General features: G+C 34.0%; 4 protein-coding genes across 4 annotated transcripts; all 4 read right to left on the bottom strand.

Moving 5' to 3' along the window:
• Window positions 1-7,767: 7,767 nt before the first annotated feature.
• Window positions 7,768-22,461, bottom strand: Ido1 (indoleamine 2,3-dioxygenase 1). Its single transcript, XM_005341131.5, has 10 exons — window positions 22,310-22,461; window positions 18,682-18,777; window positions 18,438-18,557; window positions 14,687-14,805; window positions 13,487-13,501; window positions 11,954-12,053; window positions 11,424-11,541; window positions 10,220-10,271; window positions 9,633-9,781; window positions 7,768-8,414 (listed from the first exon to the last, which is right to left on the bottom strand). Exons 1-10 carry the CDS (start codon window positions 22,391-22,393, stop codon window positions 8,059-8,061), a joined length of 1,209 nt encoding a protein of 402 aa, XP_005341188.2. The 5' UTR covers window positions 22,394-22,461; the 3' UTR covers window positions 7,768-8,058.
• A 26,372-nt stretch (window positions 22,462-48,833) lies between these two features.
• On the bottom strand, window positions 48,834-191,674 carry LOC101971294 (disintegrin and metalloproteinase domain-containing protein 18). Its single transcript, XM_078031361.1, has 20 exons — window positions 191,620-191,674; window positions 190,990-191,066; window positions 164,902-164,957; window positions 162,537-162,615; window positions 161,825-161,901; window positions 160,690-160,867; window positions 151,955-152,020; window positions 149,630-149,701; window positions 149,262-149,428; window positions 148,050-148,131; window positions 125,873-126,009; window positions 122,479-122,662; window positions 118,440-118,535; window positions 115,542-115,740; window positions 110,641-110,746; window positions 108,358-108,547; window positions 89,762-89,842; window positions 63,414-63,528; window positions 56,407-56,566; window positions 48,834-49,117 (listed from the first exon to the last, which is right to left on the bottom strand). The coding sequence occupies exons 1-20, from the start codon at window positions 191,672-191,674 to the stop codon at window positions 49,075-49,077; spliced, it is 2,220 nt and encodes a 739-aa protein (XP_077887487.1). The 3' UTR covers window positions 48,834-49,074.
• A 21,850-nt stretch (window positions 191,675-213,524) lies between these two features.
• LOC101971886 (A disintegrin and metallopeptidase domain 3) lies at window positions 213,525-245,723 on the bottom strand. Its single transcript, XM_078031360.1, has 14 exons — window positions 245,649-245,723; window positions 245,246-245,412; window positions 244,122-244,203; window positions 239,973-240,109; window positions 236,948-237,137; window positions 231,402-231,503; window positions 229,461-229,656; window positions 228,899-228,986; window positions 228,486-228,666; window positions 225,980-226,066; window positions 223,973-224,087; window positions 221,208-221,373; window positions 216,094-216,138; window positions 213,525-213,679 (listed from the first exon to the last, which is right to left on the bottom strand). The coding sequence occupies exons 1-13, from the start codon at window positions 245,709-245,711 to the stop codon at window positions 216,096-216,098; spliced, it is 1,617 nt and encodes a 538-aa protein (XP_077887486.1). The 5' UTR covers window positions 245,712-245,723; the 3' UTR covers window positions 213,525-213,679; window positions 216,094-216,095.
• Window positions 245,724-254,945: 9,222 nt separating this feature from the next.
• On the bottom strand, window positions 254,946-283,745 carry LOC144370554 (A disintegrin and metallopeptidase domain 3-like). The gene is made up of 5 exons (XM_078031348.1): window positions 283,644-283,745; window positions 283,046-283,128; window positions 276,661-276,716; window positions 271,848-271,926; window positions 254,946-255,026 (listed from the first exon to the last, which is right to left on the bottom strand). The coding sequence occupies exons 1-5, from the start codon at window positions 283,699-283,701 to the stop codon at window positions 254,946-254,948; spliced, it is 357 nt and encodes a 118-aa protein (XP_077887474.1). The 5' UTR covers window positions 283,702-283,745.
• Window positions 283,746-288,358: the final 4,613 nt, after the last annotated feature.

The following is a 288,358-nucleotide window of genomic DNA, read 5'->3' as shown; positions in this document are numbered from 1 at the left end:
GAACCCGGGCCCTTGCACGTGTGAGGCGAGTGCTCTACCACTGAGCCATAACCCCAGCCTCAAGATAAGTGGTTTTAATGTAAAAATAGGTACTGAGTTTTATTTTATAGATTAGTAAACTGAAGCATGCACATGTGAATTGCGCTGTCCAGTATTGCGCTGGTAATTATTATCAGGATGATGTAACACCAGAACATTGCTCCTTTCACTAATCAGACTGCCAGGCTAACTGTCATCTGTGCCAATTGTCTTTAATGTGGAACCCACCATAATGACTATCAGGACCTAAACCTTCACTGGGGAGATTCTGAAGTCTTGCCTTTCACTCATGGGCCCTGAATTTTTTTAAATGTAATTTATTTGAAAGTTAATTCATCTATACATATCTCTCCTTCATCCCTTTCCCTAAAATAAATATAGGGATATATAAAGAATTGTTGTGATAGCTCATCTAACAGATCCAAGGCAGGTTTAAATTCTGAAGTTTGTGTACCAAAAGCAGCCTAACATATTAATGGTTCATTAGGAGACAACTAAGATCCATTTTCAATTATTCACTAGCCTTTAGTTCAATATCCAGCCAAACTTAAAGATTGATTTCTTATGGTTCCTAAATAAAAATTTTCCATCTTTGTATGTCATCCTCATGATCTTCCCTTCAATCTCAGATGAAAAGATGACTCAATTCTATTTTTATACCAGTCATGTTATTTTCTATCCATTTCCTCTACACCCTCCCATGAATTTATTGCATAATTATAAAATCATAAAATATTAGAATTCAAAGAGCCATTGCAGAATAAATGATATGGTACAACACCCTCATTCATTATACGAACAACCCAAGATTTAAGGGAATGAAAAGACTTATCAAATGTCATCCTGGGAGTTGGCAGCATTCCTGAGTTACTGTCTCTCAGTATAGGATCTTCCCACTGTTAACTACTACCTACTTCATCTCTTCATTTATACTATCTCTAGTTTCCATGATACTTTGTGTCCATAGCTGAACTAATCTTTTAAGACATATCTCAAATGCTAATACTTCCAAGAACTCTTTTCTAGAATTATTCTCACACTGCAAAATTCTATAATCAGCTCATTTCCCATTTCAAATTCTATCTAGTTTGATTATTACAAATGTATTCACCTCATCTTTCCTATTCAATCGTAAAAAACAGAACCCATATCTAACCCAATGTTGTGTTTTCCTGTAGAAGCAAGCCTAGTGTCTGCCACTCAATAAATGTTTGTAGAAGGAATGCTTTCCAAGATTATGGACTTTATATTTTAGAATTAGGGGTCTTGATGTTAGATAGAGCTTTACTCTGGTCCAAGTTGTACCATTTTAGACCCAGCCCCGGAAATTTACTCTTCAGTAAAGAACACAAAGACACACCCTACTTAAAGCATGGTGTCTTTCTTATTTTCCAAGAGGAAATGTGGCTGTGCCCAGAAACTTCCCCTCTTATCAGTAGGGCCAGGAGTTTCAGAGTCCTGGATTCAGAGTCAGCTTTCCCATAAAAGTATGGGTATACAAAAAGGGCTTCATCTCTTTGAGACTAGGTATTTGAGACTTTTGGAAATTGACCAAGGAGTATTTAGAAAATGAAAGAAACATGTTCCCAATTAAAATTTTTTAGTTCACTTGTTTACTGATAACACCATCAGATATACTTAGTTTTGGTTTCTAAATTGATAAGTAAAGTCCCAAATAGTACTGGTACACTGAGTATTCTTCTCCAGCTCATTAATTATTTCTTTGTTCCTAAATTCAATGGGGGACTTCCTAGTCCTTTTCTTAATGAACTGTTCAGGTATCTGACATTGCTGCCTACTTTTTTTTTTTTTAACTCTCTTCTCTCCTTGACATTTTTCACTACATGTATTCCTCCTCATTTTATTGGCTGTAAAATAATAACAGTGATAAATAGCAGCCAATGATCCTTGATTTTTATCTTGGCTGAGTTCTAAGGTAAGGGTTTTCCATAGTGCATTTCATTTTATTCTCACAACAGACCTGTGAGTTAGGTACTATCATTATTTCCATTATTTAGTTGAGGACACTGCAGCTAAGAAAAGTTATGATAAAGCTGAGTGTCATGGTTCTATGAGTGGTAAACCAGGACTGAAACGCTGATAATCTGATTTAAAGTCATGATCTCATCCACCATGGCTTGCCTTCTTTGGGTCTTCTCTCCTTTTTTTCCTGGTTATACTTGATTATTGGTCACCTTTATAGTGAAGATTTGAATTGCCCCTCTGCTTACTCTGTGCCCTCTCCGTGAGTGTGCTTATTCGTTCATTCAATGACTTGGACCATTTTCTCTAGCCTGGTGACTACAGTGTGGTTCTTCCAGCTGGATTTTTTTTTTCAGATTTCTAAACTCATGTGTCTTTCTGTCCTTTGGACATATGGACTTGGATGCTCTATAGAGGTTGCTTATGAAATATCTCAACTCCTTCAACTTTTACTAGATGTCTTCCATTAAGAGAGGGGCAAAGCCAAAATCTGCAGCTACTGGCTGAAGGCCTTCAGCAGACATCCCACTGTCTAGTGTCAGTTCTAAGCTAAAGTTGTCACTTATGCTCTTGTAACAAGAATAAAACTTAGCTTATTCTTATATTCCATATTCAGTTAATGGTATCTCTAAGAACCAGTAATATAATTTGAGATGCTTAATAATGGATAAAAAATGTAAGTTTTCTTGTTCAAAAATATTCAGAATTGTAAGACCCTGATAGAAGAGAATGAAGTGTAAGACCCTGTGTGACTGCCCAAAGTTGACCAGATAGAGACCTGAGTCATCTCTCCAGCAGACCCACATGCAATAGAACACTGGTCTTTCCAATCTAGCTGTCCTAATGCTTCTAATATTTCTCTCTTTTTCCAATCCAGGGTCATGCTTTGAGTCTTTTGCCATTTACTACTGAGATATTATAATAACCACCTAGCAACCACATAACTGTTCTCACTGCTTCAAATCTATTCTGATATTTTCTCATCACTTCATACTTACTTGATACCCTCTCAGCGCATGAACATGCCTCTAGTATTATTCATCAGGGGATTTACATATCTTTTTTAGAGTGCTTATGTTTAATAACCAATGTTTTAAATATGTTGCTAAATTCTACAATATAAAATGAAAATTCTGTCAATCTGTCCATAGACCAATTAGCAAGTGGAATACCATGCACATATGTACACACATACAGCAATAATCACTCTGTGAAGGCGAAGGTAACATGTATTGAAAGAGATTCAAAAATCCATAGGAATGGAAGCGAGAGAGAATTCCCTAAAAGTTCTCCAGGTGAGACTGGATAATGGCCAAAGCAGTGGTACCCAAATGGGAATGGATAGATAAAAGTGGGTTGTATCAGAGTAATCAAGCTCCTCACACCCTTGGAGAATTAAAAGTTCTAAGACAGACACTCTTCCAAAGCTGCTTTCACCAGAAGACAGGTGATTCTGCTCTTTACCTTTCCTCATTTTCCCTGCTTACAACACATTTGAAAGTCAAGACAAAATAAAAACAGTTTCCCTTCTGACTTATGTGACAGTGTGGTTACTGGGTGGCATGGCAAGACACTGCTAACCTGTCTTCCCAAGTGACAGTCCCATGTTGCATTCCCTACCAGACATCAACTGTGTTGCTCCACATTCTCACCAGCATCTGGTGCTGTCAGTATTGTGGATTTTCAAGGCTGCTCTAGAAATGTAGAAATCTAGAAAAGTAATTTGAGATTTCCAAAGACATAGGATGTTAATCATCTTTGCATTTGCCTATTTACCTTCTGTATGTCTTTTCTCAGTGAAGTGTCTTGCACAAACCTTTCGTCCATTTTTTAAATTAAGTTGTTCATTTTCTTAGTTTTGAATGTTGAGATTCCGTTTGTGTTTTTTATACTAGTCATTTACCAGAGATATTTTTATGCATACTTTCTCCCAGTATTTGGTTTGTATTTTCATTCCATTAACAATAATATCATTTGCTGAGAAGAACTTTTGTATTGTAATAAAATCCAACTTTGATTTTGTGTTTAAAAGTTGTTGCCAAACCCAAAATCACCTAGATTTTTCCCTAAATTATCTCCAGTGGTTTTATGTTCACAGCAGTATTTAAAAAGATGACTTTGTTAGAATTTTTTTAAAAAATAATTATTTAATAAAGAAATAAAGGATAAAGTGCTTCATTAATAAATTTTTATAAAAAATTTGCAGAAATATTCTCTCAGAAACTTCTGCTGAAGCAAAATTATATAACAAATACACATTTTTATATGTAACTTGTAGTAATTAAAATTATTTATGTGTTCACAAACTCTAATAACTTTTGTTTATAATGTTCTTATGTCTGCAAAGTAGGAAAAACAATAAAAGCCCAATCATAACACACATTTTGTATTTTGGCTTTTATAAAACTGTTCATTACAAACATATGAATACAATAATTTTGTAGGCATGTTTCAAAAGCAAAATTATATTGCTTACTTATTTTACTTTTCAACCATTACATTGTAAGGATTGAAGATTTCTTTGCATTTTTGCCCTCATTTAAAATACAGATATTTGGAAATGGATTAAAATTCCCTTTTAGAAATGCTTCCTAAAACAGAAAGTTATATTAAATGAAGTAATAATTTCTCTTTAAGGGAATGATAAATTATTTATTTAACATACATACCTAAATGAAGTTATAACCAATGAAAACTAGGATCTGTATTAGAAAACATGAAAGAGGTAGAAGAAAGTTACTGTAATTTCTCTTCTATATAAATTGCAATTGTTTTAATTCTTGGTATCTAGTTGTTTTGGTATATTTCATAATTAATAGAAAATAATCCCACCTCCAGGATAAACTGTAAGCCATCATAAAGCTATATCCACATGGATCCACTAGTTTACTGTGTATTTCCACCAACACTTTTCATAAAAATAGAAGTCAAAGTTATATTGATTTTTAAAGAGACTATATTGGGCACTGGAACAAAAGTTTGTACTCAAATTGCTGCTGTTCAGCCAGATCCTACATAATATAACAATAGCTAGATTAGGAATGAAGAAGTAAAATTACTCATGGCAGTCTATTACAAAATCCAATATTTCTCACTGGGAACTTTGATCCACAGGAGGAGGTGATAAGGTCATAGGTATACTAGTACTGCCAGACTGTTTTTCTAGAATTACCAGATAGAAGGAAGTAATCCCAGTATTATTTCCCTCTTCTGAAATCTTGGTTTCCAGTGCTCAACAAATACAATGAGCCTCATTAGTGAAAACCATATATATTTTCATTTCCTCTTTCAAACTATCAACTTCAGTTTCTCCTTTCTAAGTTTTTTCCACCACTGACATTAAATTTACTCTTTTGACTTCATTATAATACCCAACCTCAAAATCAACTCCAGGATTGCATTTATAGTACTAGTTTTAGGAAACACATCTTACAAGTTGTACAAAGGAATAGTATTCATATTTACTCCAGGATTCTGTTTTAGTAAATTATCAACCCTGTAACCACTAACACTGTCAGTAGGTGAGTGCATCATAATCAAAAACAGAAAACTTCTTCCATCATTTGGTTCGTACATAGTAATTATATGTTTGTCACTGGAAATCTTTCATGTACACATTCTGTGAAAGACATAAGTCTTCTTCTGCCACTTGAGTTTTCAGTGTAATTGATTTTAATTTCTGAAGCCTTAAAGTATGTACAGCATTTCATAATGTACATTTCCATCTTGAGGTAAAGAGAGGATGGAAACAATCTGACTCTGGTAGGTAGTTTTGAGGCTTTGGGAGGGGGTTAGGATTAGTTATGATGAACTTGTGTTTATCAAGGTGGAATCTCCATGGTTGAACCCTGGTAACCTTATGAAAAGAGATTGAGACCAGAACTTGCACATTCCTTCTGCTCTCTCAAGATTCAGCCAGCCAGAGGGCCATCACCGGATGCTGGTTCTCAATCTTGGACCAGTACTGTGATCCAAAATGAACTTATTTTCTTTATAACTTTCCCAGTGTTATTTTAGATTTCCATCAACATTTTTTAAATGCTCATGGACTAAAGTCTTGGTTGCCAGCCAGTTGGTGCTATTGAAAGGTGGTGGAAACACCTTTAGGCAGTGGGGTCTGATGGAAAGAAATGGGGTTACTGGAGATGTGCCCTTGAAGGGCATATTGGGTCCCTTGTTCTTCTGTCTCTTTTTGCTTCCTGGCTGCTATGAGCTAGGCAGTTTTCTTCTACCATGTGCTCCTTTCTATGATGTTCTGCCTCTCCACAAGCCCCAAAGCAATGGAGCCCGCTCATCACAGCTCATCTGAAACTTTAGCTAAAATAAACTTTTTCTTCTTGAAGTTGAATTTTATCAGGTAATTTTTCGTAGGAACAGAAAGTTGACTAACATACTCAGTCTGTGGTATTGTGTTATTAGCCAGAGAAAATGGACTAAGAAAAATAGGAACCATGTTACTAAGAATTTATGACAACTAGCTAAAACCTTTTCCTGTAATAAGATATCGCTTTTGCCCTCCATTGACACATCCTCTACAGTGCCCAAAAGAACACTCACTGTGATGAACAGAGACTATGCGGCAGTGGATGTGAAGTAGCCACATCTTTAGAAGTATATCAAGTATTTCATTATGCCTCTCTCAGTGCAGATATAAATTCATTAGAGGAAACTTCAAAATCTGGTTTTGTGTTATTTGGACCTATAGACTATCATATATATAGACATATACTTTGTCCACTATAAAATTATGTGTAGTCAATTGCAGAAACATTTACAGGGGAAAAAGGGGGAAAATGTATCTCACCAAATAAGTATGATTACCATTGAAATTTAGCTTATTTTGTAGGCAATCAAGTAAAATTTTGCTATAAGCTACAAGATTTCACTGGGATAGGTGTATTTGAGCAATGATGTTAAAATGGTATTTAGACATTTTGATTTTAGAAGTATGTGACTGCATTTCCTTCTTCAAACATAGCTGTGCATACTCGTTGAAATTTCTGAATTATATTCCTTATCCTTAGAGCTGAACTTTTCATGAATTCAAGGTGCTTGCTAATCCGACACTGTGGGCATTGAATAAATTTTCCTTCTATCTTTCATTATGCAACCGATTTCTGGCTGACCATTTGCTTCCTGATAAGATCCTGCTATGTCATCTCATTTCCTATCCTCACTCATACTTCCTTTTCCTCTAACCTCATCTATTCCAAATAGAAAGAAAAAAAATATGACTTATCAAAAACTCAAAATTTCTTCCTATTTATATCAACTATTACCCTAAGTAAGTTACTTCACTTTTCTGAGCCTCAATTTTGTCATCTTTAAAATGCAGAGATTGGCTTAGATGATTTTTAAGTTCCTTTCCATCTCTATCTTTCCAGAATTCCATTATTAAACAAATTCATGCTAGAGTGTTAGTGCTCAATAACCTAGGAAGAAACTGCATTTCAAAGGTGACCTCTTCTTGTATGTCCTGATAGATGTGTTCATACATTCATTCATTCAGTAGTTATTTGCTAAGTATCTACTAAGAGCTGAGGGAACACAGGTCCAATAAATAGTACAGAATGTTTCTGGCATCCTGAAGCTTATTGTGCAAAAAGAATACAAATAAACGAGTAATTATGAACAAGCACTAGCATTTTGAAAGTACTAGAATCCACTGGCTCTGCTGAAGGGATAATAGTGTGGAGTATACCTCATCTGGAGCAATATTTAATGGTAGACAAAAATGAAGCAAGATTTGTTAGATCTTACATGATTCTCTCTTTATTGAATTTCATTGTTATATTCCATTGATAAACAGATTATAATCTTTCTAATGTTATTTGTAGCATCCTTATACTATCATTTTTTGTTATTTTCCTACATAGATCCATAGATAAAAGAAAAAAAATATTTAGAAATCTTTTTATGGTGTATCATTAGTAAATTACTATCTATCATTAATTCATGGGTCTGATTCAATGAGCAGTGACAGGAAAATATGTCAATTTCTGTGCTTCAATGAAATGTACCCTTGCTGGGGTTACATTAACGATCCTTCAGAAAGGACTTCTTGGTTGTGTTTCTTACAGTCTTTAGGAAATTCATGATATCAGTGCCTCCTGTTCCTCTGTTTTCTTGTCCGGTTGGCTCTTCTGCTATTTCATTTTCCCTGGGTTTCTGGCTTGCAGGAATCACAATGTATTTTGTTACTATTTGCAAATGGTAGTTCCTCAGGGAGACCAGAGCTTCCACACACTGATCAAAAGTTTCCTGCAAGCCAGCATCATCTTTTGAAACAACAAATTCACGGACTGATGGACCTGTCTCTAAGAAGCGAAGAAAGTCCTGATGTGCTGGTGGCATGTATGTTCTCATGTCCTGGAGGAACTCAGCAGCAGATCCTAAAGGAACAAGATAAAGACAAGGTAACAGGGAAGCCAAAGTCTTCCCCAGTCAGGGGAGAAGGCTGAGGGAGGTCAGAGCAAATGGGAGATCACTGTTGGGAACTATAGCAAAAAGTTCTGAGGTTAAGATCACCCTGTTTGGAGGATAAACAGTTATTGGGCTGCTACCAGCCAGCCATGGTAACTATGCAAAACTATAGTTAATTCTGAAAATAAAATGAGCAAAAATTATTTTTCATACTAAGAATGTTCATATGTGTTTTCTTTATCATTTTTCTACTGTATTTGATTCTTTCAAGAGGCTGATGTTATAGGCAGGGTATAAATAATCTACACTTGTTAGGTCATGACATTGAGTTTAAAAGAGTTTAAAGGATCATTTTAAATTAAGAAAAAAACATTTTCACCTAGCCCAGTGCTTTCCTCTTAGTATATAAAATAGAAGCTTAAGTGGGAAGAAGTTTTTCTAAGAAGAAATACATATAAAATACATATAAAAAAGTGGCTCATCTTTTTTTCTTTCTTTTTTTTTTCTGTGTGTGGTACCTCATACATGCCAGAAAAATACTCTACCATTGGACTATGTTTTCATTTTATTTTATTTTATTTTGATGGAGGGTCTTGCTAAAGTGCTAAAGATTTGAACTTGCAATCCTCCTGCCTCAGCCTTCCCAGCAGCTGGGATGACAGGTGTGTGGCAATGCTCCTGAAGAATGCAGCTCCTCATTAAACTCCTGTGCAAGCCTTTTTGGGCTGCTGGGTCCAGAGGATGGCTGCACACAAGATATGCCAGGCCTCTCCTGTCACTGCGGCCTGCATCTCCCCAACTTCTGCTCACAATTGGGTTTCATTTGCAGGTGACTTTCTTTCTGAATCTCATCCTACATTTTCAGAACATGTGATCCTGGCTCCCTCAGAGTCTATCAGCCTGTAATTACATATTCAAATCCAGATTGAGAGAAGGATGAATTGGATCTGGGTTTTGGCTCTGCCACTTTCTAGCTGTTTAACAAGAAGCCTGTCACATTATCCTCTTAAGTTTTTGCTTCTTCGTCTGTAAAATGGGATGATGGCCATGTAATCCTTACTTTTCTGATTCTCCTGAAAGCATCCAATAAGCTCAGATGAGATGCCAAAGGGAAGAAGCTTTATAAATATTAAGACACAAGTTGTATTATTGCAAGCGATGATTATTATTTGCCATTTTCCACTTACCTCCACCAGCAATCTGCTCTATGCCCAGAAGGATATCAAGACTCTGAAATATGCTGCTTTGGGCAGCACTTCCCCCTGCATATTTTCTTGGGGTGTCCCAGACCCCCTCATACAGCAAACCCTCTGACAGCTGGGGGTTTCCTTTCCAGCTAGACCAGGAAGGAAAGAAAAAAAAATCATTCTTTATATTAATTGTCAATGTTCTGATTTAAAATCTTGCTCTAGAGGTATTAGAAGGTGACAAGACAGATTTTGTGATTTTTTATCCAAATCTCTCCCTAATTTTCATGTATGCGAATAATAATGCTATTCTGAGAAAATTTGGTATAAATACTCCCAGAAAAGAATCTTACCTTTGCACTAGCCAGATCATTCACTCTATTTAAAATGACAAGTTTCCCTATTCCTCTTCTAGGGCAATCCTGGACCAGTATTAACAGAGAGTACTATCTATTATTTTTCTACAAAATACATTTTTAGCATAATTTTTATCCAAACCTCATGAATGGTGAGGCACCATCAATAAGTATCTGGTGTGTTTTTATATTAATTGAAATAAAACAAATTCAAGCATAAGAACTACATACCCAGACAAATATATGCGAAGAACATTGAAAAATAGTTTGGGGTCCACATACTCTGTAAAAAGATGGAATATGTTTAATTAAGACTCATTAGAGGTATACAGGGAGTTCAAGGTGTTGTAAATAACTCACAGGATTTTATCACAGGTTTCAGGAAAGGGATCAGGTCAGTCTATGCAGAACAAAGCCCATGTGGACAAGCCCTTCTCACTTTTCTATCAATTGTCCATGGAATGGGGTCCACTGTCAGACTGCTACATTGCTTGTTTAAGAAGCCACCCACCTCCTTACTCTACATCCTCAGGCCAGTTAAACTGTCAACATTTATTTAGTACTACTTTATATTCTTACTGATACACAGATAAACTGCTTGCAAGAAATAAACCTGGGCTGGAGATATGATTTAGTGGTACAGCACTTGCTTAACATGTACTAGGCCCCCAGAAGAGTGAGGGGAATAAAAATTTAAAAATAAAAAACAAAACAAACAAACAAACACAGTAGCCCCATGGACTATATATATCCCTAGGTCTCCCTCCCCAAAACTTACTAACATTTGATCTGAAAATGTGTCTCCTTTGCCAAGGAGCAATCAGCAGTAGCTCCAAGCCCAGTGATAAATACTCACATATTTGTTAAATCTGTTACCTGGTAGGGCAGATGCCCTTTTGCAAACCTTTTTTGTTGTTGTTGTTGTTGTTTTGTTGTTGTTGCTGTTTGTTTGTTTTTTGTAGCTTTTCTAGCTGTTAATTTTGCAACAACTTTTGAGCTCAATGGCTTTTCTCTGTTGCTTCTCAGTGAACTTGTGAAGAAGCAGAATTAGCAGAGAGCTCTTATCAAGCAGAAGCTAAGATTTTTTTTTTTCAGAATTTAAAATTTCCTTCCCATTTAGCAAATGTCTTCGTAATTATTAGAAGCACGCAAAAATCTCTTCAGAATTAAAGAGTTCTGGCATGAAATTCTGGCTTTACTAGTTACTAACTGTGTATCCTTAAGTGTTTTATGTCTTTGAATTTATATTTCCTTATCTGTAAAATGGAGATAATAAAACCTACCATATGGAAAGTGGAATTATTTAATGAGATAAATATAACAAGTGAAACCATGCTCACTGACGGCTGTTTTTTACTTTCATTTCCTAACCGATTGTACGACAATCAGAAACATCTGACTGTTCTTAGAATGTTGTAATGTGTACAGTACTTGCCATGAATTTCCTGAAACACTCTTAGGGCTTCTTTCAGAGAAAAAACCACATCAAGAAGTGCCTTTTGCAAAGTATCCTGGTCCTGCTGTTTCACAGCGCTGAGTATAATGGGAATTGCCTTAAAAAATAAAAATAAAAGACAAACATGTGAGATCTTCTACCACTAAACATTGATATAAAATTCCCCTAGCTTAACCCACAAATTAAATTTATTTCTTCATTTATATTTTTAAAAGTCAAAACAATTGGATTATGTCATTATGTATTATTAATGACAAATTGCATTGAAAATTTTTATTGCTTACAGGATTTTCAAATTTGATTCTAAATATACGATCCCTAATTTTAGATTTTAGATGATACACAAAAGCAAATAAAATATTTTTTATAAGATAATCCATTACCCCCAATTAAGTGATCTTATATTGTATTTAACCAACACAAAGTCAATTCATGCTACTATAATTCAGTTACTAAGGAATTACTCTGTTATGAATTGACATAAAAATTTCAAAAGTAAGTGGACATACTTTGATTGCAGGAGAAGCTGCTATTTCCACCAACAGAGAAACCAGGAAGAATCCTTTACTGCAGTCCTCACCAGGAAATGAGAACAAAATGTCCATGTTGCTAAGAAAATCAGGTAAAATAAGCAAGAATTTAGCAAAATCACAGCATATTTTAGTATAACTTATAGTTTGCAAACATGTTAAATCAACATCTACACACACACACACACACACACACACACACACACAGCTATATTAGGCACACTACCTAAGATCATACAATTAGCAATAAATAATATGTAAAATTACACTGAGACTTGGAATTTTGCTCTAGAATTAGAACTAGAAAGTTCACAAATATGTCTGCTTCTACTATTCCATTAAATAGATAAAGATATTCAAGGTTTTAAGAGAAATCTGAGGTAGAGTTTGAAGGAGTAATCTTTTATTTAAATAAATACATTAAATTTTTTTCTGTGAACCTCACTCAATTTATCAGTGGCTTATTTGATATAAAGGAATTGACCAAGAAATTCAAATAACTTGGTTAGACCCTATTTTTCTTTTCTGTTGAAGTCTTGGCATTGGTACAAAAATGGTTTCAATGTCTGTGTATCTGTGAGTTTTGTGGTAGTTAGAATTCTGGTTTCTGAGGTCAGACTACCCCTGTAGCTTATTTGCTTGCTGTATGTCCTTGGGCAAGATAAGTGATAATCTTTTTAAAAATTTTATTTCTTCATCCTTTTCTCCTTCTTTTTATAAACTTATTTCTTCATCCTTTTCTCCTTATTTTTATAAATTTATTTCTTCATCTTTTTCTCCTACTGTTATCTTCATCACGGTCTACAGTGACACCAGCTAGCCTTCAGCATTGATAATGCACCAAGACTTCTGTCAGTTCCAAGTCTTCACACTTACTATGTCCTCTGCTATATAGACTGCCATCTTTCCTGTCTTCTGGACTCACTTCAAATAAATTGCCTCATGGATTCTTCCCTTTAAATATGTTATACGATTAGATAATTGATTGGAGCTCCTAGCAGTTTATCTTCTTGTCCTTCTGTTAATCATGCAACATTATATAATTTCATAAGTTGTCTTTCCTTTCCATTAGTCTAGCTTCACTAGGAAAAGCTTACACCTTAGTTTCTCCACCTCTTGACTATGTGGAGTACATAGGTCAAAAGTAATAAGGACTGGTAAAAAGCAAAATCAAGCAAACAAAAACAGGTTTCTTTATGATTACTTATTGACATTGTTAACTAGTTCTGCCCAGAGAGGTCATTAGATCACAGATACATAGATGTTTGTTCATTTTGTATGTAGGCATATAAATTCCATAATTCATATCAAGTTGTATTTTTGTGTCTCTACCTATAGACATGGTCATATTAAAATCATAGATATAGTTTTAAGGAATGGGATTATTTGCTCTTTTAATAATAACCTAAATTATTTTTGCCTGAATTCAATCAACTATTTTTAAAAAAGTATTTGTAATACTTTGATAAGCGACATTCACTTTGAATAAAAAATAGTTCTTAGAATACTTACTCATAGGTCATAGGCCTGGTAGAATCAATCCGGAAGCCATGAGCCAATTGGAATAGAGAAAGAAAGATAATTGAAATCAAATGGTTTTGAGTTACTATTATCAGATTGAATACTATTGATCAAACTGAGGTAAGACATAGGTAAAAAAGAAAAACTGGTGTTTTGGGTGTTTTTTTTTGTATCTTTCAAGATTGCATTGGAAATATTTAATTTATAAAACAAATTTAAAAATTAAATATGCGAGGAACATATAGTAAAATCTCATTATTACTGTTAAGATAATTTCTAGATCAAATCTTTTAATTTTGTGGTACAGCCACCTGTAGAACACTCCTTCCTGTATCCACCCATGGCCACAGGTCTTTGTTGGAGCAAATCCCATCACTGAGGGATAGGAGTGGCCTCAATTCTGTGCAGTCTTTTCTGAGAAGCAGACACTGCTGCTTTCCTGCTGGAAACTCTTACATGCAACTTACTACTTAAAATTAATTCAAATTATGATGATAATAATAAAAATAACAATTAATAATAGAAGGGAGATTATCAGAGTAGAGCAAAGGAATCAAGGGGAGAGAAGAATGGAGGAAAAGGGATGTTCTGTGGAAGGAGATTGATCAAAGTGTGGTATGTGCATGTAGAATATGGTATAATGAGTTTCAGTGTTTTGTATTAATCATAATATATTAACAAAAAAGGTAAGTAAATTAATTAATTAAAAATAGATTGGTAAAATCTCAAAAATGTGTTAATCCAAGGAACTAAGGCACCAAAGCATATATACTCTAGGGTTTCATTGATACAAAATGCAATAAAAAACAAACTAATTTCTGATAAGACAAATTAGAATGCATTTGCCTGGAAAGGAGAAGGGAATTGAATAAAAAGAGACAAAAAGAACTTTTCAGAGGTCACAGAAGTACTCTGTGGCTTGTAAGCTTGTTTGGGGACATGGTTACATGCATACCTATATACAAAAGGCAAATTCAAATTGAACATTTAGAATCTCTATGTATTTTACTATATGTTAAATACACAGCACTCTCTCACTTTTGTACATTTGTAGTTTCAGACACAATAGTCCAAGAAACAATAGACAATACCAGAGAAACTATACTGTCAAAAATTAAACCAATAAATAACTACATCTTGATTTAAATAACATACATTCCAATTCATCTGGTATAATCACAGTTTACATACCCACTGGGATCCTTTTTCTTCCAATTTGCCAAGACACAATCTGCATAACACAGAATAGGAGGCAGTCCCAGCTTCTCAGAGAGTTTGCAGTAAGGAATAGCAATATTGTTTGGCAAGACCTAATTAAAACACAATACTTAGTTTGAATAATTGAAGTGTGTTACTTTTTCTGCTGCTTTCTGGGTACCAAAACCTTGACTGCTTTTGTATAATGGCATTTGAAACCAAATAAGTGGAATTTTTTTCTTTTCCACATTTCATTACATAACTCTGGTAATTGTTAAACATTCATGTTTTGAATTTGGGTGGGCATAATTTGGTTCTAAGGAAGAAAAAGAACAGAGTACAAAGCCTGTGTCTTTTACTTCCCAGTAGCCTTGGGAGCTATTTTCCCTCCTTCACTCATCCATTTATCCCATGAATAATTATTAATTTTTCTATGCAAGACACCACATTATTCACCAGCAATAAAAATATAAAATTGACTATGTCAAAGATACTCAAAGTCTTTGTAATTAAGACTTTTGGATATGAGACAGTAGAAGTGCAGTTTGCTACTCTTGAAGCTCAATGCAGAAGGAAATTCTCCTGGACACTTTTTTTTTTTTCCCGTGAAAGATCCACCATAGGACCTTGGTGCTTAGTAAGTCTTTCAGATTTAATTGTCCTGGAAAAAGGGAGCTCCTTTACCCTGGCTTTGTATTTCACTGTAGAAATAACTACATCAACTGAGATGGCACTTTTGGCTAAACTCTTTCATTCTCTCTTCCTCAGAGGAGGTATCAAATTGCTGAGTTTGGAAGTGAAAACACAGCTCAGCCCCTTTTTCCTCCTCAACTCTTCATTTTCTGAACCTGCTACTTGTACAATCTGCTCTGCAATCAGCCACAGAATAAAAGGCTTCTGCCCACACAGGGTGATTCTGCAGTCGTCTAATGCTGCCTAACTAGATGGCTAAGTAGGCAAGCTGATTCCGAGAGCTCTTACAGCCATTCACTGCTTCCTCCTTTCCAGGCCAAGTTCTCCAATAACTCCCTTAGCCATGAAACTAACATTTTATTCTTTATCTGCCTGACTTCATCGTCTACTATCACCTAGCTTATAATTGTACTGTCCCATGTAGTAATTGGGATAATCATTGTCATCAGCAGCCTTTGGCTGATATATGTATGTATCTGAGGAGTGGAAGAACAGGGATTATGGCCTGCCTGGGGTAGTGGATAGAGATGGTATGATGATAAGTCATAGGCCACAGTTTTGTGAAAACCACAGGAGTTATAACCCAAGTCACTCTCCATTAGCTTAATGACTTTTGAGGGCTTTAACCAGGAGAACAGAATGTTAGGACAAAATCACTGGTCATCAAATCACACTGGGATGTATACTTTATGTTGCAGAGCTTGTGCTTCTAAAGACTGAAACACTGTAGCTGGCAAAATAGTTACATTTTTCAAAAGGAAATAATTTTGTCCCTCTCTGATTTAGATAATGATCATAGGGGTAAAAGGGGTGACATTTACTTGAATAATTAACTCGAACTGATCTGGAAAAAGGAAATAAAGTGCTCAAACATGTCTTTATTATAGATACATCTGCTATGAAACTCAGATGATAACTTCTTGCCAATTCTCAAGCAAAATGTGATTTATATTGATTTACATTTTGTTCATTAACTTTTTCTTTCTTAATAACTGCCCCACTGAAATGTGTTTTTACTGGTTTTACAGAACTACTATCTCCTGAGATCATTTTCAGAATAAGACTATGAAATCATGATAAATTAAAAATACACTTTCATCTTTTCTTTCTTAATTCTGACCTAAAGTCTGATACATTTATTATTTTTCAATTACACTATATGCCTTCTGGTCTTCACGTTCTTGGTCAGTGTTTTTCCTCTTTCCTTGTTTTTCTGTCTTCTGACCATTAGTGGTGACACCAACTACTATTTAATTCCTCTGGATTTCTGCTCAGGGCAACTAGCATAGACTGATTTTCAGTACAGACACACATATTTCTAGCAAATCTAATGAGATCATTCACTTAAAGAATTTTTAAGTTAGATTATAAGACTAGAACCAGTTTTAGATTGTTTGGCATCATCCCAATCTGTATGTAGTAGTTTAATGATTAGCATGAGTTGTTCCCAGGATCATGCAGAACAACAACTTCTATCCCTATGTGTCAGAAATGACTCATCACATAGGTGGACCATATGTGATCACCTGACTTTAAGCACAGTGTGATAAGAAAAACAACCAAATAAAACACTAATTAGCTTTGCTGAAAAGGGAAAGTGTTCACTAAGTGGTAGAAGATGCCCTTTGAATCTAGTTTATTCTTAAATTCAGAGCCAGGTGGGGTTGGGCACACCTGTAATCCCAACGGCTCCAGAGTTCAAAACAAGCTTCAGCAATGGCCAAGGTGCTAAGCAACTCAGTAAGACCTTGTCTCTAAATAAAGTACAAAAAATAGGGCTGGGGATGTGGATCAGTGGTTGAGTGCTTCTGGGCTCAATACTGGGTAGCCTCCCCCCAAATAAATAAATAAAGTTCAAGTATTGGTTGGATAAGATTGTGGCTGCCAAATAAAATACAGGATGTCCAAAAAAATTGCATTTTTCAGGACACACACATACACTAAATAATTGCATATCTGAAATTCAAATTTAACTGGAACCCCTGTGTTTGCACTGGCTCAATCTGGCACCACTACAAGAGATGGGAAGGCAAGGATTTTAGCAGCATTACAGGACAGATACCGAATATGAGCCTAATTAACAATGTGATCATCACTGCTATTTTTATTTTAATAGTAAGACTATGACTGACACATGAATGCATACCTATAAATATATATACAAGATGATTTAAAATTAAGGTTGTTTTATGTTGATAAGAGCTGAAGGAAACCAAGATACTCTTCTATGTTGATAGATGGAAGCACTTACACCTTAACCATGAAGAGCCATTCAAAGATATTTATTGTAGTGTCATATATAATACTGATTTTTTTTCTATTTTGGTACCAGAAATTAAACTTAGGGGCACTTAACTGCTGAACTACATCTCCAGCCCTTTTTTTGTATTTTATTAGAGACAGGGTCTCACTGAATTGCAGAGGGCCTCTCAAAGTTGCTGAGGCTGGCTTTGAACACTGCATCCTTCTGCCTCAACTTCCACAACTGCTGGGATTACAGGCACGTGTGACCATGCCGGGTTTATAATGAAATGTTTTTGAAAAGTTAAATATTTATCAATAGAAGATTTAGCAGGTAAGCAAAAGTTCAGTAACTCAATGTACAGTTGTACAATTATTTCAAACAATTAGGATGATTGTGTAGTAACTAAAAAGTGTTCACAATATAATTAAATTAAAGAAGTCGATTGCATATGTGTATGGATAGGATGGAGCAACTGTGTTATACAAGAAAAAGGCAAGTATAATCATAACAGTTGATATGCTAAATCAGTAAACTGTTATTTTCTTTTCTTTTTGTTCTCTCATCTTAACTTTAAAAGTACAGTTATAGTATTTTTGAAAATTTTTTCTTATTTTTTTCTTTCTTTCTTTTTCTTTCTTTCTTTCTTTTTTTTTTTTTTTGTGGTACAGGTGATCAAACTCAGGACCTCACCCATGATAGGCAAATGCTCTGGAACCTATAACCAGACACTGGGATTGTTTACATTAAATATCAATTGGATTTCATTTTCACTCATGTTGCATAAGAAATATCAGAAAATCTCCATACCTTTCGGACATCTCCATCACCTCGATCCCACACGTATGCCATGGTAATGTATCCCAGAACCAAATGTGCGAGTCGCTGTGACTTATGTCCTTGGAGCTCATCAATGCTGAGCAGTGGTATCTGAGAACAAATGGAGAGACTTGACCCAATTCACTCTTGACCCAATTTCTAATTTAGGCTTAGAAATCAACTTAAAAATGTTAAGCAACCATACAAGAAGACAAATGTAATATATATTTCAAACCTTCTCAACTTCTTCTCGAAGTTGGCCATTCTCAATCAGTTCAGGAAGATTTTTAGCAATGAAAATCCAGGCATCATAATCATGAGGTAGTTCCTCCTTGAAAGAAAAAAAATAGGACTTTGATTTGCTAGTGGAAGTTACTGTAAAATAGTGTTGGTTTCCTGAAGATGACTCCCCTTGCTTCTAAGTACATTTTGTGCATCATTGCCCCAACAAACCTGTACTTGTCTGAAAACACCAGCCTGTGCTTTTCACCTGACAAACAGGGCTCAAGCTATTCTCTGTTTTCCACCTCTTCTCTCTTTAAGCACTTTCATTTTGCATCCTTTTCAAAATTCAACCCAACAGATGCTCTAAAACCTTCCTTAGTATACCATTCAACATCAATCTTCTCCATTATAAATCCTATGGAGTATACCTCACATGTTATTATTAAGTAATCTTGTGTTTTATATTTTTTCCATTTCAACTAGATTTTAAGTTCTTTGAACAGAAGAAAATCTCATTAGTGGATTGGGCTTTCTGCTCACTAATTTCATATGCATTTCTCATTTAATTCTTGTAATTGCCCCAAAAGTTGTCTCTATGTCATAAATAAAAAGAACCTGGCCTCAGTTTACATAACTTGTGACACACACACACACACACACACACACAATTGTAATTCAGACATATATATTTCCAATTTCAGAATCCATAGTCTTTTTATGTCTTAATATTTGATGACAAGGATTATAATGTGCAAATTATTTTAAATTTATATCTTTTTCAAGAACTGGAATACACCTGGAAATATAGAAGAAACTGTATGAGATAAAGTCTCTTATGCTTCTAGCAAATGTTTCAAGACTCCCAGTTGATGCCTAAAACTGCAAATAGCACTTAACCACTATGTGTTTTCCCTATATCTACATCCTATGATAAACTTAATACCTTTTTCATTTGAAGTAAGCACTTACTATGCTCTTTGGTCATAACTTTTGCAGTTTTAGATGTGACAGAAAAAACAACTTGAATAGTTTCTTCACAATTTCACTGATACATTTGTTCTTACCATAGAGCTTAACAACACAGCAATTTTTTTTTCTTTATTAAATCAAGAACTTTCACCTTTTCACTGTATGGAAGCACATTAAACTCCTCTTTGGAATATCTAAATTGTCAAGAGACGTCACTACTCTTGCGCTTTGGGGTTATTAGTGAGGAAAATAAGGGTTGCTTGAATACAAGCACTGCAAAACTTTGACAGTCCATCTGATAACCTGGGCACTACTGAGTTACTAACAGGTAGGTGAGTTTATAGCATGAATACACTGGAAAAAGAGATGACTCATGTCCTGGGAGGCATGGAATGGAGTGGTGTGAAGTTTCCTTATAAGACTCAAAATAGTGAGCAATTTAATGCTCATAAATTGTTTACTTATGGCGTTTTCCATTTTACTTTGAGACTATGGTTGACTGCAGGTCACTGACGCAAACGAAAGCAAAAACATAGAGGGTGGACTACTGCATGCATGTAAATTGCCTACTTTGGTTCCACTATAGGCTTGATTTTTCCCCAACAAATACAAATGAAATTCAAATAAAAGTGTCTTCTTGATCTGATCATATTTTTTATCACATATCAAAGGAAAATATACAACTGGGTGCAGAACGGCATCTAGAGATGTGGCTCAGTGGCTAAGCACCTCTGAGTTCAATTCCTAATACTCCCCTAAACAGCAAACAAAACCCAAAGGGAAACACACAAACGCAAGACCTAGGCAAAATCCTGAAGTGAGGCACAGGCAGAAATCTGAACAACTCCCTGTATACCCTGCCCTAATGCCTCATTCAGGTTGCTTCAAAGTGTGCCTTTTGGGTCATCAGTACTGGACTGTGGTGACTGAAGACAAATGGCTTAACTTTATTCCACACGGGTAAGGCTTCAAACTTTAAAACCAAGTTAAGACTGTAAGTGAACTGTAAAGCAAAATAACCGATATAAATAAAATTTACAGAGATTCTTCAGCTACATGCATGTGTTTGGGCGCAGTGTGTGTGAAAGCCCTGAGGTCTCCAGGAGCCACAGGGGGTGGGGGGAAGGTGTCAGGGTTCATAAGTTGCACACAATTGTAGATGTGGTCACTCTGGCAGTGAAAGTGGTGGCGCTGGAAACGGAGCACAATGGAGTTTCCACAGTAGCAGCGGCGCACCCTGGGACCCAACAGCGGCTTGGGCGACTGGGAGAGTCCACCGCCGCCGGGGCATGAAGCCTGGATCCAGGCCAGATCCAGGAGGCGAAACTGCCGCTGATTCCAATGCCGGACCTGCGGAGGATGCAGCTGCTGCCCCGCCAGGCTCCTCAGCCTGAGGGACCGCGCTGTGGCTCCGCCCCCGACACGCCCACTTCTAGCGGTGGCTCCGCTGCTGCGCGCCTGGGTGGGGTAGGGCGGCTGCTTGGGCGGGTTATTCCAGAAACTTGCGGCTGTGTCCGCCGCAGAGCGTGATTGTGGGCGACTGGACTGACGGTGAAACTTGGGAGGATTAGGTAGAGGCTGGAACCTTTAGGGAAGCTGTTTGGGCCTATTACACTGCTTAGCTAATTAACCAGATCCCGTAAGCAGCAAGCAGAAAAGGCAGCATAGCTCCACCCTCAATGTGGGACCCGCCTGCAGCATCGTGGGATCTGGGGTTTGTGCGGGGAGACAGTGCACACTCCTTCTCTGGAGCCAAGCTATCGTGCACGCTCCAGAAAGTCCCTCTAACTGGGCTCCAAGCTTATCCCCCGTGTCGCTAAGGTTGCCCAATGTCGATGGCAAGGTTGCCTTTGCTGATGGCCACAGAGGTCTGCTGGGACTTTCCCCCTTTCCTTGACCTGGGTCGCACTTTTCGGTGAGCTTTATACCATACTCTCCACTCTCCCAAGACTGTATCTTACAGGGTTCTTGTCTCTACCTTGCTGGGTTCCAAACTCACTCACCTCAAAATTCAGCTTTTATTTGTTATGCTGGTGCTTCTTTGTGAAAGAGGTGAGTGCTGGGCACCTCTGTATGACTATCTTGCCCTCTGACTCGAAATGTGTGATAATTAAAATATTAATGATAAATTGATATGCGTGGCATTCTTTAGAATACAACTTAGGGACATGTAATTTTGAAGCAAGCATTTTTCTCCATATGCATTGTGCTTTATAGCTAAAACTTGCAAAATATAATTTTCATACTCATTTGCATCTTACTCTTAGTAAACAGTAACCATTATTCATACAAGACGAAAGTTACTTGATGTATCATTTCATAAACCAAATCAAATCAAGAGCACAAACTTTGACCAGTTTGACAGATATCACTAGATAAAGGGGCTTCTGCATGACTCATGGACATTTATAACTTTGGCCTTTTCAGAATACCCTCAGAAAAAACTATTGTAATCAGTCAACTTTTGGTATCTATAGTATAGTCCTTTTGTAAAGGTAAAATACCTTCCATGGTTTCTTTATTTAATCATTCTTAATTTCTATTAGGTAAATAAGAACTACATATATTACTGAGTTTCTAGGAGGAAAATTTGAAGAACAGAGAGACACAGTTATTCAAACTCTGCCCCCAATTGTGATATTTCCCCTTATTTCACCACCCTCTCTTACCAGTGGATTTGGCAGAGCGAAGCCCAGATCTTCATCTATATGGTACTCTTCAAGGATTTCCCAAGAATCTTCCATAAGTGCCATTCTTGAGGTCTACTCCACTGGTCCTCCTCAGCCTCTAAGAAGTTTCAGAACATCTATTTTTTATAGTCATTGTTAGAGCCAGTGACTACAGCTTATCACGTAAGCAGAAAGAATGACTTCCACTTTTGGGATAGTTTCATTTTCTACTTTCTTTATTTGTAATTTGATAAACAATAAAACCACAAAGCATCCTTGTTCATCCTATGAAGAAACTGAAAGTTTGCATTCATTATCAGGGCTTCTTCAAAAAGAACATCATTTGCTTACTGCTATATGGTAAACCATAAAAATTTTGATTGAAATAACAAGAACTATGGGAACAGGTGGCAAGGAGAAATTTTTCTTTATGGAAAAATTCAAATCTTCAATTCAAACAATTTTTACCATGGCTATATCTCTAAGTTATCATTTAGTCAATCCAGCCATTGGCTTTCATTTATACTTACAGGGGTCTTTGAAAACTATCCATGTCTTATTTTAGAAGCCCTGGAATACAATGCATGACACTGAAGTGCTTATTGCCAGTGGCTTTGAAGTAGAAAAAGTAGAAGAACATGACAGATTTGAAAGATATTACCTCTCCACCTTCCTATTTTTCTTATAAACATTTGCTTATGTTCTCTCTTCTTTACATCCATAATAACTCACTTATAGGGAAGTTTTCTTGCATATGTACTATATTTGATTGCCAGGGAATAATGAAACAATATGCTTGCACATTTGTAGACTTTTTAATATGTTAAAAGTCAAAGCAAAGGATAAAATATATTGAAACTGTTTTCTTTTTCAAAATACAAAATTTATGATACATTTGGTAAAGGTTTTCAGGATGCATGAAAGTCTCTCTTCACTGTGAGATTTTGAAAATAGAAGAAGTCATATCTCCTTTTGATTATCAAAAGGAGAAAATAGGGAAAGTTATTATGCAGTACATTAATAGAGAATATAGGTTTATGATCCAAGTTATCAGGACTTGAAGTAAATTTTACTAGCACATAGTTTTGGTTACATTCTAAATAGCTCTCACACTATTCTTTATTACATTATGGCTTTTCTGTAAGCAGTGGGCTTTACAAGAATATGTCCACTTTATAAAAAAAGGTAAGGGAAATTGAAACCAAAATTACAAAGCAAAGAGAATACAATGACTAAGCTTCTATAAAATAAATTATTCAGTAGACTCAAATTTAGAAACTAGTCCAAGTTGGGGGTGGGGTGGAGGAAGCACAGGGAAGGACAAATCACTAAGACCCGTCACATCCACATGGAAGACAATAATGCTAAAAAAATTCTTGAGAATTAGAAAATGTGTGAGTATTCATATGATTTTTTTTCCTTCTTGAATATGTCTATGAGTGAGTCTGAACATGGAATGAAGTTTTGGATTGTTTTGACTTGGAACTAAGTCTCAGAATTGATTTTTGAAGAAGCTTGTCTTGGTAAAATGATTTTTTGACTTGGCTTATCCAGTTACCTCACTGAATCTATCCTGTCTTTGCAGGAACAATAAGGTTTTACTGCTCCAATTTTACCCCTACCTTTTAAAAATACCCCATAGTCTACTTCTTTCATATTTCTGAAACGCTATTCTCAGTTGGTCTTATCTTCATTTATTTCAATTTTTGTCCACTCTAACCATATCATTATACTATTGTTGAATAACTCCTTTCACATGGCTTCTGAATAGCATATTAATTTTATGGTCACATTTGGATTCTTTATCTTCCTCTTTAGTATTTTACTTGTGCCCAGGTCACTATGTTAGAGAACACTTTACCCAGAACTCAGCATTTTGCTTCATGACTTCTTAAGTCTGAGCCTTTACTCGGATCTGGGATCTGTTTACCTTGTTATATTGCATGATTTGATTATTTGGTTACTCTTTTTTTCTATAATGATTATATTTCCTGACTTATCCCTTTTGCTACAGACACATTTCTAATGCCTGGTGCACATCTCTACCTGAAAACCCTGTTATTCTATTTCATTGTGGACTTCTTTGACATCATCAGTATTATAAGTAGATCTACAGAGGAACTTTATTCAGAGCTGTGCTAAACACACATTGATTCCCTCTTAATATGGCATTCTCTATAATGCATCCAACTTTCTCCTTATGTTATGTTATGGTAATTTGTAAAATATAGTTTTATTTTCAAATGAAGAGAATTCTCAGGTTTAAAAAACTCAAGTGATCTGGAGCATGCAAGAATAATAAAATAACTCATTGAAATACCAACATCTTCTGACATTCACCATTAGTATTTCTATGGTTATGTTTTACACCATTTTCCATGCAAATTAATAATAGCCAAAGTTTCCAGAGCACTTACTAGTAACAAGAATTTTCTAAAAAATTTGTACATAGTGACAAATTTGACTTTTATAATTATATTCTTAGGAGAATTTTATGATGTTACTGAAGGGGAATCACAGTGATTCAGTATTTTCTGTTCCTTCAGTGGCCTGAACAAAACATCATCTTAGACATGAAAGTATTGGTGCTACTATAATAGAAACCTAATAGTCCCTGAAAAAATGAACACACAGATTATACAATACTTTGGACAAGAATACACTCTAAGAAGACCTACAGAGGATTTTTAAATTCACTTACTTAATGTAATATTCAAAAAGTAAAAAATAAAAAATAAAAAATTGGGAACTGCAGAAACTATAGCAAATGCAAAATAATAATCAGATTGAACAAAATAAATAACCAAAAAAATTAATTAATATTCTGGAATTAGCATAATTTAAAAAATAATCCATGGAATTACAGATATGACAGAAGAAGGTACAGATTGAAGATGGGAGAAAAATATGATGGAAAATACACTTACAAATAGAGACAAGGAAATAAGAGGAAATGTAATCATAGTGGAAGGGGAAGGGGAGAATAGGGTAAGCAGTAGTTATAGCAATAGGGGTTGACAGTTTTTAAACAGAAGACACAAAGTCCCAAACAGACAATATACTATGTTTCTCAAATGGACTTAAATGTGATACTGCAATCTGTATACGGGGTAAAAATGGCAGTTCATAACTCACTTGAATCAAATGTATGAAATATGATATGTCAAGAGCTTTGTAATGTTTTGAACAACCAATAATTAAAAAATGAAATGAAAAGCACAGCTTTTTATTAATTTTTCATTAATCACATCAGAGTAACATGACTCAAAAACCAAGAAAAAAACACTAAAATGTTAAAATTTCTAGTAAATATAAAGCAAAGGCCTTTAAAAGAGCAAAAATAAGACTGACAGCTAAATTCTCAAAACAACTATTTAATCCTGCAGACACTGTGATGAGACCTTAAAAATGCTGAGGAGGAAAAACAAGGTCATCAAGAAATATGTATTCATGGAAAATATTATTTGAGTGTAAATAAAATAAAACTCTTTTAAGATAAGTAAAAATTTTAAATGTATCATCAGCAAGTTTACAATCAAGAAAATGCTAAAATTTTGTTTGTTTTTGCACAGGGAAAATGATCTCATAGAATAGCAATAAATAAAGAACAAAGAAAAAGGCAACCATCTTGCTGAATCTAAATGAATGATGATAAAATATTAACAATTATTCCAACAAAGAAAGTAGAGTGGTGTTTGTGATAGATTAATGATAGATAGATAGATAGATAAAATACATCATGCAACTCATGAATGTGAGGAGGGGTGCAAATGATATTAAAATTCTTCTATGTTCTGGAAAGAGGAATGAGAACAAATGTATAAGAATTTTGGAAATTTCTGCTTTAATCTCCTGGATTACCAAATTATAAAATGATAATCAACAATCCAATAGTTGGGAAAAGCTTGTTAGTAAATAAATCTTAATTAGTACATGAGAGGACATTAAAAAAGAAAAACAAATGATACTAAACAATTAGATATAAAAGAAAGTCCATGGTACATAAATTGTGTGAAAATATACAAAATATTTCAATTAAAAATTCAAAGATTATCAAATTGAACTCTCAAAAATACCCATATGCACTATTTAAAATATGAAGATCTAAAATATAATAAAGCTTAAAAATAAGAGAATAAAAATATACATCATACAAACACTAGCAGTAACAACTGGTATAATTATGTAAGTTAAACTTTGAAGCAATTAGTATCATTAGAAATTCTATCACTCAGGATTCTACTGAGAAGCAGAACTCAATTTTTGATTGATAGACAGACTGACACACAGACTTCAAGGAATCAGTTTACATGAGTATGGGGGCTAGAAAGTCCAAAACCTGGAAGACAACTCAAAAACTAGGGATCTCTGGTAGGCACTTATGTTGCATTTCACAGGCAGAATTTCTTTAGGAAATCTAAATTTTTGTTTGTAAGGCCTTTTAACTGCTTTAATATGTCAAACCCAAATTTTTGAACTTAATCTTTACTTAAAGTCTGCTAGTTGCAGATGTTAACCACATTTACAAAAACCTTCACAGAAATTTAGATTAGTGTTTAATTTAATATCTGAGTATTACAGTCTAACCAGGCTGGCATAAAACTAATCATCACAGAGATAAACGGGGATATTTTATAACATAAAAATTTTGATTCGCCAGGAAGATACAGTTCTAAATTTCTGTACATTTGAGCCACGTCTGGTGGCATGTACCTAAAGTCCTTAATGCTCAGGAAGTTAAGGTAAGAAGATCCCTTAAGCTCAGAGCTCAAAGTCAACCTGGGAAATATAGCAAGAACGTGTCTTTTAAAAAATGTGTCTTTGTTTTTTTTTGTTGTTGTTGTTTTTTTTTTTGCTTTGTTTTGTTTTGTTTTTATTATGTTTAGATAGCACATTTCCCCAGAAAGCTCCTGTGTGAGACAATGCAACAAATTTAGAGGTGAAATGACCGGATTATAAAAGCCTTAATCTAATCAGAGCATTAATCCTCTGATAGGGATTAACTGGGTGGTAACTTTAAACAGGTAGGGTGTGGCTGGAGAAGGTGGATCCTTGGGGTTATGCCTTTGGGGTTTACATTTTGTTCTTGTTGAGCAGAGCACTCTGTTGGCTTCTTATCACATCCTAAGCTAAACTGCTTTCCTCTACCATACCCTTCCTCTGTGATATCCTACCTCAAGTAGATATCTCTAACTACTTGGGAGACTGAGGCAAGAGGATTCCCTAAATTCAACAGTTAGAGTTCAGCCTGAGCAATATAGCAGGAGTTGGTTTCAAGGAAAGAAGAAGAAGAAGAAAAAGAAGAAAAAACTATTTGGAAAATTCTTGTATGTTTAAAAAAGAATAAAAATTTAAATGTGATTCACTGGTTTAAGACGACCTCAAAACATAAATTAGAGGGCTAGGGATGTAGATTGGTGGTAGAGTGCTTGTCTAATCCTAGCAGGTATGATGTCCTGAGTTCAATTCCTAATATCCTGTGCTTTGCTTTCTTTCCTGTCTATAAATGCTCATTCCATGTTACAGAACAACACTCTTCTGAACCTCTTCTAGCTCTGAGTATTGTCTGAATCATGAATCAGTTTTTGCTTAAATAAACTGTTAAATTTGTTAATTTTTTTCTTTTAACAATATTATACTAATTAATATGGAGCTTGAAACATTTCATTGCCTGATTCAACTGAATAAATCTTAAAAGGTCAAGTGCCAGCATCTAAAAATAAATTGCACTTATATACTACCAAATAAGTAGAAATGAATTTTAGAGAAATTATCTTTTACAAAAACATCAGATAAATTTAATGAGCTATTTTAGTGAGCTATTTTTTTAAGACTTTGATAGTAAATACTAACAAAAATTTTAGGGAGTGGGATTCAGTTAATGACACACTTAATGGGAAGTATATTGCTGACATTATATATTTTTTTTGGAAAAATAACCAAAGTAATCTCAAAAAAAGTAAAAGAAAGAAAATGAACAAAGACATTAATAAATGTAAACCCTGAAAAAAACAAAAAATTATGCAAGTACCAAATATCAATAATGAACATCACTATAATACCATAACCATTACAAATATAATATTCAAGAATCAGCCACTTAACTAATGTCACATTTTAAAAAATTTTGTTATATATGCATTACAATTCATATTACACATATAGAGCACAAGTTTTCATATCTCTGTACACAAAGTAGAGTCACACCATTCGTGTCTTCATCCATGTACTTCATCTCCTTCCACCATCTTTCCTACCCCCATGTTCCGATGTCACAAACTTTAACTAAAAAGAACTGAAAGGGGATATGGAGTATATAGATTTTCCTTAAGAACTGTATAAATATAAATCTATGATTCACCTTGAATTGATTTTAGTTTGTGTAGCTGAAGTCAAATTTGAAGGTTTTTTTTTTTACTTTTTGCTTTATTGCTATATGAATATTCAGTTGTTCCAGTACCACTATTTGTAAAGGATTTTTTAATGTAGATACTTTAGCTAGTCTAAGTCCTCTTCTAGAAACTTCAAGAACCTAAAATCAAACACCTATTTTTTGGGGGGAATTAATTGACATTACATTAAATCTATGAATCAATTTGAAGATAATTCATATCTTTCTGATATTGAATCATATAATCTATGAGTATAATAATACTCCATTAATTCAATTATTAAAGTTCTAAAATTTTTGTATTTACTATTGAAGTCTTAAAAATAGTTCACTAAAATTGTTCACTACATTTATTTGATGCTATCGTAAATGGTAATTTCTTTAAAATTCATTTCTATTTATTTGGGAGTATATAAGTGCACTTTATTTTTAGATGCTGGCACTTGACCTTTTAAGATTTATTCAGTTGTCCTGGTAAGCTTGCACATGCTAAGTAAGGATTTTGCTTCTAAGCTATATCCCTAGCCATGGTTTGCATATTCTTTAGGATTTTTTGCATATAGAATGATTCCACAAATTAAAAGTACAGTTTTACTTCTTTCTTTTATCTATATATCTATCACTTACCTATTATCCATTCATCTAATATCCTCCAGTTACAGTGGTGTTTAGAAGTAATAAGAGTACACATTCTTGACTTATTTTTAACCTTAGGGCCAAAGTGTTCAATAATTTATGACTGGTCCCCAATGCAACAACGTTCTGAGGTGGAGCTTTTAGGAAGTGATTGGATCGTGAGGGCTCTGACCTCATCAGTGGATTATCAAACTAATAGTGTGGAAAATGGATGAGGTAGGGATTCATTGGAGGAAGTAGGTCATATGTCATGCCCTCAAAGTACTATTATATCTTGTCTATGACCTCTTTCTCTCTTCCTCTCTGTTCTACCTACCATGAGGAAATCATATCTGTTCCACTTCATCCTCTCTGCCATGGTGTCTGGTCTTACCACAGGCCCACAGCAATGGAGCCAGTTGAGCATGGACTAAAATCATTGAAACTGTGAGTCAAGAATAAATCATTCCTCCTTTTCTGTTGTTTATACCAGGCATTTTGGTTATATAGAATTGTCTCTATAACCAAAATACCTGGTATAAACAACAACATAGGAAATTGGTACCAAGAGGTATGACTATACCTGTCCATGAAGTTTGTTTCAGAAACTGTTTTGTGGGAAGAGTTTGAAAAGGTTTAGAAACACATGTTATAGAGGCCATAGAATGTTGTAAAGAGGAGCTTAATGGAACATTCTGATATGAACTTAGAAGACCAGAATGATGATAGAGCTGTGGTAAATAAAGACTGTGATCATGAGGTTTCAGATGGGAGTGAGGATCTATTAAGAATTGAATCATACATGTTATATTCTGGCATACAATTGGTCTATATTTTTTTCATGTGTTGAGACATTGTGTAAGACTGAATTTAAAGTTGTTATCTGGCAGAGGAAGTTTCAGGCATTTAGGCTTTTTAAAAAAATATATTTTTAGTTGTAGATGGACACAATATCTTTATTTTATTTATTTATTTTTATGTGGTGCTGAGGATCAAACCCAGCGCCTCATACTTGCAAGGCACAGTCCCAGCTCAAGCATGGAGGCTTTCATCCGGGTTTATTGTGATAATCAGAAACAACAATCAGGGCAAAAAGTTGTTAAAAATTTGAATTTTGGCCAGAAAAGTGCATGTAAAATTGGTGCCAAGGAAGATGCAGTTGCTGAAGAGATTAGTGCCACTGAAGAAAAGCTAAATATTTTTCACAGGGACAGTAGGAAAGATTACTAAAGGGCATCTCAGGAATTGACCAGACCCTACCCATTACATGCTCAATAGTGTAAAAGTGTAAATTCATTTCAAAGATTTTGCTTTGAGAAGAGAGTGCTAGGGCTTCCTTCTTGCACAGGGCCACCTAGGAAGTTGTTGCCCCAAGATTTCTTTAATGGTATGCAGCCATCCAGGTACTTCAAGGCCACTAAAACCATGGTCCAAGTGGGCTCCACTACTGTTCCAACTGGTGGAAGACCTTGACCTCATCCATGTGGTGCAGGTTTTGCAGACTTGAAGAAGGTAAGCATTTCAGGGTCATGAAGGGTTCCACTGGAATTTTAAAAGTAACTGTGGAAGTTCAGGCAGTATGTGACAGCATTGGAATCCCTGTGGGCAACCCCTGAGAGGATGGCACATGAAGTTGTGAGAATAAAGCCAAAGCTGCAATGGAAACACCAGGAAGATGCCAGGAGCATGGAATATCTGTCAAGGAAACCTTTAGGCAGCAAGTACAACCAGCTCAAGAGAGAGGCCAGGTGGATTATAACTAGTAAAAAATGGAGCAGCTTCCCACTCTCTTGAATCCAGGTTTTTCTCAATACTTTTTGCTCAATGGAGTATGGCAGAAATAATAGTTCGTACTTGCAAAGATAGACTGTAAGAAGTTTCACAGCTCCCATTTTAGATTTTCAAACCTGTTCTTAGATTCTCACTGTGATAAATTCTCACTGAGTGAAAAGATTGAGAGAGAAATAAATTCTGGATCCTAGTTCTCTGAGAACCCAAAGCCATGGGTAGAATCTCAAGAGGATGAGACTCCATGAAAATTGCTTTGATTAATGAAATGTTAACCAGTTGTTGTCTTATTTTGTTTGTTCTTAAATTTATTTTATTTACTGAGATAAAATTCACATGGCCTCAAATTCACCATTTTAGCCATCTTAAAGTGTCTAACTCAATTGCATTTAGTCCATTGTTACGCAATCAACACCATCTAATTTCAGAACATTTTCATTACACCAAGAAAACAAACAAGATGTACCCTATTCAATAAAGCAGTCTTTACTCATTTCCTTCTTCTCCCACCCCTGAAAATACTTTCAGTATCTATTTGTTTCATGGACATTTCATATAAACGGGATTATACCACATGCAGCCTTTTGCGTCTGGTTTCTTTCATTTGGTATGTTTTATGGTTTGGAGGTGAGATGTCCCCCAAAAGTTCACATGTGAGATGATGCAAGAAAGTTCCAGGGAGAAATGTTTGGGTCCTAAGAATCTTAACCCTGATAGGGAGTGGCTGGAGGAAGTGGGAATTGGAGTGTGGCTTTGGGTTTATATTTGTATCCATCTCTCTGCTTCTTGATCACCATGATGTGAGCTGCTTCCCTCTACCACACACTCTGCCATGACACTCAGCCTCAGCTCAAGCCCCAAGAAATGGAGCCAGCCTTCTATGGACTAAGACCTCTGAAACTCTGAGCCCTCAAATAAACCTTTTCTCTTCTACAATTGTGCTGGTTGAATCTTGAAGTCACAACAGTGAAAAAAGATGACTAAAACAGCATGTTTCTGAGAATCATCCATGTTTTAACATGTATCAGCACTTTCTCTCATTGTAGACGAAAAACATTCTCTTGTGTGGATATACCAAATTTGCTCTTTTATCAGCTCATGGGCATTTGGATTATTTCTACTTGGCTACTGTGAACAGCACAGCTATGAACATTCAAATACACTTTTGTTTGTTTGTTTTTAACTGAGCATTTCCTACAATTTCTTTGGTATAAAGTTAGAGGTATAATTTCTGGGTCACGGGACAATTCAATGTTTCCCTTTTAGAATAATTGCCAGACACTTTCCATGGCATCCACGCCATTTTACATTCCCACCAACAATGATTACTTCACATACATGGAACACTTTGTTAGTTTATGGTTTTATTTTTTCTTTAAAATGCTATTATAAGCATTGTACCGATATTTCATTGTGTTTTTAAAATTAAATTTACTGTAGCTGTTACATGAAATGTAACTATATAAAACTTACTTATTAATGGGATACCATTGTAGTATATTTGAGCAAGGTGAAAAATATCTAGATTTTCAAACACTCAAAATTCCTTCATGGTGAAAACATTCAAAAATTTTCTAGCTTTTTGACAGTAAATAACTGTTTTTACAGACAACCTACTGTTCAGAAATTCATACCCCTATCTAACTATACTTTGTACCCATTAATCATTTCTGGAGGAAGAGATGGGGAAAGGTTGATAGGAAAAGATTATCAGAATTTATTTTATTTAGTTGTACTGTCTTTTTCTTTCAGTTGACACATGAATGTACATATTTGGGGTGGTGGCACAATGATATTTCTGTATATGTATAAATTGTATAATGATAAAATCAGGTAATTACCTTAAGCATCTATCTTGTCTTTGACATGAGAACATTCAAATTCTATCTTGTATCTTCTCTGAAATACACATTACATTATTGTTAGCTGTAATTATCCTACTGTGCAAATAGAACATTGAAACTTAATTCTACCATCTGTTACTTTGCACCCATTGACCAACCTCTCCCTATCTCTCTTCCCCAATGCTCTCCTAGTCTACACTAACCTCTGTTTTCAAATATGCTTTTGTAATTGAGTGTGCCCTCCTGTATTTTTATCATTATCTAAGGTGAGCAGCTGCCATGTCTCTAACCCTGAACTCTTCCTGACATAAGACCTTAGGCAGAAGCTGCTCTGACTGACTCAGGTCTAAAGTTGGCATTAGAGTCACTCCACCCAACCACTGTCAACCTCTAGAAATAAATCATTGTTGAATGGTTTGAGTTGTATAGTTTTGTTCTGTAGCATTATCTTTTAGCAGTTGCCCCAATAATTTCATGGCTTTCTGTATTTTCAATAAAAATACATGGAATTGTTTATTAATATGTATTAATTAGAATACTTATGATATCAATATCTCTGTAAGTTCTGCACTGGAAGCTATCCAAATTTCCATGATACGTAATTGGTTAAATAAATCTATGAGAAAAACGTGCTGAATAGAGCTGAGCATGGTAATACAGGCCTTTAATCCCAGCTACTTAGGAGGCTGAGCTAGGAAGATGACAAGTTTAAGGTCTGACTGGACAACTTGGTGAGACCTGGTCTCAAAATAAAATGTTATATTAAGTAAGTAAGTAAACAAATAAATAAATGTGGCTAAGTGGATAGCTCAGCGGCAGAGCATTTGTCTAACATGTACAGGCAGGCACACACACACACATACACACACAGCCAAATAAAAAGGGCTAGGCACCATTTGTAAAAGTCCAAACAAGTGAGCCTACAGTGGAACCATGGTGGGTGATAATGTTCTATTTCTATTCCTAGGTTATATTTTCACAGATAAGTTTATAAAAACTGACATGCACTATGATAGGTACACCTATGATAGGGGTACTTTTCTGTATGTATTTTATATTCTAAGAAAAATATTTTGAAATATTTGAAAATGACCAAATGGTAATGTGCAGGTGCAGGAATGTTAAAAGATGCTTCCTGGAGAATGATTATACAATCATTATGCAAATAATCTTGGAAGTGATTTATAAATGTCTAAAAAAAACTGAAGATATTCGTGTTCAAAAACCTGAGTGTCCCTTTAATGGTAACAAACTATAGGTATTTCTTTTCATACACTTTGACCACAGTGATAAGTGGATACATTTTACAATGGGCACACATCCTAACATCAATAAAAAAATTACCAAAATATATTCACTTTTGAATGCATGGTGCACCTTGGAATTTCCTGTTCTATTCTTCTATCCTATTGTATCCTTTCTATGCTATTCTATTCCATTCCATTCTTTCTATTCATTTATAGTCTAAAAATGTGTGTCCCAATGAACTCTATCAATTACAATTTATTAATGTGTTTCAAGCTTAGAATTGATCATAATTCTTATATTGGGCAATATTGCCAAAGAGGACTTCTCACAGATGTGTATAATAAAAAACCCACACACACATGTGCACACACACATATACCTACATGTACATACACTGGAGCATTATTATTCACAAGAACAAAAATTAGAAACTACATAAATGTTCATCTATTATATACACTAAATATTTTCATATAATGAAATATTATTAAATAATAAAAACAAACACTTTAGAGTTTTATCTATTAACCCATATATTCTTTCATTCTTATATGGCTGACATAAAGAAGGAAATCCTGGCATTTTCTGATAAATGGATGGAACTGGACAAGACCATGCTAAGTGATATAAGACAGATTCATAAAATCAAGGGTCACATGTTCTCTGTCAGATGTAGAAGGAAGAGCATAGTAATGGATAAAAAGGGGGTTCAGATATTGTAAAGACAGAGGAAAGATCAGCAGAGCAGAAGGAGATTGAGGAGGAGGAAGGAGGGAGGGGAAAGAGGAGAAAATGCAGAATGAATTTGGCAAGATTACTCTATGTGCATGAGTAAAGTAGTGAATTCCAACTTTGTATGTATCTGTGAAGCACCAGTTGAAAATGTATGAATTAGTGGAAGGTAGACCAATAGAGTAGAAAGGGATTAGGAGGAGGGAAGAAGGGGAGGAAAGAAGGAGGAGCAATGAGGACTGAAATGGAATAAATTAAATTCTATGCATGTATGTCAAAATGAACCTAAGTAATATGCATATATATTACATATTATTATATTATAAATATGTTCTATTTTATATATACTCTATGTAGTAAATAAAATATATTATATATTTATAAATATATGAAATATATATTTCATTATATTTAAAATATTATATATATTTACAAATATAAATATATAAAATATATATTATTCACTATATAAAAATAATATCTATATTCACAATATATGTACATATGCATACATATGATTCATATATACATATATATGCATATGCATATATATGTGTGTGTGTTTGTGTGTGTGTGTGTGTGTGTGTGTATCTGAACAAGCCAGGCACACTGGTGCATACCTGTAATCTCAGCTATTTAGAAAGCTAAGGAAAGGGCATTATGAGTTCAAGGCCAATATCAGCAACTAATGAGACCCTGTTTCAAAATTTAAATTAAAAGTAAAGGGCTAGGGATGTAGCTAAGTGGTAGAGTGCTCCTGTGTTTGTTCTCCAGTGCTACAAAATGGACAAAGAAAAATATGTTAAATAAAAAATTCACCCAGAGAAAAATGTGATATTTAAAATAATACTAGTTTTTTAAAATCCATATCTACAGTGGCAGAAATATAAGATCATACAATGGGAATGGAACATCAAAATCACAGTAGTGCTTTTTTTCTATTTAAGTGAGAAGGAAAGGGTCAGAAAGTAGCTATAAGAGTGCTTTAATTACAACTGTAATGATTTATTTTGGATAGGTTCAAAATTTTCTGCAAAGCTGTAACACTTCTTTATTTTTTAAAACATTTTTATTTTAGAAATTTTATTTCAATTATTTTGGGGGAATGGGGATTTAACCCAGCTGTGTTTTACTACTGAGTCTTATACCCAGCCCTTTTTATTATATTTTTAAGGCAGGGTCCCACTAAGTTGCTTAGAGCCTTGCTAAATTGCTGAGGCTGGTCTTTAACTTCTGATCCTCCTGCTCAGCATCCTGAGTTTCTCTGATTACAGGTGTCCAATACCATGCCAGTTCATTTCTTAAAAATGTATTTGAAACAATATGACATTCTATTTATGCTCTTCTATGTCCTTGTTATTGCTAACTTGAAATAATTCATAATTTAGAAAAGAATACAAGAACATCTTAATCGAATGTTCCCATGGACTCTTTTTCAAGAATTCATTTAATTTTACAAGATTATCTGAATTTCTAAAGAAACAAATCAAGAATTTGCAAGGATAATTTCATTATGACATAAAAAATTAAAATTAATTTAAAATCACTCAATAATTGTCACACGTGTACAGGATTGGTGGCATGATTCAGGAGATCCAGTGCAAAATGCAAATGCAAGCTCTTTGAGGCAACAAATCCATGTAATTGTGGAGCCTTCTCCTACACATATATTCAACTAAAAGATAGAAAAGTATTTAACTACTTTATCCTCATTGCAATTGTATAAATTTTAGAATAGATTTTTAAGGGGCCTCTTTTTACCTGTGCCCCACTCACCTGCTCCATTACCATTTTGTATTGTTATAGTGATAATCCAGTAAACACAGTGAAGATTATCATCACATTCCAAAAGTTAAACTCATGCAATATTCATTTTATTAATAATACTTTTCTTTTTAACTTTAAATAGCTGCATAAGAGATAAATACAGTTGGGCATCATGGTACATGCTTATAATCCCAGTGTCTCTGGAGGCTAAGGCAGGATGATCACAAGTTCAAGGCCATCCTCAGCAATTTAAAACAAGAAACAAAAAGGACTGTGGATGAAGCTCAGTGGTTAAGTGCCCTTGGTATAATAATAATAATAACACAAATCCAAACCATTAGAAATAATTCCATGTTTTGATATTAATCATGTTACATTTTAATTTAAATTATAAATAGTTACCATGAAATCCTCAAATTTACAGTTAAATATATATAAATTCATATTTAAAAACTGAGTAAACCTATTCCCTGCAAAGGAATACATCAAGAGTAGTCAACACACCAAGACAGAATTTTTGAAGTTGTTCATCATTATTTCTTGGGTTTTTTTTTATAATATTTTATTATTTTTTTAAATGATGATGATGATTATTGTCCTTATTATTATTCTTTTTTTTAAAGAGAGAGTGAGAGAATTTTTTAATATTTATTTTTTAGTTATCGGCGGACACAACATCTTTGTTTGTATGTGGTGCTGAGAATCGAACCTGGGCCGCACGCATGCCAGGCGAGCACGCTACCACTTGAGCCACATCCCCAGCCCCATTATTTCTTCTCCTCTTCTAGAAAGCGTTTTTCTCCTCCTAGTTCTCTTTTTTTCCCTCTCTCACTCCCTTTCTCTAGACACATAACATGTGGAGAATATGTTATTTAACTTTACCCTACTTTATATTTCATTACTGTTCCCTTCAGCATAAGAGAACATAACTTTTCTGGGAAAATTATCACTAATGTTAAAAGCATACAAATTTTAAACCACACTGTAATTTTTATTGTGCATAGGTTAATATTTTAGAGGTAATTTTTACTTCAAAAATCTTGATGATCCAAATGCTGAGGAAATATAATCTACCTCTTTTTTTGAAAGAGAGAATTTTTTAATATTTATTTTTTAGTTTTTGTCGGACACAATATCTTTGTTTGAGCCAAATCCCCAGCCCTATAATCTACCTTTTGAGGGGAAAAACTACACAGTTAATTCAAAACAGATGTGGACACGAGGAGGGCGATAATTGTGGCCATTTTGCAAATTGCATTTCTGACTGGTTTATTTCACTTAACATGATGTCCTTGTCCAGCCATTTTTCTGCAAGTGACATAATTTTATTCTTCTTCATGGTTGGATAAAACTCCATTGTGTGTGTGTGTGTGTGTGTGTGTGTGTGTGTGTGTGTGTGTGTATATATATATATCTCACATTTTCATCATCTAGTCATCTGTTGAAAGACATTTAGACTGGTTCCTTGATTTTGCTACTGTGAACCTTGCTGCTATATACATAGATAGGCATGTATCTCTTTGGCATGCTAACCTTATTTATTTTGGATAAACACAAAAGGAATGGTATAGCTGGATCACATGGTCATTCCATTCCTACTCTTTTAAGGAACCTCCATATTGATTTTCATAGTAACTGCTCTAATTTATATTCTCATCAACCAGGTATAAGAGTTGCTTTTTCCCATATTCTTGTCAACATGTCCTGGTTTTTGTTGTTGTTGTTTGTTTTTGATGATTGCAATTCTAACTGGAGTGAGATGAAATCTCAGTGTAGTTTTGAATTGCACTTCCCCAATGGCTGGAGATGTTGAAAATATTTTTAATAAAGTTGTTGGTGTTTTGTAAAAAACAAAAAATCTTGATGACAAAATCTTTCTGAAGTAAAGAGATCTTGACGTTTTAACTTTACAGAGATCCTTCACACATTTTGCGTGTCCAGGAAAGTTTCTTATACTTGCTGGAAATTTTTATATCTTTGATTAGTATTTTAATCATGTTATTGCTGGGTATCAACTCCTGATGCTTATAAGAGTGTGATAAATTCATAGTACATTAAATCCCTCGGCTTCCTAAATCTTGTGCATTCTGAAATTAGGTTGGACCAAACAGATTTTTTTTAAAATTTTTTCTTCTTTCTTTTTTTTTAAGGCTAGTAAAGAATCCTTTATTTAATTTTTTCTGAATAAAGAATACTTCCTGAAGAGGAGCCTTAGGCTGTTCTGACTTTTTTTTTTTCCCACTCTGTTAAAGGCAGTTTAGAGCATTTGGGAAAGTTCATGTTTTTTTCAGCTTTCCTGTCTGTGATCAACCTCTCTTTATTCTAAACTATTTGAGACTCAGTTTGATGGACTTAAAGTTATCATAAACCTTATTTAAAGTTATAATAAACATCATTTAAACAAACTGTTGAAAAATAAGTACAAAATAAGTAATTTCCTATAGTGTAGATTAAAATACACTATTGTCTCCTCTAAATAAAATAGCAAAAATTGTATGTTTATTTTCTATTTCAGAGTTCTGAAAATTAAAATATCAAATGATCCTTAAGTCACTGTTTTTTTAAATATTCTTTTTTGGGTTTTTTTATGATTAAACTTGGGGCACTTTACCACTGATCTATATCACAAATTCTGTCCGATTTTTCTTTTTTAATTTATTTTTATTTTTTAATTTATTTAATTGTTCTAATTAGTTATATATGACAGCGGAATACTGTTTGATTCATTGTAAACAAATGGAGCACAATTTTTGACTTCTCAAACAGATTTTCTTGAAAAATCACCTTGAGAGAAATTGTGAATTGAGTTCGACAAAAAGATTTACTCTTTTTTTATTTTCTAATAAATGCAGTACCAGGTACCATGTACCAGGTACAGTACCATGTACCAGGTACAAGTTACACTTTCCTTCTTTATTTCTTTTACTTTTCTTTTCTTTCTTTTTTTTTTTTTTTTTTTTTTTTTTTTTTTTTTTGCTTTTTATACCACTTTATTCCAACCTGAGCACCTCAATATAAAACTAAACACTGGTGAACTGTTTTCCTTACTAATTCTGAATTACTATAAAATGTACAAGTTCGGCTAGCAGTTCAACACTTAAATAGATTAAATCATCTCTGACACATGGTAGATTTCATATAATGAAAAGACTTAAAATAATTAGTGCAGTATACTGAACTGATCAAAATAAAATGGACTTTGGAAAACAAGGATGCAAGATTGTTGTTAACACTGCAATATTTATGTTCCATATTACAGGTACCTTGTTTATTATGGTTCTAGTCTTGAGGAACAACTGAAGCCCCTTCCTTTCAAAGGAGGATTCCTTCTCTATTTCTAATGGCAGGATTCTGTTGGTGTTTGTATGAAGAATCATACATTCAGGCATTAGTTCTTGTTTTGGGGCACTGGATGATGCAACTCCACACATTTTCTTCAAGTATTTATGAGTATTGTTCTATCACACTACTGGGGTATAGCTCAGTGGTATAGTGCTTGCCCAGCATGTGCAAGACCTCAGGCTCAACCTGCAGCACTACAAAAAATAAAACAAAATAATAAAAATCAAGTCATTTCCATAGTATGTTGAAGATATGACATACTCGTCTTTGAAGCTGTCAAGAAAGAGGGCTTTTACCTTGTTAAAGGACAATTAATGATAGCACAATCTGTTGCACACTATGTATTTCCAAGTGAGGCAATAGATTGTTACTGGTACTCACTGGTGCAATTGTCCTGCTAGTTATCATGTCTATTAATAAAATATTTTGTATCTATTAATAACAGAAAAAATATAAGTATGACATGTGTGTTGGCAAGTAGGGTATAATCATCTTTAGTTTTTACCAGGAGTCAACCAATATAGTCTCTGAACCACCAGAAAGTAAGAAAGCACAAAATAATGTCCCAATTTTATTATTCCTATTAATTTGGGGGAGTGAGTTTTAAAACAAATCCCTACTTATTTTTGACAGGATTTGCTTCAGTGACCTTTAACACCAAGGGTTGGAACACTCAGTAATTTCACCAGCATTTCATAATCTTTTACTAGTCATCAGTTCAGAATGGAGTAAAATTATTTTATCCAGAACTTGTTAGGAAATTAGTTCAGTCCTCAGCCTATTGCATTTCAACACCCCAAAAGATTTTGTATAAACTTGAAATATCTGTGTCCTGGTAGAAACCACAGACAAAATAAAATGGGACCCTCCAATCTTTCCTCTTCAGAAAATGAATTAATTAAAATCAGAGAGCCCAGTAATCCTCTCAAATATTCTGCCTGGATTTGAGAGATCACATTACTTGCAGTGGTTTACGTACACAAACCCTGACCTGATCAAATGGGTCATGGGAACACTGCTGCTGACTGCAAAGTCTTGTTCAGGAAAGAAATTGCATGACTTCAATTTGAGGTGTATTGTGTGATCATTTAACTGATTTATTTTTTAATGAAGAAAGGGTAAGGTGACAATTCCTGAGGGAGAATGGCTTTGCCTTGCATTCATTGACATTTCATTTTGTTTTCTCGCTGTGCTAAAAGAAAAGACCAGCAGGATCAAGCTCAGGTAAATCAACTTCACTAGAAAATCAGCATGGCAAAATTGAAGTCAGGGTCATAAGCATAAGGATGGACTCTTCAGGAGATTGTTCACCAGGGGTGGAAGCAGTGATGATTGTTGGCAGGCTTTAGTTTGCTATGTGAGAATGAGGTTCTAGTTCCTCCTCCTCATATATGTCATTTCGTACATTCTTTTATCCCAGAATCAGACTGTGAATAATCTCTAAAAAAATTAGAATCTGCTAAGTATTTTAATGAATTTCTTTATGTCTCTGTGTAAATATAATTATGGGGGATATGTTCAGTTTGTAGAGACACTGAAAAGTTTTTAAACTATATTATGCCCTTGAGAAGGAGCTATTTCCGAATTTTCCTTAGAAATAGGATACAGAAAAGTTTGCTGTTTGACAAACCACACCCTTGGTGCACTGGAGTAAAAGAAAGATGGTATCCAACAGAAGAAAGAGGTCTTTGAGAATTTCTAGGCTGGAGCTGAAGTCCTGGAAAAACAACTGTCTAATAATCCAGACTAGAATGAGAGGATAGATACACCAAGAGGCATGTCTCCAGAAAGAAAAAAAAAATGGAAATGGTAGAAATTACCAGTCAGATTTAATCATATTGAGGGCATTTTAAAATGGCAAACTTTTCTGTACACCAGAAAGGTACAGAAAAGGTCTGGTTCTTTGAGAAACCCCAAATGCCAATTATCTTTAGGTCTTAGCTCTTGAGCTGTCCTAGTCAGAATCAGTTTTCTGATGATAGAGGTGTGCATATCAATCCAGCATTTAGTTTCAGCTGCCATGTCTAGGTCATGGAAAGGCTTTGGAGAAAGGATCAGGTTTACTCTTCAGTATGCGTGAATTTATTTAATCATTCTATTTTCAATAAGGAGACTTATTTTCATCTTCAAATGTCTGGGGTCTTAAAAAGTAACCCTGTCTTCAGTCTCCACGGATGAAGACTGAAAGCAATTTTATCAGATCATAAAGTTATCAATATGGTGAAAAGAGTAAGTCAATTAAATTGTATAATCAACAAATATTTATTGATTTCCTAATTCAAACAAAGCATTGAGTTGGAAACTGAGCAAATGGATGGTAACAGTTCTTTCTGTGTTCTGGATTCAAGTTCTCTGCCAGATAAATCATTTTTAAATTTTTTTTTCCAGTTTGTGTTTGCATTTTGAAGCACAAAAGTAGTTAGTTTTGATGAGGTCCAGACAATTTTGTCACTTACCAAATCCCTTTGGTATCAAAAAATAAGAAAACCCCCACCATTTGTGTCCTGGAAAATGGCTTCATGCAGACACAACTTCACTTATATTGCCTTGAAAAGGCTCAGAGATACCAATCCCCAGTCCCATTTTCCTCATAAACGATAAATTGAACTGCGGGTCTCCACTGGTCAACACTTATAACAACATTCTTGTTAACCAAGCTTTAATTAAGCTTCTTTCCTTCTGCTAGATCCTTGATCTTTGGCCCATCTTCTAAGACAATATACAACTCTTCCCTAATAGTCTCTCCTGTGAAAACTCTGGCTCCAGGGTTAAACAGTATCTGATACACATCTCATCTCTGATGATATCTGATCATGTCATTTCTTACTCCCCATAAAAGAAAAAAAAACATTTTTTTTTCTCTAAGGCTTCTGATACTTTCAAATTTTGTATCAGATAATTGACTCTATTAGTTCTCCACTCCCTCTTGTTATAATCCTCTCAGATACAATCTCTCTTTACTGAATTGCTGTTTATTTGACAAGTCCAACTTATGAACCTCACCTAAATGAATTTTGCTTTTGGTGTCATATTTAGGATCTCTTTGTCTAAAATAAAGACATCAAGATTTTCCCTGAAGTGGCCTTTTAAATATTCTGTAGTTTTATTCTAGAAATTTAGATCTCTGGCCCACTTTGAGTTATTTTTGATGTAAGATCAAGGTAACAATTCATCCTTTGCTATGTACAGACATCATTGTTTCAGCATACTTCTTTGAATATGCTTTCTTCTCTGTAATGACTTTACTTGACACCATTAGAGAAAGTCAATTTACCACAAATGCAAGGGTTCACTTCTATACTCTCAATTCTGTTTTATTGGTATGTAGGTCCATCTTTTCATCAGTACCATACTCTATTACTTTAGCCTTATGTTTACATTCTGAAAATTGAAAGTGAATTGAAAGTTATTCTGATTTTTTCAAATTGTTTCCCATGTCCTAATTCATTTGAATTTCCATAGTAATCTTTTCATTTCAATTTCTGCTAAAACCCTTCAAGAACCATGATAAGAATTGTGGTAGAATTATAGGTCATTTTGAGAATTGCCATCTTAACAATATTTACTCTTCAAACCTCTGAACATGGATTGTCTCTTTATTTAGATTTTCTTTAATTTCTCTCCAAAATCCTTTGTATTTTTAAATCTTGTACTTCTTTTGTTAAATTTATTCCTAAGTATTTTATTATTTTTGATGCTATCATTTCCTACTTTAATTTTCCTATTATTTATGCTATGATATGGAAATACGTTTGATTTTTTATATAGATCTTTTTCCTGTGACATATCTGAACTCATATATTTATTCTAATGTTTGGTATGTGTGTTCCTTAAATTTTCCATATATAAGTTCATGATTGGATATATAGAATATTTTAATTCATCCTTTGCTATCTGGATATCTTTTATTTCTTCTTTCCTAATTTAGTTTAAGGATATTTCCCTCTATTTCTGTCCTGATTTTATTTATTTATTTGTCTTTAATTGACATATTTATTGGGTACAAATATTTTTATAGTAGAAAGATCCAATCAATCTAATTAACATACATATCAACTTATTTTCATGGTAAGAATGTTAAAAATGTATTCTTTTAGCAATTTTGAAGTACACAATACACTGCCAGGCATCTGTAATCCCAGTGACTTGGGAGGTTGAGGAAGGATTGCAAGTTCAAGGCCAGCCTCAGCAATTTAGGCCCTAAGGAATTTATAGAGACTCCAAAATAATAAAAAACATATTTTAAAAAATGGGATTGGGGATGTAGCTTAGTGGTAAGCATACCTGGGTTCAATCTCCATATAATGTGTACACACACACACACACACACTCTATCTGGATATCTTTTATTTATATATATAGTGTGTATATATATATATACACATATATATATATACATACATATATATATATATATATATAGTATTATTAACATTGTCCCCCATGCAGTGCAAAAGATCACCAAAACTTAATCATTCCAATGGGAAAAGAGGAGATGTTGTGAATTTTTATTATGAATAGATTTGGATTTTGTTCTTGCATTCTTGGAATAAATCATAACAGATTTAATGTTTAATGATTTTTTTAAAAATTTCTAAAATAGTTTCTAATATTCTGTTGAGAATCATTATACTCAGGGGAGATATTGGTATATGGTTTATTTTTCCTGTGATAACTTATCTAGCTTTGATGTTTAGAAGAAGTTTTCACACGTAAAAGTATACTCGCTCCAATTTTGTAAAACTTCATTAATATTCTAATTTTAGCATATGTGCTGCCAAAATGAGCACAACATTCCTTTGAGTGTATTTAATTCACTGAATATTTGTCAGTTTCCTAAAATAATCTGCTTGGATTTTGGCCAGAACGTATTGAGAATACAGATTTAATTGAGAAATATTGATTGTTGCTCACAAATACAAGGTGGCTTCTTCAACACACAAACAAGCTATATCCTTCTAGTTTTAAAGTCTTCTTTAATATTTCTTGGATATTGCAGTTTTCTATGAAGAGGTTCTAACATAACTCTTGTTAAAATATAATCCTAGGTATTTTTGATGTTGTTGTATATAGTCTAGCCTTTTGCATTTCACTTTTGTCTCTTTGATGGTGAATAGGAATGTAATTGGCATTTGCATATAAGGTGAATATTAATATCTCTAATCTAATTCTAATAATTTGGAGATTATTTTGGATTTTCTATAAACACAATTATTTTGTGTAAAAATAAATTTTTTCCACTTGTCAACATTTTTATCATTTTACTTGGCTAATTACATTATTTCCTGTAGTGTAATTATAAGGAATGAGAACAGGTATTCTTGTCTTGTTCTCAATATTAGAGGCAACACTTACAATATTTAATAACTAAATGTGACATTTTTCTAGGTTTTTAGTGGATACCCTTTATTAGATTAAAAGCCTTTGCTTCTGGCAAGGCACCGTGGTGCTTGCCTATAATCCCAGTGGCTCAGTAGGCTGAGATAGGAGGAGGTTCATGAGTTCAAAGCCAGCCTCAGCAAAGGAGAGATACTAAGCAACTCAGTGAGACCCTGTCTCTAAATAAAAATAAAAATAGAGCTGGGGATGTGGCTTGAGTGCCCCTGAGTTCCATCTCCAGTACCCTCTCCCCTGCCAAAAAAGATCCTTTACTTGTATTCCAAGTTTGCTAATATTTATATCATGAATAGATGTTACATTTTATCAAAAGATTTTGTGCTTCTATTCAGATAATTATATTTTACTCATTTAATAAATTATATTAATTGCTTTTTAAAATTGAAATTTTTGAATAAATACCGATCACAATATAGTGTGATTTATATATTGCAATACTTAATATTTTGCTTTCAAACCACTAGGAGTGAGATGTTTGGGTTATGTGTTAAATATGTGTGTAACTTTCTAAGATATTGTTGGCACATGGCTTTTCAAAGTGGTGGTGATCTTATCACACCAGCAATGAATGAGAACACTTGTTGCAATTCATTCTTACCAGAGTTTTGCATTGTCAGGTGTTTCAAAATTTAACATTCTAATGGATGCATGACTAACTGTGTCTTGCTAAGGTTTTAATTTGCATTTCCCTAACAATCTTTCCTTTATATTTGCCTCTAGAATTTTTACCCTTGTGTACTTTACACTGAGATTTCCTTCCCATTCTCAATTTTTGTGAATGTATGAGGTGTGTGTTGAGGTGCATATTTATTGACATGTGGATGTCCAATTCTTTCAGCACCATTTGTTAAGAGACTATCTTTTCTCCATTTGTTTCTCACTATCATCACATGCAAGCTTAGTATGTATGTGAGAGCCTGTACTGCCTTTGTTTTCCTTTCTACAAATCTATGTGTCTGTTCTTGACTAATATGGTGTTTACAGTATATCTTGTCGTTGTATGAATCTTCCAATTTTGTTCTGCAGTTTTAGGGTATTTGATGTTTTTTAAATTTTTATTTTTTTCTATTAAATCATTAGATTGAACTGAGAAATGGACATATTTATTATGTTGATTCTTCTTATTCATGTGCGTCTGTTTAGATATTTTTAGCTGTCTTTCATAGAGTTAAAATTTTTAATATGAAGATAACTGCAAATGTTAGAAAGTATACCTAATAACACTATTTTTGTACAGTTATTATATGTAGCCTCTCTGTCTCTAGTTGGAAAATGGCCCCTGCCTTCATGCTGTGTCCCCATATCTTTGCTCTATTCTTATACCTGTAGGTTGATTCTAGTCTATTCTATGTTCTTCACCTTGACTCTGCTTTAATTTAATTACTTTTCTAATGGTCTCACCTCAAAATATAATCACATTCTGGGTCACTGGGTCACTGGGCTTCAACATATAAATGTTGCAGGTTGCAATCCAGCCCTTAACATTGTCTGAGAATTTTAAAGTTAAAAAAGAAATGAAGGCAGAGCCTTAAAATTCTGCTGGACTTTATTATGCCTTTACATATAATAGGGGAAACCTCTGAATGATAAAAGAGAAAAGGGGCATAAAGAATGTTTGAAGAAATAATGGCTATAACTTCCTATATATGATAAAAATGTATAAATCTACACATCTAAGAAGTGGAATGAACTCCAAATGAAGCCTATCATACACATATAATCAAACAACTGAAAGAAAGACAAATTGTGAAAGTAATATAAGAAAATGACTTGTGACACCAGGTAAGAACAGCTGATTTGCCATCAGGAACCAAGGAGGCCAGGAGGTGGTGGCATGAAATAGAGTGCTCAAAGAAATAATTAACCAAGAAATTCATAAGCAGCAAAATGAAGATGAAATTAAGACATTCCCAGAGAGAGGAAAAACAGATTTTATCACTAACACATAGATCTGTCCTATAAGAAATACTAAAGGGAAGTTCCTCAGGATGCCTTAACAGTCATTAGACAGTAACTTGAATGCATATGAAGAACTGTTGAGCCAGTAAAGAAACTATGAAGTAAAGGTAAATATAAAAGATAGTACAAGCACATTTTTTGTTGTAACTTTTTCTCCTGTATTATTTAAAAGATAATCACATAAAGCAATAATTATAAATCTGTGTTGCTGTGCATATACTAGTGTTTGTGAAAATAAGGCCAAACATAATGGAGAGAACAAAGGTACACAGAACTAACTCTGCATACTACTGAAATTAAGTTGGTATTAATCCGTTGTAAGTTATATTAATTATAATCCATAGGCCAATCACTAAGGAGATAATTCACTGATAATTATATATATAATTATTATTATTATTGAGAATAATGGTGCTTGGAATGTGGGTCTACAAATATCTCCTGAAACCTTTTCAATTCTTTTAGTATGTACTCAGAAAAGGAAGAGCTCTCCTCTTTGGTAATTATACTTTTTATTTTGGGAGGACTCATCATACTGCTTCTTATGGTGGCTGTACCATTTTACACTGCCATCAACAGGGCGTAAGGACTTTGATTTCTCCACATTGTGTTTTGAAAAAAAAATATATGTATGTATGTGTGTGTTTGTGTATTTATATACACATACACACACACACAAACTTGGCTATCTGTATTGAAACATCTCCTTCATTGTTGTTTTCCCCTATCTTTTATGACACTGTAATTTGCAGTCCTGGTGTTTTGGAATCTTTGGGGAGCAAAGTTTATATGGGCATTTCTCAGTGTAGAGCTGCATCCTCATTCTTCATTTAATTATTTTTTTATCTCTCATTGCTCTTTATAATTCCAAACCCCCAACACCCACATATACACCATAAGCACCATAAAATTATACTTTGATTTCTGGGAGAGGTTCCTGTAGGAGATAGAGAATTGCCCTACTATAGTCTAGGGACACTTTGTGGCCTACTAACCTCAGCCCTGAGTGGAAGAAGTGTAGGCTGTAGGTCTCAGACTCCATCAAGCTTTCTCCTTCCTCGCTCCCCAGGAGAAATGCACCTTCTCCTGCAGGTCAGGTAAGTGAGGGACAAGTGTCTCTGTTATGCACTGAACCCTTCAACCACTAGGTCTAGCAGGGCCCCCACAGTTCTTGGGCACTGATACTGGGCAGTGTTGGACCCTTCAGCCTGGTCTGAAATTCTAAACCAAGAGAAAATCTTTCCTTACCATGTGGCACTATGATAGGAAGCCCTAGTCCAGCAAGACTCTACTGGGGAATGCCAGTTTGCCCAGGCTTGAGAGAGCACCAGTCAGCCAGGACACGGTGGTGGACTTGCGGAGCTGAATTGTGGCAGGCTGACACCTGTTGTTTCCTGGGCTCTTGCTGGGGCAGTAGAAGTGGAGCTGAGTCAAAGGGCAGTGGGTGTATGAAGGATTCAGCTGCCCAGGCCCCAGCTTTGTGAACACAGAGGCCAGTGTCACTAGCAGCCTCAGGAGCACCCACCCCCAGCAAGCTGCCTTTGACTCATAGGAGCCTGCTGTCTATGTATGTGGGCTTTATTTTCCAAAAGTCTGACATTTACAATGCATTTGGGCATAACATGGGGTTATAAAGCACATTTTCTCTGTTATGCCATTTGGTGATGAACTTCTTGGCAATATTAATACTTCACATCATAGCTTTCTGGTACAATAGCTGAATTACTGGAATAAAGGAAAAGAAAGAAATTCTCAGTATGATCATTAGTAGTTGCCTATTTGTAACCATATCTACTTCTGGAGTTCTACTTTATGCTTTAGTTCAAAACACATAAAACATCAACAAATAAAAAATAATTTTATTATAGTCAAATTTGAGTCTAAGAATACTGTCGGAGTAGTCCAAGCAAGAAGCTAACTACAAAGTGTACGGTTTTGTGACTTTAGTTTTGATTTATAATTTAAGTATCAGACAAAAAAATACAACTATGAAATAACCATAATACAAAAATACCACTTATTTATTCAGTTTTGAACAACTTTGTTTCTTGGAAAGCCCCATGGCTTTAGCATTTGAAAGATCAGTCATATCTTCCCCCCACCAATATGTTCACACATGGAAGTTCACACATGGAAAGACAATGGAATTAACATGGAAAAGTTTTCATTTTATGGCTAATGAGTTTGTAACATGCTAATTTCATTTTTTTCACAATTTACTTATTTTTAAATAATACATTTTATTGTGGTAAATACACATAGCATAAATTTGCCATCTTAACCAATTTTAAATTACACGGTATTAAGCATATTCATATTGATGTGCAGCCACCACGACAGTACCATTCTTTTCATCTTGCAAAAATGAAATTTCATACACATTAAACAATAGCTTCCTATCCCCTGTGGCCCAGAGGTACAAGGAAATATGCTCAGTATCACCAATCATCAGGGAAATGAAAATTCAAACCATTGAGATACCACTTCACATTTATTAGGATGACTATTGTTTAAAAAATAAAAACAAAAACAAAAAAGGAAAGAACATTGTTACCTAGGAGTATATTACCTAACTTTAATTTTGCAATGACTCTTTCTTTCTCCCTCCCTCCCTTTCTTTATTTCTTTCTCTTTCTTTTCTTTTTCTTTACATTATTGTTTCCATAAACTATCTAGGTTTCTATACCTTACATATAATGATGCATAGAGACAACAATCAAATATTGGTTGTCTTTCTAAGTTTGTAAAAGGAAACAAAAAATGTGTAAAGGGATCTTCAGCAAATGTCTCTGTACAGTATTCGGCAAAATTTTTAATATGGATCTGTCACAGAAGCTGCTCTAAGATGGGGTGCACTCCTGCTTGGCTCTGCTTGTTGCATTGAGTTCACAGTGACATCTTTTGGTCATTTCCAAAATTGCAATTGGAAAATTGAAGTTGCTTAACTTGATCAACAAAAGATATTTGAGGTGAGGGTATTTTCACCTCAAAGAGAAGAGGGCATCTACTCCTCCCTGCCCCTTCGGTGTATTTCTAGGTGACTAGGAACTTCATGGAGGTTTCAGGACTCCAAGATGTGGTGCTTTTTCATACAATTCCCCTAATAAATAGATCCCATTGCTGGTCAGAAGGAAAAATCCTGTCTCACCCATGAGGTGGATCCCATAAAGGACATTCATCCCAGCACCTCAAATACCCTGACAATGATTAGGGCTCGGGTCTCATTAAGATTTCTAAAAGAGTGTAATGATTTTTGGATTCATGTTTCTCATTTTAAAGGAATGTCAAAATCCTCCTGGGAAGTTACTCCTATTGATGACTTAACACTCAAAATCAAGAAGTTGTAGATATCTACCATAGTCAGCTTACAAACCCAAGGTTCTGGACCAAGCCAGGATACTTTGACTGATTTAGAGACTAATCTAATCCCTAGTAACACTACAAGTTACTTGATGACTTTTTCTGATAATCCTTATTTCAGATTCTCTGTAAGCATAATCAATCATATATGCTCAACAGCTGTAACTTCTTCAGTTAATATCTTTATTTTATGTGTCCTTATGCTAATTTTTAGCTACCAAAAGTAATTTTTGTTCTTATTAATATTAATAATTTTGAACTTATTGCACCCAGAAGGCTACTTTCCCTATGTTTTAGATTGCTTACTCAACATCATTATTATCCTAACTGCTAGAACCCACAAAAGCCCATATACAACTGTACCCAAACTTGGAAAGATCATGCTTTAATTAAGTTGTCCCAAAGTGTCATAAAATTAGCAATGGTTTTAACCAACTGTTGGATATATCACCTGATTTCACAATAGATCCATGACCAACACATGCCCTTAATTATTCCTATAACCAATTTCAGTGCCATCCCTACTGTCATGATCCATGAAGATCTTCCCCTTTCAGATCTTACTTTCTAAGTAAAAGTCATTCACCAGGTAAATGTTGCTAGTCTAATTTAAAACTATGCACCAGGACCTCCATGATCTATTCCCAACTTTATAGATAGGTGTCTCACCCAGATTAACAAAATGAGACTATGACAGACACTCCTTCAAATTAAAGATCATTCAGTTGATTTCTGTGGCCACACCCATCCTTGCCTTGATACAGTTTTCATCTTCCCGGTCAAAAAAGAAATAAATGAAAGTACTTTTGGTGGCATTATCTGCAATCCAAAATCTACATTTTTGTCTGTGATATAAGTATTTATCCACCAACTCAAGGATGGGACCAATCCCTTGTTTAGAGAGCTGATGGACGGAATACTTCCCTTTCAGGGCATTCCATTACTCCCCTCTTGCTCCACAAAACATGATTTCAAGTGGGAAAATCCTCATAACTCTATTTCCAGAAGAAAAAGAAGCATGTTTACATGTTATGATGATAAGGTAGGGTCAACACATACCTGCTATTCTTATTTGCAGTGCTGGGGAATACATAAGCCAAGACATGGTGAGAATTTTTTCTACCACCACAGGTCAAATAGCACAAGGTATTACAAGAATATTGCTGCTAAACAAAAATAATTGTATTTTTTCCCGGTAATCCTATATAACAGAATTGCTCCTGAAAATTTACTAGAACCACATGGAGGAGTATGTATGATAGCAAACACAACATGTTGCACTGTGTCAACACTTCTGGGGAAACAGGGACTAGGGGAGAAAGAATCAGCCTGAAGCCCACTGGTTGCAACATGTAATAAAGGAAGGCAAGTCTATATGATTTGTTCAGCTGGTTACCTATGGGGATGGGTTTCTTCACTTTGAGGAATAGTACAAGGATGCCTGATAATGTTATTACATATCTTTCTAATATTTTGTCTTCTAGTGTTCTGCTTTCTATCTTTCTAACTTCTGTAAATCCATGAACAAAACCTTTGCCAATGCTATCTTTGCCCAGCCATTTGCATTAACTACCTATGCTTTTGCAGAATAAGAAAAACTTAAACCAAATAGCAACAATAAATGTTGGCATAAATGTGGGGGAAAAGATACACTCATAATGGACTCATGATGGGACCATTATTGATACATTTATATGGCACCGAATTGGTCTAGTTTGTCAGAATTTTCAGGTACATTTAAATGTGATTCCCGATGGATGTATCTCAGAGTGTTCTGAAGGTTCCTGCTGCTGGTTATTGTTTTACAATTTTTTAGGTCCTTATTATATCTTCAGCCTACTAATTCTATCAATTGTTGAGAGAAGATTGTTGACACTTCAAATATTTGTAGCTCATACTTTCATGCACCAAATAACAGAGGTTCAAGTACACAAAGCCAAGGTAAAAATAAAGAAATTAATAAAAAATAATTTTTTATTAGAACAAAACAATTATGTGTCTCCATAATGACTTGATTTTTATATTATTCTAATTGGCATACTGAATTATCCTCTTCAGAAAGCCTTTGGTCTGATATTAACATAGCTCTCCATGTCAAGTATAACTAGTTTCCTTATGGTTGGTGTTAGCATGGTGTGTATATACACATGTACATAACTATAAATATTTTTAGTTATATATGTATAAAGTTAAAATATGTATTTTAACTTTAGACATTTTGTTAAATTTAATTTGTTTTTTAACTGACATATAAATATAAACATTGCACATATTAATGGAGTACCATGTGATGTTTACATGCAGATATATACTGTACACCAATTTAATTGGGGTTAAATATGTTTCATTTCTTCATGATGGAAATATTCTACATCCTTCCACTTTTTTGAAATACATAGCATATTATTATTATATATAGTCACAATAGCACACCAGAACTCAAAAGTATAAAGTGAGTTTCTTGTCACCTTATAGTTCTCTTTATTTTTATCCAATCTGGTATTATCTGCTTTGTAAATAAGGGATTTAGACTGCTTAACTTTATTATGACTCTTGAAACAATTAGGCTTCAATTTAACATCTTGATATGTCCTATTATTATTTTGCCTTGATCTTTCATAGATTTTATATTTCACAGGAGGTTTTGAAGAAAGAATCTTGATGATTTCTAATTTTTTGATGGCTATAGATTTGTAGAACAGTACAGTAATTTTTTTACTGGGAGTTTCAATCTACTTTGTTTCTCCTGATGGTGAAATCATTGAATAAATAAGAGCTCAAATGGGAGGAAAAATAGTTGAAATTATAAGGAACAGATAGACATGAGCACTGAAAATATAGATATTAAGGCATTAATTGCAAAGACCCTGCTTATGTGCTAGCCCTCAACACGTTTTTAAGGAAACCACTTACACAAAGTCACACTGACTGCTCTGACTTAATTATGAAAATAATCTGCAACATTATCCCTAGGGCTAAAAGGTGTCTATTCAAAATGACTCCTTTGATAAGAGGAAGACAGAGTGCCCTGGCCTAAGACTACTATAAAATATATATATATATATATTTTAAAATTCCAATTGCCTTTAGGTCTGTGGCACGTGATATGATCTTAGTGTAATTATAAATTTTCACCCACATGGATTTCATTAGACACTCATTTATCCAACAGGGATTTAGAAATCTGATATAAGCCAGCTGTCAATCAAAAGCTAGGAGATGATTCTCATGTGGGACCCTTTAGAAACTTCCCCCCAAAATCCCCATAAAAGCTGGGACACAAGAAGTAGGTTCTTTATCTCCTCTAAAATACGACCTCTCTCTCCCTTGAGAGTGTCTTTTCCTCCTTCCTTCTCTTCTAACACACTTTGCTATACTTTTACAATGCCTTATGTCTTACTTGACATCTTTTACAAAGACACAAGGTTCAAGAAATCCGCACAACTTTTCAGTCAATAAGAACTATATGTGAAGAGAGGAAAGTATAATTTACAAAAGTTAGATACAATTACCACCTCCTCTCCTCACACACACCCTAATACACAATAAAATCATACCCCTAACTTATTGGGAAGACTTATTCTTTTCTCTTGGGTTTGAACTTACCTCCCTCCAAATTTTAAATGGCCATGTTTTTTTTTTCCCCCTGGGAGTGCATGAAGTCAAAAAGATCACAAATTTTGCCAACATCCTTGCTTAATTTTACCAGCCTAGCTAGAGCTCTCCTCATATTTATTTTTCCTACTCTACCTGGAAATGTGCCTAGGATTTCACATAATTAAAGAAATTCTCAATACAGTATTTTCTTTGTTAATTTCAGTGATTAGTTCTATGAAGATCTGAATGAAAATGATCATTACCATATTTTATATGAAAGTCCAATATTTTGTCTACTGACTTTACATGAGTTTACTTAAGTGAAAGATCGAGTATGTCAAGGATAAGAATGACTAAAAGCATGCTTGCAGAAGCCATCCTTACCCTTAAATATCAGAAATAAATAAAAAGTTACTCTGAAAAACTCATTTATATATGAACAAAGAAAAAAGAAACCAAAAGAAATCCAACTCTATCTTACATTAAACATTCACTCAAGGTATAGATGAAAAAATATTCCATAGTCAATTGTTTTTTACTTATAACCTAAGACATCAAAAAATTGAACTAACTCAAGGGTAGGAACAAGACTTTCTAGGACTAAGCCTTAGGTTGTTACTCTCAAGGGAACTCTAGAGAAGCTGGGCAGCAAGACAGATGGTTCTATACCAAGTACATCCCAAAATTCCTGAGACTCAAAGCCCTTTATAGAGCCCTTTATAAAATTCAATAAAGAGGTAATGCGTGGTGGAAATGAATATATTCCTATATTTCCACAACTGGTTAAAATAACTTTTCAATGTATCCAAGTAAATATTACTTGTAGAAATACAAAAAATAAAAAATATTGGGTTATGGAGATGTATTGAGCACATACATCACCCAGATCCCCTCAATTGTATCACATGCAAGCACACAGGCCTTTTTTTTTTCTTCAGAAAAGTGCTGGTAGCCTAATTAAGTTACTTATTCTTTCACTGGAACAATATGCATTGTGTGGATAAAACTGAAAGTATCTTCCTGAAACAGATCGATAACAACAGCTTTAAAAGAAAACAACACTTTGAAGATGAAACAATTTGTGAATGTTATAGTTTGAATGTCCTCATCAAAACTCATGTTGAAATTAACCCTCATTGTGAGGTGTAAAGAGGTGAAATCAGGTGGGACTTTCAAGAGGTTATTAGGTCATGAGAACTCTGACCTCAAGAACTGAATAATCCACTCATAGATTCATGAATTAATGGGTTGTGTCATAAAAAATCCACTCTGTCTCTGTCTCTCGGATCCCCTTTCTACCATATGATGCCCTGTGCCATCTCAGGACTGTCCCCCTCACTAGCAAGAAGAACCTCAGCACAGAAGCAATCTCTCAATCTTGGACCTTCCAACTTTTAAAACAGTGAGCTGAATAATATTTATTCTTTATAAATTATACAGTCTGTGATATTCAATTGGAATAACAGAAAACAGACTGAGACAACCAGGGTGCAATTAGAGTCTTAATCTGAGTTTCTTGCCTTCAGTTAATTGAATGTTTGGTCATCAGAAGAAAAAAATCACAAATCTAAGAATAGCATATACAAACCTACAGGAAACAGTATATAATTTCAGAGGAAATCTTAAGTGAGATTTTTTTATAGTATTTGAGACAGAAAGATTATGAAATTAAAATAATTTGCTAATAAAAGTTTTAATGCAACTCCTAAATTTTAAAAAAAGGCTTTCCTTGAAGCCAAATCTAATACATAAGTTAGATTCAAATAGAAGGAGGCTTAAAATAATGCACCAAATATATTCTTCTCTGATTTATAAAATCCCCAGTACAGTGTGGAACACTCACCAGGAAATGTTTTAGGACAGTCCAATTTTTTACTTAGCTCAATAACAAACTATTGGAAAGCAAAGTTGTAAAAATGGCATTTATATTATATTAAAATAGCACATCTTTAGGAGTAAAAATAACAGATGCTATATAACATTAGTATGATTTTATGACAATGGTCAATATTAAGTACAATTTAACCTAATAAATTAATCACAAGAGTCATACTTACCCCTCACATTTTGTGTTCTCTCTGTTGTCTGATTTTCTCCTTTCATTTCTCTTAATGATAACAAGGATGAAAGAAATTAAAAATGGAAGAATAATGTAGAAACTCAGAATAAGCCAGTTGTACCGATGTGCATTATAGCCTTTTTTAAGAAAAAATAAATCTAGAAATGAAACATCAGAAAGTACAGATTTGTTGGAAACTTTAATAAACTTATAGTTTTCTTATTTTAATCATATAAATGTACACACACACAAAAAAAAATTTTAACACATTGCAATTATTAAGGGGAAAAAACATTTAAGCTCATAATCCCCAAATCATAAGGTTATCCTTTCATACATTTCTAGTTTGTCTTTTATACATATCTGTTTAAATACCATGGTGCTGTATACATTTTGAGTGCTATTTACTGCATTGGATTAATTTGTAACACCAATAATTTAAAAGGACTCATTGATCAACCTTTCCCTTTCTCAGGTAGGTAGGAGTGTGAAATTTCACTGTGCTGTTGCACAACAGAGTGACCATGGATGATGATAGTGTATTTTTAAGAGTCAGAAGAAAGTTTTGAATGTTTTCATAAAAATTATAAATTTTGAGGAGGTATGTTTCACTTGATTTAAGTATTGAACAATGTATATATGTATTGAAGTATTACATGTTACCCCACTAGTATGTATAACTTTTATGTTTTATGTAAAATTTAAAAATAATATTAATTTAAATAAAAACTTTAAAAAAAATTGTAGAAAACTTTACCCACTCCCTGCTTGTTGTAGGGCAGGTTGCTCAGAAAACACACCAAGTCCCCTGTCCAAACTGAAGAGTCTTTATTTAGCCGGCCAGCTGGCTCACTCCCTACAGAATCCATAACTGTCTCTGCAAGAACAGCCCTGAGCCTGAGCATTTTTGGATATTTAAAGGCAAAAGCTGAAAAAACCACATCCAGGTTGATGTAGCTGCAAGCAAATAGGTACAGAAGCTGAATTGGGCAGTTAGGGGCAATGGGTATATTGGTACTTCCCATGGGACTTTCCAGGTAGTCATAGCAGCAAGGAAGCAGAAGGAAAGCGGTCAAAATGACCTAAGTTCAGTTGAAGTTAGAGAATGGTTACTAACATCTAGACAATCAATCTCTGACAAGGTACATTGCCCAAGAAAAAAGGAAACCAAAGAGGACAATTTTATATTGTATAAGAATTGTTATTTTGTGTTGCCAAGTATGTTATGCTTGGTCACTATTAATGGGTAGAGAGGTGGAGCTTTCCAATGGGAGAAGCATTTCTTACATGATATGGAGTTTTAGGGTAAAATGGAGTCTGTTTGGTCACTGCCCATACAGCCTGGTCCAGAACACTTCTAAATTAATTCCTCTCCTTGCAAGAAGCAATTTCCATGTCTTTGCATCTGGTGTCAGTATCTATATCCATGTATCTAGATATAATATGTGTATATACTTCCCATTTCATTTATACTCTACAAGGTTTTGCCCTTTGTTTATTTTTTACACTTCTTTGTTTATTTTTTACACTTCTTATTTTTCTAAGGTATTACACAATTTAGAAAAATATACAATATATCAATATACTTGTAGAATTAATAATGCATTAATATAATTAATATGCATATGCCTACTGTCTTGTAGGCATAATACATAATACAGATATCTAATATATATAACCTGTTATATAAATATCTATATCTATGTATATATATACATTAATCTATATACACTTATTTTTCCAATTATCATTTATTTGTTATTTTTAGTGTAACATAATATTTTTTTAAAATGTGTGCATATACTATTATAGCTCAAAGAATTTTCTAAATTGAACATGACTATGCAATCACCACCAAATCCAGAAATATGACATTTATCAGCACCTCAGAACTTCCCAAGGCTACTGTTTTCCTTCTCAAGGAAAAATCACTACTTTGGCCTCTAAAAGCATGCATCATTTTCAACAGACTTTAAATGTTATATTAATGGTATTATAGTATACGTACTTTTAATCCATCTCACATTTTTTGTTCAATATTGCCGGCTTTTGTGATGGACCCACATCATTGCTTATTGTGGTAAAAAGTTCATGCTTTTTGGTAGATACTATATCATTGCAGAGAAATAACAGCTAACAAAGCTTTCTATTCTATAGGATGTGTGGGTACTTTGCCATTTGGGTATTATGAATAGTGCTTCCATGAATATCCTACTATATATATTTTTTCCATTAACATGTTTGCTTTTCTCTTGCACATGTACACCTCGGGAGTGGCAAAGCTTGTTCACCACATATACCTTTATTCAATATTAATAAATAATTCCAGTGATATTCTTAAGTGGTTGAAACAATTATATTCGCATCAATAGCCAAGGAAAGTCTTGGCTATTGCATAGCTTTGGTATTTTCCTTTTTTATATTTTTTATATACAATGAAATGCAAATATTCAATTACATGAGATTTGACAAATATATACACCATGAGACAAACTGTCACAAGACACAAAGGAAAGAATGTGTAAAATGATAAAAGGGTCTATTAATCAGGAAGATACAATGACTATATATATACAGTCATATGCACTTAGAGTGGGATATGTTTTTAGAAATGCATCAACTGGTGATTTTGTCATTGTTCAATCATCACAAATGTACCTGAACAAACCTATATGATATATCCTACTACATATCTAGGCTATGTATTATATCCTTTTTCTTCTCACCTACAAATGTGTACTAAATATTAGTGCACTGAATATTGGAGAAAACTAACACAATAAGCATTTGGTTATCTAAATATCTACATAAAGAAAAGGTTCAGTAAATACAGCATTAAAAGATGAAAATTTAAAAAAGATACAACTGGGCTAGGGATACACAAGGCCCTGGGTTCAATCCTCAGCACCACGAAAAAAAAAGAAGGAAAAAAAAAGATACAACTGAATAGGGCACTTACCATAAATGAAACTGCATGCAGGACAGATAGCTGCTCTGGGTGAGTCAGTGAGTAAATGTGAAGGATTGGACTACAGAAGAATTAATATACACTGGACAGTAGGGCCTCAGTAAATTTTGTTTTTAAGTTCTATAATAAATTAACCTTAGCATATTGTAATATTTTATTCTATAAAATTTCTAATTTTTTAATCTTTTGATTCTTTGGTCATAACATTTGTTTAAAACAAATACTTTGCATAGCTGTGTAAAATATTTTCTTCTTTGTACCCTTATTGTATGTTTTTACATACTTTTTAAAAAAATTTAAACTTTTTACTGTTTTCTGTTATTAAAAACACATAAATACAAACATTAGTCTAAGTTTAGCCCAAGACAGATAATAAATATCAGTGTTCCACTTGCACATCTTGTCCCACTAGAAGATCTTCAGGGGCAAAAACATACAGGAGCTGTCATCTTCTGTGACAATAGTATCTTCTTCCAAATGCTTCCTGAAGGACTTGTCTGAGCTCTTCTGGAGAAGGATGTGTTATTCTCTTTGGAAATATGTGCATAGTGGAATGCACATATTTCTCTATTAATAAAAAGCTTTTAATGTTTGAGTCTATATTTTCAAATTTTTTGAGAAGTATACTGAGGTCTACTACAAAAGCATCTACTAAACTTTTCACTGTAAACTTCCATGGGGGTGATTATTATTTTTTTTCTTTTAAGTATGTCCTCCTTTTCCAATTTCAATAAATCCACTTTGGTGCATTTCTCAGGAACCGCCTCTAGGTGTCATCCTTATCCACACCTAGATTAATGTGGTTTGCCATACCAACCCCAGCCTGTTGAAATGTGTAATTCCTCATCCTTGACAAATCTTTTAAAGTCATAGATGAACCTCTTTAGTGTTTCCTTCTAGATGCTATTTCATAAATTCCTTGGTGATATTATCTCAAGTCCCAATAAAGTTCTTGTTTCTGTCACAGATATTCTAATTCTTCCAGAATTGGAAAATCTCCTAAATAACCTGCTTGGTGGTCTTCTTGAGGAGGTCTTGCTCTTTCTCAAAATGTGTTTATGCTGGTTTGATTGAAGTCTTTTTTTTCTTTCCATCATGGTAGATAATGAACCATGACATAATAGAAGAGGGTTTTGATTATCCTTGACTTTCTCTTGCTCCTGCAGCACACTGGGTGTGTGTGCTTGAAACTTGGCCTCCTCATGATAATGCCTTTCAGTTATCTATTTCCAGAACACAAGCTTCACCCATTTGGGATATTTGCTCTCACAAGTAATTTTCCTCCGTCATCAGTTTATCTAGAGTTTGCAAAGATCCTTCAGCTTCCTTCACATTAGTACCTACAGACTTACCACTAACATTCATGTAACAACCAACAATCCTTAAATCATTCAAACCAGCTAGCTAGAACTACCAGTAAATTTGCTGTTGCTTTCCCTATATGTTCAAATATGCTTCATAATTTTTCATTTTAGTTGGTGTACTTTTTTAATTCCAAAATTTGTTTGGTTCTAGCTCTAATGATATTCTCATTTTGTTCACACACTTTTCTGTGATTAGCTTTAGTTCTTTGTCCATGTTTCTCTGTAGGTGTTGAGCAGGTTTAATAAGAGAGTATTTAAAGTTTAAAGCCTTTGTCTAACACATCATATTTGGGGATTCCTGGAGGATGGTTTTTGTTAATTTTGTTCCTGTGAACTGTGAATGGGTAAAGTCCTGTGAAACTTTTCTTTAAAAAAAAAGAAAACTAGAGATCTCATTCTGCCTTCTTTACTTGGGGTTTACCATTTTGTTTTGGTTTGGTTATTGTTTCTCTTTTGGTTGCTGAAGAAAACAAAGCTAATGTTTTTTTACAGTAGCTTCTTCCTGGTTGAACTACTACATTGAGAGAATTGAGTCAGAAGCAGCCTATGGAAGTAAGTCACAGACCTCACACTCTGTTATCAGAAATAGTCTTCATGAATAAAAACCTAAAAGGACTTTCATTCGTAAGGAGGCCAAGTCAATACCAGGTTTCAGTGTGGTGCAAGAGCAGAGAAAGTTGTGGATGACTCAAACAACCTTCTGTTATGTTAAGATTCTTATAATCAGTTGTTGGTTGATCTCTAGAAAAGAATAATGGTTGGGGGAAGTTTGGGGCCATTACTTAAAAAAAAATCTGTTCTGTACATTCACTTTCTTCTCTTCATCTGAATCTTCCAAAACACACAAGAATGGTTGACAATGTCTCACCATTGTGCTGCTCATTCCATGTTTCCCTTTTCTGAAGGATCACACTCCATGTTGTCACTTGTTGACAAACATTCGGGTAACTTTCTGTTATTACTTTGCCATGGCCAGAAGTACATATCTGTTTTGCTACTCCTTTTCATTCTGTTTCCAGGTTTATAAATCATCTCAGAGATTTTGTTTCTAAACTCTTGTTGCTTCCTGAAGTTATATCTCATCTCATTGTGCATACTTTTATCATTCCATCAATTACTTTGATTACTTAACCATAAACTATGGATTACTAATCTCTGAGAAAATTGGATTATATTCATGCTCTGTCCATCCTCTGATTTATTTTAATTTTATTTGTTATTATTACTATTTTTACTTTGGGGTACTGGGGATTGAACCCAGGGATATTTTGCCACTGAGTTCCATCCCCAGGCCTTTTAAATTTTTTTTTTTTTTTTGAGATAGGGTCTCAAAAACTTGCTTTGAGCCTTGTTAAATTGCTATGGCTAGCCTGGAACTTGTGATCCCCCTGCCTCAGAGTGGCTGAGATTACAGGTATACACCACTGCACCCAGCTTTCTTCTGATTTCTAATGAAAATTTGGTTTTAATTCTCAAACACCTTTCTTCATGTATCAATTTTAACTGGTAATTTTTCTTTACTCATTGTTACTTACATATACCTGATATTATATAGCAACTTACCTGTCTTCTCTTCTTTCATTGTCTGCTTCAGGCCCTTATAATTAAAGTCATTGCTTTTCAAGCAATATATTTTCATTCAGTCTGACGTTACCAAACGCCTTGTTTTAGTCAGCTCTTTTCACTGCTGTGACTTAAAGACCCAACCAGCACAGTTGTAAAGGAGGAAAAGTTTATGTGGAGGCTTACAGTTTCAGAGGCCTTAATCCAGAGACAGAAGACTCCATTCCTCAGGGCTCAAGGTAAGGCAGAACATCATGGCAGAATAGTATGGCAAAGGGAAACAGCTCACATGGTGATCAGGAAGCAGAGAAAGAGACTCCATGTTCCAGATACAAAATATATACCCTATAGCCAGGCTCCCAGTGAACTACTCCCTCTGGTCACACCCCACCTATCTCCAGTTCACTCTCAGTTAATCACACCAGGGATTAATTCACTGATTAGGTTAAGGCTATAACCCAATCATTTCTCCTCCAAACCTTCTTGGTTGTCTTACACGTGAACTTTGGGGGACACCTCACATCCAAACACCTAGATTACTAGTTTATGAAATATGAATCTTAATTTGCCTCTCCAAATATCCAATAACACGTTTGTAGAGGGAAAGTATGGATAAATGGTTGAAGCAATGTATTCATACATAGGAACAGGGGAAAATATAAATATGCACTCCCACTCCAAATGCAATTGATTTAGTATTATTCCATATAAAATATACTTTTATATTTTGCCTTATGTTTTTCCAAATTTCATTCAAATTGCACACTGTATCCTACAGTTGCTTTTAAATGATTTACAAAGTTTTAATAATATGAAATGCACATCAAACGTGTATTCTTCGTTATTCTATATGATTTTTAAAATATTAACTGAAATTTAGGAGTACTATTTTATGTTATCTCACTTAACTAAATAAATGAATCTTGGATGTCTCAGAAAATCTGATTAAAAATTTGTATAACATTAATTTAAATAGAAACACCATACATGTAACTCTTTGAATTTCTCAGGAGAGCATGAAAGACTTGATGCAGAAGTAGATTTCTTTAATTAGTACCCTGTAAAACAAATAAAATTCTGTTTTGCTTTATAAATTGAACTTTTGCTCACCAGATTTTAGAATATTTCCATCATCGATACTGCCCCCTGGTGAACCAATCTGAAATGTACAATCTGGAGGTCTATGGCCAGGAAAGCACTGACAATTGCCAAAATTGTTACATATCTGAAATAGAAAAATGTGTAATTACTTTGGATTATCTTGGTTTTTATATCTGGTATAAGTGTTTGAATTACAAAGGATAATGAATTTTCATAAGATTTTTATGACTACATAAGAAATAATTAGAATAAGTAGTGAAATCTTGACAACATTAATTATTCAAATGGCAAAAATCATGACTTACATAAAAGTTTATTTTGTATTCCTCCATCATCTTTTAAAAAAATGAAACTCAATAAACTTATGACCTTCAGGTGAATTTAGTTTTTCATAAGTATTATTTTATTTGATTTGGAGATATTTGCTTTCACCATTTGGACAATTTCTATTTATGTATTTATAATTGTTATACACATTTTGATAAAACAACTATCAATTGACATGGATACTATAATGTCTTATTCTAAACCCTTCAACATTTTATACTACTGATCAAAAATTTCCATTTTATTTTACATGAATATCTTTTCTTAAATAAAACATCTGAAAATAAAATATTAAAAATGAATAATAAATATAAATTTATGATAAATTTGCATTTCTAGAAGCTTATATATGGCAGTTTTCCATATTACCGGTGCTTTAATATTTTATTAGTGTTAATTTTTATTTTAAAATTAAGCACATATTTTGAAACTAAAAGTGAGATTACAGGTATACAGTGGTGTATACCTGTAATCTCACTAAGTCCCATTTCCCACTAAAAGAAGTTTACATTTCATTCATACACATATGTATGTGTTATATGCATTTATAAACACACGTATTTACAGCCACAAACACACATTCGTGTATTTTTGCCAAAATAATACCATAAATATATTTCCATCCCTGTATAAATGCGCAGAATTTGCCCATTTAAAATTTAGATTAAAAATATTCAGTAGTTTAGATATTTCTACAGAATTACATTGTGCATTTACCATTATTCTATTAAACTGTTTAGAAGTTCATTAAATTTTTAATCTCCCTTTCCTATACACCAAAAGAAATTTCAATTAAAAAAATTGAATCAGAGTCTTACATTTCCACAAAGTCATCTCCTATTTTATATAGCCACACCTCTACTGTTACCTGTTTAGGGCACTGGCAATAAGTATTTTTTTAAAGTTATAGATGGATGCAAAACCTTTATTTTATTTATTTTTATGCAATATGGAGGATCAAACCTAGTGCTTCTCACAGGCTAGGCAAATGCTCTACCAACTGAGCTACCACCTGAGCCTAGCAATCAGCATTTTAGTATACAGTTTTGAAATTAGGATTAGAATATCATTTATGCATTATTTTAAATGTATTCTACAAAATCCCTTTGTAAATTAATTTATATTTATTTAAATAATATGAAACAACAAGGGATATCATCATCTTATTTTTACTGGTATGAAAAGATGATCAGCCAGAACAACAACAACAAAAAAAGGTAAATGGTATTGGACACCTTTTCTGCAGTGAAGAAAATTTGACATAGACCATGTGAGCAGACTGATTTTCCAATAGGAAAAATGAACAAACCCATCAAATCTCAAACATTTGTTGGCTATATTTCTAATCTCAAAAAATATTCATAACAACAAAAAGAAAGAAAGAAAAAGGAGGAAGAAAGAAAAGAAAGAAAAACAATAGAAAGAAAAGAAATCACATTCTGTACAGTGTAAAGAGAATAAAACTAGCATTCAGTTCCTTTCTGACAGGACTAAAAGCATCAAGACAATATAATAGGGGCTCTGAGTTTGGGGATAAAACTGAAATTTTAAAACTTTAGTCAACAAAAGAGACCAATTATTTGGAAGGGCACTTTTTTTGTAATTTTAATATATAAGAACTCTAAAATGCGTATCTCCTACGTATATTTTCCCTCTACATTATAATTAAAAAGGTACTCCCAAGCCACACTAACATAAGTGAAAGAACACCTGACATAAAGTAGCAAACTTAAATATAGATTTAAATGTTAACAATTTTTAAGAGACAAAATTAATATAATGCATAGAATCCCTTATAATGACAGATACTTTGACTTTCAAAATTGCCAAACAAAAACAAAATTTAGAGGTAAAAGGTGGAGGGCTTTCTAAAGTATAAAAAAATGGTTGATTTAATTGTGCATACAGGGAGAAATAGTTTTATTTTATCAACTGGGTGTGGTGGCAGATGCCTGTAATCCCAGTGGCTCAGGAGGCTGAGGCAGGAGGATCTTGAGTTCAAAGCCAGCCTCAGCAAAATCGAGGCTTTAAGCAACTCATTGAGACCCTGTCTCTAAAAAAAATACAAAATAGGGCTGGGGACGTAGCTCAGTGGTTGAGTGCCCCTGAGTTCAGTCCTCAGTATCTAAAAAAAGAAAAAAAAAGAAAGGAAAAAAGGGGAAATTTAAGGAATAAATATTCTGTGATGTATGAAATAATAAGCATATTAATTAATAAAGACTGAGATGTTAAAAATGGATTAAAAAGTAAAACTTAGAAAATAGACCAATACATATACTGACAAATTCAAAAGAAGTATCAAGAATGGACCAATTCAAAAAGCAAAATAATAAAAATAAGATATAAAGATATATCTGGCACATATTAGGTTTTGGAACATATTAAAATATACACAAAATACACTAGTTTTAAATAAAATGCAAATAAGCAACTCATAGTGTTGAGAGCCACAGCCAAAGGGGCCCCAGCAAACTTCCAGCTGCCAGCAAGCTTCAGACTGCCCCAGCAACATCTAGCTGATTGGCTCCTCTGCAGTGATGTTCATTGGGCTGTTTCCCTGCCCTTCAGACTGCCAGCTGATGATTGGCTCACAGCTGCCCCAGCAACATCTAGCTGATTGGCTCCTCCACGGAGCTGCTCATGGGGTGACTTCTTTGGCTCTGCCCACGCAACCCAGCCAATCGGCCTCAAGAGGAGGAGGATTGTGGGAGGTTGAAAGGCTGGTGTGGGGGAGAGAGGCTTGTGGAAGCCGGTGGTGGCAGTTGGGCTCTGAGGGTTTTTCCCTGGAGCTGTTTTGTTTGGCGTTTGTAGTTCTAAAAATAAAGTTAGTTTCTTTTTGACAAGTGGCTCCTGATTTGTGCCAAGCCAGACTTCGGCATTTGGTGGCTCGCACGGGGAGCAACTGAGGGTAAGTAAACTGCTCGCCCCTGAGGGCAGGGCGAGAGGATGGGGAGCCATTCTAAGTCTCCTCTTTTGTTTTGCTTCGTTTTTGTTTTAACTTTCCTGTCCCTGGAGATGAGTAAGAGGGAAGAAAAACCACTCACATCTGAGGAAAAACTATTTGCGTTTGAGGAACAGATAGGGAGAAAGGACGGATGCATATGTCAGGAGGATAGAAAGGCTGTTATAATGATTTTGTGTGGTTCCCTTTTTATTGGATTCTGTCTCGGTTTTGTTTGCTGTTATCTTGCTGGGTTGTATTATAGTAGAAATACGGGATCAGCAATTAGTAAAAAACAAACCGAAAGACTGTTAAGTAAATTGTTAAAGGAAGGAAGCTTCCCAGTAAAATCAAGAGCAGTCAGGGCATACGTTGATATAATACAAGAATATAGCCCATGGCTTTTTAAGGAGGAGTTGTTAGATATATCACAATGGAACCATCATGGTGAAGATTTAAAAAGAATAGAAAAGAACAACCCAGGGACTCTGCCAGTTGGCACATTGTCATTGTGGACGTTGGTATCTAGTTTGCTTAGTCCAAAGCCTTCAGTTCAGACAGAGGTAGAGGAAGAAGAAGACATATTGATTCAAGTAGAAGAGGAAGTCTCTCAAGTTAGTCAGACAGAGGAAAAGATTCAAGTAAAAGCTCGAGCTAGTCAGAAAGAGGAAAAGATTCAAGTAAAAGAGAAGGTCTTTCGAGATAGTGAGACAGAGGAAGGAAGTTTAGAGCAGAAAAATCTATCAGGGGAAAAGTTAAAACAGGTGACTGCTAATAAGACCCTTTTGTTAGAGAGCGTAAGTGTCCAACCAACAGCACCGCCTCTACAGGAGACTGCTACTAACAGCATTCTATCACCAGAGGGCGTAAGTGTTCAACCAACAGCGCCACCTCTACAGGAGACTGCTACTAACAGCACTCTATCACCAGAGGGCATAAGTGTCCAATCAACAGCACCACCTCCATATGCTAAGAGACTCCCAACCCCCGCAGTTGATAGTTTGGATCCTGAGACAGGATCTCAAGTATGCCCTGTATTTGAGGTAGGAGGGCAGCGAACTTACCAGGGTTTAAATTTCAAATCAGTGAAGGAGCTAAAAGAGGCTGTAGCAACCTATGGTCCTCAAGCACCCTTCACTGTAAGCTTGGTCGAATCCATTACCAACTTAAGCATGACGCCAGCAGATTGGGCTAGTTTGTGTAAAGCTGTGCTAAATGGAGGACAATACCTGTTATGGAAGGTTGCCAATGAGGAATTTTGCAAGGAGACGGCTAGTCGAAATGCAGCAGCTGGTTATCCTCAGAGAAATCTAGATATGTTGTTAGGAAAGGGACCTTATGAGGATCGGCAGCAACAACTTGCATATGATCCTGGTGTATATTTACAAATTGCTGTAGATGCAGTTAGGGCATGGAAGTCTTTACAAGAACCTGGAGGTTTACAAGGTCAATTATCTAAGATAATACAAGGAGCTAATGAACCTTACGCTGAATTTGTAGATAGGCTTATTCAAACAGCTACCAGAGTTTTTGGGAATACAGAACAAGCAATGCCATTTATAAAACAACTGGCTTATGACCAAGCGAATCGTTGGTGTAGAGATATCATTAGACCATGGAAACATGAAGATTTAAACACATATATTAAATTATGTAGAGACATTAATGAACAAGGGCAAATTGTGGCAGCTGCAGTAAAACAAGCTTTAGATGCCAGAGACATTAATGAACAAGGGCAAATTGTGGCAGCTGCAGTAAAACAGGCTTTAGATGCCAGAGACATTAATGAACAAGGGCAAATTGTGGCAGCTGCAGTAAAACAGGTTTTGGATGCCAGAGACATTAATGAACAAGGGCAAATTGTGGCAGCTGCAGTAAAACAGGCTTTAGATGCCAGGCCAAGAACATGCTACAATTGTCAACAAACAGGACATTTTAAAAGGAATTGCCCCATAGGAGGAGGGTTTAACAAAACTAGGTATCAAACAAGTAGAATACCGGGTATTTGCCCACGATGCCGTAGAGGGAGACATTGGGCTAATGAATGCCGTTCTCAAACCACCATAGAGGGTACTCCATTATATTGGGCTAATGAATACCATCCTCAAACCACCATAGAGGGTACTCCATTATCAAAAAACGAACAAGGACAAGGTGTTTATCCACAATATCGTGGACAAAGGCATCGGGCTCCGTTGCCAAAAAATGGACAGGGGGCCCCAATGCTCCGGGGCCCCAAACCACAAATATACGGAGCACTGGAGGAACCCAGCAACCCCAGCAACCCCATCAGGGTAGTGCCCAGCACATCAGATCCCTCATCAGACAAACCAGAGGGAGCGCAGGGTTGGACATCTGCGCCTCCACCAAATCAGTACTAACTCCAGAGATGGGAGTTCAAATCATTCCCACAGGGGTAAAAGGACCTCTTCCCAAAGGAACAGTAGGCTTATTATTGGGACGCAGCTCTTCTACTCTAAAAGGACTTTTGATAAGTCCTGGGGTAATTGATTCCAATTATGAAGGTGAAATAAAAATTATAGCCAGTTCTCCAAAGGGTATATCAGTAATTTCACCAGGAGATAGAATAGCACAGTTACTAATAATACCAAGCCTACATGATAAATTTTCCAGTCATGTTGTAGAAAGAGGTTCCAAGGGATTAGGCTCCACAGGTGTAGATTGGGCTATGCTTTCTTTAAATTTAGATTCTCGACCCATGCTAAAACTAAATATTCAAGGACATGAATTTAATGGGCTACTGGATACAGGTGCAGATCTTAGCATCATCTCTCGTCAAGAATGGCCAAAACATTGGCCATTACAACAAGCCACTCAATCGCTTCGAGGCCTAGGAGTGGCGACTAATCCGGATAGAAGTGCAATGCTATTAGATTGGAAGGATCCTGAAGGATGTGAAGGAACTATACAGCCATATGTATTGGATCATCTTCCCGTAAATTTATGGGGACGAGATGTCTTAGATCAATTAGGTTTGACATTAACAAATAATATCAATCAAAATGCACCCACTATTATGGCTAGACAAGGTTTTAGGAAAGGAAAAAGATTAGAAAGACAAGAACAATGTATAGCAGCACCTCTGACCCAGAACAGCAGCCGATTTGGATTTCAGAGAGATTAACCAAGGTTCTGACCCAGTGATTGTCTGGAGTCGGGGGCCTGTTTGTGTGTTTCCACAGGGAGAACAGCAGCTGATTTGGATTCCGGAGAGATTAACTAAAATCCTGACCCAGTGATTGTCTGGAGTCGGGGGTCTGTTTTTGTGTTTCCACAGAGAGAACAGCAGCCGATTTGGATTCCAGAGAGATTAACTAAAGCGATTTCTACAGACCAAAAAGAAGATGATTTAGCTCAAATCCATAATAGCTGATATCCAAAACTCCAATTTGGCTATCCTTACATCTGCGACAGAACCAGGATGCTTTTTTCAATATCTATTTTATTATTGCCCTTTCCCATATCATGAAGTTCTATTTTATTTTTTTGAGCTCATACAGACCTAGGTTAATGTTTTGCTGATCAGTTCTATTTTTTTTTTTTTTTTTGACTATAGAGTTTTTAAACATTGCAATAGAGATTTTACCTGTAAAAAGTTATAAGGCCTTTACTATTGTGTTATGTGTTGTATGTATTATGTTATGTGTGCACACTTGTGTTTTGTGTTATATGTTTGAATGTACGTATGTCCAATGTACATATTTCTATATATCATATATGATGAGCGCTCATGAAAAGATGGATCCAAATATTTTTTTTTTTTTTATTCACGTGATTTAAATGGTTTAATTTAAATTGGGTAAATAACTGTTAAGAATTGTTTTAATATGTAAACAAAAAAGGAGGTTAACAGATCTGTTTGTTTACTCTCACCTTTAGTTTTCATTATATTTAATAATTCTCTTCACTATAATGTAAATTGTTAAGAAAATTGTTTTCTTTTAGTGCCTTCTGAAATGTTACCTAATTTTTTCTTTAGCCATTATTGCCAGAATTTCTATCTTCAGATGAAGATAATATAAATTGTTAAGAAAATTGTTTTCTTTTAGTGTCTTCTGGAATGTTACCTAATTTTTTCTTTAGCCATTATTGCCAGAATTTCTATCTTCAGATGAAGATAATATAAATTGTTAAGAAAATTGTTTTCTTTTAGTGTCTTCTGGAATGTTACCTAATTTTTTCTTTAGTCATTATTGCCAGAATTCCTATCTTCATCCCTGTGCCGGTGAAGACAAAGATAAAACTAATCTACAGTTTCTGCAATAGCCATCACTGAACTGCTTACAGAACTTGCACTGAACTGCTTTCAGAACTATGTGTCATTTGTATGCATTGTGAACTATCTGTTGGTGCAGCGACTTGTGGTAGTGTTGGGGTATTTTTGCTGATGATTTCATCGGTGGTACAATTTTCCCAAAAGGAGCCGTCAATTGACTTGGTATATCTTCCTCCCTTCTGCTTGTCATGATCATTCAGCTAAAATTTGAGGGTCAACAGAGGTGAGGCAAAGAACCTCACCCCCCCCCCCCCCGCTGAGACCTCTCCACAGGTGTGGCTGTATACTGGACCGGTAGTCAATGACGGGTAAGATCCAATTACAATGGTACCAACCTAAGACAGGAGGCTGACGCCCTGAGGTCAGCTCATCCGAAGACGGGTAAGGACCATATGTATTGGACAACCTAAGGCAGGCACGGTCCATAAGCCACATGCTTGTTGTTTAAACAGAGAGGGGGAGATGTTGAGAGCCACAGCCAAAGGGGCCCCAGCAAACTTCCAGCTGCCAGCAAGCTTCAGACTGCCCCAGCAACATCTAGCTGATTGGCTCCTCTGCAGTGATGTTCATTGGGCTGTTTCCCTGCCCTTCAGACTGCCAGCTGATGATTGGCTCACAGCTGCCCCAGCAACATCTAGCTGATTGGCTCCTCCACGGAGCTGCTCATGGGGTGACTTCTTTGGCTCTGCCCACGCAACCCAGCCAATCGGCCTCAAGAGGAGGAGGATTGTGGGAGGTTGAAAGGCTGGTGTGGGGGAGAGAGGCTTGTGGAAGCCGGTGGTGGCAGTTGGGCTCTGAGGGTTTTTCCCTGGAGCTGTTTTGTTTGGCGTTTGTAGTTCTAAAAATAAAGTTAGTTTCTTTTTGACAAGTGGCTCCTGATTTGTGCCAAGCCAGACTTCGGCATCATAGTAGAAGAATTTTAATCTAAATAGATCAACAACTAGTAGAAAAAAATGAAAACTATAGTTAATTATCTAAGTCCTATAGAAATAGAGGTCATAATTCACTAATTTTGACCAATAGTTTTAGAATGAAATGTCTATATCCTTTAAGCCTGACAAGATTTGAGAAAGGTATGATAGAATGTTTCTCAAATCACTTTATAGTAATATCTCCAAATTTTTCACATCATGTTATAACTTGATGTTTGTTAATACCCAATTAGTTAAATGGAAAAGGATTAGGAAACATTATTTTTATTAAATTTTCTCTAAATAATTATATTTAAAAAGATAAATTATAAAATATTTGGGAATATATTATATATTGCTTTTATATGTGCATTTTTTAAATTTAATAAGTCTAATCTTAGATTTATAATAAAACACATAAACCAAAACTATAAGCTTACGTTGATAAAACTAAATCCATACTGGATTTTAGTAATCAGGCCCACAATATTTCTGCAAAAGGAAACTATGAAGCTTCTGTTGTGAAAAATACCATCACCATCATTTAACCAAAAATTCAAAGTTTTAATTAAAAATTACTAACCATGTAAAGAGACAGAATTATTTTAAAAATAAAAAGGCAATTTAAGATGATCTAAAGAGGAAACAGCAAAAAATAACTTTCCAGTCACTGTGTTAATATGCTCAAGAAAATGATGAAAAATCTACAAAATAAACAAAACCTTGGAGAATTTCAAAAGAAATCCAAATCCACCTGGAGCAATCAAATGGACATTCCTGGGTCTCTATGTTCAAGAACTAAGAAAAGTGTGCAGATAATTATTTATCAAAGAAGTGAAAATGCAACCTCAAATTTGTAATACCATTCTACAACCACCAGAATAGCCAAAATGAGCAAGATAGATATTTAAAGGAGTATAAATATGTCAAACCACATTTAAAATGTTTTGATATCATTTATTAAACCTATAGATTGCCTCTGAAAATACAGGGAAAGATAAATTTGGTTTTACCTGCTGAACTCTCACGATACAGTCAACACAGAAAGCCTCCATGACTACTGATGAGTGGGTGTGAAAATTCTCCAGGGGACAGCACTGCAAGTCTTCTAATTCATTTTAATTCTCACACTATATCTCATACTATTGGAGACAGTGTCACATTCCACAGGTTGAGGACTCATTCCCAAAAGACAGTTCCCTCATTTCAGATGCCAGGTACAAAACTAGCTTCTAGAACTTCTGGCCAACTGGTTATCAATTAGATTTGCCACAGTCACTTCCTAGGATCAATTAATTTACTAGAATGGCTCACAGAACTCATGGAAGCGTTTCACTTATAGTTACCCATTTACTACAAAGGGCATTTTAAAGGATATAAATGAACAGCCACATGAGCAAGATGTATAGGACAATCTCTGGATTCATCCTGAACACAGGAGCTTCTGTCCACATGGAGTTGATATATGCCATTCTCCCTGCAGATGCATGATCTAAGTCCAATGCTTTGGGATTTTTGGTTTTCTCAGACAGGCATGATTGATTACATCCCTGGCCTTTGGGTTCCAACCTCTCCCCTTTCCAGAAGTTGAGAAGTGGCTTGAAAGTTCCAATGCTCTAATCGTGTCTTCATCTTTCCATTGAGTGGTCTCTATCCTGAAGCTAGAGTCCCTGAGCTACCAGTTTTCTCATTAGATCCATCACTCCAGAGATGACAAGAATTTTAGGAGCCATAAGCAAGGAAACAGGGAAATTTAAATCCACATGTTAGGAATCAGAGAAAAAGACCAAATATATATTTCAGAGCAGCACATGTGTCTGTGCTATGACAATGATTTGATTCTTAGTTCTGTTATGGACAAGATTGTGTTCAACCCATCAAATTTGTACCCTGAAATCCTAAACTTCACTACCTCATAATGTGAATACCTCTGGAGATAAAAATGGTGGTTAAGTTAACTTGGGTCTTTCAGAGTGAGCCTTAAGGTAGTCTTTCTTGCATCTTTATAAAAAGGAGACATCTGTACATACAAAGAGCCACTGAGAGGTGTGCATACAGAAGAAAGATCACGTGAAGGCATCTTCAAGCCAAGGACAGAGAAAACAGAATTAAACCAACTTTGTTGACACCTTGATCTTGGACTTCTAGACCCCAAAATGATGACAAAAAATATATACCTGGTTTTTAATCTAGTCAGATATGGTATCTTGTTATGACAGCCTGAGCAAACTAACATTTATGCCAAGTAGAAATAGTATATGTTCACCAAAAGGTGTGAATAACAATCTTATTGCATCGTGTCTGGTAATAATAACAAAGCATAGCATAATGTAAAACTGGTAACTGCCAAAATGCCCACCAATAGTAGTGCAGTGGATGGTGATATACTTGCACAATACAAATATACTAAGAAATAAGATTGAGCCAAAAATTTACATGCAATAATATGGATAAAATTTAAAATAAGACAAATTTTTTCATGCCAGAAGGCAACAATTTTATAAATTAAATTTACATAAAATTCAAAATCAAGATAGTAGCTACGTTTCCAGGAAAGTCTTGACTAGAAGAAAGATAAAGAGTACTTGACAGATGCTAATAATATGAGACAATTATATGCTACAAAAAATAATTTATATATACTTAATATTTTTGAAAAGATTTAAATGAAGTTGCTACGTTCTAAGAAACTTGCATTATCAATGGAGAATGGAAAAAACACAAGACAATGAAACATTTTTATGAGAAAATTCAAAAACCCATGGTAATCAATGAGAGTAAAGAATTTTCTTACCTTTAAACAGAGGAAAAAGTATGACTTAATTGGAAATGTCACCACACAAGAAAGAAGGCAACAATACATAAAAAAATTTTAAAGATCTGACTACAAAATAAGTGAGGTAATAGACATCTTAATTAATTTTTTGATTCAATTATTCCACATTATGTACATATACTGAACATAACATTATACCCAGTGAATATATAATTAAGATTTGACACTTTAAAATAATATAATAAAAGGGAAGCACATACATATGAGACTTCAGTATATGTTAATAATTACAGTACATATATGTTTAAATACAAAGCCTGACAGTTAAATTAGAAAATCTATGATTCTTAGACAAATCTCAAACATGAGGTAGGGAAAAAGGACTGAAAACCTATATTATGCAGATACTTGTTAAAAGAAAGCTAATATATGTAAATGGACAATGCAAAGTAAAGCAAAATAATTGAGGAAATATTAAAAATTTAAGAGGATTATTTGTAAAATGTAAAATTTGTAAATTGATTTGACTATGTCACCCCAAAATTATACAAGGAAAACCGGATAGATTTATGGAGAAAAATAGTCACCTCCAAAATAGTAATGGGAACTTTCAATTCTGATAGGGAACTTACCCTATCAGAAACAAGAAAAAAATAAAGCATAAGAGACAATATAGAATAATCTTGAATTATACACATGTATATATGTCTGTTTTAGTGCTGGGGATCATACATATTAGGTAAGCACTCTTCCACCAAGCTGCATCCCCAACATCCCCAACCCAGCTCTTTCTCCCTTAATGCACATTGAATTAATAATCTCACAATATATACCAACGTTAATCATACACTCATGTCAGGAGCTGCCACACAGGAGTGAGAACGGACCCTTAGCCTTGAACAACGGAGGTGTGTGGGATTGGCTTCCCATCCAGACAGCAGGTGGACCCCACCTCTGCTCCAGGGGAATGATGCTCTTGGACTGGGTATCACCCAATGAAACTGGGCTACACCCCCCCTGAAGCCCCATCCCTTGCCTCATTTGAGTGGAACTTCCTCAAGTGTCTTTCTCTCAATAAACAGGGCTTAATATGTGCTCTCTCTCTCTCTCTCTCTCTCTCTCTCTCTCTCTCTCTCTCTCTCTCTTTTTGCCAGCCTCCCTTGTAGGAGCTGGGACAGAGGCACCATCTCTGAACCCCAAGAAAAAGGTATTTTCTCTGACTCTGTGTGATTATTTTGTGCCAGCCCAATTCACCTGGAGTGACCCTGACTGAGTTAGTCGAGTGTGGTGGCACTCATACACTGGGACATAAATTAAGTCACAACAAATTTTAAAACACTGAATTAATTTAGTTATGAACTAAAGGTAGGTCAATAAGAAATAAGTAACAAAAGATAAATGGTTTTACTTCTCATATGGAAGAGTGCATTTCTCTTTTTTATAATTATAAAGTGTAAATTTTGTACAAAATAACAATAACAATAAAACAGTGGTGCCTATAAAAGGCACAAACACTTGCAAAATAGTGGAATGTTGGAGGTGGAAATTACCCATATGGGAAGGGCTTTACACTGCAGCAGTTTTTCTCTTTTCTTTTTTTCTGACTGAATCAATCTATATTGCTTAGGCTGACCTCAAACACCTGGGGTCCTGCAATCCTTCTTGGTATAACACTGCCCCTGGCCTGGCAACCCCCTGGCCTGGCAACCACTTTAATCTGAGGACAGCAACACTCACAGAAGCAGTGGGACAGCTAAAATCTGATAAAAGTCATAATAATTGAGGACAGAGGAATCCAAACTCTCTCTATAAATTCAGCCCAAGTTTCTAGATAATCCCCGAATAATTATTATAAAAACTGTATGTGGGATAGAAGAGAAATATTTGATTCCAAATCATGGAAGATTCTGAAACCTCTCAATTATTGACAACTAGACAATTTTTAAGACAGTAGAGACACAGAGAATCTCAAAATAATTACCAGTTATGTAGACATAGTTGTTATTTAGAGGTCTTTAATCTTATGACTAATGGGTACAACCTGTTTTCACAGGTATATGGTATAATCATCTTTTCAAATGTACACAATATATTCATAGGACATATGGTATGCCATAAAGAAAGTGATAAAAGATTTAATAGAAATAAAAACAGAGGATATTCCCTGACCATAATGGAGTCAATAACAATTATTTGGAAAGAGCTAAACATTTTGGCAATAAATGCATTTCTAAATAATCCACTGTTCAAAGAAACAAATCAAAAAGAAATAAAAATTGATAGGTGATGACAATAAAACAGTAAAAATTTAGAAATACAACTAAAGAAAGGAAAATTTATAGTTTTAAATGCTTATTTTATAAACGAAAATCTAAAAGTCAATGATCTAAGTTTAATCCTAATGTCATAAAACAAAGATCATAATAAACCATCAGCTTAGTTTTATCAGAGCTCTCAGCCTCTTGCTAACCTACATTCCTCAGCCTCCTTTGGGAATTTCTTCAAATAAAGAAAACTAACAAATTTCAAGGTTATAACCTTTTCAGGAAAGTTTACAATTGATGGATGATTGATGTGGGATTTTAAAACCTTGAATCTCTCACTCCAACTTGGGTCATTTTTAACAGGTCATTTCATCTTTAGGACTTCCTAAACAGCTGAATGAAGTTTTTATTGGAAACTACTTTGCAGCTCAAATTCTCTCTCACCATGCCCAAATCTATTTTGCCTTTCTTTTCATAGATATTTATCTTTAAGAGCACTCTCTTTATTCTGCAGAATTACCTCCATCTCTTCAATTGCTGTCCAGTAAACACAACTTATAATAGTTGTGAGCATTAGTAATCTGAGAAAATGATATCTAGTTGGTCTTTTGGGGCTGAGTCACTTACTGTTCAGGTTTCATTGAAGACCTTGAGAGAGCATAGACAGCTTTTGGGATGCAGTGACATTTCTATTACTAAAATATTTATAGTTGTTAAACTGAAATAGTATACCAATGGAAGAAAATGAATTAACCCAGATGCCATGTTATGCATTTGAGATATGTGAAGGAAATAATGTCTAAAGAAAAAGTAATTTGATAGCTGTTCCCAAGCTTGGTAGCAATTTGGAAAGTGTGATTTTAAAGCTGAGCAAAAATAATAGTGACAACAGTATGCCAAATAGGGATAACAATTTGCCTCTAACTTTGAATAATTAACGGCACATGGAATACCATGTTTCCTCTTCTGGTTAAAGAATACCTCTGTACTCCAAATTTGTGGAGTTGTTTCACCTCAACTCCTTAGCAGAAATCAATGGGATGACCAAAAAGTTTGATTCAATTCTGCTACTAATAAGAGATAACAGACTAAGTGTAAAATAGTGACATCCTGAAATATGTGACATCCTTACCTGCCAGACTGAGTAAGAAGATCCATCCTCACCATTGTAGGCATGCATTATCTAATGGGTTAAGTATATAAACAGAGCAAAAGATGGGGAAAATGTGAAATTTCTTTCTGAAACCCATTTGCTTAGATATTATAGAATCAAAACTCCTTGTTTGAGGGCTTTTGAACTAAGGCTGCTTTACGCTACCTGTGGGTTTTTCTTGTTCCCTAGTTGGAAAATGACAGACTGTAAACTTTTTGGCCTTCATAGTCAGATAGCTAATTCCAATTTGTTCTGATTTTAAATTATGTTTTTGTTTTATTTGGGTTTTGGGGAGAAAGGGAGGAAGCCTGATATATCCATTATATGTGTGCTATACTTTCATATCTGTTTTGATAGGCTTTTTTTGCTGCCATGACCAAAAGACCTGACATAAACAATTTTAGAGGAGGAAATGTTCATTTGGGGGCTCATAGTTTCAGAGGTCTCAGTTCAGAGATGGCCAACTCCATTGCTCTGGGCTGGAGGTGAGGCAGAACATTATGGCAGAAGAGTGTGGAGGAGGAAAGCAGCTCAGGACATCACATCAGACAGAGACGGGGGCGGGGGGAGAGAGAGAGGGAGGGAGGGAGAGAGGCAGGGAGGGAGGGAGGGAGGAAGGAAGGAAGGAAGGAAGGAAGGAAGGAAGGAAGGAAGGAAGGAAGGAAGGAAGGAAGGAAAGAAGGAAGGGCTCTGAAGACCAGGAACAAAATATACCCCAAAGGCATGTCCCAATTGACCTATCTCCTCCAACTACACCCTATTTGCCTACAGTTACCATCCAGTTAATCCCCATCAAAGGATTATGCACTGATTAGGTCAATATTATCATAACCCAATCATTTCACCTCTAAACTTTCTTGTACTGTGTCTCACATGAAGTTGTGAGGGGCACATCACATGTAAACCATAACATCACCCTGGCTCCCAAATGCTCATGCGAATTTCACTATGCAAAATACATTTAGTCCATTTCTAAGAGTCCACATAGCCCATAACTGCCAAAATTCCAACTCCAAAGTGCCCTCTGAGACTCAGAACAAACACTCAGTGTGAGCCCTTGTAAAAATCAAAAGCAAGTTACATATATCCAATATATAAAGGCAAAGAGTAAACATTTACAGTCTTCAAGGGAGAAATAGGAGCACAGAAAGAAGAGATGGGACCAAAGCAAGACAGAAATCCAGCTAGGCAAACGAGTCCTGTAACTGCCAATCCAGCATCTGGGGCACATGACATCATGATGTTCTCACCAAAGGACTTGTGTCGCTTTCTCTTTATGGCTTTGCTAATTGTAGCCCAAATGGCTTCTCTTTTGTCTTATTTCTGCTTGATTCCTTCCTGAAGCTGACCTCAGCAGACTTTCCACTAGCTCTCTTAAGCTTGGAATCGCCACTGTAGCTGAAGCTTCAGCTTCCTTTTCATTTCTTCATGCATTGCCTTCTCAAGGGCTGCCCAGACTTGCTGCACTTTGCCTAAGTCTTGGGCCTTCCTTTGAAATCTGTGTAAGCCTCCATGACCTCTAAATTCAGCATCTTGTAATTCTGAAGAACCAGCACCACATTGTTGATGGTCTGCCACCATCTTGAACAGTAAGCAAGTCTCTAGGGAATGCTGCAGTAGGCTCTGAGTGCCTAGGTGACTAAACATAGTGAAATAACTTCCTAGGACCCCTGTGCAAGCAGGGTGTACCATTGTCTTCTTTCTCTTTCTCTCTCTCTCGGGAGGAGGAAGAGGAGGAGGAAGAGGAGGAGAAGGAGGAAGAAGAAAAGTTGATTTGGAGGCTCATGGTTTAAGAAGTCTCAGTTTCCATTGATCACTTCTCAAAAAGAATTTTTACATTTATACCTTTGAGCTTAAGATAGGTGTGGTCGTGCCAATTCCTGAGTTTCCCTCAAGGCATCTTTCTTATTGTTCTTAAGTAAAGTATCCAGTGTTTCTTTAGTGACTATAATCCATTTAACAACCACAACTTCCTTAGCCCCAGTTTTACTTGCAATTTACTGGGAAAATTCCAAGTTTTTCAAATCTCCCTGCTCTACTTTCTGCTCCTGATTGTCATAGTATACTTGGCTAAAAGCCACCGGTAATATCCATGCCATTGCCTAAATGCTATGCTGTCTAGAAATTTCTTCTGCTAAATTTAGAAGTTCATCACCTTTAATTCAGCCTCAGGAAAAGTCTCGGGATATGGGAAAAGTGCAGACAACTTCTTAGCCGGAACCCCATATGAATGGTCTCTAGTCCAATTTTCAGTGGAGTCTTTTTTCCCCTCTGACACCTCTTGAACCCAGTCTTTACTGTTCATAGTCCTATCAGCATTCTGGTCTTTTTAGCTCCCACCATAATTGCTCATTAAGCTCTGCTTATGCAATCTGAAGCTTTTCCAGTTTTTAACCTCTCAAAATTCCTTCCTTCACAAACCAGATTCAAAGGCTTTTAAACCACATGGTCAGGTTAGTCATAGCAATGGCCCCTCTTCTCAGTACTTCTCCCTGCTGTGACGAGAAACTGTGTCAATAACATTTTAGAGGAGGAAAAGTTCATTTGGGGACTCACAGTTTCAGAACTTTTAGTTCTATTGCTCTGGGCTAGAGGTAAGGCAGAACATCATGTTGAAAGAATGTGGAAGAGGAAAGCAACTTAGGACATGGGAATCAAGAAGCAGAGAGAGAGTCTTCTCTTACCATGGACAAAATATATATCCCAAAGGCATGCCCCTAATGACTCACTCACTCCTCTTCCAGTCACATACCTGCCTACAGCTTCTATCCAGTTAATCCCTATCAGGGGATCAATGCACTGATTAGGTTAAGACTTTCATAACCCGAAAATTTCATCACTAAACTTTCTTGTCTTACACATGAAGTTTTTGGAAACACAATCATGTCTAAATCATAACAACATGTTTTAAATTGTCCTACAATCCTTAGAATTTTTTTCCTGATTTTTTAGTTTTTTTTTTCCTTTTTACATTTTAATTTTTGAAATTTCTATAGACATTTCCTCAAGCTCACCAATCACTTCTTCAACCATGTTCAATCTATTGATGAACCCACCCAGGGCATTCTTCATTTAAGTTAGATTTTTTTCTTTTTTCTAATATTTTATTTTAATTATTTCTTAGATTTCAATCTCTTTGATTATATTATCCATCTGGTTTTGCATGCTTTCTCCACTTTCCCCAAACATATTGAGTCATATTTGTTTTAAAAACCCAGTCTGATAATTCTGATCTTTCATCCAGTTGAGTTCTGGCCCTTGTTATTCCTTGTTATTTCTCTTAAAGTTGTGTTTTTCATCTTGTAATTTATTATTGAAAGTTGGATATATATGTATGTATGTGTGTGTGTGTGTGTGTATATTTACTTATTATATATATATATATATATATATATATATATATATATATATATATATATATATATATAAGTAAAACAAACTGGATCAAATATTTTTTTTGTTTACTGCCTTGTATTGACATAGGTGTCAGCAGCTATCTATAATTTCCTCTCTTGTTCTTCTTTTTTGTTTCCTCTATTATCTTTGAGTTGCCTTAGAAATTTTTCAAACAAGGTCTAAGACATGCAGTTTTATTTTTTAGTTGTATTCTCCTTTACAGAGTTCTTTTTTGTGGTTAAAAATATGGAGAAACAAGCATTCTGTAGTTTAACCTTAGGTGTCTGGTTGTTAATGAGCTTATGACCCTATGATCTGACATGTGGACATATTTTGCAGCCAAACTGCAATTCATGCCACAGGAAAGCTAGTGGGATCAGGAATTAGAAATTACTCTTACCCTATGCAGGAGTTTTTAAAAAGTTCTTTTTTTAAAAAAATATATTTTTGTTGTTGTTGGTAGACCTTTATTTTATTTATTTATATGTTGTGCTGAGAGTCAAATCCAGTGCCTCATACATGCCAGGCAAGTGCACTGCTACTGAGCCACAACCCTAGTCCTTAAAAACGTTCAATGTGAGCATTTCTGTTACCCCAGGTACAATGTTGGAGTGTATTTTAGTTGAGTGAATATTTCCTTTCTGTTTTAAGTTGGAGAATTCTGAAATTAGGTATTTCCTTTCATTCAAGTTAGGATCTGTTAAACTCAAGTCATTTAGGTGCTGATGAAATATTTTACTTTCAGTGTCAGTTCATTCATAAAACACAATTCTTGGAGTATATTTCAGCATAACTACTTTTTCCTCCCCATGCTGGAATCATGGTGGGGGAAGACAGGTCATGCTTTCTAATCTTCACTATCAGAATTTGATTGGTCCCCAGGTGGTAAAACTCATGAAAGTGTAGGAATCTCTCCTAAGACTGGGTCCCTGTGATTTTTCACTCTTAAACTTGTCTACACTAGTCCCCAGCAATCCATTAACTATATTTTAGATTTTGTTACTCCATGGATTCCTGTGGAGTTTTCTGTCTGTGGATTTGTTCTAAACTTCTGTATCCATATTTATAAATTTACAATTTTGAGGGCAGTGTTGGCATTGTGACCATTCTCTGATGGATCTAAAAAGTGTTGCTGGTTTTTAGTTTATTTGGCTTTTTTTCTTATTATATGGATGGCAATGTTTGACTTCCAAGTTGCTCACATGCCAGACTAGAAACTGGAAATCTATAATGGAAATTTTTCATAAGTTGGCATCATTTCTTCTCATATGTTTGGCATAATTTGTTGTGGTAGCCATTTGGATCTACTTTATTGTAATAAGGCAAATGATTACAGTTTTTTTCAATAATAACAAATTATTTTCTTAAGTTAGTTTTCTCAAGATTATTTTCTTAAGTTTTCCAACAATTCTGCCATTTCATATACATTTTCAATATTTTAAATTATTTGTTTTATAGTTTTTTCTAGTGTGAGATGCAATAATAATCTACTCCTCTTGTTTTTCTGATGTTATAAATGAAAACTTTTATGAAAATATGCTATTAAATAATAAGACCATAATTTGAACATATAATAAGTATGCAGTTCAGCTAATTTTCAAACAGAAAAGCATAACTAACTGAGATATACTGAAGTAATATTATGCCACCAACATCCTAGAAGCCCATGTATGCCCCATTCAATGAATTAGAAATTTCTGAAGGGGAATTAATTGCTATTATAATTTCAAACACTTTAGATGGGGGTTTTTGTTTCCAAAACTTGATTTTTTCATATATGGCATGATTAAATATACTTTCTGCCTTCTCTCAAAAAATAAATGAGGAATAGAGAGAAAGTTCCCCAAACTGAGAAAGAACATCTACAAAAAATTCCTCCACTTAACATCACAATGGTAAAAGAAAATCAGAGGCTTTCTTGGTAATATTGGAAGCCATGCAAACATATCTCTCTTCACTGCTCCTTTACAGCACTGCACTATAAGTTCTAGGAAATGCAATAAGACAAGAAAGGGAAATGAAATATTTAAAAATTGGGAAGAAATAAATAAAATGTATTTGTTCTTAAATATCATGATCATCTGTGCGAACAACTTAAAAAAAGTCAGTGAGAGTATACCAGTACTATCAAGTGATTATGACAAAGTTTACATAACGTGATATTAATGTACAAAAGTCAAATGCTTATCTATATAGAGCAAAAAGCAATTGACATTTAAAATTAAAAATATAATACAATTTGTCCTGGAACAAAATGTCATTCTTACTTATAAATTGGGTAACTTATCTTCATGATCTATGTTAGAAAGCCATAAAAATCTGATTAAACAATCTGAAAGGTCTACATAAATGTAGGGATGTTCCAATGGAAAAAAGACTCTATATAACAAAGATATCAATTCTTTCTTATTTGATCTATACATTAAACAAAATCCCGATCAAAATCCCAGTTGATTTAATTTGGATATTGACAAACTGATTTTTCAAACTAAAGTTTTCATGTAAAGACAAAAGACAGATTAGCCAACAAAATGTTGAAGAACAAAGATGGACCACTTTGCTGACCCAACATCAAGATTTACTAAAAAGCTACATTAATCACAAAAAGTGTAGCATTAGCAGTAGAATAAAAATAAATAAATACATATAACAGGAGAGAATCTAATATTAGATCCAAATAAATATGTTCAAATAGAAATCAAATATATTCTTTGATAAAGAAGTAAATGTAATTTTCTTTTCCATGATTTTCTGACAAATAGTGCTAGATATCCTCAGCACAATATAAATCATTATGGTTTTCATAATACAACTCTAAAATGGATCATAGACTTAAAAGGAAAATTAAAAGTCATTAAATTCCTAGAAGACAATGTAGAAGAAAATCACTCTAAAATGGATCATAGACTTAAAAGTAAAATTAAAAGTCATTAAACTCCTAGAAGACAATGTAGAAGAAAATCTAGTGATATTGACTTTGATGATGGGGACTTTCAGACATAATGCCAAACTTATTATTCTATAAAATACAAATAGATGGGCTTCATTAAAACTGACTCTCTGTTCTGTGAATGGTATTCAAGGAAACAAAAGTCACAGACTGAAAGAAAATATTTATAAGATGACATATCTAATAAAGGACTGAGCCAAAATATACAAAGAACTAATACTCAACAATGTCAAAATTCCTTTTTTTAAAGAGGCAAAGAATATAACAGATACTTCTTCAAGAAGATAGGTAGATGGTGAAAAACTTATAAAATAATGATCAAAATTATATCATTAGGGAATGATAAATTAAAATGAAAACCAGTTAGTCCTACGCAGTAATTAGAACAGTTAAAATCCAACACATCAATTGTTGGTGAAGACATCTATCAATGGGAACTCCCACTCATATTTTATAGAAATGAGGTACAGCCACTTTAAAAGACAGTTTGGCAATTCTTTACAAAACCAAACAAGTTGCCATACAAACCAGTAATTGTGCTTCTTTTTGTTTACCAAACAGATTTGAAAATTTACATCCACACAAAAACCTGCACCTAAGTAATTATAGTAGCTTTATTAATAGTTATCTAAAATTAGAAGAAACAAATTAGTCTTTTCATGGAGAAATGAACAAACTGTGTTACCTTTGTATAATGTAATACTATTCAGTGACAAAAGGAAATCCACTATAAAGCCACTAAAAAATATAGATAATCTTAGATTAAATATTGCTAAGTGATAGTAAAAAGATCATTGGAGTTTGAAAGGCTATAGGAAATGTGTAGTATGTCATATAGTATATTTTTAGGACAGGGAAACTATTCTGTATGACATCATCATGATGAATACATGTCATATATATTTGAATACCCATAATATGTACTAAAAAGCATTGATCTTAATACAAACTATGGGGAACCTAGATAATAATCCCGTATAAAGATGACATACGAGTTATATCAACTATACCATACTAAAACAAGACACAAAGATATAAATAATAGCAAAAATGGGGTCAGGGAGAGAAAAGGGGACATATAGCAACTGTCCTTACATGGCACTTTTTCTCCGAACTATAAACTGTCCTGAAAATGTCTACAAGTTTTGAAAGGTACTATAGAAAATATATAAGAAGCACCCGCAACATAGCATAACCTTGATATTGGTATTAAGTAAAAATGTTAAACAAAGATATTAAGTACAACATATTAAACTTATGATAAACAGAATTCATAGAATTTTAACAGTTGTACCAAACAAAATATTCAAAAATTGAAAAGATCATGAATGGTTTAATTCGGGAATTGAAAGATGATATCTAACTAAAAACTCAGTTAATTTATCCATGCATTGTTATGGTTTGGATGGGAGATGTCACCCAAAACTCAAGTGTGAGGCAATTCAAGAAAGTTTAGAGAACAAATGATTGGATTATGAGAACCTTAACCCGTTCAATTAATTAATCCCCTGAGGCGATTAACTGAGTGATAACCAAAGGCAGGTGATTCAGCTGTTTATGGACTGAAACTTCTGAAACTGTGAGGCCCAAGCTTTTTCTCCTTTAAAATTGTTCTTGGCAGGTTCTTTTGTAACAGCAATTAAAATGCTGATTAAAACAGAAATTGGTACTGAGAGTGGGATCCTTACTGTGACTAACCTGACCATGTGGTTTACAAGCTTTTGGAATTCTTTGGGATTTGTTGGAGGAATTTTGGCAAGTTTATTGATGCAAGCTGGAAAAGTCTTAGATTGTTGTAAATGGCGCTTAATGAGCAATTTTGGTGGAAGCTCAGAAGACCAGAATGCCAATCGGACTATGGACAATAAAGACAGGGCTTAAGAAGTTTCAGAGAAGGAGGAGTCTATTGGAAATTGAGTTAGAGGCCATTTGTGTTATGCTCTGGCTGATGCATTTTGCCTGTGTCCTGAGATTTTCTGTGAAGCTAATTTTAAAAGTGATGGACTTCTTAATCTGGTGGAAGAAATTCTAGGCAATTTAGTATTCAGACAGTGGAATGATTATTGCTGGCAGCTTTTAGCCAAATTTATTGTAATAATCAGGAACAGAAAGCACAACAGAAAGATTTTTAAAAATTAGACTTGAAAAGTGGGAGCAAAACTGAGGCCAAGGAAGTTGCAGTTGTTAAAGACATTACTGCCACCAAAGAAATGCTAAATATTTTGCTGAAGATATGAAAGATAGCTTAAGGGCATCTCATGAATTGGCAACACCACACTCATCTCAGGTTCAAGGGAATAAAAGTAAAAATTCCTTTGAGAAGAGACCAATGGGGAGACTTGCTTGCACTGGGTAGCCTAGGATTTTTTTTTTTTTGTACTCATGCTCAGCTGCCCAGGATGCAGCAGCTGTGATCCCTAGAGGCTTGCCTACTGCTCAAAATGATGGCAGACCTCAGCAACAATCCTGGTTCTGCAGGATTACAGGATGCTGGAGTTAGCAGGTCTTAGAGGCTTCCACTAAGATTTCAAAGGAAGGCCTTGGAGGCCAGACAATGTGCACGAAGTTTGGAGTCCTTGTGTGTAGCCCCATAGAGGGCAATGCATGGAGAAATGAGGAGGAAACCTAAGCAGGAGTGGGGAACCCCAAGATTTAAGAAACTCTAGTATAGTGAAACATCTGTTGAAGAATACTATGGGAATTGAGCATAGACAAGCCAAAAGAGAAGCCATGTGGGTTGCAATCAACAAAAACAGAGGGTCAGAGCTACAAAAGCCTTTGATGAAAATATCATGATACCATGTACTCCAGATGCTGGACACAGATCTGAAGAACTTCTTTGCCCAGTTGAATTTCTGTCTCGCTTTGGTCCCCTCCCTTTTTTCCTATCCCCCTATTTCTCTGAATGACAATATTTACTCTGTACTTTTATATATTGGATACTTGTAAATTGCTTTTAATTTTTACAGGAGCTCACAATGTGAGCTTTGAGTCTCACAGGTGTCTTTTGGGGAATTTTGGAACTATTTAGTCTATGGGGACTCTTGAAAATGGACTAAATATATTTTACATTGTGAGATCATCAGCTTTATGGGGCCAGGAGATATGGGTCATGTGTGAGGCAATGCAAGAAAGTTTGGAAGAGAGATGATTGGGTTATGAAAGCTTAACCCAATAAGTGAAATAATCCCCTCATGGGATTAACTGAATAGGTAGGGTGTGACTGGAAGAGGTGCATCCTAGGGTCCATGCCTTTAGGGTATATATTTTGTATCTGGTAAGTGGAGTCTCTCTCTCTGCTTTCTGATCATCATTGTGAGCTGCTTCCCTCTGCTATGCCATTCCACCATACTGTTCTGCCTCACCTTGAGCCCCCAGGGATGGAGCTAGCTGTCTATGGACTGAGACCTCTGAAACTGAGAGCTTCCAAATAAACTTTTCCTACTCTAAAATTGTTATTATCAGGTCTTTCAGTTACATCAGCTAAAAGCTGACTAAAACATGCTTTGATAGATTAAAAAAGAGAATTTATATGTTAAGAGCAACAGATATTTTAAAAACTCAGACAAAATTCAGCATTGATTTATATAAAAAGAGTGAATTGAAATATAAGGATTATTTTCTTTAATGTGAAAAGCATTTAACCAATTTTCTGTAAACATTAAAGTAAAATGTGAGGTTGTAAAATCATTTCTTTCACTATGAGGACAATATAAGTATATTCACCACTTATATTCATTTGCATACTAAAACTTTGAATTTAGTACTCTGTTCTTTTCCTAACTTTCTAATATTGATGCCTGGATTACTAATTTTCAGAGTAATAAAATGATAAATTTCTAGGGAAATTAGTCAAGAAAAAAGTATACCATTAATGAAACAAGAATAAGACTATAATTGTCAATATTTTATAATTGAAATATAAAATATATTCAGCAATAAAGAAAGTCAGCTACAAAGTCATGGAAAGGTATAAAAGAATTTTAGATAAATGTTGCTAAGAGATCGTAAAAATATAATTGAAGTTTGGAGGGATAGTGGAAAAACATAAAATGTGGCACAGGACATTTGTAGGGCAGTGAAACTGTGCTGTATGATATTCCATCATGGATACAAGTCATTACACATACTTGAAGGCCAATAATGTGCACTATTTCTGAACACTTATGTACTAATAAAACTGATCTGAAAATGAAAACAATAGAGCAGTCCATTGAAATCTGGCATTGGGGTATAAACATAGCTTTTCCTAAATTCAGTTACTTTTTAATTAATTAATTATTTTTGAAGAGTTTTATTTTTAAATATTTCTACTGTGGAATATAGCATTCACAGAAAATTATAAACAAAAATTAATATAAAAGTTCTAACTTACAGACTTTCTTAATGAATGTCCTATTTCATTACATATTTCATCAAAATGAAAACATCTAGAATGCCTAGTGACAGTTGTAGTACTCTTCCAAGAAAACATTTCATATCTGATTAAAGCAAAGTATGAAACTTCACAATGATAACACTGATTTGAGATTTTATAAAAATATTAAGATTGAATGATTAAAACAGGAAATTGGACAAAATGATGCAACCAATCATGGAAAACATTGTTACTGAAAGTGAAAACCAGAACATGGTTATTTCCTTGTTAACAGTTCATAACAGATTAATGACAATGTGGCAGCATTTTTTTTCTTCAGCATCAAAACAATTTAAAAATTACAAAGTTGAATACTAATATATTTTATTAATTTTAGTCCATCCATATATCATTGACTGGATCATATACTCATCTTCTTTTAGAAAATTAACAAAAATCCCAAAATTATAAATTGTAAAATATATGTGATGTAAAAGTACAACAAATTTATCTTAATAGATTAAAATAGGTGAACAATTGAGAAAAAAAATACATTTTTTTCAAATGAGGCTAAGTTTTCTATTGGAAACCTATTCATAGGTATAATATAAAAAATACTTAGCATGTTAATGTTTTTATTATTTTTGTAAAATATTTTAGAGCCATACATTTTCATTATTAAGCATGTGAGAGAGAAAAAATGTTCATAACATAAGTTAAATATTAATTTATTGTGTATACAAAAGAATAAACGCTTTTCACAGGTTGTGAATGCTTATAACAAATTAAATAAACATCAAGTACAATCCAATTAAAAATGTTAAATTAACTCAATTTTTTTCATAATAATCTTGGTCAGTTTTAAAGACAAAGTTAGTTTTAAAGTAACATAGACCCTCAATCTCCTCAAACAGGATAATTATTTACTTTGAATTACTCATGATAATAAATGAAATTTAGAATTACTGAAGAAAAAGTTACTTACCCCATTCCCCTTGCATTTTTTAGTGGCATTACAGTTATATCTCATTAAATGGGTTTCTCTGCAGGTTTTATTTACACAATACTAAAATAAAACATAAAATAATCATTCTAAGTTTCATGTAAAATAAAAAAAATTAGTTTGTCACATGCTTAAGAGATGCACACGTTGAAAATTTTCTATTCATGTTATTATTCTGATTCTGGTACAAAAATTCTCATATTTCAATATAATAATCTCAGCAGTCATACTTTCAAGAAAAAAATCTGAGCAGCCTGCCTTCACATGGTTTCTGTAAATATTATATATAGTCATTGATTTTGATATCTATAGCTAGGATTATTCTGAATTTTATATCAGTGGTATTTTTATTGTTAACATTTTTAAAAATTTTGTATTTGTTCTTTTTAGTTATACATGACAGTAGAATGTATTTTGATATTTCACACCTGCATGGAGTATAACTTCCTATTTTTGTGGTTGTACATGATATGGATTTATACTTGCATATTCATATATGATATGTTAACATTCCATTATGCATAATTAGATAATGATTTGTCATGTCATTTGAGTAAGCCATTAATAATTAGTCATCTGGGTATGTGATTATTTTTGCCTCATTTACCTTTTTCCAATTTAACTAGTTTTGTAGGGATATTTTTGGAAAATAATAGCATAAAGTGTGATTGAGTAATTCACAATATGAGGTTAGCAAACAAGAGTAAAAATTAGCTTTTTTCCCTCAAAATTAATGAATGAATTAGAAGATGTATATGCTACCCCAGTTTTGCTCCTGTACCCAACATGTTGTTGGCTTTTTGAGCTATAGTAATTTGGTAAGAACAAGAAAGAAAAGACATCCATATTTTAAAGGAAGTAGTAAAATAATTTCTGTTCATAATAACATGATTTTATTTGCAGACTATCTAAAAAGTAGAAAAACTTAACTATTATACATAAACAGAAGCACATGGATACACACACACACACACACACACACACACACACACACACACACACCTGATACAACTATCAATGAATTAGCAAAGTTTTAGGATAAAATATTAGCATATAAAAGTCAGTTGCATTTCTATACACTAGCAAGAGCCAAACCAAGGAGGAAAATTTAAAATCCATTTATAATCATGAAAAACCAAGAAGAGAGACGTGTATAGTAAAAACTCTAAAACATCATTGATAAAAATAAAGAAGACATACGTAAGTAGATGTCATGTGTTGAAAGCATTGTTAAGATGAAAATGCAACCCACAGAAATTTAGAGATTCAATGCAAATCTTATAAAATCCTAATAACATTTTTTAAATAGAAAAACCCATCCTAAATTTCAAATGAATGTTCAAGAGATGCCAAATAATCAAAATGGTCTTGAAATAAAAGAAAAAAGTTAAGGGACTCACACTTTCTGATTAAAAACAAAACTCCAACTTACTGCAAAGTCACAATAGTAACATAAATAAACTCAATGAGATAAATTAGCCCAGAAATAACTGATATTATACCTGATCAAATGATTTTCAATGAGGCTACTAAAGTTATTCAATGGGGAAAATCAATGCCTTTTTAATAATGTTGTGAAAACTGGATATTAATATAAAAACAAAGGAGACTGAATTTGTATATTGATGTGATATGCAAAATGAACTTGAAATGAATAAAAAATATAAACATAGAAGCTGAGACTACAAAGATCTTAGAAGAAAATATAAGAAAAACTTTCCAAGACTTGGATCCGGCAATGACTTATTAGATATACTTCCTAAATCACAAGCAACTGAAAGCAAAAATAGATAAATTGATTTTTCTTTTTTTTTTTTTTTTTGGTACTGGGGATTAAACTCAGGGGCACTCAACCACTGAGCCACATTCCCAGCCCTATTTTGTATTTTATTTAGAGACAGGGTCTCACTGAGTTGCATAGGGCCTTGTTTTTGCTGTGGCTGGCTTTGAACTGGCCATCTTCCTGCCTTAGCCTCTTAAGCCACTAGGATGACAGGCAGGCACCACTGCACCCAGCAATAAATTGAATTTAATGAAAAATTAAACATAAAAAAATTGTGAATCTATAAACATTACCAAAAGACTGAAAAGACAACTTATAGAATGCTAAAAAATTGTTAGCAAATTATGTCTGATAAAGTATTAATATTTAGTGTATAGAGGGAACTTCTAAAACTAAAAATCAAGTCAATTAGAAATAGTCCAAGGTCTTGAATATACATATCTTCAGAGAAGATAAATGAGAGAAAATATGCAAATGAAAAGCACCATCATTAATCATTCATGAAATGCACGTTAACATATAAGTAGTATATTAGTTAGCTTTATGCTGCTGGGAACCAATACCTGAGAAACACACCTGAAGGAGTAAGTATTTATCTTGGCTCACAATTTCTAATGTTTTCAAACAAGGTCAAGCCCATTCCATTTATTCTGGGCCTGTGGTGAGACAGAATATCATGGCAAGGGCAGGGCAGGAAAAAGATGCTCACCTCATGGCAGCCAGGAAGGCAGTAGAGGAAGAGAGTACAGAAGCAAAAGAAGTAGGAAGGGTCAGGAGACAAGACATACCCTTCCAGATCACACCTGTAGTGATCTACTTCTTCAAACCAGGCCTAATGCCTAGTTTCTACCACCACCCGATACTGCCATTCAATTAGTAATCCATCAACGGATTAATTCACCGAGGTCTTATTCCAATTATTTCCCAAGAGCCCTACATTTGAACACCACCACATCAAGGAAAAAAATGTCAACATACACGGCTTTGGAGAAAATTCTGGATAAAACCCATAACAATTTTGTTAGATTTTTAGTAGCACAAAAATATGAAATACATGGGCATGAAAGACCACATGGGCACATGAAAGTTAAATTAACCTTATCTTAAAATGTGTGTACATATTGCAATAGAACATATTTGGTTAATGTCAATTAATCCATTAATATCCTAGATTCCTACAATCCACTCAGAAATTCTGATTAGATAACACATGAAAAATGATAGTCCAAAATTTTAAAAACTATCAACATTTTCTGAGTCCTATGATGTCAGAAATTTTTTTCCTGTCCTTTAATGTACTATCCTTCTATCTGTGTTCTCAATATGCTGTGTGCTAAGAAAAGTCATGGTGCAATATTTTTAATCTTGTAATATATGAAAAGTATTGGGTAATAGTTTTAAAAAGAATCCCCTAATTGCATTAAGTTCTGTATCCTATGCATTTAATAGGAACAAAGAATATATTTTAAAAATCTCAGGGTCTAAAAACATTTTTTTTTATAAATAATCAGTGTTTGCTTCACAACAAAGGAGAAAATAATCTACAGATATTTTAGAAATATAAATAGGTTAAACAAGATATCAATGTGCTGTGGTTTGAGTGTTTGCAGACCCTCAAATTTCCATGTTGAAAACTAATCCCCAATGAGATCGTGTTGAAAGGTGGCCTTTACAAGCTGATTAGGTCATGAGAGCAGAATGAGTGCCTTTTGAATGGAATGAGTGCCCTCATAAGAGGCTAGAGGGAGCTTGTTCACTATATCCAATATGTGAGGATACTGGAAGGTGCCATCACTAAGGCAGAGAGCAAGTCCTCACCCAACACTGAATCTGCTCCTGCCTTGATCTTGAACTTCTCCGTCTCTAGATCATGAGCAATGTGTGTCTGTTGTTTAAAAATAACAGTTTAAGATTATTTTTATATCATTCCTAATGAACTAAGACAAAATTTGATATTGCTAAATGAGATGTTACTATGTCAAATACCTAAAGAAGTAGAATTAACTTGAAACTGGGTAATGGGAGAAGTATAGAAGGGTTTGGAAGTTCATGCCTGAAAAAAAGCGTACACTCCTATCAATTCATTAAGTGTAATTCAGGAAGAAGAAAACCCTAAAGAATGGTTTCAGTTTTCTCAGATGATCTAAATGGTTATGATCAGAATATTGGTGGATATATGATAATAATATTCATCCTGATAACGTGTCAAATGGAAGAAGGTATTGTGAACTAAGGGAAAGATGATCCTTATAAAGTGTCAAACTACATTACTAAATTGTATTTGTGCCCCAATGCTCTGCAGATGGTGAAATTTCTGTGTAAGGAAATGGGATATTTGGCAAAAGAAATATCTAAGCAGAGTTGAGAGTATAACATAGCTCTCCTGACTTCTTAAGTATGTACGTTCTATGCCTGTCTCACCAATATATATTTAGAAGCACATAAATGGTTGGATTTTTTTAGGTTCACAGCTGGAGAGAAAGAGACCTCAGGATAAATTGGTCCTTGAGTCTCATCCATATCTGAATTAGATAATATTTAGATAAGATGAAACTTTTTGGACTTTTGAGTTAACATTGAAACAAGTCAAGGTTTTTGGGAGTATTTGGATGCAATAAATGTATTTAGCATGTGAGAAGAACATAAATATACGATCAAGAGATATAAAGTTGTTGTCTGAGTGTTTGCATCCTCACAAAATTTATATTTGGGGATTTAATACTCAATAGAGTAGTATCAAGAGATGGGGGCCTATTAACACTGATGTGTCTGCATCACTGTAGTATATATGGGGTACATACTAAGGAATGAAATAACTGGTTCAAATGGTGATTCCATTCCAAGTTGGAATGGAACTCTCCAAACTCTCCAAACTCTTTTCCAGAGTGGTTGCCCCAATTTTCAGTCCCACCAGAAATGTACTAGTGAACCTTTATCCCTACAACCTTGCCAACATTTATTGTTACTTGTATTCTTGAAAATTACCATTCTGACTGGAGTTAGATGGAATGTCAGTGCAGTTTTAATCTTCATTTCTCTAATTGCTAGAGATGTTGAACATTTTTTTCATATATTTTTTGACTATTCATATTTCTTCTTCTGTGAAATGCCTGTTCAGTTTCTTTGCCCATTTATTGATTGGGTTATTTGTACTTTTGGTATTTTTTGAGTTCTTTCTATATCCTGGAGATTTATGCTCTATCTGAGGTACATGTGGTAAAGATTTTGGTAAAGGTTTTCTCCCATTGTGTAGGCTCTCTCTTCACATTCTTGATTGTTTCCTTTACTGTGGAAGAAGCTTTTTAGTTTGATACTATCCCATGTTTTGACTCTTGATTTTACTTCTTGAGCTTTAGGAGTATTGTTGAAAAAGCCAGTTCCTAAACCAACATGATGGAAAGTTGGGCCTAGATTTTATTCTAGTAGGTGCAGGGTCTCTGGTTCAATGCATATGTTCTTGATCTACTTTGAGTTGAGTTTTGTGCAGGATGAAAGGGGTTAAATTTCATTATATTATATATGGATTTCTAGTTTTCCCAGCATCATTAGTTATGGAGGACACGTTTTTCCAATGTGTGTTTATAGTGTCTTTGTCTTATATGAGATAACTTTATATACGTGGGTTTGTCTTTGTGTTTTCTATTCTGTTACATTGTCTTCATGTCTCAGCCATAAAGAATAAAATTATGGCATTTGCTGGTAAACAGATGGAACTGGAGACTAACATGCTAAGTTAAATAAGCCAGTTTCCCAAAACCAAAGGCCAAATGTTCTCTCTGATATGTGGATGTTAACACATAATAAGAGGAGGAGGGAAGGAAGAATAAAAGTTCATTGGATTAAACAAAGGGGAATGAAGAGAAGTGAGGTGGGATGGGAATAAGAAAGACAATAAGAATAGTTGGAAATAACTTTCCTATGTTCATATGTGAATATACTACCAGTGAAACTCTACATCATGTATTATAACCACAAGACTGGGATCCTAATTAGAATAAGTTATATTCCATGTCTGTATGTATGATGTATCAAAATACACTCTATTGGCATGTATATCTAAAAATAACAAATTAAAAAATAAATTATTCCATCTAAGTATTTCCACAGAAATCTAAATTAACTAAGAAAAAATATTATATACGTACCAAATATCATACCCCTATAATAATGTATTCATACTTTGACAAATATAATAGTTTTCATTGTGCTAAGAATGAAACCCAATCATTAAGGAATCTTGAAATAACCAGGGTGCTGAGCAATCTTATGTACATATCCCAGGTAGTTATCATCAAAATCTTTGTTTAAAACAGTTTTCCTAATTTCTACATGTATATTTTATCACTTGTGCATCCTAATGTCTATCAACATAAGTTATATGTAGAATGAGGGGACAATATACTATCTCCACAAACTATTATTTTCCTTGTGGTCTAGTACATCAAAGTCCCAAGCAGCATCAAAAATCTTCCATACTTTTTTTTAAAATTTGGCAACTTCGATTAAACAGAATTGTAGTTCGAAACAAGGATAATTACATGATCATATCAATTGATAAGGAAGAAATCCCCAATGGCACAGCACTGCAGCTGAAACACTAGCCAGAGTGGTCTCTTCATGAGCATAGTGGAGGGATAAGGGAATTAAAGGAATCCACTTTTGGGGGGAGGCCAGAGGCATGTCTGGGTATGGAGCATCCCAGCAAACCTGAAATACACACTGCACAATAAATGATGTGGAGCGCCATGTGTCCTGGTGGTGTGTGGAGGGCAAAGGAAGGAACCATTCTGCAGGCACTGTGCAGGGTCAGCAATTGATGAAGTCAATTCCTGACAAACCTGAGTTTGACACCCCAAACCAGGAAACATGGGGTCCATAGGTAATGTAGGGAACTCAGAATTGCTCCACCACAGGAATGGAACCCAGGGGAGATCCCTGGAGTACAATCTTCCAGTGTAAAGTGGCAAGTACTGAGCCCTGGAGGTGTGCTGATTTAAAATCTCTAGACCAACTGGCCTCCAGGGAAAAGCCTGGAGGCCACTGGAGGCCACGTAAGCCTAAAGTCTACCTCCAGGAATTCTGCTTAGTGGATTACCTCTCTCACCACAACAATCCAGAGTGTGGGGCATCATGTTCCAGATGACCCCCCCTTAAACCTGCTGAGAAGAGAAGCTGTGAATCTTTTGAATTCCAATGGAAATAGTTTTTTAACTTTTCATTGAGATTTTTTTTTCTCTTCTTCTTTTCTTTACTCTGTTTAATTGTGACCTTAATGGTACTTGGGCATTTATACATATTCATATTTGTTTTTTTTCTCATTTCTAATATTTTTGAACCCAGTTATTTTTCATGGGTTAGTTTTTGTGAACTAGGATGTTCCATTGGTATATTTTAGTTTTGTTTTATATTCTTTTATTTTTAATTTTTTGAAAAAAAATTATTTTTTATATTTTTTCTCTGACTTGTTTTCCTTGATTCTCTCTTTTCTTTTCATTTTTTACTTCTTTTTCTCTCCATTTGAAATTATAAATGCCTTTGCAAAATTGCTATTTTTATTGGAGGCAATAATTGATCATGCCATTTACATTCATTGTGATAATTAACACTGTAGATGTCATAGTAGAAACTATAGAAACTATTTTAATTTTGTAATGTTGTTTACATTGGTTGTTATTATTTGTCTCCCCTGAACAGTGAGGTATTGGAAAACTTCAGACACTATAGGTCCACATGATAGAAACTGTACTGCCTCAGATCCATACTGTAAGATGGGTGGACACACAAACAACATCAAAAAACAAGGAAACAAAGTGCCCAAAACAAATAAAGATACTCCAATAACAGAATCCATCAACACCACAGTGGAAAAATGACAGAGAAGGAGTTTAGGATGTACATGTTAAACTGATCAGCCAAGGATAGCACAAGGAGTAAAATCAGAGAAAAATAGAGAAAGTGAAAGATCACTTCAATAAAGAGGTAGAGATTCAGAAAAAGAAAACCAAGCAGAAATCCTCACAATGAAGGAAACAATAAATCAAATTAAAAATTCAATAGAAAGCACCACCAACAGACTAGGTATCTTGGCAGACAAAACCTCAGGCAATGAAGACAAAATACATAATCTTGAAGATAAAGTTGATAATGGAGAGAAGATGGATGTTAAGAAATCATGAGCAGAGCTTCCGGGAACTACAGGATTGCATGAAAAGCACAAATTTAGGATTTACTGGGAAAAATGAAGGCTTGCAGATACAAGTCAAAGGAATGCACAATCTTTTCAATGAAATAATATCAGACAATTTCCCAAACCTAAAGATTGAAATTGAATATATATTACAAGAGGTTTACAGGACCCCGAAGGTACACAATTACAACAGACACACACCAAAGATCATTGTAATGAAAATGCCTAACATACAGAATAATGATAGAATTTTAAAGGCTAGAAATAAACCCAATGACTGGGAATATAAATTATATCTCAGTAATTACTAACCTTGAACATTAATCACCTAAACTCATCAATCAAAATACAGACTGGCAAATTGGATTAAAAAACAAGATCCAACAATATGCTATCTCCTAAAGACTTATCTCATAGCAAAGACATCCACAGACTAAAGGTGGAAGGATGTGAAAAAACATATCACTTACATGGATCACATAAACAAGCAGGGGTTTTTATCCTCATTATCAGATAAAGTGGACTTTAATCCAAAGTTAACCAGAAGGACAAAAAAGGCAATTTCATACTTCTTAAGGGAATTGTAAATATTTATGCCCCAAATAATGGAGCATCTATGTGTATCAAACAAACCCTTCTCAATTTCAAGAATCAGATATATCATAACACAATAATACTGGGCAACTTTAACATTCCTCTGTCATTACTGGGTAGATCCTCCAAACAAAATCTAAATAAAGAAGATATAGAAGTAAAAAATACTATTGCTAATTTAGACTAAACAGACATATATAGACTATTTCATCATCAATACTCTTTATTCTCAGCAACACGCAAATCCTTCTCTAATATAGACCATGTTATGAAAGCTATCATGTATGTTGGCATACAATTGTAATATTGCCTTAATATATTAGTTATGGTTTGGATGTGAGGTATCTCCCAAAGGCTCACATGTGAGACAATGCAAGATGGTTCAGAGGAAAAATGATTGGGTTGCAAGAGTCTTAACTTAACTGGGTGGTAACTGAGGTGGTAGGATGTGGCTGGAAGAGTGGGAATTTGGGCATGGCTTTGGTGTATATATTTGTATCTGGAGAGTGGAGTCTCTCTCTCTGCTTCTTGATCATTATGATGTGAGTTGCTTCCTTCTGCCATGCACTCCACCATTGATGTTCAGTCTCACCTCCAGCCCCAAGAAATGGAACCAGCCTTCTGTGGACTTAGACCTCTTAAACTGTGAGCTCTCCAATAAACATTTCCTCCTTACAATTGTTCTGGTTAGTTCCTTTAGTCACAGCAGCGAAAACGCTGCTCAATGATAAGCATCCCCTAGCAGTGTGGGTATTCATTCTGCTCTGGTCTTGCAGGGTTGTGGTAGCTTCCATGTATGGCACAGCCTGGGGAAGTTGGTGGTCTCATATATGGGTGTCCTATGATAGTTGTGAATTGTTCATTCACGGTATTCTGTCCAAAGCCAAGAGGAATTCTGTAGTGCCTGACCACAGGTTGGTACTACCTTTTCTAGGTACTCCCCTGGTTTATTCTGAGCAACACACCAAATACAGATTTGGGTCAAAGCTGCCCTCTAATGCTGAAATAGTGACAATATAACAGCAGACTTGTGGTAAGCTTGGAATGGGCACCATACAGTGGTAAAATATTGGAAATGACCATACGTTCAGAAAAATTAAGCAGGCTGCTTATTTTTTGTTTTGTTTTTTGTGGTGGTGGTGGTGATGGTGGTGGTTTTTAGACCTAAATGAACATGGAGTATAACTTCCCATTCTTGAGGTTGTGTATGATGTGGAGTTGCACTAGTCGTGTCTTCATATATAAATATAGGAAGGTTATATCTGATTCATCCTACTCTCTTTCCTATTCCTATCCCCCCTCCCTTCACTTCATCCCCCAGTGAACTTCTATTCTTCCCTCCTCGCATTCCTTATTGTGTGTTAGCATCAGCATGTCAGAGACAACATTTGGCCTTTGGTTTTAGGGGATTGGCTTATTTCACTTAGCATAATAGTCTTCTCCAGTTCCATCCATTTACCAGCAAATCCATAATTTCATTCTTCTTTAAGACTGATTAATATTATTCCTAGAGATGTTGAAAACTTTTTCATATTTTTGTTAGCCAGTCATATTTTTTCTTCTGTGAAGAGCCAGTTCAGTTCCTTTGCCCATTTACTAATTAGTTTGTTTCCCTTTTTTTTGGTGCTATGATTTTTTAGTTCTTTATATATCCTGGAGATTAATGGTCTGTCTGAGGTTGAGGTGAGAAAGATTATCTCCCATTCTGTAGGCTGTCTCTTTGCATTCTTGATTGTTTCCCTTGCTGTAAAGCAGCTTTTTAGTTTGACACCACCCCTCTAAGCAGCCTGCTTAGAATTTCTGAAAAGACAGGCCCAAAGTCAGATTAGAATTACTGGAATACCTAATCTTCTAATGTCTGATGAAGTCCAACATGTAAAAGGAGAAAGAGGAACAGAAGGGGGAGAGGGAAGAGAAAAGAAATAAAAAAATAAGGAAAAAGAATGAGAAGGAAGAGATGGAGAAGGAGATGGAAAAGGTGAAATTTTTGAATTTTTATGGAACCAAAAAAGATTCCAATTAATCAAAGTGATCTTTAAGCAAAATGTACCAAACTGGACTATTTGACTTCAAAATATATTACAAAAATTAGTGTTCAGACATATGGAATAATGGAAGAGAATAGGGAGCCCAGAAATAAATTCACACATTTATGGTAAATTGATTTTTGGCAAAGTTTCCAAGAACACAATGAGAAAATGGCAGTTGCTTCAATTAATAATTATGAAAATGAGATATTCACATGTAGATAAATAAAAGTAGACAATTGTCTCACAATCCTGATTTTTGTTTATAAAAATTCAACTCTAAAAATCAAACACTTAAGTGTAAGACCAAATATTATAAACTAATGAAAGAAAATATGGGAAAAGACTCCAAAACATTGGCTTGGCAATTATTTTTTTGCTGCAAATTCAAAAGCAGAGGCCAAAAAAGCAAAAAAAAAATTATGAAATTATATCAAACTATAAAGCATTTGCAAAATCAAGATATAATCAAAAGTGAACAAACATTCTATCATTCTATGAAATGTGGGAAAGTTTTTACAAATGATACATCTCATAAAGGGTTAATATTTAAAATACATAAGCAATCCAAATACTAGTAAGAAAACAAATAATCCAATTAAAAATAGGCAAGGTATCTGAATAGGCATTTCTCAAAAGAAGACATCCTAATGACCAACAGATAAATAAAAGAATCTTCAAAATCATTAATTATCAGAAAAATACAAATTAAAACCATAATGACATATCACCTGGCACCTGTTAAAATAGTTATAAAGAAGGAAGTAAAGATAACATGCATTTGATAAGATGTGGATAAAAGGGAACCCTCATGTCTTGTTGGTAGGAATGTGAATTCATACAGCCACTATGGAACACTGTATGGAGGTTCTTCAAAAACTAAAAATAGATCTACCATATAATTCCAGCTAGCCCAGTACTAGGTATATATGCAAAAGAATATAAATTGAGTTTCCAAAGATATATTTGCACACTCTCATGTTCACTGTTGATATTTTTTCTCAATACTCTACTGATGTCTACTGATGGATGAATAGATGAAGAAAATGTGATACATACATACAGTGGCATATTTTCCAGCCTTAAAAAGAGGGATTCCTGCTACTTCCTACAACACAAATGAATTTGGAGGACATATGTTAAATGAGAAGCCATAAAAAATTGGCAATTACTACATGATATCACTTACATAATAAATATTAAATAGTCAAACACAGAAGCACAGAGGTAGTTGCCAGACATTTGAGAGATGGGGAAAATAAGGAGACATCAATCAAATGGTACATTGTTTTGGTTATAAAAGTTAAATAATTCCTAGAGATGTCCTGTACATCAATAGTTCAGTATAATTGTTATGGAATGTATGTTTAAATAATATATAAGAGGGAAAATAACATTTTAAATGCTTCAATGAGATAAATAATTAAGTAACATATATTGGAAGTTATAAACTTTTGGAAGTTATAGGAAGATTTATAGCACAAATTGTGGTGATAGTTTCACTGATGCATAGTTATCTCTAAACTCATCAAGTTAGATATATAATTATGTATAAATTTTTATATGTGAAAGTGATTCAAGAAAAAACATTCTACCAAAACAAATAAAAAAATAAAAACAAATGGAGAATAAGAGAAAATATTTGCAATCTTGCATGTGGGATAATTAAAAAACAAACAAACTGAACATTAGAAAAAAGGGATCCTATCAGAAAATTGGCAAAGGACATGAGTGGACATTTCTCTGAGCATGCTTTGATGGTAAATAATTACATAATCAAAAGTTGAATATAATTAACCATTAGATTATGCAAATTATTTTTTTTTTGGAGTGGGGCACTGGGGATCTAACCCAAGGGTGCTTAACCACTAAGCCACATCCTCAGCCCTATTTTGTATTTTATTTAGAAGCAGGGTCTCACTGTGTTGCTTAGCACTTCGCTTTTACTGAGACTCACTTTGAACTTGCGATCCACCTGTCTCAGCATGCTAAACTGCTAGGATTACAGGTAATTAAAACCACAAATATCAATCAATATACTCACATCAGGATGGTTACAATAAAATTAGTGGTAACACCAAGTGCTGGTGAGGATGTGTGAAACCTCATCACTCACCCATCATGGAGAAAAATGAGAAAGTGTACAGTTTCTGGGTCAAAGTTTATAGCTATTTCTGATACAATCAAACATGTACATACCACGTGAGCCAGAGATGGCACTTCTGGATATTTAAGAAATTGAATAATATAAATCTATTATCTTGGTTTCTGTGAGACAGAGTTCCTGTGCATGGCATAACTTCAGGATATTTGCTTCAGGATTTCATTTGAGACTGCAATTAAAGTGCCAGCCAGTTTCATCAGAAGGTTTTACTCAGATGAATCAACTTACAAACCTTCCATGTGATGTTGGCAGGCTTTTGGATTAACGTCCTCAATTTCTCAAAGGTTGTTAGGTTGAGGACATACTCAGTTCCTTCCCATGAATTCCTTTCTAATGAGGCAATCAAAGAAGGAGAGAGAATGGTGGTAGTAGGGGAGCAAAAAGGAAGATACTGTCTTTTATAATCTATATTGAAGTGACATTCCGTTATTTTGCAATGATCTTCTTAGAAGCAAGTCTCTAGGTCCATCCTGCCATATGATATAACATGGATGTGCATTATTCAAAGAAATGGATAAGAGAAGGTAAGATCTTTGAGGGGCATTTTAAAAACAGAGGACCACCATCCATCCTCTAAGGTAACATGTCCTTTACAAATGCATGCCACATTCATTCCCAAGGTCTCCAAAGCTATCATTCCATTATAGTATGAGTTCAGTTCAAAGTATTTTTAACTAAATTAACTCCAGCTGTGAGACACTGTGGCATAACTCTTTTGAGTATGCCTTTTCCATCTGTGGCTATGTAAAATTAAATAATTAAATCTGTCCCTAATATACAAATGTATAAAAAAGAACAGAATAGCTTCTATTGACATTTCTACTCAAAAATGGCAGGGGACAGAAGATAAAAAGGAAAAACTGATACATAGCAGTTCTGAAATCACATGTCCCATGTTGGGAGTTCCTTGATTAGGATTCAGGGTCTGTGAATAATGATCTTTCTTGGATTTTGAATATGCCCTATGAAGGGCAGGCTGAGATTTTTATTAAAGTCATAAACCCCTTGATTCAGTGTATGTACTCAGGGTCATAAACATTTGCTTGTGAGCATGTACTCACTTATGTAACCTGTTGGCAATATGCCTTCTTTGTCTGGTCTGCATATAAAAAAGACTTATGGAAATGACTAGGACTGGGTGGCTAGAGGCTGAGCCTAGGGCCTGGGGGGGGGTGTTTCTGCTGCCTTGGAATAAAGATATCTACTATCCCAACTGAAATTTACATCTTTCTCCACCTGTCAGAATTCTGAATCTGTTTCCTAGGGTCCAAGTCCCATCTGAACACTTTCTAAATTCTTCCCTGACATTCACACTATTTCATTATTTTTCATAAAAGACTGCATGTTTGCAGCTGCACATTTTCCACCTACTTCTTTTTAATTCACATTTTTTATTTATATATGACAGCAGAATGCATTAAAATTCTTATTATACATATAGAGCACAATTTTTCATGTCTCTGGTTTTATACAAAGTATATTCACACCAATTCATGTCTTCATACATGTACTTAGGGTAATGATGTCCATCACATTACACCATTATTTCTAACCCCATATCACTCCTTTCCTCTACCACCCCTCTGCCATATCTAGAGTTCATCTATTCTTCCCATGCTCCCCCTCCCTACCCCACGATAAATCAGCCTCCTTATATCAGAGAAAACATTTGGCATTTTTGGGGGGGGATTGGCTAACTTCACTTAGCATTATTTTCTCTAATTCCACTTATTTACCTGCAAATGCCATGATTTTATTCTCTTTTATTGCTGGGTAATATTCCATTGTGTATATATGCTAGATTGTTTATATCCATTCATCTATTGAAGGGCATCTATATTGATTCCACAGTTTAGCTATTATGTATTGTGATGCTATAAACATTGATGTGGCCATGTCCCTGTAGTATGCTGTTTTTAATTCCTTTGGGTATAGACGGGGAGAGGGATAGCTGGGTCAAATGGTGGTTCCATTCCCAATTTTCCAAGAAATTTCTATACTGCTTTCCATATTGGCTGCATCAATTTGCAGTCCCATGAGCACTGTGTATCTTTTTCCCCACATCCCTTGCCAACACTTATTGTTGTTTGTATTCATAATACTTGCCATTCTGACTGAAGTGAGATGAAATTTTAGTGTAGTTTTGATTTGCATTTCTCTAATTGCTAGCAATGATGAATATTTTTTCATATATTTGTTGAATGATTGTATATCATCTTCTTTCTGAGAAGTGTCTGTTCAGGTCCTTTGCCCATTTATTGATTGAGTTTTTTTTTTTTTTGTGTGTGTGTGTGTGTGCTCAGCATTTTGAGTTCTTTATATACCCTAGAGATTAGTGCTCTATCTTATGTGTGAGGGGTAAAAATTAGATCTCAAGAAGTAGGGTATCTATTCACCTCACAGATTGTTTCTTTTGCTGAGAAGAAACTTTTTAGTTTGAGTCCATGCCATTTATTGATTCTTTATTTTAATTCTTGCGCCAAAGGAGTCTTATTAAGAAAGTTGGGGCCTAATCCCACATGCTGGAGATTAGAGCCTACTTTTTCTTCTATTAGATGCAAAGTCTCTGGTTTTATTCCTAGGTCCTCGATCTATTTTGACTTGAGTTTTGTGCATAGTGAGAGATAGGGGTTTAATGTCATTTTGTTGCATATGAATTTCCAGTTTTCCCAGCACGATTTGTTGAAGAGGCTATCTTTTCTCCAATGCATATTTTTGGCGCTTTTGTCTAATATAAGAAAATTATAATTTTGTGGGTTATTCTCTGTGTCTTAAGCCCCAGGCAAACATCATTCTAAATGGAGAAAAATTGAAGGCATTCCCTCTAAAAAATGGAACAAGACAAAGATGCCTTCTTGCACCACTTCTATTTAACATAGTTCTTGAAACACTGGCCAGAGAAATTAAACAGACAAAAGAAAGAGATACACGTAGGAAAAGAAGAACTCAAATTTGTACTATTTGCTGATGATATGATTCTATATCTAGAAGACCCTAAAAGTTCCACCAGAAAACTAAAACTAGTAAATGAATTCAGCAAAGTAGCAGGAGATAAAAATCAACACCCATAAATCAACTGCATTTCTGTATATCAGAGACAAGTCCTCAGAAAATAAAATGAGGAAAAATACCCCATTTACAATAGCCTCAAAAAAAAATCCTTGGGAATCAACTTAATGAAAAAAGTGAAAGAGCTATATAATGAAAATTACAGAACCCTAAAGAAAGTAATCAAAGAAGACCTTAGAAGATGGTAAGATCTACCTTGCTCTTGGATAGGCAGAATTAATATTATCAAAACAACTATACTTTCAAAAGCACTATGTAGATTTAATGCAATTCCAATCAAAATTCCAATGACATTCCTCATAGATATAGAAAAAGCAATCATGAAATTTACCTGGAAAAATAAGAGACCCAGAACAGCTAAAGCAATCCTTAACAAGAAGAGTGAAGCAGGAGGCATCACTATACCAGAACTTAAACTATACTACAGAGCAATAGTAACAAAACTAGCATGGTATTGTCACCATATCAGACTGGTAGACCAATGGTACAGAATAGATGACACAGAGACTAATCTACCTACTTCTTACTAATTGATGAGAAGTGGGGGGTCCAATAGCCACTTTTCATTTTTATTCTGTTTGTGCTGTTCATCATTGCTGGCAATGTGCCTACTAATATTTTTCTAAAATAGTGGACTTCCTATGAAGATTACTGTGGTTAATTACATTTGACAATACCCACATTCACAAATATCTTGAAAATAAGCTCCTTGCTACCTTGAGCTTTTGCTTAGATGGCTGCAGATCAAAGCCCTGATGATTTTACAGAACATATCTTTTTTTTTAAAACGTTTTTCTTAAAGTGGATCTGTGAGGCATGTGCTTGCTTTAAATGGAATTTTAAATAATTAAATGTGCCCTGATTCTTTGCTCTATTTGAACTCATGACTAACATTTGCAAAATTCTTTTTCTCTTTGTTTTGTCTCTGGGCCACATTTTCCTAATAGTCTTTGGAATAATTTCTTAATTAAGCAGTTTTATGTCTGGAGAGGTTGATTATTTTCAAAATCATAAAGTCATAATACTTTTTATTAATAATTATTCTCTCAATTTCTTTCCTCCCATTAGGTACAAAGTGCTTAGCTCTCTACCATTAAATCAAAGAACTATTCTTCCTTCAGTTTTCAATGACATATATCTCACTATTTCTTGACCTCTCACTAATACATGGCTCTCAAAGGCAAGAGGGATACTCATGATTTGTTGCAGGCAGCTTCCTTCATTAACGTTTTCCAAATGCCTCCAGACCCTCCCCACTTGCTGGTTCTATGTTCACATCCCCATTTTTAGGTATTTGTTATAGCAGCACCATACTTCAGGTACCAAAATCTACATTATCTATTGCTGCATAACAAATTTTCCCTATAATTAATGACACTAAACAACACATGTTTGTCATATCATAGTTTCTGCAGGGAAGAAATCTGAGAACATCTTATTGTTCTCAGAGACTGGTTTCCCAGTCTCACAGTCCCCCATAAAGCTATGCTCAAGGTAGCATCTGGGGTTGCTATCTCCTATGAAGTCTTGATCTGAAAGATCTTCTATACAGCTTGTGTATGTGGTTATTGGCAGAATTAAGCTCCCCATGGATTGCTTGACTGAGGCCCTCAGATTCTCTCTGGACCCCAGTTGCTTTCCTTGTGGGCTTTTCCCTGAGGACACCATGCTGCACAAGGTGAGAAGGCGGGAGTGAGCATCCATGCAAAACAGAAACCACTGTCTTTTCTGACCTAACCCACATGACATCCCATAACTTTTGCCTTATTTATTCTGTTTGTTAGAAGCAAAGCTTTAGATGTAACCCACACACAAGGGGAGTGGATTACACAAAGCAGTGGATACCAGGAAGTGGGATCATTGGGAGCCATTTTACAGGACACCAGGACAAGCAAACTTCTTAAGGGACCAGGATTGCTGATATTACATTTAAGAGTTGGTTTCTGTTTGATCCACCATTTGCAGGTTTTGCTTTATTTTTATTCATCAAGTAAGTGCTAAATGACATTTACATGTAACATGCTGATTTATAATTGCTGCTTTATATCTCAAATGTCATATTATTTTTCCAGGAATATGTCCTTCATATCTACAGACTGACTAAGTCTTTGTACAACTTCTGTCCTTTATGGTATGACTACAAGCATATAATTCTCACATAAATATACACTCACATGCATATGTACATGAGCATGTATATGTACTATTACTATTATTCCTGCTACAGAAACAGAGAAACAGATTGCTTTTTCTGGAAGAATGGTAAAGTTCTTCCAGACTTCTGACATTTTTTAAACTATCATTGCATTTATCATTGTTATTGTTCTACAAATACTAGCTAACACGGTAGAACAAGAAAAATGGTGAGGTTGAAATACTGACACTTAGTGCTTTGATCAGATACATAAGTAGATGACCTAAGAAATATGAAAGATTGATTATGATTCTGTATAAAGCAAAAATTCAGAACTAGAATTTTAAAGCTAGTATTTGAAGGCTCAAAAAACATCATCTGGCAGTTACTATAATCTTGTGTTTAAAACACATATGTTCTTTTTTCACTGATAACAGGTTCATACAAAGAGCAACATTATTAGATAACTGAGACTTTGTCCTTCTTTATGTTATATGGGAAATTAATGTAAGCACCAGGTTGAAATCCATTCGGTATAATTATGCTAGCATCATGAAATGTGATAGGTGATAATTAAGAAGATTTCATAAAACTGTGTATAAATTATCACATTTTGTTACCATTTGTGGTCCACACACAGTGCCATCAGCCACATAAGCATTATCTCTTCCATCTGAACTCAAAGACGACCCAGGAATTATGGATAGACATACATGATCATGAATATATGAATAAACTGTATATTGAGCAGCAGTTTTATAAGTATTTTTATGTGGCCAAACACAAGTTAATTTTCCACAGAGAATATCCCTGGAAATGGAAAGCAGAATTTCCTTATTATTTTAGTTTTTAATGATACCAAATTCCAATTGAATATTGCATGAATAAAAACATAAATATTGTTTAGTCAATGGCACAAAACCATAAAAATATGAAATGGAAACATGTTTTATATTTTTATAAAGGTAAAACACATTTTAGAAACAAGTAAATGCAACCAGATTAATCAGCATTGTAGCAGAATTGAAATGTACATACTGAAATTAGATATGAATACATTATTTTCTTTTTTGATTATACAGCTCAAAAAGTATTATTATTCTCTATTTTCCAGTTATCTTAGGAGCATTCCTCATAATTTACCACATTCTTTAGGAGAATTCACCACTTGTATCCCTTTTGATATAGGCTGGCCAATCTGGTGACTTTTTACCTAAAATTGCTGAGAGTAGCTAATTGTATTTACTCTTTCTGCATCTTCTGATATGCCTATGGTCCCTGTCATGATCTCTAGAAAATATGTTTCAGTACATCCTGAGCCCCCTGATATATATGTGCAGGGGTATACAGATGTTAAAAAGATTCGATTATGAGAGCTATAACCTCATCTGTGAATTAATCCATTTGGTGGATTAACAATCTGAAAGAACTATGGAGTAATACTGTAGGCATCTGGGGCATAGCTGGAGGAAGTAGGTTGGGGGTGGGGCATAATGTTGGGCTATATCTTATCCCTGGCTCCTCTCTCACTCTCTTTATGCCTCTGACTGCCATGAGTTGAGCAGGTTTCCTCTGTCACACCCTTCTGCCATGATATTCTGTCTCATTTGTGACCCAGAGCAATGGAGTTGGCTAACCATGGACTGAACCACTTAAACAGTGAGCCCAGATAAACCTTTCCTCCTCTAAGTTGTTCTTGTTGGTTATTTTGGTCATGATGATGAAAAGCTAACTAGTAGTACTGTTAGACCAAAGGCAACAGATTTCTGGCCATCTTGGAGAGAGATTAAGTGCACTACTATATCACACTTATCACACTTTCTCTTTTTATTGGGATCCACTGTGATATATCTTACTGTGTTTAGTCACTGGAGCTCGATATCAGTATCCAACAAGGTGTAGCTGATTATACCTTGTCTTTTAGTTATTATACAGGGTTTACTCATGTTGTTCCCACTCATCTTTATGATTCCACATCCCTTTTCCATCCACTAGTCCTCCTGTGTTGGGTAGTGGGGGAAATTCTATATCTTCTTTGTGCCATACATGATGTATAGATGATTAATGGATGGAAGAGCCTCAAGGAGAATATCTTCTTAGCCTCACTCAAATAGACACCTTCATAAGGAGCCAAGGTTGTTTGAACTGAACTGTGATAATTACCTAAGAATTTTACAGTTGTTTCCCCCCCCCCAGGCAATTCATTGAAAAATAAAAGAAAGCTCTGCTCTTCCTGAATTACTTGATCTATCTGAGGGGTTTTCTATAATCTTCCTTATTCTTTATTTTTTTGACTCTGGTTTGGTTATTATTATTATTTGTGTGTGTGTGTATGTGTGTGTTTTATTATCAATACCCAATGAAATTAAGGAAGCATTTGTTTGTTGCAGGGTAAGAACTTTCTTTATTGGATTTCATTAATCACTTTCTCATGTGGCTTTTAGCAGCTCCAATTGCCATGTTGACATATTAAAAAGTAATTCTATGCTTTTTTTGGAAATAACAAAAAGAAAATTAAAAATGTTTTCTTCCTTTCAACAATCCTGTCTTTAAAAAATTGCTTTAGGATTATTGTCATTGATAGACCTAATCTAAACTCAATTTCAATTACAGAGCAGGAGACCTGAATTTTGAAAATTTGTGCTTCTTTCCTTCCTCTGGTAATAAGCATAAGCCTTCTTTTCATTGAGTCTCATTCTTAGGATGGTGTCAACAAAAAAAGTAAGGAAAAGGAAAACTACTCTTAAGGCATAGAAGGAATATATATATATATATATACACACTGCAATTTGAAAACATTGGCCTGTTATTTATTTATTGTTTGTTTTATTATTTGGTGTCTCTTGACAAGAACTATGTAATTTTTATGACTTAAATAAATAATCCCCCTTCTATATACGTACTTCTGTTCACAAGGTAATGGTTGAGAATTTTTAAAACCACAGTTTCCAAATCTTTCATTAGGAGAATTAACTTCTTTAAAGCAGGTATAGGGACCTCCTTGAGCACCTATAGCAAACATGTCAACTGCATTATCATCCTTAATCCAGTTAAATATTTGCCAGTAATGAACTAATGAAACTCTTATTTCAAAATAATCAATTTGATCAATTTTGGTTTTCATATGCACCTTGTCAATACAAGTCGAAAGAAATAATACTCATATCTAACAAAACAGAAAAGGATTATGTCTACTGAGGCAAGTTGAATCATTTTAAAAAACAACTACTGTTTCTCCCTATGGGAGCAACGACATCCTAGTCCAAAAGTTATTAGCTGTAACCTTGTAACTTGCTCTTCTTAATCTGTTGAGAATTTTAAAGCATGTCATTTGGGGACAGAAATCTTTGGAATTGGCACATACTTTGTCATATTATGGGTTTTTTTCCCTCTCTTATGGGGGGATCACTGGTATTTTAAAACTTATCTTTCAAGTTGGGTATCATAGTGAAAATAACATGGAATATTAAATCTTGGAGATTTGAGAGTTATTCCATTTTGTTAAACACAGGAACAGAAACCTAGAAGTGGTTTACCTAACTGCTATCAAATATGGCTAACAAATGTGGCCCTGGTAGTGAAGCCTAGTGATGGGTGATTAGAAAACTACTATAAGAAGCTCAGAAGTGAGTAGCTCATGCTCTGTGCTGTTGCCACATTTGGAGAAACTCTTCTTAATCATTTAAAGACAGTGGCACTGATAGATGAGTTGCCTTAGGCACAGAGGCAAGAAAACAGAGCGTGTGTCTTGGTTACTCTTGGCTGCCTTTGACCAGGTGAGGCAAGTACTCAGGAAAGAGACAAGCATCCTGCAGAAAAATATCAGCCCTTTCAAAACCAAAAAGGAAAAGTAATAGAGAAAAATCCAGGAATGTATCTGTGCTGCATGCGACGATGTGGCTCATCTTTTGTTGATATTCTGTCTCATCTGTGGCTGAGTCATTACATCTCTATGTGCTTTGTGTCTTCCCAATGGGTGTTCACCTAATAAATTCAATCACCTAATGCTGATCTTCACATTGCACTCCCACTTTAAGTTGTCTACCCATGTATTTCTACCCTAGAACTTTTATTTCTAATCTTCCAATCTTTTCACATTCAGTTTCCCCACCAAGAAACTGAGCCCTTTGTCACTACCTATTAAAAACATCTGTAGTCCAATGACCAGCCATACCTCTTTCTATAGAGGGAGGATGACCAGGTGGTCAGAATTTTTCAAGACCACTCCCAAGTGAGGTAGCAGTGCAGTTACTGTTTTTATTTTTTCCTTGCCTTACAACCAGTTATCTAGACAACCCACCTAAGAAACAAGTCTGGGCTTGTTCTTCCTGTGTCAGCTGGTCATGATGACACCCCAGATATTCATAGTTGTGAGATGAGAGAAAGAAAAGCTGTAGGAGGGGAGAAAGGCACACTGCTCTAAATTTCCTGATCTTGGATGTTTCCTGATCATGGATGTTTCTTCTGTGATTTTCTTTTTTTTTTAAGCAGGCTGGAACCCAGAGGAATGACTCCTCTATCTAACCACATAACTTGGTGTTTCTGACATAATTGAGTTTATGATGCATATGGTCATCAGTTGGTGTCCTCAAGTCAGATTTTCCATCATGGTAAGAACTAGCATCACACACAGAAATGTTTTGTTAAAGTGATATACTTCTGTTCAGACAGCAGCCTTGCTCTAAGAACACTAGAACATGAACTGCCATATTTCTAAAGAGGCTTGTTACAGGCTATATGTGATTTTTTTTCCTCATAACCTAACACTTCTAATATTATTGGGTCTGCTGTGATTTATCTCCAAAAGTCAGGTCTGCTTGAAGCACAGCCTAGACATGCTGCTGTCCAGGACCAGCCTGTTGATTTTACTCAAAATTAGCAAATTTTACACCATCCAATGAGTGGAGCTGAGCAGTTGGTTACTTATGTGAATGATACTGCTTCCAGAGAAGTTACCATGGATTGCAATTTTTTCCTTATAATATGAGGTACAAGATATGGTAGTTTGTCTTTTACTTTGTGGGAATAACAGATCATGTCTAACCACAGGGTTCCTAAAAAGTTTCCTGTTGTTGACAAACCCTGAAAAGTTTTGGTATCTATCACCTGTTCTCTGTAGCACATGTATTTAACACAGACCTTCTAGCATGCTTGCTATACTTTGTTGAGCCTTATTATATAAAATCATTAATCAATGAAATGGTTTTGGGGATGTCCAAATCTGCCTTTTGGGTATCCATGACAATCAGACTGTTTACGTCAGTTTTAAAAATGCTTGGGCATTTTCTTTTCCCCAGTATATAGATACCTAGTTAAATAGTTGTAGAAACATGGTAGGAGAACTGTGAATGCGTGTCTGCCAAGGTACAGTGGGGATTTTCTTCTGGGGTCTTAGCTTCTGCTTAAGTCAGTATGTTTTGGTTCTAAAAACTGGTTTAGATTCAGAATTTGGACATGGCATTATGACATTTATTGAAGTTACAAAGTTCATCAAACTTTTTAGATGGTACAAATTTAGTTATATTCTTTTGATCTGCTGACAGAACAAGAGAAGTCATATTCTATCACTTACCTTACTCTCAGTAGTTACTCATGTCTGCTACTCCAACCCTATCACTAATTATATTGAGTTCATCCTTTTGGTTCCTGAAATTTAAGCACTGCTGAGTTTGGTATCCCTCTCATAGCACTTTCCTATGGCTTGGGGGTTTCCTGTTGGACCAAATATTTGGCCTTATACACCCAGTATAGACAATACACTTTACTGAGAATTTTCTTTTTTTCTCCATAATCTATTATGGAAATTCTGGAACTTAAATTTCACTTTAGAATAAGGATTCATGGTCTGGAAGCCATACTATTAAAAAAGTTTTTACTATTGTCTAGCATCTTTGCCAGGACGGCAAATCCTAGATTTTGCAAAAGTGCTTCCTAAACAATAAATGTTTCTTTATCCAAGGGGATCATACTTATGCCATGCTAAATTGAGAGACAGAGAAGGAGAAAACAGAGATGGACCATTCCATAGGGTCAGATGTTTCATACAAGCCTAGAAACTCAGGATTTGGGGGAGCCATGTTTTCGACCATCCCCATCCCAAATACAAGTCCAACTTTTTCTCCAGACAGAAATTTAACACTAAGAAAACAGACCTAACAAAAACTTTAACACTAAAAAAGAGAAAACAGACCTAACAAATAACTTAACCTTTTTTAGAGTTGCTTCAAATTGATAATCAACTCTTTAGTTCTTTAGAACCTCATTTTTTAAGTGATGAAAGAGTCATTATATGTTTGCAGGTAGACCTTCTGAAATCACACTTTGCTTTGAAATACACGTTTTTCTTATCTTTTCCTAGACCTAATAGTGCTTACTAATTACTATCAAATTCCACTGTCCTTGCAGATATTTTTTCAGTCATGCATTTCCATTGGGCCAGATAGCATATTCTCTTTCACTAAGCAATTTTAAGTTAATGCTAACTATTTGCTACTCTGCACATCTCACATAAGCAGTCTCAAAACAGTCTTTGGCTCTATGGTTTTTGGTAACATAAGAAAAAAAATGCCTGCATTAGATAAGAGCCCAAGTGAATGAATGAATAAATGAATGAACAAATTATATCAAAAAGTGAGATTTTTTTTGAACCTTGTATGTCCATTTTGTGAAGATACTAGAGCTTGTATTATTAGAGGAAGAAACAGATGATTTGTAAACTCTCCTAAATGTTTCAATTAGAACTCAAACAGACATCAAATGTCAGGTTATCCAATGAGTACAAAGTTTTAATTTTTAGTTTTAACAAAAGAGAGTATATCCTAGATTTTCCTTACAAGAAACATTATCTGATTTTATTTTTAAGAGCTGTGTTATATCATGATGTAAAGCTATTCTGATAATAAAAAAATAATATTAAAAAATAATCAAAAATGAAAAAAACATATGCAAACCCATACAAAAATGTAGCATTAAAAAAAACAGCATAGAAAAAAACAGCATGGACACGTGATTTAAAAATTAAAACTCAGATCTGGTTGAATTTGGTTAAGTCACCTAACCTGAGTTATTTAAGACAATTTCAAATAATTAGCCAACATGGACCACACACCTACCATTTAGTACAAACTATACTCCTTGTCTTGACAAATAATTAAAACTAGGTGTTATGTAACCTTTAGTCAACTAGCAAATAATTATATTTGAATATATTTCATTGGGTAATTTTGATGTATTCAAATCATCTTAATCCCTCTAAAAACACAAAATCATACTGAGTACTTTGAATATTTACTCACCAAAAAGTAAGCATATATGCATTAATCTTTTTTGAATTACACTTAAAAGATGTCTGAAAAGCAAACTATGAACATGGAGTTTTGATCAAGTGGCCTGTGACTGCTATTATCCTAGCAGTTGCTCTTCAGTGAGGAATGGAACTCACTCTGATCTTTGTAAGTTTCGTGCCATTAAAATTAGATTATGAATGTGGGGAATAAAAGTAAAGTAAATAAAATTTCAGAATCTACTGATTTGCCATTCAAATCTTTATATAAATTATGAGCTATAAATATAATAAGAGTTTTCACCAGGGAGCCAACTATCAAAACCAAAACATCAAGCTGTGATAAAAGGAAGACACAACACTATCTTGAGAAAAATCTCAAGAAGTACTATACAACTTTACTTTCTTAGTTTGAATTTCATCCTCACTGAGTTAGTTATTCACTTCTAGAATTGTGTGGTACATTTTGAAACCTACAGAAGGATCCAAATTTAGGATAAAAAAAATATGAAACAACAGTACCTTTTCCAAATATCTTGGCACACTGGTTATCAGTACTTCGGCATTGCCCATTATAACAATATGCAGTTCCAAACCTGCACAAGTATCCATTCAGTGCATAAGTGTCAGGAACACAATGGCTGGAAGTTCCATTGCAATATTCTGTAAAATCACACTCCTGGTCAGTACTCTTTCTACACGGAGTTCCTGCTACTGAAAACTGGAGGAAAATGAAAAAGAGAATTATGTTCTGTGAATTCCTTAATTAATTACTGAAGAGATTTATCAAAGAAAACATGCCTGGTCAGGGCTAGGGTTGTGGCTCAGCGCTAGAGTGCTTGCCTAGCACGTTCAAGGACCTGGGTCTTCAGCACCATATAAAACCCATACAAAAATGTTCCAGGTCCTCAGCACCACATAAAAATAAATAAAATAAAGGTATCATGTCCAACTGCAACTAAAACTAAATTAAAAAAAAAACATGGCTGGTTATTGATAATTGAGGGAATGGCAGAATTCCTGAGGCTAAGAGTTCTCCCAAGGAAAAATAAGGTACAACATTCATTGAGAAGTCCAGGAAAGAGTAACTATCTCAAAGGTCCCTCTGACATCAGGCTTACAACTTCCCACCTGTGTGGTTTCCTTCAGTGTGAGGCAGTTTGATACAAGCAGCATTTAAAGGGAAACTAAACAGACTGGTCAAACTGGTCAAATGTTTCTTAAAATTGAAGGAACATTACCACTACTTTTTTGTTCTTAGAGAGATCAAGAAGCCAGTCAATCTAGCTTTAGTCCCTAGCTTTGACTCGTATTAGCTTGTTTGTGTGAACACAAAATATGGTATCTCATTTTACAATTGTAAATTTAGAGTAATAATCATAATTTCATAGAGAATTTAATATTGGTATTAAATTGACTTAATGGAAAATGCTTAGAATGCTTATAATACTTGATAACAGTGTATATAATACTTATCAAACCAACATCATTATATTTATCATTACCAGAGAGCATAAAGGTCTCCCTGCATAGCTCAGAGTGTGTTTAGTACTAAATGTTTGTGACTTGCTGAAAAAACAATTGGTTATCCTTTGCATTTCATAGCAAAGTCCACCACATCCAAATGCTGTTTCCCTCCTTTCTTTCTCTTCTCTCTCTGCTCGCCACACATACCCAGACAGTAAAATCCATGTTGATACAATTGCTTATTTAATAAAGCAAAGGTGAGAAATAAATGAAGTGGCATCTTAAAAGTCATGGAAAGGAAAATTGAATCAGAAATAAGAATCTTCTACACAAACAAATTAGATTAGATAATTTGTTTTCAGCAGACCCATATTACAAAAAAATATTAAGGAAAGGTTTTCAGGACAAGAAATATAAATCTAAACAGACAAAGGAAATAAGAGCTGGAAATTGAATAAATTGTATTAATTATAAATTTTTATTTTTCTTCTTTCACTTGGTCTAAAAGATAAAAGGCTAACTAAAGCAAAAATAGCAACAACATATTTTGTGTTTGGAGTAAACATGAATGTTCTTTTATAAGATCAATTTATTACACAGGAAGTGGTAGGTTATAAGAAATTAGCCTCTGATTAATCAAATACTTGTAAATTTTGGAGCAACCAGTGAAATTATTTTTAAGATGTATAAACAGCAAACCAATAGAGAAGATAAAATAAAACTAGCAGTTGTATAGTTTTAGAATTTATATTTAATTTGCAAAGCAACTGTAAATTTTAAAAGTTACTGGTTGGAATTCAAAGTAGCACAGTTTCATATGCATTTACTATATGGTTCAGCAATCCTACTTCAAAGTATCCAGTTAAAAGAAATGGCACACTATGCTCATATACAGTCTACTATTTTGTAGTAGGTACATTTTTTATTTCCCTAAACTGAAAATGACCCAAATATTCCTCAACTGGGGAATGAATAATAAACTGTGGTATGTCATTCTACTCCTTTCAATACTATTCAGCAACAAAATGAATGAACCCATAAACCTGCGTAAGAATGAATCTCAAAATCATTGTGTTAAAATGCCTAATTCATATGTTTACACATATTGTATGATTTAATTTATGTGACATTTGTATCAAAGCAAAATTATAAAGGCAGAAAACAGACTGGTGGGTACTAGGAGCTGTGGGTGAAATATGGATTGATAGCAAAGAAGTAAGGGAGGGGGACTTGTAAGGGCATGACAGAATAACCTAGCCTTGGCTGTGATGTTATCACTTATAACACTCAGAAATCCTCACAAACAGAACTTTGCAGCACTAAGTTAGATCTTAATAGAAAAAAATGGGAAGAAAGAATATACATAATATTTAAGTCTAAGTGATTGACCAGAACTGAAATAATAAAATATTTTGTATTGGGGAACTTGATTTCCTATCCAAACTCATTGTATTGAGATAACTTAAATTAATAACCCACATTTACAAACTTTTTTACATTAAAGAATAATTTACAATTATGTAAATAATTATATTCCAATATAATAACCATTGTTCCTATATGAGTTTTTGCATATTTTGCATATTAGACATTGCGCCTATTTTTAATGTTATAATTTCTTCATAATTAGTCACTTATTCATTTCACTTTATGATTTATTTAAGCACCAATATTTTTGATATTGTAATATATATATTTTCCTTGTCCTCTTTATTTGATAATTTAGAAGATGGTAAGCTTTGTGGTTTCAACACTACAGAATAATCAGTACCAGTCGGAGATGTCTTCTTTATTTCATACCAATTTTCCTTATATACTTATTTGTTTATGCAATTTATGTTTTATTTCACTCAATTAATTCTATATGCTTTTTATAAATTTCATATTGATTCAGTTAACACAGCCTTCTGTTATTGAAAATCAACTTCCTCTTCAGGAATGTCAGCAACTTACCTCACATTTGGATGTACAACATGGTCCAGAGCCACATTTTACTGAGCCTTTCAGTTTACAAGTCTTAAAATCACAACACTTTTTAAATTGACATTCCTAAAATTCCAAAAGAAGAGCTATTATTCCAGTTGAACAACTCAAAAACTTGTTTCTTAATCTTAACTTCAATTCAAAACTCCATGTTCAATTTACTAATTATATGCAATGAAGCATTACTTTCTTTTACTATTTCTGGGCTACCCATTAAGAACTAAGAAAACAGCATCTAAATTAGCAGTTGATCAGTAACATTTACTGGCTAAAATATTTAGAAACTTACTCATAAATCACTAGCATGATGGGGTAGAGAGAGAAGATGGGAGGGGGGGGGAGGGGGGATAGTAGGGGATAGGAAAGGTAGCAGAATACAACAGTCACTTATATGGCAGTATGTAAAAATGTGGATGTGTAACCGATGTGATTCTGCAATCTGTATTTGGGGTAAAAATGGGAGTTCATAACCCACTTGATTCTACTGTATGAAATATGATATGTCAAGAGCTTTGTAATGTTGTGAACAACCAATAAAAAAAATCACTAGCATGAAAATATATTTTCAGGGGATGTTTTTTTAAAAAGGGAATTTCTAGGAAAAATATAAATTTTCCTTAATTGTGCTGCTAGTGAATCATTTATCAAAGATTTCTATTAAGTATAACAAGCATAATCAAATACATTTAATGTGTATTAATGTATATATTTTTCTTTTAGTAGGGTTAGTGGTGGCTTCTTCCTTTATTCTACAAAGCACCTACATTGATAAGACCATGGATACAGAATCACTGCCAACCATGATGACATTTGGGGGTCTGTGATGTCATCACTGTTAGTATAGATTCTTCATACAATATATTTCTAATGTCTTGGTTATCATTTCATTTAACTTTCACATATTTGAGATTGCTTTCTAATTTCTTCATCAACTACATATTAGTCCTTAATTTCTATTCTGGCAATTTCAGGTGTTTCCATTTGTCCTTTCCTGTCTTTATAGCTCTTACTGCACAAGTTAGAGAAGCAATGTGAGCACCTGTCAACTTCCAAATAGATCCACTCTGGTGTGTCACTAAAGGACTCCTAGAATGATAATGAGTTAAGATGATAGATCCGCTTGACCCCTGTCAGATGGATTTTTTGCAGGAATTCCAGGAATTGCCTAGATTCCTTGCACTGCTATTGTAAATACAATGGTATTCTGGGCCTTCTGATGTATACACTGTGATTTTGTATCCTGAAATGACCTGGGTATTCACTGTTGTTCCACGGTGTAAAGTTACTTTGGTAAATAGCTGTGGGCCACTTTGGGGCAAATTACTGAATAAAAAGCTAGTTATCCTTGCTGGAGCATTATAGGATCTCATGCTCTATTCAGACAAATAGCTATAGCTCTGAGATTGGCTTAGATCTGGAAATTGGCAATGAATTGTAAGTTTTCCACTTAGAGTAACTGGCACCAATCCTGTGCTCTTAATTTTTGGTTATATACATTAAACAATATCATTGAGTGGCCAGATCTATCTAAGCCACAAGTATAAATCTGTGCAGGTCAAGACCCTTAGCTGTCATCTATACCTCACTTCCCATTATGCTAATTGCATCTGTGCTAATTACATTACATGGTAAAATGCTGCCATTTAGCCTTTGTTATTATGCAATCTAATAATCCCATGACATAAAGGAAACCAGCTCCATAATAAAGCCTCCAATGACCAATACCAGTCTATAGAACAAATATATTGTTAAGGTTTTCAATAATGTTTTGAACTTTTCAAGTGGCTGTTTTGAAATTTTGACCCCTAACTCTGCCAAGGTAGTTCTGGCATCTCAACTTCATTTATTGTAGGACAGGTTGTTTCCAATCTACAGGGATCAATTAAGCAGCATGTTAAGATTGGCCTTAGGTTTTCTTTCCAAGGATTGAGGTTATTCATCAGAGAGCCTTCCCTATCAATAAAGAATACTCTATTCAGGTGCATATTTTAACAACTTGGGGTAGCATCCTTAACATCTGACCATGGCATATTCTTATCTATGCATATCAGCAAAATCCTGAAAATTAAAAAGCATAATAATTCTTTATTCCATAATCAGAGAGTGCCTTCTCACTTGAACTGGCCTTACACTTGACACAAATTGTGGTCTAGAACCAAGAGAGGAAGCTGAGTGCAGAGCTTTGGAAGAGCAAGCATTGTCTTGTGAGGCAACTGATCTCAGGTGAAGTTTCATTTGTGGTTAGATGGAGTTTATCCAGATAATCCACAATAATCTCTACCTATTAAAGTTCATAATCTTATTTACTGTTGAAAGGCACTTTGCTATGTACTGTAACATATCCACAAATGTCAGGTTTTACAGGGAGGGTACCTTTGAAGGTCCATTATGCCTACCACCAAGCCACTAGGTATGGGAGTATGGAGGTTATGGAAGGGAAGCAACTACTACATGTGGGTTACTGCACTCTTTATTGCTCCAGCAAACTAACTAAACTAAATCCCACAAGAAACTCTGACAGAGGATATAGAGCAGAGATCAGCAACATTTACTGTAAAGGACCAAAGAGTGCTTATTTCCAAGTTGTTCACAATATGATCTGCACGGCAACTTTTCCACACTTATGTAGTAGCACAAAAGCAGCCATAGATAATATGCAAACAAATGAGCATGTTTGTATTCTAGTAAAAACCTCACTACCAAACAACAATAACAACAACAAAAAAGTGGCAGCTGGATTTAGCCAACTGGCTACAGTGTAAAAAAAAAAAAAAGCTAATGTAGAACATTATTCAGAGAATTTTCTCACAAGACACAGTAATTTGGAACATTTATCTACCAACTGACCATAATGTTTGTCTGAGGGCCAATCATTAGTTCTTGCGTGCATTGAGCCTCCTCTGCTAATGGCTATACACACTGTTAAAGCCACAAGAAGCAGTACTGGACCAAGTCTCTGGTACAGGTAACAAAACACTCTGCAGCAACAGTACATGCTGGTAGGGCACTGACAGTGTCTGTTATAAGTGTCAATCTACCCACAGTCTGTATTTGTGGAAAACCACAGTATGCATATCTAGCCACGTATTGGGTTGTGTCATTTTATCGTTCTTTAAAAATAGTCAGTATTTATTGGCAGGGAGATGGGTACCATATTTAGGTGTAGGAAATGCAAGAGGAATGTGGTACTGTTTATCAGAAGAATAAGAGTTGGGGAATGCATAATAATTGCAAACCTTTGACACACACGCAAAAATGCACACACAGATAAGCAGACTCATAGAAGTTTAATTTTGTGGAGAAGATGATTAAGAGAACTGATAGGGATTTAAGTATGTAAACATGGTAGTCAGCTTCTTTTGTAAGGGGAAGTAATTCATGAGACTGGTGGGAGAAGAATCATAAAGATACTTTATTTTAGATAAATGAGGAGAATTGATAAATATTATGGAACAATGATATTTATAATAGATTAAATATGTGGTCCCACCTGTTGAGAGTAATGTACACTAAAAATCTGACTGATGGAGCTATAATCAAAGGATGAAATAGAAAAAAATTGACCATTCAAAAACTCATAATCACAGGAATGTTTGAGAGTGATCAAATACAACTCATTATAATGCTTAGAAATTCATGCAGCCACAGAAGATAGGGAAAAATTTACAATCAAATTTCACAGATGTTTGTATAGAAAACAAAGAATAAAGCCACATGAGTTAGGAATTGAATAGCAACTAACAAGGACTTAATTTATCCTATATAATCAAACCTATTTAAAGGCATAATTTGCAACAGTTTTGATAAACCAAGCCGTCACCATACACATCTTCTCATTTCAAGTGGTGTTGGAAAGTGATTCATTTACATTTATCTTCATTTTTATATCTGTTATTAACTGAAGACATAGTTGCATATATCATTCTATGTATACCATTACTAACATGTTTTATATTACATCAGAAATGTAGAAATTATTCTCAAACTTCAAATTTATTTTTTTGCTTACCTCTTCATTACCACAGTCACATTCTTCATTAGATTCCAAAATTCCATTACCACAAACTGGTTTATTTTTATATAATGGTTGCAAATATGAAAGGTCTTGAAGACATGGAGCCTCAAAATTTGAAATAAAATTCTTATATTCATACATGCTACAATTGCTAAATATCTTCATACCACTGGCTCTCCTAAAATGAAATAATATTCCTCAGGTAAAAAAAACCCTTGCTAATAAAATATTACATCCATACACAAATCATATAACTCATATAATGATGCATATAAAAATTTATATATTATAAGGGATTAAATCATCATAATTAAATTTCCATTTCAATATTTCTTTAGTATTTTCCCCAAAAGCATTTCTTATAAACTACTTTGGTTTGAATATGTTTTGTACCTTACAAAATCATTTTGCCTTTTAATATCCATTGTAAGTTATTAAGCAGGTGCAAATATAATCAGACTACGGTATTCAGAAATGAGGGCCTTTGAAAGGGAATTAAAATCAGATAGTCAGCAGAGTGCAGCCACCACAATTGAACACTGGTGGATTTCTGAGAAAAGCAAGAGACCAAAGAAAAAGGAGACAGACAGACAGTCTCTCTCTCTCTCTCTCTCTCTCTCTCTCTCTCTCTCTCTCTCTCTCTCTCTCTCCCCCTCTATCCTCCCTCTATCCTCCCTCCCCCCCCCTCTCTCCCCTCTATCCTCCCCCCCTCTCTCTTTCTCTCCCCCCTCTCTCTCTTCCAGTTTCTTGCCATGTGGTGACCTGCATGGCCTCTGGACTTTGCCTTCAGGAGAGCCATCCATGGATGTTCCCCCTCAACCTTGGCCACTGTCAGCTAAAATAAACTTCTTTTCTGTAAAACTTACTATCTGTGTTATTCACAACAGAAAATGGATTAAGACACCAATTTAAAGATGGAAAAAATTATTACATTCATATGTCAAATTCTGAGAAATTCATCATTAGGTGATTTTGGTCATTGTTCAAGCACAAAATGTACTTATCCAAACTATGATGGCTGCAACATCACCAGGTGATATAGTTTTATGGGACTACTATGGTACATGTAGTTTATTGTTGATGGACAGTCATTATGTGGGGCATGAGTATATGTATATATTTGATCCCTAGGTATACATAATTTTAATAGACAATAGAAAGAAAATGTAAAACAATTAATCTCCTGCAGATTAGATTAACATTCTGGTCTAAAAGTTAATTTGAATAAGGTAAGCCAGGGCACTTGTCTCAAAATACTAGATTTCTCAACCAAAGTTCTATGATCGGGGGAATAATTTTTGAAATACAATTATTTTGGGAGAAAGCAGCTTATACTACAGATCTCTTTCTGAATCCCATGGACTTAAAATGAAAAAAAAAAACCTAACTCACTTTTTACTGTATATACTAATCAAAAACTGATATTAAATCAACGAAAGCAACCAACCAGGCTGCCTGAATTCACATTGTTTATTACCACAAATTTGAATGTTTCAAAATGGTCAACAATCCTAGCATGTTTCCTAAAGCATTTCAATTTCCAGTCTCCAGAACAATTGTTTCACACTTTCCTTCAGAAGATGTTACATAGCCAGCTCTTAGTTTTCTCTCAGAGGAAACTGCCATCATCTTTACACCTGCAATTAATTAAACTACATACCTCTCTACATATTTTTCTTCTAACCCCCATCACAATTATTAAATGTACCCAGTCCTAATAAGAACTAGCCCCTATATTATGCACTACAGCTTCCATCCTCTGTGATTTTACTCTTAATTATTGCATCTGACATTATTGCTGCTTCTGTCTTCTCTTTATTTCTCCCTGTCTAGAAATGGTATATAGTGTCTTCCATATATAAAATCCTTCCTTTAATCAAAAATTCCATCTCATACTCTGCAAAATATTGCTCTATTTACTAACTTTATTACCTCTCAAGAATTTATAAAGTGTCTTTAAAAATAATATAAATTATTCATGAAAACTATACTGAATTTATAAAACTTTACTGTAAAGAATACCAATTGTATAGTAATTCATCTAATTTGTTTAGTGCTGATATAAACAGTATTTTCTAAATCCATTTACCTAATAAATTTTTATTTCGATATTGTCTTAATTGTAAGTTGATTCTATTGATATTTCAAGATGGCAAGATAACATCACAAATTAAGGAAAGTTTATTCTTCATCAAATATTTCTTTCTTTTTCTTTCCCTCAGTATAATAGCCAAAGTTGCCAGTACTGTTTTATTATTAAGAGTGATGTTAGATAACTTTGTCTTGGGTAACAAAGACTTCGACAAAAAAGCAATAGCATCATGTATTTACACAATATTCCATAGTTTTCATCAACTTCAAGTTTATCCCTCTAATTCCCTTGAGTGAAAATATCTTACTAATAGTACATATCACTTTCCACACTCTAAGGACACATAGAAAAAATATTACAAATGATATTCTCTTCAAGTATAACATACCTTTCCAACTTGTGTTAGAATATGAAAGAATTTGGAGGGAAATGGATGGCATTAGAGCAGATTATGCTAAGCGAAGCTAGCCAAGCCCTAAAAAACAAATGCCAAATGTCTTCTTTGATATAAGGAGAGTAATTAAGAACAGACTAGGGAAGAAGAGCACGAGAAGAAGACCATCATTAAACAGGGTTGAGAGGTGGGAGGGAAAGGGAGAGAGAAGGGAAATTGCATGGAAATGGAACGAGACCCTCAGGGTTATACAAAATTACATACAAGAGGAAGTGAGGGGAAAGGGAAAAATAATACAAGGGGGAGGAATGAATTACAGTAGGGGGGGTAGAGAGAGAAGAGGGGAGGGGAGGGGAGGGGAGGGGAGGGGGGATAGTAGAGGATAGGAAAGGCAGCAGAATACAACAGACACTAGGATGGCAATATGTAAAGCAATGGAAGTGTAACTGAGGTGATTCTGCAAGCTGTATACGGGGTAAAATGGGAGTGCATAACCCACTTGAATCAAAATGTGAAATATGATATATCAAGAACTATGTAATGGAGGGGTAAGACAAGATAATACAAATGGAAGAAATGATTTACAGTAGAAGGGGTAGAGAGAGAAAAGGGGAGGGGAGGGGAGGGGAGGGGGGATAGTAGAGAATAGGACTGACAGCAGAATACATCAGACACTAGAAAGGCAATATGTCAATCAATGGAAGGGTAACTGATGTGATACAGCAATCTGTATACGGGGTAAAGTTGGGAGTTCATAACCCGCTTGAATCAAACTGTGAAATATGATGTATTAAGAACTGTGTAAGGTTTTGAACGACCAACAATAAAAAAAAAATTCATCAGATCTTAGAAACAACCTCATGAATGTGTATGTGAAATTAAGTAAGAAATAAAAGCCTTACACTGCTTCTTGATTCATTACGCATGTAGCTCTTGGGCAAGAACAATTATTGGTGTCATCATATGTTAATCCTATATTAAGTCCAAGCAGCTGAGCTATAATAACTGAAAATCCCTCCAAACTTATAGCATCTGGATACTAAAATAAAGACAATTGAAGAAAAGAGTATTTTAGTAGAAGAACACAGAAACAACAAATAACTTGAAACATTTTGTTTCTATAAAACTTTACAATTAAATACTTTTTATGTTAAGTATAATTTATAATCATTTTGATTTTCATTGATGTGTATATTGGTGTTAATTTACTGATTAAGTAAAATGAACTAGTATAAAACATTAGCTATGTCAGTCACTAATTTAAAATATAGTATGCACAAATTTTGCAATTTTAAACACATTATTTTTGATGCAATGTAAAATATTTCATTTTAATCAATTCATGCAATTAAAACATTTCAGTGTATTTATGTGACTGTCAGGCACTGTGTAGATGATGGACTTCATCCATACTTAGAGTTTATAGAAAGGGAGAAAAACAAAAGCAGAAATCCACAATAAACTTCTTAAAGGCAAACATTATTAAAAGTTTCTTGAAGAAAACAAAATACTTCAAAAGAGAATTTTATGAAGGAGTATAAGGTAAAATATTAATATAAGGCAGTTACAAAAACCTCTATGGTATGTAGGCTAATATGTTAAGGTTGGGAGATGACGCAACAATATAAATATGGGCAGGGTTCTTGAATGGCTACGTTAATAAATTATGGTCTGAATGAAGGGAAGAAATGACAGGACAGAAACTAGGGATATAAATACAACCATGGTAAAGAAATTTGAGGTGGAAATGATTTAAAGTGGTGGCAAAGCAGAGTGTCAATATATTTCATAATATTTAAATACATTATTCCATATTATTTAACTCTAATGATATTTTACATATTCTTTAATCACTACAAATAAAATTCTTACAGCATTTCTAATTTTGCTATGTGAATTGGCAACCTGTACACTCAGAAAAATGAGAAATTATACCCCATCTGATTCAAATGTATGATATGTCAAGATCATTATACTGTCATGTGTAACTAATTAAAACAAAAAAAATTTATAGTAGAAAATTTTAATTTATACATAGAAAAAAGAAAAAAATATTGTTTGTATGTATATGCATGTGTATGACTGAAAAAGAATACATTGAGCAGTATAGAAAAACTCCTTTGTAGGTATACTTCCCTAATATACTATAATACCTGAGCCTAAATATCCCAGTGTTAGAATTTGAAAGAAAGTTAAAGCAGAACAGGACATGAGTGATGATCTCATTTGGGGGCATAAGGTTTACATCTGGAGGCATTAGTTTACATCTTGGGGCAAGATGTAAAAACCAGAAGCTGGACTTTCAATGCCGGTTAAGAGAAGGGGATGGTCTTCTACTTCTCTAGTTATCCAACTGAAAGTAAGCCTCTAGGATAAAGTCATGTAGAAAAGAGATCCCCTCAAAATAAAATAATCCTAATTAAACTGTTCAAGAAAATGGGATGATAAAAATAATTAGTATGAGTAATAAAAAAGAAAACATCTATAGTTTTTAAAGAGAGGGCTGGAGCTATGGCTCAGTTGTGGAGTGCTTGTCTCACATGTGTGAGGCCCTGGGTTCAATCCTCAATATCTTTGATATGTATATATATATATTTATCTAAAACTAAAACATGTTTTAAAAAGAGATATGATGTATGTGTGAAGAGAGAAAAAATTAACAAAATAAGGGAATATACAAATTATTTGTAGAGACTGCAATCTTTAGCATTAACTTGAATATTTGCTTCAAATAATAAAGAAATTTGACACATAAATTCTGCTCCTTTGCACATGATACAAAAAGCAGCTACTCAATAATGTTGAAGAATTAAACAAAGCTGGCAAATTTATTTACATGGGAATCAGGCTCAAAAAAATAATTGTAGAGAGTATAATTTTTGTGACATTTATCATGGAGACATTTGGAATTTGCATGCCATAAGTATTCATAAAAAAATTTTCCCACCTTTAACCTGGGAAGAGTCAAATATGAGTATGAAGAAATGATAGCTCTGGGTATGTAGAAATGTAAAAAGAGAAAGATCCAGAGTGAGGATCTTCTAAATTCTGTCTCCCAAGTTTCTGATGGCATCTGGACACATTCATGCATGGAACAGCCTCAACACAACTGAGGGGAGACTTATTATCCAAAATACAAAATTGCTGTTCTGAACATAAACAAGAAATTTTCTGATAAAACAAATTTTTTTAAAAATCAAAGAACTGATGTTATCAAGATGACAAGTGGATCTAACTTTCACACTCCCTGAGAAATACTAATTAAACAACTATCCATAGGAAATCATTTTAATAGCTTATTAATAGCGTTCAGTTTGGAAGCCCTTATAACCTGTTGGGGAAAAGTTCCCAGAATTGCCACCCGAAAAAGAGTTTCATATCACCTGAACAACCCTCCTCCAAATTGACACAGTTTAAGCCTAGGAGACATCCTCTCAGGCTGTGTTCTACTCCAAGACAAAGAGAACAAAACAAGCATTTTACTTCAACAGGATTTTCTATCTAGCCTCACCCATAATGTTGAGGGTACAGGAAGAACTAGATCACCTGGGGATTACTAAGAGCAAACAAAATGGTCAGGTACCCACAAGACCACCCTGCAGATCTCAATAACTGGCACATGGACCCAGTCAGCCAATCTTTCCAAAGATCCTATCAGTTAGTTAGCTAACTGAGAGCTACAGCCAGTCAATGGCCTACAGGCCACTGAAACAGGTGTTCCATGTGATCCTATTTCCATCATACTTGATAGGTAGCATGTATATCTCAGTAGATCTCGGCTATTGGTTTGAGACTGCTCCTTCAGGAGAGATTGCACCCATCATGTTGCCACCTCAGTGCACCGTTCTAGGGAATAGTAGTGGGTGATCATCACACATTGTATGGAATGGCAAAGCATAAGAAGAGAGAAGTGGGTGCATTCATGAACTAGTTTATTAGTGAGATTAGTGAGATCTCTCAAAATTTTATACACACTATTTTAAAAAAGTTCTTCTCTGCTGAAGCCAGTCCATAAACCATGAATAAAGTGACTAATCCTCCAACTATATAGGAATCAATGTGAGGCTACACAAGTCAAGAAGAATCAACAAAATATAATTCCTTCAAAGAAATTAATAGAGATGCAGCAATAATGTCAAAGGGATATAAGTTTATAAAGTCCTTGGCAAAGAATTAATAAAGCTCTTAAAAAAACTTCATGAGCTATAAAAGTAGAAAAAGAAAACTAAATAAACTAAGGAAAACAATATATAAGCAAAATTAAACAATTATAAAGAAGTAGAAATTTAGAAGAATCAGAAATCCTGGAGCAAAAAAATACAATGACTGAACTGGAAAATTTAGTAGAGTTTTAATAGCATATTCAATGAAATGGAAGAAAGAACCTAAAGACAGACCATTTAAAATTATCCAGTTAGGAGAGCCAAAAATTAAAAATAAAAAGAATGAGAAAAGGTTATAGGACTTATTGGACACCACCAAGTATACATGTGTATATTTCACAGAGTAACAGGTAAGAGAGAGGAAAACAAGAGGATAGCATATTTAAATAAATAATGACAGACATTTTCTCAAATTTTGTAAAATCAATGAATAGTTTAATTCACGAAGCCCCTAATCTTCAAATGCAGTGAAACAAAATAACCCTACACCAAGATATATAATAAATTTCCAAAAGTCGAAGAGAAGGAGAATTTTGAAAGCAGCCAAGAGAAAAGTGACTTGTCACGTGCAAGAAGGCTTCTGTAATACTTTCAGTAAATTTCACAGTTGAAATCTTGTAGGTGAGAAGAGAGGAAGATGATATATTCAAAGTATTAGAAGAAAAAAAAGATAGCAAAGAACACTTTACCTGTAAAAGCTGTCTTTAAAGAATGAAGGAGTGATAAAGACTTCCCCAGACAAACATAAAGTTAAGGAGTTCATCACCAGTAGACCCGCCTTTCAAGAAGTAATGAAAGGAATTTTTCATGCTTAAATAAAGACCTTAAACAGGAACATGAAAGCATACATAAGTGTAAATAACTCTCTGTGTATACTTAAAGACAAATTATCAGCTTAAAACAACTGATATAAATAGAAAAGATTCAGTGCAAACCCCACGGAAACCATAAAAATTTTACAATAGTTATAGAAAAGGCAAAGAGAAAAGAATCAAAACACACCTGTCCAACAATAACCAAAATCATCAGGAGAGGGTGGGGGAGAGAAAGAAAGAAGGAAGAAAAAATAAACGAAGAAAGGCAATACTTCACAAAATATGCTGTCTAAAAAAGACATATCAGATTTTAGGACATACACAGCCTAAAAGTGAAGGGAAAGATACAGACATTCCAAATAAATGTTAACCAAAAGTATGCAGAAGTGACTACACTCATGTGAGATAAAGTAAAGTTTAAGTTCAAAAAAACTTCACAAGACATAATTAAAGTCTTTATCTAATGATAAAACAGTCAATTAAATAGAAAAAAAATAAAACAATTATGAATACACATTCACCCAATATCAGAGTATTAAAATACACAAAACAATGATAGAACTGAGGGAACAAAGAGCAATATAATAGTAGTAGGAAACTTGAATATCACATTTCTAAAAACCAGTAAGGAAAAAATACAATTTAACAATACTATTCCAAATGAGGTGTGTGTGTGTGTGTGTGTGTGTGTGTGAAACTTTCTACCCAATAGCACATTTCTCTCAATTGCACATAAAACACTGTCTAAGGTAAATCACATTGGTCACAAAAAAAGGTACAAACAATCCCCAATTTAAACTTGCTTCCCAAGTTTAAACTTTGATTTTTGACTTCATGATGGTGAACAAATGTTATGTCTTCAGTAGAAACTTTACTTCAAAGTTTGAATTTTAGTTCTTCCCAGGCTGGTGACATGTAGTACCATAGTCTCTCCTTAATGGGATTCATTGTGATATTGCCATACATGTAATCATTGTGCATTGATCACGTCCATCCATTTTACTTCTATCCTCAGCTTCATTTTCCTCTCCTCCACAGCACACTTCCCAGTCCTTAAAAGTCATTCTCAATTTCTTTCTGTCCCCGTCCTCCTAACCTTCTCTGTCTCTAGTGACCACCAATCTGTTCCGTACTTCTACAATTGGACCTACTAGTTTCCGTAAATGAGTGAAAACATGTGATGCTTGTCTTTCTCTGTCTGGCTTATTTCACTCAATGTAAGATTCTCCAGTTCAATGCACATTGCTGCACAAGACAAGATTTCATCATTTTATAGCTATGTAGTATCCATGTGTGCTAATATGCACATTTTTTATCCACTCATCCAATGAAGGACATCCAGGTTGATTCCTTATTTTGGCTATTGTGAATACTGCTGGAAAAATTGGAGGTGCAAGTGTTTTGTTTTGTTTTGCCATAAAGATTTAATTGTATTTGGGTCTGTACTTAGTAGTGGAATTGATAGATTATAGAATAGTTCTATTTTTAGTCTTTTGAGTAATCTCCATACTATGTTTCATAAAGTCTTTACAAATTTATATTTCCACCAACAGAGTATGAGAGTTCTTTTTACACATTCGCATCAACATTTGTTATTTCTTGTATCTTTGATAATAGCCACTTTCACTGTGGTAAGATGATATCTCATTTGATTTTGATTTGCATTTCTCTGTTGATTAATGAAACTGTGCACTTTTTTCAAGTGCTTGTTCACCTTTTCTATGGCTTATTTTGAGAAGTGTCTGTTTACTTCTATGAAGAAAGTTATCAAATTTTGAAGGGAATTGCACTGAATCTATGGATTACTTTGGATACTATGATCATTTAAATAATATGATTCTTTTCGTGAACACAAGATTAATATGATTCTTTTCGTGAACACAAGATTTATTTCCAATGTTGTGTCCTTTATAATTTTATTAGTGGTATATTGTTTATCAGAAATCTTTTACTTTCTTGGTTAAGCTTTTTTCCTAAACATCCTATTTTTTGTAGCCATTGTGAACTGGATTGATTTCTTAATTTTTCATCAAGTTCATTATTTCTATATAGAAATCCTACCATTTTTTGTATGTTGAGTTTCTATCCTGACAGTTAACTAAATTCTTTTCTAAGTTAATTTCTAGTAACTTTATGACTAAGTATTTAGGTTTTCCTATGTATGGAAGCATGTCATCCACAAATATGAATAACTGAATTTTATCCTGTCCAATCTAGATGACTTTTCTTTCTTTGTCTTCATAAGTGCTCTGGCTAAGACTTCCAGTACTATATTAAATAAGAGTGGTGAAAGTGGATTTCCTCATTATTACTTTGTTCTGAGTAGAAGCAGTGAGTTACATATCCCAGTGAGCCATGTGACCACAAGGGTAAAATACTAATATTCTAGAGTATACTGTGCTCTTAAGTTATGATATTTCATACGTTAAGTGTAATAAAAGCATTTACCATTTCCAGTATTCTAACTGGTAATGACTTCATCATGATAGAATCCCATCATAAGTAAAGGAGCATCTCTAGTTACAAATTTGAGATCAATATAATTCCAAGTATCTGTTCTAAATGTAATGAAATAAAACCAGAGGCAAATAAGAGGGGAAAATGAGAAAAATTTATGAATACAAGAAAACTAAATAACACAATCTGAAAGTAACATTGAGTCCTAAAAGGAATTTTTAAAATATCTCAACATGATTTGGAAGATGAAAGATTGTTCTAGGTAGTGACTCCTAATATCCTCACAACACAGAAAAGAGGCAGCAAAGGAAAAAGGAAAATTGAGAGATGAAAAAAAAATACCCTAAGACTCAATAGTGTACAGTCTGAGACCTGGAGAGACTGAAAGATAGGATACAAACTAAGAGAATACAAACTCAGAGAAAACAAACTCAAAAGTGCCCTAACCCAGAATCCAAACCTGTGGGTGAGAAGGGGGACAGGTAACCGAGAAAGGGGTCGGGAGTGTATATTCTCTTTAGCTCACCTACTTAAAAACTGTTGGAAAGACAAAGTCTAAAGCATGATGGCAACATAAGGCTCCTTAAAACAACACAACCAACTTAAAAACAAATTGTGGAAAGAAAATTGAGTCGGGCATCTGCAGCCATCTTGTGGAGCCCTCAGCCAGCCAGTCACCCCCTTAAGTCTGCATGGCATCATTCCACTCCCAGGTAACTGTAGTGGTACCTCTAAGAATCTGCCCAGAAATATCTAGAAGGACCACTACTAGCCAAAAATCACTGAAAACTTCTCTCCCTCCCCCTTGCTACAAACAAAGGGAACTAACAAGTGTTGGGAATCTGTGCTGTAAAGTGCACTTAGACCCTCTAAGCTCTGAGCAGCATCCAGTAGCCAGGAACAGATACATAATGAACCATAGCAAACATTGGGCACCTCAGAGCCTGAATCCTGAACTTCTGCACAATAGAAACAGCCAAGCTCACAACACTCCATCCTCTGAGCAGTCAGCTGCAGTTCCCTGAGCTGACAAACCAGAATCTTCTGGTAGGAGGTTCATAGCAACTAGGGAATTGGCACCTGTTCCACTGCAACTCAGGAGAGATCTCCAGGGCAAAACTGATGGATATCTGCTAAATGTCCAAACTCCAGTGAAAGCCAAACCATGATTCAACAAGAATTTTTTTTTACTTTGACATGGTATACTATAAACAACTTTAATGTCAACTTTGATCAGATAAATAACTCTAAGTAGAGTGGGAATTGTTAAACCAATAGTCAACAGTGTACCTTCAACACATCTATATGTACTTCATTTAATGCTTTAGATCATTATTTGGAATTAATCTTCCTATATTTGTTACCATAGCTCTAGCTTATACCTCTTCTCTTACCTCCTATTTGTTCTCTTGCAATATTGTCTATTACCTCAAATACCATTATTCATATATCTATCCTTTCTATCTTGGTATAAATTATCCTTTTATAGCTACACCCTCAATTTTCCTCTCACCAATTTGCCCAATCTTTCTTCCTCTCCTGCTTTTATCCCACTTAATAAAGAAATAATAATTTTACCAAGTTTACCAACTAATTTTTTTGGCTTATTCCAGAACTTTATTATATGTTTATACCTGAATTTGAGAAATCACAGGGAACAATTGCAACAAGTTTTTGTTACTTATCAGTTTAAATAGCATGGAGCTTGGCTCAGAAGTGATTATAGCAAATAGCCCTATTAAAGTGGTGCTAATATTGGGATGAACCAGAGGTCATATATTGAATTATAATATTATTATCTGGGATATTCTCCCAACCCAGGGCTTTTAAGAAAAAGAATCTCACATGGTAGTCCTTCACTTAAAAGAAGCCAGAACTATACCAATTTGATGGGTAGACATAAAATCAATATACAAAAACAAAGGATCAAACCATCCCAAATAGCACATAATGCTTCAACAACAGACTCCATTGATACCACAGTGGAGTAAATGCCAGAAAGATTTTAGAAAGTTCATTGTAAAACTGTTTGAGAGCTACAGAAAGTCAGAAGGAATGAAATCAGAGAGGAAAAAAAAAACAGGAAGTGAACATCACTTGAATAAATAGAGAGAGATTATGAAAAAAAAACAGAAATTCTTGAAATGAAGGAACCAATAAGTCAAATTAAAAATTCAAATAATCAACAATATATTATACCAGTTTGAAGATAGATTTTCAGGCCTTGAAGACAAAGTATATAATCTTAAAATTAAAGTCGAGCATAGAAAAGGCTAAGAGACCATGAACAGAATATTCAAAAAATCTGCGATAACATTAAAAGGCCAATTTTAGGACTCATTGGGATAGATGAAGGCTCTGAAATACAAACTAACATAATGCATGCCATTTTCAATAAAATAATATCAGAAAATTTCTCAGACCTTAAGAATGAAATGGAAATTAAAATACAGGAAGCATATAGGACTCCAAATATACAAAATCACAATAGATCCAATCCAAGACACATTATTAAGAGAGCTCGTGTATAATGGCATAATTTGCCATGAACATAGTTATGAAAAATTGTGCTGTGAATGGATAATGATGAATGTAATGCATTCCACTATTGTCATGTATGAAATTAATTAATTAATTAAAAATTTTTAAAAATGAAGTTCCAGTCTGGGCATTAAAAAATGCCCAACATATAATAAGGGTATAATCTTAAAAGCTACAAGAGAAAAATGGCTGATCAAATTTAGAGATAAATGAAACCAGATTTATTATCCCAGAACCTGAAGGCCAGAGGGCTTAATAATATATACCAAGCTATGAATGAAAATGGGTGCCAACCAAGAGCACTATTCCCAGAAAAACTAACTTCAGATTTAAAAAGAAAATAAAAACTTTCCATGATTAATAAAAGTAAAAAGAATTTGTAACTAGAAAGCCTGGACTACAAAACATACTCAATAAAGTATTTCAAGAAGAAGAAATAAAAATGAAAACCAGCATAGGAAGGAATTACACTAGAATAATAATCAATTAAAGGAAAATCAAGTTCAATTTAAACACTAGAAAGAAATCAAAATGGCAGGAAATAAAAAAATCATCTCTCAATAGTAACACTGAATATAAACAGTCTAAACTATTCAAACAAAAGAAATCAATTGGCAGATCAGATTAAAAAACATGACCTAGCAATATGCTGTTTGTTAGAAACTCACCTCAAAAACAAAGACAACAGCAGACTGAAGGTGAAAGGTGAGAAAATACAGATCATTCACGTGGATCTCTTAAACAAGCAGGGATAACTATTCTCATAACATATAAAGTAGATTTTGAGCCAAAATTAATCACAAGAGACAAAGAAGGTCATTTAATACCACTTAAGGGTATCAATATGACAAAGCAATCATAAATATTTATGCTCCAAATGACGGAGCATCTACATATATCAGATTTTATTGATATAAATAATCTAAGACAACAAGACAATTATACTGGGTGAATTTAACATGCTTTTGTCACCATTGGATACATCATCCAAACAAACACTAATTAAAGATTCTACAGAACTGAAAAATACAAATTATAATATGGACTTAACAAATATCTGTAGAATATTGCGTCCATCAATAACTGAATATATTTTCTTCTTATAACTATATGGAATATTTTCTAAAATGGGCCATATTTTAGATCACAAAGAAAATATTAGCAAATACAAAACGAAAAAAGATAATACATTGCATTCTATCAAATTATAATGGAATGAAATTAGAAATCAATGATAAAATTAAAAAACAGAAACCATGCTAACTCTTAGAGAGTAAATAATACATATTTGAATGATAAATGGATAGCAGAAGAAATAAAACAAAAAACTATTTAGAAATAAATGTGAATAGTGATACAACATATCAAAATTTCTATGACAGAAGGAAGGCAATTCCTTGAGAGCTACCCAAAGCTCCTAACATTACACATTGCAACTCTAGTATATAACTGAGGGATAAACTGCACAATGTTGCTAACTCTGTAACCTGCTTAATGGCACAATGAACAATAATGCACTACTGATGAGAAGAAAATTCATAGCATTGAAATCTTACATTAAACAAATAAAAAGAAACTAAATAAATAATTTTATGTTACACCCCAAGGCCCTAGAGAAAGAACAAACCAACAGCAAATTCAGTAGAAGCCAAGAAATAATTAAAATCAGAGCCAAATCAATAAAATTGAGATTTAAAAGGCAAGACAAAGGATCAACAAAACAAAAAGTTGGTTTTTTGAAAGGATAAACAAAATTCATAAACCCTTAGCCAAACTAACCAAAAGAAAGAGGGAAAATTCTCAAATCATCAAAATACAAGATAAAAAAGTAAATAACATCATAGGCACTATTGAAATCCAGAGGGTCATTAGAAACAATTTTAAAAATGTATATTCAATAAGCTAGAAAATCTGAAGATATGGACAAATTTCTAGAGACATATGGCTAACCCAAATTGAACCAGGGGATATAGAAAACTTAACCAGATCAATTTCATGTAATACAATTGAAGCAATAATCAAAATACTTCCATTAAAGAAAAACCCAGGACCAGAAAGAATCTCAGCCAAGTTCTACCACACCTCTACAGAAGAACTAATATCAATCTGCAAATTATTCCATGAAATAGAAAAAGTGGAATTCTTCAAAACTGATTCTATAAAGTTAGTATCATCATGATACCGAAACCAGGCAAAGATATCAAAGAAAGAAAAATTTAAACCAATATCCTTGATGAACACATATACAAATATTCATAACAAAATACTGGCAAATTGCATACAAAACAGATTAAAAAGATAGGATACCAAGATCAAGTGAGTTTCATTCAATCACTTGATCATGGTATCCTATCTTTTTAATCTGTTTTTGTATGCAAGTTTCCTTCAATATACGTATCAATAAATATAATTCATCACATAAATACACTTAAAGAGAAAAAAATCAGATAACTAACTCATCAATAAAGAAAATACTTTTGACAAAGTACTGCATCCATTCATATTTAAAACACTAGAAAAACTAGGGATAAAAGGAACTTACCTCAACATTGTAAGGGCTATATTTGACAACCCCAAGGCCAATATTCAGAAGAAAGGCAGATTGAAAGCATTTCCTCCAAAAACAGGAACAAGAGAAGGATGCCCATTTTCACTACTTCTTTTTTTTTTAAATACATGACAATAGTGGAATGCATTACGCTCATTATTACCCATATACAGCAGGATTTTTATAACATTTTCACTACTTCTATTCATCATAGTCCTTGAAATTCTAGCCAGAACAATTAGGCAAGAAAAAGGAAATAAATGGATATAAATAGGAAAAGAAGAGTTCAAACTATCTCTGTTTGCCAATGACATGATCCTATATTTAGAAACCCCAAATCCCCCAGTAGAATTCTAGACCTAATAAATAAATTCAATAAAGTAGCAGGATACAAAATCCAGAGCCATAAATCAATTGCATCCTATGGTCCAATGTTGAATTTGCTGAAAAATAAATTAGAAAAACTATCCTATTCACAATAGCATCAAAAAAGTTAAATACTTAGGAACCAATCAAACAAATGAGGAGAAGGACCTCTATAATGAAAACTATAGAACGCTAAAGAAAGAAATTGAAGAAGATCTTAGATTATGGAAAGATCTACCATGTTCTTGGATAGACAATTAATATTGTCAAAATGGTTATACTATCAAATGCACTATGCAGATTCAATGCAATTTCCATCAAAATCCCAATGACATTCTTCATAGAAATAGAAAGGGCAGTTATGAAATTCACTTGAATAAACAAGAGACACAGAAAAGTCAAAGCAGTCCTTGTCAAGGAAAGCAAAGCAGAAGGCATCAAAATAACAGAACCTCAAATTATACTACAGAGGTATAAAAACAAAAATAGCATAGTACTGGCACCAAAACAGACATGATGATCCATGGTAGAATAGAAGACATAGAGACAAATACACATGAATACAGTTATCTCCTACTAGACAAAGGTGCCACAAACATATATTGGAGAAAAGATAGCCTTTTAATACATGGTGCTTGAAAACTGGAAATCCATCTGTTGTTGAATGAAATTAAACCACTATCTCTCACCCTGCACAAAAATAAACTCAAAGGGTTTCAAAAACCTGGAAGTTACTCCAGAAACCTTGCACATACTAGAAGAAAATGTAGGTCCCACAATACAACATATCAACTCAGGCACTGACTTCCTTAACAAGACTCCTAAAGTACAAGAAGTAAAATCAAAAATCAATAAATGGGATGGCATCAAATTAAAATGCTTCTTCACATCAAAATGAAGAGCATGAAGAAAGCTAACAGAATGGGAGAAAAGCTTTGCCACCTGCTCCTCAGAGAGGGCATTAATGTCCAGGATATACAAAGGTGTTGAGAAAACTCAACACCCAAATAAATAATCCAATCAATAAATGGACAAAGGAACTAAACAGACACTTATCAAAAGAAGAAATACAAAAGGTCAACAAGTATATGGAAAAGTGTTCAACATCTATAGCAATCAGGAAAATGCAAATCAGAACTACACTGAGATTCCATGTCACCCCAGTCAAAATGGCAATAATTAAGAATACAAGTAACTGTAAATGTTGGTGAGGATGTGGTAAAAAGGGTATTCTCATATATTTGTTTGTGGAACTGCAAATTGGTACAACCAGCCTAGCAACTAGTATGGAGATTCCTCAAAAACTAGGAATGGAACCACCATATGACCTAGTTATCCTCAGCTTGAATCCATAGAAATTATAATCAGCAAACTACAGAGACACAGTCGCATTGATGTTTATAGAAGTAAAAATCGCAATAGTGAATCTGCAGAGCCTACCTAGGTGCCGTTCAACAGATGAGTGCATAAAGAAAATGTGATATATGTACATGATGGAGTATTACTCAGCCATAAAGAAAAATGATTTTATGGCATTTCCCTGCAAATGAATGGATCTGGAGACTATCATGCTAAGTGAAATAACCAGTCCCCCAAATCCAAAGGTAAAATATTTTTCTCAGATATGTGGAAGCTAGTCCAAAACATGGGGATGAGGGAAATTTAATTTAAAAAATAGAAGAAATATCAGTGGAGTAGACAAAAGGGAATGGAGGGAAGGGAGGAGGAGGAATGCGATCGGGAAGGACAGTGGAATGAATTTGACCAAACATTTCTATGTACATTTATGAATATACCAAGGTGAATCTCACCATCATGTCCATCCACAAGACACTAATGAATAAATAAATGAATCAATGAACTATAAGTAAATAGCAGAAAAGATCAGTAGAGTTCAAAGAAGGGAACATGAAGAAGGAGAAAGGGATGGGAGAGGAAATATTAGGGACTAACCTATTAGTTTATTATTTATAATTAAGTCCAAATGCATCCTATTGTCAACTATAATTAAAAAGTACCAATAAAAATATCTCAACACAAATTAAAATGAAAATGAAAACCAAACATGACCACACCATGGGATGCAGCATAAGTAGTACTAAGAGGGGAATTTATAACAATAAAAATCTATATTTTAAAAAAATGATCTCAACTAAGTGACCTAACTTTACAACTCAAGGAATTAGAAAAAAGAGGAACAAGATAAATCTAACACTAGCGGAAGGCAATAACAACAATCAGAACAGAAAGAAATAAATTATAGAACAGAAAAATAATAGAAAAAAGCAACCTAGGTGTTGGCTCTTTTTTAAAAAAATAAAATTTACAAAACCTTAGCTACATTAACAAAGAAAGAAAGAGTAACGAAAGGGAGACTTTTTAAAGGAGATATCACATAAACAAAAACGATCATAATGAACTATTACATACAGTTATGTGCCAACACATTAGATAATCTAAAGGAAATGGTCAAGATTCAAGAAACATAAAACCTACAAAAACTGAATCATGAAGAAATAGAAAATCCAAATCAGGGCCTGGGGATGTGGCTCAAGTGGTATCGCGCTTGCCTAGCATGCGTGCGGCCCGGGTTCGATCCTCAGCACCACATACAAACAAAGATGTTGTGTCTGCCGAGAACTAAGAAAAAATAAATAAATGTTAAAATATTAAAAAAAAAATCCAAATCAATCTATTACACATAAAGTGATTTCATCTTATTTGAACAAACTTGCAACAAAGAGCAGCCCAGGACTGGAAGATTTCACAATTGAATTCTACAAAATACTCAAAGAATTAATATCATTCTTTTTTAAAATTTTCCAAAAGATGGATACAGAAGGATCTATGATGAGTACAGATGGAAAAGTCCTCAATGAAGTTCTAGTAAACTATATTAATTTAGTATGAACTAACAATTATTTTGTTCTTTTTGTTCTAGAAACATTAGTATCCTTCTCTCCACATTTTCCCTGGTACATACATACCAATATGAATTAGCACATGAAAACTATATGAAATTCAAGTTTCAAGATTCATAAAGTTTTGTTGCAACATAGTTGGCTTGCATTACAATGGCAAAATATAGTAGTCACTCACCAACCCAGGACCTGCCAGAAGCCCCAGGCCCAGGCAGGCCCAGGTAGGCCCAGCACCGGCCCCAGATAAACAAGCAGGGGCTTCCATCCTCATATCAGATAAAGTGGACTTCAAATAAAAGTCAGTCAGAAGGGATAAAGAAAGATATTTCATACAGCTTAAAGGAATCATACATTAATAAGACATAGCAATCATAAATATTTATACCCCAAACAATGGAGCATCTATGTATATCAAACAAAAACCTTCTAAATTTCAAGAATTAAATAGACCTCAACACAATACTGAAGGACACCTCTCTTACCACTAGATTCATCTTCCAAACAAAAACTAAAAAAAACTATAGACTTCAATAGTACATCAATAATTTAGACTTAACCAACACACATAAAGTATTCCATTAATCAACAAGTGAATACACTTTTTTCTCAGCAGCACATGAATCCTTCTCTAAAATAGACCTTATGTTATGCCATAAAGCAAGTCTAAGAAAATAAAAAAAAAATAGAGATAGTACTCTGAATTGTATCTGACCATAATGGAATGAAATTAAAAATCAATAAGATAAAAAAGTAAAAGCAAGTCCAACACTAAATAACTCCAAGACTAAATAACACATTACTGAATGATGGATGGATAACAGAAGACATCAAGGAGGACATAAGAAAAATTCTTATAGGTAAATAAGGACTCAGATACAACATATCAAAATCTCTGGGACACTATGAAGGCAGTGCTAAGAGGAAAGTTCATAGCATTAAGTGCTTTCATTAAAAGAAAAAAAAAGTCAAAAAATAAATGACATGACATTGCATCTCAAAGCCCTAGGAAAAGAAGAACAAATCAAGACCAAAAGCAGTAGAAGACAGGAAATAATTGAAATCAGAGCTGAAATCAATGAAATTGAAACAAAAGAAACAATTTAAAAAGATGACAAAACAAAAAGCTGATTCTTTGAAAAAATAGAATTGAAAACCCCATTGCCATTCTAATGAAAAGAAGGAGACAAAAAACACAAATTACTATAATTCGTGATGAAAAAGGAAAGATCACGACAGACACTACAGAAATACAAAAGGTAATTAGAAACTATTTTGAAAATTTATACTCCAGTAAAACAGAAAATCCCAAAGACACCAACACATTTCTAGAGGCATATGATCTGCCCAAACTGAATCAGGAGGACATACACAATTTAAACAGATCAATTCAAGAAAGGAAATAAAAGACGTCATCAAAAGCCTACCAACCAAGAAAGGCCTGGGGCCAGATGGTTTCTCAGCTGAGTTCTATAAGACCATCAGAGAAAAATTAATAACAATACTCCTCGAATTATTTCATGAAATAGAAAAGGAGAGAACTCTTACAAATCTATTCTAAGAAGCTAGCATCACCCTAATACCCACACCAGACAAAGACTCATCAAGGAAAGAAAACTTCAGACCAATATCTCTGATACACGTAAATGCAAAAATTGTCAATAAAATTGTGGAAAATCACATACAAAAACATATTAAAAAGTTAGGACACCATGATCAAGTGGGATTCATGCCAGGGATGCAAGGTTGGTTCAACATATGGAAATCAATAAACATAATTCACCACACCCATAGACTCAAAAATAAGAATCATATGATTATATCAAAAGATGCAGAGGAAGCATTTGACAAAATACAGCATCCATTCATGTTCAAAACACAAGAAAAACTAGGAATAGTAGGAACATACCTCAACGTAGTTAAATGCTATATATACTAAACCCAAGGCCAATCTGATTCTAAATGGAGAAAAATTGGAAGCATTTCCTCTAAACACTGGAACAAGATAGGAATGCCCTCTTTCACACTTCTATTTAACACAGTCCTTGAAACTCTAGCCAGAGCAATTAGACAGACAAAAGAAATTAAAGGGATATGAATAGGAAAAGAAAAACTCAAACTATCACTGTATGCTGATGACATGATTCCACATTTAGAGGATCCAAAAAAAGTCCACCAGAAAACTTCTAGAACTAGTAAATGAATTCAGCAAAGTAGCAGGTGATATATATATATATATATGTACATATATATATATATATATAAAATCCATTTTTATACATCACTGATGAATCCTCTGAATGAGAAATTAGGAAAACTACCCCATTCACAATCTCCTAAAAAATAAAATAAAATAAAATACTTAGGAATCAATTTAACAAAGAGGTATAAGACCTTGACAAGGAAAGTACACCATGATCAAGTGGGATTCATGAACACTAAAGAAAGAAATTGAAAAAAGACCTTAGAAGATGTAAAGATCTCCCATGCTCTTGGATAGGCAGAATTAATGTTGTCAAACTGGCCATACTACCAAAAAGCACTATACGCATTAAATGTGATACCAATTAAAATACCAACATTATACAGCATAGAAATATAAAAAGCAATCATGAAATTCATTTGGAAAAATAAGAGACCCAGAATAAGCATGCAATCCTTAGCAAGAAGAGTGAAGTAGATGGCATCACTATACCAGGTGTTAAACTATACTACAGAGCAATAGTAACAAAAGTGGCTTAGTATTGGCACCAAAACAGACATGTAGACCAATGCTACAGAATAGAAGACACAAAAAAACCCCACATAAACACAGTTATCTCATACTAGATAAAGGCATATATATATATATATGCCTTTAAAAACTTGGAATGGAACCATCATTTGACACAGCTATCCTACCCCTTGTTCTGTATCCAAAGGACTTAAAAATAGCATACCACAGTGACACAGCCATGTTTACAGCAGCATAGTTCACAATAGCCAAACTGTGGAACCAACCTAGATGCCCTTAAATAGATTAATATATAAGTAACTTGGAATATTACTCATCAATAAAAGAGAATAAAATTATGGCATTTTCAGGTAAATGGATGGAGTTGGAGAATATCATACTAAGCAAAGTAAGCCAATCTCAAAAATACCAAAGGCCATTGTTTTCTCTGATAAGTAGATGCTAATCTATAATGGGAGGGAGGGCATGGGATGAGTGGAAGAACTTTTGAGTTGGGCAAAGGGGAGGGAGGAAAGGGGAGAAATCATGGGGATAGGAAAGACAGTGGAAAGAAATGGACACCATTGCCCTAGGTACATGTATGTTTGCACAAATGGTGTGACCCTACTTCGTGTGCAATCAGAGAAGTGAAAAATCATGCCCTATTGGTATACAATGAATCGAACAGCATTATGTTGTCTTGTATAACTGATTAGAATAAATAATTTTTAAAAATATGGTAGACATGACAGAGATCATATGGCCCAACCATAGAACCTAAACTATTTGCTCTCTGGCCCTTTACAAAAGGAATTTGCTCATCCTTAGGACAGAACATGAAGAGAACACACATCAGAGGACAAGGTATTAAATACAAATGTGATTATCACAGGATATTTATGCAAGAGAAATGAGAAAGCTCATCTTACCAGACATATAAGGATAATTTATTTCAAATGTTTAAAAAACTGTAGAGAAATTTTAGGTTTCTGAATGAGCACATTTATCTTTGTTCATGCAATGTTACATCTCAAATTTTAGGATTCAGTCCTTCCCAATTAATCTCCTACCAAAAAATGACAGATTTAGTGCATCTGTACACCACCTTCCATTTATAATTTTGCAATAATTAATTAACAGAATAGATGGTGAAATGAGATGGACATCATTACCCTAGGTACGTGTATGACTGTACATATGGTGCAACAATACATCATGTACAACCAGAAAAATGGTTGTGTTGCAACTGTGTACAATGAATCAAAATGCATTCTGTTGTCATATTTACTTAATTAAAATAAATAAATTAGTAAAAAATATTTAATAAACAACACATTTGGGGCATGATTCTTAGTTATATGTGTCTAGTGGTTACAAAACAAAAGCAATTATTTTAAGGACACACAGGATCCAAAGAGAAAGAATTTAATAAAAGTAACTGGTTAACAGTTAACAGATCATTGACAAAGCAAGACAGGTTGAAGAGGCAGCTCTGAGATCAGAAAAGCAGAATGTTGCTTCTAACACAAGAAGAGAGATTAAAGTATGAGTGAGGAATTATGATTAGAAACACAAACAAGTGCTGGTCAGGAGGACCTAAACCCACAGATGAAGGAGCTGCTTCAAAGGGCATGGGGCAATAGTTCTGAAACATTACTCCAAACAGGGACAGGATAAAATTATACCACAAGTTTTCCCCTCTACTCTCCAATTACCCATACTTGATAAACATACACAAAAGCCAGAAGGCAAAGAAGCATAGGAAATCCAGTTCCCTGTGAAACAAGCCAGAACAGGGACTCCTGAGAACACTTAGGTGAGTGATTGACTCAAAATATAAATACTAAGGAACACAAAATAAAACAATCAAAAAAAGGGTAAATGATGTCCATCTCATTTCACCAAAAATAAATATAAGAAAAGAAAGTAGATAATGGATCAAAATGATCTAATATATAAGCAAAAATTATAAAGAGAAAATAGAAACAAAAAATTAACAAAAAAATAATATAGCATAATTTCTCAGGTTAGAAGTTAATTAATTTCGACATAGAAAGGGCTTCAATATAACCAGAACACTGGATGACAAAAGATACCATGTAAGGATAAAAATCTCTTGGATATCTCTACAAAGAAAACAAGTAAGCCACACACTAGTGAATGAGAATAATAAAAATGCCCTTTAATTTCTGAAGAGAGGTAAAAGACAACAGAGAGGACTTCCAAAGTTCAAGCCATATGTTTTAAAAAATTGAAATTCAACAAGCTTTTAAAAATATTTATTGCAGCCAGGCATGGTGGCAAACGCCTGTAATCCCAACAACTTGGGAAGCTGAGGCAGGAGTATCATGAGTTCAAACTCAGCCTCAGCAACTTAGCAAGGCCCTAAGCAACTCAGCAAGACCCTGTCTCTAATAAAATATAAAAAAGGGCTGGGGATGTGGCTCCATCGTTAAGCACCCCCGAAGTTCAATCCTTGGTACCTATATATACTTTGCATTTTCTCTCATGCAGTTTTTATACAGTTTGCATCCCACAACTGTTTCTCAGTAAATATATGTTGATTATACACAAATGTATTCTATCAGGATGAGTGAGCAAAACCACAAAAGAGGAAGACACATATTCTGAAGGAGACAAGACTAAATATTCTCAAAACACAGGTGTGTAGACTGTCTAATAGAAACTGGTAAAAAAGGAAAGTTCTCCAGAATGTCTCCGGAGTAGAAAAGAGGAACTGATAAAGCTGAACTTCCTTACACTGAGAATAAAAAACTGCTTATGCTGAGGACAGACACCACGGAAATTCAGACAGACAAGTTCTCTGGCTAACTAAATTATATATAGTTTATATATATATATATCTTGACTTTTGCCCTATTTTGCCTCCTGTCTTTTATAAAAACTTTCCCACTCTCCTGAGCTGGCCTTTCCTGCCCCCAAAGGAGATCTGAGACAGAACTTTCTCCTCTATCTTCCTCAAAGCAGGCTGTTAATAGACTTATTTTTCTGCCACCTGCCTCAGAAATTTTCATGAGGTGATGAGCAGTAAAGCCATTTCCTGAAGGAACAGAAATTCTGAAACGTGGAAAAGTAGAGACAATTTGTAATTTTATTACAGAATTTTAACAAAATCAATATCATGTAATTATTTAAATTCTGCAAAAACCAAACATTACAGGTAATTTGATCTTAGTTCATTATTTGGCTCAGGAGCGAACAGAATAATTCCAATACATTATGAAGTTACAGAGGAAGAATGAAAGAGGCAGAATGCAGATGTGATTAGCTATTAGCGTGAACTTCAATGAGAGGAAGTTGACAGATTATCCTACATTTGAATACTCAAGAAACTTTATGGGCATAGTCTTTAAAAATATAGTATAACAAACTATTCCTATAGATGTAAATAAAGGGGATCTTTACAGACACAAAATACACACTGTGGCATTAATATAAAAGTTTTTAAAACTGTGAAACTAATCAAGAGCTATGGGTGTTAGAATTGGATTTCCATTTTTATGCATAGTAAGTGGGAGGAGGCATGATCAGAGGGGTCTTTTCCAGTATTATTAATTTTATTTTGTGATCTTTGTGATGCATATACGTATGTATTGATTGTAAAAATTAATTATGACTTGCATAATTTTCTTTATATATTATGTACTTTATAATGAAATTTTTAAGCTGGGTGCAGGGGCTCACACATGCAATCCCAGGGGTTCAGGAGGCTGAGGCAGGAGGATCAAAAATTCAAAGTCAGCCTCAGCAACTTAGTGAGATCCTAAGTAACTTAGTGAGATCCTGTGTCTAAATAAAAATATTTAAATGGGGTTGGGGATGTGGCTCAGTGGTTAAGAGCCCCTGGGTTCAATCCCTTAAAACAAAATGAACAAAGAGTTATACAACAGCAAGAAACTTTTTAAGAATTGAAGAAGAGGATTTGAGGGATGTAGATTATTCATGTGTCTGATCTATCAAGTTTTTTCAGTATTAACAGTTTGTATTAGTAATTTGTGTAAATATTGCATTTATAAGAATATATGCATTACTTGATAATGATAAAAATTTCAAGAGATAACGTTTTACCCTGGAGTTGCGTGCTTCAACATGCATATATAGTTTAAGAAATTATTGCAAATAGTGCTAAGATGACATATAAAAGAAGTAAAAATAAAAAAAAATCTATATTTGTAAAAATAGCATAAAGTATACACAAAATGGTAATCACCAAGTCATGATTTTTTCAACTTCTTGAACTTGAAGGAATTATATAGGAATCTTTACATTTGCTCTAAGTATTTACTTCAAAATCTGAAGCAGTGTTCATGAATATTATGACCAGTTGGTGAATGGGTGTACTATTTGTCTTATACTACTTCTGCTTGAAACTTATAAACATTTTTTAACATTCTAATATTTTTTTCTGACAAAACAACAACAAATATACAAAAACTGAAAAAGGAAGTTGTTGTAAACCAAATACTTTCATTAATATTTAAAATGTAGTATAAGTCTTAAAAGTAGTAATGTATAAAGAAGGATCAAACTTACATACCATAGCAACACCTGCATCATAGTTTTTATTGCATATTGTTCCAGGAAATGTTGCTCCCATATATTTAGGATGTTTCCTGTAACTACATCATTATAGTATTGCTTTTTTATTAAGTTTGCTATTCGGAACATTATAATCTTATATATTAAGTTAAATATCTCATAAAATTTGGAAAATGACTTTGTAAACATACTAAGTTCCAATCTGGATAATACCTAATACATTATACAAAATGCTCAAATTATTGAAAACTGTCTCATTTAAATACCAACTTTCCTCACCTAAATCCTAGATTTGATGTATTTTATTATCTCAAATTCAACTTACTTACATTTATTATACATTCACTGTTTTGAATTTTTAACTTGAGGAAGAAGCAAACTTACCTGTCCTAAAGAGAAGCTTTTATTTAAAATTAAATTATTACACATTTCACACACACACACACACACACACACACACACACACACACACCCCAAATCCATTTGTTTGTTTTGATTTGGGGGATTTTTGATACTGAGGGTTGAACACAGGGGTACTTGACCACTGAGATAAATCCCTAGTCCTTTATTTATTTATGTATTTTTAAATGTTAAGACAGGGTCTCTCTAAGTTGTCCAAGCTGCCCATGAACTTGTGATCCTCTCGCATCTACATCAGCCTCTTGAGTCTCTGGGATTATGCATATACCCCACATACCAGGTCCCACAAATCCTTTTTAGTTGAAAACTAGACATGAAATATACTAACATAAATGAAGTCACTAAGATGGGAAATTTAACTGAACAGTGTCCTTTTTACATCCTTAATAAATTACAAATAATGGTGATATCATAAAATGATATGAAATGCAGATTATTTTCATATTAATTGTACTTTAAAACACACTGATAGAAAATTAAGTGCTATTACTTTTATTTTAATGATATTTCCAACTACATCATCACCTCCCTGGCAAAAGGTATACACATATACATATTTGTGTGTGTATACACACACACACACACATACATATGTGTATATATATATATATGTGTTTATACATATATATATATGCACAAACACACATATATGGGCTTATATATAACATACATATATAAACATTTTTAAAAGCTCCTATAGAAAATTGAGGAACACAATATATTTACCAATTTATTAACTTAATGAAATTATTATGCATTTGTCTTTAATAATGTAGAACATTGTGCTTACATAAGTAAATGAGCTATGTCATGGGGCTGTAGGATAAGATAGTTCCGTTTCCATGCTAAAAATCTTTGTAATACATCATCAGCATCCCCACTGGTAGAAATTTGGTTTTTATGTGACCACAATTCCAAGGAAGACAGCATAACAGTCAATTTGAACTGGGTAAACATCTAAAAATAAGATTCAGGATATATTTTTCAAGCACATAATCAATACATTAAAAGAGTACATAGAATATAAAAAGTTCATTTGAGTATTTTGAGTATTAAGTTAATAATAGGTATTCAAGTCATTAATTGGCCAGGATAAAATGAAAAGTATTTTCAATTATTTTTTCATAAAATTGGAAATATGAAAAGTTTAAAACTTACAGTGTTGACAAGCCCAATAATCTGGACAATTTTCTGTGTTACAGCCATTATTTCAGATCCCATATAATCAAACTGAAAAACAAGTTTCAGTTTTTAGGATTTTTTAAAAATACAAAGATAGCAACTTTTTAGATGGTGAACCTATTTTGATGATACCAGGCAGGAAAACAATTGTTTGTGTCACACATTTTAAAACATGCTACCAGAAAGATAATAAATTTATAATTATATAAAACAACAAAGATAAAGCATACATGGACATTTAAAATGGATTCCTGTTTTATATGGTAGTGACACTTCATGACCAATGTAAATCCATATCAAGTATAACCACAATAATGGGATCCTAATTGGAACAAAGTATACTTATTCTACATATGTATTTTCTGCTAACATGGAAAAATAATTTAAAAAGATACTCTCAAGTGGTTAAAGAATACTAAAACAATTCTGCAGACTTCTCCCTATCATAGAGGAACTTCTTGAGTCAGGCATTTTCTATGAAACAAAGTATGTCTCACTACATGCTTGGGAAATTAAGAAGAGTAAATAAACAAAGAAACAGAAATATTAATTTAAATTCAAAAACCTATCTATAGCAAGAAAGGCAGAAGTCACCAAGATGTGTAACGAAGGAGTCAATAAGGTTTACAGAGAACAAAGAGAAGAAAATACAAAAGGACACAAGAAAGATAATGCCCTTTATTTTTTGCAGATTCTGGAGAAGATATAGTTTCATATCTGGTGCTTAATGAATATCCTTCATCATTTCATTTTTTCACTATGGAAAATGTTTAATACCTCTGTCAAAATCACCAATCTTACAAGTTGAAAATAAGGATTTCTACCAAGTATAGCTGTATATATTCCTGGATGTTGGTTCACCATTAGAATAGTTAACAAATTAGGTCCACTTCTTACAGAGGTTGAAAAAACAGCAATGTCAAAATAACCATGTATTTCCATTGCTTGAATTTAAAATTAAATATACTCTAGGTACAATATTTTCTCTGTTATACAAAAGATATTGCATCTGGTAGATGGTAGATAGATGAAAAACATACAAATAAGAAAAATACTAATTTGTAATAATCTGTAAATACTTAACCTTATCAAATAGTAGATAAATAGTTTTCTACATTAGATGTCATAACAACTCAAGTGGTATTGTGAGGTCCAAAAGTTCGTAAGCTGTTTGTCAATATGTAAGAGAAACACAACAGTGCTCAATCAGTAGAAAATGTTCCTATCATCAAAATATGTTGAACAAAATTGAGACAATTAAAAGAAGAAATTCAGTGAGATCAAACTCTCATCATTTTGTAATGACAGCAGGTGTCCTTCAGACTTCTAGGCCTGAATCACACAACTTTAACAAGCTGATAAAACCTAGCTATTTCTCTAAATATCTTTTCCATGAATTTTTTTCTCAACAAGTACTACATCTCTCCCTATTCTATAGTTTTATTTGATATACATTTCCATGGATGTACATAATCTATCATAGTGTAATTCTCTTGTTCCATATCTGTACCTTCCATTAACAGGTGCACTCTTCATCTGCAGATGTAGTTTAGTGGTAGAGCATTTGCATGGTGCGCACAACAATCTGGGTTCATCCCCAGGATCTCACACACACACACACACACACACACACACACACACACACACACACACACAAATAAAAGAAGGAAGCCAGGTGCAAGCTAGTAATCCCAAACTACTTGGGAGGCTGAGGAAAGAGGACTACAACTTCAAGGCCAGCCTAGGCAATTCAGTGAGACCCTGTCCCAAAGTAAAAAGGGCTGCAGGGTGCAGCTCAGGGTAGTTTTCCCTTGGGTTCAATCCCTAGTACCATGTCTGGGCTGCACACACACACACACACACACACACACACACACACACACACACATATACACACACACACACACAAAGAAAGAAAAATGTGAGTTCTTTAAGGAAGAATTTCTAATGACTGTGTGCTTACCACATAGTTGACAAAAACCATGTGTGCTCAAAGAAAACAATATGGCCAGAGTAGTTGAAGAGAAGGGAAAGATTGTCACAGGTGAGGTCAAAAAGATACAGGCTGAGCTGGGGTTAGGAGAGGCAGGTGTGTAGGACAGTCTAGGATAGTCTGAGCTTTTACTCATAATGGGAGGTAAAGACCACACATTGTTTATCTAACACTCATAATGTAAAGTGACTTTATTTGGAAATACTGAAAAATTCCATGATGACTACAAAATTACCATCAAATTTTAATTCAGAGGAAGGAAGGGTAAGAAAAAGAAAGCAAAAGAAAAGAAGGAAAACATTACTTACCAAAGCTTTTTCCACTACGATGTGCATTTCTAAATATTGGGGTAATAGTTTTGAAATAAATTTTTCCTGAAAAAACAACAAAAACAAATGCATTATCAAATATCATATGTATCAAATTTGTTAACAGCAAAAGGTGGGATACAAAGAGGACAAAAATTTTAGACATAAAAATTAATAGTAAAGTATAAAATTTCACTTCAAAATATTTTAGGCATGAAAGATTTACAGTAATCCTGCTAGAGTAATGTATTCTCTTAGGACTGCATGAAAAAGAGAGTTTGTTAAAAGTCATCAGTTCTTTGTCTTCATCTGAAGACCTGTCTACACTGCCAGGTCACACTTGAGAATTCTTCACTGACTATCCTCCTAAAGACTATGGTAACATCAACTATGGCTCACTGAGAATCTTTCATTTATTCAGTAGGAAAGTATAGGAAATTATTTCTTCTACAATCTTCCAACACTTGAGAATGTATGGTCTACACAGAAATTCAGGTGAATAATGTTGTTTGCCTATTAACCATGTGGGTACACAAGAAAAAACACAGTGCAAAATGTCAGAAATTATTCAATCATTGCAGAACATAGGTCATGTGTGGTTCACTTGATAGGATGTGTCCTCCCCACCCACCCCCTTTCTCCCACCATCTCCATATATATATTCCCCCTCCCCCAATACTTGGGATTGTATCCAGGGCACTCTAGCACTAAGTCACATCCCCCAAGTCCTTTTTGTTGTTTTCATTTGGATACCATGTCTTCCTAAATTGCTGAGGCTGGCCTCAAAATTGTGAACCTCCTGCCTCAGCCTCCCAGGTCAGTGGCATTGCAGGTGTACCCCACTGTGCTTGACCACGACACAATATTCTTGATCGTCTCAAGACGGTCATCTCTATATCATCCATTTATTATACCACATGTTAGCACTTCACATTTTTCTCCTTTTCTAATGTAATCATTTAATGCTATAAAATTTCTTCTTACTGTTCTCTGTCACACAATTTTTGAGCTCTTTTATTTTTGACTTATTTCAGTACATATTTTTACTTTCTTTCAAAACTTCCTTTTTGACCAACCTATTACTTATGAGGGTTTTGTTTTGCATGAAATATCTTTCATGTCCTTTTCTCTTTAACCTGCCTATTTCTTCCATTTAAGAAAATTTGTCATTACTTTTCTATTATATTGTAAATACCTTTATATTGTATTATAAATAGTCATTACTTTTACATAAACTTTGCCAATCTTAGCTTTTACATTGGTGTATTTAGACCATTCATACTTAAACTTATTTTTGATGTTGGGGCTTAATTAGCTTACCATGTTACTATTTGTTTGTTCTCTCTTTTTTTCACTGTTTTAATATTCTTTTCATTTTTTTCCTACTGTTGGTTACTTTAAAATGTTGATAACTGATTTTTATTTATCTGTTGTTAAGAATATGTTTGTGTATGGACTTTTTTCAGGGAGACAGCTCTAGTGATTGGATCATGTAACATGATATTTCTACTGGAATTGACAATTTATTAGTTTGAGTAAGATACAGAAAACTTACTCCTCTTCTTTGAGATATTTTACCTTCTCTTTATAATGTAGTTGTCTTAAATATATCTGCTAGGTACTCTGAAAAAACATCAAACAATGCTATCATTTTTACTTCAAGCATCTTTATAACTTCTAATTATTTTCTATCATTTTCTATTTTCTGTTTCTCTGCCAAGACTTTGTGTGTGTGTGTGTGTGTGTGTTTGTGTGTTTTGTGTTGCTGAGGATGGAACCCAGGGACTACTGCATGTTAGGCAAATACTCTACCACTAAAGTACACTCCCAGCCCCATATTTTTAACCATTTCAAAGTATGTTCATAATTTCTTGTCTGAACTTTCTGTCAACACCTGTCAGATATTCCAAATTTTACATCATTCCATTCTTGACATTTGCTGATTATCTTCTCTCATTCAAGTAAAAATTTTCCCAATTTATGGTGTAAAAAATATTTTTCTATTGTTTTCTGGGTGCAGTCAGTATATAATGAGTCTCTGGATCTTACTTAAATGGTTTGGCATAACTTCTCTGATGCTGCATGGGTGAAAACAGCATTTGCTGCCTCATTACTGCCACTAACTCAGCCTCCATGGGTGCCCTAAGCCTCCATTGATACCATCTAGCTAGAAGGGGGCTTATGACTGTTTCTACTACACATGTGGCCTTCAATAATACTTCTTGGAAGTGAGGCTTATTACCAACTGAGGTACACTCCCAGCCTTTTTCTAATGTAAGCATTTAATGCTATAAGAGATGGCAAAAACCAGTGGTTCCTACTCAGCTTTCTGACATACCTCAGAGCAGGGAATGGAAGTCTATGCTCCCTATACAGTTTCCAGTGACACCACAGAGAAAGGGGCACTACTACCAACAAGCAGAATCAAAGTACAGCGCTGTACTTAACCTGCCGTGATACTATTTGTGCATATACAAGTAGACATCTTTGCCTGAAGGTGAGAATGCAAGTTTCCCCACTTGGCCATACTGAAAGAAATGAAGTGGAGAGAGGCACAATTTTTTTTCAGCATTCTATGGAATAAGATGGTTTTTCTTTGGAAGCTTTTGTTTTGCCATGTTGAAATTTTTCTGGTACTTTTAACAAAGAGCAAATTTTTCTTTGTAATTTTTGTTGCTTTTACCTACATTTGCAAGCTGTGGGCTTCTCCTGCATTCAAGGTAAGAGAGGGAAAAAAAGTGAAAACAAAGGCAGAGAGCTCACCACTGTCATACTGTTTCTTGTGTATAGAGGTGCCCTGCTTGTTTGCTTCCTACTATTTGGCTTTAGAGTTCGTAGGTTTGTCTGGCATAATAATGTTCAGGATTTTTAAGGTATAGAGAAAATTAGAGATAGTGTATCTATCTTGTCTATATCCATAGTCATTAAAAATTTTAGATTATTTAATGACAAGTCTTAATGATTATTGAAATTAATTTTGAATTTTAAGTATCTGATAATACTGACATAAAACTGATATTCATTAACTGTCAGTTTCTTTTTCAGCTAACAGTCATAATGCATTTGGAATTGTACGTTCAGTTGTTTTCCACTCAAGACTGAATTTGAACAATGAGCAAAGTGTTTGAAATATAATTGATATACATAAGAAGACTTGACTAAATTAGTGATATGGAAAGGAATATTCTAGTATTCTATAAATTCTAGAATCATTTTTAGGCAAAGTATTCAAAAATTCTAACATTAAGTATATGCATATGCTACTTTAGCATAGTTCTGCTTTGTTATCTTCACATTGTCAAGTAGAACATTCTGGCTTCCATGATGGAGAGTTAAGTACTGACAAATACATACAAGTCGCACAGCTATCATCAACTTTCTTGAGAAACAGAATTATACTAGGCATTTTGCTTTCATTTTGATTTTTAGCTCACTGCTGCAAAAAAAATCCTTTTAGATTTTTAATTTCAGATCAGGGATATAAAAAACTGAAAAAAAAAGCATAGCTTTCATATATACAATAGAGCAAAACCTGGAGAAACTACATTTTAGAGATTTTTTTCAATACTTGGAATTTAACCCGGGTTCTCTACTACTAAGCTATAACCCTAGTCCTCTTATTTTGGTTTTGGTTTGTTTGTTTTAATGTTGCTGAGGCTGGCCTTGAACTTGTGATCTTCCTGCCTCAGGCTCTCTAGTAGCTGAAATTACAGGGTCAGCCATATTAGTGATTTTTATTCAATCTTTTAAGAGCAGAAATTGCAGATTAAGATATTAACCTAATGGGAAGATAGAAATGCCCCTGCACAGCGTAACAGGAACCAGACATTTACATACCTGCTGCTGAGGACACCAGGTGCCATGTAAGTTGGTAAATATATCAGGTAGAATTTGGGACTGAATTTCTAAAGCTCGAGCTTCTACAAACCTAAACGTCTATGAACTATAAAGATAGTTGATTTCTTAGTTACTTATAGATGTTTTTTTCCCCCTAGGAATTCTATAGGCTACTAACAATAAAGAATGGAAAAAATGAGGGCTGAGGTTGTGGCTCAATGGTAGAGCACAAGACTTGTGCTGTGAGGCACTGGGTATTGTGTCCATCTAGAACTAAAAAAATATTTTTAAAAAAGATGTTGTTTTACTCAGTTTTTTTGCTGCTATGACTAAAGGACCCAATCAGAACAACTGTACAAGAGGAAAAGTTTATTTGAGGGCTCAAGGTCTCAGAGATTCTGGATCCATTTCTTGGGGATCAAGACGTGGCCGAACATCATGGTGGAATGTAGAGTAGAGGGAAGCAGCTCACATCATGGTCATCAAGAAGTAGAGAGAGTCCTCTACCTGCCAGATACAAATATATGTATCCCAAAGCCACACCCTAATTCCCACCTCCTCCAACCACACCTTACCACTTCAGTTACCACTCAGTTAATCCCTGTCAGGTACAGTGTTGTACTTTGATTCTGCTTGATGGTAGTAGTGCCCCTTTCTCTGTAGTGTCACTGGAAACCATATAGGGAACATAGACTTCCATTCCCTACTCTGAGGTATGTCAGAAATCTGAGTAGGAACACTGATTTTTGGCACCTCTTAGTTGGTAACAAGCCTCACTCCCAAAAAGTATTATTGAAGGCCACGTGTAGTAGAAACAGTCATAAGCCCTCTTCTAGCTTGGTGGTATCAATGGAGGCTTAGGGCATTAATCCTGATAGGGATTAATTCATTGATATGGTTAAGACTGTCACAACCCAATCATTTCTCCTAGGAACCTTCTTTCATTGTCTCAGACGTGAGCTTTAAGGGGACACCACATCTCAATCATAACAGATGTCATCTGGTGCTGGCTGGAAAGGGAGAACATCAAAATCTATTTCCAGAATCTATTTCCTCTATATAAAATTCCCTATAATAGAAAAGGATTAATCACCAGGGGAAAGGGCTAAGATGTTTGTTAAGTCTGAAGATACTGGTGAAACCCATTACTGGGGGTGGAAAAATGTTTTACCTTGGCTGGGAGGGAAAGAAATACTTTCTAGATCCAGCATTATAGCTGAGAAGAAGAAGGGTAGGGATATTTGTGGATTATATCCCCCAAATCAAAATTCACAGTGCCTGCTAACACTGAATCTCAATCATAACACAAAACACTGCCCGTGTTCTCTGCCTCATTTCAAACCTGTGTTCTATGCTCAAATATATAAAGAAAAAAAAACAGTAAAGATAGCTGAAATCTCTAGAAGACTCAGATTTTGTCTGCAATAGAACAAAACAAAGCCAAGTAGAGAAACCCAAAGACAAGCAAGAAACAGGCATCTCTATAGCAAATTGTTGTTCAATGTAAGCAAGATATCCCTAGGGAAATGTGAAGAAGCCTGTGGTACAATGGAGAAGCTACAACAACAACTAAGACTAAATATCCCCAATCGTCTTACTGGATAACAATACTTTCAAACTAAAGACCTAGGCGAGAAAGAAAGTATACTCATCTCCAGTCCAAAAATTATTACTTCCTTATGCAATATGTCTAGTTTTTAAAAGAAAAAAATAAGGATGATTACAGATAAGCAAGAAAAAGCACAATCTGAAAGATTCAGTAATCATAAAAACCAAACTGATAATGATACAGATGTAGAACCAATCAGAAATGGGATTTAAAACAATTTAAATTAATATTTTAAATGGTCTAGTAGAAAAGACTGTACAACATGCAAGATCAGATACTCAAATTCAATACCAAATACTGTTAGGTAGCAGTTTTTCATGAGTAGTGGGGTCAGGAGTTTAAGAAAATACTTAATACTGAGCCAATTAGTTAATTAACGGCCCTGTCTCAGTGGCACCACAAGGTATGATAAGATAACTATTTAAATACCCTTTCCTGATCTCATAAATCATTTTTCTTACAACAGGAGGAAGACTGATAAATGCATGAGGTAAGAACCAAAGGGGATGGGTATACTCACTCAAAAGGACCTAATTGCTTAAACATCTAAATGAGACCTGCTCAAACATCATAGACCAGAGATTCCCGACTTGGGAAAGGAGAATGATTCTGACCAGAGCTCACTAAGCATAAATTCTATAAAACAAATTCTAGTTAGAACCTGTCATCTGGATCAGGTTGACCAAGAGTTGCCCTTAGATTATTCACATATGATATTAGTTTTATGATATCACAGTAAGTTATAGCTTTTCTCTCCCTCTTTATGGGTTTCTCTTAAATACCTATGAGCTACAGAACATGTAGTAAAGGTTTGGAAATCCAGAACTGAGAGGTAATACTCACGGCACCCTCTGAAAACTTCCCCTAAAAATCCCAATAAAACTAAAGAACAAAGGAGAAAATCATTGCTCTCCTCTTCAAGATGATCTACCCTGTCCCTTGGGAGTGACTTTGTGCCTTTTTTCTTAATAAATTTTGCTGCACTTGTACTACTTGGCATATCTTAATTGAAATCATCTCCTGCAAGAACACCAAAGCCAAGAAAATGATGCAAATCTCTGTTAATAATACTTCCAGCATAACCACCCAATACAGAAAGAGGTTGTCGGTGTCTATCCTCATGTGTCTACAAATGGTACTTTCTCAATAAGAACTTTACATTTTGTTTTTATAAAGAGGTGTTGTTTACCTTACAATTAGAGAGGAACTAGAAAATAAAAAGGGGTTCTCTGTGCTTGCTTCTTAATCTTAAATGTTATTTAAAATTTTCTCAGAAACTTCTAGGCAAAATTCCTGAGAATCTGAAAGCAAACAGTGGAAGTTTACCAACAATTACAACTAATATATAACTTACAACAAAGCTTAAAAATGACTCACAAGGAAAATAGAATGGTGTGTTAATGGATATAAACTATAAATTCATGTAAGGACAAAAGATGTAGAATACAAGTTTTGGAGAAAACAAACAAATAGAACTACTAAACATCTGTGGAACCCTACACTATACAACTGTATAATACAGAGAAACACACCCACTAAAATCACTGTCAGACATGATGAAATTCAACTGAAAATCAAAATCAAAAGTCTACCTAGAAAAATTCCAAAATACATATACTTCTAAATGTTCTATGGGTTAATGGAGGAATTATAAAACACCTTATAATAAAACATTATAATTACATGCCACATAGAATTCATGAAATGGTGAAATGAGTCAAAATGGGTAAGGAACTATAAATTCTAATATAAAATCAAGAGAACCCACAATAATTGTTAAACTCAAAATTTTCAGAACTTTATAAATTAACCACTGCTTATAGAATTCTAGAAAGCGGGCTTTCTTTCTTTCTGTTTTTTTCCTTCAAGAAATGGATTGATCTGGATAAAAGCAGTAAATTTGTGGGATTTAAGACCCATTACTGAGATAACAGAATAGGAAACTGCACACAATAAAGAACAAAGACAGAGAACAAGTTCAAAAATTTCCAAGGCAAATAATTACAACACATAGCCAAAAAAAGTGGGATAGGAGGGAGAACTGTATTTCCATAACTACTATTATTTGGACCATCCAGTTTCTGATTTTGGGTGGGATGGATGCAAAAAATCAAACCACTATGGCCTAGACACAAGAAAAAAATAATCAATGCACCTGTCTATGTGGATGGCTAAATGTTGATCTTGAACATACTAGCAAAATTTGTTAGCTATTTTAATTAATTTCAAACAGCAAAAGGAAATCATGTATAAATAACTAATGGAAAGTATTGTAATGATATCTCCTGAGTGAAAATATATCAATTAAAGTATAGAAATGACAAAAAGACATAAATTATGAATTTTAAAATATGCTAACTTAAATATTCATTGGAGAGGCAAAAGAAAGGATTTGAGCAGACAGAAAAAAGATCAGTGGACTTGGAAACATGTCAGTTGATATGATATAATATGAGGAAGAGAAAGAAAAAAAAGAATGAAGAAAAATGAACGGAGCTTCAGAAACCTGGGAGACACTATCAATGTATATTACACATATACATAATGAGAATACCAGAAGGAATCAAGGGAGTTAAAGGGGCAGGAAAATATTTGAGGAATTAATAACCTTAAACTTTCCAAATTTGATAAACAAACCAACAAATATGAATTCACACATTCAGGAAGCTCTATGAACTCCAAGTAGTATAAACATAAAGAAATACACTCAGACACATGATAAGCAAACAGTCATAAAAAAAATCTTGGAAAAAAAACAGGAAGAGGTATCATACTATGCAAGGAAGCCTCAATAAGATTAATAACTCATTTTTCATCAGAGATCATTAAGGTCAAAAGGTGATGGACCAAATGCATTGTGTTGAAAGAGACTGTCAACCAAAACGTCTATAAAAATATTAAGAGAGTTGAATAATGATTTCCTATTTTAGAAATATTTGATTAGGTAGCATGTACAGCTATGTGTCAGAATTCTAAAGGTAATTTTACCAGGCTTTTGGTAGTGATAGCGACTCTGTTCTTCCTGTAATGCTAAATTTATTTCAATAATAAATATTTTCTTTGAAAAAAATAGAAAATAAAGAAACCTTGCATAATATATCAAGAAATGATACAATATAATTTTTCCAAATATTCTATATGAAATCTGTATATTTTATTTCAAGGTATAGAAAGCATAAATAAAATGTAATATTTCTATTCAGCAGCTAAGTAGTTTCTTTTCAGTATTGAAAATATTCTATAGAAGTAATTTCCTAGTATTTTATAACATCAGAATCACCACAGTTACCTGTGAGTTTAAATGAAATTTGTAGAGCTGGTCTTTCTGCCTAATATGGCTGTAATTATCTGCTAAGGTCAGTACATCTGGATTGCCATTTTTCACTTGGTAAATTATATGCTCAAATCTTGCTGAAGATTCTAGTGGTTCAATTCTATAGCTGATATTTTCAAACTGCAGAAATCCTCTGAATAAAAGCAATAATTATAAAATTTTAAAAAATGATCCCATCAAAGCTATATCTGAGATGTTGTGAGAAATTTTTAAAAAATCATACTCAAGCACATGTTTTAAACAGACTTTCTTTTCCTCTTTGGTTTTTGAAATCTACTACTAGTTAACAGATACCAAATCTGCTTTGATTTTTCTCAGAGTTTAAAGAAGTAAATGAGTGAATAATATTTTATAATTTCTGAATAACAACTGCATTCATTCAAGATATATTAACTAGGGTCAAATCCTGCCAGGAATCAAGATATTCACTGAGAATTTCAAGAAAAAAAATTCTTGTTCTTACAGAGGTGAAAGTAATTGATATCAGATACACAGAATGGATGGATATCTAAAGAGATGCATTTCTATGAAAATCATGTTCAGGCAATGCCAGTTTTTTGCACTGACGTGAGTAAATACTGAAAATTAGGTGGCTATCATGAAAAATAAGTTTTTTCTCTAGTCTAGACCTTTCTTCCTCTGATAAATCTATAAGTAAGTTTTCTAGCATCAGTGATGAAAATAACCTCTTTGTACATTTTGTCTATTAAGAATCTTATTAACTTATGTCTGTTAATAAACTGAGGTCATATTGTATGTTCCTATTATATTTAAATAACTAAGGATATTTTCAATAGTTGATATAATAATAGAGATCGCAACAACAATATTTAGAGGGATATTGTAAAGTTTTCTTTTCTGAAAAGTATACATTTCTGCCCAGTGTCCTGGAAATGTCTCCGTTCAGGGCTCCCTAGACTGACGGCATTTGATTGGAACACTTAGATATTAACATTAAGACAAATCAAAGAAAGACCATGTTAAAAGAAAGTTTCAGATTCTTCCTGATTTGTGTCCACTAGCCACTGAGTTTCATTTTAAAGTGAATCCTACTTCCTTGCTATATAAATATTCTCTAAGATGCTCTGACCTGAGGCCAGAGCAGACACTGAGTGTCACAACAGAATGTGGAGATTCTGCAACGTATCCTTGGTAATGGCAATGCATCTGAAAAACAGGATTAACAGTTAAATACATGAATTCTTTCTGAATAAAATAAAGTACTATCAAACATTTCAGAAGACTAAAGATATTAAAACATTTTTAATAATTAGAGCATAAATTATACAGAATTATTAATGTAAATGCTTAGGTAAAAAGACATTTGACAACTATCTTCATACCATATGCATATCTATGAGTATTCCTTTGTACCTGGGTTTCATCTTTATCACATGACATTTCCATGTACAACTGTAAACCCTATAACAGGTCAGAGTTATACAGAATAAAACATTTGAGGGCTGGGGTTGTGGCTCAGTGGTAGATCGCTTGCCTAGCACATGTGAGGCACTGGGTTCAATCCTCAGCACCACATAAAGATAAACAAATAAAGATATTGTGTCTATCTACAACTAAAAAAAATAAAAAACATTTGTATCAAACTGTCAATATGGGGCTGGGTATCTGGCTCAGTGGTAGAGTGGCTTTCTAGCAGGTACATGGATGGCCCTGGGTTCAGTTCTAGCACCGGGGAGGGGAGGGGGAACCTGTCAGCACAGAACAGAATATCCTAAAGGTAATGATATGTTCATTTCAACAGAAACATATGATAATAAAAGTCTAAGACATCTGACTCTTACCATAACATATGAAGACTCAGATTGCAAAGATCCCGTTTTACTATATGTATAAACCAAAAAATTCTGGGACAGGAATGAGCTAAAAGCAAATCAACAAATAAAGTTTAAGTCATGAATTCAATACAAATATACACATTAGAAAACACAAATATTGAGTGTACACTTTTCATACAATAACAAAATTTGATTAGAGTAATTTTAGTATAGCCATTCACCATTCAGAGAACTGGTGAATCAGAGAAGTCAGGCTTTCTGAACAGTGATGTAGACTGTGAGGGCTCTATTTAAGACATTTTCATTTGTGTCAGAATATATTTTAATTCAACAGATATTTATTACTGTACCTGCTGTATGACAGGCCCTCTTGTACAACCAAGTCTCTGGTCTTTATGACGGTCAGAGACACATACTTCTAGCATGTTATATGACAATAAATACGGCCTGGGTGTTGTGTAGGGGTTAAAAGATCGGCATGGAAAGGCCTGCTGAAAAGATGATTATCTATGTGAAGAACAGGCTATGTGGATTTTCATAAAAATGTTATTCCAGACAGAGTTAAGATAAAATGCAAGGACCTAGAGGCATAGATATGCTTATGTAAACAAAGAACAAATATGGGCAATGCATCTGGAATAGAGTGTAGAAAGAAAAGAGATACTAGGATGATGTAGTATCACAGAGATGAGAAAGCTTTGGAGGATTTGGGCAGAGGAAGATAGTAGCAGAGAAACATTGTAATGGATTCAGTGCTGTGTTGGAAATAATCTACATGGCACATACACCGAAGCAGAGAGACCAGCTTCAAGGCAACTACTGCTATCTAGGCCAGACATGATGGTGGCCTGAACAAGGACAGTAGTAGTGGTGGAGGTTCGATGCTGGATATATTTTGAGATCACATGTGGTTAAATAGTCCACTGAACCCAAAGGAAAATAAAAGAAAAAAGATATCCATGGTTGACTCCAATGTGGTGTTTTTTTTTAATCCTTCCTTTATATTTCTTTCTTTATTTCTGAGAAAATGAAAGAGATGAGTTGCCATTCACTGAGATGATTATGAGAAATATAAATTTGGGAAGAGGAAAATAAATTCATTTTCAACATATTACTGATGTGAATCCTAATAAACATTCATTATCAAATAGTCAAATAAATAAATATGGTGTTCACAGGAGAAGAATAAATTAAGAATATAAATTTGGGAGTATCTAACACATAGGTGGCATTTAAAGTCACAAGACTGAACTAAATAATTAGATGGTTAAATATAGATTTTTTTAAAAAGAATACTTCACCTTGAAATATTCTAAGATTAAACAGATGAGGAGGAATCTACAAAGGAGAGCCATAGATAGAGACAAATAGAAGGAATAATAATCATAGTAGGAGCCAAACAAGCACCAAAAGTTTGTGGTTATTTGGAAGATGAGTGAGGAAAGTATTTTATGAAGGAAACACTAACCAGCTATTCCAAAAGCTGTCAACTGGTTGAGAAAAATGAAGACTAATAACTATCAAAACTCATCAACAACACTGATAATCTCATCAAGTATTTATATAAGACAATAATAAATATATTTATAACAAAATATAAATATTTAAAAAGTACAAATTTGACTCTATTTATATGAGCTATTGAGAAAATATAAATAATGATACAGAAAGTAGATAATTTCATGGAGTTATCAGTGAGACTGGAGATTAACTGAATTGACATGAGAGGTTTTACAAGGGGAAAGAAATATCTTTAAACTTATATAGAGCTTATGACTGCAACACTGCATAACAATTTTAAAAGTATTGAATTACTGTATTGTTTGGAGAATTTTATAAAAATATATTCAATAAGATTGATAAAAAAGAAATATAGGGGCTGGGCTCGCCTCACATGTGCAAGGCCTGGGTTCGATCCTCAGCACCACATAAAAATAAATAAATAAAATAAAGTTTTATATATATATATATATATATATAAACATATATCTGATTAACACATCATAAAAAGGATGTTACTACTTGAATTTCCAAAAACCAATGGATAAGTTAACAATGTCTGTTTTCATTTCTAATATACTTAATATACTTTACTTAACATTCTTGGATTCAATGGCTTATACTTAATTAAAAATTTATACGTATGTAGCTTATTTCTTAATTTGAACATACAAAACTGTAAAAATAAAATAAATGGCCCTCATAGAGCTAATATTCAAAAGCTAATAATGAATCCTAATTTTAAGAGTAGTTCAACAAATAAGTTTATATGATATTGTATTTCTGAATTTAAATAATGTGCAAAAAAGTTAAGGAAAGTAAAATCTAAGTACAAAATTCTCTTTCCTTTAAAGGGAAAACTGGATCTTACTGTTTTCTAAGGTGCAGAGTATAAGGTTTTCCATCAATTGAAAGGATATAAGTCACCTAAAATAAATCAAATCAATAAAGATAATTTAGTAAATCAGAAGTACATAAAGTAAAAAAGTATTTTTATCAGTCAATCAAAATGACTGATTCAACAGATTTAAAAATAACATATTTCTTAGTATTTATTATATTAACCAGTCAGAATTTAGTAGCAATAAATTAAGGACATTGTGATTAAAGTGTAGAAATGACTTTTGGAAAACAAAATGGAATAAATTTCAGAAAAATATAAAATTTTAGCATGATTGATATTATAGTAATTGCTTATATCTAGAAATATATGAATTTTAAGTTAAAATAAATGAAACAGGACTGCAGGCTCACATTACACATCAACTACGGTGAACCAATAAAACATGTATACTCAGAAACATTTAGCAACTCTTAAAACAAAAATCTATGAGGAAAGAAGACCTGAGAGACTGTGCAAACAAGAAGCCAGTGAAGAATGGCACAGCTCCAGGGATAAGAGTCCTAAACTACTAGAAATTGAGTAATAGCAATCTTCATCATCCTAAAGCGATGCATTAGTATTCAGGAACAGAAGTAAGGATGGAATTTGACTAACTGGACCATTTCCAAAAATGCAGACAGACATCTTTCCTAGAAATGCTGCAATTTTCAAAAGAAATCTTCAATGTGAAGCTGGAACAGAATCTGTAAACTTGGTAAAAAAAAAAAAAAAAGCTGGACAATGCAGCTTATAACAGGAAACACCTTGGAAATAGGAGCACTTGAACTAAGCTATAAATAACCCATACCTGAAGAAAATCTTATCCCATCACTTCCCTAAAAGTAATATAAGTATCTTTTGTCAGGTTTTCATTACTGCAGCAAACACCTGAGATGATCAGTTTAAGAAAAAGAAAGGTTTATTTTGACTCACAGTTTTAGAGATTTCAGTTTATGGTAGGTTGGCTCATTGCTTTTAGGGTTGTGTCAAGGAAGAACATCATGAGTGAGGTAAAGGATGTTGCTCACCCATGTCAGCCAGGAAGTAAATTGAAAAACAGGAAATAGCCCTTTCCAATATCCCCTCCAAGGACACATACCTAATGACCTAACTTAGGCCCCACCTAGTTAAAGGTTTAAAGGTTCCAACACTTCCTAATAGAGTCAAAGGCTGGGAACCAACAGTTTAACACATGGTAGTTCAGGGGGTATTACAAATCTAACCATTGCAGTAAGCTATCATTGCAGATCTAATGCATAATTCCAAACTGAATGCAAAACACAGAATGTGATGCTGTATTGAGTACAATGGCAAGTATACACACACACACACACACACACACACACACTTAAAAAAAAACAAAGAAAGAGAGAAAAACACACAACTGTTTAAACTCTGAAGAATGTATACACCAAGGAAAAAAAAAGCAAATCTAACAAATTGAAGAAATAACTCCTGAAAAAACAGCAAAATATGATCTTGGTGTAAGTGTAGCTAATGCTATCTAATATTCTTTAAAAAGTAATATTGAGTATTACATTCAAAGAATAGTTAAAAAGTAAGAGTGAGTATTACATTCAAAGAATAGGAGTGATAAGATGTAATACAATTTTATTTCTAGAACTTTCTAACATTTAATGAGTGCTTGTCATATTTATAGTATCATCCCAAGCACTATAGATATTTTTAAAACGTTTTATCCTCAAAATCCCCATAATTTTCACCCTCAGAGATATATATAAGTAACTCTCGTAAGATGACACATTTGACTATTAGGACTTGATAGACCATGTGCTTGACCACTGTATTTCACTGCTAGCTTATGAAGAATACCAGATAGTCTTACTGAGTGAAGAAGAGACAATTATGGAAATGAACCAACTACAGATCAAAAGAACAAAAACAGTGTTTTTAATTTTTAAGTAAAATATTATCCTAAATAATAGACTGGATATATTTTAGGAATAAATTTATAATACTGACTATCAAAGCTAAGAAAGTTTCTGGAAATTAAATACAAAGTTATGTAAAATATAAATGAATTACTCCCAATTAAAAGACATTGGTGGACTAGATAAATTTAAAAAAAAATAAACTATATACTATCTACATGAGATTCATTTTAGATCTAGTGACATTCACAGGCTAAAAATGAAAGTCTGAAAAAAGATATCCCATAAATATGGGAACTTAAAGATAACATGAGTTCTTGAAAACTTCTAAAGATACAGGAGTGTTCACACTTTGACTTTAGGTCAAAAACTGTCACAAGAGACAAAGAAGGACATTATATAACACAAAGAGAACAATTTACCTACATAATAATTATAAGTTTGACAAACAGTACAGCTTCCTAATATCTGAAGAAAACTGACAACTAAGAGATGAATAACAACAGTACAGTAGGTAAAGATATTCTTAACTTTCAGGTATGGATAAACACCCATTAAGATTAATAAGGGAACAGAGATATTGAAGAGCAATATAAACCAATTTAACTTACAGATACATTCAGAGTTCTCCACCTGATAAAAATAGAATACTATCTTTTCAAGAACACATGGAGCCAGGTTTGGTGGAGCACTCTTGAAATCCCAGAGTCTGAGAAGGTTGAGGCAGGAGGAGGAGGAGGGAAAGTTCAAAGCCAGCCTCAGCAACTTAGCAAGGCCCTAAGCAACTTACCAAGACCCTGTCTCAAAATATAAATAAATAAATAAATAAATAAATAGATAAATAAATAAATTAATAAATAAATAGGGCTGGAGATGTGGCTCAGTGGGTAAATTCAATCCCTGAGTTCAATCCCTGTGTGTGTGTGCGCACACACACACACACACACACACACACACACTCTCACACAAAGAACATATGGAACATCCAAGACAGAGTAAAAACAAATAGACCAGAAAACTATCTTTAAAAAATTACAAGAATATTGAAATCATATAACGCAGTTTTTCCCTTCCTTATGGATTGAAGTTAATATCAATCCAGCAGAAAGTAAGAAAATCTATAACTATGAAAATTCAACAAATTATTTTTAATTTTATTTTTAATAGAGTATCGTAATTATACAAAGTAATTGGATTCCTTTTAACAAAATCATATATACAAGGATTTTGATTTCAAGCTCTTTCTTCTTTTCTTCCCTTCCTCATTTTCCTTCTTCAACTCTATTAAACTTCCTGTCTTCTATACATGAAAGTGACATTCTCTTAAACAATTTATTTCTTAAACAACTAATGGATCAGATAAAACAAGCAAGAATTTAGAAAATATCTGCAGATAAATGAAAAGAAAAATACAACATACCAACATGTATAAGACGGAATGAAAGCAGTAATAAAAGGGAAGTTTATAGCAGGGAATGTTTACATTAAAAAACCCAACTTTACAACTCAAGAAAATCCAAAAGAAAATCAAAACAAAAAATTTTAAAAATCAAGAGATATTTTCTATCAATAAAATTGATAAATTCTTTGCTTGAAAGAAAACTACAAAAAAACACCAACTATTAAAATGAAAACAGGAATAAGAAAGGGAACACTACAACCGATACCACAGAAATCAAAAGGATTATAAAAAATATTATGAATAATCATATTTTCAAAAATAGAATAACAAAGGACAAATGGAAAATTGGATAGAAACATTGAAACTATCATGAGTACTTCATAAAAGTTTTTAAAAATGTGAACAGCCCCAAATTTAATAAGAGAATTGAAGACATAATTTTTTAAAAAAATCTCTCCCCCAAAATAAAAAATTCCCAAGACTAGGTGGCTAAATTATAAATTTCCACCAAAAATGTAAAAAGAATTAAACCAAACATCTTCAAATTCTTCCAAACAACAAAAGAAAACACTCCCAACTGAATCTAGGAGGCAGTGACACCAAAACCAAAGAGAGATTCAAAGCAAAAATAAATTGACAATTATTTCTAATGAAAATTGACATAAAAATCCTCAACAAAATTCTAGCAAATCAAATTCAAGAGCACTTTAAAAATATTATAGAATGAATAAGATGAATTTATTCCTGGAAAGTAAGAATAGTTCAACATATGAAAATCAATCAGTGTCATACATCACCCTAACAGAATGAAGGATAAAAACTACAGGATCATCTATCACCATTCACTCCTGCTGCCGTAACAAGACATCTCTGCTTCCAGGATGACACCTTGTTGCTACATTCTCTGGGGATCCCTGCTATATCCCCATATGGAGGAAGGGAGGAAAGGGAATAGAAGGGCTGACTCTCTCAGTCAAGCCCTTTTATAAGAGTACTTACTCCCATTCATGAGGGCAGAATCTAAATAAATCAGTCACAATTACATATCAGGGTTCATATAACACAATATAATACTGTTGCTTTGGGAATTCATTTCAACATGAATTTCAGAAGGAAAAAAAAGTAGTATTCTACCCTGATGCCTCAGAATTCATGTTCTCATACACAAAACCACATTGTTTCCATCCCAATAGCTCCAGTGACTTGTTCTAGAAATAACTCCATGTCTAAAATTCAGAGAATCATGTATCATTTAAGTAAGCTGTGGGCAAGATTCAAAGGTGTGTTTCATTCTGAGACAAACTACCCTCTAATCATGAACTCATGAAATCAGACAAGTGACATGCTTCCAAAATAAAATGGCAGGCCAACTATAAGATGCCAGAGTCTCGGCTTGGCACCAGAATCACGAGCCACCACACACCTTTGTAGGTTCAAAGAGCAATTCTTTATTCACGCTCTCACACCGCCTCCACACAGGTCCAGGGGCAATCGCGTTCTGCTGTCTGCCCGCACAATTCACCTACTCCAAATCCCATTTTAATCTCACGAGAACTCAACGGGAACAAGCAGCAGGAACACCCTAATCCCAGCAATAATCTTCAACCTCCAACTTCCCTAAAACCCATTGTCTTAAACTGGCAATGCCTTAAACTCAAGGAGCCGGTTACTTCCTCAAACCTGATCAGCTCTAAACCTAGATCCGCCTTGGTCCTTGAGCAAGGTCACCTTATTAAAGCATGCATACAATGTCCCATTGAATGTCCTCTAAGCAGCATGGGGTACGCTTGGCAAGGAAATTTCGATGCGTCATTCCTACTTGACAATGGCCCTCAGCAATAAGATAGACAATCAATTCCAAGACAGAGAAAGAGTCAAGGAAAAGGAGTAACATGTCTCAAGGGCAAACATGAAGTCTTAAGGCTTGAAAATAACCTCTGACTCCATGTGCAGCCTTCTGCACATGCTAAGGTAGAGACTGGACACCCAACGCCCTAAATAGTTTGCCCTGGTGGTTTTGCTGGACACAGCTCACCTAGCAGCTTTAGATGGAGAGAATCAGATGCCAGTGGCTCTTACAGGGTGGAATTTCACACTGATGGCTTTGTAGTTCTGAAATCTCAGGAGGTGCTACCATCAGGACTCCACCTGCATTACCCTAATGGGGATCTTGAAGAGATACCATTCCTAAAAGTCAAATCTTTGGGCCCTGAGGCTTTCTAAGGCATTCTTTGAAATCTAGGTGGAAAATGTCATGCTTCCACAACTGTATACTCTACACACCTACAGAGTTAGCCCTATATGAATGTCATCAATACTTAGCATTTGTGCCTTCCAGAGAGCAGCTTGATCCACAAGTCTCCCAGACTAAGAGTGTTGCACCAGAATGTGAGGAAAAAAGACATGAGACATTGCTAACCAGTGAACTCCAGAGTCCCACTGAGTGCCCTGGGTCCCTTCGTCTTTTTGATAAAAGCCAGACTTACTAGGATGAGGTAATATCTCAGTATGACTTCAATTTGAGTTTCCCTAATCAATGATTTTGAACATTTTTTTCATATACTTGTGGGCAATTAGTATGCTTTGTTTTGAGAAAGTCAATTTAGACTGCCCATTTTAAAAGCAAGATATTTGTGTTTTCTTTTCTTCTAGCAATAATGTGCTATGCATTTCAAAAAAGATATAAGAAAGGACTTTGAAGTCAACGTTTTTTAAAGAAATAAAAAAATGTGGAGCTAGAAGCATCTAGCTTAAATATTACACAACGCATATAGGTATTAAAACCTAATATGGTATCCTATTAATATTTAAAATTCTTATGTCTTTATTAGTTAAAAATAACAGAAGAGAAAGAACTGCACAAAACAACGAGAAAACAATTGACAAAATGGCAAAATTAAGTCCCTATCAATAATAACCTTAATTATAAATGAATTAAACTCTGTAACCCAAAGAGAGAGTAGCTGAGTAGGTGAAAAAAACAAGAAACAATTATGTCCTGCCTACACTACATGTACAGCATATCTATATGAGAGGATGGAAAAAGATATTCCACACAGAGAATAACCAAAAAGGGGAAAGGTGGATGTAATTAGAATTTATATCAAAATTTATATCAAAATAATTAGAATTTATATCAAAATATAAATAGAATTTATATCAAAACTGCCATAACAAGGCAAAACCACAGAACAAATCAATAAAACCAAAAATTGATCCTTTCAAAAAATAAATGAGATCTACAAACCACTAGGTAGAATAAGAGAAAAGGAGAAGACTCTAATAATATAAAATAAAAGAATGAAAGTGGAGACATTGCAAAGATGCCTTACAAATAAATGACCATAAAAGATTATTATGAACAACAATAGGCCAACATATAGCATAACTTAGAGGAAACGGATGAATTCCTAGAAAAAATAACCTTCTCAAGATTAAATCAAAAGAAAGAAAAAGCTTGAAGAGAAAAGGAAATCAGGAGAGAAAGAGAAGGAGACAGGATGAAGCACAAGTCAATTACCTTCCAGAAAAGAAAGATCCTAAATTCTCCCATACACTCAAAGAATAATTATTACCAATTCTTCATAAACTCTTCAAAATAACTGAGCAAGAGGTAATACAAGGCCAAAATTATCTTGATAACTAGGCCAAACAAAAATGCCTCAAGGGGAAAATACAAAATAACAATAAAAACAAGACAACAAAAACCTACAGGCCAATATCTCTCATGAACATTGATGTCAAAGTCTTCAATTAAATCTTAGCAAGCCATATTCAATAATACACTAAAATACTATACATCATGATCAAGTGGGATATATTCTTGGCAGAGATGGCTAGTTTAATATACATGAATCTGCCCACATGACACATTACATTAAAGACAGAAAGATAAAAACCATATGATTAATCTCAAATGATGCAGAAAATGTAGCTGACCAATTTCAACTTTCTCTTATTTCTCTTTCTCTCTTTTTTGGGGGGTCCTGGGGGTGGGTAGTAGAGGCACTTTACCTCTGAATTATATCCTCTGACCCTGTTTTTTTTTAACTTTATTTTGAGACAGGGTCTCAAAAAGCTGCTGAGATTGGCCTCAAACTTGTAATCAATCCTCCTGCTTCAAACTGCCAAGTAGCTGGGATCACAGGCAAGTGTCACCAAGCTCAGCTCAATATTTTTCTTGACTTAAAAAAAAATCTTAACAATTTGGTACTGAAGCTTTCCAGAATTTCTTCATCTTGAAAACAAACTTTGCCCATTAAGCAAGAACTCTCCTTTACCATGTCTCTCAATCCCTGAAAACCATCATTCTGCTTTCTGTTTCCATGAATTATATTACTTTAGATACATCATAAAAGTGGATTATGTATACCTACTGACCACATCTAAATTACAACAAAGGTCTGTTTCTTAAATGTTCCCCAAAATTCCCTAACACAAGTCAGAATTTTATTAGTCCCATCTAACATCTTTTTACTGAAACGAACCATGGTTTACTGTAGTAAATATTGTCTCTTGGTGCAATGAGTAATGCACCATCTGTTCAACAACAAATGTGTTCACGATGGTCCTTGGAAAGAAAGATCTGGAAGAAGGAAATAAATTTATCCTGAAAACATCTATTCACTGGTAGGGAGTTGCTTCTTAGAATTATAAATAATGGAATATAGTTTCCACATATATACTTTAGAAAAGCATTACAAGCCTTTGAAGCATTTATATGATTCCTAAAATATACTAAAATTCAAGGTAAAGCTTTGTGGAATAGTTTATACTTGCAAATCACATGTATGTTAAAGAGTTGATATCCAAAATGTATGATAATTGGAGGATACTCAAGATAGCAGAATAGAGGAGGCTAATTCTGTAGTGTGAAACCAGGTAAGCAGTTTCTCAGTAAGGTGGTGGGGGAGAAAAGAAGGGGGAAACTTCACTGAGAACCAATACTGGAAATTCAAAGCAGACTGAGGACTCAGGAGATTGGATATAAATAGATAAGGAAGAAATCCCCCACTCTGCTGCCAGCATTATCAATGCTTGCCAGAGCAGTGCCTTCAAGGGCAAAGTGGAGGAACAGTGGTCTAAAGGGAACTGGTATTTTTAGGAGGCCTTTGGTGGGTCTTGGTATGGAAAGATCAGACAGTCACCCAGTGTGGGGCTGCAGGGGCTGGGCCCTGACAGTTTCTTGATTTTAAAACCTCAGACCAATCCCATTCCAGGAAGTACGAGGAAACCTACATTGACCTAAATCCCCCCTTCAGGAGCTCTGTCTATGAGAACTCCTCTTAAAGAACAGACAGTGACTCCACCCTCAGGGAGGAGCAGACATCACACTCCAGTTCACTCCACCTAGCACAGTGGAAAAGGTGAGCTGAGGATTTTTGAAACTCCAAACTGGCAATTTGATAAGCAACTCAAAAAGAGGAAGGATTTGACAGCCTGTGGCCAATTCTCTCATATAGACTACATTCCTCAGGAAGAAATAAAAAGGAAGACATTTGAGAAGAGACAACAAACACATATTCCTATTAAGAAATTTTGGTCACTGAAGGAAAAAATTTCTTACCTTTTCATAAAGAATTTCTTTTTAGGACGAACCAAGATGGTGGAATAGAGGAGGTACTGTTTCTGACTGCCGTGTGGAATTAAACCAAGAAAGCAGTCAGGCAGCGTCTCCACAAGGTCTCATCTTGATGGAATTCAATGCAACAGGACCCCTATACAGCGGATACCACCTGTATAGAAATCAGAGCCTCTGTGTCCTAGTAAGACTCCGGACTCTGGACCCAAAGCCCGCAGTTCTAGCGCACAGGGCTCTCAAGCTCTGGAGCAGAATCACCTAATCAGCTGTGCTCCACTCCCACGCAGGTCACTGGGCTGCAAGCTAGCCACAGCACAAAGCCATCCCAGCTCCCCCACCTCACCGGACACCCTGGCGCTGGGAGCAGACCCACTCCGTCTTGGAAAACCTCTCTCAACAGTTTTGGTGGGCAAGGCTATCAGCACAGTGACAACCCAGCTCAAAAACTGCTCTCAGCAGAAGGATAGCACAGTGTGAGGAGAGCACCGCCCATCTGCAGGAGCCTGAGGGCAAGAGGTCCAGGAGTTGGGAGCTGAAAAGCAAGAGAGGGGAGGGGTCTAAAACCTGGAGCAAATCAGAGAGACCAGGATTGGGAAGCCTTGGGGGTCTCAAGTCTTCTCACCTGGGTACCTACACCACCCTGAGGACAGAGACTCCAGCTTAAAATAGGCTACTCCACCGACTGGAAGACAAGAGAGGCAGGAAGGAAATGGAATTCTAAGAGTATTTTTTTTTCCTTTTTATTCTTCTTCTTTCTCCTCTACCCTTCTATCCTCTGGCCCTCATAGTCCCAACATACGTGAAACCAATAACTTTACATGAAACAGAACTTTGAGAACTGAGTCACCTGAATAATATAATATAGAAGAATTTCATAAGGCCCCCTCTTTTTTCTTCTTTCTTTCCTTTTTTCTGATTCTCTTTCTTCTTCTTTCACCCTCCAAATTTTACTACTTTAACATCTTGTAATTTTCTAAATAAATATGTATGTTTGTCTTTATGTACTCTATTGTCCTCCCAAGTACTTGTCTACCCTAAATTACCACCTGTCTATTCTCCTGCTACTAACCCTCTTCTTTTTTTTTTTTTTTGTCTTTATAACTTTTATTTATTTATTTTGTGCCAGGGATTAAATACAGGGGCACTTAACCACTGGGCCATATCTCTAGCCTGTTTTTTTATTTAATTTTTTTTCCTTTTTTTTATTGGTTGTTCAAAACATTACAAAGCTCTTGACATATCATATTTCATACATTAGATTCAAGTGGGTTATGAACTCCCATTTTTACCCCAAATACAGATTGCAGAATCACATCAGTTACACATCCACGTTTTTACATAATGCCCTATTAGTAATTGTTGTATTCTGCTACCTTTCCTATCCTCTCCTATCCCCCCCATCTTCTCTCTCTACCCCATCTACTGTAATTCATTTCTCTCCTTGTTTTTTTTCCCATTCCCCTCATAACCTCTTATATGTAATTTTGTATAACAATGAGGGTCTCCTTCTATTTCCATGCAATTTCCCTTTTCTCTCCCTTTCCCTCTGACCTCATGTCTCTGTTTAATGTTAATCTTTTCCTCCTGCTCTTCCTCCCTGCTCTGTTCTTAGTTGCTCTCATTATATCAAAGAAGACATAACCCTCTTCATTAGAGTTCTCCTTCAGGTTTCCTAAGCTATATTTTACCCTCACATATTTCCCCCTTGGCATTTCATCCTATGTCTGACCTTAAGTTCACTGTCCACCACCAGAAACTGTACACCTTCTAGGAAACTACTGATTATATTTTAAATAACCAATGAATCCAACTTTTCTGGACATTGAGACTAACTATAAATGACTTAATAACAATAGTTTTCATAGGTGATATACTGTTAATATTAGGACCTGTTAACATTGTCCTTCCCCACAAAGGAGGGATCATGGAACCATACAAGAGCACTAAAAATCTATAGAGTAAAAACAATAACACACCAGCCCCACAGAGCTGAAAAGAAAGAAACATGAGCAACATGAATAGACAAGGGAAGAAAATACCACAAACAATTGAAGACAACACATCATTAGAAGAATTGACAGCTACAGCAGAAAAAAGGACAGAGAAAGATTTCAGGATTGGTTAAAATGTTTGGGGATATCAAAGAAGACATTAGATAACAAAAACAGGCAGTGAAACATCACTTTGACAATGAGCTATATAAACAAATCCAAGAAGCAAAAGATTACACCAACAGGGAGACAGAGGTTATACAAAAAAAAAAAAAAACAGAAATCCTTGAAATAAAAGAAATAATAAACCAAATTAAAAACTCAAACAAGAGCATCACCAACAAAGTAGACCACTTAGAAGACAGGAAATCAGAAAATGAAGATAAAGTATATCATCTTGAAAAGAACGTAGACAGTGCAGTGAAAATGATAAGAAACCACAAGCAGAACATGCAAGAAATATGGGATAACATAAAAAGACCAAATTTAAGAGTTATCGTGATAGAGGAAGACATAAAGGTCCAAACCAAAGGAATGAGAAATCTGTTCAAAGAAATAATATCAGAAAATTTTTCAGACGAAGAATAAAACAGAAATCCAAATCCAAGAAGCCTACAGGATGCCAAATATGCAAAATCATAACAGATACACACCAAGACACATTATAATCAAAACTCCCAACATACAGAATTAGAAGAGAATTTTAAAAGCCACAAGTGAAAGGAATCAGATTACATATAGGGGTAAACAAATTAGGATAATGGCAGATTTTTCAACACAAACCCTGAAAGCTAGAAGATCCTGGCACAACATATTGTTCTATCACTCTTCCTTTAGCCTTTTTTGTATCTTCTATTTGTCTCCTCTTCTCCTATAATTATCACACCCTACAGCTCTTCTGATCTCTCTCTGTTAGCCTTTAGAAATTGCAAATGCTTTTTGCAAACTTACTGTTTTTTACCATGGACAATAGCTGATTACATTGTTTGCTTATTGTAACAATTAACGTTGAAAATATCATAGCAAGAATATGTGGTTTAATGCTATATATCATTATATTGGTTATTGTTATTTATCTCCCTCTAAACTAAGATGTACTAGAAACCTTCAGGGACACTAAAGTTCACAGAGTAGAAAATCTATTGCCTCAGATCCATACTGTTAGATGGACAGACAAACATCAAGAAGAAGCAAGAGGAAAAACCATCTCAAACAAACCAAAATACCTCAATAACAATACAGAGACTCCATAGTAGAAGAAATAGGAGAGAAGGAATTTGTACAGTTTATAGTTAAACTGATCTATAAGGTAAAAGACAATGTAAAGAGTAAAATCAGAGATAAAACATAGGAAGTAATACAGGAAGTGAAAGATTATTTAAATAAAGAGATAGAGATACTGAAAAAATCAAACAAATATTTGAAATGAAGAAATCAATAAACCAAATTAAAAATTCAATGAAAAGCATCACCAAATACTGTACCATTTGGCAGACAGAGTTTCAGACAACAAAGAAAATATATATAATCTTAAACATAAAGGTAAACATGGAGAAAATATGAGGGACCATGAATAGAACTTCCAAGAAATATGGGATAAGGTGAAAAGAACAAGTTTAAGATGGATTGGGATAGATAAAGGCTCAGAAATACAAACCAAAGAAATGCATGAACTTTTCAAAGAAATAATATAGAAAAGCTTCCCATACCTTAAAAATAAAATGGAAAATCAAATACAAGAGGCTTATAGGATTCCAAATATATAAAACTAAAACAGACCAACACCAATTCACATTATTATGAAAATGCCTAACATAGTGAAAAAGGGTAGAATTTTAAATGCTGCTAGTGAAAAATGCCTGGTCACATTTAGAGGTAGACCAATCTGTATTTCAGCTGATTTCTCAACTCAGATCCTAAAAGCTAGGAGGTCCTGAAACAATATATACCAAGCTCTAATAGAAAATGGATGTCAACCAAGAATACTAGGATCAGCAAAACTAATCTTCAGATTTGATGATAAAATAAAAACTTTCCATGTTAAACAAAAGTTAAAAGAATTCACAATTATAAAGCCTGCACTACAAAATATACTCAATATATTTCATAAAGAAGAAATAAAAATAAAATTTAAAATCATCAAAGAGAGGAACTATACTAGAATAGTCAATCAAAAATAATCTAATACAAATTAAAAACCAGAAACAAATCAAAATGCCAGGAAATAAAAATCATACTCAAAAATAACATTGAGTATAAATAGCCTAAACTCATCAACCCAAAGATATAGACAAGTATATTGGATTGAAAGTCAAGACCCAAAAATATGCTATCTCCAAGAGAGTCACCTCAAAGGTAAAGATATCCACAGACTGCAGATAAAAGAATGGGGAAAAACACATCATTCACATGGATCTCATAAACAAGGAGGAGTTTTTATCCTCATATCTATCCTGATATCAAATAAAGTGGACTTCAAGCCAAAGATGATCAGAAGAGACAAACAAGGGCTTTTTTATTGCTTAAGGAAATTATACAACAACAATAAATAATAGTCATAAATATTTATACCCCAAACAATGCAGCATCTACATACATCAGACAAATTCTCAATTTCAAGAATCAAATAGACCACAACACAATAATATTGGGTGATTTTAACATGCCTCTCTCATTTCTGGATAGATCTTCCTAACAAAAACTAACTAAAGAAGCTACAGAATTAAAAAATACAATTAGTACTTTAAACTTAACAGACATGTGTAGACTATTTTATCCATCAATTACTGAATACACTTTCTTTTCAGCAGTACACTGAACATTTTCTAAAATAGACCATATCTTAGGCCACAAAGCAACTCTTAGCAAGTACAAAAAAAATAAGAGATAAAACCTTGCATTCTATCAGATCATAATGGGATGAATCAATGATAAAACACTAGAGACTAAATAATATGCTACTGAATAATCAATGAATAGAAGAAGAAATCCAGACTGAACTAAAAAAAATTCTTAGAGACATATGAGAATAACAACACAACATACCAACATCCCTGAAACACTATTAAAGCAGTTCTTGCACAGTAGGCCCAGGTCGATCCTGCCACCAGCAGTACTGCCTCTTCATACTAGCAGACTACCGTGGGAACTCAGACTGGCCCAGATCTGCCCATACCAACATACATGGGACCCAGGCCCAGGGTAGGTCTGAGTATTCCCACCCCCACCTGGGATCCCAAGCCTAACCCACTTCTATCTTGGGACAATGCAGACACTGCCATAGCCTTTCCCACGCAGTATCCCCTACATTTTTGACAACAGACAGGGACTAGAAGTAGCTGCTTCTCAGAGTAGGAATCCCCAAAGAGTATAAGGCCCACCCTTTTAGCCTCATCTCTGTAAAACATGGCATCCATCTTGGGGCACCTCCACTATTATCTTGAGTTACTCTGCTATTGCCGCCACCACTTTTAGTTGCAGTAGCATACATTGAGGGACACCAGAAGGGTCTGGAAGCCCAACATCAAGGTGAGGGACAGACAATATACACAGGTACTACAAGAATATAGGGCAGAAACTGTAATATCTCAGATCCACACTGCAAGAAAGTAAGACACACAGACAACATGAAAAAACAAAGGAGGAAAGTGCCCCAAACAAACCAAGATACTATAATAAGAGAACCTATGGACAGTGCAGTTGATGAAATATCAGAGAAGGAGTTCAGAACGTTAATAATTAAAATGATATGTGAATTAAAGGATGACTTTAATGAGCAAATACAGGCAAAAATTGATCACTCCAACAAAGAGATAAGAGAGCAAATACAGGTATCAAAAGATTACTTCGAGAAAGAGATAGATTCTGAAAAAAAAAACCCAGAAATCCTTTACATGAAGAAAACAGTAACCCATCCCCTGCAAAAAAAAAAAAAAAAAACACAACTGAATAGAATCATTACCAACAGACAAGATCACTTGGAAGACACAACATCAACATAAGATAATGAAGACACAGTTTCAAACCAAAGAAATGCACAATCTTGTCAAAGGAATAATATTAGAAAACTTCCCAAACATAAAGAATGATTTGGAAAACCAAATACAAGAGGCTAACAGGACACCAAGTGTACAAAATTACAACAGATTTACACCAAGGCACATTAAAATGGAAAACGTAATTAGAGGAGAAACCAAGTCAGATTAACTACCAAAAATAAACAAAACTAGCTGGGTATACAAATCTTATCTAAATAATAAACCTGAATGTTAATGGCCTAAACTTACTAATCAAAAGACATAGGCTAGCATATTGGATAAAAAAAAAGACCCAACAATATGCTGCTTTCCACAGATTCATCTCATAGGAAAAGACATCCACAGACTGCAGGTAAAAATTAAGAAAAATCATACCACTCACATGGGCTGCGGAAGCAAGCAGGGGTTTCCATCCTCACATCAAATAAAGTATACTTCAAGCTAAAGTTAATCAAAATGATAATGACAGACACAACATACTGCTGAAGAGAACTATACACCAAATAATTCAGCATCTACCTTCATCAAACAAATGATTCTCAAGTTCAAGAGTCAAAAACATCACAGCACAATAATTTTGGGTGACTTTAACACACCTATTTCACCACTGGATAGATCTTCCAAACAAAATCTGAACAAAGAAACTACAGAATTCAAGAATACAATCAATAACTTAGACTTAGCTGACATATGGAAAAATATTTCATCCTTAAACAAGTGAATACACTTTCTTCTCAGGAGCATATGGATTCTTCTCTAAAATAGGCCATATATTATGTCACAAAGCAACTCTTAGCAAATATAAAAAAGTAGAGATACTACCCTGAAGTTTATCAGATAATAATGGAATGAAATTATAAATAATTGATAAAATAAGAAATAAAAGATACTCCAACACTTGGAGACTAAATAATATGCCACTGAATGAAGAATGAATTGCAGAATACATCAAAGAGTAGATTTAAAAAAATTTAGAGGTGAATTAGAACACAGATACAATGTATAAAAATCTCTGAGACACTATAAAGACAGTTCTAAGAGGAAAGTTCATTGCATGGAGTTCATTCTTTAAAATAAGAAAAAGTCAACAAATAAATGACTTAGCATTACTTCACAAAGCCCTAGAAAAAGAAGAGCAAATCTACATCAAAAGCAATAGAAGACAGGAGCTAATTAAAATCAGAACTGAAATCAATGAAATTGAACAAAAGAAACAATTGAAAAATTGACAAAACAAAAAGTTGGTTCTTTGAAAAAATAAATAAAATTGATAGACTCTTAGCCATGCTAACCAAGAGTAGAGAGAAAACTCAAATTTCTTACATATGTGATGAAAAAGTCAATATCACAACAGACACTACAGAAATACAGAAGGTAATTAGAAATTATTTTGAAAACTTATACTCCAATAAAATAGAAAATATAAAAGGCATAAACAAATTTCTAGAGTCATATGATTTGCGAAAATTGAATCAGGATGATATACACAATTTACACAGATCAAGTTCAAATGATGATATAGAAGACACCATCAGAAGCCTACCAACCAAGAAAAGCCCACGACTGGATGGATACACAGCTGAGTTCTACAAGGTCTTTGAATAAGAATTAATACCAATACTCTTCAATTTATTTCAGAAAATAGAAAAAGAGGGAGCAGTTCCAAACTCATATTATCAGGCCAATATCACTTTGTTTCCAAAACCAGGAAAAGACACATCAAAAAAAGAAAACTGCAGACCAATATCTCTAATGAATACAGATGCAAAAATTCTCAATAAAATTCTGGCCAAACCAATGGAAAAATAGATCAAAAAAGATCATGCACAATGATCAAGTGGGATTGCCCCAAGGATGCAATGTTGTTTTAAACATATGGATTTAAACATATGTTTTAAACATATGGATTGTTTTAAACATATGCAATGTTGTTTTAAACATTGTTGTTTTAAACAATGTTGTTTTAAACATATGGATAAACATATACATTTATTGTTTAAATTACATTTAAACAATAAATGTAATTCATCACATCAATAGCCTTTAAAGATAAGAACCATATAATCATTTCAGAAGATACAGAAAAAAAAACTTTTGACAAAATATAGCACCCCTTTATGTTAAAAACACTAGAAAAACTAGAGATAACAGGAGCATATCTCAATATTGTAAAAGCTATCTAAGCTAAGCCCCAGGCCAATATCATCCTAAATGGAGAAAACTTGAAAGCATTCCCTCTAAAAGCTGGAACAAGACAGGGATGCCCTCTTTCACCACTTCTATTTAACACAGTTCTTTAAAGACTGGTGAGAGCAATTAGACAGATGAAAGAAATACAGATAGGTAAAGAAGAACTAAAACTAGCACTATTTGTCAAGAATATGGTTATATACCTAGAAGACCCCAAAAAATTCCACATGAAAACTTCTGGAACTAGTAAATGAATTCAGCAAAATAGCAGAATATAAAATCAACACCCGTAAATCAAAGGCATTTCTGTATACCAGTGAAAACTACTCTGAGAGGGAAGTGAGGAAAACTATCCCATTCTCAATAGCCTCAAAAAATAAAATAAAATAAAATACTTGGGAATTAACTTAACAAAAGAGGTGAAAGATCTATATAATAAAAATTATAGAACCCTAAAGAAAGAAATCAAAGAAGACCTTAGAAGATGAAAGGATCTACCTTGCTCTTGGATAGGCAGAATTAATTTTGTCAAAATGACCATACTACCAAAAGCACTATACATATTTAATATTATTCCTCATAGAAATAGAAAGAGAAGTCATGAAATTCATCTGGAAAAATAAGAGACCCAGAATAGCTAAAGAAATCCTTAGCAAGAAGAGTGAAGCAGGTGGCATCACAATCCCAGATCTTAAACTATACTCAGAGCAATAGTAACAAAAACAGAATGGTATTTGTGCCAAAATAGACTAGTAGACCAATGGTACAGAATAGACATCACAGAGACTAACCCACATAATTACAGTGATCTTATATTTGACAAAGGCATCAAAAATGTTCATTGGAGAAAAGATGGCCTCTTCAACAAATGGTGCTGGGAAAATTGGAAACACATAAGCAACAAAATGAAATTAAACCCCTATCTCTCACCATGCACTAAACTCAACTCAAAGTGGATCAAGGACCTAGGAATTAAACCAGAGACCCTGTATCTATTAGAATAAAAAGTAGGCCAAAATCTCCATCATGTCAAATTAGGCCTCAACTTCTTTAACTTATTAACTCCTATAGCAGAAGAATTAATATCAACAATCAATAAATGGGTGGATTCAAACTATAAAGCTTCTTCTCAGCAATAAAAAACAAAAAAACCGAATCAGTGAGGTTAATAGAGGGCCTACTAATTGGGAACAAATTCTTACCATACACACATCTAATAGGGCACTAATCTCGAGAATATATAAAGGAGTCAAAAATCTTAACACCCAGAGCACAAATAATCCAATCAATAAATGGGCCAAGGAACTGAACAGATACTTCTTAGAAGATATACAATCGGTCAACAAATACATGAAACAATGTTCAAATCTCTAGCAATTAGAGAAATGCAACTCAAAAATACTCTAAGATTTCATCTTACTCCAGTCAGATTGGAAGCTGCCACAGTCCAGCTGGAGCAAAATAAGGGGTGGTGGGGAGAGGAGGAACTTGTGTAGATTGATACAGCAGGAGTGGGAGCCATTTATTGTAGGACAACAGAGGTATTTATACATTCCACACAGCTTATCTAATTAACATAAACTAGATACAGCAGTCAACCAATGAGAAATCTCCATACTTAATGGCTAGCTGGCCTGACTTCACAAACCACTCCCTCTGGTATTTAGCCAGGTGCCATCCAGACTTGATTACAGACTTTAACATTAACCACTCCCTCTTGCAAAATGCCAGGCGCCATCCAGACCTGTTTACAGACTCTAACATTTCCCCTTTTTGTTTAATTTAAATAATGACCATAGTGGTTTTTACACAAACACCATAAACAATCTGCTACAAGCAGAAGGGGAAGATACAAAATGCCACAATACCAAGCCAATTGATGGCTCCATGCAAGAAGCCCTCGGAAAAATTATACCAGCAATGACTGCTGTATCTAGTTTATGTTAATTAGATAAGCTGTGTGGAATGTATAAATACCTCTGTTGTCCTACAATAAATGGCTCCCACTCCTGCTGTATCAATCTACACAAGTTCCTCATCACCCCCGGGTTATTTTGCTGCAGCTGGACTGCAGCAGAAGCTTTTATGCATACAAACAACAATAAATGTTGGTGAGGATATGGAGAAAAAGGCACATTCATACATTGCTGATAAGACTCGCAATTGGTGCAGTTAATATATAATGAAATATGGAGAATCCCTGGAAAACTGGAAATGAACCCACCATTTGACCCAGCTATCCCACTTCTCAGTCTATACCCAAAAGACTTAAAAACACCATACTACAGGGACACTGCCACATCAATGTTTATTGAAGCACAGTTCACAATAGCTAAACTATGGAACAACCTAGATGACCTTTAGTAGATGAATGGATAGAGAAAACCTGGTCTATATACACAATAGAATATTATTCAGCATTATAAGAGAATAAATCATGGCATTTGCAGGTAAAAGGATGGAGCTGGAGAATATAATGCTTGTGAAATTAGCCAATCCCCCAAAACCAAATGTCAAATGATTTCTCTGAGGATGCTGATCCATAATACACTGCTGGGGTGGTGGGATGGGAGTATTAAATGAACTCTAGATAGGGCCAAGAAAAAAAGGGACAGGGGGGAAGGAAGGAGGCACGGGGTAGGAAAGTTGGTGGAATGTGATGGTCATCATTACCCTAAGTACACGTATGATGACACAAAAGATGTGACTCTACTTTGTGTACAACCACAGATATGAAAAATTGTGTTCTATTTGTGTAATACAAATTGTAATGCATCCTGTTGTCATATATAACAAATTAAAATTAAAAATTTTTATAAACCAGTTCTTTTTTGGGGGTCCAGGGGGACTGGTGATGGAACTCAGGAGCACTCAACCACTAAGCCACATCCCCAGGCCTTTTTTGTATTTTATTTAGAGACAGGGCCTCACTGAGTTGCTTAGTGTCTCACCATTGCTGAGGCTGGCTCTGAACTTGTGATCCTCCTATCTCAACCTCCTGAGCCACAGGGACTATAGGTGTGTGCCACAAGAAAGTGCACAGAATTGTACTCATTCATTTAAAAAATACCAAGTCACCAAATATTCTAACATTGCATCTTCAGGCCCTAGAGAAAGAACAAATCAACACCAAAGCAGCATAAAACAGAAAACAATTAAATTCAGAGCCAAAGTCAATGAAATTGAAACACACACACACACAAAAAAAAAAACAAAAACAAATAAACAAATAAAAAAACACCACACTCAAAAAACAACAAATCAAAAACAAAACAAAACAAAAAACACACCACACTCAAAAAACAACAAACTAACAATTTGGTTCTTTGAAAAAATAAAACTGATGAACTCCTAGCCAAGCTAAGCAAATTAAAGAGGAAAAAAAAACTTTAAAGTACTAAAATTTGTGATGAAAAAGGAATATAACCATGAACACTACTGAAATACAGAGGAAACTCAGAAACTATTTTGAAAATTTGTACTCCAATGAAATAGAAGATCTTGAAGACATAGACAAATTTATAAAGAAATATGTCCTACCCAAATTGACCAAGGAGGAAATATAAAATTTCAACAGATCTATTTCAAGCAATAAAATGAAAGACACCATAGAAAGCATACCAACAAAGAAAAACACAGGAACCAATGGATTCTCAGCCAAGTTCTTTCTGACTCTCAAAGAAGAAATAACCCAATCCTACTCAAACTATTCCATGAAATAGAAAAGAAGGGAACCCTTCCAAATTTATTCTATGAAGCTAGTATCAACCTGATACCAAAATCAGACAAAGACACATCAAGGAAAGAAAACTTCAGACTAATATCCCTAATGAACATAGATGCAACAATTTTAATACTCATAAATCACATACAGAAACATATTGAAACTATAGTACAACATGATCAAGTAGGGTTCATCCCAGGAATGCAAGTTTGGTTCAATATATGGAAATCAATAAATGTAATTCATCAAACCAATAGTCTTAAAGACAAGAAACAAATGATTATCTTAATGGATGCAGAGAATGCATTTGATAAAATACAGCATTCATTCATTTTCAAAACAGTAGAAAAACTGGGGTAGTGGGAACATGACTCAATATTTTAAAAGTTATATATGCTAAACCCAAGGTCTACAACATTTTAAATGGAGAAAACCTGAAAGCATTTCCTCTAAAAACTGGAACAAGACAGGGATTCCTTCTTTCACCACTTCTATTTAACAGTCCTTAAAACTCTATCCAGAGCAATCACACTAAAGAAAGAAATTAAAGGATTCAAATGTGAAAAGAATAGCTCAAACTACCTTTGTTCACTCACAACATGATTCTACATACAGAAGACCCATGGTCTACCAGAAACCTCCTTGAACTCAAATGAATTCCTCAAAGTAGCAAGATATAAAATTAACACCCATAAATTAATTATGTTTCTATATACCATTGATGAATCAACTGAAAGAGCAATTAAGAAAATGATCCCATTCACAATAGCCTCAAAAAAAAAAAACAACTTGGGAGTTAAAAGAGGGGAAAGACCTCTACAATGAAAACTACAGTGTGCTAAAGAAAGAAATTGAAGAAGATCAAAGAAGATGGAAAGAATTCCCATGTTCTTGGATAGGCAGAATTAGTATTGTCTAAATGACCATACTACCAAAAGTACAATAGAGATTTAAGGTGAATATCATCAAAAGTCCAATGACATTCTTCATAGAAATAAAAGAAGCAGTCATGGAATTCATTTGGAAAAATAAGAGGCCAGAATAGCTAATACAATCCTCAGCAAGAAAAGTGAATCAGGAGGCATGTCCATTTCAGACCTTAAATTATATTACAGAGGTATAAACAAAAAAGGCATGGTATTAGCACCAAAACACATATGAAGACCAATGGAACAGAATGGAAGGTACAGAGTCAAACCCACATATATATACAGTTATCTCATACTAGATGAGGAAACTATAAACATACATTGGAGAAAAAATAGCCCCTTCAACAAATTGTGCAGAGAAAACTGAAAACCCATATGTAGCAGAATAAAACTGAACCCCTATCTGCACAAAACTCAACTCAACATGGATCATGAATCAAGAACATTTCTTCTAGCACCTACTAGAAGAAAATATAGGCCCAAAACTATTATGTTATCTTAGGAACTGACTTCCTCAACAAGACTCCTAAAGTTCATGAAGTAAAAGCAGGACAGGATCAAACTAAAAAGCTTCTTTATAGTAAAAGAAACAATCAAGAACATGAAGACAGAACCTATAGATTGGGAGAAAACCTTTGCCACCTGTACCTCAGATAGAGGGTTAATCTCCAGTACCTATAAAGAACACAAAAACTTTACAGTGGTACCCCCTTTCTCCAAAGAAAATCTTAACTGGGCTTCTCCGAAATCTTCACCATGGCTAATTTTAGGACTGTCAACAAAAGAGTCTCTACAAAAGAGCTCAATGTAGATAAACTTCCTATCTTCATGTTGCCCTATTTTATTTGGCCACTAGCATGGCAGAAATCAGCACTCCAGGTGCTAGACACCCCCTTCCAAGTTTTTTACAAACATTTATCCAGTATAGTAGTTTCTAGAAATATGTAAATAAGGCCTCTGGCCTTGAGCTGGGCTTCACAGAGATGTCTACATTCCTAACAGAAGTTACCAACTGGGCTCCATGGTGACAGCTGGTAGGGAGGAGGAAAGAAAGGGGAGAAGCTGCTCTCCCCTTCTCAGGTGTTGTCCTTGAAGGGTTACATTTCCCAGAACAACGAAAGAAAAAACTGCTTTCATGTGAACTTCTGAAGACTGTGAACTTTTGAGCCCCTCCCCTTACATGCTGGGTAAAAAATTCTGAAACTACTTGAACTTGGGTTGGGGTTCAGGGCATTGATTGATTAGTGCGAAAGCTGTTCCCTCTGAACCTGGCTGAAGCCAAATAAAACTGTTTCCTGCTATCTTTGGTGCATTGCCTCCTCCGTCCCTACAACAACTTAACACCAAAAAAAAAAACAAACAACCCTATCAATAAATGGGCAAAGGAACTGAACAGGCAGTTCACAGAACAAACATGAATGGTCAACAAATATATTTAAAAATGTTCAACATCTATACCAATTAGATAAACACAAATTAAAACCACACTGAGATCCCATCTTACCCCAGTCAGAATGACAAGTGTAAAGAATAAAGGAACAATAAATGTTGTTAAAGAGGTGGGGAAAAGGTACATATTATACATTGCTGGTGGGATTACAAATTGGTTCAACCACTCTGGAAAGCAATATGAAGATTCTGCAAAACACTGGAATGGAACCACCATTTGATCCACTCATCCCACTCTTTGTTATATATCTGAAGGATTTAAAATCAGCCTAGCACCATGATGCAGCAACATAGATGTTTACAGCAGCTCAATTCACAGTATCTAAGCTATGTAACCAGCCTATATGCCCTTCAACAGAGGCATGGGTGAAGACAGTGTGGTATATATACACATGTACACAGTCGAATATTACTCAGTTTTAAAAAGAATGACTTTATGACATTTACTGGTAAATGGATGCATCTGGAAGTAAGACAATACCCCCCCCAAAAAAGGCCAAATGTTCTCTCTGATATGTGCATGCTAACCTACAACAAGTCAGGGTAGGGAGGAGAAGAATATAAGTTCATTAGATTAGACAATGGGTAATGAAGGAAAGGTAGAGTTCTGTGTAAAAAAATAATACAAATGATCATCAATAAGAAAATTTGTATTATCATAGAAATGCAGTCTCAAAGGTACAGTAAAACATAACTCAAATCAGTTAGAATGGTTACTATCAAAATTTAAAAATACAAAAGTAACAAATTTTGTGAGGATGTAAAGAAACTGGAATTCTCATAATAAAGAATAAAGAATGGGGCAATCACTATGAAAAACAATATTTAGGTACCTCAAAATATTAAAAATAGAACTACTGTGTTAATTTTCTGTTGCTGTAACCAAAATATCTGACAAGGATAACTTAGAAGACAAAAAGGTTTATTTGGGGGTCATGGTTTCAGATGTGTCAGTCCATCCTAGGCCAACTCCATCACTCTGGGCTTGAGTGAGGCAGAACATCATAGCAGAAGAGTGTGGTGGAGAAAACGGCTCATACCATGGTAGCCAGGAAAGGGGAGTGGGAGGAGGCCATGGACAGGCCATGTTCCCATGGACCTACTTTTTTCAGCCAGACCCTACCTGCCTTCAAATTATTAGTCCATCAAATTAATTAATTTATTAATGAAGTCATAGAACTCATAATCTAATCATTTCAGCTCTGAACATTCCTTAACTTATTTCCTTTCACAAAGGGTTTTCAGGGGACGCCTCATATCTGAACCATAACGACTACTATACAATACATCAATGCAACTTATGGCTATTTATGTGGAAAACCTGAAAAGGACCTTGAAGATCTTATCTGCCATCCCTTGGACATTTCAACATTATTCACAACAGTCAAGATACGAAATCAAACCCAATATGTATGGACAGATAAACAAAGAAAAAAATACTATCATCATATAATAAAATATCATTTGTCCTTAATGAAGAAGGAAATCCTAATATGTATACAACATAGATGAACCTGGATGACACTATTTTCACTATGTTAAGTGAAATAAGCAGACACAGAATTATAAAGACTCCCCAAGATTCCACTTATATGAGTTACCTAGGATTGTCAAACTCAGACAAATGGGGAGCCGAATGGTTGACAGGGTGTACTTTGAGAGGGAAATAGAGAATTCTTGCTCAATGATTATAAAGTTAGAGTTATGCAAAATGAAACGGTTCTAGAGAGATGCTGTACAACATAAGAGTTGTCTATAGTAAACTATACTGCACATAAACACTTGTTAATAGGGTATAGCTCATATTCTTACCACACACAAAGAGGTACACAAGGAAAGTTTGGGAGGTGATAAATGCTAACAATTAAACATTAAATAACATTTAAATAACAATTAATTAATTGCTATAATTGTATCACAGATGTATGTATCTGTTCAAACTCATTGAAATGTTTACCTTTGACATATGTATTTTTATATCAATTATACTTCAATTAAGCTTAAAAACATAAAATGTACCCTATCACAGTAAAAATGGCTTCAATAGTTCTGAATAAAATACATCAAAAATATGGACAAGTATTGAAATCTTCAGATCTTGTACTAGGAAAATTATTCCATGTCCTGAATAGCTGTTATATACTTATTAATAGGAAGAAATCAGAAGTTTAAAATGGTAATGCAGTGACTCTGTACAAGAGCAATAAGAAAAAAATGGAGACAATAACATGTAATATATTTTTCAGCAGAAATTAAAGATTAGACTGTAAGTCTTGATACTTGTAGCTTTGATATCTTCAACTTTTTCTAGTTTTCTTTTAACAAAACAACTATATATATATATATATAATATATATATCACACATATATCATAAATATACCTCCACATATGTATTTTTACATCACCTACTTTGGAAGCAATTATGAGCATTAATGAAATTAATATAAGAAAGTATTTTATAACTTCTCTAAAGGAGAAGTAATTCTATTGTGATTCTCAAATGTAACTTCTTATATATTTTACTTATTTTTATTATAATTATTTATTAGTAGGTGATAATCATAATAAGTTCCAATACTGATTGCCAAAATAGTTAATGGAATTTTAATTGTTTTTCTTACATTTTCAGAGGGTTAATGTATATTGGCCCCACAATTCTAACCACATAGAAATCTAAACTCTATAGTGTTTGTAGTGACTTCCAGTTTGTAATATAAAACATTTTAACTATTTTTATTTGTTTGTTGTTGTTGTTGTTGTTCTTATTCTTGTTGTTTGCTTGTTTTTATAGAAGGAAACCTTTTTTTTTCCAATTTCTTTTACCAGAGAGTACTTAACTTTAAAATGTTAAACATAAAACAAATATTTTTGATCACTCACCTTCCGCTCTGAAACTTCACTCTCATTTGAGCTTATCTTTTGTGGCACTGTGAGATGCAGGAATATTCCTTCAGAATCTGCAATAAGAACATGCTTTTTTGTTGTATTTTATTTTTTTCCTCTCATCAGAAATGGTCTCAGTCAAGTAAGTGTTCTTAACCAGAGCATACCCTGAGGTCTAAAACTGCTAATTTTATGTGCCCACGCTTTTCATGCTGAGCTTGCAATGGATTTGCAAGGACACTTTGGAAGTGGCTCAGACACAATTAGATACTGCAGTGCTACAGGATCTTTGTATTCCTTCTCAGAATCACGTTGAAAGTAGTTTCCTTCAGGACTCTGAGGATTAAACTGAGGGCAGTGCACATTCAACCTGCACCTTCCATCACAAGGTGAGCTGACCCTGGAAGAGTAGCAGGTGTCTGCTGCTGAGTTAGGGCTAAGGTGCTGGGTTCGCAGGGCCTGGTCGGGGGTGGGGTGGGGTAATATGGAGAAAAGCACCAGCAGGGAATCTACACAGTGGTGTGGACAGGTATCAGAGCTACTACGGGAAAATTTTCCCCAGGAGGAGCCAGGCATTTCTCTGAAGGAAAGGAGAAGGAACAGGGCAGCTGGCATGGTATGGCTTACCCCGGCTGGCCTGCAGCATTCCAAGCTCAGCAAAGAGTGCAAAGAGAAGGAACATGGCTGGTCAGAGCAGGGGCGCACAGCCGCGGAAGAAGACCGTTGGGCAGACACAAGTCTCGCGGGAAAGCCCCGGGCCCTGGCTCGCTGCATCTTGGGAGGACAGTTTGCTGTGAGGGCCTTTGCGGGTGAGGACTGTGGTTCCTGGGAGGTTCCCTGGCTTCCATAGGGAAGGGAAAGGAAACAAAATGCACATTTGTGAGCAACTCAGTTGTTGTAAATGAATTTAAATTGTTTAAATTCCTCAGTAGGGATAAAGGGGGAAAGAAGCATGATTCTCTTTTTTTGGTCATTTCCTTTCACCATACCAGTTTTCTCATAGGTGGTATTTACTGTGGAGGAGGAAGAGCAAGCTGGAAATGTCAATTACTATTACTAGCCATTTTCTACATGCTGTTGACTTAATAACTTATTATCTTGACAAATAAGGAATATATATGTATATATTTACATATATCTAGATCAAATTTACCAAAAACATCAGTAATAAAAGTAAATTCAATTATGTTACTAAATACAACAAAAAAATCAATTGCATATACATGTATTAACGTTGAACAAATGGAAACCAAAACAGAAAGTACAGCATCATTTACAATTGCTCTAAAGAAAATGAATAGAAAACAAAATTTCCAAATGTGTAGAGTATCTCATAAAAACTACAACATTCTGAAGTAGAAAACCAAAGAAGATCCAAATAAATGGCTAGATATGTTTTCTTCGCAAATTGGAAGATTCATTAATAGTAGAAGTATAAGCTCTTCCAAAATAGATGTACATATTTAATATTGTTATATAAAAATTACAGGAAAATATTTTATAAACATAAATAAGCTCATTCTTAAGTATGTATGAAAAAGCAAGAGTCTAAATAGACACAGCAATTTAAAGATATGAATAATGTTCTTTTTCCATTGTTAAAAATGACCATAGAGCTACAATAATCAAATCAGTGGAGTATTGGTCAAGGGAATACTATGTAGATTACTGTAACCAATACAAGTATATCCAATTAACTTTTTGACAAAATGCAAAAATAACTGACTGGATGGTTAATAACTTTTAAAAAAATATTTTATAGAGTAATTAGAAATTCAAAGAGAAAATATGAGATGTTAACTTAAAATTTCCCCACTCTATAAATATTAATTAAAACTTAACAAAATCAAAATTTACACTTTTTAGAAATACCCTAACAGAAAATTTTCAGGAACTAGAACTAATGGAATCCATATGTTTGACAACAATAACATGATCAGTGAAGAAAAACATACACCTCCTCAAAATTAAAATTGAAAACTCTTGGTCTGAGAAAAACACAAATCACAAAATTTGTAAAAATGTGTGCAAATCATGTATTAAAGGAAATACATGTATCTAGAAAACAAAAATTCTCTCAAAATCCAATATTAAAAATCTAAATGACACAATTAGGAAATGGGCAAAAAAAATGTGATCAAACTTTTCATTGAAGAAGATATACAGATGACAAACATATATCATTATCTATTGGGGATTTGAACTTAAAACTACAATTATATATATTAATTTATACCTTAAATGATAGTTAAAATTTAAAAAGGTACCATTAAATGTTGATGTGATGCACAAAGCTGTTTTTTAAAAAATATAGATATTTTCGGTGGGAACTTTGAATGATGGAATTAAACAGGCACCCTAGGCTTGGCACTTGCTTTTAAAATTCTGTGCAGATTTTTTTTGAAATGGCATCATCAAGATGTCTGAGTAAAAAAATCCCAGTCTTCACTCTTCTTCATCAATTGATAAATTAGCAACTACCAACAGAAAATAACACCGTGATGAAAACCTTCAAGCATAGGAATAGGGCTGTGTCTACTGTGTGTTTCACAGAGCTGAATAAAAATCAGCACTGACAGGATAAGAAATAGTTCTGCTTGGATGGTGTTCTCTGCCCCCTCTCCCGAAAGCAGCACAGCTTCAACCCACAGAAATACCTAGGTGTCAAGGAAAAAAAATTAAAAAAGAACAGGGGAGTGTGACACCCAGCCTCTGTAGCCTTTAGGGAAATCCACTTTGGTTCTCAAATCATAGGTAACCTAGGGGAAAACGGAATGGGCTGGACCAGGCTGGCCCAGATGGAAACACAGCTTACGTTGCCAGCAGTGGTGTTCAAATAGCTAATAACACAGTCCTCTAATAGAGTTAATCTGGTCACCAAAGGAAGAGTTGGGAAGGGCTACTTGTCTTGAATTACTACGTGTTCAGGCTTCAAGTCTAGCATTACTATATAATCTGAGGCTTCCATGGCCTGGAGAAGAGCCCAAACAACAAATTTCAAAAGTTAGTAGGTCACATGTACCTGGGAGTTTAAACACCCTTCCTCCCTTCTGCAGCAAAGACTACCTGCCAGCTTGTCATGTGTGGGATAAGACCACGACCTGTAAACAACAATAGTAAATATACACCAGGTCTCACATATTTGGGGGTCTAAAAAGAGCTCCTTGTTACCTAATGCACCACCTCCAGCCCTTGGACAGGGAAGAACAAGACCAACATAGTATCAAGAAATACATCCTGTGAAAAACCAACTCAGTAGCAATTGCAGTGCCACTCCTCAGCACAGGACTCACAAAATGAGATGACTGCTTCTCAGGGAGGTTGGTGACCAAAGGGAACTCATTGAAACTAAATACTGAGGCTGGGGATATAGCTAGGTTGGTAGAGTGCTTGCCTTGCGTGCACAAGACCCTGGGTTCAATCCCTAGCACCAAGAACAAAAAAAGAAAAGGAAAAAGAAAGAATCTAAATACTGAACCGTTAAAGAAAAAATAAATTTATAGAGATAGACAAAATCAGAAACCTGAATGTAAGAATAATGTTAGAGAAGCGCCAGCTTCAGCAGCATCCCAGGGACCAGTCAAGGGGAGGGGCAGCAAACAAAGGGAAGAGCATGGCCAGTGGATAAAGACATTTAAAAAAAACAAACAAAAATGGATTGAGGCAACCTGTGTATTAAGGAGGAAGGCTGCTTTTAATGGATACAGAGTCCATAGGGTAAGTGTTTTAGGGTAAGCAAAACCCAAAATTAGTTTTCCTGGATCAGCAGATGTTCTGGGCATGGAAAATGCACTTGGGCCAGGAAAGAGGACACTTGACTCTGAGCACTCAGTGTGAAAAGCCACCAGGTCTGTAAATAGGCTCTGCCCATGTGCCTGGTGAGGAAAGCACCTGCCACAGTAACCACAGTCCACATGGGACCCTACAGGAAAAATCACTGTGGTCACCAGGGTGTGTGTGTGTGTGTGTGTGTGTGTGTGTGTGTGTGTGTGTGTGTAACAGGAAAAGCCCCCACTTCACACATGCACCTGGTGAGAAACTCTGCCTTCACTATAGTCTGTGGGAACACCAGCCTGGAAGGATCATCCCTGGGTGCTCCACAGCATGTACAACCAGTGTGGGACCACTGCAGTGCATCTGGGTCTATTGCTAGCAGTGGCAGGGAATTTGGTAGTCTCCCAACTGACTTAAAAAAAAAAAAACTTCTGGAAGACACCTAAACCAGAAAGAACAAAATAGGAACAAATAAAATTACACTTGGATCTCAGACTCTGGATCCCAAGAGAGAAAGTTACCTTTATTGCTGGCACTATGGCAGGCATTCAGGAGTATCTGCACTCCAGGACGGACAACCAGTATTTCATATGCACAGCATTGAAGCTGAAATCTGTGGAGGTTTGTCTGTAAACACTAAAAGTAGATGTTACTATATTTTATTACATGATTTTATGTAAGTGTATGTGGGCAATGTGTGTATGATGTTTGAATATATGTATATATATTTTTTCTTATAATTTTATGATCACATCAATTGCTTTCTTCTGCAGCACTTGTTTATTATTTAGCCTTGATATTTCTTAGGTGAGATTCAAGTATATATGAGTTAGAGTTGATTTGATCTTACAGTTACTTTGGTTCTGACCCTCTATCTTCCCTTCTTCACAGCCAATACCTCCTGTTTCAACTTCATCCCTTTCTTTGTTTTATTACATTCAGTTATTCTTTTGTTCCTTCTTCCTACAGAGGACATCTACTACCATTTCCTGCCCTTTCTCTGAATATTTCAAACTTATTACCACATTTCCATGCTATTTTCTCTTTATTTAAGAAACTACAATCCCACTGAATAATAGAATTATATAGTTTATGCAACTCACACCTCATTCATGTTGAGGTAATTATTAATAGAGCGAATGACATAGTAGGCACTTAATGTCAAATGCTGGATTTAGCTGTTTTGTATTGCTGGTACTGATATTAATTGCTAACCCCACCTCTTCTATATAGGGGGCAATTAGTGTTACAGAAGTCAAAGTAGACACTGAACATTTATCTTGGTTACTTACATCAGTGCTATTCCTAGCTTCCCCCTTCAGGAGGGATTGGAAAGTGATTGGGACAATTCAAGATTATAGATTAGAGACCCTGCTGCTGAGAAATTCTGACAATTTAGCCAATCAACAGTAAATCTTATACCACACCACACCTGAGCCTAAACATGACTTCAACTCATAGACTTGGGGAGACAAAATTGTCAAAATAAAAACCAGGTTCCAAGGAAGAGCAACCAGAAGGGAACTTCAGGCCCTCAACCTGGATGTATATACATATATCAAAAAAAGAGAGAAATTCTAGAAAAAAGAAAGAAAGGGAGGGAGGGAGGGAGGACGGATGAAAGAAAGGAAGAAAGAAAACTACACACTTAAGGACATGAGTATAAAAGAAGGGGAATACATTGTCAATTGATGAGGAAACAGGCAAACAAATCTCTCCCCCAAACTCCCAACACTCCCAAAAGGATCCCACAGATACAGAATGGATGAAATTCCAGAGAAAGACTTTAAAATGCTGATTATTTAAGTGTTCAATTAAATAAAAGAATATATAAGAGATGAAGTAAAAGAGAAAATTTAGGAAATGAAAGATGATTTCAATAAAGAAATAGGTATATTAAAAAGAATCCAGATATATTTAAAAGAATTCCTGGAAATTAAAGACACAATGAGTCAAAATAAAAATTTATTTGAAAACATCACCAACAGATTAGATTCCATAGAAAATAGAACTTCAACCCTTGAAGACAGAACTTCAGAACGTGAAGACAGGATATATGAACTTGAGAATACAATATAATAGAGAATACAATAGAGAGCAAAATACAGAATACAATAAAGAGCTTTAATTTTTTTTTTAAAAAAGGACATGTCAGAATATACAAGAAATCTGGGACAACATCAATACACTAAACCTGAGAATCATTGGGACAAGGGAGAATGTGGAGATACAAGCTAACTGCATTTAAAATATTTTCAAAATAGTCACAGAAAACTTTTCTTATATCAAAAAAGAGACATAAATCTACAAACAGGACTCCAAATAGACTTGATCAGAAGGTAAGTTCTCCAATACACATCATAATCAGAATTTCTTAACATAGAAAACAAGGAAAGTATATTAAAAGCTGCAAGAGAGAGAGAAACATCAGGTCACATTTAAAGGCAAATCAACAAGACTCACTTCTTATTTCAAAATGCAAACACTAAACCTAAGGGAGGCCTGGATTTAGATATTTCAAACTTGAAAAGAAAACAATTGCCAACCAAGATTGCTATACCCAGCAACATTCTCTTTCATATTTATTTCATAGGGAAATAAAAACTTTCCATGACAAAGATAAACTAAAAAAAAAATACAAACACCTCTACAAAGAATTCTCAAAGATAAATTGCATGCAGATTAATCCCCCCTTCAAAAAATCCAAAATCCCAAATAAATGAAAATCAAAGGAAGACTAATCAGCTAAATAAGAATCAAGACAGAATTAAATATACTAAAAAAAATCAAAATGGCAGCCTACTACAAATATGTATCCATAATAATAATGATAATATGATATGAATAATAATGATAATATTATATCCATAATAATAATATGAAGGGTCTCAGCTCCATTTTTAACTCTTTTAAACTCTTTTCAGTTAAAAGACACAGACTGGGTAGTCATACATGCATTCCAACATGGGAAAGGCACTGAATATTGGGGACCCCTGAGCTGCAGGCTGCCTCCAGATCTGTGGGATGTAGGTGGAGGACTGTGGCCTCGAGAAGAGCCTGCCCACCCAGCCTGTTTGCCATCACAAGGAGATCTCTAACCCTGGGGCTGAAAGACCCCAGTCTTTCCCCAAGCTGAAGTTGCAGGGTATTGAGATGTCAGCCAGATATCTTCCCATAAAGGTTCTGTGGAGGCATAAGGCAATGGGGCTCCTGCCAGTAGCAGGGAAATTGACTCAGTGAAACTGGTTGAACTGGAACCCCCTCTAGAAAAGAAGGACAAGCAGGTACTCACCAACCTAAACAAGGCTGAAGAAGAGAAAACATGCCTAGTGCCCCAGGAAGAAGAAGAGGAGGTATGGCACTAAAACTTCCCCTGTAGGCCCATCATGACATGGAAAAGATGGAGGAGCCCCTGTATAAAGTCTGAGAGGGACATTGGAGGATGATCCCATATGATGCAGTCCCTGACTGGCTGAAGAACAATGACTATCTGCTACATTGCCACAGACCACCTGACCCTCCTTTGGAGCTTGATTCAAGTGTATCTTCTGCATTCACATAAATTTGCAATATCTGGACCTATCTATGTGGTTTCATGCTGTTTCTCTTTTGGGGAATTTTGACTATACTTAGTCCAACTATGTATTTCATGATCCATCTTTAGGCAAGAGTGGGTTTTAAAATTTCTTTTTTTTTAATTACAAAGCTGATATCCCTAAATGTAAAGTGACATATTCTATATTTTGCTATGTTGAAAATGAGCCAATAAAATAAATTAACTAGTCAGTAACTAAAGTATTGTTTTTTTCCACACGTACCCGAAACTACATGCTTAAAAGGTGAAAAAGTAGTAGACGATGCCTAATATCTAAAGGAATAAGATGTTCATTCTCCAGGTGAGAAAACTGAAGACCTTGGGAAGATGTTTAAAGAAATTGGGTTGCAAGGTGTTTAAATGCAACAGCATTAAACAGGACAAGCTCTGCTACGGGAAGAGTCACTGAACTGGAGCTGCCCTATATCAGAAGTTGATAACATGATGGAAATACAATTGTACGCTACAGCAGTTTAGGGACTCTGAAGGTCCTACATCAACAAAGGTCAACAAAAGAACACTTATGAACTCCATATAGAAACTTCACAATAACTGCTATCAAGAATCTAACCTCGACATTGTGTAGTTCCACAGACTGGAATCCCAATTAGAATAAGATGCATTCCATGTTTGCATAAGTATATAAAGATAGGTTCTACTATCATGTATAACTAAAAAGAATGAATAAAACTTTTAAAAAAATATTAAAACAATGCAAAAAAAAAGAACCTAACCTTGACACACTTCCTATACTCAGTAATTTCAGACAGAATTTGTGCTATGTTAAGTGTAACAATATAAAGATAATTCATCTTTATTTATAACTCTGAAGTTTGGCAACAAAATCTAAGATTTTTATTTTATTTTTTTCCTATCTATTTTATGTATATCTACATAGATTACTAAGACTACCATAGTAAGGAAATTTTTTAAATAATGGGTTTTGAATAAAATATGTTTAAAGCTAACGGGGAAATTTCTAAAAAAAATATGAATTTTGGATCCATATCTGTGTGTAGATATTTTAGCTAGGAGATTTGAAAGGAAGTTATATTCCCTAGTATACACCCTATAGATGAAATCTTAAAAACTAGGATAATCAAAATATTTTATGTTTAGGTTTTCTAACACATATATATCAAGATGTAATCCTATATCTATTTTTTTTCCAGAAAGTTTCGGAAACTTGACCAATTCTAAGGCACAAGAAAGTTGTCTTTCTTTTTATATATTGATTTTTTTAAAACACTAAATTCGATGTAATGTGTAGGTCTCAGTAGAGTTAGCAAATAAATGTGATAATTTAAATTTTTTAGCTTAAAGCACAGAATTGAAATAAACAAAAATATCCAAGTATGAAACATTTTTCCAAATATATTTAACAATTAGAGATTTATCAAGTGTGAACTTTATTCCAAACAAAACAGGGTAAGGGAACTGCACAGTTAAATAGTCAAATGTTTATTAAAGATGATTTCCTCAAACCTCTTTTAATAAGAAACAATTATACTTTAATTGTTATTTCTTTTTAAAGACCTCCTTGTTTTCTGTTTGAACCTGTAATATGAAATATTATCATATTAAAGGAAACAGTGTGGAACATTACATAAAGCTTTATAGTTAAAAATTAAAGCTTTTTTTTGTATTATTCCTTTTATGGCCCAAAACTTTTGTTAGCATTGTTTATAATAGAATTCACACAGCCTCATCAGTTTTTAGTTGGCTGCAAATTTACTACTTAGTAATTTTCACTTTATTTTGTTACTATTTTTTTTTCATATTAGATAGAAGTGGATGTCAAGGCAATGACCTCATTTAGTGGGGTCACCTGTTTCCCAAGCCAAACTTTGAATAATTTACACCTAAGTTCTAATACTAGATCTTAAATTTATCACAGGCTGCTGAAATCCAAAATCCACATAATCATTGCTCCAGTCAGTAAGTATTCGGAAAGTCAGAGACTCTTAAAACACAGCATGAAGACACAGGTGCAAATTCATGTTCACCTCTACTATGGCCAGCTGCCTCTTAGGGCAATAGCATGTGGACAATCCTGGACAGGGTAATAGCAACCTGGAACAACAACTCCTATTTCATGGTTCTAAAGGAAAAAACAATAATATTTTTTTTCTCCATTGAATGTTTCATGAATTTTTATCTAAAAATATTTTATAGTCTTTAAATCCCTGCTCACTTTATCCCCAATACTATTTCTGCCACATTTAGAATTTTTCAACTCTCCCGCTCAGATCACAATTTATACTTCTAAATTCCACTCTTTGAGCACTGTGTATCTACCAAAATAACCATAAAAACAATTTGAAGTTGTTTCAAGATGAACCAACTCTAGACATAATGTCATATCATAAACCTGCTGAGCTAGCATGAATTATTTTACAGCAATAGTTTGACAAGAAATATAAGTGCTGAACTTTTGGAATTCTACAAGTATATGAACAGGTGATTTTCTGGATCAGTGCCTTATTTAGTCTAACACACAAACAAAGTTATTTGGATTCTTTCAAGACAATTTGGATTTCCTGATTTCTATAAGAATTTTAACAAAATTTCTAAAACTTTAGCAGCTTCTTTCAAATTAGCTATCCCTTAAAATTTCCAGTGCCTGGTTTTGCTCTCCAAAAATCTGCTGTTCATAAACACTATGTGAAGCAGTAAATTAGAATGAACATAATTAACTTTGATCTTACTTATGACATTCCTTGCTTTCAATGTATCACACAACGTGTCTTATTAGTTGCAAACTATTAAACTTGAATATATCAACATTTTAGCCTATTGAGCACTTCTGAAAATTTCCTTTTTAATTTTTTGAGTTTTTAAAAATTTTTTATTTACTTTTTTATTTGTTCTTTTTAAATATACAAAACAGTAGAGTATATTTAGATGTATAATACATACATAGTGTATAACTTTCCATTCTTGTGGTTGTACAGGTTATGAAGCTTCACTGGTCATGTACTCATAAGAATATAGGAAAATTATATTCAGTTTATCCTACTGTCTTTCCTATTTCCATTCCCCTTCCTTCCCTTCATTCCCCTTTGTCTAATCCAATTAACTTCTATTCTTCCCACTCTACCTTTTCCTTGTTGTGGGTTAACATCCATACGTCAGAGAGAACATTTGGCCTTTGGTTTTGGGGGACTGATTTATTTCACTTAGCATGACAGTCTCCAGATCCATCCATTACGGGCAAATGCCATAATTTCATTCTTATTTATGGCTGAGCAATTATTTCATTATATAAATATATATATATATATATATATATATATATATATATATTCCATAGCTTTACTATTGTGAATTGAGCGCAATAAACATTGATGTGACTATGTCACTGTATTATATGCTGATTTTAAGCCCTTTAGGTATATACTGAGGAGTGGGAAAATTGGATAAAATGGTGATTCATTCCAAATTTTCTGAGGAATCTCCATACTGCTTTCCAGAGTAGTTGCACTAATTTGCAGTCTCACCAGAATGTATGAGTGGAACTTTTCCCCCACACCTTTGCCAACATTTATTGTTACTCGTATTCTTAATAATTGCCATTCTGACTGGAGTAAGATGGAATCTTGGTGTAGTTTTAATTTGCATTTCTCTAATTGCCAGTGATGTTGAACATTTTTTACACACTTGTTGACCATTCATATTTCCGCTGTGAAGTGCCTGTTTAGTTCCTTTGCCCATTTATTGATTGAATTATTTGTTTTATTGGTGTTAAGATTTTCACATTCTTTATATATTTTAGCGATTAATGCTCTATTTGAGGTGCAGGTGGCAAAAATATTCCCCCATTCTGTAGGCTCTCTCTTCAGGTTCTTGATTGTTTCCTTTGCTGTGAGGAAGCTTTGTAGTTTGATACAATCCCTTTTACTGAGTCTTGATATTACTTCCTGTGCTGTCGGAATATTAATTGGGCTCACTTCTAGTAAGCCTAAATCTTTTATCCACTTTGAGTTGAGTTTTGTGCAAGGTGAGAGATAGGGGGTAAATTTCATTCTACTACATATAGATTTCTAGTTTTCTGAGCACCATTCCTTGAAAAGGTTACCTTTTCTCCAATGTATGTTTATGGCACTTTGTCTGAGATAACTGTATATATTATAGGTTTGTCTCTATATTTTCTATTCTGTTCCTTTGATCTTCATTTCTGTTTTGTGCCAATAACATGCCATTTTTGTTACTATAGTTCTGTAGATTAATTCAAGGTATGCTTATAGTGATGCCTCCTGCTTCATTTTTCTTACATAGGAGTCCTTTGGTTATTCTGGGTCTCCTATTTTTTCAAATAAATTTCATGACTGCCTTTTCTATTTCTATGAATAAGATCACTGGAATTTTAATAGGAATTGCATTAAATCTGGATTGCCCTTTCGGTAGTATGGCCATTTTGATAATATTAATTCTGCCTATAAAGGTACAACTCTGCTGAGAATCCATCAGGTCCTGGGTCTGTTGTTGTTGTTGTTGTTGTTGGAAAGCTTTTAACTGCTTTTTAAATTTTATTACTTGATATTGATCTGTTTACACTTTTATACCTTCTTGATTCTGTTTGGGCAGGTTGTCCAATATCTAGAAATTTCTAGAAATCTGTCATGTATCTAGAAATCTGTCTTCCTAGATTTTATAATTTGTTGACTCAAAATTGCATTTTTGGTTGCCCCAATTTGTTGACCTAATTGCATTTAAATATATACATACATATTTAAATATTTGCACTTAGATATATATGTTTAAATATATATAGAAACATTTTAAATATGTTTCTAATTATCTTCTTGATTCAGAAGTGTCTGTGATGATAGCTTCCTTTTCATCTCTGATCAGGTTGATTTGATTCTTCTCACTCTTTAGTTTGGCTAAGGATTTATCAATCACATTTATCTTTTTGAAGAGCCTACTCTGTATTGTTGATACTGTGCATTGTTATTTTATTCTGAATTGCATTAATTTTGCCTCCCATTTTTATTATTTTTTTGTCTTATACTGAATTTGGAGTAATTCTGTTATTTTCTTTCCTAAAGCTATGACATAGGGCATAAGCTTATTTTCTTAGGTTATCTCTATTTTTTAAATATAGGCACTCAGTGCAATAATTTTCTTCTTAGTTCTGCTTTCACACAATTTCACAAATTTTCACTAAATTTCACACAAAATTTTCCCCAAATTTTGATATGTTGTATCTTTGTTTTCATTTATTTGTGAAATTTTTATTTCTCCTCTTATTTCTTCTTTGTTTGATTCTTCACTCAAAAGAGCTTTGTTTAATCTCCATGTGTTTATGTGGTTTCTATTATCTTTCTTGCTGTTGATTTCTAGTTTTATTCCATCATGATCTGATATAATGCATGAGATTATATTGATCTTTTGCATTTGCTAAGACTTTTATTGTAATCCAGAATATGGTCTCTTTTCACGTATATTCCATAAGCTGAAATGATGGTGAATTCAGGTGTTTGGGGGTGAAATATTCTGTATTTGTATATTAGATGCATTTGATTTATAGTATTATTTAGGTTGGATAAATCTTTTTTGATTTTATGCTTCGATGACCTACTTATTGGTGATGAAGGTATGTTGAAATTATTAAATATTATTAATGTACTAATATTATCAAATATTATTATTGCTTTCAAACTCCATTTGTATGAAATACTTTTTTTCCTATCCTTTTACTTCAGCCTGTAAGGGTCTTTGACCATGAGATGAGTCTCTTACAAACAGCATATGGTTAGATCTTGTTTTTCAATCCTTTCCACTAATCTCTTTTATTTTTTATTTTTTTCTTTGAATGTCAAGTGTCTATTGTACGTTTCTTTATTATCATCACAGTCTTTGCATGAAGATACGCAGCAATGATAGCAGATTTCTTTTTAAAGCTTAGCATTAAATATTAAATATTTCCCCCAGTTTTACATTACTCTGCCAAGAAAATAAAACTCAAGTTATTTGACACTTGGACACATTTCCATGATAAGCTGGGCCACATAAATGTTGTTGTCTTTAATCTTCTTGCTATGTAAGCAGATCTAAGCCCTAGTAAGATGGGACCATTTACACTTGTTTTTGAAAAGTGTGCTACAAAAATGGATGTCCTGTTATAAGACAGCCTACAAAGTAAGGACAGAAATAAGGGATGGACATTTTCTTTCAGAAAAGCAACAAAACAGAATTTCTGAAGAGTCAAAGTCCATTAATTTTTCTCCAAAATTGTAGAATGAGTTAAAATCTCAAACTGAGTTTTGAAATACTGTGAAGGACCAGTAGTTGTCTTGCTGAGGAGGTTGATTGCTTAGAAGGAGGATGATCATCCTTACTCTCCCCAGTCAGGGAAATAGAAATTGAAAATTTATTGCTCAGTACCTGTGAGAGCGAGCTGAAACTTAACTGGTACTGAAATCTCTAAGAGGTTTCTTCTAGAAACAGGCAACTCAGACTCACTTCAGCAAAAAGAAAATATTTTTAAAAGCACTTGGAAAGTTTCTTCTTCACCTCAAGGTAGAAAGACTCAGAGAAGGAAGTCATCAGTACAGCCACCTTCTAGGTCACAATGGAATTTCTGAAGGTTGGAGAAATGGACAAGGCTGATGCCACCACCAAAACATGGAAAATCTCATGGGACTGGAATATTACATCAAATTTTCCAAGAAAGAAGCACTCAGAAATCCAAGCAGCATAAACATCAGCTCTAGTAATGTACATCACATCCATGAGGAAGAACCAGCCAATCTGGCCCATTGAGTAGGCCTTCACAAAGATGGAAACCCATATATCAAAATGAAATTAAACCTCTATCTCTAACCTAGAGAATGAGAGAAAGTTTTAGCCATCTGAATCTCAGGTAAAATATTAATATATCTGGGATATACAAAGAACTAAAAAATCTTTCCTATGAAGCACTTTCTTAACACTTCCAACATCTTCTTCAAGAAGTAGAAAATATTAAGGGAAGATATTTCTATTGATGCTTGTAGTGACTTATCTGTGTTTGTTGGTTTATGTACATTAATTGGTGCTGATTTATATAATTCATATTTACATATATATGTGTGTTTGTATATATATATATGAACAGATCATATTTAATTAACACATTTTCATTTGATTCTTTTTCAAAATCTCTTTTTATTAGACTTTGTATATATCCATTATGTCTTTCTTAATCTATTCAGTTGTTTTACATTATTCTTGTAGAATTCCCTCCTCTTTTCATAATTATTCTTTTGAACTCTTCATCTGACATTTCATGAACTTCAGTATCTTTGGGATCAGTTGCTTCCACTTTTGAACTTCAGAAGTAATCATGTTGCCTTTTTTATTCATATCTTTTATAATTCTTTTTTATGTCGAATATTAAATTTTAATGTTCTTATTAGAATAGTTTTTATAGCACTCTCTAACAAGAAGCAAGAAAATAACAGCAAACTTTATATAGGAAGACCCTTCAGTTAACAATGTAAAAAAAAATGCAAAATGTAAATCATATATAATACAATTAAAGCATCCAAACAATTTAAATAATTTTAAATATTTTACTTTTAAACTGCTACAAATGCTTTATACAATATTTCAACATAAAGTCCCCATGACAGAAATGTAACAAAATGTGAATAATAGTGAAAGGGTTAAAGTGGCACAAACTCAATCAAACATTAAACTATCATTTTAAGAGTTAGATTCCTTTTAAAGTTGAGAACAAAAAACAGTATGAATAAAATCTAGCCATTTTCTATCAATTCAGTCACTAATTTGGGACAAGGCATAAAAACAATTGGAGAAATGATACTCATATACTTTGGCAGAAGCCAACTTGTTGGTTTTAATCTCTGCTAGAGACTTCCATGTAAAACCTGGTATGTAAATTCATTTACACCTATGCATAAATGAAGCCAGAATTAGACAGGCAGATAGGCAAGGGTGGGATTCAGAGAATGAAGGGATTCAAATGTTAATACCTTCAGAGCCCTTTCTCCACCCTTCTCAAGATAACCTGCCCCTGGGCCAACTGGTTGCTGAGGTATCCTGTCTCAGGGATTGTCCCTCCCTACAGAGAGCTATAAAAGTTGTTAGTTAATGCCCCCTTCCTTCCCTGATCATTCCATTTGGCCCTTCCCCTGTCCATCTGCTTCTCACCTTTTAGCCATTCTCCTGGAGCATCTCCTGGCCCTAGTAGGGTAAGCAGGAAGGAGAGAGATAATGGGAAGAGAGTAGAAGAACAAAGGAATTCAAGATCATATAAAAAAGGCAGAATGCCCTCACTTCTTGGGATACCAGGCTGCCAGCTATGGCCTCCTTCTCCTTCTCAAGAGAAGTCTATGTGACCCCTTTCTAAGTAAACCCTGCTTTATATGCTCACCTCTGTGTACTCCTCTAATGTTATATTTCAACACATGAGGAAGCAGGACTCATCACCGGTAACCAAAGACACATATCTATACAGGTCTGGATGCATCTATGCATAGGTATATTGCTGCATGGTCTCTCGCAATAGTTATAAATTAGTGCCAGCTAACCATCTGAGATGATAATGTCTATCTAGATACCTAAACATAACACTATAAAAGGCCTAAAATAGAGTCTATATCCAATCTGTTTTCCTCTCAGTTATGCTGGCAATCTGCGTGTGATTTTTTTAAAAAGGGGGAGAGGATAGAACATCAGCTTAATGCCTCTCTTTATGATTATTTTAGAAGAAAGGCATCAAAAGCTGATGTGTGAGGAAAGTTTTTTAAAAAGAGTGCATCGGAATCTGTCATCCTTGAAATCTGTGACAAAGTACTGATGAAAGAGAACTTGCTTTGTAAGGTTTGGTTCAGATCATTCCCTTCTCTGCTTTGTGCCAAAATCAAGGGCCACACTCACATCTAAGTTAGTCCTATGACAAGGAGCCAGTTCATCTATTCCATCTTACAGGGCCCTTCTCTTTGGATCTCAGTCACTTGGGGGCCCAGCACACATACTGGACACCACTGAAGAATCATATGCCTGACTCTAACCAGGCCAACAAGAAACCTGCCCACAATCAGCTGTTAAAATTTTTGAATCAGCTTCAACTGATTTTTCGAGCTTGGTAGATTTCCTAGTGCTTTGCAGGAGTGCTTAGTAATGTTTGTTTTGTTCAGGGGGGGTCTTTCTATTGGAAGCTCCTGCCTGGCACTGCTGTCCTCTCTCCTACTTTCACTAAGGTCCCCTGCAGCTGCCATTTGAAGGCTTCCGGTGATCTTCCCGCCCCGCCCCCAACACCCTGCATCTGATCTCTAGATTTTACATTGAACAGGTAGGTCTGTTCTTTTCTTTTTCTTTTTCTTTTTTTCTTTACTATTGATAAAATTTTATTTTTTATTTATATATGACACATATAGAGCACAATTTTTCATATCTCTGGTTACATAAAAAGTGTATTCACATTAATTCATGTCTTCATACATGTATTTTGGATGATAATGACCATCCATCACATTCCACCATCATTTCTAACCTCATGCCCCCTCCCTTTTCCTTCCACCCTACTGTCCTATCTAGAGTTCTCTCTTTCTCCCATGCTCCCTCTCCCTATTCCACTATGAATCAGCCTCCTTCTATCAGAGAAGACATTCAGCATTTGGTTTTGTAGGATTGGCTAGCTCACTGAGCGTTATCTTCTCTAACTCCATCTATTTACCTGCAAATGCCATGATTTTATTCTCTTTTATTGCTGAGTAATATTCCATTGTGTATGTATGCCACATTTTTTAATCCATTCATCTATTGAAGAGAATCTAGGTTGGATCCTCAGTTTAACTATTGTGAATTGTGCTGCTATAAACATTGATGTGGCTGTGTCTCTGTAGCGTGCTGCTTTTATGTCCTTTAGGTATAGACTGAGGAGAGGCATAGCTGGGTCAGATGGTGGTTTCATTCCCAATTTTCCAAGAAATCTCCATACTGCTTTCCAATTTGCAGTCCCATCAGCAAGGTATGAGTGTACCTTTTTTTCCCCATATCCTTGCCAACAGTTATTCTTGTTTCTATGCATAATAGCTGCCAGTCTGACTGGAGTGAGTTGAAATTTTTTTTCAAACTGTATCCAGCTTTATTAAAGACATTTTTCATAAGCAATCATGGTATTTCAGGCAGGACATGGGCAGACAATCATTAACAGTACCCAACAACTTTCAAACTCCCTTCTTGGATGAATTACCAAAATCAGAAAGCCACTAAAAAACCCAATGAAGTCTTCATTTGATGCTCTGAATAGGAAAAGCTTAGAGTGAGGGTTGACATTTCACATTTACAATGTTGTTTAATAACTTTTCACAAGCTGATCCTGACTTTCAGGAAATGAAATGGAAATGGCAAAAATTATTAATCTGAAGATCCACAATTTAGAAAAGGAACTACTGATCTTCTGAGGGACACTATTCTCAGGGACACTATTCTCAATGACATCACTGGGAAGTCCAGATTGACCCACACACTGGTAAAACCAATTGCTGGGAATCGAGTCGCAACAGGTCTGAATTTAGGAGAGTTAAGTCTATGCCAATGGCAGAGAGGGAGAGGAGGACATAAAGATGAGTTTTTCCCTATCACAAGGCATTTGTGCCAAGTTGGCTATATGTGCCAACATCAGGGAATCCCTCCTCTTGGGAACAAAGAGGAAGTCTCTCAAAACTAGAAGGGAAAGGTGTTTTCCCCCACACCAATCCAGCTTTGAAGACATTCTACTAGTAAATATATGCTCTTTCCCCAAAAAACAACAATGAAGTATTCTGTGTGCTAACAACATAGTTTAAAAAAAAACCAAAATTATGCATTTTTATAAAACTTGACAAAAAATAGCATTTAAAACTGTACAGTTACCAGAAGTAGACAGTTATCTAAAATGCACACACTTCACTTGACATCTCCAGCACCTTCAGCTCTCAAGTCTCCAATCAAAAGACATAGTGGCAGAGTGGTTTAAAAACCAGTCTCAAACATGTGTTGTTTACAAGAGACTCACCTTAAAGGCAAAGACATTCACATACTGAAAGTGAAAGGAAGAAAAACAATAAAACATGCAGACTTTCTTCTGAGAACTGCTTTTCTACTATCCCACACATTTTGATATGTTGTATGTCTATTCCCATTTGCTTCTAAGAAATGTTTAAATTTAATATTTTTTAATTTTCCTATGATCCATTCATCATTCAAAAGTGTATTACTTAATCTCCAGGTGTTGAATGATTTATGTTTCTATTTTGTTATTGATTTCTAATTTAATTCTATCATGATCTAGTAGGATGAAAGGATTTTTTTTATTTGTTAAGACTTCATTTATGTAATAAAATATGGTTATAGCTTTGATAATGTCATTGAGAATAAAATTAATTTGGTTGATGATGGATGAAATATTTAATAAATATCTGTTAATTCCACTTTATTAATGGCACTTTTTATTTCTGAAGAGTCTTTTCCTTAGCTGAAGGATAGATTTGTTGGATGTTAGAGTGATCTTGGTTGACAGCTCTTATATTTACAGTCTTTTTTTTTTTAAGGGATCATGGCTTTTATTTTATTTACTTTTATGTGGTGCTGAGGATTGAACCCAGGGCCTCACACGTTGTAGGCAAGCACTCTACCACTGAGCCACAACCCCAGCCCCTTATTTACAGTCTTGGTATATATTTTTCCAAGCTTTTCTGGCTTTTAGGATCTAGGCTGAGAAATCTGTAGAAATCATGATTGGCTTACCTTTTATTGACAGGATTTATGTTTGTTTGCTCTTTTCAATGATTTTTACTTCCTTTACTTTATTAGTTTATTCTTTACATCTTCTTTTAATTCATTGACAATTGTAACTATGCAGTTTCTAAATTCATTCTCTGATATTTCTTCCACTTGTTGTCAGTGGGATCAGTTGTTGAAGTGTTGTAGATTGTCATGCCTTTTCCCCTTGATTTTTTATATTATTTGCATGGCTTTCAAGCCTAGAAAATCCTAAGGATATGACTTCTATTGTGATTCATAGAAGAGCCACTTCAAGCTTGTCTGTATTTTATCATAAAATACTAGACTCAGTGTGTAAGCTATTTTTCCCAGGGACATTTTTTTGAAAACAACTGTAGCTATTTTCTTTTTCTCATTCACCTTACTGGAAACTTAAGAAGAAGAGCTATGACAAATTACTGTGACTCTAGAGGGCTGGGAAGTGTATATGTTTAGAAAAGACCTGATAAAACCTGAAACTGTCACCTCTGGATGATCATAAGACTTAAGGCAAGCAGGATACAAAATTTCTTGGCTGAGTAATAAAAGCATGCTTCTGTGTGTGTCCAGAGGCCCTTGACAAATAACGAGAGGCATACAGGCCCAAGCATTTAAACAAGTCTCTCTCTAATCATTAACCCACCATTAACATGTAGAATCATTCAGTGGATGCACACAACCAATACAGACTTAACAGAACGAATTCAGAAAACTCACAAAAGAAACTACAACAAATAGCAATAACAAAAAATGTCTCTGGGGAGCCAGGATAACCTGATTTTCAGAATTACCACATTGTATTATATGGAATGTCCAGTTTCAGTTTTCAAAAAAGATATGCAGAAAAACAACTGAGTGGCCATTACACAGGAAAACAATCAAGGGAATGTATCCTCGAGGGAGATCATATATTTGATTTAATAGAAAGATAATCTGAATTATTTATGTTTCATCATTTCAAAAGTAAAAGGTGAACCACATATAAACCAGAAAAAGTATTAAAATCATGTCTCAATAGAGAATATCAATGAGAGAATTGAACTTACAAAAAAAGTATAAATTGAAACTCTGGAAATGAAAAATAAAGTGAAATTAAATATTCAGAATGGGAGGAGGAAACCAGACACTAGCATAAACATTTGCTTACAAATGGCTTGCTGTGAAAAGTTTAAAGTATTTAAACCCTTCAGTAGCAACGTAGTGTAAAACATGATTTGCCCTGCTAGTAAGGTTTTGGTAATTTCATTTGTTCACGCTACAGTTTTTTGGTATATTATTTTCTCAGGTGGCAATAAAGGGAAAGGGGAGATATTAAATATCACTATTATTACTAGCAATTTCCTAATACATGGCACTGCTGACTAAAACATTATCTTTGCAAACAGGAACACATGTCAAGAAAATAGAAATTGATTTTGATAAGGTTCTCAAAAACCATTTTTCAAAAACCGTGTGCCTTTATTATGATAGACTATACTTGGAGGAAAGGGAAAGTTTTAAAATCTAACCTAAACATTTTGTTAATGGTCATTCTAGATACTGAGAAGCTGTGTGGACGGGACCGGGATGGGCATCAGGCCAGGAGAGATGGGGAAGTGACACCACCATGGAAGAAGATTGCAACTGCCTCCCTGAACTTCCCAGCAAATGTCTGAAACTGCAGGTGTCCCAAACCCAGCTCACACCTATCCCCCACCTCTCAAAACTTTTTTCACACAGGACACCTTCCTCTACTAAGTGAAAAATTAACCTCTGGGAAGGACTAAACTTTGGATCCATTAGGTGCTGTGATGCCTAGACATTTGGTTCCTGAACAGTTATTGCTAATATCAGGCTGGGGGTGAACCACATGGCCCCAAATAAGGTAGTGGCAATGAGGAGAAGGGTGTAGCAGCACCATTCCAATTAGTGTTTCAAATGCCTTTATCAATATATAAGGGTATTTGAAATTCACTCATTTAAAGTACACAACTGAATGTTTTTTTAGTGTATTCACATCCTTTAACACAAAAAGACAAAAAGAAATCATATTCATTAGTCCCAGTCATCAAAAATAAAACCCAAGTTTCAATTCCCAGCAACACACACACACACACACACACACACACACACACACACACACACACAAACCCTGTTCACTAGAGTCATCACTTCTCCACTAGTCCTGCATCCCTGACTTCCACCCTTAGTCCTAAACAAATTAATTCTTATATCTAGAGATGTCACTATTATGAAAATTTTATACAAATGAATGATGCATGGTCTTTGTGATTGTCTTTGTTCATTTAACATAATGATTTCAAGTTACATCCCTGTTATAGCAGGGCATCATTACTTTTATGGCTGAAAACTACCCCATTGTATGTTTTGTTGACACATTCATCAGTTAATGAGCACTTGGAAAAGGAAACTGAGGCCTTCTGTGATGAGGTTTTTCCAACCCTCACACAGAATCACCTTTTCAATACAGACAGTCTAGGTGCTTTTCAGACTCCAGGTGGGCAGGTGGTTCCATAAACCATTAAAATGCTTTCTTAAATGCAGAGGTGCACCCATCTCTGCAGCAAGGAGATGGGAAAAAGGGAAGACTGATGCAAGAAAATCTTACCCAGAGGTAAGTTAGAGGTAAGACTGTAACATGGCCTCTATTCAGTTAGAATAGAGGCCATGTTACAGTCTTGAAATGTATACCTCACAAGCTAATGCATGAGACAATGCAAGAACATTCAGAGATAAAATTGGGTTATGAGAGCCTTAAATCAGTGAATTAATCTCATGATGGGGTTTAACTCAGTGGGAACTAAAGACAGTGTGACTGGAGGAGTTGGGGAATTGGGAGTGCGCCTTTGGAGTATACATTTTGTATCTGGCAAGTGGAGTCTTTCTCTGCTTCCTGATCATCATATGATCCATTTCACTCCACCACACTCTTCCGTGAAATGGACTGAGACCTCTGCAACTGGGAGCCTCCTTAAAATTGTTCTCTCCAGGTCCCAACTAAGGTAGCAATTTTCAGTTCCCAAAAGGATAAAGAAATATCTCAGTTTTAATGGGGCCAAGGAGACGTCACCTGGAGATGGAACAGGTATTTATGGCCAGATACCTTGAGCAATCCCTTTAAGAATGCTAGTGACTGTCTGGGGGTCTTAGGAGGTAGCCTTACTTATCGATGTTCCTTTTTAAAATTCCAAAGCCTACCACAGATGGAGCAGAGGGATTGTGAACCATTGCAGAGGTGGGGGCTGAGTTGTCCTGTCTAGAGATGGAAGCAGTTAACATGGTCATGGCCATCTCAGAGTGGCAGTGACAGTGGAATATTTCAGCTAGAATACTATAGTCTCCCTAGTTAAAAAGAGGCAAGGCTACTTACTTCCAAATCAACAAATACAGGGTTGCATGCTTTCAGTCATAGGGTTTATTTTGGTTTGTTACACTGAATGCTGTGCACCATAACAAAAGGAGAGAAAAACAGATGGTTTCATTTTTGCATCAGGCCAGTTAACAGTTAGTTTCTTGGTAATATCCTTTTTGCAGATGGCTTTTGATATTGTTACCTAATTACTGTTGAAAAAGAAATACAGAAAGGCAAAAGTTACATTTTTCTTGTTAATAGTAACTATCTAATTTCACTATGCAACCTCAAGTATGGTGATTAATTAGCATGAGATGGCACTGGGGATACTGTAGTAATATGTGCCTGTTATCCAGGAAATTTATAAAGTTTTTCTTCTAGGAATAGTTTCTGACACATACAAAAAAAAGGAAATGTTATGAAATTCATGTTTTATTTATATTCTCTAAACTTGACATGAGTGAAAGGAAAACAGCAAGAAAAAGGAGGGAAAAAAAACCCAATATAGATGGGCAAGTAGATAGAAGAGTTACTATCAATTTGTCGCTCTTTATCAGCAAAGAAAGAGTACATCCAAAAATGCTCTGTGCATCTTCAGCAGTTGTCCTCCCATAACATTCAAAACCAAAGTAATTCTTTGCTGCTGTCCACCTTATCACCCAAACTCCAACCCGAGTCTTCACCTATTACTATACACTGTGTCATCAATAAAATATGTCAATATCCATTCTGGAAGAAATGTTGAGGTTTTCATTGTTTATTCTAACTCATATACATACAACTAGTCAGCACACTAATTGATTCCACCAGTTTCCTGTCTCTTGAACCTTTTCTTTTCCTATTTTTCAATCTTGCTGGTACCATATCTTTCCTAGTGTGGAACTGTCTAGAAACTGTCTCTTACCTACTTTACTAGTCTCCAAGTCTGAGTGAATCCATTTTACTGTAGTTTATGTTAGAGAAAGTTGTAAACTATCAACTATACCACGTGAATTCCTCCTCTTACAATAATAGAAAGACTTTATGTCTCTTTTCATATCTGATAAAATTAGACTCCTTATCATGTCATATCAATACATATCTTGGCTCAAGATTAGCTATGCAGGTTTTCTCTCCCAGTATTCACAAGCGAATTTTAAAAACCTTTAGTTAAGAGAGAAAACTTTGAAATTATAATTTAGCCAGGTTCTTATTCTGCTTTGTCTACATTTTTCACTTTTTCTTAGGCTGCCAATACATTTACCTTCAAACTTTATCACTAACATATCCTTATCACCCTGATCTGAAGTACTGTAGTAGTTTCTCTCTTATCCCTGCCATAATAAAGAGTTTTTAAACCCTACTCTCTCAACAGGTAAGTTTAATGCTTAGAATATGAATCCTCTGATCATTACTTTCTTTTCCTCTCAGGAAAAGACACTGTCCTCCAGAGCTCCAAGACCCTGAATGAGTTTGACTTTTCTGACCTAATCACAGTGATAGCCCACTTTCCTATGCAGCTCCTATGCAGATGAACTATCATCCTTCTTATTCATCAAACATTCTGACTTATATTCACACTGAATCATCCATGAGCAGCTATTTCTCAGATACACATATGGAGCCACATGTTGTATAAAAGAGCCTTGCTATACAGCCACAAAAAGATAAAGGTCTATATTTATCTCTAGGAAAGTCTGGGTATCTGGTTTAGAACTGCTGTCAAGAGATGGGTAGCAGAATTAATAATGAGATTTTTAAAATTTTAAATAAAGAACCTTGAATGTCACCAACCCCCAATACTTGGTAACAAAGAAAACAGCAAACCATTGACTTGACCATCAGTCAAAGTGAGGTGTGAACGAACAGCAGACAATTAGGCAAACTCTCTTGCTTTGTTGAACTTATGAGTTTTTGTGATGACTACCAGTGATAGGACTGGTATATAAAATAATCATTTTTTACATATTTGAAATAAAACTTTAATAATATATTTGGATCCCTACACTTTCTCATTGTAAAAACCTTCTCTCTACATTGGAGGGAGAGTACAGCTGGCAGTCTTCCTGGGATCTCAGAGGTCCTCAATCAAAGCCAGTTCCAACCCTTAGCCACAATCACATGTCAGGCTATTTGTTTCACCACTGCCCTTAAGGGTTTAAATTCTGCATTCTGACGACTTAAACTCCAACTATATATTTCATGAAAATCTCATTTAAATTATTCCTCATGTCCATTTCCTCCTTTTAAAATAAAGTTAGATACATGGAGTCTTAGTGAGGAAGAAATATAAAGGTGAAGAGAGAATCTCTTTTCTCAATTTGTCACCTGGAGCCTTCTGTGAGGAAACAGAAGGTATTATTATTCATTAAAGAGATTTCTTAGAAGTATTTCTTATTATAAGTAATTAACTTGATAAATTTCTGGCGAGAATTTGTTTACATTAAATATTGTTACATTAATATGATAAAAAATTAACATCAAATGTTTTAACTTAGCCTTATTTTAGCATTTGAAACATAGAAATCAAGATGACACTACCTGAATAATAGTGTTGTCATACTAAGATATTGTTAACAATAAAAATTTACTTCATAAATTGTTATCTTTTTGTTAACAATATAATTTTTTCATTCATTTTTACCTCTATGACTCGGTGCTGTTAGTATTGCTGTCTTCCATTGTAGATCTGTATAAAAGAAATAGCATTTTCTTTAAAGTTAGAAAACAAGTAATCAAGCAAAAACAAAAACAAAAAAAGTAACAAAATTTAGATTTATGCTAAATAGTCAATGAATATGTACTAGCACTGTCTTAGCATTTCATATCCCATTCAAACATCTACAGTTTTGTCTTTTGCAAATGCTAATCTAACTTTCAAAGATGTAAAGCATATCTTTAAAATTTCAAACTAAAAACTTATCCATCCATTATTTACTCTAACTTGTCTTATGGCAGATTAATATATCTATTGTAATATTATACATATTGAAAAATATAATTTATACAAACATTTTCAAATTCTAAAATTATCATTTCTTTCAGAACTGTCTCTGTTGATCTCCTTAGCACAACTTAACTGTCAATGCAAGGAATTTGGTGTTGCTTGGAAATTTGACAGATCCTCCCTAAAACAATCATGGTCAACATGGTTTTCTATCTGAAAGGGACTGAGGATTTACTGAGCTGCTTCAATTGTTCTGGGTCTCCAGGGACATGAAGGATATTTAACTGCTAGAAAGGTGAAGTGAGCTTTCATGTGTGTTTTATCTCTTATTTAATGGTTCTAAACAAATCTAAGAGTTGGGTGACCAAATAAATGCTCTAATATCCAATATTACAAAGATTGACATCTGGAGAGACTAAAAGATGGATTATCAGCATAGAAACCAAGAGCGAGACTCCCCTAACCCTGAACCTGTGCCTATGGGAGCAGGGGGAGGGACAAAAGAGAGGGAAAGAGAGAAAGATGGAGCAGGAAAGAACTCAGATCTCTCCCCCTTATCAACATTGGGGGGCAGGGGAACACACCATATTTAATCGCATTAGAAGCAACAATACTGTCCTCAATCTAGATTTAACACTTTAATACCAATTTGAGAACAGAAAGCAATGTGGAATTCCACAGCCATTTTGTGGAACACACAAGTGACCAGTCACCCTATAAATCATTTGTGAGAACCTAGGCAAGAAAGGGTTTCTTCACAGAATCTGGACAGGGAATGAGGATCCCACTTAGGATCCCAAGGAAACTGTCTGGGAGGAGTTCTCCACACAGTCTCTGCAAAACCCTGGGCCATGAGTGGAAACCAGGCAGGAAAGTTGCATCCCTCGAAGGGCTCTGGGAACCCAAACAGGGAGGATGCCCTCCGTACTTCCCCTACAAAAACCTAGACAGGGAAGGAATGCCCCATAGAGTATCCCCAGAACTCCATAGGGAAGGAATGCTTCAGGTACCCCAGCAATGCCTGTGGGAGCCAGGGCAGAGACAGGTACCCACAATTCCCAAAGGCAGGAAATAAGAGCTCTAATCCAAGCATGAAGGTAGTTTTGGACTCATGCCTTTGGTGACTACTGAAGTTGGGGGAAAAATAATGGGAAATTGCCTGAGGTCCTAAGAAATCTAGAAGGTCTGTCCCCCTGGTTATGGCTACAGTTCAGGCCTGGGCATTCAGCAACATAGAAGGACTGTCCACACATCATTGCTACAACCAGTAGAAAGCCAAGCCTAGAAAATGTGTGAGTCTAAGGAAGCTTAAAAGGAATATGTTTGGACCAAGATCAGAATCACTGGGAAGTCAGTCAAAACAGAGTTGTGTAGGTCTAAGAGAGTGAATAGCCACAGCACAGAGCCTGACCTGTGACCACAACAGGTGAATCTCTAGACATTGCTGGGAAACTGGTTGTGTACTGCCTCAATCACAGTCAGCAAAGGAAAATGGCATCCACTATACCCAAACTGGGACAGTGGAAGATAGAACCAACTCATCCTACTCAGTAGGAAGGACAGTGAGCTGTGTCAGGAGAAATACCTCTGCCCCACAGATCACCCACAGAGAGCCCACACTACAGAACTGGTGCTTGTAGAGATAGCCAACCAGGCTCTATATGACCTTAAAAAGAATTCTATAGAAGGGAGCTGGGACTTGGAGAACCACATCAATAACCCAGAGCCTTACATCCTGATCTCCACCACACAATAGGAAAAAAAAGCAGACACAATGCTATACCTTTCCCAGTAGCCAGCTCTAGGACCTTGGGCTGACAAACCAGTACTGGCTGGTGAGAGGTTCATAGCAACTAGGGAAGTGGCTCCTGCATTTCAGCAGGAGGGATCAAAAACTAAAGGTTGAGGAACATCTTCAAAATGTCTCAAACCCTAATGAACTCCAAACCAAGATTCAATTAGAGTTTTCTTCAGAAAAGAAGAAATCACTTCAATAAAGTGATAGGGATTCTCAAAGAGAACCAAACAAATATTCTGGAAACGAAAGACTCACAAAACCAAATTAAAAATTCAATGGAGAGGCAGACCCAGGACAGCCTCACGGATGCCCGCAGAGCCCACACTGGGTCCGAGCTGCATCTTTGAACACATTGCCAAACACTACCACTGGGTCTCCCACCCCATCCCCCTCCCACCCCCCACTACCCCAACCTGACACTCCATTGATGAAACCAGCTGCCTCCATCTTGTGACCCATCCTTGCCATTTTTAGTTATGGAAACTCCCAGCTTGGAACACCAGCTGGGCAGGAGAGGTATTGGAACCTTGCAGGGGGCACTATAAGCCTAAAGTGTAAAAAACAGTGATGTTATGAATCCTCAGTATTAGAAGGAAAGTCACACAAACAGTATGAACAAACAAGGGGAAAAGGTGCCCCAAACAAATCAAGATACTACATTATTAGAATCCATGGATAGTCCAACTGAAGAAATCAGAGAGAAGGAGTTGATGATGTACATAATTAAAACGTTCTGTGAATTAAAAGACGATATAAACAAACAAATACAGGCAGCAAAACATCTTTTTGATAAAGAGCTACATAAGCGAATACAGAAAGCAGAAGATTACTTTGATAAAGAACTGGAGGTTGTGGGAAAAAAACCCCAGAAATCCTTGAAATGAAACAAACAATAAACCAAATTAAAAGCTCAATAGAAAGCATTACCAACAGATTACTTGGAAGACAGGACCTCAGACAATAAACAAAAAATACATAATCTCGAAAAGAATGTAGATCACACAGTGAAGATGGTAAGAAACCATGAACAGAGCACTCAAGAAATATGGGATAACATAAAAAGGTCAAATTTACAAGTTATTGGGATAGAGGAAGGCATAGAGTTCCAAACCAAAGGAATGAGCAATCTATTCAATGAAATAATGTCAGAGAATTTTCAAAACATGAAGAATGAATTGGAAAACCAAATACAAGAAGCTTACAGGATACCACATGTACAAAATCACAACATATCTACATCAAGGCACACTATAATTAAAATTCCTGGCATAAAGAATAAGGAGAGAATCTTAAAAGCCACGAGAGAATGGAATTAGATTACATATAGGGTGAAACCAATTAGGATCTCTGCAGATTTTTCAACCCATAAAGACTATGACCAAAAGAAATTTGGGACATTACCAAGAGAACAAATTTAAAAACCATTGGAGTAGATGAAGATTCCAGACCTGAAATTACACTACTGAGTAACAGTAACAAAACTGTATAGTACCGGCATACAAATAGAAAGGAAGACCAATGGATTGGAATATATGACACAGAGACAAACCCACATAAATACAGTCGTCTCGTACTAGACAAAGGTGCCAAAAACATATCTTGGAGGAAGGATAGTCTTTTTAAAAACTGGGAAAACTGGAAATCCATATGTACAAGAATGAAGCTTAACCTCTATCTCTCACCCTGCACAAAAGTCAAGTCAAAGTGGCTAAATTAGACTGGAATTTAATTTAATTAGACTCAGGATTAATTAGGCTCAGAATTAAACCAGAAATTCTTCAACTACAAGAAAAAAAATATAGGCCTAAGAGTCCATAATATCTGCACAGGAAATTTCCTCCTTAACAAGACACCTAAAGTGCAAGAAATAAAACTAAAAATCAATAGGTGGGATGCCAGCAAACTTAAAAGCTTCTGCATGTCAAAGGAAACAATTAAGAGTGTGAAGCAAGCCTACAGAATGGGAAAGGGTCTCTGCCACCTGCTCCTCAGATAGGGCATTCATATGCAGAATATATGAATAATATCCATACTAATAGAATAAACTCAAACAACAAAAAGCACATGCTCCATCTATAATCAAAAGAACTAAACAGACACTTCTCAAAAGAAGAAATGCAAATGGTCAACAAATATATGAAAATATATTCAGCATCTCCAGCAATTAGGGAAATGGAAATCAAAACTACACTGAGATTTCTTCTGACTTCAATCAGAATGGCAATTATCAGGAATACAAATAATAAGTGTTGGCAAAGATGTGGGAAAAAGGTAACACTCATACATTGCTGGTGGATTAGTGCAACCACTCTGGAAAGCAGTGTAGATAGTCCTCAAAAAACTAGGATTGAAACCACCATATGACCCAGCAATCCCCCTCCCCAGTATATATCCAAAATACCTAAAAATCAGCATACTCTAGGAATGCAGTCAAATCAATGTTTATAGCAACACAATTCACAATATTAGACGATGGAACCAATGTAGCCACATTTCCACAGATGAATAGATCATGAAAAAAATGGAAATTATGTCATTTGCTGATAAATGGATGGAACTGGAGACTATAATGCTAAGTGAAATAAATCAGACCCAGTCCAGTGTTGAACAGTTTCTCTGATATGTAGAAGTTAGTCTAAAATTAAGGGGCAGGGAAAGGGAGACAGAAAACAAAGGTGGGGGGATCCATCAAAATAAAAGAAAAATCAGGAGAGTTTCTTCAGAATGAATCTGACCTAACTTTCCAATGTACATGTATGAATAAACTACAGTGACTCTCATTATTATGTATATCCACAATTTACTATTTTTAAAGAAATTATAAATAAGTTGAAAGATCACTAGAGTAGAGGACAGGGAACAGGGGGAGGGGAAGTGTAAGGGGATCTTAATTGGAGCAAGTTACACTCCCTGAATTTATAATTACGTCAAAATAAATCACAATGTTATGTATAAATATCATTAATCAATAACAAATTAGCTAAGAAAAAATAAAAATACTATGTCTACTTACCCTCCACTTAGTGTTTCTTCTCTATGCAAAAATTCCTTCATTTTATCCCATTTAAGAACAACCATGGAAGTTATAATGAGGAAAGGTAGAAAAATGTAGAAACTGATCAAGAGTCCATTTTTCTTAGGAACAGGTTTTTGGTTTAAAAGCATAAGTTTGGCTTGGTCTGAAAATATAAGTGTACTTTTTAACATTTTTAAGAGCTACGTTCAAATTTACAAAAAAAAATGTTGAAGTCCAATGATATGGTTAAAGAATTAATGAATTTGAATTTAGAAGTTTAATAATATTGTCTGTTTCAAAATACATTATACATTTATTTTAACTCAATACACTTAGATGTAATTGACAATAAAGTCATTGATAATATATATTTCACATGCATTTATAATTTTTTACATATACTTAAATTTATATATGCAATGTTACTCATAATTTCTTCTAACTGCTAATTATGACACTAAATTTACTATTGTTTAATAGAAGTTTCTTCAGTTTACAAGACAGAGCAAAGAAGAAGAGAGAAAAATAAAACCAATGGAAACTTATTTTATTAAACAAAAGAATGAAGCCTGAAAACGAAAATAAACAATATGTAGTGGTGTATGCCTTTAATGCCAATGACTTGGGATGTTTAGGCTGGAGGATTTCAAATTCAAGGCCAGTCTTGCTTGGCAAATTAATGAAACCCTGTCTCAAAATTTTAAAAAAAATAAAAAAAAGGGTTGAGAATGTAGCTCAGTGGTAGAGCAGCACTGAGTTCAATACCCAGTAATGAAAAAACAAACAAAACCCCCAGAAAATCAAAATATAAAATTAAAAATCAGGTAATCAGCCCATTAGTATTGTAATAGAAAATGTAAATGAATTAAGTGCCCCAGAATAAATCATGAAAGGAGTAACTTAACCACACACACAAACATACATACACACATAGATTAGGGGAAAAGAGAAAAAGAAAGTAAAGAAAACATAAAATTTCAGCTGGGTCTACTAAGAATAGTGTCAAATCCATGGGCAAAGCATTTCTGTGTTAACAATGTTAAATTTAACATTAAATGAATGTGATATATTTATATATATTTTACATATATCTTTAATCACCTTCAACAATAAATTTTTAAATTTCAGTGCATGTCACGTTTCTTAAGATTATCTCTACACATTATATTATTTTGATATATAATAATTGAAATCTGCCTAAATTAATTTATATTAAAATAAAATATGAAATGCATAAAATTTAGAATTTCAAATATTTTAAAGGTCACATTAAGTACATTCACATTTTTGTGCCACCATCAATAATACCATCCCACTGCCAAACTGAAACCATCTAAAATATTAACACTTACCTGTCCCCTAACCTCTGGCAATCAGAATTCATCTTTGACTATTTGAAGCAGAATAATATAATACTTGATCTGTTATAGTGTTTTTTAAAAGTATTTTGTATTCATATTGGGACTATTGTTAAAATTTCAATTCTTTCAAGGGTAAATAAAAATCCAACCATCAATGCATAAGAGTTCCCATATTCTATATCCTGTCCAAATTTGATATTTTCTAAACATTTCCATAGTAGCCATTTCTAATAGTATGATTTAATATGTAATTATAGTTTTGACTGCATTTTCTTTAAGGATTATTTATATTTAGCATCTTTTCATGTACAACTGGCCATCTCAACAGCTTTGGAAAAATGTCCACTTGAGTTCTTTGGCCATTTTTCTTATTGTGGTGTTGTGTTGTAGGTTTTCTTTTCATACTCTCTACCTCAACAGATAATGATTTGAAAATAGTTTCTGTGGATTTTCTTTTCGCTTTGAAGGTGTCTTTTTATTCACAACAACTTTTAATTATTATTAATTCCAGTTTATTTAGTTGTTATGTTTTTTACAATGTATTGGTGTTATAACAGCTGATTTAATAATATAATAATTTAATAATATAAATATACATAATTTTCTTTCCTTATGTATTTATATAAACATGATGGGATACTATTCAGCCATAAAAATTATTAAAATCCTGACATTGTCAAAGAATAGTAATATGTTAAATTCGATATGCCATATCAAATTTTTGTTACTGGGTATATGTAGTTTTACAGATATAATTCATAAGGAAATTTATAGCCTTAAATACATAAAAATTGAAAAAAAAATTAAAATCAGGGAGAATAAGATTTTCATCTCCAGAAACTAGTCTGAGAAATTAGAGCAATAAAAATAGTACAGATTAAGGCATACATTAATGGATATAACATAAAATTTTAATAAAACACACAAACTAGATTTAATGGAATCAAATATTTAGTGTCTACTATGATATGCTTTGGATATGGAAGAAATGGATATTTTTCCTATTCAATGCTACACTTAAACTTGCAACTTGATTGTGCAATAGGACATCACAACATAGGACACTCTTGGATAATACAGACTGTAAATATCATCATTCATATAATTTAAATATATGTCTATGAAAAACATTTGCTATATAAATAAACATGTTCAAACAATCATGATTAAAATTTAGGGGAGAACTCCTAAAATGCTTACTTCTAGGTTAAAATTTAAAGTGTGGTTACAAAATAGCCACCCGTTGCAATTTCAAAAGATAAAATAAAAATGGAAATCTCAATTCCTCGGTTGCATTACCCACTTGTTAGGTGCTTAATAGTCATAAAGAACAAAAAAAATTATAGACCATTTCTATGGGACCATAAGCTCTATTAGAAAAAAAATGATCTGGAGACTAACCTGATGAAACCCAAAATCCATCATCAAAGCTCCCGCCTGGTGATGACAGTAGTTCTTCACAATCTGGTGGGGCATATCCTGCGTCACAGTGACAATGTAATTTACTATTGCAAATCTAAAACCAAAACCAAAAAAAAAAACTAAGAACTTTTTATATACAATATAAAACTTAATTCATTTTTTTTGTGTTAGACCAAGTACACCATAATAAATTTAATAAAAGTGGCATGAAACATCCTTTTAAATATCGTGTTATTGTTTTTCATATTTTAAAATATAATTACATAACATTCTTTTTAAAATGTTTGTAATTTTTAGTCATACATGACAGTAGAGTCTATTTTGACATATTTATACAAACATGAAATGTATCATATTCTAATTAGGATCCCAGTCTGGTGAATGCACACAATGTTGAGATTCACTGTGGTATTCATAGATGTATGTAGGAAAGTTATATCAGATTCATTCTACTGCTTCTCTATTCCTATCCTTCTTCCCTTACCTTTATTCCCCTTTGTATTGACATAAATTAAAATGCATTATTTTAGAAAAAAATAGAGACAATGAAGCTAGAAAGAATAAAATGAAGATAAATTTATTATTAATCTATGCCATGCATTGTAAAATGAACTGTGATAAGAGACAATGTCTATGAATGTTGGAAGAAAAACAAAAGGAGAAATAATTTAGTCAATTACAAATGCCAATATTCATATGAAGGATTGAAAATTATATCTATAAATATAAATTAGCAAATAAATAAATCAGCAGTAGCCGAATGAAGAATTCAGAAATAGTCTCATGCAAAAATTAAATAAGAGGTTAAATTAAAACCATATAAGAAACAGAAACAAAATTCTGAGTAACAGAATATGTATGTGACTTGAGATGTGAGACACAGGTTCTGTTTTAGCAGAATTACTATATACAGCATCAATATGGATAAAGACACTGGTCACAACTAAAGCAAAATGTAGCTTGGAAAAACTTACAAAATTTAGAAAATTTCTACAACCTAGCAATTAATTTAACAATGGATGGATGAATACAAATACCAACGTCAGATACAACAAAATTTTTAAGCTCTATATCATTGAATACTAAGTAAATGCAAGTCAGAGATGGATTCAGCATGTTAGAAGACATTAAAAAGACTGATAAAATAGTCTAACAAAAATATGAGGAAATGCATACTTTCATACATGATATTTGGGATCAAAAGTTAGTATAGTGTTTCTAAAAGCCAATATGCACTTATGAAAATTTAAATTTTACATAAGTTTTGCCCATTATATTTCAATGCTAATAATTTGAAGAAATCAGATAAATGTGCAAAGCTAAATGCACAACAATGTCTATTTTTACCACTATTTGCAGAAGTTAAAAGTTAATATTATTTGGAAGCCCATCAATATATGAATCTTTGAAGAGAGTAGAAGAAAAGACCCATAAAATGAAATAAAATGAAATCTGTATTTGGGGTAGAAATGGGAGTTCAAAACCCAATTGAGTCAAATGTATGAAAGATGATATATCATGAGCTCTGTAATGTTTTGAACAATCAATAAAAAAAAGATGAAATGAATGTCAATGGAAAAGAAATAATTTTATAATGTTATTAGATGATAAGCATTGTGAATATTAAAAATGCTTTGTGTATTTATAAATATATGAAGTACATGCCCATTCAATTTAAAATATAAATGTATAATGTATGTGTAATGCTTAATAAATCCAGTTCTAAATTTCCATCATCTTAATTAAGCATTGTCACGATGTTTCACATTACCTTTTCACAAATTCAAAGTTTAATATGCTCATAAGGACTATAAAAATCTGATTATAAAAATAAATTATGTACATTTGTGTAAATAATGGAATGTAATTTCCTTGTTAATTGTGATTTTCTAAAAGAAATTTCCACATCAAATAATTCTGAACATAATTATCCTATAAAAGCTTATTGACATAATCATATTTAAAAAGAGAGAATCTGTTACATACCCCATGTCCTCTGCATTGTTCATGTGAGTTACAAGGTGCTTTAAAGGGATGTTCGTGTACGAGAACACATGACCTGCCATTACAAGACTAAAACACATGTTAAAACTTAAAATATTTTGAAGCAACTACCAACAACAAAACCTTTAAATGTAAACTCAAGAGTTGAGGATTCAAACTTGTTGTAAAACTTATATTGGAGGGGTTATATGCAAAATAGTTCATGCTTCAAAACAATCTTGGAGTCAATATCAACATAGTGTGTTATTCCTTTATGAAGTATTAATTTGCAAAAACATAACATTTTTCCCTTGATGGAGCAGAGCTGTACATTAATTGTTATGAATTGGTATAAGAACAAACAAAAAAAGCTTTTACTAAATATTTTGACTAGGAACTGCCTTTGCACCTAATGCATTTTTCTTTTCTACGCTCATAAAACCCTTGAGGAGCGTTTTTACTTTCATTTAATATTTGAAGAGAATAAAATTTATGGGGCTGGGGATACAGCTCAGTTGGTACAGTACTTGCTTAGCACTCACAAGACCTTGGATTCAAACCCCAGTACCACCAAAAAAAACAAAAAAAAAAGAGAGAGAGAGAGAATAAAATTTACACACTGAAGTTCAAGCCATAGGCTATGAAAGAACTATTTCTCGGTGCAAGAACTTCTTAACTCACAGAACCTAAGGCATTGTTTAGCATTGATGCTAAAAGCAGTATTCCCATCATGTTTGCTTTTTCTCCACTTATAATTATATCTTTCATATTAGCAGAGTGGCCTGGAGAAAGTTACTGAATTTCTCCAGACATCAATTAATTCATCTTTGCATATGGGATACTATTAAACATCTCACATATCATAAGAGTGAAAAAACTTGCTGCACACAAATGAACAAAAGCCATTTGGCATATGGTAAATGTTCATTAACCACAAATTTTACAATGCATATTCTACCTAACATATTAATAGTCTTCTACTAAAACTTAGTCTTTTGAGGCATGTTCTAAGATGATGTCTGGCTTTTCTCATGTTATCTGACGGAATATTTTTTAAAAATATTTTTAGTTGTAGATAGACACGATATCTTTATTTTATCCATTTGCTTTTTTTAAATGCCTTGCTGAAGATCAAACCCAATGCCTCACATGTATGAAGACTGTCTTTGTTTAAAAGATAAATCAAAGTACCAAATGTTAAAAATTTATTTGAGCTGTCAATTATGAATTCGGCATCTCCAAACCAGTAGTGGTTCAGAAAATGTGTTTACACACAGGAGGGAAGCATTGATCCAATGAACCAGGAAGGAAGGGAATTATTGTATTTGATTGATTACATTTATATAGCCTCCTGATTTGGTTTGTCCTGCTGACTTAAAAATGGCCTCATCAATGTTTATAGCAGCATAATTCACAATAGCTAACCTGTGGAACCAACCTAGATCCTTCAGTGGATGAATGAATAAAAACAATGTGGCATATATACACAATGAAATATTACTCAGCAATAAGAGAGAATAAAATCATGACATTTTCAGGTAAATGGATGGAGTTAGAGAAGATAATGCTCAGTGAAGTTAGCCAATCCCCAAAAACCAAATGCTGAATGTTTTCTCTAATATAAGGAGGCTGATTCATAGTAGGGTAAGGAAGGGGAGCATCGGAGAAACAGACTGAACTCTAGATAGGGCAGAGAGGTTGAAGAGGAAGAAAGCGGGTATGGGGTAATTAATGGTGGAATGTGCTGAACATTACTATCCAAAGTACGTGTATGAAGACACGAATTGGTGTGAATATACTATGTATGTGTACAACCAGAGTTATAAAAGATTGTGATCTATATATGTAATAAGAAATGCAATACATTCTTCTGTCATATATAATTTTTAAAAATTTACATAAAAAAGAAAAGTATAACTTAAAATTCAATTTTTTATTATTGTGTTTTATGGAGGAAAGACTTTTTAACAGGAATATTATGTTTTAGAGGAAATTTTAGGAGTATAGGTTAATAAGCAACATAAATATTTTACTTTACTTGTAACCAAATTAATTCTCCTTGACAATCACTACCAGAGGAAATACTTAACCTTTTAAATTTCTCTTTAATGTTCTCATAATTCAGGTTGTTCTGAGAAGCTGTCATTTTTGTGGCATTTTTGTTGTGCCATCTTTATGTATATCATTCATTATTTTTGTTTGTCAATTACATAATTACTGCAGATCACATCTTAGCTTGAGAATGGGGGCTTATATTCAGTAATGGGAGAAATCAAGTTCAAATATCTATTGAAAATTTCAGTAAAAATAAACCAAAAGTTTCCTATGACAAACAAATTTTGATCTTTTCTCTAAAGGGATATGATGCAGTATCCAAAAGTATTAGCATTGATTATAAATTTTAAAAAATAAGCTCTGTCACAAATATTCATACACACATGCACTTATGAACACAAATTCACACATTCACAATTACACCATAAGTAATATCAAGTAAAATTGTATTTACCCTATCTTCATCACAAGGATTGGCAGTATGTGCATACGTATCATCACGTCTTGAAGTATTTCTTAAATGTGCAGACACGCATACATGGCCTGCAAGGTACGTATACTGAAAATCATAATCTTTCATATCTGCTATTTCTGTATGTCCATAGCTACAAACTACTTTTCCACAAAGGATAAACCTGGCAATATGAAACATAAAAGTTACCTGTCTGTAAGTTAGTTTTCTAATATACTTGGAAAATAACAATTCAAAATAGAAGATAAAGGATTATACAGATCATAACACCAAAACTAAACCATCTTATGAAGCAGAACAAAGTGTACATTCATCTCTCATTTCTATCACATGACACTTTGCTGTATATACACAGTATATATACATGGAAAATGTATGATTTCCTAAGTGCTTACCCAAAATTACAACTTTTTCCACAGTTTCCAAATTTATCGTTTTGAAAATTTACTTCTTCAATACATATATAAGGAGCATTTAAGGCATCTGAAAAAATATGAATTTTCAATTACTCAGATTTAAAAATTCATTAAAATTGTTACAAGTGCTTGCAGTCAATAAAGAGACACCTAGACAACAATGCCCACCCATCTACTATGAAATATTGATTCCTTTTACCGTGTAATACGAGGAAACCAAACAATAACTACAGATTGTCCCGAATGTGAAAATCTTTAATACAGTCCAGATATTATTAAGAAACCAGTAATTTTCTCTTTGAAGTCATATTCTAATAGTCTACTCCTATTCCTCCAATCACTTGAAACTTGATAAATATCTGTTCTATAGTTAGTAGGCCAATTCTACCTTTTGACATAGATCAAAGTTATGATGGTTTACAAGTTTGCTTTCCTATGTAAATGTAAAACAACATTTTCTAATATGGCCATAGGATGGATTACTGATTTTAACTTAACCGCATTTTAAAAATGAAAAACAGAAAAAAAAGGTGATAATTACATCTTCCAAATATTTCTTTACACTGTCTACTCGGATCTCGGCAAAGCCCATAAAGACAATAAGCAGTATAATTATGGCATGGCTCTAAGTTAGCAGCTTTCACATCAGGCATACAAAACTCAGATGTTCCATTGCAAAATTCCGCAAAATCGCAGTCATCTCTACTTCTCCTACACAAATGTCCTCTTTCGTACAGCTTTGAGACAAAGAAAAACACAAATATTTGTCAGGCTCAATCAAGATTTCCTTTTAAAACTAAGAATTGTTGTGGATGTTTCGAAAGACAGAATCTCTATACCTTTTTGAAATATTAGACTGTACGAAATAAAACAGTAAGAAGTGATAACCTAACCATACAACATATGTGGGGAAGTCTTCTTTGAGATTTGCTAGCAGAAAAGCAAAGATATCCAAAACAGATAGTAAAATTCTTGTTAATGTTTGAAGAAAGACTCATCTGAGCATACAAATTCTACTTAAGCTTCTGAAATATTTGTTTTTCTTTGACTATTCATTGTCAAGACTAAACTGACCAATAATAATTATTCTAATGTGATACTAATTAATTGTAATTACCTATAGTAATTGAAGTTCTGATCAGAAATTCACTCATTATTGTTAGCAATCAGTTGGTTCAACTATTTTCTTTCATGTATTTGTATGAAGTTGTGTCTAAGTTGAAAATTTATAAGAAAAAAATTGGGTCGAATCTCATTGGTAGTAATGAATCCTACTGTTGTGTATAACTAAAAAGAATCTGTTTTGAAAAGAAGACACTTGGGGGCTGGGGTTGTGGCTCAGTGGTAGAGCAATTGCCTAGCAAGTTGTAAGGCACTGGGTTCAATCCTCAGCACTACATAAAAAAATATAAAATAAACATATTGTGTCTATCTTAAAAAAAAAGACAAAATATGAAGCCTTCTTCACTAATGACAGAGTATAAAACGTGTGAGCTTTTGGATGGCAGCAAAAGTCAAATTTTACAATGTACAAAAAAATTAATATGAACACATCTGATGCATTCAGTTATTGTTACTGAGGCCCTGCCTAGCAATTTGGGCTGTGAATTTTCATTTCCCAAAAGGAGCAATTATCTCCATTCCTTTAGGATGTAGGCAGATAGCAATAGACTTCTCAGAAGACAAAAGCCAATCCAAGGGCTCTGGTGAATGGAAAAGCAGCAGGGTCTAAAAAGTAGAAACCTTAGGTCTGTCTTTGGCATTCGTGCACCTTATAAATAAATATTTATTGGCTTTACTCACTGGTCCACAGAGTGGAAAAGAAAACTTTACCAAAGCTACTTCAGTATTTTATATAGTACATACTGCTGACTTTTCTGCACTGATTCTTTTTCTGCAATTTTTTTTCAAAATAAGAGTTGTTATTATTGTTGCCTGTTTCTTGAAACACTGCATGTCAACTGTGTGTGGTTAAGATAGTTTATTCAAAATGTGACATCAATCATTTAGTCATGAAGAGTTATATTCAGGCATGACCCAAAGAAAGTCACAACACCCAAATAATATAGAATTAGTATTGTATGTGAACTGAATGGGACTTCCATATGGGCTCAGTAAAAACTGCAGTTAAGAAAGTTGAGCCTTAAGGGCATCCTGTCAGTCTGTAATTAATCATGTGTGATTGGGTTTCTCTTGGTTACCATCAGGAGTCACTAATTAACTTGAAACAAACAAAATGACAAAAACAACATAAAATATCTACTATCTACTCCTCAGTGGAATAAAATGTGTCCTGTACAAACACATTCTAAGGATGCAAAATCATTATCTATATGTGAGTAATAACTTGATCCAAAAAGAGCTCACAGGATAGAATATAAATTACTTGAAAGATGTGATTCAAAGAAGCTATAAAAGGGAAGGGATACATAAGAACACAAAAAAATCATGAAGGAAGGTAATGAAATATTTGAAACCTTACGGTACAAGAGCTTGGATTACAGCATGGTCCACTGCCACATTCCAAATTAGGTTTAGTAAAAGTACAACTTTCGGCATTACAGCACTTTGTATATTTGCATACCTATAATTAAACACAAAGCACAGAGATTCTTGATTATTATACAATTTTGTTTACATTCATCATGACCATATGCTACATAATAAATTCTCAGTAATCTAGAAACAGTTTTGTAATAATATAATCCTACACTCTGTCAAGGCCAGACCATATAAAACATGTGGTCCTGGACTGGGGTTATGGCCCAGCAATACAGCACATGCCTAGCACATGTGAAGTACTGGATTCTATCCTCAGCACCACCTAAAAATAAAGATTCTTGTGTTCGCCTACAAGTAAAAATAAAATTAAAAAAAAAGAAATAGTCCTATAAATGAGTGGAGATAAGATTCATTTTGCCTAGTAACATAACCATTATAACTTAATCGTGCAACACATTACTTTGTAACAATTCTGGCATAAGTGACAATTCTGTATAAGCAAGACTACTGAGCTGCCAATGACATAAAGTTATCACACACAGTTATGTACGGTATATAACACTTCACAAAAATAATAAATAGCCATGTTTCTGGTTTGTATATTTACTATGCTATAATTTTTATCATTATTTTAGAGTGTTCTCCTTCTAATAAAAGAAAATTTATCTATAAAACAGTCTCAGAGATTTCAGGAAATTTTCAGAAGATGGTATTATTATGAATAACTTGCTTCAAACAACTTATTGCCCCTAAAGAAAGACAGTGTTATTGATAATCCTGACCCTGTACAGGCTGAGGCTAGTCAATGTGGGTGTTTCTTAGTTTTTGATCAAAATATAGTTACAGTTACAATGGAAGAACTTAAATAATATAAAAGATTAAAGAAAAAGGACAGAAAGAAAGTATTTTGGAGAGCTTAAAATTCCCTTGTTTTTAAAGCTGTTATTAAAGAGTCAAAGAATTTTAAAAAGTTGAACATTTATAAAGTAAAAGTATTATAGTATTATAGCCATGCATGTATATTAATCATATTTTCTATTATCTGTATTATCTGTATTTAATTATGCTTTTACATCTTAGGGGCCATGCTGGTGTTGAGAAATGGTCCCTCCTAGGAATAGCTAATTGAAATTCCTTCAGATAGTGAACAATTTACCTGTAAGAAAGCCTTTCACATGCAAATAAACCAGTCCATAACCCATAATGCCAATCACTACTTTTATCTAACTCTTATGCAACAAGCCAATATTTCCAATTCATAACAACACTGGAGACAGACACTGACAACTAGGTACCAACTCTGTAGGTCATAGAACACCAGCATTACTATTCAAGCTAGCTAGTCCTAAATCAGGTACCCTTCCTTCCCTGCCTTGTCTTCTCCATGAAAAACCCAATAAGCCCTGTGCCCATCCTTTCCTCCCAACTCTTTCTTCTTTCTGACCAACCCTGGTAAGCCCCATTGTTGCCTTCTACTCTCAGGAAGTGCAATTATAAAAATATGAACCAAATATGATTAATTACTTCTCAATAAATATGCCAAACTAAACCAATATGAAAAGGAATAGTCTTTCCAGCAAATGAGGCTAGGTATCAACATGGAAAAAATATTCTGAAACTACTATCTATGATTTATCATAGAGTAAATAAAATCATCCAAATTATAAAAATAATACTGGTAGAGTGACTGATATTTGCTATATAAAACTAAGTACAGTAAGACAGTACAGGTGATGCATTTCCTATACTTGTGGGGTCATTTGACTATGTACAGATGGATTACACTCAATTACCAACTTCAGTGTTTGTCTTCTGCTTTGATAGAAACTTTCCCTCACAGGAAGACTGATGATATAAGAGTAACAAAAACTTTATTAGAAAATATGTTTCATTTCTGGGAAATTCCTGGAGAAGTCTCCGTTGCTAAAGATATTTGTTTCATTGGACATGTTGTAAAGGAGTCAACTAAGTACTACAAACACAACACTACCAATGCAAAGCTAACTGAATTGACTAAGTTGTCCTAGCCAAAGATATTATCATTAGCCTGGAAGGCAATCAGATCTATCTCCCATAGAAAACACAGACTGACCCCTATGAAAATAGTTATGGTCGGGCATGATGTCACAAGCCTATAATTCTAGTAGGTAGGAGGATCATGAGTTCAAAGCTAGCCTTGGAAAAAGGGAGGTACTAAGCAATTCAGTGAGACCTTAAAATACAAAATAAGACTGGTGGCTCAGTGGTCGAGTGCCCTTGAGTTCATTCCCTGGTACCAAAAAAAAAAAAAAAGTTAAGGGAAGGCTTATGTGCCTAATAATAGGACCTCATGTGTCTCCTCCTACTCTTAACAGGACTCTAACAGGACTGCTGATTGCAAAGATATGATTTCAACCGTGTCATTCCTTAAGCATATTTTCACCAGGTAAAAGATGCCCTTTGTCACCAAACAACTGTTGAAAACCACACACTTCATGATCGGGAGATTAGGTCTTTCAAAATGACATAAGAACTACCCATGAACTCCATTGGAAAGGACCACACTCGATTCTTCTCTGCATCAACATTTCACAGCCACCAGTCTCATAGCTATCTCACTCAATTCAAGAGGTCCCCTATTGTACACTCATTGTAGACCTCAAAGTAAAACTGACCATGGATGATTCTCTTCAGAAGCACATAGAATCCTAGACATGGAAAGCTTTCCAGAGATGACAGGTCCAGACTTCTCTCTTCCCTTGTCCTCTTTTCCCCATATTTCCTTCCAGTTTATACATGTCAAAATAATGCAATAAGTAAGATTTGTTAATGGATTCTCTCTACAAGAAACAGCTGAATATAAGAATGTGTGTAACAAATTTCAATGACATTCCAAGTCCATCATCAGGTCCCTTCCTACAGGGCCAGATTTTTAGATTAACTATACAAATTGTCAGGTTGCCTAATATGATAATAGACAATACATGTTTGAGGGATTTGCAGTTAAATTATGTCATAAATTGAGTTAAGAAACCTAAAAGGAACAATAGTTTGGAGGAAAATTTATGACTCTGATCCCTTCACTTAAGTAGTTTCTAATTATGCAATGATTCAATAATGGATCCATAAGCAAATATTACCTGTGCTTTCCTACTATTAATCCCTAAGACAAGGGCATCCCACAGGGAACAACCTTTTGTTCTTAGAGGATATAGTTTCATCTTTAGAGAATTTAATGATCAACTCTATGCCTGAGCAACTTCATGTAGCAACAAATGTAAATAAGGGGTCAAAATTGATTACAGTTTCTAACAGAATCATTGCTATTTGGTAAGCAACTAGAAATGAACATTGGTCTAGACTAAAAAAATAAATAGGAATTTGCCAATAGAGGCATATCTCTAAGAAGTGAGCATCATTTTGTAGAATACTCCTTGCCTTAATTGATATCAATCTAAACGAGGCTATGATTAGAGATTCATGTCAAAATTAGTAGTAGAACTGTCTCCATTGCAAAGAGTACATTTGCAGAGCAAAGTTCTTTAATTTCTCTTGTTAAACTTGTTTGAAATGATATGATTGCATTGAACTGTCAGCTCCACAGGAAGGAGTATATATTATCTAATACCTCCTATTTTATTTGAATAAATATATTGGGTATAATAGAAGCTTAGTAGCAAGAAAGCCATAAACAAGGTTCCTCTTCTGTCTTATTTTTTAAACATTGTGTTTTGAAAGGTCAGGTTTTGAATGCTCCTGGTAAAGAGTAAACATCTAGTCTCTTAGTGCTATCTTCATGATAGTCAACATAACATCTTCTTGCTATTTTGCATCCCCCTGAAGGATATAATATGCTCATAGGCAACTGTACACTACCAATCAAATGATTTCTGTATTGTAGGATACAGAAAAAAAATTGTCCCAAAAGAAATATTCAGCTGATTTCATATTCAAAATTGTTAATTCCATATGGAAATCAAACAAACTCATTATGATGACAACAGCTTTTGATCAATTTTTTCCAATTGAAAGGCTGACTTTAAAGGGGAAATTATTAATTTAAATTAAATTTGGCTTAACTGCTGAGTCCCTACTTAGAAACTGCAAGCTGAGAGTTTATAATAGCTGAGTGTCAGCCAATCACAGGCTGGCAACTGATCAGACTATGTAAATATAAGAAAAATGCATAATCACACCATGTCCAAATAAAACAAATGCTGAGCTATCACCAATCAAGCTGTTTCTGTACACTACATCCGTTTTCTGTCAGTAAAAACTGCTGGCCCTATTATTAAGTAAACATTTCTGAGCCTCTCTTAGCTCAGGGGGATCCCTGATTTGTGAGTTGATTTTTTGCCTATGTAAACTCTGCTACATTTAATTTGTGTAACATTTTTCTTCCAGTAAAGTAAGATTTTTTTTAAAGGAATCACATGGAATTTTAAGTCAAGAAAAATACTTGAACACTTAAATTATTTAAATAAAAATCCACTAGTTCTCATTAAGAAAAGATTAGTGGTTTGCAGTGTAGAAGTCAAGTGCATCTAAACCAAAGTACAAAAAGTAGACACTTCACAGCAAAGAAAACTTACATGGCTAGTAAGTTTATAATCAATTTTACTATTACTCAGAAAAGTTCTATTTAAACCACATTGAAATATTTTTTTAAAATATTTTTTAGTTATGCAGTGCTGAGAATCAAACTCAGTGCCTTACACATGCTAGGCAAGCACTGTACCACTGAGCCACACCCAAGCCCTTGAAATATTTTTTAAACATAAAATTGTCTGGCAATTGCAAGTGTTGATTCACTATTAAAATATTGTATGGATCCTAGTGTAAACAGCCATTGAAAGTATAAATTAGCATGCCACATTTGAAATAAATTTGCCTTTTCCCAGTCATTATTCACCTACCTGATAACCCAAAACTTCCATATCTAGATGTGTAGACTCGAGACGCTTAAGTACAACAAGAATTGAGTTCAAGACGTACAGAAAAACAAATTTTAAAACCTAATTAGTATCAGAAAAAAATCTACAAAACTCACTAAATACTTGAAAACAGGAAGTCTATAATCCTGTATTATTCACATAATGGATTATTAGGTGGCAAAAAAGTCAAATAATACAATGGAAATAACTGAATTCTGGAAAACCAGAGTCAATGACTGGAATTGGGAGATCAGGAGATGAATAACAAAATAAATGTAGTCAATTTGGAGAAATGTGGATATGATTTAAGAGATGATTACATTAGATTACTGATGCCAGTACAGAAAACTGATACAACTATTGGTTGTAAAATAGAAAAAAATCTGTTTTATCCATTCCATGCTGATCTGTAGATAAGTTTTTTTTTTTAAGTTCATCAAATGCATCCAATTCAGAATATGTCAGTCATTGCATGTCACATATCTCCCCATCAAAACTATGTAATAAAATGGTACAATAACTTAAAGAAACAAGTCTTCTTTCTCTTTCTACATGGCTAAATAAGGAACACAAGAACAAATATTAGGCTATGTTATGAAAGTTTACCACTGACCTCCGGCTTGCCACAATCACAATCCTCTCCGATTTCCACAACTCCATTTCCACAAGCAGGTGGGCTTTGTTTGGCAGTCAATTGTGAAAGAAGTTTTTTTTTCCTTAGACATCCAAATTGAGGTTGTGAAATTATCTGCTTAAATACGTCTGTGCTGCAACGGCTAAAAACCTTTACACCTTGGGACTGTCTAAAATTAAATTATATTCCTCAGTTAAATAGAATAAAGTCAATATCAAGGTAACATTCTTCAAAAAAGTGTTATGAGTTCTGGTAAAGAGCCAAAGGAGAGGAGATCATCTTTATTTCTTAACACAGGTCATAAACAAAAGCAATGATTTTACTTCCTTTGTAATTCTTTATAATAGACATACAGAAAATAGAGGAAGTTAAAATGACAAAACACTCAAAATGACTTGCACGTAAATTCTATTAAGAGTATATTCTATGTTTTCAGCATCATTTCTATTACAAAAATTTCAAATGGCCATTAAGAATATGGAAAAAACCCAGGAACTTAGGCTGAAATTTTAAGAGGAGTAAAGGATGATTTGTCAAGTTATAGAAAAATCATGGCTAGTTGTTTCATAGTAATAGAATTAAACATCGTTTTTCAACACTGAGGAATATGTAATGTACAATCCCTCTATTCATTTTTTGGAGAAAAACAGGGTCTCACTATGCTACCCAGGTTGGTCTCCAACTCCTGGCCTCAAGGGATTCTCCTGTCTCAGTTTCCAAAGTGCTGAGACTATAGGCCCAGGTCACCAAGCCCAGCAACAGTATTTCTATGTATTTACGTGTACTGTTTAGTGATCTTTTTGTTTAATTTTTATGGCAAGCTCAAACACTGAGCAATGATGCAAATAGGGTCCAAAACAGATTTTGCTTGCTGAAACATTAATAGATACCAGCACTGAGTCCTGATAATTCTAAGTACTTTAATTCTTTCATACAATTGAGTTCTTGTAACAACACCAGGACCTTCAAAATCAGGAAATAAAAATAATTATTAATACCTACTCCTGTGCATCCACTCAAATAACTCCACATATCAAAAACATTAGGACCCAGTTCACAAGGAAGCACTGCATTTAGCACTCACATCTTCTTAGTTTAGTTGCATATGCTTTGTTAGCATTTGTGACCTTGAAAAGGTTTATAATTAAAGGTTAATTATTTTAACCAATGTCTATCAATTTAGGTTTATGAAATATATCCTTGTGATTAGACTTAAATTATTCATCTTGGCCACATTACTGTGTGAGAGTTGCAGTGTTTGTTTCATTGTCAAATAAACAGTGGCACACGGTTTCAATTAGCTCTACTAGTGATAAAAGTCATTTTGATCTGTTGCTTTTATTACAGAATGTATTTCCACAAATATTTGGGTCTGTCCTTATTTTCAGATGCAGCATATCACAGGTTTATTTTTATTTTCTCTGCCTTAGCCTTGAAATCAACTATTTCTCTGATATTCTCCTTTTGGTAGAGAAGAGCATTTAAAAACCATGAATGGGTGATACATACTTGTATTGTTATTCGATACTTAGAACATGCCTGCATATTAAGAAATGTTAACAACTCATTTTGTCCCTGTGTGGCCATGAACATAGTGATATTTCGATGCCAGCAGGGGCAATAATGTTTTGGGATGTGGATTAGCAAACAATTCTTAGTTTCCAGATCTGTAAGATTTTAGAGGGCCTGCTATGTTCCTTCTACTTACACAGCTACTTACTTCATGCAGATATTATTTTACCAATGGGTTAGTCCTACATAATAGTTTTGTTGCATTCCAGTGAGGGAATCTTGTAGTACTTGCTTTTGTATTTGTCCTAATTTTCTATTTTAAAGAAGGCCTTTGGGTGACTAACATGCCTAGTTGATACTTTTAGCATTTGAGGTTCAAGAACACATTCCTCCCTGCGTAACACTCCATCTTATTTGGGTTCTTGTCCTAAAATGTTTTCAACCATCTCATGTTATTGCTTTTCTCTCAGGTACCTGTATACATGAGAATGACTGAAAACTTTATCTTATGGTACCTAATTTCACTCTAAAACTTTTTTCAAAATTATGAGTTCATGATTTTAATTCTCTTCCATCTACTGATGATTTGTACTTTAGAACTCCTATCCTCCAATATTCAGACCTATAAAACCCTGTGTTAGATAATTTCAATGGATGATTCAGAATAACTCAGAATTAACAAACAGAAACAGCCCTAAAAATTTCTCCCCACTTTCTTCTTTCTTAAAGCATTGCCCTTTGCTCAATATTTATTAATAATTATAGTATTCAACACTTAGGAATAATTCTTAAAATCTCCCTTCCACTCAATCTTGGTACATTTCTATGGATTTTTATAAGAATCATCATCTCCCACATGCTACCTTATTTTCGCTCCCTCTGATATATTTTACAGGATAATTTTTATTATCTATACAGAATAAATTGATTAAATTGTGTTTTGTTACATTTATTATAAAAGTCCATCTCTCTCTTTCTTCATGATTCCATTGTCAACTGCTTTCCTACATTTCCTATCTAATTTCCTGGGCTTCATTCCTTGACTCATGATTCTTTGGCTTTCTATATCACTTTCTTTTCCCTCTGCCTAAAACACCCTTCATTATATTCCCAACCATTTCTGCTTTCTTTATTTCTCTTTAACCTGTTCCAACACCTCACCAAGCATCATTATTCTAGTTCTGTTTACAGTCAAGCTTAGGACTGTTAAAGTATCATTATATTTGCTCACTTTGAAAAGTATATCAATAATTACAAAACCCAGAATGACCTCATTAATATCTACTTCATCTCTATACAGTCATTGAATAAGGAACTATTTATCACATTTTCTATAAAGTCCTATACTCACTCTCTTTCATATATTTTAAATAAGCATGTATATATTTAATAAAAACATTCTTATTCATTGTATTGTGAGAAATTACATATTGAGGAATACTACAATTACTTCTCAAAAGTTGATATAAATTTGATATCAAAAACATCTTACATTGCTCCAGGATTCATTATGCATGTACTTTCTGGACAGTAACAATTGTAGACATCATCATAAGCTAATCCCAGGTTAATTCCAATTAGCTGTGCCAGAACAACTGAAAATGCCTCTAAGGATATTGTCTTGGGGTGCTAAATAGACAACAAGAGCAGAAATAATTGCTTAAGTTTTTCTCAACCACTTAGATTTGTCAACTTTTTGTGCCATTGCCATGAATGTAAAATCAAATTTGAGAAACTACTCTACTAAAGCTATTTTCTTAGTAATATAGAACATGAATGACTTTGGTAAATTTTGATATTCTTTTGGTGTAAAAATATTTTAGCCCAAATGGCAGCAAAATATATTAAAATAAGATGAACATCATAATAATATAAGATTTAAAACATCAAAAACATTTTGTTAAGAATGATTTAAGTACTGTATTTATGAAAACAACATTGGAAAAACTTCACAGATTATGAAGAGTTAAATAGATAATCAAATATGATTTTAGAAATAGTTTGAGAAAATATTTAAATTATTTTTTTAAAAGCAGAAGAACATAATATTTTTCAAATGGTATTCCTTTAAAGCCCTAGCAATGAGTGATCTTTTTACTGTCTCAATTTTTTTTCTATTATACTATGTTATACAGGTTTTATAAATATCATAAATATATATAGCCCATTAATTTTTGGCTTCTTTTTAAGCACTGTTAAAATTAATCTATGTCTTTCATGGTTTAATGACTCATTTTCTTAAACCATGAATAATAATCCAGAAGGATTCCAATATGATGTTGAGTAGGAGTGGTGGGCTACTTTATTGCCTCATTCCTGATCTTAGCAGTAAAGCATTATTTTCTCAACATAAGCATGAAATTAACTATTGGATTTTGATTTGTTTGATTTGCTTTCTTACTTAGACTATTAAAATGAGTAATTAAGCTAATTGTGTTTTTAATGAGGAACCAGCATTAATATCTGTAAAAATTCTCTCTCTCTCTCTCTCTCTCTATATATATATATATATATAAACAAGGTTATACAAACTAAAAAAAAAGAAAAATCAACTAGAGCAGTTCAAAAGCACAATTGATTAGACATAAGAATGAGTGAAAATGAAATCATCATGTCAGAAGCACAAAATGAAAAAAGAAAACTGAAATAAATTGAAAAGTTCCTAGTCCTATGACTATCAAGCAGAGGAATATATGTCTTACAAGGAGAAGAGAGAAAGAGACAAAGAGCATGTATGAGGGAATAATGGACAAAAAATTTTGTTAACTAAGAAAACTGTAATCAAGAAAGTTAATAAATCCAAGTAGGACTAATTTCATGAGAACTTCAAGGAGGTATAGTATAATCAAATGGTCATAAGTCCAAAGCCATGGACAAATCTTGAATGCATCAATGCAATAGTGACTGACTAGTCACATAGAAAGAGGCTCTCATAATGTTATTGGTGAATTTTGCTGGAGAAGACTTGTAGACCAGTAGGGGTTGAGAGATACAGTAAAAGTACTAAGTGAAAGAAACTCAACCAAAAATATATTTGTGAAAACAAAAGTGTCATATGTAAATGATGAAAAATATTTTTTTCAGAAATACAAAAGTACATTGTCACAAAAGTACATTGTCAATAAACCTAATCTACAAGAATTCTAAAGGATTTCTTCAGGTTAAAAAGAAAGTGCAAAAATCAAGAAAAAATCAAGACTTGTGAAAATTATTGAGTTGTCTCAGAAAGATAAACACAAAGAAAAATTATCATAATTTTGGTGTGTGAATTCACTTTTTTTTGGTACCAGGGATTGAACCAAAGATGCTTTACCACTGAGACATATACCCAAGATTCTTTTATTTTTATTTTCAGACAGGCTCTCACTAAGTTGCTTAGGCTGGACTTGAACTTGCAATTATCTTATCTCAGCCTCCCAAATCACTGGGATTGCAATGCCTGAACTTATTTTTATAGGTTACATACAATTCAAAGAACAAAAATTAAGAAAAAAAATGGAGTTGTATGTAGTGAATATTCAATACAAAAATATCTATTTTGAGACATAAATAACATTAAGTGAACTACAAATCTATAATGAGTAGAATTTGTGTATTGTAATTTGACATTGTTTTATTAGCTTATAATAGACTACAATTGTTAAGATAGTTTCTGAAATTTCAATGGTAATCAAAATAAATTCTATAAAATATATACACAAGGAAAAGATCAGAGAATCAAAGCATATCATAAAATATCAATAAAACACAAAGAAGTTAATGAGAGAGAAAGGAGGGACAATATCTAGAAGATATTCAGTGTATATGTAACATATACATAAAATAATCAACAGAGAAAACAAAATATCAACAATAAGTTCTTCCTTATCAGTAATTATAAATGTAAGTGGACTATAATCCCAAATCAAGACAGACATGATTGAAGTGGTTTAAAAAAGAAGGATCTAACTATACACTGCCTTGGAAAGAATCACTTGAAAATCTAAGAATACAAATTGGCTGAAAAAGAAAGGAAAAAAAGTAATTATTTCAGCAAATAATAACCAAAGTAAGAGAAGGGTAGTTATAACAGAAATGGTCCAAAACTGTTACAAGAGAAAAAGAAGGGTATTACATTCACATTAAAGTGCAAATTCACCAAATATCAGAATACCTAAAAGTACTAGGAATATCTGAAAAATATTGAAAGGAGAACTTCACAGCAACACAATAAGAATAGGAAGCTTCAGTACTTGACTTTTGATAAGGAACAGAACAACCAAGGCAGCTGATTCTTAAATATATAAATTGAACAATAAGATATACCAGTTGGTATACCAGTATACAGAATACTCTACCCAGCCAATTAAGATACATAATATTCTCAAGTATATTTAGAACATTCTCCTGAATAGACCGCTAAAAAAAATTTTTTTTAAATATAAAATCATGCAGAGTATCTTTTCTAATTTCAACTGAACCTAACTAGAAATCAAGGAGAGGAAGGAAACCTTGATTACTGATAAACATGTAGGAATTTTAAAACCGGCTTTTAACAAATAAGTCAAAGAAGAATGCACAAAGGAAATCAGAATATACCTTAAGACAAAGGAAGATGAAAAGAAAAATTCAAGATACTTTTACAGTCTTTAAAATCAGCTTATAGCCAGAAGTGCATACACTACAAAGTAAGGAGATCTAAAATAAACAATCCAACTTTATACCTCAAGAAACTCAGAAAAAAAGGGAAGAGAAAGTAAAAGTTTAAAACAGACATAAACTAACCAACGAATAAAAATGCAACAGGAGAAATTTCAAATAAACAAGATTTGTTTGAAATATTGATAAAAATACCACCAAAAAAGACCAGCAAACAGAATTTGACGGCATCTAGAAAGGAGAATGCAATGTGATGAACTGGGATGGTTTGTGGTCTACCTGATTTTACAAGTTAGAAAGGCTAAAGAGTCCACAAGAAAGAAACTGTTTAGTAAACAAATTGAGCAAAAATTCAGGACATAAAAATATGATGTTTCTATATACTAATGATAGTTCAAAAAGAAATTAATAATTCCAGTTATGAAAGAATCAAAAATAATAAAATACTTTTATTCATTGATACACTGTTATTACAAATAAAAGTGGGATTCATTGTGGTATATACATACATGTATGCAGCATAATTTGGCTGATTTTTATCAGTTCTTCCTTTTTTCTTCCCTTTCTCCTTCCCCCTTGATCCACTACTTCTTCTTTACTAATATCACTTCTATTTTCATGAGATTGTCCCCCTTCTTTTTTTTATTAGAACATTATAATTAGTGCTTGAGTTCATTGATTGTTACCAGGTACAAAAGAGGAGTTCTTATTTAATACAGACCTTCAGTTTTACAAGATGAAATTATGGAGATTTGACAACAATGTAAATATGTTTAGCATTCCTGAACTGTACACTCAAAATGGTTAAAATTGCAAATTGTATGAGTTTTCACCACAGTAGCAAACACTTCAATGATTACAATATTTGAGTATCAAAGGCTGAAAATATAATCTCGTAAAGATATGTGAGTAAATGTCAATTACATATACTTTTTTTATTGAAGTGGGCACGAACTTTCTAAGCCTGATATTATTACTGAAAAGATGAGAACAAAATGCATACCAGAAGGATTCCAGCAGAAAACTTTGGATCACAAGCCATTCCATGGTACGTTGCTCCCACAAAATTAGGATGGTCCTTATAACTAAGTGAAAAAGGTTTTGCTCATGAATCCATGCATTTCAGAATATTTCTAATGACATTTAACAAACTGCATTCCTCACTAAAGCTATGCTTTCTTTAAAACATAAATATCATAATATACATGTTATGTTTTACACTGTCAATAATTTACTGGGGGTTTCGTCCCACATTCATATGAAGTTAAGTTCAAAAGCTGTTTAACATCATATGGTACACAGCACAAAACTTAGCAGGACCTAATCCTTCCATGACAATAAAGTTCACTGTTGTCAACACTGGGTGTGTTCTAAAATCTGAAATAAAGTATTGTGATTTTCACATAGTAAACAAACCCTAAAAGTATGGATAAAGTATTGGACTAGAGGAGGTGAGGAGGAGAGAGAACTAAGAGATGTACCCAGAAAAATGAACATAGCTTGTACAAAGTGTCCTCACACTTTAGTCCATTAATGCTACTTCTGTATCTCCAGATGTGACCTTAGATTTACAGGAGGCATCAGAAGATTCATAATTTATTCAGCATTTAAAAAATTTTACTCTTATTTTTACATTCATAATATTCAAATAAGACAAAAGTTTTCATAAAAACTCTTGGAAGACACAGATAAATAGGTACAGCTTAGGTCAGTATAGAATTACTTGTACCATAGGGAAGATGGAGAGGGCCATTTCAGTTATTTACTATTTGCTACTATCATCAGCATTATAAGCAACTATTATACTCTATGAACTAATTTACACTTTATGTTAAAATGATAGTTTGGACTACCTGTTAGAGGATCTTTACAATCGTTGAGGCCTCATGTTTATCCTAATGCTTTCCAAGTTCCAGCTTCAATTCCCATAAATTACTGATCCAGTATGGGAACAACAACTTAATAAGATTTGTGTCTTACATGGTTATTAGATTTTCATGTTCTAATTTTTCCAACACAGTACTATCCCAAATTTTAAAATGTTTTAACATTATGCATAAAACTTTTTTGATAGTCGACTCATCAAAATATTGAAAAACCCTCTATCAATATGAATGAAGTACTTACATTAATAAGTATGCCATATTATTGGACCTTGAAGACAAATATGTTTGTTTCCATGATAAAAATCTTTGTAATACTTCATCAGCACTCCCATTAGTTGAAATCTTATTTTGATCTGACCAGATCTCTAAAGAAGATAGCATAACAGTCATTTTAAGCCGGGAAAACATCTGTAAAGAGAAGATACAGGTGTGCAATTTGGGTTAACCATAGAGAAATACACTAAATGTCCCGTGACAGAATGGATCCATTTTGATACACAGTGCAAATATATTCAATTTACTGTTTTGTGAGACAAATCCACTCCTGAGTAAAACTAAGTTGGCATGAGTACACTTAAAAAAAAGCAATGCTAATGCATTAATATGATTTTTTTCTTAGTTAAATGTGAAGGACAAGTACTTACCGTATTGATAAGACCAATGATATGGATCACTTTCTCAGCTGCCACATCTATGTCAGAGTCCATATATTCAAACTGAAAAACAGTTTTGTTTCTTAATTATTAATATAAAGTTAAAATAATGAAGTGCTCCAGTGAAGTAGCAAAAGTAGAATTAAGTTTTATCAAAAGCTTACTGTGCATTAGACATAAGCCTAGAGACTTTAAAGAACAATTGAGAATATTAAATTAAGATAGCTGTGATAATCTTCTCATTGCAGATACACATATTAAGGATTGGTGTATTAAGGTTCCAAGAGTGCATAGCCAATAAATATTTTTAAAAAAGGAATCAAATCTGAAACTTAGTAAACAACTAAATCTAATTTGCCACCATATACTGCCATCATTTGTCTTCATTCCGATTAAACAAATTGAATATATATCCTGGATAAACAATGTACTTTCTAAACACAAAGCCATGAATACCATAATAGTGAACAATTTCAAGAACATATCTTCTTTTAAGGTAACAAAAATCATAATATTATCTCTGAAAATGTTATTTCTAATTGTGTACATACACACATTTCTAAATGTTTGATGGAAACATAAAAATAGGCAGCTTAGAGTTCTCAGTGATTCCCAACAAGATTGAAGTCTCCTAACAAAAATAAAATGTAGTACACAGAATACTGCTATGGTTTGGATTCGAGGTGCACCCCCCCCCCCCCGCAAAGCTCCTGTGTTTCTACAGGAATATGCAGAGGTACACGATTAAATTGTGAGAGCTGTAATCTTACAAATTCATACTTTATGAGTCGACTATCTGGGTGCTAGTGTTGGCCACGGGTCACCAGGGCTGTGCCCTGGAAGGGTGCATCTTCCCCTTCCCCGTAGTCCCTTCCCCTTTCTCTCTATGCTTCCTGGCTACTGTGAATGGAGCAGCACTCCTCAGCCATGCCCTTCCACCACAAAGTTCTGCCTTATCTTGGGCCAAAATCTGTGGAGTTGTCTATCTATGGACTGAGACCTCTGAAACTGTCAGCCCCCAATACACTTTTCCAATTCTATATTATTTTTCTTGAGGATTTTGGTCACAGTGATGAAAAATAACTAAAACAAGTACATTTACAATACAGACAAAAGAAATGGCATCCTTCTTTAGAGAACTCTAGAAATGTTTTTCACGCTGTGTTCCTGTCTTAGCCGGTAACCTTCCACAATGAACTATATTATACATGTACGTAAAAAAGAATGTGAGGTTTGAGTGAACGTGCCTCATATGAAAATCAAAATGGAGTATGATGGTGCAAATGAATTCAAATATATAAATAATCAAAAAGTAACAGAGAACACTCTCCATTGCAAAGAAAATAAAAATGGAATATATGGGAGTTTAAATAAAGAACTCTAAAATATAAGAGAACTTTGGGAATATGAAGATTCAAAGGATAAAAATATATCTTCTAGTACCAGGAAAATACTAGGCACAAAGCACATGTTATGTGAGAAATATATTATTATGTTAATAAATATAAAGATAAAGGAGAAAAAAGTATATTATTATCACAACCTATTGATAAAATATTCAGCTTGGGGAGATGGAAACATTCTAAACTTGATTGTAACTAATATTACCACAAAACACATTAAAGAATATTTAACTGAATTAAAAATAGAAATTGACATGTGTCATGAGATATTTTTATATGATTCTCTTAATACTGATAGAGCAGATAAATTAACAGTAAAATTATGTAAGACTTGAAACATTCATGCAAACACTGGCTATTATATATTGGTATTACATATAATATTGATAACATAATTATTAATATTATTAATATATATGGTATGGTTTTTATGTATTTATGTACAAACTATGTTAACAATGAAAGGCTATAGATAACTGTCTTTTATAAACTGACCTATAGTAAGACATAAAAAGTACTTTTTTTTTACTTGTTTATTTTTTTAACTTTTTTTTATTTCTTACATACATGACAGTAGGGGAATGCATTACAATCATAATTATCCATTCACAACACCATTTTTCGTAACACTGTATATAAAGTCTGTTCACTCCAAATTATGCCATTATACATGAGCTTTATTATTATTATTATTATTATTATTATTAATTGCAATATGATTCTTAATACACCATTATACCACAATTTATCATATCTCTGACTGTATATAAGGTATGTTGACACCAAATTCAGAGCATTCTTAGATAGTATTATCTTAATTTGATGACATTAAATTACAGTGGACTTCACAAAGCATTTTAGCAATGCTACTTTAATTGAAAAGACTAACACTGTTGTGATTATATGACACAATGTTCTTCAAAAGCAAAGTAAGCACCCAATAAAGTACTTCAGAGTTATGCTTCATGATATGCTTTACAACTTGCATTTTAAAATCAAGTGGAGAGAGCACTAGTGATCATGGCATTAAATATTAACAATGTGAGCAAAGAGAATAATGGTGTTCTATATAATATTCATATCCCTACAAATTTCCTGAAAGCTTGAAATTATTTCCAGATAAAAAGTTTTAAAAGGATGAAAGTAACATAATTTCACAAGAACAAACAATGGAGAGAATTCAGGATGCTAAAAGAAATATCAGTCATGCACACCTATTAGAAGGAATGAAAACTTTGGAAATTATGAGTAAGAGTAGAAAAATGAAATTTCTTTTAATTTCTTTAAACAACAATTAGAAACAAAATAGAAGTTCTGAGAAAGAACCAATTATTAAACAAAGTAATATTTTAAGAAAGTTTTATTTTAAAAAAGTTTCTTCAATTTAGCATTTAATCAAATAGCTTATATGGAAAGAGATTTAGGAAAGAATTTCATTAAATATTGGAGTGCACCTAGAAGAATCCACAGTTAATTATAACAGTAGGCTATAGTATAGTAGAGCCCTTCCATAAAAAGTGCTACATTATTTCTATAATTCTATACTGTTTTGAAGGACAACACATAAAACCTGGTCTCTTTATTTCAGTGTAAAGGCAATGTACAATGTTTCTTTATGCCCTAAAATATGTGCTGAAGCACATATTTTGAATAGAATAAAATATATCCCTATTGTAAAAAATCAAAAGTTTCTTATTCATATTCCCCTTAATTCCAATACAAAGCAAAATCTAATAAAATATATCAATAATACCTACCATTGCTTTATCTATTATGATTTGTATTTTCAGTGTTGTTTTCAATGTTATCTCTGAAATTTTCTGTGAAATAGAGGACAAGAATGAAATAAAACATTTTAAAAATTCTTACATGTAATTAGCATATGCTATAGACATGTATATATGTGTATTCTGTACATTCACAGAAACACATTAGATACAAAACACATTAGATACGTGGATATAGATGTGTTTATGAAATTAAGAGTATGGATGATGATTTAAAAGGTAAGAATCCAAATAAAGATCTTAGAAACAAGTCAACAGCATTCCACTTTATATTCTTGCCAATTAGAATCTTCAAAAAAAAAAATCACTGAAATGAGATGGCAATCCATGGTTTCTTCCTCTCAAAGCATTCCCATGTGCCTTGCAGAACACTCCCACATCACCATCTTCAAAATAAATTTCCATCAGCACTTGTCTAAACCTGATCTGTATTTTCTTGTTCTTTGTACTTTGACTTTATTAACTTTATTAAGGTTTTCAATCAATAAAATGCATCCATTTATGGATACAGTTATGATTTATAACTAATGTTATCCACTCACATAACCATTGCCATAATTAAGAGAAAGAATCTTTCCATCATGTTCTTCCATGTAAATAGCTTTCTCACACCACAGGTTAGAATAATCTATTCCAGAATTTATGTAAGTAGCTTCATTTGGTATGTAATCTTGGCTTGTGACAGTCAGCATTCCTTCGCATCCTTGGCATTATTAGTAGTTCAACAGATTTGTTGTCATTTTAAAGGTATATCACAATTCATTTAGACACAAGACTGATGATGGTTGCTTGGATTACTTATACAGTAATTGTGGGTATGTAAAGTTGTATGAAAGAGACAAGTGACTTTCCAAAGTAAGTTGATCATTATGCATTCTCACTAAGAATTAATATAGTCCCAATTGTTCTACATCCTTCTCTAGGTTTGGTACTTTATCTTCCTCATTTTATCCAATCCTGCTGTTCTGTATTAATATTTCTTTGAGGTTTGATGTGAATTTCTCAGGTTCTTGATAGTGTTGAATATCTCTTTTCACACATTTGCAGTTCATTAACTTGGTTTCTACTGAATTCCCTACTAAAAATTTCATTTAGCTTTGGCCATTAAGTCTACAGTGAATTCAATTTTTGTATAAAGTTCAGAACTCATGTCATTCTGTATGGACATCCAATACTCTCTCACCATTTCTTAAGAATTAATTAGTCTTTGAAAATCCTTAGCAACATTGTAAAAAATCCATTAACCAATGATCTTTGGTTCTATTTTATTTATTAAGTTTCCAATAAATTTCGTGAATCTGCTAAATTTTATTTTTAATAATGCCTGATTTTGATTTGGTGGATCAATACTTTCTCACATCTCTCAAAGGATACTAATAGTAATTTTTTGTTCTCAACCTCTATACTCTTTGTTACTTCAAAATTTAACTATATTTTGGCCCTGTTTCTGTCTTTCATATTACACTGTTATCATTCTGTGACTGAACAAAATCAAGTGGAGAGAGCACTAGTGATTATCGCATTAAATATCAACAATGTGAACAAAGAGAATAATGGTGTTCTTCCTCATTTTATCCAATCCTTCCGTATTAAGAATCTAACAGTAATAGTTTATTCTAACTTCTGTGATTTTGTAGTGTTTTATGGGATGGAATCCTCACAGAGAGTAATTATTTTTTTATTTTGTCTTTGATTTAAAAAAACAGCTTTGCTATCAATATGGCTAGGTATTTTCTTTGGTTAGTTAGAATCATCTTCCAATATAACTCCTTAGAAGAATATCAAATCCTGGTTCCCATTACCCCATGCGCCACACATTTAATTTAACCATGGTAGGTTCAGTGTGGTTTTTTTTTTCATCTTAATTGTGAGAGATGGCAGAACATCTGTGTCTGGCATCATGACCTCAAACACTCCCAAAAGTTTGCTTTCCATCTGTCTATAAAATGCAGTTGCTTAGGAGAAGATGGCTTTTCTAAATTTTCGCCCAAATTCCCTCTGAAGATACCTCATATCCACTAACTAATGAATTTAAATAGACAATCCCAGAAATTTGTCGTATGTTTCTGCAATACAAATAACTGTCCTCCAGTTTAGAATTTGCTAGCTTGTCTTCATTTCTAGGATAAGATCAGTTTTGGAGAGGCTAAATCAGCTGTTGTCTCTCTTCTATTCAAGTTCTACTGCTGTTACTCTTCTCCTATACTGCTTGTCTCTGCATGTTGATGCCTTTTTATTGGGGTTTAAGGCAGGAGCAGGGATAAACAGATGTGTTCAGGTTTTAAAGCTCTTTATCATATTTCGTTTGACTGCTGGTTCTGTTTTCAACTCCATGTTTATTGGTGTCCTTTCACATATGTAAGAACATGTCTAAATAGATTTTATGTTATTTGTCCCTATAAAGCAGTTTTGCACATTTAAATTTTATATATATATATATATATATATATATATATATATATATATATATATATATATCTATCAAATTGATAATGAAAAGCAATGATTGAGATCCCCATGAAAGATATGAAATTCACAAATATGTACCAATACCCAGTTATCTCTACTCCTGTAATGACATCTATGCAGGGACTTCTTAATAGTTTCTGAAATTTGGAACTATTTATTTCTGCTTTACTTCATTGTTGCATTTTGTCTTTGAAACTTTTCATAAGTTTTCATAACTGCTTACCCAAACTTTTCATAACTGCTTGATTATGTGCTCCACTACATCAAAAAATGTGGTAAGAAAATAGTAATAGTTATAGTATTAACATTCATTGTTTGCTTTTATTCTCCACATACTATGCAAAATAATTTCCACATTTAAACTTGTTTAAACATTGTAATAATTGCATATTACTAGTTAATATAATTAATTTTGTTATTTTGTTTTTAATAAATGATAAAATATAAATACTTTTTACATAATTATGTGACTTGTCCACATTCTTGTGATGTCAGATTTGCAATTCAAACTCAGGCAGATGGAGGTGAAAGTTATCTGTGACTCTTCCAGTCCCTCTCTATTACTGGTTCACTGGAGGAGGATGGTTCCAAACAGTTTCTAAATTGTCTTTCCTAACACATCAATTCTCGTGTTTTTCTCTTGCTGAAGATGTGTATTTATAGAATCCTTCAAAGTTTTTCAATTTACTTTCTGTGTAAGGCTCAGTTTCAGTGGTGAATATTTCCTTCAACTGTGTACAATTTTGGGTCACATCACAAAGAGTGTTTCCAAATGGCCAATGTGAAATTGGGCGTCATTTTTCAGTTTCACTAAAAATTATGCTTTATTTCTACCTATTAATTCTAATGTCTATGGGTTTCTCAAAGGTCAATTTTCTTGACCTGTCCTTTTATTAATACCTCTGCCAAAATAAATAAAATCAAAGTAAGGAAACAGAGAGATGGACCATGTCATATATTAAATTCAAGCTTCATTTATTGTTATTTTGTTTGACTTTCCTTTAATGTGAAGCAGTGTTGATGACAATGTGTGGAAAGAAAATATTTTCCACTGATAACCACATGTAAGTTATAAAATCATTCTAAAGAGAGAAGTTAGGATGTACATCAAAAATATTTTTAAAATATGTTATTGTTATAATATTGTTAAATGTAATTATCCAAAAGAGTTTGATTGTTCAAAAACTTTGTACATTTCAAAAGTTAATTACTAATTAAACAGAAAAATAAGACTTCAAAATAATACAGTGTTGGGCTGGGATTGTGGCTCAGCAGTAGAGCGCTCGCCTAGCATGGCCAGGACCCGGGTTCGATCCTCAGTACCACATAAAAATAAAGGCATTGTGTTGTGTCCATCTACACCTAAAAAATAAATTTAAAAAAAGTTTAAAAAGTATTAAAAAATAAATAATACAGTGTTATAAAATGAATAAATTTAAATTTCAACATATATAATTATGTCAGAAAAAGAAAAACAATTTACATCAAAATTATAACAGTGCATGAAGCAACATAATTTAGCTCTAAACATGTGTTTTGGTATTTTCCATTTAATTTTTTCTTTAGTATATTGATAGATAAGTTAAGCCATATTAATTTTTAAAATAATAAATATAACAATTCAATAAAGTATTATCATCTAGCAAGATGAAAATTTCAAAGAAATTTAGAATATTATATTATTTTAAAAGTCTATACACTCAAAAATCTACATTCATAATTGAGAAAATGAAAACAATCAGAACAAATGTGCCCAAATTCTAACAGTGCTCTCTTTTGATATTGAGGTTTGAGACAATTGTTAGTCTCCATCCTACTTTTAAACTTTTTATCAAAATAACACACTTTTTTAAACAAAGACTTTGAATTGACAAAGATAATGGTTCCAGAGTAATAACATATACCTTTTGAAATCATTATACTATTAATGTACATATGCAGTAAAAAGAAACCTTATGTTTGTGCATAAAAATCATGCCATTGGGGTTTTTATCTGTTGTATTTTCTATCTGAATAAACAAAAACATTTTATGAAAAAGACCCCAAAATAAAGTTTTTAATATTGTAATTATCATTTTAAGTTTGTTTTCCAAATGTATCAAATCTCAAAATTTCAAAGTGAACAACTTTAACAAACATAACATATATGAAGATAAAAATAACAAGGGTTACTCACGTCTGTTTTCACAAGAATCCTGTAAGGCTGACCTATATAGTGGGACCTAGAGTAACCCTCTATTAAGGGGGGATATTCAACTTGATCATTATTAATTTGGTAAATCATATGTTCAAATACAGCTGAAGATTCCAAAGGTTCAATTCCATAACTGACATTCTCTAACAGCAAGAATCCCCTAAATATTCAAATACAGTAAAAGAAATGAAAGTTTAATTAGTTCAAATTTCCCATTGAAAAATATACATTGATATCATAAGAAACATTTTTTTACCATACAACTTATTTTTATTTTTTTAGTCATACATGACAGCAGATACATACATGGAATGCACATACAATCATATTATCTATTCTATTCTGCTGACCTTCCTATCCCTCCTACTCCTCCCCTCCTCTCCCATCCTTTCTCTCTATCCAATCTAATGTGACACACTTTTTTTCTTTTTCTCATTACAACATCATATATGTATTCTGTATAACAATGAGGTTCTCCTTCCATCTTCCGTGCAACTCCCCTTCTCCCTCTTGTTCCCTCCCACCTCTCTTCCCTATTTAGTGGTAGTCTTCTTCTCATGTTCTTCCTCCCTATCCCGTTTTGAGTCACCCCCCCTATACCAGAGAAGACATTCAGCATTTGTTTTTTAGGGATTGGCTAACTTCACTTAGCATAATCTGCTCTAATGCAATCCATTTGCCTGCAAATGCCATGATCTTGTTATTTTTTAGTGCTGAGTAATATTCCATTGTGTATAAATGCCACTTTTTTTTAATCCATTCATCTATTGAAGGGCATCTAGGTTGGTTCCATATTCTAGCTATTGTGAATTGTGCTACTATAAACATTGATGTGGCTGTGTCCCTGTAGTATACTCTTTTTAGGTCTTTTGGGTATAGTCCGAGAAGGGGAATAGCTGGGTCAAGTGGTGGTTCCATTGCCAGCTTTCCAAGGAATCTCCATACTGCTTTCCAAATTGGCTGCACCAATTTGCAGTCCCACCAACAATGTATGAGTGTACCTTTTTCCCCACATCCTCGCCAGCACTTATTGTTGTTTGACTTCATAATGGCTGCCATTCTTATTGGAGTGAGATGGTATCTTAGAGTGGTTTTAATTTGCATTTCTCTGTAATCTTATATCAAGAATAGCTCCCACTTGAATTAAGTTTCAAAACCAGTTTTTTACAGATCTTCCCTCTGTTGTAGCATTTAAAGTGAGTTGTGGTTCTAATATTGCAGAGAAACATAAAAATTCTTCATGCTAATAAGGGGCTTTTTCTTAGGATGGCAAAACAAAGAAGACAAATGTGAGAAAGGATAGGCACAAGAGGAGGAAACAAAGTATATGAAAAGAAACACAATCAAAAACTATATTCTTTTGTCTCACTCTATTCTAAAAATCAAGAGTTGACAAAAGACCTCAATGAATGTCCATAATCTTTAGATTATGCCATTACCTGAGTCCTGAGCAGACGTTTAGTGTCACAGCAGATTGTGGAATATCTTCAACATTTCCTTGATAAAAGCAATCACCCTAAGAAGGAAGATATATTCATAATTGATTTCTAAATGAAGTCCTCGGTTTTATTCTTACTCCCTAGATATCATCAAGCACTCAGATTTAGCTATCATCATAACACCAGTCATCTGATATTCTGTGTCCTTACTCTTGGTGTGCAAATTGATCCTTTAAACTGTCGTCTGCCTATAAACCATCAGGATCATCAACCTACTTCAAACATTTCTTGCTATAATTCTAATTATTTTGTGAACAACTTTCTTATCCTTCCTAACTTATAATTAACAGAATACAGCTAATATCAACTGCAAACATTCCATTAATTTTTCAGGGCTACCTAAAAGCATAGTAAATGACATTCCCTCACTTTGATTTCTTCTTAATATCTTGCTTAAAAAATCACTGATGATCATTACTTCAAGCTCTCCCTACCATTGACTTTCATAATCTTATTCTTTTCCCATCACTCCCCTAACATTCCTTTAGTAAATTCCTTTTTCCCTTCCTTTAAATTCTAGTGATCTCTAGAGTCAGTTCTGTTCCTTTAGTAGTCAATACTGTGAAAATTTCAGGTCATCACATTGGTCTCTTATGAGTCTGTTTATATACGATTAGCTCCCAGGCATCACTGGCCACTTTTGTTTGTTTATTTTAGCTTACACAATACCCTTACCTCTACTCATGGAGAGTGGCAAGCTAGATCTATTCTCTGTGGTAGTCAATAGAGCCCAGGTGAGCTAATCCATTTTTATTTAGCACACAATGAGAGCAAAATGCTGGACCCACCCACATCACTAGAAATGACTGTCTGCACACAGGAAAATAATACCCTACTTCATGTTAAGCAATAGTAGCAGACCCCTGTAACTCCCTTCACAAAGAGTAGAAGAGAAAGCAGGTCCCAAATCACTTCCCAGAAATAGAAAGCAACACAAATTTACCTATTCCTGAACATGCTCCAAGAGAAAGGATAGGATCCCTGTAAGATATTTTCTAATAACCATACAGTAGTAGTTCAGCCAGACAGGAGAATTCCTTACTAAGGGACATAAGAAGAGATAGAAAGAAGTACCATGACACCCATTCCTCTGATAACCAGAGCAATTGCTATTCATCCCACAGGTATTCATCACCCATGCCCCCATATCAATACCATTTGGCCCAGGAAAGTACCATATAAATTTATAGTTTAATCACTTCAGATGAATCAGGAGATTGAGCACAGGCAAGTCTCAAGAAAGCTACATTGTATCAGGCCACACTACAAGTGAAATTAAACTATAAGGCTGCCTTCTAAAAGAGAATGTTTAAATAAGATCAGGAGTACTCTTCAGTAAATGTTAATGGTATAATCAAAATCACAATAAGAATCAGAAAAGGAAATCAACTAATGCCAACATTAAGATGTATAACACATGAGAACTACTTTTAAAATGATTAGAAGGCAGTCATAATAAAATGGCACCAATGAGCAATTACAAATTCTCTTGAAATAAATGAAAAAGCAGGAGGACCTGGAATAATATATACCAAACTTTAAAATTAGTGGGTACCAACCAAGATTGTTGTGTCTGGAAAAGCTATCTTTTTAAACTGAAGATGAAAGGAAACACCCTACTATGATTCATATAAATTATAACAATTCATAACCATTAAGTCAACCCTACTAAACACTAGTAAACATACTCAGTGAAATATTTCACCCAGAAGAAAGGTAAAATAAAAACGAGAACAAGCAAAGGGATGAACTGCATTGGAAGAAGAGTCAATTAAAGAAGAATCAAATCTGAATTTAATATTAGAAATAAATCAAAATGGCAGGAAATAAAAATCATTATTGTAAAATAATACTGAATTTAAATGGTCTAGGTGCTCCAATCAAAAGGCATAGATTGTCTTAGTTCAATATAACAAGACCCAACCATAGTTATTTTTAGAGATTCCCCTTATAGGAAAAGACATCCACAGACTGAGAGGAAAGACCAAAAGCAAACAGAAATAGCTACTCTCATATCTGACAAAGTAGCCTTCAAATTAAAATTAAGTAAAAGAAACAAGGAAGGTAACTTCATAGTGGTTAAGAGAATCATCCAACAAAATATATGATTGTAAATATTTATGTCTCAAAACAATGGTGCACCTACATATATAAAACAAACACTAGTCAACAGAAAGATTCAAATAGATCCCCCCAAAAATAATACTGGTTGATTTCAATACACTTCTCTCAACAGATAGATCATCCAAACTGAAACTAAGTAAAGACCCTTCAGAACTAAAAAAAAAAAAAATGCTACTAATAAAATGAACCTAACAGACATCTACAAACTGTTTTCAGCCATTGTCAAGCAAACTCACTTTCTTTGTAAAGACACCACATTTTGAATACAAAGCAAGTGTTAGAAAATACAAAATAATAATAATAATAATAATAATAATAATAATAATAATAATAATCTAATGTTATACCTCTAGGTCCTAAAGAGGAAAGAACAAACTATCCCAATATTAATAGAAGACAGGAAATAATTTCACAGATGAAATTGAGATAAAAAAAACAATAAAAATTATCAATACAACAAAGAAAAGGTAAACAGGATTGATAAACTTTAGCCAAATTAACAAAATCATAAGCAGAAAATCCAACTCAACAAATTAGGGATGAAAAATCTGTCACTATAGCCATGTCTAAAATCAGAAGGTTCATTTGAAACTATTTTGAAAATTAATACTCCAAACAACTGAAAATGTAAAAATTAGAAGATATTGACAAATTTCCAGATACATATGACTTACCTAAATTAAACCAAGAGACTATAGAAAATATACACAAAACAATATCAAGCAATGTGATTAAAGCAGCAGTCAACAGAGAAAGTCATCCAACAGAGAAAATCCCAGGACCACAGAGATTCTCAACTGAGTTCTACCAGATCCTTAATAATGAAGAAATAATGTCAATCTTCTTCAAATTATTCCATAAAAATTCCAAATTCATTCTATGAAACCAGTATCACCCTGAAACCTAAACCAGACAAAGACACATCAAGGAAAGAAAACTATAGATTAATATTTCAAATGAAAATATACTTAAAAATCCTTAATAATATATTAAGAAACCATATTCAAGAACACAGTAAGAAGATAATATACCATGATCAAGAATCACATGATCATCTCAATAGATTCAAAAAAGTATTTCGTAAATTCCAGCACCTATTTTTGTCAAAAATGCAGGAGAAACTAGACTTAGAAAGAACTCACATCAACATCATAAAGAGTATATATGAGAAACCCAAGCCAGCATCATACTGAGTGGAAAAAAAGTGAAAGCATTTCCCCCAAAATCAGGAAGAAGCATGTCCATTCTCATCACTCCTATTTGATATAATTCTTTAATCTCTAGCCAGAAGAAACAGAAAAGAGAAAAAATTAAAGGGATACAAATAGAAAATTAAGTCAAATTACCTCTGTTTGTTGATGACTGAATCCTATATGTAGAATACGAGAAAACTCCACCAGAAGACTTCTAGAGCTGATAAACAAATTTAGCAATGTAGCAGGATATGGAACCTACATACATAACAGCTTTCTTATACTCCAATCAGTTGAGAAATAAATCAGGGAAACTATCCCATTCACACACAATAGCCTTAAAAAATATTAGGGGTACATCTAACATGGAGATGAAAACCTCTACAATAAAAACTGTAGAACACTCAAGAAAGAAATTGACGATCTTAGAAGATCAATAGATCAACCATACTTTGAACAGGCAGAGTTAATATTGTCAAAATGGCCATATTACCAAAAATCTTAAACAGATCCAATGCAATTCCCATCACAATGACTGTGATATTCTTCACTGATGGAGAAACATAATGAAAAATTTATAAGGAAGAACAAAAAATACCTAGAATAGCCAAAAGAATACTGAACAAGAAGACTGATGATGGAGGCATCATAATACTTGATCTCCGATTATACTACTAATCTACAGTAACAAGAACAGCATGGTATTGCCATTAAAACAGACCTAAAGACCAGTAAATAGAATGAAAGTCACAGGGCAAATCCACATAGATACAGTAATCTGAGACTTAACAAAGGTGAGAAAAGTATATGTTGGAAAAAAGACAAGCTTTTAAACAAATGGTGCTGGGAAAACTGAATGTCTGTATTTAGGAGAATGAAACTAGATCATTATCTCTCACCCTGGACAAAAGTAAATTCAAAGTGAACAAAGAACTAGGAATTAGACCAGAAAATTTTCAACTGTGAGAAGAAAATATAGGGTCCACACTCCAACATATTTGCACAAGCACTGACTTCTTTAAGAAGACCTCCTAAAGTTCAAGAAATCAAACCAAGAATTAGTAAGTGAGAAAACATCAAATTGAAAAGCTTCTACACAACATAGAAAACCAGAGTGTGAAGAGAGAGCCTAGAGAATGGGAGAAAATCTCTGCCAGCTACGTCTTTGACAGGGGATTAATATCTAGAATATATAAGGAACCCCAAATTTAACAACAAAAAATCCAATGAACAAATGGGAAAGTGAACTCAATAAACACTTCTCAAAAGAAGAAATACAAATTACAAATGAATATAAGAAAATATATTCGACATATCTGTCAATCAGGGAAATGTAAATGAAAACTGCACTGAGATTTCATCTCACACCAGTTAGAATGACAGTGATTAAAGATACAAATAATAAATTCTGATGAGGATTTGGGCAAAGATACACTTATTTATCGTTAGTAGGGAAGCAAATTAGTATAACCACTTGGAAACAGTATGGAGCTCCTCAAAAACTAGGAATGGATCCTCCAGATGGCCCAGGTATTCCACTGCTTCTTAATTCCACTCCTTATCCACTAGAACTAAAATCAACATACAGAGTGATACAAACATATCAATGTTTACAGTAATACAATTCACAGTATCCAGTTATCAAATCATTCCAGGTGCCTATCAACATACAAATGGATAAAGAATATGTGATTGTCATGGTTTAGACGTGGTGTCCCCCAAAAGCTCACATGTATGGCAATGGAAGAAGGTTCAAAAAAGAAATGAACTATATCCCCAGCCCACAAGTTTGCATTTCTTATAGCTCCATGACTCAGGATTCAAGCAGAGGTTATACATGGCCACCACCATTTTGTGACACCAGTGAGGGCCTGGGAGTCCAGAGCCAAGGGGCCTGCAGGTTTGCTGCTGCCACTGCCACCATCTCCACCAGGGCAGACCCTGGGGAATCTGAGGTTCAAATCCATCAAATTGCACCTTGGGCCTGTGTGGGCCAGTCTGGGCCTAGAAAGCCTGTGGAAAGCCAGAGACTGGAGGCAGTTCCCTGAGTATGGGGGGAAGCACGGGTTGGAGAAACTGGGGGAAAAAACGGGTTTTCTCTCCAACTTAGTGGAGACATTTAGTGAATCCTGAAGTGGGCAGGGATGACATAAGGGGCCATCTACAATGGGTAGGAAGACTAGAAGAAGTCTGGCACCCACCAGACTGAAGCTACCATAAAACTTCAGATTCCCCACCCATTGGCAGCTGAGAACATTTTTGAAAGCCAACAAAAGCAATTGTTCAATTTTCCATTGAGAATTTCTCTCTTCTTTTTTTCCTCTCTCTCCCCACCCCAGTCTCACATCTCTACTGTCTTTGAATACAAATATTTTTCATGCATCAATTTGTTGATGAATGAGATGTTTGAATTGAATATTATACTTTGTTGTATATCCTTATATTTTTACCTTTGTTTCTAAATCTGTATAGACTTGTTCTCTCACTTATCTGTCTCCCTGGATTCTCTCTCACTTTTCTCATGCTAACAGCTAACCTCTATTAATTCCTCCTATGCTCTTACTATAAATTTTTACCTGTATCTTCTCTTCTTCTCCTTCATAAATGTCATATCCATTGCGACTTCTGTTCCCTCTTTGTCCATCATTTGAAATAGTAAACCCTTTTAGCAAACTTACTGTTATATTGAGGACAATAATTGAACACATCATTTCTGTTTATTGTGATAAAACCTTAATAGGAGATATTTGGTTGAAGGTTGTATATTTTTTGCAGTTGGTGCTGTTAATATTGGTCTCCTCCCTAAAGGTGGGGTGTCAGAAGCCTCAGGGACACTATAAGACTACAGGGTAGAAACTGTGCTGCCTCTGATCCATACTGCTAGATGGGAAGACATATAAAGAACATGAAGAAAAACAAGGGAATAAAGCACCTCAAACAAACCAAGATGTCCCAACAATAGAATCCATAGATAATGTAGTAGAAGAAATGTCAGAGAAGGACTTTAGAAGGTACATAGTTAGACTGATGGTATCATAGAGAAAATATACAAAGTGAAAGATCACTTCAATAGTCAAGCATAGATCATAAAAAAAAGTCAAACAGAAATCCACAAAATGAAGGAGAAAATAAACCAAATTAAAAATTCAATGGAAAGTATCATCAACAGACTAGACCACTTGGAAGACAGAACCTCAAGCAATAAAGACAAAATGTATACTCTTGAAAATAAAGTTGATCATATAGAGAAGATGGTAAGAAACCATGAATAGAAATTCCAAGAAATATGGGATAACATGAAAAGACCAAATTTAAGATTTATCAGAATATATGAAGGCACAAAGATACAAACCAAGGGAATAAATAATCTTTTCCAATGACATAATAGCAGAAAATTTCCCAAGTCTAAAGAATGAAATGGAAAATCAACTAAAAGAGGCATATAGGACCTCAAATATAAAAAAAAATTACAGCAGACCCACACCAAGATGCATTATAATAAGAATGACTAACATACAGAATAAGGCTAGAATTTTAAAGGCTGTGAGAGAAAGAATCAAATTACATATAGGATAAAAGCAATTCAGATTTCAGCTGATTTCTCAACCCAGACCCTCAATGCCAAGAGCTCCAGGAATGAATGCCAACCAAGAATTTTCTATCCAGAAAACCTAAGATATAGATTTGAAGGTGAAATGAAAATCTTACTTCATTAAAAAAGAGTTAAAATAATTCAAAACTAGAAAGCCTGCAATACAGAATAATCTCAGCAAACTATTCTATGAGGAGAAAATGAAAAAAAGAATGAAAACCAGCAAAGGGAAGAACTTCACTAAAGGAAAAGTCAAACAGGGGAGAAACTAAGTCAAGTTAAAAACCAGAAATAAACCAAAACGAATGGTAATTTATATAAATTGTAGCTCAATAATAATACTGAACATTAACAGCCTAAACTCATTAATCAAAAGAAATAAACTGGTAGATTGACAATATTCTTTAAAAGACTCACCTCCTAGGCAATGACATCCATGGACTGAAGGTGAAAGGTTGGGAAAAAAACATACCACTTGCATGGGCTGTGTAAACAAGCAGGGGTTTCCATCCTCAAATTAGACAAAGTGGACTTCAAGCCAAAGTTAGTCAGAAGGGATAAAGGAAATTTCATACTGCTTAAGGTAATCATACATCTTCAAGACATAACAACTATAGATATATATGCCCCAAACAATGGACCATTCAAGTATATCAAACAAACTCTTCATAATTTCAAAAACCAATTAGACCACAACACAATAATATGGGTGACTTTAACACACCTCTCTCACCACTGGCTAGATCTTCCAAACAAAAACTAAACGAAGAAACTATAGAACTAAATGATAAAATCAATAATTTAGACTTAACAGACATATAAAAAGTATTTCATCCATCATTGAGTGGATACCCTCTCTTCTCAACAGCAATGAATCCTTCTGTAAAATATACCATGTGTTATGCTACAAAGCAACATATAGTAAATACAAAAAAATTAGAAATACTATGCTGCATTCTGTTAGATCATAATGGAATGAAACTAGAAATCAACAATAAAATTAAAAAGAAGCTACTCCAAAACCTGAAGACTAAATAACATGCTATTGAATGATGAATGGATAGCCGAAGAAATCAGGGAGGAAATAAAAAATACTTTTAAGTAAATGAGAACAATGACACAACATATCAAAATCTCTGGGACACTATGAGAGCAGTACTAAGAAGAAAGTTCACTGCATTTGAGTTCATTCATTAAAATAATAAAAAGTCAACAAATAAATGACCTAACATTATATCTCAAATATCTTGAAAAAGAAGAACAAATCAATACCAAAACAATAGAAGAGAGGAAATAATTAAAATTAGAGCTGACATCAATGAAATTGAACAAAAGAAACAAGTGAAGATCAAAAATTGACAAAATAAAAAGTTGATTCTGAAAAATGAAATAAAATTGAGAAACCCTTAGCTACACTAATGAAGACAGAAAACTCAAACTACTAAAATTAATGATGAAAAAGGAAATATCACAATGTACACTACTAAAATACAGAAGATAATTAGAAATTATTTTGAAATTTATACTCAAATAAAATACAAAATATCAAAGGCATCAACAAATTTCTAGAAACATGATATACCCAAAATGAGTCAAGAGGACATACACAATTTAAACAGCTCAATTTCAAGCAATGAAACTGAAGATTCCATCAAAAGCCCACCAACCAAGAAAACCATAAGACCAGATGAATTCTCAGCCAAATTCTACAAGATCTTCAAAGAAGAATTAACACCAATACTCCTCAAATTATTCCATGAAATACAAAACGAGGGAATCCTTCCAAACTCATTCTATGTGGCTAGTATCACCCTGATACCAAAATGAGACAAAGACCATAAAGGAAAGAAAACTTCAGACCTATATCCCTGATGTACATAGATGCAAAATCTATCAATAAAATATCAGCAAATCACATACAATAACATATTAAGAAGACAGTGCACCAAAATCAAATATGGTTCATCCCAGGGATTCAAGGTTGGCTCAACATGGGGAAATCAATAAGTGTAATTCATCACATCAATAGACAAGAAACATATCATCATCTTAATACATGCAGAAAAAGCATTTGACAAAATATAGCACACCTTCATGATCAAAACATTAGAAAACCTAGGAATAGTAGTTTTTACCGTACCTCCACATTGAAAAAGCAAATCTATGCTAAACCCCAGGCCAACTATTTGCCAATAACAAGATTCTATAGTGAGAAGATTTAAAAAAGTAGCAGGATATAAAATCAATACACATAAATCAAATGCATTTCTATACATCAGTGATAAATCCACTGCAAGAGAATTTGGGAGAACTGCCTCATTTACAATAGCCTAAAAATAATAAAATACATGAGAATCAATCTAATGAAAGAGGTATAAGAACTCTACAATGAAAACTACAGAATACTAAAGAAAGAAACTGAGGGAGACCTTAGAAGGTGGAAAGATGTATCATGCTGTTGGATAGGCAAAATTAACATTGTCAAAATGACCATGCTACCGAAAGTATTATATAGATTTAATGCAATACCTATTAAAATTCTAATGACGTTTTTTCATAGAACTAGAAAAAAAATCATAAAACTCATTTGGTAAATAAGAGTCCCAGAATAGCCAAAGCAATCCTTAGCAAGAAGAATGAAGCAGAAGGCATCACAGTACCAGACCTTAGACTATATTACAGAGAAATAGTAACAAAAATTGGCATGGTTTTGGCACCAAAATAAATACGTTAACCAATGGTACAGAACAGAAGACATAGAGACAAACCTATATAAATACAGTTATCTCATACTAGACAAAGGTGCGAAAAACATACATTGGAGAAAAGATAGCCTCTTCAACAAATGGTGCTGGGAGAACTAAATATCCATATATATATATAAAATGAAATTAAACCTTATCTCTCACCCTGCACAAAAGTCAACTTAAAGTGGATCAAAGGCTTAAGCACTAGAATAGAGACCCTGCACCTAACAGAAGAAAAAGTAGGCCCAACTTTCCACCATGTTGTCTCAAGAACTGACTTCCTTAACAGGATTCCTAAAGCACAAGAAGTGAAATCAAGAATCAATAAATGGGAGGGATACAAACTAAAAAGCTTCTTCTCAGCAAAGGAAACAATAAATAACATGAAGAGAGAGCCTACAGAATGGGAGAAAACCTTTACCACATGCACTCAGACAGAGCACTAATCTCCAGGATGTAGAAAGAACTCAAAAAAACTTAACACTAAATAACCAAAATAACTTAATCTATAAATGCAGTAAGAAGCTGAACAGACACTTCACAGAAGAAATACTGTCAATCAACAAACATATGAAAATATGTTCATTATCTCTAGCAGTTAAGAGAAATGTAAATAAAAACTACTCTAATATTTCATCTCACCAGTCAGAATGCCAATCATCAAAAATACAAGCAATAATAAAGGTTGGTGAGGATGTGGGGAAAAGGCACACTCATATATTGCTGTGGGAATGCAAATTGGTGCAACTGCTATGGAAAGCTGTATGGAGATTCCTCAGAAAACTTGGAATGGAACCACCATTTGACCCAGTTATCCCACTTCTCAGCTTATACCTAAAGAACTTAAAAATCAGAGTACTACAGTGATGCAGCCCCAACAGTGTTTATGGAAGCTCAATTAATAATAGTCATACTATGAATCCAAACCACATGCTGTTTGACAGAAGAATGGACAAAGAAAATGTGGTACATATACAGAATGGAATATTACTCAGCCATAAAAAAATAAAATCATGGCATTTGTAGGTAAATGTGTGGAGTTGGAGAATACTATGCTAAGGGAAATAAGCCAAACTCAAAAAAACAAAGGCTGAATATCTATTTTGAAAAGTGAATGCAGATCCATAATGGGGTGGGGGGTAGACAAGGATGAAGGAACTTTGAATTGTGCAGAGGAGAAGGAGAAGAGGGGAGGGACTGTGGGGATAGAAAGAATGCTGGAATGAGGCGGACATTATTAGCCTATATACAGGTATGATTACACTCTGGGTGTGACTCTGCACCATGTACAGCCAGAGGAAGGAGAAGTTGTGCTCCATTTGTGTACAATGTGTCAAAATGCAGTCTACTGTTATGTATAACTAATTAGAGCAAATTAAAAAATAAAAGAAAAAAGATTCTGATATACTATTTGATGGTGGAAACATTAAACACAATTTCATGTGATAGTTAATGATAACAGGATAAATTCTACTCTAATATTTCACCTCACCAGTCAGAATGTCAATCATCAAGAATGCAAGCAATAAAAGTAAAGAGGGCTGGGAAACTAAATTGAAGTAGCATTTCAATAGTTCACTCAAAAGTTCATGATAGAATGATATTATAAGTAATTATATATGTATATTATAATACTAAGAGCAAACACTAAGGAAATTAATCATAATTAACAAGTTAGTTTTAAAACGTTACCAAAAAATTAGGATGAAAACCTAAAAATATTCATATATCTCAGACGACAACATAAAGAAAGAAACAAAGGAAGAAATAAAAGAATAAAACACAGACAATTACAAATATTTTGAGTTAATATCCTAATATACCAATAATTACTTCAGGGATAGTCTAAACACACATATACCCAAACAGTGAATGCCAGATAATTTTTAAAAGAAATAGTTCACAACATAAGAACATGGATGGACTGACTATAAGAAGATGAAACTATATTATGCAAACAAATTAAGTAGATATAATAGTGAAAATAAAATCCACTAGAGAAAGAGACATTAGCTATGATAAAAGCACTGGCTGTTGTAATGCCCGCCTGCAACCCCAGCAACTCCAGAGGCTGAGGCAGGAGAATCACAAGTTCAAGATAGCCTCAGCATCTTGGCGAGACTGTGTCTCAAAATAAAACATAAAATGGGTTGGTGATGCAGCACAGTACTAGAGCACCTCTGGGTTCAATCCCCAGTACTGGGGAGTGGGGGAGAGAAGGAGGAGGGGGAAAAAGGAAAGAAAGAAAAAGATGAAATTAAATAAAGTACCAATCCATCTGAAAGACATTAACCATTTTAATTGTATAAACATGAGAGTTGGGAAAAAAAACAGAAGCAATCATCACTAATATAGCTAGGAGAGAGATAAACCCACAATAAAAAATAAGCTATTTAAAACACTCAGTGTTCAAAGGTACTAGGGTAGAAATCAGTATGAATGTAGAACTGAAAAATTACAATAATCAGAAATATATATAAATTTGAAAATAAAGTTTTAAGGGCATGGGATCAAATAAGAAAACTCAAAGGAAATGTTAATTATGTGTTTGTATTAAATACGGTTACAGGTAAGTCTGAATTAAAGAAACAATAAACATATTGCTGTTGGCTGCAACCAAAGCTGTTCTGAGAGGATAATTTTAGTAGGAAAATGCTTAGGCTAGAAAAGAGGAAAGATCAACAAGAGGCCTTTTCCTTCAAAAAAACTAGAAAAAGACCAAAGTTCACTCCAAACTACTGGGATGTAGAAAATAATAAACACAGTTCTAAATAAGAAAACAATATAGAAAAATCAAAGAAGAGATAGCTGGTTCTTTGATCAATTCAATTAAAAAGAAAGAAAACACGAACAATCAATTCAAGAAAGAGCAGGCCTATAGCTTCTGCTAAGAATAATAAAGACATGTAATGAACAAGTTTATATATATGAATACACCAAGATAAGAGAGACCATTCCCCAAAGGTCACAAAACACTAAAGCAACACAGATTAAACATAAATATTTTTACAACCATTAAATAAATTGAATTGGCAACTTAAATGTACCCATTTCATATAGAACAATGACTTCACCAAACATGTTAAAAGTTCACATATTGGATACAACATTTTCCAGAATATAGAAAAGAAGGTAATACATGCCTATGCACTTTTTAAGGCCAGTATTCTTCGATACAAAAATTAGATAAAGCTAGTACAAAAAGTAATCCACAGATCAATGTCTCTGATGGTCTTTGATAACAACCATCTTCAAGAAATTATCAAAATCATCATCATCATCATCATCATCATCATCATCATCATCATCTCAATCATGAGAAAAGGAATTTTACATACCAGGCCTAAGATGCTGCTTCTCTAGGTATGTGAGACTGTTTCAAGATTTGAAAATCCATTAGTGCAATCTACCTTGTTAGGAAAACAAAGAAAAAATTCAGAGGACCCTACCAATTGATACAGAAGAATCGTTTGATATAATTAAAAACTCCTTCATCCACTAATGGCAAAGAAAAACACAATTAGCAATTGGAAAAAGAGAGCTTTCTCAACTTGATAAAAGAGTCTAAGCAGGGGCTGGGGATGTGGCTCAAGCGTAGCGCGCTCGTCTGGCATGCGTGCGGCCTGGGTTCGATCCTCAGCACCACATACAAACAACCATGTTGTGTCCGCCAATAACTAAAAAATAAATGTTAAAAAATTCTCTCTCTCTCTATCACTCTCTCTTTAAAAAAAAAATTATGAGAGTCTAAGCAAACCTACAGGCAACATTCTCCCCAGTGGTGAAAGACTGAACACTTTTCCTAAGATGGGGAATACATGGAGCAAGTCTACCTTCATTACTGCTAGCACATTAGTGCAGATCGTAGCAAGTACAATGAGTCAAAGGAAATAAATTTTTTAAAGTGGACAGATTGAAAAAGAGAAAAGGAAACCATTCCTGTTTGTAAAATAAGTGTCTGTTAAAAAATTTCAAGGAATCTGAAAAAAAACTTTTAGAACTAATATGGAAATTTATCAAGCTGGTAGCATGTAAGTTAAACACAAGTGAGTTGATCTCCAGAGGATAAAAACAAGCAAATGGAAGATGATTTTTAGACACAGTAGTAGCATTTGCTCCAAAGGAAATGAAACATTTATTTGTAAACCTTAAAATATAAGCTGAAAAAGGTCAATTATAAAATTCGAATAAAAGACAAAAAAAAAACAGAGATGGACAGACTGTGTTTTGGGGGAGGGAAAAGTAAAGATGTTGATTCTTCTCAAATTGACCTACAGATCTAACAATTTATAGCTCAATCCTAGCAAGTAGAGTTATTTTTTCTACATATGGAGTAGATTTGTCTAACATTTATGTTAAAAAGACAAATCTTGAAATAGAACATAGTAGAAACCTTGAGAAAGAAGAATACAGTAGGATCACTATAGTCTATATAAATATTTAATGAGCAAGCAGAGTAAAGAAAGTGACATTATAGAACTGGACACACACCTAGAATCAGATAGAATAAACAGCACAGAAATATACCCACACCAATGTGCCCAACTGATTTTTGACAAAAGTGCCACAATACTTTCTTTTAATGTTAAAAGGCTGCCTTTTCTATCAAAGTTATTGGATAGTTACATAACCAGTCAAGAAGGAACCTTGACACAAACCCTGCACACCTTAATCAAAATTGTCTCAGACACAGAATTAAACAGCATGCATAGAACCATAAAACTTTTAGAAAAAAAAAGTTGTCATGAAATAGTCTTACTTTCTAATCAGTACCTCACAGGCTGAGAGAAGATACTTCCGAAAAAAAAAAAAATCTGACAAAATGTGGATTTAAAATATATGAATATAATAGCATAATAGTTTTAGAAGGCAATCCAGTTAATGAAAGAAAAACAAATAGACCTATCTCAAAAAGTGACACGTGCACATGAGAATATATCCATCACTCAATAGCCATTAAGAAACACAAATCAAAACCACACGAGATACTGCTAAATGAGAGAAGCTAATATTTGTCTGTGTGTGTGTGCATAATTAAAATACCAAATGTTGATAATTATGAAGATCTCTATCCCTCATACTTTGGTGGTAAGCATATAAAAATTCTATAGACACTCTGGAAAATAATTTGGTATTTTCTTTAAAAAAAAAATCACCAAAACACACATTTATTTACCACTGGATCTGGTAATCACATCCTTAACCACATATCCCAGAGAAATAAAATTTTACATCCACACAGCTATTTGCACATGAATATTCTTGGAAGCATTATTTTTAATACCATAGCTGCAACAGCCAAGTCACCTCTCAATAGGTAATATCCTGTCTTCCTCAGAACATGGGGAATACACTAAAGTGAGATTAACTAAATCTGGTGTTTAAAAATTCAAATTTTAAATAAATGTCAACTGAGATTGTTTACTTTTTCCTGTCTAAATTTTGATATAGAGAGTTCTTACTTGGGATTATTCTCACTAATACTTTCAAGGGATTCAAGTTTGGTCTTGTAGAATTTTTTCCTATTCTTTTCTATGTTTCTGTCTCATTAATTTCTGTCTTTATCTGAATGGTTTCCATTCTATATTATGTGTAACCTCTCTATATACAGTATTGCATTTTGTACAGAAGGCAATTAATTTAATGGTAACTCAAATTAACCTTCTTACTGCTGGGTTTTGACTTTGGGTTAGAGGGTTGAGCGTGATAAGGTGGACCTTCCTCTAGACTTTAGTATTTTTTCTTAGTAAAATCTTTTCTTATCTTAGATGAATGCCTGAGGACTTAGCATGATGATTCCACCAGACCTCAGCTGATACCCAATATATCCCAATAGTGTCTGATATTTATATCCCTATTTCACTCACAACAATTCAGCACATAGGTGTAACCAAATTCACAGTCAAGCAAGGAAGCACCACCCAAGGACATAAAAAAATTAACAAAAAGGAAGACCTCTTCAAAAAAACTATAAGTAGGTATACTCTAAGACCCAGTGATTCCCAACTCTGGGTATATAGCCTAAGAAATGGAGTCAATATTACAAAAGGCTCCTATATGCCCATTTTATTGCAATACTATTGATAATAGCTATGATATGGAATCAGCCTAACTCCCCTTACAAAAGAAAAATGGAAAAGAAAATGCAATTTGTATAAATGGTGGAATATTCAGATGTCAACAAAAGTAAAATTCTGTCTTTTATCAACAAAACAGATGCAAGTGCCATCAGTTCAAACTGTCATCACTGGACCTTACCTGTAAGCAGTTTTTAATAAAACATACATCTTGCATGCCCTCTCTGGGTGCTTTCTTTGGTCTCTTGGCAACCCATTCCACTACCCTAGCAAAGTGGGCTGCAGACAGTACACCCCCACATCTCTGACAATGTGCCATGCAAGTTTCAACTGCTTCAGTGTCTCTGAACTCAGAACTCGAGTTCTGCTTCTTTCCAACCCCTGTGCTGTAGTCCAGATAGTATCCCCAGTCAGAAAGCCAAATTGAATCCCAATCAGCCTATTGTAACATCTCTTTCATTTTGTTCTGCTTACTAATTGCATAACGTAGGGTGAACCAAACAGACTATAGTTACTAAATTTTTAATTACATTATCTCTCAGTTCTGATATAGCAAAAGAATCTGACCCATCACTATCACTTGCCTCTTACCAATCTGTTCAACCAAAATAAATATCTTACACACTTATTTTCTCACATACTTCCAAAACCTTCTAGCTCCCGAAAGCCTTTTGGAAACCATTCATGTTCCAATGATTCACATGTGAACCTACTTAAGATTCTGTGCGTGTTTTTGCATCCATTCTTTTTTCTCTCTCTAAAAAGATACAGTCTTGTGCTCTATCACGGACAATTTCTCAGTATGTCTGAGCCCCTTAGCCCACTTTTACTTCCCCACCTCAAACTTCTCATATACCTAGATCTCTCCTTTTTTTTCTTCTTCTTGTTTTATTTATTGATTGATTGATAGATGATTTGTGATTTCCAGTAAAGTAAAAGTATCTGTTTTATTCAGTATGATTTCCAAGAAATTTGCCATATTTGCCTGGGGGAGGAGGTGTTTGTTATTTGTTTCCCCAACAACATTATAGAGTATAAAGCATCCATTTTCTTGCCAACACTAGCACCTTAACCAAATTAAAACAGAGAAAATATCAAAACTTACCTTAACAAATAAAGAATCTTCTTGTAATGATCCCCACTTGCTATATGAAAACACTGGGAAATTTGGGGCTAAATATGACCTATTTCAAACAAACATTGAAATTTCATTGTATTAATGTCATTAATAATAACTTCTAGAACAGTGAAATGAATCAAGATTTACTTTCAATGTTTTAAGTCCAAATATCTAAACTAAAATAGACTCACCTGTCTTAATAGTGTATTATCTACATAAGAAAAATTACAAAACAAAAGTAACTACTATGACCAGAACTAGTATGGAGCTGTGATGAATTCAGAATGATAAACTGTTCAATGCAAACTTACATGCAATAATAGGAATTTCAGATTTCAAGAGACTTTTATTTAAGATCCATCTTCAATAGATACCATAGGATGAATATCTTAATATTTGCTAACACTTAAAAATGGGTTAATCTCCTATTTTTTCATTAAATAGTTTTCATGAAATTATACTATAATTAAAACAACCTTCAATTCCTCAGTGCCCTAAAAAGAACAATGAGTGTTCATGAGTCTCCTGGAGTCTCATCTTCATTCTGGAATCTAGGAAAGGCATGCCTTACCCTTAAACATGCCTTTTTGTAGCAAAAAAGCAAAAGAAGCTGTGTAAGCATATGTGAGTCCTAAAGCTTAGTTCACAGGGGATACTGGTATTTTGCTCAAATTTCACAAGCTAAACAATTTTTGTGGATGCACTTGACAAAAAGTGGTGAGAGGTATTATTTTCCCATGGGAAATGAAGATTAAGCAGCAAGCTATCAGGATTACAGGTACCAAAACACATTTCAAGGCCAGACTAGAATAGATGCTGGGGCACACACAGACTTCTTTCTTTCCCACTTCTCTCATTCCTGACAAATTTTTCTTCTCAATTTAGAACCAAAACTGTAATTTTCCCAATGCAGAAAAAAATTGTTATTTATCAGTTCATTCAAGGAAACTGAATAAATGTACAGATTGAAGGAAAATATCTAAATTTAGGTGCAAGATCCTGGATAATAAATAATGGCATGAAAGCAGAGTCACATTTTTGTATCTGTAAAGCATGCAAATGAAGGTAGTGGAAATAGGATACAGAAGTCATATTCAGGGGAAAAATTATATGTTAAAAGAAATCTAACATAACACTTCAGTTTTCAAGTTTATTCACCTTAGGCCCTCAGAAGTATATTTTTTTACTCCTACATGAAACTACAAAGGAGTCTGGCTTAAATAGCAAAGGGGTAATTGATCACTAAAAAAAAAAAATATTCCATGTAAGGAAAATAAATAAGAAATTTAAAGCTACTTTCTATTGAAGTATCACTGATTTAAGAGTAAAATTAGAATTTGAAGGAAAGTTAATTGATTTCAAAGGAGATCATTTCAAGAAAAATAAAATGGGCATTCTAAAACTGAAACATATCACACTGGCCAAGAACTGAATTGGTAAAGCATAAATACTTCAAAATTCACACATATGCATACACACACAAATATAAACAACAACAAAACATGTACTGAAAAATTCACTTAAGATGAACTTTTCGAACAAAAAAATGTATGAATGAATATGATTCATGAGGTATTGTTCAATGAAAACAAAAGGAAAATTTGCAGAAACACACCAATTCAGAAAGCATTCTATGCATTAATTTCAACTGAAGAAAATAATCTGCAAGTTTTCTGACTAACCAATATCTGGGTCTGCATAAAAATTGCAATATCAAGAAAAATAAGAAGATAGTGATAATCAATAAAAACAGCACTATATTTTCATCTGAAGTGTATAAACACTTTTAGTATCACTGAAGGATCATTATGATACAAATTCAAGATGTAAGAAACATAAGTGGGAAATTCCAAAATCAACCAGACAAAATATGAATAGAACTATTGAAATGAAAATTAAATTTTTATAGCAGTAAATCCTACAAAGAAGGCAATAGAGAGACTGGGCAACATAACTGCAACATCTAGAACAAATCAAAGGGTTAATATACACAGAAAATATAATTTCTCCCAAGCTGATTTAAAAAAAACTAAAAAGAAAAATAAATTATATATTAAAAATAAATATTTCAAATCCAAGGGAATAAAAATAAAGCCACAAAAAAAGCTAAATCTAGGGGAAGGGTTCAATTAGAATGGTGGACAAATATTTGAAAACATATGGCATGCTCTTAATAAGTAGGGAAATATATATTGAACTGTTTTACTATGAAGTGGAATTCTTCATGTATTAATTGGCAATAATAAAAGAGTAAAATTGTGCATTTAATTGAGGATATAGATAATAGAGATAGCTTTGAATTGTTAGTGGCAGTCAGTATGCACTTCTTCAACTAAAATATTTGCAGTGTATGCCACACATGAATGTTTTCTCATTTATGACCTAACAATTTCACAGGTGCCTCCTAGGAAGTCAAGAACAAGAACAATGACATCCACAGACAACTTTTCTTGGTATTGTTGTTAATCAATTGAGTGAAATTAATGGACATCCTTACAAATATTGGTGGATAAATAATAAGTAAGACATATTGATTTGATGTCTACATATGCACTGAATATAAATGAACTCATTTTGTATATATACATCAATATGAACCAATCCTAAATAATGATCTTACATAAAATGCTACATACCAAACTACCAGAAAACTACAATATGCACACAAAAAAATAAGCAAATACTTGTCACTTTCTGGGTAATGTGAGGGTAGATTCAGTACTTTTACTAACCTCAACCAGATTTGGTGTAGGATTCAAGTGAATTTTGGCTGACCTTGAATGAGACTTATAAGGTATTTTGGCTGCAATCCATGTGACACTACTTCCAGGAAGTTAGTTCAAGTATATTTTCATGGCAATGGTAGACAAACTTGATGGGAAGCAGAAAATCATAAAGGCTGTTTTCAACCCTCTGTTTGTATCAGCTAACACTCTGAACAAATTAAGTAACATAGCCACAAATGAGCTAGTTAATTTTGGGGGCCAACACTAAATTGAAAATGCAAGATCCCTTACTGAAAATGACTAAGACTCTCAATAGAGCAATAACAGAGCATTCAAGTAGGTGGCTGTAGATTGCATTTGCAATGTCCTCCAAGGCCCATGGGTTAAATGACAGGTCGCCAGGCTATGAGCACTATTGGAAGGTGGTAGAACTTTTAAAAGAGTTGTGGTTATTGTAGGAGGCTTTGGGTCATTGGGTACATGGGAACTTTGGTCTCCTCCTCATTCTCTCTTATTTGTTTCTCAGCTATCAGGTAAATAGCTTGCTTTATGATGTGCTCCCTGACACGATATGCTATCTTGAGAAAAGATATTTTGGCACATCATGCATTATTTTGGACAATTAAACTGGTACTGACTTTTCAGAAAATAATTGGTCATAATTATATAAAATATTATAATTATATAAAAATATTTCTAGAACTATTAGTGCATTATAACATGTGAGTAATACACAATGCCTGCCCTTAGAGATTATTGTGAAAATTAAATAAGTATATGTAAATTGTTAATTTAATCTGTTTGGCAAGCAGTATGTGCTTAATAAATGTCAGCCACTTTTGTCATTGTTGCTATTTATTATTGTCATTTTATTGGTACTTCTTGATCTGGCATCCCATTTCTTGATGTCAAACCTATAAAGCAAAAAATGTATATAAGAATTTATATATAAGGATGCTCACTGTAGGATTCCAGAGATACATTCCCTGAAAATAATATTATCCATGATTCTACATAATGTGGAATGTTATCTATTAAAGAATGTCATGCAGAGAATAACAAGATATACATTGCACATTATTAATAAAATCTACCAGTTTCAAATTAATGTAAATGTTTGTAGAAAAACAAACTTTTCTGCCCATTTCTATGTGTTGTTTTAAAGATAGAATTTAGAATAGGAAATTATTGAAGGTTATGTATAAAGTTAACGCCATTGGTTTTCTAATAGAATAAAAGGAGAAAAGAGAATTTAAGAGATAAAAAAAGATTAATTGTAGCAAAATGAGAAAACCATTATTGTGAGGTGCAACAAAATGTGAAAGAACTTAAAAAGAGTAAACTTCAGTTCACAGCAATTCATGAATGGAAAGCATAAAATCAGAGAAGAGTTGAAGGGCAAGTATCTATATTGTAACTTTGGAAGTAAAAACAAAGGAAATATGTGATTGGCTACCGTTATAAAATTTTCTTTTAGTTCCCTTGTGGGAAGGTCCCTAATCATATAATTATGCCTTACTTGAGCACTTTAGATTCACTGGGCTTAAGTTTTATTTTGCCAACACTGGTATTTACAAAGAATGACCCACTTTAAGTTGTAATTATGTGTACAACTTATGGCTATTTTCATGGCCTATCTAATTTCTTTCTTTTTCTTTTTTTTTTTTTTTTTTGGTTGAGAAACTTCTCAGGCCTGATCTCCATTTTAATTTTTATTTTGACAAGTGTAATGTGAATTAAGATGCTTAAAAAATATAAATATGTAAAATGATCTCTACAGGTAAAAAAAATTAAACAGACATAAAAAGGCCTTTGATTATTGCACTTCTGCTTACATTTTAAGGAGTAAAATAGAATAATTCTCATTCATCAAACATGCATTAATATTTCTATCATTAAATTAGAATTTGGCTAGATTATTAAATCACAATTAATGTTTGAAATTCAAGCCTAACATTAACTCCAAAGCAGATACAATGTGTTAAAGAAATGAAGTATTTATGCTTTTATTTAAGCTCAATTTAGGGTGTTGATATAAAAACAACTGTCTGAAAAGAAAAATGGACACTTACTGTTTTTTAAGAGAGAGAATGTATGTTTTCTCCTCAATAGTGATACTATAGGTCACCTGCAGCAAAATATTAAAAGAGAAAACAGTCGTTAGAAATTTTAGATCCTTAAAAGTAAAAAGCTAAGATTTTTTTATATGTATATACTCTTTCATACACATGAATTATATGCTACACACCTCAAAATTGAAGTTTATGACAGAATTATTCATAACTAAATTTAAATTCAATCAAGGAGTATAAATCTATTTCAGATATAAGTGCATTAGCCATTACCCCATATTGGATTTTAAATTAAGTTTATGTTTAGAAATGCTTAATACTCATTAAAGAAAATTTAACTTTTGCCATATTTCCACTTTGCAGCTTCCAGCACAAAAAGTTGACAATTTCATAAGAAAATTAAAACTTCACCATATGATTGAAGGCGTTAGGCACAAAAAACACTGCTTATCTCCTGTCCTATGAGAATTGCTTCAGCTAAAGAGATAGCTTTGCAATCTAGATTATTTGATTATATGCAAAACTTTGCACTTTTATTTACACACACAACACACACACACACACACACGCGCCCCTCACAATAAGTTACAACTGTCTGGGACAACCATCATTTAATCAGAGGTCTCTCCACGGAATGGGGCTTTTTTGTTGAGTAGCTCTTAGGCAACACACCTGGATTTCTTTTTTATTAATGCAGACACACTATATCTTTTGACTGAAGAGTTTATTTCATTTACATTTAAACTAATATTAATAGGTAAAGACCTACTATTTCCATTTTGTTCATTTTGGCAGATGTTTTCCCCTTTTGCTATCATCCATTTGATGATATGCTCTAATGGTATGCTTCAACTCCATTCTCTTACTTTACGTATTTACTATAGATAAGGATGAAGCATGCATATATTATAGTTTGGGCTTATTGTTGCTCTCATTGCTTGGATTCATTTAAACCACATTGAGTTGAGCCTGTTGCTCTTTCCTTCTGTGGTCATCTACTGTGTGTATTTGTTGTGCAGATCCATGTAAATACTTATGTCATTTTCTAGAATGCTCATTCTGGTTTTATTTTCTCTTTCTGAACATATTTATTGATTTTTGAAAACATATCAGTGTACTGAGTTAATATGATCATCTTTTTCTGGTATGACGTTATCCTTCCCTCCAGGGAGAGATAACCTACTTGCTCATAATGTTTTGCAACTGTTTGCTATTTTCAATGTTTTCATATTTTTGTAAATGATAGAACCTATGAATCTATAATTCGTATTTCTTGAACTTCATTTGTTCTCTACATCTATACTATATAAATACATTTTAAGAATTGAGATTAGTGAATTCTGCAATTAGCACAATTCTGTAAACAAGATATATATTGTATTTTCTGAAGTATTTTCTAAAGCCTTTAAACAGTTTGGCTGGAAGACTTATGGGAACAATTTATTGCAATATTAAATTTCTTACAGAATCAAAAGAAACTTATTTAAAACTTATTTAAAACAAATGCCAAGATTTATGGCAAACTATGATGATAATTGCAGAAAAAATTTGATAGCACTTAAATACTGATTTCCAATGTTCTACAAATTGGTAAAAGTCAATATAGTTATGAGTATCATGATTCAGCTATATTCCTACTAATTGTCTATGTAACAATTTTTTATCATGCACCAAAACAGGGGCAAAATCACTAAATTTATTTATATATTTGCATACATTTTTACTTTTGTACTTTGGTTCATTTAATTTTTCAAATTTTTACTGGACACATATTACACATATTTATGAGGTGAGCTGGGTCCTGTTAAAATATATGTGTGTACAATATGAAATGATAAGATCAGGGAAGCTGGTATACATACCATCTTAAACATCTCTCATTTCTCTGTGTCAGAAATGTTCAAAGTCCTCTGAACTACCTATTTTAAAATATAGTATTAATTGTTGTCAACCATAATTCTGCTGCTGTGCTATAGAACATTGCAAGTTATTTTTCCTATGCAGATACACTTATGTGCCTGTTAAGCATCCTTTCTCCATACCTTCTCCCTAATGTATCTATGAAAACAACTACTTAGCTTCCCCCTATAAGTGATTGTGGTGTGTTATTTTCTGAGTTTGAATTATTTCAATTTCATAATGCCCTTAACATGATGCATGTTGCCAGAAATGACAAGAATTCATTCCTTCTTACGAGTGTATTATAATCTATTCTATATGTATATCACATTCCCTTTTCCATTCGTCTGTTGATGAATACCTAGGTTCATTACACATCTTGGCAATGGTAAATAATTCTGCAGCAAACATGGCAGTACATATGCCCCTCAAACATACTGATTTTCTTTACTTTGGACACAAATCCAGAAATGCTAGATCATATAATAGCTCTATTTTTCATTTTTTAGAAACTGCTTATAATGGTTAATTTGAATTGTCACCTTAATTGGATTAAGAGAAGCCAATGATTAAGAGGCTTATGGATGTGTTAATGAGAGTGTGTCTGTGAATGACTGGCATGTGGGATAGCCAAGTGAAATGGAGAACCCTCTCCTAAGTGCAGGTAGCACCAACCAATAGGATGATGGGTCAGCTGGGATAAAAGTTGGAACAACAAGGAAACAATAGCAGAAGCAAGCTCCATTCTTGAATGACTTCTTGATTGCTGCTGCATGGTCTGAGGATATTGGACTCTCACTTCTTCACTCTTCCAAAGCAAACTCTGCCAGTGATTCTCCAGAAGCCTTTGGTCTGGGACAAGGGTGGCACCATTGATCCGTCTTGTTCAGCCTCGTGGACTGCACATCTACTAGTTCTTCTAGCTCTCCAGCCTGCAGATGGCCACTGTGGGCTATCCTGCTTCTGGTAGCATAAGCCAACCTAATAAATCCCCTTTTTATAATTATACTTCTTGTTGATTTTGTTCATCTAGAGAACTCTACTACATTGCTGTACTCTTTTCCATAATGGCTGAACTAAACTATATTCCCACTCACAGTATATGAATTTCTCCTTCTCAAAGCCTCACCAGAATTTGTCATTTTATTGTATTGAAAATGGTTACCTAATTTGGGAGAAGCGAAACACCATTATGGTTCACATATGCATTTCCCAATGATTAGTGATGTTGGACAGGTTTCTTACATACTTGGTTATTTGTATATCTTCTTTGGAGAACTTGTTTAGATCATTTGTCTATTGTTCAATCTAATTATTTGGTTTTTCTGCCAAGTAGTTTGCATTCCTTATACATTCTGGATATTAACCCTTATCAGAATAGTTTGCATATGTTTTCTCCCATTCATTAGGTTGTCTCTTTTAACTCTTAATTTTTTCTTTTACTCTACAGAAGCTTTCAAGTTGGATGTAACTCTGTCAGTTTTTACTTTTTTATCTTTGCTTTTCAGATCATATCCAAAATATCTTTTCCCAAATCAATGACCCAAACATTTGCCTGTTCATTTTCTTTGGTAGAATTATACTTCATTTTTGTTGAAATGACCTTATTACATGCGAATAGTTTTCAAATTACAATGCTTTCAGTCAATTAAGATATTTATTGAAAATTACATAATCTATCTGGGCACTATCATTGTCCTGTAATCTATTTTCTCTGATATTAACTTACCCACTCTTGTTTCCTTGTTTTGGGGGAATCCATAATCTATAATTTGTATTTTCAGTATTTCAAATTTCAACCTATTCATAACATATTTAAAAGACAATTTTTATAAGTAGTTTTATTTTTCCATAAAATATAATAACCTTTATTTGCAAAGGTTACATTGTACTTAATGAAATGTATTATATTTATAACACATTTATTATATTTATAATACATTATTATATCATAAGCCTACTTTCTCACTGCTTTTTTCATTTTTTGCATATCATATCTTTTCCACATCTTTTTTTCTAATTTATCTTGTAATTTTATATTGAGATTGGGTTTATCAATACGAACTTTAAAGTTTCATATAAACACACATATCCATTTAACACATTTGTGTTATCAAAATTTGGGTGTGTTTGTGTGTGTACACACGTTTTTCTGGCTTGGGCATAGAGTGATAGTAGAAGCACTGACACCCAGTAGGAATTATCAGCATTCTCTGCATACACAGAGTAGATTCCAAACACCATTCTCCATTTCCCAGTAATAGGAAGCATACTTTGTAACTGACACATGACTAAAGTCCAGTTAATGAAGTAAACTGGAATAATGAAAAAAGAAAACCTGGGAAGAATCAAAACCACAAAATAAACAAAGGGCATATATAGATTAAAAGGGCATATATAGATTTAAGTCAAAGTATTTCAAAAATTTGACTTTGTAATTAAAGATCTCACAATGTAAGCTCCAGGTCTAGAAGGTCTAAGGAGTAAATTGCAATGAACATTAAAAATATTGTGAAAAAAATGTTAATCTTAGAAAACGTCTGGGAATACAGAAAGAGCATTTTGCAACAAATTTTTGGAGGCAGTACAAACCAAATATCACAACCAGACAACTATATGATACAGAAGTAAAATATTTATTATGATTATAATTCCAAAGTCTTAAATAAAATATTAGCAAATTAAATCCAACAAATATAAAATTTATCATGATAAATGGAAGTTAATTATTATAATGGAAAAAATGACTCACTACATCAAAGACACACACAGAGCATAATGTCTGAAAATAAAACCTTCCTTGAATTAATAAATGTCATTTATTAAAACTACAGACTTTATCACTTTTATTCTTGACATTGAAATTCTCCCTACAACTAAAGAAAATCAAAGCACAAAATAAAGAAAGAAAAAAACATGGATGAAATTGATGAACTATTAACCCATATTTAATGTTATTTGGGAGCTTCTCATTATTACTTATGAAAAAAAAAAGGAAAAAAGGAAAAAAACTCCTAAGGATAGAAAAAAAGGGAAAAAATGAAGCTCTTTTGTAAATAATATGTATGTACATAAAAAGTCAAAAGAAACAGAAACCTACTACTATTATTAACTATTTAAAATTCTTATTTGCAGTATTGATATATACAGTTACATACACAAATATATGGTTTATTTCTATACATTATAAAATAAACTTTAAAAATACCATTTTACATAGTGTGAGTGAACCTTAAAAATATGCAGACTTGGGCTGGGATTGTGGCTCAGTGGTAGAGCGCTTGCCTAGCATGTGTGAGGTGCTGGGTTTGATTCTCAGCACCACATATAAATAAATGAATAAAATAAAGGTTCATCAACATCTAAAAAAATTTTAAAGCATATATGCAGTCTATTTATAATTGAAAATACAAAACATGACGGAGAACAATCAAATTAGACAAATACATACAAAAAATCACATTCATAAATTAACTTGATATTATTGAAATTTCATTTCACTCAAAAATTGACTTATAGATTGAATATTATCTATTACAAAATCCCAGAAAGCTGTTTGTAAAATTGGGCAAGACAATGTACAAGATTTACATATTAATAAATGAAACAGGCAAAATAATTAAGAAAAGCAAAAGCAGAAAAATACCAAATGTCAGAGAATTATGATGAAATGATGATAATTAAGGTAGTGTGCCATTTGTGTAAGAGTAACTATATTATTTGGAAAGAAGTGAAATACATATCCTAAAAATATTTACCTGTGTACTCATTGATCCTATGCAGATGACTACCAAAGCCTTATGAAACGATGTACATGTCAAAAGTTTTGTAAAATATGTGATACTACAACCATATAAAGACTCAGATGATCATTATAAATGTGTATGTCCATGTGTAAATACTCACATACTTTAAATTTACTATCTTTAAAACCAAAGTGAATATTCACTGTATTCACAATTGTTTGTGCTGTCTAGATTTAACTTTGCAATGTACATCCTTTTTAAATGACATAATGTCCTTTTTCTGAAGGTTTTATATATACATATGGATGCCTATATAGCCATGAAGTTTTCTGGCTTTTATTTTTTTATTTCATTTTTTAAATTTTTTTGTATTCCAGTTTAAAATTGGTACAAGGTCAATGTTAGCATGATCTCATGTAAGACCATACATTTAAATGTATATATTTTGTAAGAGTCCTGTAAATGGTATTCCAAAAATTTGTATTCCAAAAATTTGGGGCACTGTTTTGTATTGTTTTGTTCTTCAGTTTTTGTTTTAAAATAATTACATATAATTCCTACATTACCTAAAAAAAAAATTTTAAAAAAATGAAACATTGTTCTCAAACTAAAACACTCCTTAGCATGGTAAATTAGAACACAAACAGAATTTCACAAAGGAATGTACATAAATTGATCTGGGCCATAGTACAGTAAAAATAAAGCATGGATAAATTTTATAAAACTGATTTCTTAATTACGTGTGTTTCTGTAACATCCTTACGGTTGGTGTTTTTGTCAAACTTCTCCGGCACTGTAATTTGCAGAAGTGATGATTTAGAGCCTGCAGCAAGAAAAAGCACAGGTCAATGTTCCCCAGTGGGGAGTAGAATCTTCAGTCTTCACTTGTCTGCCTTCCCTTCATCAACTTTTAAACTCCCAAGCCCCAGCATTTGCCCATACTCCAAGCTCCAAAACTACACCTTGCTGATCCCAGGTAGAAGGTCCTGTGAGAGCAAGAGATTTGCTACCACTATCCAGAGACACTGTGGGGCCTGTTGACCTCAACCCTGAACCTAAGACCCCATCCCAGGGTCCTGACCCCATGCAGACTCTCTCTTTCCCGCACCTCCACAGGAGATGCACCTCTTCTTATACAGGTCACACAAATGAGGGACAAGTATCCCGGGTTTGCACGGAGCCTTCTCACCACCAGGGCTCAGGGACCCTCAAAGGTTTGGCTCTGCTGCATCCTTCACCAGTCTGTCTGAGCTTTCTGGAGCGAGGAGGCTGAAGCTCATCTTGCTAAAGGTCTCTGCTAAAGGCTGCCCTCGGATCCAGTTGGGCCCTTTTACTTACTCTGGCCGCCAGAGGTCGGCCACGCCAGGCCTGAGAGGATTATCAGGAGAGACAGCATTGTGTGGTTAACCGGCCTGGCCACAGTGATGGCGGTTGTAATGCAACGCCTGGGTCTCGTGGCCACCAACTGCTGGGATCTTGCAGGGCGGGGTCAAAGGAATTCCCCGGGAGCCAGACAGTAGTAAAGATTGGAGGGCGTGGCTGGTTTGTCCAGTCCTGAGCCAGCCCTGTGGATGGCAGAACCCAGCCTTCTACAGCCCCAGAGGTGCCTATTCGCATCTCCCCTGTACTTGCTAAAGCACACTGAGGCCTGCACTTCTGTGCACTGGTGCCTTTTCCCAAAAGCTTGACACTTCCATTGTATTGCGGTGTAATGTAAGGGTTTTATAAAGCACATTTTCTCCTTTAGATATTTGATAGGGAAGTTTTTGGTAGTGTTTGTATTCCATATCAGAGCTTTGTGGGCCAATGGGTAAACTACTGTATTAAAGGAAAATACAAACCTCAAGAAATTCACAATAGGTTTTGTAGCAGACAATTGCTTATTATAACTAAATCTACTACTGAATTTCTACTTCTTAAATCTCAGGTGAAAAAAAAAAAATAGACCCACATGTCTGGCATGGTGGTGGATGTGTGTAATCCCAAGAGTCTGGAGGCTGGGGCAGAAGGATTGTGAGTTCAAAGCCAACCTCAGCAAAAGCAAGGTGTTTAAGCAACTCAGTGAGACCCTGTCTCTAAATAAAATACAAAATATGTCTGGAGATGTGGCTCAGTGGTTGAATGCCCCTGAGTTCAATCCCCACTACTAAAATTAACAGACCTCCCCCCCCAAAAAAAAACACAACTAATTATTGTGTTATGGTTAAGATGGATTCTAAGAAAACTAAGAAGTTTAAACAAAGTTCTATATATGAATGTATGCACAGTTCTCCTTTGGTGTATGTAGGGAATTGTTTTTAGGATCCTCAGTGGATACCAAATCTGTGAATGCTCAAGTTCCTTAAATAAAATGGCTAGTATTTTCATATAACCTGCAAACATCTCCCTATATACTTAAAATCATCTCTGGATTACTCATAATACCTGATACATTGTAAATACATTGTAAATACAAATGTTGTGTAAATTGTTGTTATGCTATCATGTTTACAGAATAATGATAGGAAAAAACACCTGATTTTGTTAAGAATATATATATTTAATATTGTAACTGCATGGTTGATTTAATCTACATATATGGAAACTGCAGAAACAGAGACCTACTACCTTTGTTTTATTCTTTTCATTAACTTATAAGCAAAAATTATAACTAAACAATGACCCTGTAAAAACAATTAAAAATCCACTTGTTCACTTTTGTACAGTTTTGTTTCTTAGAAAAACTTATGGCTTAAAGACATTAAATAAATAGGCAAAAGAAAACTTTTTCTCTATAAATACAGAGCTTACAAATGGAAAGACAGCAGAGTTAACATGGAGAGAGCTTTCCTTTTATGGATTAATATTACAGTCATCTTGAATTGTTAAACCACGACGCAAAGAAAAGACCACCAACTCCAATTTTAAATCAGATTAAAACAAGCTTGTATTTGTGTACACTGGAACTGGCCAGGACTGTCTTGCCCAAAAACCCTGGGCTAGAGAACAGTACCCTAACTCTTTAGGAGCATATTTTTATAAAACAAAAAGTTGCAAAGGGAGGTGTCTTGAGAACTTACAGATAACAGGATTTTGACAAGCATAATACAAAGGCAGATATAGGAGGTTAATGATCTACATGGCTTAAAATTTCAAGGTAGGGAATAAATTTAGATCCCAACACCAGAATTTATGAGGCACTACTGAGGATTCAGAGATGGTTGTTATGAGGTCAGGGGGAGTCAGGATTGATGAGGTGTCGCTAAGGTTTTAGAGAGAGTTGTTATCTAGAAAAGCCAGGCATGGGTGAGTTCAAGTCATGGGCAGGAATTCCAAACAAGTTTAGAAATTGTATTAATTTATAGTAAAACAGAAATCAACTTTTCATGACTTTGTGACGAGATGGCTCCCAATCTTAAGATGGAATTAGGCTGGGATCATCAGAATAATTTCAATTTTTTACAACTTTTAAATTTGTTTATAGTAACACTCTGTAGCAAAACACAAAATTACCACCTTGACCATTTTTGAGTGTACGTTTCGGAGGAATTAAATACACTCACATTGTTGTGAAACCATCCATCTCCAAAACTCTTTTCATCTTATAAAACTGAAACTCAAACAATAACTCTTCATCTTCCCACTTTTCCCCAATGAATTTTCTGTCTCTGAATTTGAGTACTGTAGGGAACCTAACAATTAGGAATGAGACCATATTCTTCATCATGTGACTGGCTAATTTTATTTAGTATAATGTCCTCAAGTTTCCTCTATGTGATGAACCCAGCCTCATTCCATCTTATGATTGGGAGCCATCTTTGGGTCACAAAGTCATGAGAACTTAATTTCTGTTTTACTATAAAGTACTGCAATTTCTAAACTTGCTTGGAAAGCCTCCCTATACCTTGAACTCACCCATTCCTGGCTTTCCCTGACAATCTTCTCTGAAAACTTGGTGGCACCTCATAAATTCTGGTTTTCCTTGACCAGATAACAACTCTCTCTGAAACCTTAGCAGTGCCTCATAAATTCTGGTGTTGGGGCCTAAATTTACTCCCTAACTTGAAATGTTGAACATTTAGATCATTAACCTACTATCTGCATTTGTATTATGCTTGTCAAAATCCTATTATCTGTAAGTTCTCAAGACACCCCCCCTTTTGTAACTTTTTGTGCTATAAAACTATGCTCCTAGAGAGCTGGGGTACTGTTCTCTAACCCAAGGATTTTGGGAGAGACAATCCCAGCCGGAATTACAAGCTTGCTTGAATTTGATTTAAAATTGGAGTCAGTGGTCTTTTCTTTGAGTTGTGGTTTAACACATGTTGTACCACTTGTCAAAAATTCTTTTTTAAGGCTGTTAAAAATTGCATATATACATGTTTTATCACTTAGCCGTAGGTAGATACCTCTTAGCTACTGTAAATACTATTTTTGTGAACAACTATGAACAAATATTTGAGACTCTGCCTTCAATTATTTCAGCTATATGCCCTGAATATAATCAGAGTAAAATTGCAATCCATAGAATGGGAGATATTTAATCATTTCAAATAATAGATAAGAGATTTAGATCCAAAATATGTAGGATATTCTAAAAACTCAACAAGAAAGTACAAATAATGTGATTCAAAAATAGCTAAAGGATTTGAATGAAAATTTCTGTAAAGAAGATACACGTGCAAATATCCATAAGCATTGGAAAAGTTGCTCAGCATTACTCATCTTTAGGGAAATGCAAACCAAAACCATAATAAATATCTTATATTCATATTCATTAGAATGACTCCTATAAAAAAACAAAAAAGACAGGGCAAAATCAGGCTACTCAAAGATGGGATAAATCAGAATCTGGCCACATCTTCTCTGAAACTCTTGTTTCTCACAGGCCTTGCAGAGAGCCCGGAGCATTGTGTTTAAATTACAGAGCTCACTAACTAACTCGCCTTCTTCTAGTTACCCTTGAGAATCCTCCCCATATTCCTGTTTAGGTTCCCTTCTCTTATCACTCTGAATCTCTCCATCTAATTCAGCTGGTTCTGACTCAGGTCTTCCAGCCCATCTCAGGCATGCTCTCTGCAGACAAAGACACTGGGGAAGGCCGCCTGAGGGCATTCTTAAAACTAGCGATCAGATCCACTGCTGACCATGTCATATTCTCTTGATCTGAATCTAAACAAGTTTGTATTAAGTCCACATATTCTCTGAGTTAATCGATCATGCACCTGAATATTTTGGCTGATTTGTATCCAGTGCATAATTCTCTGCCAAGCTTTTCCCAAACATGCACATTAAAGGAACCCTCTTTGGGAAACAATGGGCAAATCTCCAGTAACATGTCTAAAAATTGTGCCAGCTGAACATTGTTTACTGGATTCCCTCTTTGCCTTAGCATAGTTTTAAGTATTGTGAGAAAGAATTCACTCTCTTTTAGAATTAGTTCCCCATGTTTAACACCAAGCTAATAAAAACTCCCCACTCCATCCTCTCTTTAAATTGACTAATTCGAGTGTCTCCTGATTTGAGGGGCAGCCAAGCTCACCTGAAATTTCTCTCTCTGAATACCTAGCCAGTGGTCTAGGTTCAGGCACCAGATCTTGCTCCATCATGCACAGTGAGTGAACAGTGAGTGAGCAGTTAATTGCTTTCCGGCTGTGAGCTGGCTAAGAAAATAAAGGTCAGAAATAATAAAGACAAAAGCATGAAAATAGTTTAAAAGCAGGACTCTGTGGGTTGTTCAACCCAAGGGTCCAACTCCTAACAAAGAAGAAAAACACATGTTCTTTATTATATATGAAAAAATGTTAAAAGGATTTATTGTGAAAGAAAACTTCTTCAAGGCAAACCAAAAGCAAAGTTGAGCAGGAACAGGCTAATTGGAGCTCACCTACTTGCATGATATCATCTCTAGGCTTGGTATAGCTGGCACCACAAGGCTACTGAGCACACCCATATTTCTTCCACCCCAGGAGAGCAGGCATCTGAATTCAAAGCTATCTAATCCATAAATTCCACATCAGGCATGGACTCTACCTCATTAAGAGCAGCTACCTGCAAATGGGCATGTCTTTCAG

The sequence above is a fragment of the Ictidomys tridecemlineatus genome, chromosome 14, assembly GCF_052094955.1.
Source record: "Ictidomys tridecemlineatus isolate mIctTri1 chromosome 14, mIctTri1.hap1, whole genome shotgun sequence".
Lineage (NCBI taxonomy): Eukaryota > Metazoa > Chordata > Mammalia > Rodentia > Sciuridae > Ictidomys > Ictidomys tridecemlineatus.
Note: the sequence above shows the minus strand (reverse complement) of the source record. Positions and strands in the feature narration are given on the sequence as shown.

Bases quoted from the DNA above. Each gene is read 5' to 3' on its own strand.
- LOC101971294 (XM_078031361.1), bottom strand. From the start codon at position 191,674: ATGTTCCTTCTCTTTGCACTCTTTGCTGAGCTTGGAATGCTGCAGGCC. The intron at 122,663-125,872 runs GTAAGGCTTTTA...ATTTCATTTTAG, and splicing joins GTAATGAATCAAGAAGCAGT to GAGAGCCAGTGGTATGAAGA. The intron at 115,741-118,439 runs GTAAGTTGCTGA...ATTTTCCTCCAG, and splicing joins GTTGTACATCCAAATGTGAG to TTTTCAGTAGCAGGAACTCC.
- LOC101971886 (XM_078031360.1), bottom strand. From the start codon at position 245,711: ATGGACTCTGACATAGATGTGGCAGCTGAGAAAGTGATCCATATCATT. The intron at 245,413-245,648 runs GTAAGTACTTGT...TTCTCTTTACAG, and splicing joins TCATTGGTCTTATCAATACG to ATGTTTTCCCGGCTTAAAAT. The intron at 228,987-229,460 runs GTAATTATCACC...ATATTTTTTCAG, and splicing joins TAAAGAAATATTTGGAAGAT to ATGCCTTAAATGCTCCTTAT.
- Ido1 (XM_005341131.5), bottom strand. From the start codon at position 22,393: ATGGCACTTATGGAAGATTCTTGGGAAATCCTTGAAGAGTACCATATA. The intron at 18,778-22,309 runs GTAAGAGAGGGT...TTTTCTTTCAAG, and splicing joins TCGCTCTGCCAAATCCACTG to GAGGAACTACCTCATGATTA. The intron at 9,782-10,219 runs GTATGTAGTTCT...TTCCTGGTCTAG, and splicing joins CTTCGCATATATTTGTCTGG to CTGGAAAGGAAACCCCCAGC.
- LOC144370554 (XM_078031348.1), bottom strand. From the start codon at position 283,701: ATGCTGTCTCTCCTGATAATCCTCTCAGGCCTGGCGTGGCCGACCTCT. The intron at 271,927-276,660 runs GTAAGTGTCCAT...TGTTTGAAATAG, and splicing joins ATTCTCTCTCTTAAAAAACA to GTCATATTTAGCCCCAAATT. The intron at 255,027-271,847 runs GTAAGTTTTGAT...CTTCCTTCTTAG, and splicing joins AAGATTCTTTATTTGTTAAG to GGTGATTGCTTTTATCAAGG.